This window comes from Macrotis lagotis, chromosome X (assembly GCF_037893015.1).
Source record: "Macrotis lagotis isolate mMagLag1 chromosome X, bilby.v1.9.chrom.fasta, whole genome shotgun sequence".
In the NCBI taxonomy this organism is placed as follows: Eukaryota; Metazoa; Chordata; class Mammalia; order Peramelemorphia; family Peramelidae; genus Macrotis; species Macrotis lagotis.
Window position 1 is genome coordinate 633,177,768 of NC_133666.1, and position 288,358 is coordinate 633,466,125.

Genomic DNA, 288,358 nt, shown 5'->3' on the forward strand with positions numbered 1-288,358 from the left:
GGCTGCTCAATGGTGCAGCCTGAAGTCAGGAAGACCAGAGTTCAAATTTGGCTTCAGACACTAGTGTTGTGACTCTGGACAAGTCACTTAACTCTGTCTCAGTTTCCTCATCTGTAAAATGAACTGGAGAAGGAAATAGCAAACAACTCTAACTTCTTTGCCAAGAAAACTCCAAATGGAGTCACAGAGGCATACAAGACTGAAACAACAATATACCTTGTCTTCCCCATTATATAGTTAGTTCTTCATCTTCATCTGTGCAATTTCCTCAGGCTCCAGAACAGAATTTTGGGCTTAATCATTAGCACATATTTACTAACTTAAAATATGCCCCTTAAAAGGAAGCTATAATTTAGCATGGGCTAAGCCCATCTAGACCAGGGGATGGAGACATTATCATCTTCCCTTGCATCAAGAAACATGTTGGATGAATGAGTTGCATACGGAGGAGAATGTCTATCTTTTGGGTTCACACACACACACACACACACACACACACACACACACACACACATATACTAAAGGCTGATGCAAATATAGACAAATGCTCATTCCCCTCCCCTCACTTTGAGGAGTCCTGTAGTGTGACATCAGTGGAAACAACTGAATAGGGAACAATAAGAATACCTGAATTCCAGTCCCAGGCCTGCTTTTAATGAGCTATCTGACTTTGGACAAATACTGTCAACTCTCTCGGTCTTATTTTTTTCTCATCTATAAAGTAAGAGGATTGGACTAAGGGATATTATAGTTCTGACACTATTCTAAGATTCCTTCCAATTCTGAAGTCTTTTTAGCTCTAATGTTTTTATTTTTGTTTTTAGGGGTTTTTTTGCAAGGCAATGGGGTTAAGTGACTTGCCCAAGGCCACACAGCTAGGTAAATATTAAGTTCTGAGGCTGGATTTGAACTCAGGTCCTCCTGACTCCAGAGCCAGTGCTCTATCCACTGCACCACCTAGCTGCCCCTTAGCTCTAATGTTTCATGTTCCTGTGTCCTTTGTGGTTCTAACATTTAGTATTCTGCATCTTATAAGTGCTTAAAGTTTGGACCCTTTTAAGCTCTCATTTAGTTCTATCATTCTATATCTTATTTTAGAGAATGGTACTCTCTTACCTCACCTAATCTAGAAGTACAGCAGGCTACTCATGGACCTAGCCCCACTGCTGATGAAAGCTCTTGACCAGCTCTGTTTTCAGCCTGGGCTATTGTGGTCCCACCTTTCACCTTGGGGCCCCTAGTGACTCTCTGACCAGGAGTCTTGTGATCTTGGAGCTAGACTTAGTGTAGATGCCTTAGTGTAAACACCTCATTGACTTTAGTCTTACTGCAGCTCAGAACTCCCAAATTCAACCAGCCTCAGCCTTCTCAGCAGGAATTATGTGTGGGCCACCACATCCTGTCTATGATTCATTTTAAAGGGGTATTGGTACCTATTTGTCTGATACAATGAAGTCATTGAGAATGATATCATAGGTCAGTTATTTCCTTGACTCAGGGATAGTTCTAAAAATACTCTCATCTCTTACTTCATGTTATCAATCCAGGGGTCAATCTCAAGTTCCCATTCATCCCCTCTAGGGAAATATAACCATATTTTTTATTAAGGTGTCTGATGATAACATTTTCTCTGCTTGTTAACAGGCTATCAGGGTTTTGGTTACCTGGGAAGAGGGTTTCAATATGTCTGGAGCAGATGTGAGAGCTGGAGGGTAGCACTAGATAATGTTGAATCAATGCACCTTAATTTTTATTAGGAAGGCACTTGGCAGTCTCCTGTCCCTTAGAGGCTCTCTCTGAGTTTTCACAGATCTAATTTGTTCCTGACTGTTAACATTGTTTCACCCAGGATATGAAACGGAGAAAAATGGAGGGAGGAAAGAGTATAAGAGGAGAAGCTGATTTATGCTAAAAGAATCAGATCTCCAAGAAAATATAATAAAAATAACAATTTGACCTAAATTAATTTATTTATTCAGTACTATATCAATCAAACTACCAAAAATTATTTTATGGAGCTAGGAAAAAATGACAAAATTCATCTGAAGAACAGAAAGTCAATATTAACAAGAGAATTAATGAAAAAACTGCTACAAAGCAGTAATCTTCAAAAACATTCTGGTACTGGCTAAGCAATATGGATAGGTGGAATAGGTATAAAATAGGTATAAAATACACAGAAGTAAATGACCATAATAATATGGTGTTTGATAAACCAAAAAATTCAAGCTTTTGGAACAAGAACTCATTATTTCACAAAAACTGCTGGAAAAAAAAATAGAAAGCAGTTTGCCAGAAAACTAGGTACAGACAAACCTCTCATATCATATACCAAATTAAGCTCAAAATGGATATATGATTTAGACATAAAGTTTGATATCATAAGCAAATTAGGAAAATGAGAATAGCTTGCCTGTTAGATTTAAAGAGGAAGGAAGAATTTTGATCAAACAAGAGATAGCATTATGGGATGTAAAATGGATAAATTTAATTACATTAAATTTAGTGGATAGAGCTCTGGACCTGGAGTCAGGAAGACTCTTGTCTCAGACACTAGTTGTGTGACCCAAGGCAAATTACTTAATTCTGTTTGCCTCAATTCATCATCTGTAAAATGAGCTAGAGAAGGAAATGGCAAAGAATTGCAGTAACTTTACCAAGAAAACCCCAAGTAGGGTTAGAGAGAGTCAGATGCAACTAAAATGATTGAACAACTACAAAAATTTTTGCACAAACAAAACTAATACAGCCAAGATTAGAAGGAAAGCAGAAAACTTGGGGGAAAGGTGTGTGTGTGTGTGTGTGTGTGTGTGTGTGTGTGTGTGTGTGTGTGTGTGTGTGTGTGTGTGTGTGTGTGTGTGAGCAAATTTCTCTGATAAAGGCTTCATTTCTAAAATATATAGAGAGCTGAGTCAAATTTATAAGAATATAAGTGATTTCCCAATTGATAAATGGTCAATGGATGAACAAGAAGTTTTCAGACCAAAAAAACAAAGCTATCTATAGATATAATAAAAATGCTCTAAATCATTTTAATGAAAGAAATGCAAATTAAAACAACTCTGAGGTGCCACCTCAGGTTGGTTAGTATGACATAAAAGAAAAGCAACAAATGTTGGAGGGGATGTAGGAAAACTGGGACACTAATGCACTATTAGTGAATTTGTGAACTGACCTAACCATTCTGGGAAGCAATTTGGAACTAATAGCTAAAGATGTGCCCTTTGACCCAGAAATACCAGTACTAGGTCTGTATCCCAAAGATTTTTTTTAAGAAGAAAAGGAAAAAATATTTGAACAAAAATATTTATAGCAGCTCTTTTTTGGTGGTGGCAAAGAATTGGAAATTGAGGGGATGCTCATCCAGTTGCAGAATGACTGAACAAGTTGTGGTTTATGACTGTGATGGAATACTATTGTGCTATAAGAAATGATGAGCAAGTGGATTTCAGAAAAACGTGGAAAAACTTATATGAACTAATGCAAAATGAAATGATAGAACCAGGAGATCAATAGTGCATTAGAATCATCTGGATCATGAGCATCATTAGCTATTCTCAGCAATACAATGATCCAAGACAATTCCAAAGGACTCAAGATGAAAAATGCTATCTGCCTCCAAAGAAAGAACTGATGGAGTCTGAATACAGATTGAAGCAAACTTTTTTTAATCTCATTTTATTGGGATTTTGTGGGTTTTTGGGGGAGGATGGATCTGTGTTTTCTTTCTCATCATGACTAATGTGGAAATATATATTATATATAATCTATATCAAATTGCTTACCTTCTCAATGAGAGAAACCTTTAAGAGAGAACTCAAAGTTTAAAAAATATTAAAATTGTTTTACATATAATTAGAAAAATTGAAAGATAAAAAATTGTGCACACTACACACTACACACACACACACACACACACACACACACACACACACACACACACAGAGTTAAGTCTCCTCAGAGTACCAGAGGATGCCAGAGTTGTAAGGGACCCCCCAGGGGTCTCCTAAACTTCACCTAAAGCACAAATTCTCTCTGCATTCCCTAACCTTTGCTTAAATACTTCCATTGTAAGGGACATTTCTTCCATTCCATTTTTAGGGACTTATCTTTACATTGTTAATTAAATCAAAATCTTTTCTTGTCCTTTCTTCAGGTCTTCTCCCTTTACCATCTTTACCCAGTGATATATACAAGACTACAAAAAAGCAGTATATACAGATTGATAAATTGAGAAGTCTATTATGACATTCTTCTTGATCCTTAGAAATAATAATAATGATGACTAATATTTATATGAATAGCACTTTAAGGTTTGCATAGTGCTTTATAAGCTATCTCATTTGGTCCTCATAATAACTCTGTTAAGTAGGTGATATTATTAAGCCCATTTTACAGATAAAGAATACACTGAGATGAGAAATGCCCCCAAGATCATATAACTAGAGAGTTGTCTAAGGCAGAATTTGAACTCAGGTCTTTCTGACTCTAAGACCTGACTCTATCTTATATCATTCAGCTCCAAAACTTCAAAGACCTTTTCTTGGAAATAGTCAGCATTTGTAGCAAGAACACAGATCTGGGAGTCAGAATTAGGCCTTAGTTCCTCCTCTAACCATCTGTGTGGCATTGCAGAAGTCACTTCTCTTCTCTTTCTCAGTTTCCTCCTCTAAGAGAAGGGCATCAGACTTAGATGATCCTTCTAGTGCTAAGGTTCTATAGAAGCATCATTGGAAATTAAAGTCAACCTACCTTCAATTTGTAGTAGTAAGCTAATTTCACATATAAGTCACATTGAGATTTTGGGGAAAAATACTGATAAAACTGTAGTCTTGGGATATATGATTTCAAACTATATTGAGGCAACAATTATTTATGGAATTCTTGAAGACCCTGCCAGCTGAGGATGAACTTGGGGTTCAACTAAACTGGATTATGTGACTAACATCTGAGAATCACATTATTCCCCATTGTCTCATATTTTGCTCCATTTTTTTGCTGTGAAGAATTGACTCTTCTTGTCATGACCAACCTTTCAATTTTGTGCCCTTTATCTCATCCCTTTTATCTCATTTGGGAGCTTGTCCCTTCAGCTATCCCTAATTAGTCCTTTCCTTCCCTACTTTCTATTACCGCAATGTCCTTAAGAAAGATTACTCTTGGGGCCGCTAAGTGGCGCAATGGAGCATCAGTCCTGGAGTCAGGAGTACTTGAGTTCAAATCCAAATAATTACCTAGCTGTGTGACCTTGGGCAAGCCACTTAACCTCATTGCCTTGCAAAAAACTAAAAAAAAAGATTACTCTTGATCCTATCATCTGTTCAAGATCTTATCCTCTAATGTTCACCTTTTGGATTCAAACTTTTAGAAAAAGTTTTTTTATTTGCATTTATTTATATTCTTTTATATTTAGTGCCTTCACTGCCTTTTCTCCCATGTATTGCCCTTCCTTTGCAGTCTGGATTCAGATATGAATGAGCAACTTCATTGCTTTCTCCAAAATGATCACATTCTCTTAACTGCTAAGTCTTATGGCCTTTTCTTAGTCCTTATGCTCTTTGATCTCTTTGCACCACTTGATACTGTTGATTGTCCCTCTTTCTGCAGACCTTCTCCTTTGCTTGTGACACTGCTCTCTCCTGATTCACCACCTACTTGTCTTTTTTTGTATTTCATTTCTTTTCAATTACATGTAAAGATAATTTTCAATATTCATTTTTGTAAGATTTTGAGTTTCAAATTTTTCTTCTTCTGTTCCCCCTCCCCAAACAATATGATATAAGTTGTACATGTATAATTATGTCAACATATCTCTATTATTCATGTTGTGACAAGAATTAGAACAAAAGGGAAAACCACAAGAAAGAAAAAACAAAACAATTTTTAGAGCGAAAATAATTTGCTTTGATTTGCATTAAGACCCCATAGTTCTTTCTCTGGATGTTTTTGATCACTGTATTGCTGGGAAGTGTGAAGTGTATCATAGTTGATCATCTCATAATGTTGCTGTTAATGTTTTTACCCATCTTACTTTCTCAATCTCATTTGTTGGATCATCATCTATGTCTTGCACCCTTTCAGGTTCTGATCTGTGTCCTTTTTTCTTCTCCCCCATGGTCTATACCCTCTTTCTCTGTAATCTCATCACCTTCAAGGGGTTCTGTTATCATTTCTATGCAGATAACTCTTAGATTTATATCTGCAGTTTTGGTTTCTCTCCTGAGCTCTAGTCCTGAATCACCACCTGTCCATTTTCAACTGCATGTCCCTTAGGCATTTAAAAACTGACATTTTTTCCAAAATGAATTTATAGGTATCTCTATTGCTATTCTTGTTCCTGTACTACAGTTAATCTCCATACTATCTAACTTGGTAGATATATTACTTCCAATTTCATTTTCAGTTTAAACCTTTTTTTTTAAAAATGCTTTTAAAGTTGCAAGTCCATAAATCAACACACTCTTGACAGTCTTTGTTAGGTGTACTCCTTCATTAGTTAGGAGCCTTTTATTCTTCTGGATTAGATGTTCCTTTCTCAAATCTAGTTTTTTTTTTCCTGAAGCTTTTCCCTTCATTCATCAGTAATGATAGAACAAACTACTTATTCTCTAAGGGTTTTCAGTTTCTTACCTAAGACTTAGTGATCTTTAGCTGGACTTTCTACATTCTTTTTGGCAGCATCATTTATGGTCACATTGAGTCATCAGATGTGGGTAATAATTATTTGGTTTGACAAGTCTTGGTAAATTCTCTACATGCTTGAACATGTCATGAACGTGGAATTTCTGCTATCAGATCAACAAATGGATGTTTCTGAGGGTGTCTATCTAATTATGTAATGGGGACCAGTTCCTTCTTCTTTTTAAAAAAAATTTTATTTAAAGCAATAGGGTATGACTTGCCCAAGGTCATAAGTTGGGCAATTATTAAGTGTGAGGCTGAATTTGAATTCAGGGCCTCCTGACTCCAGGGCCAGCATTCTATCTATTGTGCCACCTAGCTACACCCAGCCCTTCCATTTTTAAGTGATTCATTTCATATTCCCTGATAACTTGAAAAGTGAGAAGGATCTCAAGCCCTTTACTGAAAAATCAACCTGCAGGTTGATTATAAGTAGCAGGCACTGGGCCTTGGCAGAAATATAAACATCATACACCATGTGGGTCAGTGCAAAAAACTCCCTTCTGTCCATTCTTGCTGGATTGATGGCTTTAGCCCTTAGTCATTGCTACTAGTAGCTCTCCAAGAGAGCTAAAATAGCAATCTGTCTTGAAAGCCAGTGTTGTTCTTGTCTCTTTGTTGTTTCATCTCTTTGCCAACCACAATAAACTTTCTTTCCTTTGTTTTATTAAGTTGTTACTGAGTTTACCACACAATCTTACCTTGGATTATTTCCTTTGCCTTACTAACTTCCTCTTTAAGACTCTTTCTTCCTCTTGAGGAGGAACCCTCTTCCAAGTCCTTTCTACTTCACTTTTCCTTTACCTCACTCCCTTATCTTTTTCCTTCACTTTACCTCCTGTTTCTCCTCAGTTCCTTTTCCTGTGCCACCTTTTTTCCATTCTAGTCTCCTTTTTCACTGAAGCCCTTCTTTCCTTCAAATTCTGAAGTCCTCTACTATTCTGTCTCCCTCACATAATCTTTGACCTTTCAGAATCCCCAAACCTTCCAAATCTCCTTCACAATGACTTTTCCTTCTTCAGCTACATCTTTCTCCTATACAGCGACCCATCTGACTTAAAAGGACATGGACAAGTTGAAAACATCCAAAGAAAGGTGACCATGATGGGAGACAAAAGGAAAGGAAGTCTGACCCAGGCTATACCACTACTAGGACTAAATTCTAAAGAAATCAAAGAAAGAAGAAAAGGACCTAAATTTGCAAAAATATTTAGAACAACAATTAGAAACTAAATGGTGGTACATTGAGAAAGTACTTAACAAATTATGATATGTGAATATAGCAGATTAGTATTATTTCTTAAGAAACTACAAAATGGTTTTAAAACTTTCAAAGAAAACTGGGAATACTGCAGTGAACTGATACAGAATAATGTGAGCAGAATTTATGAGAACAAATTATTTTTTTTTAGATTTTTTTTGCAAGGCAAATAGGGTTAAGTGGCTTGCCCAAGGCTACACAGCTAGGTAATTATTAAGTGTCTGAGACTGGATTTGAACTCAGGTACTCCTGACTCCAGGGCCAGTGCTCTATCCACTGTGCCCCAAGAACAAATTATTCAATGATTACATTGTAGAGAAAAACTTTGCAAGAATTTAGAATTCTGTTCAATGCAAAACCACCAGCACACAAGACTGAAGATGAAACATGCCATTCCCCTCTTGCTAGAAAAATGATTAACATGAAATTTTTAAATCCCTCCTCAAATCTCCCATGATTCCTTTCTCAATTTTGAGGCTATTTATCATTAAACTCCCTCATATTTCTTTTTTCTCATCTCCTATAACTCAGGTGCATTTGGTCACTCTCTCCTTCTCCTCTGTCTCATGTGATGAACTAACCATACCCCTTATGAAAACTATTCCTTCAACTTGTTCAAGTGATTCTATTCCATCTTTTCTCCAACAAATGCCCCCTTTGTCATCTCCACTCTCATTTATTTTCAATATCATGATTGGCATTTCCTACTGCCTATAAACATGCTCATGTTTCCCTTATCTTGGGGAAAAAAAACCTTCACTTAATCCTTTTATCCCTCCAAATATAGCCCTATTTCTCTTCTCTTTGTAGCTAACCTATTCATAAAAATCATCTACAATAGGTGTTTCCACTTCCTCTCTTCTCATTCTCTTCTTTTTTTTAATACCAGAAAAAATTTTTAATAGAGTTGTTTATAAATGGGCTCAATTATTCCTTGAAGTACTGATTGTTTTTGTAATCTTATATTTTTTTAATTTTTGTACAAATGTTGCTTTTTTATACATTAATAAAATATTCTTGTTTAAGAGTAAACACAATAGCCCCTCCCCTAAAAAAAACACAGACCCTCATGAGCAATAAAGGAAAGAGAAAAAAAATTAAAATAAAATTTTTTTAAAATGTGCTTCAGTCTGTTCTCCAGCACCACCAGCTCTGTCATGGGTGGATCACATTCTTTATAAGTCCATCACAAAAGCTACTTCCATATTTTTCCACCTTTGCGGTTGCTGATCACAACTCCCTCCATTCGTACTTCCCTACTACCATACACTATATTTTCTCTCTCCTTTCACTCTGTCCTTCTTCTTAAATGTGCTGTAGAGTAGCTGAGTGGCACAGCAGACTGATCACCAGTCCTGGGGCCAAGAGGCCCCGAGCCCTTTCATGCTCTTCTTAATCCCTTACAATCTGGCTTCTGATTGTATCATTCCACTGAAACTTGCTCTATCCAAAGGTACTAATGATCTTTTAGTTGCCAAATCCAATGGACTTTTTCTCAATCCTCATTCTCCTTGACCTCTTTTCAGTTTTTGACACTGTTGATCATTCTTTCATGATACTCTCTTCCCTTTAAACTTTTGGGATACCCCTCTCTCCTGGTTTTCCTACTACCTTTCTGACTGTTCCTTCTCTGTCTCCTTTGCTGGATCCTCTTCCAGAATCATGCCCTCTGAAGTGTTTCTCAGAGTTCTGTCCTGAGGCCTTTTCTTCTTCCTCAATACTTCTTTACTAGGTGATCTCATCAGCTTCCATAGATTTAATAATCATCTTTACACTGATTCTCAAATTTACCTTTTCTGCTTCAATCTCTCTGTTGTCTTCTAGTTTTGCATCTCCATTTGCCTTTTAGACATCTCAAATTATTTGTCCAGTGGACATCTTAAACTCAGGGTGAGTAAAATAGAACTCATTATCTTTCCCCCTGAAACCCCATCCCATAGATAATGTATTTATAGTTTACATATATATTCTCATTTTTTTCACTGAGACTCACCTTACTTCAGTCCATTTTTCATTTAGTCATTTAAGTGATTTCCCTAAAGTACAGGTCCAATAATGTCATTTCCCCATCCTCCACCCTCAATCAATAAACTATAGTGATTTCCTATTATCTCAGCATCAAATACAAAATGCTGTTTGGAATTGTTCATACCATCCCCACTTTCCAGTCTTCTTACACCTTATATAACACATCAAATTCTTTAATCCAGGACTACTGACCTCCTGACTATTCTGGACATTTACTCTGGTTGTCTCCCATGCCTAAAATGCTCTCTTCTTAATTCAGACTACCGATCTCCCTGGCTATAAGTCCCAAATTAAATCCCACCTTCTAAAGAAATTCTTCTCCAAAGGAGGCGGCTAGGTAGCATAGTGGATAAAGCACAGGTCCTGGAGTCAGGAGTACCTGGGTTCAAATCCCGTCTCAGACACATAATAATTACCTAGCTGTGTGGCCTTGGGCAAGCCACTTAACCCTGTTTGCCTTGCAAAAACCTAAAAAAAATCTTCTCCAATCTCTCTTAATTTCAGTGCTATCCCTCTTTTAATTTTTTTCCTATTTCCATAGCTTGCATTACAGGCAGCTAAGTGGTATAGTGAATAGAGTGCTAGGCACAGAGTCAGGGAGACTCTTCTTAATTGAAATTTTTATTTAATTTTTTCCAATTATGTGCAAAGGTAGTTTTCACATTTGTCCATTGGCAAGTTTACGAATTAACACATTTTCCTACCACCCTCTCCTCTCTATCTCTTTCCCATTGTGGTGAACAATTTGTTAAAAGTTGTAAATACACAACTTTTTTTGTTTAACATATGTTTGTTTTGTTTAACATAATTCCATATTAATCATGTTGTGAAAAAAAGAATTAGAACTGGGGGGGGCAAACATGGGGAAAGAAAGAAAAAAATATAATTGAAGACACCTTAACAGGTGTCTCAGGGTTATTCTTGATCATTGAACTACTGAGAGGAGGTGCATCCATCATAGTAGTTCATCCCACAAATTGTAGTTAATGTGTACAATGTTCTCTTTGTTCTTACTTCACTCTGAATCAGCTCATGCTAGTCTTTTCATGCTTCTCTAAAGTCCAGCTGCTCATGGTTTCTTATAGAACAATAAATCTCCTTAACACTCCTATACATAACTTGTTTGATAATTCCCCAATTGATGGGTAATTTCCAATTTCCTTAATTTCCAATTTTTTGTCACTACAGAAAGAGCTACTATATTTTTGAACATGTGAGACTTTCCCCATTTTTTATGATCTCTTTGGAATAGATTTAGTTGTGGCATTGTTGGATCAAAAGGTATGCACAGTTTTATTGCCCTCTAAGCATAGTTCCAAATTGCTCTCCAGAATGACTGGATTAGTTCACAACTCCACCAACAATGCATTAGTAAGATTCCTCGAGTTCAAATCTGGTCTCATATCAGAACAAGTCACTTAAACCTGTTTGCCTAAGTTTCCTCATCTGTAAAATGAACTAAAGAAAGACAAACCACTCCAGTATATTTGTCAAGAAAACACCAACAAGGTGGTGGAGAGTCAGACTAGACTAAAAAATGACTCAACAAAATCATTTGTACTGTATATATTTGTTTGCATATTATCTTCCCCATTAGATTATAAACTCTTTGAAGGCAGGAACTACCCCCTCTTGTGATCCCCAGTACAGTGCCTAGCACAGACTAGGCACTTAATGTCTATTGAATTGAATTGAAAATGCTGAGGGAGATGTACCTTTTCAGGTGCGATTAATGTGGGAATTTGTTTTGCTTAATTATGCATGTTTATATCAGAAGGTTTTACTTCTTATTGTCATTTTTGTGATTGGTTTGTTTTTTTTTAAATAGAGGAAGTAGTAGAAGAGACAGATTAAAAAAAAGTGCTAGAATCCCCCTTGCTATAGAGATCTTTTAAGAGGAATATAAATGAGCAAATTTCTCAGGAATGTTATTTAGGATCATACTTGTCTCTTCACTTTCTTTCATCACATTCATCCAATCAACAACTGAATCTCATCACCTTTACCTTCACTACATCTTGCATCCATCCCCTTCTTGTTATTTAGCCAGTCCCTTAGTCCAGATCCTTTGACCTGCCCTTTTGCTATTGCCTTCTAACTTGTGTCTCCTCTCTCTAATCCATCATCCATTCCCATACCATGCGATTTTCCTAAAGCACAGGTGCCACCATATAATTTCCCTGCTCAGTAAACTCAGTTGCTACACCTACTTTTGTGGGTACATGTACTATCCTCTGATACAGTGTAAAGTCCTTGAATGCAGGGATTGCTTTCATTTTTGTCTTTGTATTCCTAGAGCTTAGCATGGTGCTAGCTATATATTAGATACCTAATAAATGAAAGCTTGATTAATGTATGAATAATCCTTTTTTGGTAAATACAAATTCGAGAAAGGAATTAGAAATGATAAACTTCCTAACAATGAGAACTACAAATCAATCAATTAGCATTTGTGTGTGCCTTTTATGTGCTAAGCTCAAAAATCTAGATAATTGAGTGGATGGTGGTATCCTTTGAAAGAAGTAGTAAAGTTCAGAAAAAGGGTGGCTTGAATAAGAAACACTAAGTGGGGAGGAGAAAAAGGCATGGGGAGGGGATGAATTCAATTTTGGACATGTTAAGTTTGAGTTACTCATAGGATACCTAGTTTGAAATATAGGCAGTTGGAGATGAAGAATTAGAGCTCAAAACTGAGACTAAGGTTGGATATAGCTCCAGGAGTCATATACACATAGATTATAATTAAACCTATGAAAGTCAATGAAGTCACCAATTCAGTTAACAAACATTTATTGTAAGTGCCAGGCAATATGCTAAGTACTGGAAATACAGAAATAGAAGATAGACACTGCTCTCAAGGAGCTCACAATCTAAAGGACAAGAGAGTTAAAAAAACAGAAGGGACAGGGTTTAGATGTACTTATAATTAGGAGGCCCTATCTGAATCATGAACAAAGGAAGAGAAGCTGTTAAAAAGGTAAGTTAAACAAGAGAAAATGAAAACCAAGAGAAGAGAGATTAACAGGAGAGGTGAGAGTGGTCAAAGGCTATGGAAAGGTCAGTAAGAATGAGGATTGAGGGGTGGCTATGGGCGCAGTGGATAGAGCACCGACCCTGGAGTCAGGAGTACCTGAGTTCAAATCTGGCCTCAGACATTTAATAATTATCTAGCTGTGTGGCCTTGGGCAAGTCACTTAACCCCGTGGCCTTGCAAAAACCTAAAAAAAAAAAGAATGAGGATTGAGAAAGGGCCATCAGATCTGACAAATAAGAAAGTATGGATCACTTTGGAGAAAAACAGCATCAGTTGAGTGGTGAGGTGGGAATTTAGATTACAAAGGTTTGAGGAGTGACAGTGGAGATAACATCGCAATTTGATTGGAGAATGACAGATGTGGTAGGTTCCAGTAAGATTTTTTTAAAGGATGAGGATATGGTTGTTTTTGAAGGCAAATAATAGTAGCTACCAATATAGAGAAAAGATAGAAAAGTAATTCAGTCTGTTGGAGGAGATGAGAGAGTATGGAACCCACATGGAATAGGTTGCTTTTGAGGAAGGGGGTGCCCCCTGAGTGGAAATATTTAATTAAAGACTAGATAAACACATCAATGTCATTTATTAGTTGTATTCAGGAGTCTCTAAGGTACCTTCTTGGCTTCATGATTCTGTAGCATTGACATTTTCCTCTTTTCGTTCTTCCTTCTGAAAAATGAACAAGTCAGATTAAATAGAAATTTTAAAGTCATGACTTGAAGGCAGCTTAAAATCTATGGCTCTTTGGAAATTAATGTTAGTCCTCATTTTTCCTTAGAGTTCTTGCATTGATTCCCCATAATGATGCAAGACTTACAGTTTACAAGGCTGAGATCATCTCTCACTTTTTCTGGCTGCCAGTCTTATCATGTCCAACCTGGGTAGATGTGGGATAGGTGGGATAGGGTCCACGCTGTAAGGTAGGCTGTGTTTTGTTGTCTTTTTCTTAAATTAGAACAACAAAATCACTAGTCTTCCAAACAGCATTTGACCAGTATTAAATCCGATTAGCCAGGTGCAGAAGGAAAAGGTTGGGATTTGGGGCTCAGCAACAACCCAGGTTCAACTTCTGGCTTTGACACATCTTAGCTATGTGAAATTTTCTAGCTAGTTCTCTCTGAGCATCCATTTTCTCATCTGTAAAGTAGTGATGATGCATCTACTACTTACATATCGAGTCCTAAAAGGAAAACATTCTGTAAACCTTATAATTCTAGTAAAATGGGAGCTATCATTATAGTCTATTTCCCAGAAGCCTTGTTTAGGTGATGCTAGTTACAGTACTAGCTTTTCAATTAGTTTTTTTGGTCATCACCTCTGATTTTCCTCCCCACTTTGGTGATGTTACATATTTAGTACCTTCCCATGACCTATGGGAAGGCCATGATAAGGGGCTTTTTTATTAGCAGATCTCTTCACCTCACCTGAGCTCTCCACTGTTTGAGTTTCAGTTATAGCCTTTTCTGGGCTGGGGGTGACCTAAGGAGAGTTACTTACCTTCTCTTGAGTTTTAGTTTTTTCACCTATAAATGAAGATGATAGTCCAATGGGGATTGTCTACATCATAAGGAATCCTAAGAGAAAAGGGCTTTATGGTATAGTGGAAAGAGTCTTGGGCATAGATGAGTTCCATATAATTATAAGCAAATAACTTAAACCTTTTGAGCTTCAGCTTTCCCATTTGTAAAATATAATCAATAATACCTTTAGTATCCACCACATCAGAATTGTTTTGAGAGTCAAAAAGAGGTATTTTATATAAAGCTCTTTTAAACCTAAAAGCTATTATATAAATATCAGGTATTATTACAATATCTTAAAATGCTATTGAAATAAATTGTTATAATTATTATCATTATTATTGGTGACTTTGTTCCTTGGTCATCTTTCTTCCTTAGGCTGAATTCTGAGAAAGAAGAAGGCAAAAAAAAATCAATAAATTAAAAAAATACACAATAGGGAAGCATTAATAGAATTACAGAATATGAAAATTAGAAGGATTCATAGAAATCATTTAGTCTAGCTCTCAATTCATTGAGTAGAAACATGATATTTAGGAAGAGGAAAGAACCACTACTTACTCAGGTCACATAGTCAGTCAATGGTGAAATGAGATATAGAAGGTTTTATTCTAAAATTGTTATTTATCTAAATGGGATCTTGATTCAGCCATCATGTCCATTCCTGGAAAAGAAAAAGAAAAAAGAAAAAAAAAGTAATTATGCTATAAAAAGTTATTTTCAATATCTGCATTCAGAAGCAGCAGATGGACCAGCAGACAGTAGTCATCTTTCTAAATGGCTACATGGCCTTAAGGGCTGTTCTGCACTAAGCTGCACGCACCTAGACAACCTCGTTAACTTTGCCACCTGGACTAGGGGGAACATTATCAACTGGATCAAACAATGGCATCTGGACAAACCTAGGCCCTGTTCTCACCTCTAAGTCAAGAATTCTTATCAATATATCTCTCTCCATCTGGTCAAAACTGTGGTAAAAGAGGCAAATAAAAAGTCATTAGAAAGATGATCTGGAGAAAGAAAATCAATAGTGGGATTTCTCTCTTTTACCTTGAGTTTTTGTGACATTAAGGAAAAGGTATCAACCTTGTCCTATTTCATTAAAGAAAAAAACAAATTCTAATATAGAGTTAATGAATATTCAAATTGGAAGTAGTCTTGGAAGAACAAAGAATGTGAAAATTAGAAGGACCCATTAGAAAGACATGAAAAGTGAGAGGTAGGAAGGTTTAGAACTTCCTCACCCCATCATTTTTAAAAGACGTTTTCCCTCCCAAACATTTGGGTAACAGGGTATCTTTGGTTTTGTCTCTTTGCCATAGGTGATTGGTCTCCCTGACTGCACTCTTCACCATAAGATTTGTTATTAAATAAACCATACTGTTCCTGGACCAGCTCCATACTTCCAGTTCTCCCAGAATGACAGTGTCATTGCTATCCTGCTCACCTTATAGTCTAGATTGCAGGAACTGGGGTAATCAAGAACATTTATCTTGAGTTGGTGTGATAGAGAGAAACAATGCTTGAGATGTGAGTGAAAAGGGACAATAGTTATTAGGATGGGTAGAAGAAGTATTCACCTAGATTTGTTAAGAAAAAAAGTGGTAATAAAGAGGGGTCAGATTAAGGAATAGAAAAATGAAGATGGATGGGAAAAGAGAAGGTGATTTTTAAATAGAAGAGAGAAATGAATATTGTTAAATTTCCTTGGTTGATGGGATTCCAGTGAATCTGAGGAAGCTTCTAGTTCAGACTGGAAGTGGGAGGGAAAAAATAGACAGCCCACAGAAAGGAAACAGACATTCTGCTACCTGATTTCATATGAGCTTACATTCAATTCAGAGAGAAATAGGAGGAGAGATAGACAAATAGGAAGCTAGAAAGAGAGACAGGAAAGAAAAAAGTGGACAAAGACAGATGGACAGAGAGAGAGAGGAAGGAGTGACAGATTAACAGAAAAGAACTAGGCAAAAGACACTAACAGAGACAAGAAGGCATGAAAAACTGACAGGAGAGACAGAGACAAGAAAGGAAAGACAGAGAAATAGAAAACAATGGCAGAAGAGAAAGGGAAATAGGAAAGGAAATGATAAGAGATGGACAAAAAAGATCTATTCTTCCCTCTCTGAGAGGTATTATTCTAAAACAGGGCAGAAACATCTGACCCATGGGCTATTTGACATCACCACAGCAACCACAAATTTATTGAATAAATCTAGGAATTTTTTAGGAATGAATTAATTATCTAACCAAATATAACATGTGAATAGTGTTATAAATACCAAATGGCCCTTGGCAGGAAAGAAGGTTCCCCACCCCTGCTCTAAAACCACTCTGAAAACCATGACTGTGGGGTCACTGTGAAATTTGAAGGCCCCCTTATTTTAGACTATTTTGTTCTCCCTATCATCTTTTATTTTCTACTTCTAAATAAAAACAGTAGAAGATTCAAACAATGTAGCTCTCACAACACAAGAAAGTATGAAGCTGGGTGAGGGGGGAGATAGAACATTCTTCCTTATTTCTTGGGTTGTTTTTTTAAGCAAAGCCTCCCTTTCAGAAGGCCCTGAGAACAGTTCAGGAGGAGACATAAGAACTCACTAATAAATACTCATTCACTCAGAAAATATTGATCATACCTCCAGAACTCTCAGCTATTGACTTTAAAGGGTTCACTGTTTAGAAATAGGAGATAACACAAGTACAAAGATGCATGAAATGCAAAGAGCTTTATATATTATCCTATTGACAATTAGTAATTGGGCATTATCATTCTCATTTGGCTGATGAGAAAAGTGAGATTCAAAACCTTGCCTAATGTCACACAGCTAAGAAGCATCAGAGCTAGGATTTAAAGTACGGTTTTCCTGTCTCCAATGTTTATACTGCTAAATTTGAGGATCAAAAGATTTTAGATTGGGGCAGCTAGGTGGCGCAATGGATGGAGCACCAACCCTGGACTGCCTCAGATACTTAATAATCACCTAGCTGTGGAACCCTGGACAAGTTACTTAATCCCATTACCTTGCAAAAAAAAAAACCCCATATTTTGGTTCAAATTCCAGTTTTAATACAATGTACTTTGACATGGATGATCCTGGAATAGTGACTTCATTTTTCTGATCTTTCCCTTCATTAGTAAAATTAGGGTAAAAGAATGCTTTCCCATTCTGCCTCCCAGGCTCATTTTTTTTTTGGGGGGGGATAAATACTGGGAAGGAGGACAAGATAAATGCCTTTGCTCATTTATCCTAGCAACAGGAAAAATGCTTCTGGTGCACAGAATTAAGAGTAGGACTGTTTAAAGCTATAGAAAGCAATATCCTCCTCTTCCCTAGGGAAGAGAAAAAGGAGATAAGGTACCCATTATTAAACATTTTGGCACAGAAAAAAAATGGAAGAAGCACTGGATTAGGTTCTAGAGACCTGGACTCTGCCATGTTATTAGGTAAGTTACTAGACATCTCTGGGTCTCAGTTTCCCCCTATGTGAAATGGAGAGGAGAGGTAGCTATTCTTTAGTACAGATTTTCTATATCTTTTTTGTGTCCTTCTTCCCTTTGGCAGTATGGTGAAGATTCTGATCTTTTTTGAATCATGTGTTTAAATGCATAAAATAAAATGCTCAGGATTAAAAAAAGAAACCAATTATATTGAAATGCAGTAAGAAAATTTTTAAAAAGACAAGTTCATAAACATAAGGTTAAGAATTATGGGAAGTGGAAAGAACAATAGATTTGGAGTCAGAGGAGCCTGGAGTTGGATCTTAGTTTCCAGTCAAATGTCCTCTCTGAGTCTCTATTTCTATAAAATGAAGACAATATTTTCACTACCTACCTTAGAGGAGAAAAGGAAAAAGAAAGGGCTTTGCAAATGATTGCCATTAATAATAACAGCAATATCAATAATCTCTGCTTGTCTACATCCTAGAATTGACATGATGATGAAATGGGAAACTAGATCTGAGTCCAACCAATCCTGAATACAGGGTGGGGCAAGGGGGAGATGCTTTAGAAATGTTGGCAAAGATCCCTGTTGTTTTTAAGAAAGGTTGAAGTGAGATTTCTTTGGATTCAGAAGATTTAGGTTTAAACTCTGCCTCTGGTACTTGTTGCCTTGTGACAAACCTTTAGACCTCTTTCCTTATCTGAAAAATGGGGAGGGGATCTGTGGGAAGAGAGGAGACTAGATGACCTAAGGAATCGTCTAGCTTTAGACCCTATAATTATAGAATATTTTCTATGAAGTCACTACTCACCTCCTCCTCCTCAGAGCTATCCCTGGGTCCGCTCAGTTGTTTGGGGAGGTATGGTAAGGGGAGGCTATGATTCCAGTCAGCTGGGGAGAGATAAGCAAAGAAGCTAATATGCATTCACTCAGCTCATAGTTCAGTTTTTTCTGAGTTGAACCTTCATGAGTTTTCCCCACCTCCTATTTCTAGCCCTCCTGAGGTTCTACCTGACTCCTTCACTTCCTCTAGGATCATGGGATAATCAGGGATCTCCTCGATCCAGCAGACTAATGGGGACTGGTACTGTCTCCTTTAGGGTTGATTCTGAGGAACTAGAAATACCTGGTTGGGACAGGTCAGGTAAGGAAGATGAAATCTCGTGGACAGACTGGTTTGGAGCCATGAGTTTGTTATCTCTCCCCCCACTTCCTCCCCACTCTGCATATGTCCAGGTACAGTGATCTTCATGTACACCCTTGTATGCCTTGGTACCCAATATACATTTTACCTTTCTCTGTCTCTGTTTTTCAAGGCCATTTTCATTTAGAATGAGATTTGCCAGATGAAAACCATAAAGACTCGAGTTCAAATCTCACTTCAAATATTAGAAACACTGGAAAAAATCACTTCAGCTCTCTCTATCTCAGTTTCCTAATCCATAATATTGAATTTGATAGCCTTTAAAGTCCCTTCCACTTCTAAATATGTGACCTTTTGATCATTATACCCTCATATCTGTGAGACTGCAAGAACTCAGAATCAGGATTGAGGCAGGATAAAAGGAAGTGTGGGGCATCCTCAGAGACTCAGCTGCTTTCCTCAACCTTTCTTTTCTCCCTTCAACTTCACTCATCCCTCAAACAAGTGGGAGCATGGAACTCTGGGATTCACAATTTGGAAGACCCTTTCCCTCTTCAACCTCTATGATTAGATGGCTTCTTCTAGAACCAGGGTATCCAGGTCAGACATGTCTCATTCCTCTCTTGGTACTTTCTTTATCATAATCTCACAGTGGGTACCTTTGTCTGCCTCACACATCTTTCTGCTTCCCTTTATGTTGTTTTTTTCTCATTATAATTTAAACTCTTTGGAGGGCAGGGACTGTCTTTCTGTTAGTATTTGAATACCCAATACTTATCAGAGTGTCTAGCACTTAGTAGGCACTAGTTGATTGACTAATTCTAACTACCTGCTTGGACTTCTGTCTCAAGTTCTCACCTATTCAGGTCTGTGTAATTCAGATCTCTTAAGAGTCATTAGCACTGAGCCCTTGGTTGCAAGTGTTGCTCATGTCTCCCTTGGCATGATTTTTAGCTTTGGTCCTTCCTGGTCCAGTGGTTTTTGTGGTGCATGGTCTGGAGGAGAGGGGAAGAAGAATCAGAGACAAGTTCAGCTTTGTCCTAACCTTCTTCTCACTGATGGATGAAGAGAAGGAGGTTATAGTAGTAGAGGCTTAGTTCTAGGATCAGAAATCTGCATGGGCAGATCCTCTTCCAAGAAACAGAATTGAAATGTGGAAAATGAGTTCATTGCCCATTGAAAATAAGACAACAGTGTGTAATTTGGTGATGATTCTACCACTAGGTGGACAATCAAGTAATCCCCCTATAATGTGCTTTGCCATTCCATTAAATAATAGCTGCTCCCACTGCTGCCTCTTTACCTCCATTTTAATAGGCTGAAGAAAGCAGAGGACTCTTGGAGATGGATAGTGGGGAAAAAAGGAGAAATGAGAACCTGGAGACATCTCTTATCCTCTAACTTTCCTCACCCAGTTGCTAAACTTAGAGATCATCTAATCCAAAGTCATTTTACAAAGGAGGAAACTGAGGTCTAGAAAGATGGAAGCAGTAAAAAGCAAAATCAAGATTGAACCTGGGTTCTTTGTTTCAAATCCCTTGTTCTTGCAGTGCAACATTATACAAGAAAGCTAAGTTCCTGGGATTTCCTTTGCGTTGTGTCCCCAATGCTATCCGAAACTCATCCCCCAAATTGTCGGTCCTTGCAGTACCTCTGACTGTCGCAAGGGGGAGCCAGTTCCGTAGATTGTAAAAAAAAAAAAGACAAAACCTAGTTGGGCTTACCTGGTGGGCATTGCAGTACCCCTTGCTCCCGTTGACCAGTTTAGCGCTCTCCTGAAACCTGCAATGGGGCACCCCAGTTAGATCAGACAGAGATCGCTTGGCAGGCTTAGTTGAAATAATCAGTCTCCGTAGAAGATGTTGACAGAAGGGGTGAGGGGTGAGGTTCAGTATTTATGAAAGCCCCTCACACACGTTTTGCCTTCCTCTCACTTAGCCTCTTGGTTCCTAGAGCCTCAAACAGCATCCTTCCCCGCAACCTGAATCTTGAATTTACCCTGGAAACTCTTTGGAGCCCCACTCTCTGGACAAGTAGGGGAGTAGGGGGAGAGTGTCTAATTTGGGGTTCCGCTTCTAGAGATGGGAATAGCAAATGGCATCCCTGTTTCTTTCTCCCTTCCTTTGGTTCAGCACAAGTGACCAGCAAAAAATGGTAGCATCTTTGTGAGTTCCACTAGAAAGGCTAGCCTATCCTAGGCGCCGAAACACTCCTTCCCAATCCCTCCTCGCCCCTCCCGGTCCTGAGCCTCCGCCCCGCCTACTCGGGGGGTGGGGTTGGATGGGGCTCCCGCAGTCCCAAAGGACGGAGAACTTTCCGGAAGCTCTCTTCCACTACGTGGTTTTTGCTGAAGAGTCCGGCTTTCACCGCGCATCAGTTTGGAGGCGGGGAGCTGTCCGACAGCCGGTGCTGAATCGCTCTGCTCTTCTGACAGCACCCCTGTGTGTACAACCCCCACCCCTTTCCTTTTCTTGAGAGATCCCGGCACAACCCAAAATAGCGACCTGAGTTTGGAACTGTTCGGATCCCAGTTCTAAAGCTTCTCCCCAACCCCCCCACCACCACCTCCATTGCGTGGCTCTATTCCTCACTGGGCAAGATTCTCCTCTCCCCTCCCCCACACCATTTGAAAAGGACCCATGACACTAATATAGAACCAAGTCAAACCCATTTCTCCCTCTTAATGGGTGGGACCCTTACCTGCAGATTGCTCAACTCCGAATTTCTTCTCATTTTTCTAAGACTCCATATCTCAGTGTAGAGCCGTCCTGGGACTAGGTTGGAATCTGTTCTACAGCACTAGCTGGTGCTTCGTCTCTTCTAAGGACTCCCAGCAGGTACTCTCTCGGGTCGTCTTATCCCAAGTACCTGTCAACATTCTAGATCCTCTTTTGTTGCCTTGCCACCCCCACCCCCATGATCTCTTCAATCCTTTCCCACCCATCTCTCTTTTTACTCCGTTTCCTGCACCCCCACCCTTTGACTCCCATCCCCGCACACATACGTTCATTTCCTTCAAAGTTTCGCCAGTAGATCCAAGTGTAGAAAGCATCCAGGTCTCTGGCTCAGCTCTTTTATAGACCATGGGTAAGGGAGGAGGGAAGAGGGAGGGTGGAGTCCCAGGGAGGGGATTATCGATTTGGCCAATCGAACCCTCTTTTGGAGCTCAACTTCTCAGATTACATCATAGACAGCAGCTTCCTTTTCAGAATAGAAGAAAGCTACTGGCTAAAGGTTAGGGAAGCAAGAAGAGTGGGGGAAGGGTGGTCTGTCTTCGCCAGGGGGCGCAAGGGTTAGGGGGTTCTTGGTTTGGTCCCTGGATGTCCCATTCTTTCAACCCTTTCCTCCTAAGGGTGTGCCTGGCGCAGGCGCAGGTCGTTACCTTTGTCTCCCCGTGTTCCCTTCATTTTCCCCTGTCAGTTAATTTGGGAATTTGGGAAAGCACGGAAAGCAAAACCATACTGAACATATGCCTGCTCTCCACCTATGATCTGAAGATCATAGGATTTAGAGCTAGAAGAGATGACTCTCTAATGGCTTCCTCACAGGGGAATTTCAGGACCCTGTCCTTTTTTCAGACTACAAGTAGAGATACCTTGGACTAGTAGGAAGTTTCTAACTCTTCTCTAACCCCATATACTTCAAAGTTCTCTGCTACTGACTCTATAACCTTGCACAAACCCATTCTCGATTTCCACATCTGTAAAATGAGGTGGTTACATTTAATTCCCAAGACCTTTTTTTATTTTGACTCTAATTGTGTGATTCTGGGCAAGTTATTTGTCTTATATAGCCTCAATGTTTGAAAAAAAAATGGATAAAGGTCCTTGACCTACCCGACCTCACAAAACTGTACAGAGAAAAGCACTTTGTAAATTTGAAATTGCTATAAAAATGTGAATTGTTCTTCCCATGAGCTCAGGATTTCATCATTCTTTCTTTTTTCATTCCCACATAGCCAATCACTTTCCAAGACGTGTCCTTTCTACCCCTGCAACATCTCTCTCATTGGTCCCTCTACTCTTTTAATTCCTATAGCAACTGCTCTGCTAAAGGCTGTCGTTTCTTTTCACCTAGATTACTGTAATATCCCACGGACCAATCTTCCTGCCTCCAGTTTCCTCAGCTCTCTAATGCATCCTTTACACTGTAGCACAAAGTGGTCTTAGCATCATAGATACTCAAAAATGGAAAGGGCATCTTGCCTTTCCCATACATTAATAAGAATTCTTTTACAATATGTCCATTATCTAGTGTTTGCTTGAAGATCTTGCAAAGGTATTTTTAATACTGCACCTTGATAGCTCACACTACTTTGGAATAGCTCTAAGTATTAGAAGGTTCTTCCTGACATCAAGAAATCCTGCAATTCCCATGCTTTGCTCCTATCTTGATCCCCTTTGAGGTTATACAGAACAGTTTCAATCATTCTTTCACTTGATGGTCCTTAAAGATATTTGCTCTATAGCCCCTAAATCTTCCAGTTCCTTCAACCAATATGGCATCATCTTGAGACCTTCCATGATCCTGGTACCTTTCTCTTGGATACTCAAGTCTTAGCAATTTCCTTCCTTCCAGAGCTAAATACAATATTCTATATGTGGTCTATCTAGGTCCCTTCACTGAAATAACAATAATGAGCTGATCCATTTCAGAGCTAGAAGAGATCTTAGGTTACTACTTTTTCAACTCAATTGCTTTATTTTGGATTTTTTTTCTAGTTGTTTTTTTTTGCAAGGCAATGGGGTTAAGTGGCTTGCCCAAGGCCACACAGCTAGGTAATTATTAAGTGTCTGAGGCCAGATTTGAACTCAGGTACTCCTGACTCCAGGACCAGTGCTCTAGCCACTGCACCACCTAGCAGCCCCCAGAAGAGATCTTAGATCAAAGATGATCATGATGAGGAAACTAAGACTCAAAGAGATCAACATAATAAGAAGACAATACCTAAATTATCTTTGATGAGTTTAAGTGACTAAAATAGTATCTCAGAGTACTGAAAGCACTGGTGGATATTAGGTTGTTTTGAAAGGCTATGGAAAATAAGAGAAGGGTCATAGGATTAGAGAGGAGTAAATGTTCTAATTTTCAAAAAAAGGGAAGAAAATGGAACTTGTAAACAATAGGCCAATTAACTTGGTTTAGATTCCTAGCAAGATTCAAAAAAATTTTAATTAAAGTTATGGTTTATGAGAAATCTTATCTCAACTGGGTCTTCATTGGGTCATCAATTCTTTTTTATCTTGCCCTGGGTTATAACATTTTCACCTTTGTCACAGTGCCTGTTCCAAATCTGATATTTATCTTCTCCCTCAAGTCATCTGCATCAAAAGTGTCAAACACAGGGCCCCCAACACTTCTGAGTGAGACCCAAATCAGATTAAAAGATAATTGGAAAATATTTAACAAAACAAACAAAAATAGAATAGACCAAAGATATTTAGAAAACATGTAGTTTTCTAAGTCAATATACATTCTCCAAGCAACATTTTGTATGATTTAGTGGCCCCATTTCTATTTAAATTTTATATCATTGATCTATATCACCTCCTTTCCTGCTCTCTTAGCAAAGGACCTCACTTCATACTTTACCAATAAAATTAAGATCATCTGTAGGAAGCGCCCTCTTCTCCAAACTTCAGATTTCAAATCCTCTACAACAACTTCTCTCATATCCTATTTTCCTTTGCTCCAGTTTCAGAGAATACAAATTGAATGGATTCAAAACTGACAGAACAACTGATAAAAATAGTCATTAATGGTCTGCCTCAGCTTGGAAGGTCTACAGCAGTGAATCCTAAGGAACTGTGCTTAGCTCTGTGCTTTTTAACATTCTTTTTTTTTTGCAAGGCAAATGGGGTTAAGTGGCTTGCCCAAGGCCACACAGCTAGGTAATTATTAAGTGTCTGAGGCTGGATTTGAACTCAGGTACTCCTGACTCCAGGGCCCGTGCTCTATCCACTGCACCACCTAGCTGCCCCCTAAATAGAGTAATTTAGGTAGAAATGTCAATTTTTTATAATATTGATTCAACTATCCATGAACAATTGATATTTTCCAATTGTTTAGATATGACTTTAATCATGTGAAAAGTGTTTTGTAATTGTGTTCATATAGTTTCTGGGTTTGCCTTACCAGGTAGACTCCCTTTCTCTTCTTTCAAGGTTCAACTTCCTTGATTTTCTTCTCCCCAGTTACAAGTCAAACCAGACAAAATGCATTTGCTAAGAACTTACTGTCTGCAAGACTGTATTCTAATTGCTGCAGATATAAAGAAAGACAAAATACTGTTTTGCTCTCAAAGAGCTCATGTTCTGATGAGAAAACAAAGGAAATATGTATGTACAATCAAGAGATATACAAGTAGATAGATGGAAGGTAATCTCAGAGATAAGGCATTAGTTCAGGGCAAAAAGATAAAATTAGGAAAGGCCTTTTGAATAAGGTGATATTGAGTCTTTGTGAAATCCAGGGAAGCTAAGAGGTAAAGATAAAGAGGGAAAACATTCCAGGTAAGGAGGACAGTCAGTGCAAAGATATGGAAGAGTGTGGTGTGCCAAAAGTATCCCTGCTCATTTTTCTCATAACTCTTTGCCTGGATCTCTCCTTGACATTTGTCATATTCTCCTTTGTATCATAGGTTTTTTTTTTAATACTTGTCTTCCTGTTTTATTAAAATATTCCTCTGAAGGAATGAAGATTCCTCATCATGCCATGCAGGTGACACTATATTCTTGAAGGTTAAGTCTTGCCTAAATTTGGAGCCTGACAAAATGTTTGTTGACTTGAACTTATAGGATGATTCTCTTTTATGCCTGATGTTTGTTTCACAGAAAGGTGCGGGAGGAAGAATAATGGAAAAGGAATCAGGATACTTTAGTTCTGGTACCAATTCTTCCAATATCTTGCTGGATGATGTTTAAGAAAATTACTTCCAAACTTGGATTAGACTAACATCTCACACCCTATACCAAGATAAGAACAAAACAGGTGAAGGAATTAGACATAAAAGACAACATTATAAGCAAACTAAGAGATCAAGGAATAGTTTACCTGTCAGAAGCAGTCTGTAACCAAGGAAGAGATGGAGAACACATCATAAAAAACAAACTGGATAATTTTGATTACATTAAATTAAAAAGCTTTTGCACTAAGAATACCACTGTAACCATGATCAAGAGAAATGTAGTCAATTGGGAAACAATTTTTACAACTAGTATTTCTGACAAAGGACTTATTTCTAAAATAGAGAGAACTGAGTCAAATTGATAAAAAAAAACCCAAGTCATTTCCCCCAATTAATAAATGGTCAAAGGATATGCAAGGGCAATTTACAGATGAGGAAATCAAATCAAAGCTAACCACAGTCATATAACAATTGCTCTAAATAATTACTGATTAGAGAAATGTAAATTAAAGAATTTCTGAGGTACCACCTCACACCTCTCAGAGTGGCCAATATGACCAGAAAGGATAATGATCAATGTTAGAAGGGATATGGGAAATCTGGAACACTAATGCATCTCCAGCCTTTCTGGAGAGAAATTTGGAATTATACCAAAAGGGAAATAAAAATGTGCATACCCTTTGATCCAGCAATACCCTCCTGGGTATTGAAGAGATAATGGAAAAGGGTAAAAACATCACTTGTACAAAAATATTCATAGCAGCCCTGTTTGTGGTAGCAAAGAATTGGAAATCAAGTGAATGTCCATCAATTGGGGAAATGGCTGAACAAATTCTGGTGTATGTACATTATGGAACACTATTGTTCTATTAGAAACCAAGAAGGATGGGAATTCAGAGAAGCCTGGAAAGACTTGCATGAACTGATATTGAGCAAGATGAGCAGAACCAGAAGAACATCATACATCTTAACAACTTGGGGATTACAATCAACCTTAATGGACTTGCTCATTCCATCAATGCAATAATCAGGGACAATTTTAGAGTACCTGTGACAGAAAATACCATGTATCCAGAGAAAGAGCTGTGGAAGAACTTTAAAAAAAGTTTAAACTTTAAACAAAAGAAAGAACTTTAAACAAACACCAAAGTCTATTACCTTCAATATTTTTTAAAAAACATGTCTAATGTACTACATACTTTTGCTATCCCTAATATTTCATTTTCTCCTCAAGGGTATGATTTCTCTCTCAACACATTCAATTTCAAACAATGTATAATGTGGAAACAATGTAAATATTATCAGAGTACCTTCTTTGGGGGGATGTGGGGAGGGAAGGGAGGGTGAGGAAAAATTATAAAATTAAAAACCTTACAAAATGATTGATAGAAACTACTATTGTATATAATTGGAAAACAAATAAAATATTAATTTGAAAAAGGGTAAAAACATCTCTTGTACAAAAATATTCATAGCAGCTCTGTTTGTGGTAGCAAAGAATTGGAAATCAAGTGAATATCCATCAAATGGGGAATGGCTGAATAAGTTGTGGTATATGTATGTTATGGAACACTGTTGCTCTATTAGAAACCAGGAGGGATGGGATTTCAGAGAAGTCTGGAAAGACTTGCATGAACTGATGTTGAGTGAGATGAGCAAAACCAGAAGAACATTGTACAGCCTAACAGTAACATGGGGGTGATGATCAACATTAATGGACTTGCTCATTCAATCAATGCAATGATCAGGGACAATTTTAGGGTATCTTCGATGGAAGAATATCATCTGTATCCAGAGAAAGATGTGGAGTTCAAGCAAAGACCAAAGACTATTACCTTCAATTTTTTTTAAAAAAGTTGTTTTATGTACTACATAATTTTGCTATCTTTAACATTTTATTTTTTCCTCAAGGATATGATATTTCTCTCAACACATTCAATTTTGATCAATGTATAGCATGGAAACAATGTAAAGATTATCAGACTGCCTTCTGTGGAGGGAGGGGAGGTAAAGGGAAGGAAGGGTGGGGGGAACATATGTAAAATTCAAAACCTTGCTAAAAATGATAGAAACTACTATTGCATATATATATATATATATATATATATATATAAAATTGGAAAACAAATAAATATATATATATAAAAGAAAGTTACTTCCTCTCCCTGAGCATCATCATTCCTATCTGTCAATTGGACTATAAATTCTCAATGCATCAAAGGAAAGAAATAATTTAATAACTTTTTCTAATAATTCCATTTTTTGCTTGTTTATATTTCTGTGGACTCCTTCAGAAACATCATCCAATATTTCTCAGTGATCAGAAGATTATAGGATTTAGACCTGGAAGAGCTTTAGTGGTCATTTAGTGATCTCTTCATTTTACAGAAGAAAAAATGGAAAGAGGAGTGACATGTCCAGAGTTACCAAACTAATATTAAGTAACTTAGATGGAACTCACACCTAGCTCCTGAGACTCCACATTCACTGTTTTTTTCTGACTCCATAGTCACTGTTTTTTCTACTGCATTAAGCTTCTTTGACCTCTGTCCTCTGTATAGGTTTCTGTTGATGTTTGTCCTTCATTCTCGAAGAAGATCTTGACATCAGGGAGGTGATGCCATGAAAAGCACATAAATTGGATTTGAGTGAGGGAAGATATGAATCAGGATGACTGGAGATGGCCCTGGCTGCAAGGCAATCAGGGTGAAGTGACTTGTCCAAGATCATACAGCTAGTAAGTGGCAGGTGTCTGAGACTGGATTCAAACTCTCATCCTTCAGAATCCAAGGCCAATGTGCTATCCATTGTGCCACCTAGTCTCCCTGAGTGGGTTTCTGCAATGCCTACAAAAAACTCCCATTTATGCACTACTCTACAGTTTACAAAGTCCTATACATCTATTCTCTCATTTGATACTCAGTCCTTTGAGGTAGGTAGCATAAGGATTGTTATTACTTCACTTTATACTTTCAGACTCAGAGGTTCAGATGAGATAAGTGATTAAATCAAGGACAGACAACTAATAAGTGGCAAAACCCAAATGTGAACCCAAATCTTCTGTTTTCAAGCCCAATCTTCTTTCCTTTAAATATAAGCCATTCTTCCCTTTTTAAATTCCATTCTATTCCATTCGATAACCATTCATTAAGCACTTACTGGGTTCAAGGAGCTGTTGCTGGGTAGCAAGTATTTACACAAAGACAAAAACCAAAGCAAAGAGTGCCTACCTTGAATAAACTTGCTTCCTACCTGGGGAGATGGAACATGTCTAGAAGAAAGTAAATACAAAATAATTTCAAGATGAAGTTATAATAATGGAAGGCTAAGAGGGTAGGGATTAAGAAGGTTCTGATGTGACAAAGTGAACTGCATTTCCAAGGAGATTAAGGACTTCTCTTCGGCCAAAGGTGAAGTCATACCACTCTCTTCCCCAAAATTGACCACAAGCTAGGGACCACAAGTGAAGAGCTTTGTAAACTTAAAAAAAACTAGAGAAATATGAGCTATTATTACCTACTACCATCTTCTTCATCATCATCATCATCATCATCATTGTCATGATGGAATTCTCAAACTTTTATCTAAGAAAAAAGAGCCTTCGAGAGTTTTAAAGTTGATCCCTATGTCTTATTCTTTAGGTTTCCCTGGTTTGGTGATCTGTTTGTGTAGAAAACAGTTGTTTTTTTGAGTCAAAAGCCTTTGACATATCTCCTGGATCAAATTTACTCATGTTCGTGAGAGTAACTATTATTATTGTCACTGCTGATAAGTAAGTGGTATTAATTAATAGCACATTTCACTATACAATAATCTAAAAATAAGGGTCCTTTTTTCCCTTCCCTCCAACTCCCAGTTTCTCTCAGACATACAGACATTCCCTTTCTTCATCCCTGTTGCTATAGAGACACTGTCTCTGTAGTTATTAGGAGCATTTATGAATCCAGAGTGCACAGATGGTGGCCCTGGCCCACCTGAACAGGAGGGGTGCTACCGCTGTTGTTGCTTGCAGGGCAGGATTTGTAGCCCTAGGGGATTAAGGAAATGAGGTTACATTTTACACACCTGCCCTAGTTCCAGAAACTTGACCCGTTGGCTGCCTAGGAGGAGATTAATTGACTCAGCCATCCAGAAGAGTAGGGGACACATGCACACAACAGCCCTTCTCTACCTGAGCCTGGTTGTGAAAGATTAAATGAGGTTGCTGTATTCTTCCATCCCTCCCCCTGCATAGTGTTTGATTAGTAATAATACCAGTCAAACCTCACAAATAGGCTGCAGGTGCCTTCAAGAAAGACAGCAGGTCTTACCTTTCTTTGTTCCTAGCACCTCAAGTGGGGACCTTTACATTGTATCTTAGCAGTTTCCAAAGAATGGGAGTCCCCAAGACTCACTCAGGGAGCCTGTGAGGTTAAAACTATTTTTTAAATAATACTAAGACATTTTAGTTTCTGAAATGACAAATATCGATGAATAGCATACACATAAGCAAAATCTCTTTGAGAAGTTCTTAATAATTTTTAAGAATGTAAAGGTTTCCTGAGATCAAAATGTTTGAAAACCATTTCTGTAGATAATAAGGAAAATCATGTTGATGATTATACTACTTTCTGCCTGTCATCCTAAATGAACCACTTGACTTCTCTGAGACTCATTATTCTCATTGATAAGATGAAAGAGTTGGACTAGATGACCTCAAAGAGTTCTGTCAACTCTATTGCTCATGATTCCATAATGTTTTGCAAAGCATCTCCCAACTTTTACTCTCCTCTGATGCTTCCAACCACTCCAAGAGATGTGTGAGTTGCATTTCCATTGGTAACAAAAACCAAAGGTAGAAGGGGTTCATGGTCATGGAGTAAATTCAGTGGGGATGAGAGGTTATAGAGTATAGGGGGGTGTAATGTAAAGCCCTGTATATGCATCATAGTCCCTTCTACTTATTAGCTCTATGACCTTGGTCAAGTCATTTAACTATCCTAGTCTTCAATTTTCTCACCTGAAAGATGACAATTTAGATTAGCCATTTTCCAAGGTCCTTCCAAATTTAAATCTCTACCCTTGTGCTTGGCTGCTTTCTAAGGTAATATGAGGATAATCATTATTCTTACTTCACAGAGTTGCCTTCAGAAAATGCTTTGAAAAACTTTAAAATACCATAGAAATTTGAGCCCTCATATCACTATTATTGTTATCATCATCATCCCCTACACTGTAAATTCTTACCTTAGAATATAGGAACATATCCCTGAAGGACAAACAGGACCTTAATTTTTTTATACCTTAAAGTTTATTTGTGTTAGTGACATTTTTTCTGTCACTTTCTTAAGTCTAGAATAAAAAAAATCAAACCCTGATTTTTAGCATTTGTCAATTTCTATGTAAGATTTGGCTCTTGAGAGCTGTTTTAAACTGGCTCCACCACATCCCTAGGTCCATCCTACTTCTGTTGAAAGAAATGAACTCTATAAGATCCATTCTAGCACTAAATGCTTTGATCTCAAAACCCACCTTAATGAAAGGAATCAATTGAAAACATGGAATGAGAAAACCAGAATTTAGGTTTCTGAAATGAATCAAGTATATTTATTTAAAATTTTAAAAAAATTTAAAAAAATATTATAGAGCAGGTGGCACAGTGAATAGAGCACCAGCCCATGTGGAAAATGAGTTCATTGCCCATTGAAAATAAGACAACAGTGTGTAATTTGGTGATGATTCTACCACTAGGTGGACAATCAAGTAATCCCCCTATAATGTGCTTTGCCATTCCATTAAATAATAGCTGCTCCCACTGCTGCCTCTTTACCTCCATTTTAATAGGCTGAAGAAAGCAGAGGACTCTTGGAGATGGATAGTGGGGAAAAAAGGAGAAATGAGAACCTGGAGACATCTCTTATCCTCTAACTTTCCTCACCCAGTTGCTAAACTTAGAGATCATCTAATCCAAAGTCATTTTACAAAGGAGGAAACTGAGGTCTAGAAAGATGGAAGCAGTAAAAAGCAAAATCAAGATTGAACCTGGGTTCTTTGTTTCAAATCCCTTGTTCTTGCAGTGCAACATTATACAAGAAAGCTAAGTTCCTGGGATTTCCTTTGCGTTGTGTCCCCAATGCTATCCGAAACTCATCCCCCAAATTGTCGGTCCTTGCAGTACCTCTGACTGTCGCAAGGGGGAGCCAGTTCCGTAGATTGTAAAAAAAAAAAAGACAAAACCTAGTTGGGCTTACCTGGTGGGCATTGCAGTACCCCTTGCTCCCGTTGACCAGTTTAGCGCTCTCCTGAAACCTGCAATGGGGCACCCCAGTTAGATCAGACAGAGATCGCTTGGCAGGCTTAGTTGAAATAATCAGTCTCCGTAGAAGATGTTGACAGAAGGGGTGAGGGGTGAGGTTCAGTATTTATGAAAGCCCCTCACACACGTTTTGCCTTCCTCTCACTTAGCCTCTTGGTTCCTAGAGCCTCAAACAGCATCCTTCCCCGCAACCTGAATCTTGAATTTACCCTGGAAACTCTTTGGAGCCCCACTCTCTGGACAAGTAGGGGAGTAGGGGGAGAGTGTCTAATTTGGGGTTCCGCTTCTAGAGATGGGAATAGCAAATGGCATCCCTGTTTCTTTCTCCCTTCCTTTGGTTCAGCACAAGTGACCAGCAAAAAATGGTAGCATCTTTGTGAGTTCCACTAGAAAGGCTAGCCTATCCTAGGCGCCGAAACACTCCTTCCCAATCCCTCCTCGCCCCTCCCGGTCCTGAGCCTCCGCCCCGCCTACTCGGGGGGTGGGGTTGGATGGGGCTCCCGCAGTCCCAAAGGACGGAGAACTTTCCGGAAGCTCTCTTCCACTACGTGGTTTTTGCTGAAGAGTCCGGCTTTCACCGCGCATCAGTTTGGAGGCGGGGAGCTGTCCGACAGCCGGTGCTGAATCGCTCTGCTCTTCTGACAGCACCCCTGTGTGTACAACCCCCACCCCTTTCCTTTTCTTGAGAGATCCCGGCACAACCCAAAATAGCGACCTGAGTTTGGAACTGTTCGGATCCCAGTTCTAAAGCTTCTCCCCAACCCCCCCACCACCACCTCCATTGCGTGGCTCTATTCCTCACTGGGCAAGATTCTCCTCTCCCCTCCCCCACACCATTTGAAAAGGACCCATGACACTAATATAGAACCAAGTCAAACCCATTTCTCCCTCTTAATGGGTGGGACCCTTACCTGCAGATTGCTCAACTCCGAATTTCTTCTCATTTTTCTAAGACTCCATATCTCAGTGTAGAGCCGTCCTGGGACTAGGTTGGAATCTGTTCTACAGCACTAGCTGGTGCTTCGTCTCTTCTAAGGACTCCCAGCAGGTACTCTCTCGGGTCGTCTTATCCCAAGTACCTGTCAACATTCTAGATCCTCTTTTGTTGCCTTGCCACCCCCACCCCCATGATCTCTTCAATCCTTTCCCACCCATCTCTCTTTTTACTCCGTTTCCTGCACCCCCACCCTTTGACTCCCATCCCCGCACACATACGTTCATTTCCTTCAAAGTTTCGCCAGTAGATCCAAGTGTAGAAAGCATCCAGGTCTCTGGCTCAGCTCTTTTATAGACCATGGGTAAGGGAGGAGGGAAGAGGGAGGTGGGAGTCCCAGGGAGGGGATTATCGATTTGGCCAATCGAACCCTCTTTTGGAGCTCAACTTCTCAGATTACATCATAGACAGCAGCTTCCTTTTCAGAATAGAAGAAAGCTACTGGCTAAAGGTTAGGGAAGCAAGAAGAGTGGGGGAAGGGTGGTCTGTCTTCGCCAGGGGGCGCAAGGGGTTAGGGGGTTCTTGGTTTGGTCCCTGGATGTCCCATTCTTTCAACCCTTTCCTCCTAAGGGTGTGCCTGGCGCAGGCGCAGGTCGTTACCTTTGTCTCCCCGTGTTCCCTTCATTTTCCCCTGTCAGTTAATTTGGGAATTTGGGAAAGCACGGAAAGCAAAACCATACTGAACATATGCCTGCTCTCCACCTATGATCTGAAGATCATAGGATTTAGAGCTAGAAGAGATGACTCTCTAATGGCTTCCTCACAGGGGAATTTCAGGACCCTGTCCTTTTTTTCAGACTACAAGTAGAGATACCTTGGACTAGTAGGAAGTTTCTAACTCTTCTCTAACCCCATATACTTCAAAGTTCTCTGCTACTGACTCTATAACCTTGCACAAACCCATTCTCGATTTCCACATCTGTAAAATGAGGTGGTTACATTTAATTCCCAAGACCTTTTTTTATTTTGACTCTAATTGTGTGATTCTGGGCAAGTTATTTGTCTTATATAGCCTCAATGTTTGAAAAAAAAATGGATAAAGGTCCTTGACCTACCCGACCTCACAAAACTGTACAGAGAAAAGCACTTTGTAAATTTGAAATTGCTATAAAAATGTGAATTGTTCTTCCCATGAGCTCAGGATTTCATCATTCTTTCTTTTTTCATTCCCACATAGCCAATCACTTTCCAAGACGTGTCCTTTCTACCCCTGCAACATCTCTCTCATTGGTCCCTCTACTCTTTTAATTCCTATAGCAACTGCTCTGCTAAAGGCTGTCGTTTCTTTTCACCTAGATTACTGTAATATCCCACGGACCAATCTTCCTGCCTCCAGTTTCCTCAGCTCTCTAATGCATCCTTTACACTGTAGCACAAAGTGGTCTTAGCATCATAGATACTCAAAAATGGAAAGGGCATCTTGCCTTTCCCATACATTAATAAGAATTCTTTTACAATATGTCCATTATCTAGTGTTTGCTTGAAGATCTTGCAAAGGTATTTTTAATACTGCACCTTGATAGCTCACACTACTTTGGAATAGCTCTAAGTATTAGAAGGTTCTTCCTGACATCAAGAAATCCTGCAATTCCCATGCTTTGCTCCTATCTTGATCCCCTTTGAGGTTATACAGAACAGTTTCAATCATTCTTTCACTTGATGGTCCTTAAAGATATTTGCTCTATAGCCCCTAAATCTTCCAGTTCCTTCAACCAATATGGCATCATCTTGAGACCTTCCATGATCCTGGTACCTTTCTCTTGGATACTCAAGTCTTAGCAATTTCCTTCCTTCCAGAGCTAAATACAATATTCTATATGTGGTCTATCTAGGTCCCTTCACTGAAATAACAATAATGAGCTGATCCATTTCAGAGCTAGAAGAGATCTTAGGTTACTACTTTTTCAACTCAATTGCTTTATTTTGGATTTTTTTTCTAGTTGTTTTTTTTTGCAAGGCAATGGGGTTAAGTGGCTTGCCCAAGGCCACACAGCTAGGTAATTATTAAGTGTCTGAGGCCAGATTTGAACTCAGGTACTCCTGACTCCAGGACCAGTGCTCTAGCCACTGCACCACCTAGCAGCCCCCAGAAGAGATCTTAGATCAAAGATGATCATGATGAGGAAACTAAGACTCAAAGAGATCAACATAATAAGAAGACAATACCTAAATTATCTTTGATGAGTTTAAGTGACTAAAATAGTATCTCAGAGTACTGAAAGCACTGGTGGATATTAGGTTGTTTTGAAAGGCTATGGAAAATAAGAGAAGGGTCATAGGATTAGAGAGGAGTAAATGTTCTAATTTTCAAAAAAAAGGGAAGAAAATGGAACTTGTAAACAATAGGCCAATTAACTTGGTTTAGATTCCTAGCAAGATTCAAAAAAATTTTAATTAAAGTTATGGTTTATGAGAAATCTTATCTCAACTGGGTCTTCATTGGGTCATCAATTCTTTTTTATCTTGCCCTGGGTTATAACATTTTCACCTTTGTCACAGTGCCTGTTCCAAATCTGATATTTATCTTCTCCCTCAAGTCATCTGCATCAAAAGTGTCAAACACAGGGCCCCCAACACTTCTGAGTGAGACCCAAATCAGATTAAAAGATAATTGGAAAATATTTAACAAAACAAACAAAAATAGAATAGACCAAAGATATTTAGAAAACATGTAGTTTTCTAAGTCAATATACATTCTCCAAGCAACATTTTGTATGATTTAGTGGCCCCATTTCTATTTAAATTTTATATCATTGATCTATATCACCTCCTTTCCTGCTCTCTTAGCAAAGGACCTCACTTCATACTTTACCAATAAAATTAAGATCATCTGTAGGAAGCGCCCTCTTCTCCAAACTTCAGATTTCAAATCCTCTACAACAACTTCTCTCATATCCTATTTTCCTTTGCTCCAGTTTCAGAGAATACAAATTGAATGGATTCAAAACTGACAGAACAACTGATAAAAATAGTCATTAATGGTCTGCCTCAGCTTGGAAGGTCTACAGCAGTGAATCCTAAGGAACTGTGCTTAGCTCTGTGCTTTTTAACATTCTTTTTTTTTTGCAAGGCAAATGGGGTTAAGTGGCTTGCCCAAGGCCACACAGCTAGGTAATTATTAAGTGTCTGAGGCTGGATTTGAACTCAGGTACTCCTGACTCCAGGGCCCGTGCTCTATCCACTGCACCACCTAGCTGCCCCCTAAATAGAGTAATTTAGGTAGAAATGTCAATTTTTTATAATATTGATTCAACTATCCATGAACAATTGATATTTTCCAATTGTTTAGATATGACTTTAATCATGTGAAAAGTGTTTTGTAATTGTGTTCATATAGTTTCTGGGTTTGCCTTACCAGGTAGACTCCCTTTCTCTTCTTTCAAGGTTCAACTTCCTTGATTTTCTTCTCCCCAGTTACAAGTCAAACCAGACAAAATGCATTTGCTAAGAACTTACTGTCTGCAAGACTGTATTCTAATTGCTGCAGATATAAAGAAAGACAAAATACTGTTTTGCTCTCAAAGAGCTCATGTTCTGATGAGAAAACAAAGGAAATATGTATGTACAATCAAGAGATATACAAGTAGATAGATGGAAGGTAATCTCAGAGATAAGGCATTAGTTCAGGGGCAAAAAGATAAAATTAGGAAAGGCCTTTTGAATAAGGTGATATTGAGTCTTTGTGAAATCCAGGGAAGCTAAGAGGTAAAGATAAAGAGGGAAAACATTCCAGGTAAGGAGGACAGTCAGTGCAAAGATATGGAAGAGTGTGGGTGTGCCAAAAGTATCCCTGCTCATTTTTCTCATAACTCTTTGCCTGGATCTCTCCTTGACATTTGTCATATTCTCCTTTGTATCATAGGTTTTTTTTTTAATACTTGTCTTCCTGTTTTATTAAAATATTCCTCTGAAGGAATGAAGATTCCTCATCATGCCATGCAGGTGACACTATATTCTTGAAGGTTAAGTCTTGCCTAAATTTGGAGCCTGACAAAATGTTTGTTGACTTGAACTTATAGGATGATTCTCTTTTATGCCTGATGTTTGTTTCACAGAAAGGTGCGGGAGGAAGAATAATGGAAAAGGAATCAGGATACTTTAGTTCTGGTACCAATTCTTCCAATATCTTGCTGGATGATGTTTAAGAAAATTACTTCCAAACTTGGATTAGACTAACATCTCACACCCTATACCAAGATAAGAACAAAACAGGTGAAGGAATTAGACATAAAAGACAACATTATAAGCAAACTAAGAGATCAAGGAATAGTTTACCTGTCAGAAGCAGTCTGTAACCAAGGAAGAGATGGAGAACACATCATAAAAAACAAACTGGATAATTTTGATTACATTAAATTAAAAAGCTTTTGCACTAAGAATACCACTGTAACCATGATCAAGAGAAATGTAGTCAATTGGGAAACAATTTTTACAACTAGTATTTCTGACAAAGGACTTATTTCTAAAATAGAGAGAACTGAGTCAAATTGATAAAAAAAAACCCAAGTCATTTCCCCCAATTAATAAATGGTCAAAGGATATGCAAGGGCAATTTACAGATGAGGAAATCAAATCAAAGCTAACCACAGTCATATAACAATTGCTCTAAATAATTACTGATTAGAGAAATGTAAATTAAAGAATTTCTGAGGTACCACCTCACACCTCTCAGAGTGGCCAATATGACCAGAAAGGATAATGATCAATGTTAGAAGGGATATGGGAAATCTGGAACACTAATGCATCTCCAGCCTTTCTGGAGAGAAATTTGGAATTATACCAAAAGGGAAATAAAAATGTGCATACCCTTTGATCCAGCAATACCCTCCTGGGTATTGAAGAGATAATGGAAAAGGGTAAAAACATCACTTGTACAAAAATATTCATAGCAGCCCTGTTTGTGGTAGCAAAGAATTGGAAATCAAGTGAATGTCCATCAATTGGGGAAATGGCTGAACAAATTCTGGTGTATGTACATTATGGAACACTATTGTTCTATTAGAAACCAAGAAGGATGGGAATTCAGAGAAGCCTGGAAAGACTTGCATGAACTGATATTGAGCAAGATGAGCAGAACCAGAAGAACATCATACATCTTAACAACTTGGGGATTACAATCAACCTTAATGGACTTGCTCATTCCATCAATGCAATAATCAGGGACAATTTTAGAGTACCTGTGACAGAAAATACCATGTATCCAGAGAAAGAGCTGTGGAAGAACTTTAAAAAAAGTTTAAACTTTAAACAAAAGAAAGAACTTTAAACAAACACCAAAGTCTATTACCTTCAATATTTTTTAAAAAACATGTCTAATGTACTACATACTTTTGCTATCCCTAATATTTCATTTTCTCCTCAAGGGTATGATTTCTCTCTCAACACATTCAATTTCAAACAATGTATAATGTGGAAACAATGTAAATATTATCAGAGTACCTTCTTTGGGGGGATGTGGGGAGGGAAGGGAGGGTGAGGAAAAATTATAAAATTAAAAACCTTACAAAATGATTGATAGAAACTACTATTGTATATAATTGGAAAACAAATAAAATATTAATTTGAAAAAGGGTAAAAACATCTCTTGTACAAAAATATTCATAGCAGCTCTGTTTGTGGTAGCAAAGAATTGGAAATCAAGTGAATATCCATCAAATGGGGAATGGCTGAATAAGTTGTGGTATATGTATGTTATGGAACACTGTTGCTCTATTAGAAACCAGGAGGGATGGGATTTCAGAGAAGTCTGGAAAGACTTGCATGAACTGATGTTGAGTGAGATGAGCAAAACCAGAAGAACATTGTACAGCCTAACAGTAACATGGGGGTGATGATCAACATTAATGGACTTGCTCATTCAATCAATGCAATGATCAGGGACAATTTTAGGGTATCTTCGATGGAAGAATATCATCTGTATCCAGAGAAAGATGTGGAGTTCAAGCAAAGACCAAAGACTATTACCTTCAATTTTTTTTAAAAAAGTTGTTTTTATGTACTACATAATTTTGCTATCTTTAACATTTTATTTTTTCCTCAAGGATATGATATTTCTCTCAACACATTCAATTTTGATCAATGTATAGCATGGAAACAATGTAAAGATTATCAGACTGCCTTCTGTGGAGGGAGGGGAGGTAAAGGGAAGGAAGGGTGGGGGGAACATATGTAAAATTCAAAACCTTGCTAAAAATGATAGAAACTACTATTGCATATATATATATATATATATATATATATATAAAATTGGAAAACAAATAAATATATATATATAAAAGAAAGTTACTTCCTCTCCCTGAGCATCATCATTCCTATCTGTCAATTGGACTATAAATTCTCAATGCATCAAAGGAAAGAAATAATTTAATAACTTTTTCTAATAATTCCATTTTTTGCTTGTTTATATTTCTGTGGACTCCTTCAGAAACATCATCCAATATTTCTCAGTGATCAGAAGATTATAGGATTTAGACCTGGAAGAGCTTTAGTGGTCATTTAGTGATCTCTTCATTTTACAGAAGAAAAAATGGAAAGAGGAGTGACATGTCCAGAGTTACCAAACTAATATTAAGTAACTTAGATGGAACTCACACCTAGCTCCTGAGACTCCACATTCACTGTTTTTTTCTGACTCCATAGTCACTGTTTTTTCTACTGCATTAAGCTTCTTTGACCTCTGTCCTCTGTATAGGTTTCTGTTGATGTTTGTCCTTCATTCTCGAAGAAGATCTTGACATCAGGGAGGTGATGCCATGAAAAGCACATAAATTGGATTTGAGTGAGGGAAGATATGAATCAGGATGACTGGAGATGGCCCTGGCTGCAAGGCAATCAGGGTGAAGTGACTTGTCCAAGATCATACAGCTAGTAAGTGGCAGGTGTCTGAGACTGGATTCAAACTCTCATCCTTCAGAATCCAAGGCCAATGTGCTATCCATTGTGCCACCTAGTCTCCCTGAGTGGGTTTCTGCAATGCCTACAAAAAACTCCCATTTATGCACTACTCTACAGTTTACAAAGTCCTATACATCTATTCTCTCATTTGATACTCAGTCCTTTGAGGTAGGTAGCATAAGGATTGTTATTACTTCACTTTATACTTTCAGACTCAGAGGTTCAGATGAGATAAGTGATTAAATCAAGGACAGACAACTAATAAGTGGCAAAACCCAAATGTGAACCCAAATCTTCTGTTTTCAAGCCCAATCTTCTTTCCTTTAAATATAAGCCATTCTTCCCTTTTTAAATTCCATTCTATTCCATTCGATAACCATTCATTAAGCACTTCTCATTTATCCTAGCAACAGGAAAAATGCTTCTGGTGCACAGAATTAAGAGTAGGACTGTTTAAAGCTATAGAAAGCAATCTCCTCCTCTTCCCTAGGGAAGAGAAAAAGGAGATAAGGTACCCATTATTAAACATTTTGGCACAGAAAAAAAAATGGAAGAAGCACTGGATTAGGTTCTAGAGACCTGGACTCTGCCATGTTATTAGGTAAGTTACTAGACATCTCTGGGTCTCAGTTTCCCCCTATGTGAAATGGAGAGGAGAGGTAGCTGTTCTTTAGTACAGATTTTCTATATCTTTTTTGTGTCCTTCTTCCCTTTGGCAGTATGGTGAAGATTCTGATCTTTTTTGAATCATGTGTTTAAATGCATAAAATAAAATGCTCAGGATTAAAAAAAGAAACCAATTATATTGAAATGCAGTAAGAAAATTTTTAAAAAGACAAGTTCATAAACATAAGGTTAAGAATTATGGGAAGTGGAAAGAACAATAGATTTGGAGTCAGAGGAACCTGGAGTTGGATCTTAGTTTCCAGTCAAATGTCCTCTCTGAGTCTCTATTTCTATAAAATGAAGACAATATTTTCACTACCTACCTTAGAGGAGAAAAGGAAAAAGAAAGGGCTTTGCAAACGATTGCCATTAATAATAACAGCAATATCAATAATCTCTGCTTGTCTACATCCTAGAATTGACATGATGATGAAATGGGAAACTAGATCTGAGTCCAACCAATCCTGAATACAGGGTGGGCAAGGGGGAGATGCTTTAGAAATGTTGGCAAAGATCCCTGTTGTTTTTAAGAAAGGTTGAAGTGAGATTTCTTTGGATTCAGAAGATTTAGGTTTAAACTCTGCCTCTGGTACTTGTTGCCTTGTGACAAACCTTTAGACCTCTTTCCTTATCTGAAAAATGGGGAGGGGATTCTGTGGGAAGAGAGGAGACTAGATGACCTAAGGAATCGTCTAGCTTTAGACCCTATAATTATAGAATATTTTCTATGAAGTCACTACTCACCTCCTCCTCCTCAGAGCTATCCCTGGGTCCGCTCAGTTGTTTGGGGAGGTATGGTAAGGGGAGGCTATGATTCCAGTCAGCTGGGGAGAGATAAGCAAAGAAGCTAATATGCATTCACTCAGCTCATAGTTCAGTTTTTTCTGAGTTGAACCTTCATGAGTTTTCCCCACCTCCTATTTCTAGCCCTCCTGAGGTTCTACCTGACTCCTTCACTTCCTCTAGGATCATGGGATAATCAGGGATCTCCTCGATCCAGCAGACTAATGGGGACTGGTACTGTCTCCTTTAGGGTTGATTCTGAGGAACTAGAAATACCTGGTTGGGACAGGTCAGGTAAGGAAGATGAAATCTCGTGGACAGACTGGTTTGGAGCCATGAGTTTGTTATCTCTCCCCCCACTTCCTCCCCACTCTGCATATGTCCAGGTACAGTGATCTTCATGTACACCCTTGTATGCCTTGGTACCCAATATACATTTTACCTTTCTCTGTCTCTGTTTTTCAAGGCCATTTTCATTTAGAATGAGATTTGCCAGATGAAAACCATAAAGACTAGAGTTCAAATCTCACTTCAAATATTAGAAACACTGGAAAAAATCACTTCAGCTCTCTCTATCTCAGTTTCCTAATCCATAATATTGAATTTGATAGCCTTTAAAGTCCCTTCCACTTCTAAATATGTGACCTTTTGATCATTATACCCTCATATCTGTGAGACTGGAAGAACTCAGAATCAGGATTGAGGCAGGATAAAAGGAAGTGTGGGGCATCCTCAGAGACTCAGCTGCTTTCCTCAACCTTTCTTTTCTCCCTTCAACTTCACTCATCCCTCAAACAAGTGGGAGCATGGAACTCTGGGATTCACAATTTGGAAGACCCTTTCCCTCTTCAACCTCTATGATTAGATGGCTTCTTCTAGAACCAGGGTATCCAGGTCAGACATGTCTCATTCCTCTCTTGGTACTTTCTTTATCATAATCTCACAGTGGGTACCTTTGTCTGCCTCACACATCTTTCTGCTTCCCTTTATGTTGTTTTTTCTCATTATAATTTAAACTCTTTGGAGGGCAGGGACTGTCTTTCTGTTAGTATTTGAATACCCAATACTTATCAGAGTGTCTAGCACTTAGTAGGCACTAGTTGATTGACTAATTCTAACTACCTGCTTGGACTTCTGTCTCAAGTTCTCACCTATTCAGGTCTGTGTAATTCAGATCTCTTAAGAGTCATTAGCACTGAGCCCTTGGTTGCAAGTGTTGCTCACGTCTCCCTTGGCATGATTTTTAGCTTTGGTCCTTCCTGGTCCAGTGGTTTTTGTGGTGCATGGTCTGGAGGAGAGGGGAAGAAGAATCAGAGACAAGTTCAGCTTTGTCCTAACCTTCTTCTCACTGATGGATGAAGAGAAGGAGGTTATAGTAGTAGAGGCTTAGTTCTAGGATCAGAAATCTGCATGGGCAGATCCTCTCCCAAGAAACAGAATTGAAATGTGGAAAATGAGTTCATTGCCCATTGAAAATAAGACAACAGGGTGTAATTTGGTGATGATTCTACCACTAGGTGGACAATCAAGTAATCCCCCTATAATGTGCTTTGCCATTCCATTAAATAATAGCTGCTCCCACTGCTGCTTCTTTACCTCCATTTTAATAGGCTGAAGAAAGCAGAGGACTCTTGGAGGTGGATAGTGGGGAAGTGGGGAAAAAAGGAGAAATGAGAACCTGGAGACATCTCTTATCCTCTAACTTTCCTCACCCAGTTGCTAAACTTAGAGATCATCTAATCCAAAGTCATTTTACAAAGGAGGAAACTGAGGTCTAGAAAGATGGAAGCAGTAAAAAGCAAAATCAAGATTGAACCTGGGTTCTTTGTTTCAAATCCCTTGTTCTTTCAGTGCAACATTATACAAGAAAGCTAAGTTCCTGGGATTTCCTTTGCGTTGTGTCCCCAAGGCTATCCGAAACTCATCCCCCAAATTGTCGGTCCTTGCAGTACCTCTGACTGTCGCAAGGGGAGCCAGTTCCGTAGATTGTAAAAAAAAAAAAAGACAAAACCTAGTTGGGCTTACCTGGTGGGCATTGCAGTACCCCTTGCTCCCGTTGACCAGTTTAGCGCTCTCCTAAAACCTGCAATGGGGCACCCCAGTTAGATCAGACAGAGCTCGCTTGGCAGGCTTAGTTGAAATAATCAGTCTCCGTAGAAGACGTTGACAGAAGGGGTGAGGGGTGAAGTTCAGTATTTATGAAGGTCCCTCACACACGTTTTGCCTTCCTCTCACTTAGCCTCTTGGTTCCTAGAGCCTCAAACAGCATCCTTCCCCGCAACCTGAATCTTGAATTTACCCTGGAAACTCTTTGGAGCCCCACTCTCTGGACAAGTAGGGGAGTAGGGGGAGAGTGTCTAATTTGGGGTTCCGCTTCTAGAGATGGGAATAGCAAATGGCATCCCTGTTTCTTTCTCCCTTCCTTTGGTTCAGCACAAGTGACCAGCAAAAAATGGTAGCATCTTTGTGAGTTCCACTAGAAAGGCTAGCCTATCCTAGGCGCAGAAACACTCCTTCCCAATCCCTCCTCGCCCCTCCCGGTCCTGAGCCTCCGCCCCGCCTACTCGGGGGGTGGGGTTGGATGGGGCTCCCGCAGTCCCAAAGGACGGAGAACTTTCCGGAAGCTCTCTTCCACTACGTGGTTTTTGCTGAAGAGTCCGGCTTTCACCGCGCATCAGTTTGGAGGCGGGGAGCTGTCCGACAGCCGGTGCTGAATCGCTCTGCTCTTCTGACAGCACCCCTGTGTGTACAACCCCCACCCCTTTCCTTTTCTTGAGAGATCCCGGCACAACCCAAAATAGCGACCTGAGTTTGGAACTGTTCGGATCCCAGTTCTAAAGCTTCTCCCCAACCCCCCCCCCCCCACCTCCATTGCGTGGCTCTATTCCTCACTGGGCAAGATTCTCCTCTCCCCTCCCCCACACCATTTGAAAAGGACCCATGACACTAATATAGAACCAAGTCAAACCCATTTCTCCCTCTTAATGGGTGGGACCCTTACCTGCAGATTGCTCAACTCCGAATTTCTTCTCATTTTTCTAAGACTCCATATCTCAGTGTAGAGCCGTCCTGGGACTAGGTTGGAATCTGTTCTACAGCACTAGCTGGTGCTTCGTCTCTTCTAAGGACTCCCAGCAGGTACTCTCTCGGGTCGTCTTATCCCAAGTACCTGTCAACATTCTAGATCCTCTTTTGTTGCCTTGCCACCCCCACCCCCATGATCTCTTCAATCCTTTCCCACCCATCTCTCTTTTTACTCCGTTTCCTGCACCCCCACCCTTTGACTCCCATCCCCGCACACATACGTTCATTTCCTTCAAAGTTTCGCCAGTAGATCCAAGTGTAGAAAGCATCCAGGTCTCTGGCTCAGCTCTTTTATAGACCATGGGTAAGGGAGGAGGGAAGAGGGAGGGTGGAGTCCCAGGGAGGGGATTATCGATTTGGCCAATCGAACCCTCTTTTGGAGCTCAACTTCTCAGATTACATCATAGACAGCAGCTTCCTTTTCAGAATAGAAGAAAGCTACTGGCTAAAGGTTAGGGAAGCAAGAAGAGTGGGGGAAGGGTGGTCTGTCTTCGCCAGGGGGCGCAAGGGTTAGGGGGTTCTTGGTTTAGTCCCTGGATGTCCCATTCTTTCAACCCTTTCCTCCTAAGGGTGTGCCTGGCGCAGGCGCAGGTCGTTACCTTTGTCTCCCCGTGTTCCCTTCATTTTCCCCTGTCAGTTAATTTGGGAATTTGGGAAAGCACGGAAAGCAAAACCATACTGAACATATGCCTGCTCTCCACCTATGATCTGAAGATCATAGGATTTAGAGCTAGAAGAGATGACTCTCTAATGGCTTCCTCACAGGGGAATTTCAGGACCCTGTCCTTTTTTCAGACTACAAGTAGAGATACCTTGGACTAGTAGGAAGTTTCTAACTCTTCTCTAACCCCATATACTTCAAAGTTCTCTGCTACTGACTCTATAACCTTGCACAAACCCATTCTCGATTTCCACATCTGTAAAATGAGGTGGTTACATTTAATTCCCAAGACCTTTTTTATTTTGACTCTAATTGTGTGATTCTGGGCAAGTTATTTGTCTTATATAGCCTCAATGTTTGAAAAAAAAATGGATAAAGGTCCTTGACCTACCCGACCTCACAAAACTGTACAGAGAAAAGCACTTTGTAAATTTGAAATTGCTATAAAAATGTGAATTGTTCTTCCCATGAGCTCAGGATTTCATCATTCTTTCTTTTTTCATTCCCACATAGCCAATCACTTTCCAAGACGTGTCCTTTCTACCCCTGCAACATCTCTCTCATTGGTCCCTCTACTCTTTTAATTCCTATAGCAACTGCTCTGCTAAAGGCTGTCGTTTCTTTTCACCTAGATTACTGTAATATCCCACGGACCAATCTTCCTGCCTCCAGTTTCCTCAGCTCTCTAATGCATCCTTTACACTGTAGCACAAAGTGGTCTTAGCATCATAGATACTCAAAAATGGAAAGGGCATCTTGCCTTTCCCATACATTAATAAGAATTCTTTTACAATATGTCCATTATCTAGTGTTTGCTTGAAGATCTTGCAAAGGTATTTTTAATACTGCACCTTGATAGCTCACACTACTTTGGAATAGCTCTAAGTATTAGAAGGTTCTTCCTGACATCAAGAAATCCTGCAATTCCCATGCTTTGCTCCTATCTTGATCCCCTTTGAGGTTATACAGAACAGTTTCAATCATTCTTTCACTTGATGGTCCTTAAAGATATTTGCTCTATAGCCCCTAAATCTTCCAGTTCCTTCAACCAATATGGCATCATCTTGAGACCTTCCATGATCCTGGTACCTTTCTCTTGGATACTCAAGTCTTAGCAATTTCCTTCCTTCCAGAGCTAAATACAATATTCTATATGTGGTCTATCTAGGTCCCTTCACTGAAATAACAATAATGAGCTGATCCATTTCAGAGCTAGAAGAGATCTTAGGTTACTACTTTTTCAACTCAACTGCTTTATTTTGGATTTTTTTTCTAGTTGTTTTTTTTTGCAAGGCAATGGGGTTAAGTGGCTTGCCCAAGGCCACACAGCTAGGTAATTATTAAGTGTCTGAGGCCAGATTTGAACTCAGGTACTCCTGACTCCAGGACCAGTGCTCTAGCCACTGCACCACCTAGCAGCCCCCAGAAGAGATCTTAGATCAAAGATGATCATGATGAGGAAACTAAGACTCAAAGAGATCAACATAATAAGAAGACAATACCTAAATTATCTTTGATGAGTTTAAGTGACTAAAATAGTATCTCAGAGTACTGAAAGCACTGGTGGATATTAGGTTGTTTTGAAAGGCTATGGAAAATAAGAGAAGGGTCATAGGATTAGAGAGGAGTAAATGTTCTAATTTTCAAAAAAAGGGAAGAAAATGGAACTTGTAAACAATAGGCCAATTAACTTGGTTTAGATTCCTAGCAAGATTCAAAAAAATTTTAATTAAAGTTATGGTTTATGAGAAATCTTATCTCAACTGGGTCTTCATTGGGTCATCAATTCTTTTTTATCTTGCCCTGGGTTATAACATTTTCACCTTTGTCACAGTGCCTGTTCCAAATCTGATATTTATCTTCTCCCTCAAGTCATCTGCATCAAAAGTGTCAAACACAGGGCCCCCAACACTTCTGAGTGAGACCCAAATCAGATTAAAAGATAATTGGAAAATATTTAACAAAACAAACAAAAATAGAATAGACCAAAGATATTTAGAAAACATGTAGTTTTCTAAGTCAATATACATTCTCCAAGCAACATTTTGTATGATTTAGTGGCCCCATTTCTATTTAAATTTTATATCATTGATCTATATCACCTCCTTTCCTGCTCTCTTAGCAAAGGACCTCACTTCATACTTTACCAATAAAATTAAGATCATCTGTAGGAAGCGCCCTCTTCTCCAAACTTCAGATTTCAAATCCTCTACAACAACTTCTCTCATATCCTATTTTCCTTTGCTCCAGTTTCAGAGAATACAAATTGAATGGATTCAAAACTGACAGAACAACTGATAAAAATAGTCATTAATGGTCTGCCTCAGCTTGGAAGGTCTACAGCAGTGAATCCTAAGGAACTGTGCTTAGCTCTGTGCTTTTTAACATTCTTTTTTTTTTGCAAGGCAAATGGGGTTAAGTGGCTTGCCCAAGGCCACACAGCTAGGTAATTATTAAGTGTCTGAGGCTGGATTTGAACTCAGGTACTCCTGACTCCAGGGCCCGTGCTCTATCCACTGCACCACCTAGCTGCCCCCTAAATAGAGTAATTTAGGTAGAAATGTCAATTTTTTATAATATTGATTCAACTATCCATGAACAATTGATATTTTCCAATTGTTTAGATATGACTTTAATCATGTGAAAAGTGTTTTGTAATTGTGTTCATATAGTTTCTGGGTTTGCCTTACCAGGTAGACTCCCTTTCTCTTCTTTCAAGGTTCAACTTCCTTGATTTTCTTCTCCCCAGTTACAAGTCAAACCAGACAAAATGCATTTGCTAAGAACTTACTGTCTGCAAGACTGTATTCTAATTGCTGCAGATATAAAGAAAGACAAAATACTGTTTTGCTCTCAAAGAGCTCATGTTCTGATGAGAAAACAAAGGAAATATGTATGTACAATCAAGAGATATACAAGTAGATAGATGGAAGGTAATCTCAGAGATAAGGCATTAGTTCAGGGCAAAAAGATAAAATTAGGAAAGGCCTTTTGAATAAGGTGATATTGAGTCTTTGTGAAATCCAGGGAAGCTAAGAGGTAAAGATAAAGAGGGAAAACATTCCAGGTAAGGAGGGACAGTCAGTGCAAAGATATGGAAGAGTGTGGTGTGCCAAAAGTATCCCTGCTCATTTTTCTCATAACTCTTTGCCTGGATCTCTCCTTGACATTTGTCATATTCTCCTTTGTATCATAGGTTTTTTTTTTAATACTTGTCTTCCTGTTTTATTAAAATATTCCTCTGAAGGAATGAAGATTCCTCATCATGCCATGCAGGTGACACTATATTCTTGAAGGTTAAGTCTTGCCTAAATTTGGAGCCTGACAAAATGTTTGTTGACTTGAACTTATAGGATGATTCTCTTTTATGCCTGATGTTTGTTTCACAGAAAGGTGCGGGAGGAAGAATAATGGAAAAGGAATCAGGATACTTTAGTTCTGGTACCAATTCTTCCAATATCTTGCTGGATGATGTTTAAGAAAATTACTTCCAAACTTGGATTAGACTAACATCTCACACCCTATACCAAGATAAGAACAAAACAGGTGAAGGAATTAGACATAAAAGACAACATTATAAGCAAACTAAGAGATCAAGGAATAGTTTACCTGTCAGAAGCAGTTTGTAACCAAGGAAGAGATGGAGAACACATCATAAAAAACAAACTGGATAATTTTGATTACATTAAATTAAAAAGCTTTTGCACTAAGAATACCACTGTAAACCATGATCAAGAGAAATGTAGTCAATTGGGAAACAATTTTTACAACTAGTATTTCTGACAAAGGACTTATTTCTAAAATAGAGAGAACTGAGTCAAATTGATAAAAAAAAAACCCCAAGTCATTTCCCCCCAATTAATAAATGGTCAAAGGATATGCAAGGGCAATTTACAGATGAGGAAATCAAATCAAAGCTACCCACAGTCATATAACAATTGCTCTAAATAATTACTGATTAGAGAAATGTAAATTAAAGAATTTCTGAGGTACCACCTCACACCTCTCAGAGTGGCCAATATGACCAGAAAGGATAATGATCAATGTTAGAAGGGATATGGGAAATCTGGAACACTAATGCATCTCCAGCCTTTCTGGAGAGAAATTTGGAATTATACCAAAAGGGAAATAAAAATGTGCATACCCTTTGATCCAGCAATACCCTCCTGGGTATTGAAGAGATAATGGAAAAGGGTAAAAACATCACTTGTACAAAAATATTCATAGCAGCCCTGTTTGTGGTAGCAAAGAATTGGAAATCAAGTGAATGTCCATCAATTGGGGAAATGGCTGAACAAATTCTGGTGTATGTACATTATGGAACACTATTGTTCTATTAGAAACCAAGAAGGATGGGAATTCAGAGAAGCCTGGAAAGACTTGCATGAACTGATATTGAGCAAGATGAGCAGAACCAGAAGAACATCATACATCTTAACAACTTGGGGATTACAATCAACCTTAATGGACTTGCTCATTCCATCAATGCAATAATCAGGGACAATTTTAGAGTACCTGTGACAGAAAAATACCATGTATCCAGAGAAAGAGCTGTGGAAGAACTTTAAAAAAAGTTTAAACTTTAAACAAAAGAAAGAACTTTAAACAAACACCAAAGTCTATTACCTTCAATATTTTTAAAAAAACATGTCTAATGTACTACATACTTTTGCTATCCCTAATATTTCATTTTCTCCTCAAGGGTATGATTTCTCTCTCAACACATTCAATTTCAAACAATGTATAATGTGGAAACAATGTAAATATTATCAGAGTACCTTCTTTGGGGGGATGTGGGGAGGGAAGGGAGGGTGAGGAAAAATTATAAAATTAAAAACCTTACAAAATGATTGATAGAAACTACTATTGTATATAATTGGAAAACAAATAAAATATTAATTTGAAAAAGGGTAAAAACATCTCTTGTACAAAAATATTCATAGCAGCTCTGTTTGTGGTAGCAAAGAATTGGAAATCAAGTGAATATCCATCAAATGGGGAATGGCTGAATAAGTTGTGGTATATGTATGTTATGGAACACTGTTGCTCTATTAGAAACCAGGAGGGATGGGATTTCAGAGAAGTCTGGAAAGACTTGCATGAACTGATGTTGAGTGAGATGAGCAAAACCAGAAGAACATTGTACAGCCTAACAGTAACATGGGGGTGATGATCAACATTAATGGACTTGCTCATTCAATCAATGCAATGATCAGGGACAATTTTAGGGTATCTTCGATGGAAGAATATCATCTGTATCCAGAGAAAGATGTGGAGTTCAAGCAAAGACCAAAGACTATTACCTTCAATTTTTTTTAAAAAAGTTGTTTTATGTACTACATAATTTTGCTATCTTTAACATTTTATTTTTTCCTCAAGGATATGATATTTCTCTCAACACATTCAATTTTGATCAATGTATAGCATGGAAACAATGTAAAGATTATCAGACTGCCTTCTGTGGAGGGAGGGGAGGTAAAGGGAAGGAAGGGTGGGGGGAACATATGTAAAATTCAAAACCTTGCTAAAAATGATAGAAACTACTATTGCATATATATATATATATATATATATATATATATATATATATATAAAATTGGAAAACAAATAAATATATATATATAAAAGAAAGTTACTTCCTCTCCCTGAGCATCATCATTCCTATCTGTCAATTGGACTATAAATTCTCAATGCATCAAAGGAAAGAAATAATTTAATAACTTTTTCTAATAATTCCATTTTTTGCTTGTTTATATTTCTGTGGACTCCTTCAGAAACATCATCCAATATTTCTCAGTGATCAGAAGATTATAGGATTTAGACCTGGAAGAGCTTTAGTGGTCATTTAGTGATCTCTTCATTTTACAGAAGAAAAAATGGAAAGAGGAGTGACATGTCCAGAGTTACCAAACTAATATTAAGTAACTTAGATGGAACTCACACCTAGCTCCTGAGACTCCACATTCACTGTTTTTTTCTGACTCCATAGTCACTGTTTTTTCTACTGCATTAAGCTTCTTTGACCTCTGTCCTCTGTGTAGGTTTCTGTTGATGTTTGTCCTTCATTCTCGAAGAAGATCTTGACATCAGGGAGGTGATGCCATGAAAAGCACATAAATTGGATTTGAGTGAGGGAAGATATGAATCAGGATGACTGGAGATGGCCCTGGCTGCAAGGCAATCAGGGTGAAGTGACTTGTCCAAGATCATACAGCTAGTAAGTGGCAGGTGTCTGAGACTGGATTCAAACTCTCATCCTTCAGAATCCAAGGCCAATGTGCTATCCATTGTGCCACCTAGTCTCCCTGAGTGGGTTTCTGCAATGCCTACAAAAAACTCCCATTTATGCACTACTCTACAGTTTACAAAGTCCTATACATCTATTCTCTCATTTGATACTCAGTCCTTTGAGGTAGGTAGCATAAGGATTGTTATTACTTCACTTTATACTTTCAGACTCAGAGGTTCAGATGAGATAAGTGATTAAATCAAGGACAGACAACTAATAAGTGGCAAAACCCAAATGTGAACCCAAATCTTCTGTTTTCAAGCCCAATCTTCTTTCCTTTAAATATAAGCCATTCTTCCCTTTTTAAATTCCATTCTATTCCATTCGATAACCATTCATTAAGCACTTACTGGGTTCAAGGAGCTGTTGCTGGGTAGCAAGTATTTACACAAAGACAAAAACCAAAGCAAAGAGTGCCTACCTTGAATAAACTTGCTTCCTACCTGGGGAGATGGAACATGTCTAGAAGAAAGTAAATACAAAATAATTTCAAGATGAAGTTATAATAATGGAAGGCTAAGAGGGTAGGGATTAAGAAGGTTCTGATGTGACAAAGTGAACTGCATTTCCAAGGAGATTAAGGACTTCTCTTCGGCCAAAGGTGAAGTCATACCACTCTCTTCCCCAAAATTGACCACAAGCTAGGGACCACAAGTGAAGAGCTTTGTAAACTTAAAAAAAACTAGAGAAATATGAGCTATTATTACCTACTACCATCTTCTTCATCATCATCATCATCATCATCATCATCATCATTGTCATGATGGAATTCTCAAACTTTTATCTAAGAAAAAAGAGCCTTCGAGAGTTTTAAAGTTGATCCCTATGTCTTATTCTTTAGGTTTCCCTGGTTTGGTGATCTGTTTGTGTAGAAAACAGTTGTTTTTTTGAGTCAAAAGCCTTTGACATATCTCCTGGATCAAATTTACTCATGTTCGTGAGAGTAACTATTATTATTGTCACTGCTGATAAGTAAGTGGTATTAATTAATAGCACATTTCACTATACAATAATCTAAAAATAAGGGTCCTTTTTTCCCTTCCCTCCAACTCCCAGTTTCTCTCAGACATACAGACATTCCCTTTCTTCATCCCTGTTGCTATAGAGACACTGTCTCTGTAGTTATTAGGAGCATTTATGAATCCAGAGTGCACAGATGGTGGCCCTGGCCCACCTGAACAGGAGGGGTGCTACCGCTGTTGTTGCTTGCAGGGCAGGATTTGTAGCCCTAGGGGATTAAGGAAATGAGGTTACATTTTACACACCTGCCCTAGTTCCAGAAACTTGACCCGTTGGCTGCCTAGGAGGAGATTAATTGACTCAGCCATCCAGAAGAGTAGGGACACATGCACACAACAGCCCTTCTCTACCTGAGCCTGGTTGTGAAAGATTAAATGAGGTTGCTGTATTCTTCCATCCCTCCCCCTGCATAGTGTTTGATTAGTAATAATACCAGTCAAACCTCACAAATAGGCTGCAGGTGCCTTCAAGAAAGACAGCAGGTCTTACCTTTCTTTGTTCCTAGCACCTCAAGTGGGGACCTTTACATTGTATCTTAGCAGTTTCCAAAGAATGGGAGTCCCCAAGACTCACTCAGGGAGCCTGTGAGGTTAAAACTATTTTTTAAATAATACTAAGACATTTTAGTTTCTGAAATGACAAATATCGATGAATAGCATACACATAAGCAAAATCTCTTTGAGAAGTTCTTAATAATTTTTAAGAATGTAAAGGTTTCCTGAGATCAAAATGTTTGAAAACCATTTCTGTAGATAATAAGGAAAATCATGTTGATGATTATACTACTTTCTGCCTGTCATCCTAAATGAACCACTTGACTTCTCTGAGACTCATTATTCTCATTGATAAGATGAAAGAGTTGGACTAGATGACCTCAAAGAGTTCTGTCAACTCTATTGCTCATGATTCCATAATGTTTTGCAAAGCATCTCCCAACTTTTACTCTCCTCTGATGCTTCCAACCACTCCAAGAGATGTGAGTTGCATTTCCATTGGTAACAAAAACCAAAGGTAGAAGGGGTTCATGGTCATGGAGTAAATTCAGTGGGGATGAGAGGTTATAGAGTATAGGGGGGTGTAATGTAAAGCCCTGTATATGCATCATATTCCTTCTACTTATTAGCTCTATGACCTTGGTCAAGTCATTTAACTATCCTAGTCTTCAATTTTCTCACCTGAAAGATGACAATTTAGATTAGCCATTTTCCAAGGTCCTTCCAAATTTAAATCTCTACCCTTGTGCTTGGCTGCTTTCTAAGGTAATATGAGGATAATCATTATTCTTACTTCACAGAGTTGCCTTCAGAAAATGCTTTGAAAAACTTTAAAATACCATAGAAATTTGAGCCCTCATATCACTATTATTGTTATCATCATCATCCCCTACACTGTAAATTCTTACCTTAGAATATAGGAACATATCCCTGAAGGACAAACAGGACCTTAATTTTTTTATACCTTAAAGTTTATTTGTGTTAGTGACATTTTTTCTGTCACTTTCTTAAGTCTAGAATAAAAAAATCAAACCCTGATTTTTAGCATTTGTCAATTTCTATGTAAGATTTGGCTCTTGAGAGCTGTTTTAAACTGGCTCCACCACATCCCTAGGTCCATCCTACTTCTGTTGAAAGAAATGAACTCTATAAGATCCATTCTAGCACTAAATGCTTTGATCTCAAAACCCACCTTAATGAAAGGAATCAATTGAAAACATGGAATGAGAAAACCAGAATTTAGGTTTCTGAAATGAATCAAGTATATTTATTTAAAATTTTAAAAAAATTTAAAAAAATATTATAGAGCAGGTGGCACAGTGAATAGAGCACCAGCCCTGGAGTTAAAAGGACTTGAATTCAAATCTGACATCAGACATTTAATAATTGCTTAGCTGTTTGACCTTGGGCAAATCACTTAACCCCATTGCCCTGAAAAAACAACAAAAAAACTATTACTGATTTTTTTGTATTACCTTTATTCCCAAACATAGCCCTCCTCTACCCTAAAAGCCATCCCTTATAATAAAGGTAAAAATAAAGAGGGGAAAAGTAGCGTAGCAGAAGTAACTAATACATCAATTGCAGATTACTATTGCAGTGTTCCATATTCATTATCCCCCTACTCTGCAAAGAAGTAACTGAGGAAGGATGCATTTTCTTATCTCTGCTTTAAGGCCAAGCTTGGTCATTATATTACACTGCAGTGTTTCAAATGGTTTTGCCCTTTATATTTTGTAGTCATGTGTATGTTATTTTTCTGTTTCTCAATTCCCTGCATCAGTTCATATGTTTTCTGTGCATCTTGGAATTTTTCAGATTCCTTATTTCTTATGATAGGGTAGTATTCTGCTACTCTTAAGTATCACAATTTGTTAGCCATCCCTTAATTGTTAGAAGTTTATTTCCAGTTTTTCTACTCTAAAAGCATGTGTGTGAGTATATATATATATATATATGTGTGTGTGTGTGTGTGTGTGTGTGTGTGTATGTATGTATGTTATGTATGTATGCATGTATGTGTTGTATATTGTATATGGGATATTTCTGCCTTAAACCTCCTTAGAGTATATGCTTAGCAATGAAATTACTGGGTAACATGATAGTAGCATTTTAGTCACTTTCTTAGAGTAATTTCACATTGCTTTCTTGAATGTTGGATCAATTCGTACTACACAAATATATATATATATATATATTTGGTGCCTGTCTTTTTCCACAATCTCAGGAATGAACATATCATAAGAATCATGATGTTCTCCCAAAAGAAAGTCACTCTCAACTGAAAATCATGGTGCAAAGAAAACATTCTCAGTCAGGGATTGAAGAGACTTGGATTCTAGTTCTGGATTACCCATTAATTCACTTTGCAATTTTTTTGGGGGGGGGAACAGCATTAGAAACAATCTTAGAACAAGTATAGAATGTAAGCAATGAAAGGTGTCTTAAGAGAACATCTAGTACAATTCTCCTCCTCTAGATATAAACACTACTCTAAACTTCAGTTTCTTCATCTGCAAAATTAAAATTATAATATTCAGAAAACTGTATCAAATGAAATAATAGTGTTTAATTGTATTAAAATCAAATTTCTATTTATGCCTATATACACATTTTTTCAAGTTGTTACTCAAATGTCCAAACTGCTTTACGGAAAGGTTGGACCCTACCTGTCTTTTTAATAGGCTTATTTTAGTGACACCAAGCTTCTCCCAGAAGAAAAGCTCATCTTTTAAATAACTATCTTTCTTAAGTGAAGGAATACTACAAGATTTGAGGGTCACCTGAATTTCAATATGAAAGGGAGAGGAAACAGACTGCAGCACATAACAAATGAAGATGTACATAAGAGATATCAAAAAGATGTATAAGTGGGGAAAAAATATGGGCTAATTGCACAACAAAAGTCAGATATAATCAGTGGTTGGCCACCACACTTTATCAATAGGAAGACATAGACAAGATGCACATGGGATGTGGTCTGCATACTTGGAAGGAGTACACATCTGAATAAGACCTTGGTTAGAAAGTTATTCAGTAATAAAAAAATAAAAGCAATTTAAATAAATTATTCAGCTAAAAATAGCATAGGATGTTAGGCTTGGTTAAGGCAAGCATAGAATTAAGGACGAGAGGCAATAGTTCTATTATATTCTGTCCTTATCAGTCCACATTTGAAATATTGTGCTCAGTTCTGAAAGGAGATTTTAGGAAAGACATTGATAAGCTGGACAGTGTTCAGAAGAGGGCCACTGGAGTGGAGAAGGGTCTTGAGATCAGATCATAAAAGGATCAAGTGAAGAAACTGGGCATATTTAGCACAGAGAAGAGAAGATTTAGGGAGGATATAGTGACTTCTGACAACACAGATTTAGTGCTAGAAGAGATCTTAGGGGCTTATCTAAACTAAAGCATTCATTTTTTTCCCAAATGAAGAAACTGAGGCTCAGAAAGCTTCAGTAATTTGCCTGAGATCACACAGCTAGTAAGTGAAGATTTGGGATTGACTCTAAACTCAATTTCCCTTCCAGTATTCCAAAGAGCCTGCATATAATATTCTTGGCTGCAGAGGTTGAAACAGTGAGCAAAGAAAATTGAAGAGATAAATTAAGGCCAAACTTTCTGACAGTAAGAACTATCCCAAAGGGAAAATAGATATCTCCAGATGTCTCCAGATGTCCACCTTTCCTTGGTGGGGTGTGTTGTAGATATATAGAAGTTGATATTTAGCTAGAAAGAAACTGAATTAGGGGGCCAAAGAGGCCTTTTCTAATCCTGAGATTCTGAATAATATTATGGTACAAACAACATTGGAATCTTCAGATCATAAGATTTATAACTAGAGTAGACCTTGGAGATCAACTAATCCATTTTTCTTATTTTAAAGACAAGAAAACTGAAGCCCAGAGAGGAGATGGGACAGAGTCACATAGGTAGTAAATATCAAAGGTGGGATTCAAATCCATATCCTCTGCCTTTCTCACCATACCAAATTCTAGCTCTCTGGGGAGATAGCTTGCAGCCCAATTGAGCCACTTCCTATGTCACCCATTGCTGGTGGCTTTCCCTCTCTTAGACTCAGTTTCCACATCTGGAAAACAAGGGAGTTTGAATAGATGAATAAAATTCTTTCCAGCTCTGACAGTCTGTGACTGTCTAGCTATCTGAGTGATGGGCCCCAAGAAGGTAGATTCTGCCTTTAGCATGGGGAAACTCAGGCTCCCATCTTGGTCCCTCCCTTCTGAAGCTGGCCCCTGAACAGTCGCCCAGCGGGGTCCCCCCTCACTTCCACCCCAGGAGCCCTACACCAGCAATTACAGTAATTAGCCCCAAGGCTGTGCTGAGAGCATTGGGGACTTTGGCTCCTGCTGACCTCCTTTCTGGAGACATCTGATTAGTTCATTTGCAGTCATGTGGCCTGGTCTCAGACTTGTTGCTGGGCATCCTAGGTTGCCATGGAGACTTGCTTCTCCAGCACAACCTCTTCAACAAGAGGGAGAAAATTGTTGGCTCAAAAGGGGGCTGCAAACTCAGCCATGGGGGGAGGGACAAACACTGGTAAGAGAAGCCAGCTTTCTCTTCTCCTTCCTCACAAGGTTTCCATTTATGTTCCTCAGAAATTCTTCAATCCACAGTTTCCCAATACCCCCCCCACCTCACTAGATTTCTCCCTTCTCCCTTCTCCAGAAATCCTTCTTCCTCTCCCCCTCCCCCCATATATTCTATTTTTCTAACATCCCTTCCAGTGCTATCATTCACAGAATCAAAGAAGGAAGCCATTCCCAATCCCTCTTAATTCTTCCTTTAAAGCTTTCCCATAGTTATTTCCTATTTATCATATATATATATATATATATATATATATATATATATATATATATATATATATATGGAATGTTTGCTTGTGTGCTGTCTCCCATTAGATTATGAGCTTCTCAGAGACAGAAACTGTCATTAACTTTTCTTTGTATCCTTAGCTCAGGCACTGACCCTACCACATAGGCAATTAATAAATGCTTATGGACTGAATTGCTGATTTCAGAGCTGAATAGAAACAGAGACCATTTAGTCTGACCTGTGTCAAAATAAGTACTCTCTGTTCCCTCTTTCACAACATTCTTGAAAGAAGGAAAGAGAAAGAGGGTCACTTGAGAATACAATTAGCTTGATTCAGAATTGGCTGGATGGTCAGACCCAGTGTAGTCATCAGTGGTTTGCTGTCAGTTTAGAAGGTCTCTAATGGATTGCCCCAAGGATATAGTTTATCAGCGACTCTGGAAAAGACATAGATGGTATGTTCACCAAATCTGCACGTGAACCAGTACTCTGGATGGATGATAATCAGGATCCAAAGAGATCTTGCCATTGAGCTCTCTATGATGAATTTTAATAGGAATATAAATACATGAATAGTCTGATATTTGAGTTAGGTTCAATTTTATAAATTCAACATGGGGGAAGTGTGGTTAAACAGCAGTTTGTCTGGATGACATCTGGAGGTTTTAATAGAACGTAAGCTCGCTCTTTATCAACCATGTGATAAAGATTAAAAAACAAGTGATATCTCAAATCACACGAGGAAGAGATGCAATGTCTAGGACTGGGGAAGGGATGATTCCTCTCCTCTTTACTTTGGTCAGACTGTATCTAGAGCATCGTTTTCCATTCTGGCCACCATAGTTTAAGAAGAGCATGGGTAGCATCCAGAGGAAGGAAAACAGAATGGTGAAAACTGCCTCATATGTGGATCATTTGAAGAAACCAGGGATATTTAGTCCCTGGGGGGAACTTTGACTATCATCATATGACATAATAGCTGTATCATGCTTAACACATCTGGTACCACATAGTAGGTGCTTATTCAATATTTGTCATGAAGGAGGCTTGGCTATCCTGTTCTACTTAACTCAAAAGGGTACTGGAAAGAACTGATAGAGGTCAAAAAGAAGAAAATTCAACTTTGATATCTGGAAAAACTTCCTCTCTATTTGAATTCAACTCAAGTGCCTCCAGAGGTAGTTGGTCTCCCCTCACTGAGGGTCTCTGAGCAAGCAGATGGGCTTCTTCAGTTCTAATTCGAGTCAGTTGGTCTCTGATATACCTTCTAACTCTGGGACCCTGTGAATCTGAGGTCCCTGATATGTAATCATCCAGCCTTTGCCATAAAAAAAATGCTCCCCTATCCTATTACCCTGTTGTATAGAATTTTTGTTCAGTTTTCCTATCATCAGTTTCACTCTGTATCTTTGCATCTTGCACACAGTGCTCCTGAGTTTTCTATCTTAGGACAATGATCTTATCCACTCTCTCTCCCCTGCCAAGTCTTCTCCAGGCTAAATATCTTTAGCTCCTTCCATTGGCCCCCTATGGCATAATCTCAAAACCTTTTTAAATCTCATTTCCCTTCACGTGGAATTTCTGTAGCTTGTTAATGTCTTTCCTCTAATGGACTATCCAGAACTGAATTCATTATTCCTCAATGGCCTTTGCTCTAGTTCTCTTTTAGCTATGACACTATATATTCTAAGGTCAATCAATCAATAAACATTTGTTAAGAGCTCACTATGTACTAGATACTATACTAAATAGTGGGGATAGAAAAAAGGACAAAAGGTAGCTCTTGCCCTCAAGGCATTCATAATCTAATGGGAAAGGCAACATTCAAACAAAAATTTACCAAACAAAATCCCTCCTGGGTCTGACATTGTATGTTCTGTGTTCTAAGAATCCTCTCACTTGTGACATTTGTATATTCTAAGGGCCCTTCCAGACCTGACTTTATTTGTTCTAAGGTTCTTCCCAGTTCTGATATTCAATGACTTAAGGGATCTCTAAGTCCTGACACTGTATGTTCTAAAGGCTCTCTCAGCTATGACATATGTTATATGTTCTGAGGTCCCTCTGATATTTTATGTTCTATATTCTGATATTTCATTTTATAGACTTTAAGATTCTTTGCAGCTATATTTTATATTCTATACTTTAAAAAACCTTTTTGTTTTCTAATTCTCTGCCTTCTGGCACCCATCCCAACCTATTCCCTCCAAACCCTTGTCAGGATCCAAGGGGAACTTTTGAAAAGAATATATTTTTGGGGGGCAGCTAGGTGGCGCAGTGGATAGAGCACTGGCCCTGGAGTCAGGAGTACCTGAGTTCAAATCCGGCCTCAGACACTTAATAATTACCTAGCTGTGTGGCCTTGGGCAAGCCACTTAACCCCATTTGCCTAGCAAAAACCTAAAAAAAAAGAATATATTAAAAAAAAACTATTAGGAGACACCCTGTTTTTCCAAGCTAAGGTCCAGCAATCAAACTGTGCCCTGGGCTTTACATAACTACAATCCTTTGAGCTCACTCTTTGGATGAATTCTGCTGCACCTAAATCATAGAACTGATGATCCTTGAGCTCAAACAAGCACCAACAGGCCCAGTCAAGAAGTCCTGCTCTGAATGGATTTTTTGTCACTGAACAACTTTACCTCTGTGTTGCTGTTGTGTCTCACTAGTGTTATTACACTATACTGTTTGATACTTTGTCTAGTCACCAATATATAAATCAAGGCTTAAGCCCACCACCTTGGGTCTACTACTGACACATATATCTAATTTCTCTCACCCAACAGAATAAAGATGCTATTAACCTGTGTGGTCTCTGGTATTTTTAGAGTTAACAGTGGTTGCAAAATTTCTGTGACTCTTTGGTCATATGTTACCAGAGTTGACATCCCCATGACCTCCAGAAATACAAACACAATATGCTCCAAGACACTGACTTGCTCTTGGAATATTCACATGGAAACAAATATATACACAGTCACAGATTTATGAGCAGATATAGTCATCCAAAGATGCATATTGACAACCCATTAAAATATAAATTCCTTGAGGGCAGGAATTTTCTGAGTTACTTTTATTTGTGACTGCTTTTTACCCTGTGACTGCTCTGTCTATCCATTTACTTATCTTTTTATAAGTTAGAACCTCTCAGTTGAGTACAGGAACTGTTTTAGTTTCATCCCTGTAAAACTAGTACCTTCAGAAAAGTAAGTGCTTAATCAGTATGTGTAGAATTGAATTGTTGATAGTGAGTTCTTTGTTGTCCTTTCGAAGAGAACCAATGACATCATGGGGTGAAGTCTTAGACTAAATTTAAATGAAGCAAAACTGTCCCCAAACTCTTCCAAAGTCATCAAAATACAGTGGCAAGACAAAAGTCAAGAAAACTGGTGATGGCTTCTGATGCAGTGAATGACATTGGTGTCTTTGATGTCTGCCCAAATTCTATACATAGCCATTGGAACAAATTTTTCTCATCTGCCCATTACACTGAGGGAAGCCTTCAAATGCATGGGTTAGATACTCCTCTAATTCACCAATGGGTTTCAGGTCCTTCAATTACCCTTAACCTGGTTTAACCCCTCTGCTGAGAAAGTTTACTGGGAATGATTTCTTGGAGCCAACTTGAAGGATGGAATGCTAGGTAGACATGAAAAATTGATGAGCGTCTTTGAAAAGAGTTCAGCAAGTCTTTTTTTTTTAGTATTTTGCAAGGCAAATGGGGTTAAGTGGCTTGCTCAAGGCCACATAGCTAGGTAATTATTAAGTGTCTGAGAACGGATTTGAACTCAGGTACTCCTGACTCCAGGACAGGTGCTCTATCCACTGTGCCACCTAGCCACCTATTCCTCAGCAAGTCTTCATACCAAAGGTGCTTGTCCTCCTTGAAATCAAACTTATTAGAAACAGAGGGTTGTAACATGAAAATAAAATTCACTTGTCACTTTTTGAGATAAATCCCCAAATATAAACTCCCAGGAATATTATAGCCATAGAGTAGATAGAAATATTCTAAGCACATACAAAAAAAAAGATTTCAAATACCAAGAAAGCTCAATCAGGATTACACAAGATTATTTTCTATATAAATGGGGGAAGGGAGACCTTGGAATATAATATCCATAAGGCAAGAAATATATCAGGAATAAGTTAGGAAAACTTGGGGGTAGACTTTTAATAAAAAAAAGGACTTCTAAGCTCTCCTAAACAACAACAAAGCAGAATAGAAATTTTGAAATAAACAGCCAAGGCAATGTTTAGTGAAAATCTTAGGTGGCTAAACACTTTCCCTGACAAAAGAGATGGAAGTGGGTCAAACTTATAAGAATGAGATCCATCCCCAAACTGATAAATGGTCAAAGGATATTAAGAGGCAGTTTTCAAAGAAAGAGATCCAGCTACTAAACTATATGAAAGAGAAAAATTATGAATCATTAAGGAGAGAATGCAAATTAAAGCAACTCTGGTTTTCTATCTCATACCCATCAGATTTGTAAAGATGACAAAAATAAAGAAGAGCAAATGTTTGAGGGGTTGCAGTCACATCAATGCACTATTGTTGGAGTTGTGAATTATATCAGCCATTCTGGAAAGCAAATTGTAATTATGCATTATACTGTGCAGTCTTTTATCCAGTGATATTACTACTAGGCCTATACCCTAAAGAGATCAAATAAAGAAGAAAAGGACCCATATACTATATAGAGAGAATTATAGATGTATATCTCTATATATTTACAAATATATATAATATATACAAAAATATAGCAGCTCTTGTTGTGGAAGTAAAGAAATGGAAGAAAACTAAGGGGTGCCCATCAACTGAGAAATGATTGAAAAAATTATAATATATCAATATAATGAAATATTGTGCCATTAAGAACTAATGAAATGGACAGTTTTAGAGAAAGAAGGGAAGACATAAAAGTGATGCAGACTGATGGAAGCAAAAACAAGAAAACAATTTATACAATAATAATATTGTAAAGACAATTTTGAAAGCTTGAAGAATTCTGATTATTGCAGTGACCAACCATGTCTGTGGCAGACTAGTGATAAAGCATGCAACCCACTTCCTAACAGAAAAGTGATAAGACTGAAGATACAGAATGAGACTTGTATTTTGGGCATGACAGTGATTGATTTTGCTTGATTATGGATATTTGTAACAAAGGTTTTGTTTTTCTTTTTTTCAATGGAGGTTGAGGGAAAGGTAAAATTGAGAGTAAGTGAATGCTGGATAATTGAAAAATAAAAAAGCCAATGAAGCTTGTTGTTTTTATGAATAAAATTCATGATATCTACAAGTCTAATGCTGTCACCCAAATATTCCTCCAGTTCTGAGCTCCTGATTGCCATAAATTCAAGAAAACACAATCAATTATACTTTCAAATTGAATTCAATTTCTAGAAATTCTAGAAATTGAATTCTAGAATTCAATTTTCTAGAAAAAATAAGAACCCTTGCTGCAAAAAGTTCAGGGAAATGAATTTTAGTTATAAAAAATCAATTTTTACCTTTCCATCAAAAACTCAACCTTTTGATAAATTGATACTATAACCTAATAAACTATAAATCATTTTCTCCAAATATAAAAATATGGGGGGAAATAATTCCTATATGAGTTTTAAAGCTCTGCACATGTTTAAAGGTGTTCAACCACACAAAAATTTAGAAATTTTACTTATGGACATAAAAAAACCTGTTTTTAGACACCCCAAAAAACCTTTCCTTATTATTTGTTTAGAATTAAATCTTTTAAAAGAAAGAATTCTCAACCAGGTTTGTAAAAAAAAAAATTCAAGGAAAAAGAAATTAAGATCACAATTCATGAATAAATAATTGGGAATTGGTATCTTCAGAGTTTTTGTTAAAAATTCTACTTCTGAGACCATGACCCTGAATTCCTAAATCCTCTCTGAGCTTCTGCAACAATTGCCATTCAATTTCATACAATTGTTTCTGTCTTCTTGAATCCTCAGCTAACCTAGGAGCTTCCAAGGGCAGAATCTGATATCAACTCTTTCTATTCTCTCTATCTCAAAGCCTAGCTGGACACAGAACTGGGACCACAATGGGAGCTCATTTACAGGTGACTAAAAAAAGAAAAAACTAAACTAAACTAAAAAACAGCAACCTGGAGCATCAAAGGTAGGAGGTACTTTGGAAGATATTGAGTAATGGGAGTACTGAAGCTCAGAGGGCAGAAAGACTCCTAGAAGTCAACTCCAACTGTAACAGCAGAAATATCTCCTATGATATCCCTTGCAAGTGGTCATTCAGCCTTCCCTAGAAGATGTTGTGTGATGGGAAACTCATTACTTCCTCAGGAAATCTATTCTGAGTCAACTCTAATTTTTAAGAAGTATTTCCTTTTGGCAGAGAAAAGTCTCCATAAACACAAGTTCCATCAGTTACTCCTATTTCTTCCTTCTGGGATGAAGCAGAAAAAAAAAGTTTAATTTTTCTTCTCCAAGACAGTCTTTCAATTTTAATTTACATTTCTCTAATCAATAATGATTTGAGCATTTTTCATAATAATATAAATTGTTTTGATTTCTTTATCATAAAACTGCCTATTCACTTCATTTGACCATTTATCAATTGAAAACCATTCAATTCTCTTAAAACACACAACAAAACATGCTATCTGATAGAGATAAAGCATTTGTCAAAGACTATGACAGGTACTGTGTTAAAATCAGGGATACGAGCACAAACAAGATGATCAGTGTCCTCAAGAAAATTCTATTCTAATAGGGAAAGACACACAAAAAAGAGAGAAGGAAGATTATGTATCTAGAGGGAATGGAGGAAAAGGGCATGGAGCAAATTCAGCAGTTCAGTTGGTAGGGGCCCTTCTTAAAATGTCAGCTTGGCACAGTAACAACAAAATTGTATGATAATCAACTGTGTATTTAACTCAGTAATACAATGGTTCAAGATAATGCCTAAGGGACTTTATTTTTGCTTTTGCAAGGCAATGGGGTTAAGTGACTTGTCCAAGGTCACACAGTTGAATAATTATTAAGTGATTTGAGGCCGTATTTGAACTCAGGTCCTCCTGACTCCAGAATTCTTGCTCTTTCAACCATGCAACCTAGCTGCCTCCCTAAGGATTTTTGGTGAAAAATGTCATCCACCTCCAGAAAAAGAACTGATGGAGTTTGAATGCAAATTGAAACATACTCTTTTTTAATTTATTATTTTTGAATGATGTTTTTTGATCTGTATTTTCTTTTGCAACATGGTTAATATAGAAATGCTTTGCGTGACTGAACATGTATAAACTATATCAAATTGCTTACCATCTCAAGAATGGGAAAGGGTAGGGACAGAATTCTAAATTCTAAAAGACAAATATGTTAACAATTTTTACATGTAATTGAGAAAAATAAAATACAAGATAAATAATATGTGTAATATAACACAATAATAAAAATAAATAAAAATTGTTTTTAAAAAGTCTGTTTGGAGAAGTTATTCAGGAGAACACAGTCTTAGGGCATAGAATAGCGTCCAGGGGACATAGGATGGAGGATGTCTCCCTAAGGCTTTCCCCAATTTGGTTCCTGCCTAGCTTTTAAGACTATTAAACATTTTTCCTATTCACTTAACTCTCTGATTCAACCAAACTGACTTCCTCAGTGATCACATATATTCTATCACTTATCTCCATTCCATTTTGCAAGTGATTCCATTTACTTCCCCTGCCTCAGAGATTCTTTGTTGTTCAGTCATTTCACAGTCACATCTGAATTTTTATGACTCCATCTGGGATTTTCTTGGCAGAGATGCTGGAGTGGTTTGCCAGTTCCTTCTCCAACTTATTTTACAGATGAAGAAACTGGGGCAAAGAGGGTGAAGCAATTTGTTCAGGGTCACAGAGCTAGTGTCTGAGGTAGGATTGGAACTCAGGTCTTCCTGCTCCAGACCCAGTGCTTGTAATACTAATCCTCTAACCTAGCTCATGTATCACCTCCTTTACAAGGCCTTTCTTTATTCTGCTAGGGATCAGTATTCTTTGTACTTTGCAGTTACTTTGTACTATTTATGCCCCATGAGATAATATATGTTAAGTGCTTTGCCAATTTTAAGTTATATACCAATATTAGCTATTATTTTTGTGTTCTTTTTATTGATTTATAGTCAATATAATAATAATAATAATAATAACAATAACAACATTTTGTCCTTCATTTTTGAAGAAGACCATGACATCAGGGAGGTGATGACATGACAAGTACATGAATTGGATTTAAGTGAGGGGACGCTGTGCTAGATCACCAACCTTACTTTATCCTTCAGAGCCTTCTAGGTCTAGTGGCCAGGTATGAATCAGGATGATGGAGAAGGCCCTGGTTGTGAGGCAATCAGGATTAAGTGACTTGACCAAGGTCACACAACAAGCAAGTGTCTGAGGTCAGTTGAGACTATATATATGTTATCTTAGTAAAAAGCTACTTGAAAGCAAAATTTGTCTCTTTTTACATCCCCAGTACTTAGTATGCTGCTGTTACATAGTAAGCTCTTCATTAATGCTTGCTGAATTGAATTGAATTTGTCAAATGTGATCAGTCAATACCTGTTTGTCTCCTATTTGTAAACTCTTAGCAGGGTGCCTGGTTCATAGTAGATGATATATAATTACTTATCTTCCCCCTTTCTACAAAACAACACAATACAATATAATACAATACAAATACAATACAGTACAATGTAATACAAAAAACATTCGGCGTTTTCTTTGTGTATCAGATTATTCTAGGCATTGAGGAGATACAAAATTTACCGAAACCAGAGTCACTAACTCAAGGAATTTGGTTTCTAGAAGCATAATGCTGTCTTCTCATCATCCTGGATACCCCACTGGATATTCTTTGACCCTGCAATATCAGTACTAGGCCTTTATCCAGAAGAAATAATCAAAAATGGAAAAAAATCCCTTATGTTCCAAAATATTCATACCAGCTCTTTTTGTAGAGACAAAGAATTGGAAATTGAGGAAATGTCCATCAACTGGGGAATGGTTGAACAAGTTATGACTTATGAATGTTATGGAATATACTGTTCTATAAGAATGATAGGATTCTAGAGAAGCATGGAAAGAATTGCAGGAGCTGATGCTGAGCAAAGGGAGCAGAACCAAGAGAACATTATACACATTAACAACATTGTGAGTTGATCAACTTTGATGGATGCTGTTCCTCTTAGCAGTTTAGAGTGCTAGGACAACATTGAGAGACCTATAATGGACAATGCCTTCCACAGTCAGATAAATAGAAAAAAAACAAAACAAAACAGAGCAAAACAGAAAAACCCTACAGAATTTGAATGAACACTATGTTCACTTTTTAAAAATTTCCCTTAGGTTTTCCTTCCTATCCTCCATTTTTTCTTTTCCCTTAATCCTAATTCGTCATATAGAAAATGACTAATATATGAATTGTTAAACACAAATGAACATGTTCAATGTTCACTAGACTGTTTGCTGCTAAGGGGAGGGGTATGGGAAGGAGGGTGGAAGAAAGTTGTGTAACTTATAAATATGCATGTGAATGATTGTTGAAAAACTTTCATAACATATAATTGGAAAAAATAAAATAAAATATCAATATTTTAAAAAGGTGTCTGGAACTACTGTAAGGTCCCTCTCAGAGCTGATATTCTAGGTTCTAAGGACACTTCTAAATCTGACATCTCATGTTCTATGTTCTAGGGGCCCTCCCAATTCTGATATGTTTTATTTTATGGCCTAAGATATTTTCTGACAGGTGTTATGTTTTAAGATCTCTTCTAACATTGACATTGTGTGATCCTACAACATAATAGGAGAAATGGGAGAGGGTGTGGTCACTGAAAATTAATTTTTCCTCTTTCTCAGGGCTGGCCAGGTTTGTTTGTCTCTAGAGGCCCCTGATCCATGTATCATGTTACCCAGGCTACTTGGGGGGGCCTTGACTGGTAAGGCAGCCTGAGTCACAGAAGGTTAATTGTCCAGCTTGAGACAGATAATCCTATACTATCCCTGCACACCTTTTGGATGCCTCAGCCTAAACCCTGTTAAGACCCCCTTGATGGAGTTCATGAGAGACAGCTGGCTCTGGTCATACAAAACAGCTTTCTCTGTCTCTCCCTGAGGAAAAGAGACTGCTTCAGAACACAGTTTTCTCTATATTCCAATTTATATAGTACTTTAGCTGTTTTACAAGAATTATTTCACTTGATGCTCACAACCACCCAGGAAGGTAGATACTCTTATTTTGATTTCCAGATGAAAAAACTGAGGCAGACAGAGGTTAAGTGATTTGACCAGGTCACACATTCAGTAAATATCTGAGGCTGGATTTGAATACATCTATCTCCAGGTCCAACACTAGCCACTGAGCCACCAAACTCCCTGTTTCTGCACTGCACTAGAATATCTAGTTCATTATTGTAGTGTCACACACACACATTTTTGTAATCAGTTTGACCAAATGTAGTTAGGCATGAACACTCACAATTCTTTAAACTTAGTAAAAATTAAGTCAAAAAATTGTTTTGACTAAATTTTTCATGTTTTAAAAAGTTTTCTATAGGCCTGAGTGGTTTGATTTTTAAAATTTATTTTATTTAAGAAACATTTTCAAATTTATTTTCTTTTAAAATTTGTATAGAGATCTTTAATTTCCATTTTATTTAACATCTCTCAATCCATTCCATTCCCCTGCCTCAGTCAGAAAGTCATCCCTTATAATAACAACAACAAAAATAATAATAATAAAGAGAAGAACAAGAAGTTTAGCAAAACTAACCAACATATCAACCAAATCCAACATTATAGTAGTGGTCCACTTTCATGATCCCCCACCTCTGGAAAGAGGGGAAGGAGGTATATTGTCTTATCTCTTCTTTGGGGCCAGATTTATTCATGATAATTACGCAGCACTGTTTCCATTTTTTCCTGATTTACATTGTTCCAGAGATTGTGAAAATTGTTTTCCTGGTTCTGCTTATTGACTTTGTATCAGATTGTATCAGTTTTCTCACACTTCTCTGTATTCTTCATATTTGTTATTTCTTATTATGTCTATTTTCTTTTATATATTGTATTCATAGGAGTTAGAAATAGGAAATAGAAATGGAAAAGATCATCTAGTCCCACCCTCTCATTTTAGGGATACAGCATAATTTAATGACTAGAATGCTGAACCTGGCGACAGAAAGTCTTGGGTTAAAATGTTGCCTCAGACACTTCCTAGTTGAGGGAACCTGTACAATTATCTTTAAAGTGGGGCTAAATAATGTATGCCATTTACAACTTGTGTGAACATAGGCAAATCACTTTACTCTAGGCCACAATTTCCTCATTTTTAAAAGGAGAAAGTTGGGCTAGATGACCTCTAGGATTTTTTCAAACTCTAAATCTAAGATCCTATGACCCTATGTGAATGGTTTTCAAAACAAAAAAACCCTCCAAACATGATAGCAATTATTATTAACTGATGTGGAAACTGAGTTCCAGATCCTCCCAATAAATTGCTTTGCTCTATTTGCAAAGCAGCAATCATTTATTTATCAAATTCTTTCAGTGTGTTAGGCATTGAAGACTGGGAGAAATGAAGTAGACATAGAATAATCCCTGTCCTTCCATATAGTCCTGAATATTGCAGAAGAGTTGTAGAAACATGATGATTTGGAGTTCAGAAGGAAGGATAACCATTTGTGTCTAGGGTAGGGTTTCTAAATCTTTTGGGGTCATGGACCCCCTTGGGCAATCAATCTGGGAAACCCTCTGACTTTGCATAAGTTCCAAGTATGAGAAAACTTTCTTTTTAAGAAAGGTGATCCTATACTTTTTAAATGCCTCAAGAAGCTCTCAGAGGCTGGCAGACAATGTCTCTAATACCATGGTGGTATCACAATGGTGGTCTTACAATGGACATTCATGATTACAATGACAATAATTTGCTATGTATATCATTACAGCTAGTATGATTACACAGAGGAATGTGTGGACACAAGCAAGCATGATATGTGTATAAGTATCCAATTTTGGATGGAGATAGCCCAGGACCTTAAAACTAAGAGTTTTGGGAATAGCAGTCCCCCATACCCACCAGTCCAGCAATCCTGTTGCCAACCTAGCTCTTATAGCTATCAACCAGAGAAGCAGGGGCCAGTCATCCCCACCAACTGACAATATAGAAGGGCTCTCTGACAAGTTGTGCTAAGAAGGTGAGGTGTGCCAGTCAAGTCAAACTGCCACCTTCACTTTCTCTTATACACCAATAGATATTCTCCAGGACTCTGAGCCCCCAAACCTTAGAAATTGAAGCACTTTCCAAACCACCAGACCTACTCTCAGATACAGCCCCAGAGACAAAAGTGAAGAAAGAAATCACCAAGGAGCAGGGGACCATCTTCCTTGCTACCATCCCCAGTGTTTGAATAAGTTCCACCAACAAGTAGATAGGCACAGGATCCCTGGCAATGGCAGTATCCCCAAGACCACATATTCTGTTTCCAGCCCAGCCCTCATAGCTCTCATCCTTGGAAACAATCTCCATGGAGATGTAGCCTAGCAACTGCTTCTAAAGAGCCAGAAGGGAAAATTCTTACCACTAAAGTCCTTGACATTGTCAAATAATTCAACATCAGAAAACAAATAAGATTTTATGGTGGAAATGACATTAATAAGTCAGTTGGGAAATATTTATTAGGCACGTACTAGGCACTATGGTAAATACTGGGGATACAAAGAAAGGAAAAGATTCATTCTTGGTCTCAGAGAGCTCACCATCTAATGAGAGACAACATGTAAACAACTATGTACAATACAAATGAACTGTGTAGAAGGATAAATTGGAAACAATCACCAGAGGGAAGGCACTAGAATTTAGGGCAATCAGAAAAGACTTCCTGTAGTGGGTGGGGGTTCTTAATCCCTTTTTTCTTTTATCCTGGACCCCTTTATTAAAAACTGACATTTTTTCCAGTTACATGTTATGAAAGTTTTTCAACATTCATCCATATGCATATGCATATTTTTAAGTTACATAATTTTCTTCCACCCTCCCTTTCCAACCCCCTCCCCTCAGCCACCAAAAGTTAGGTGAATATTGTATATACGTATTTGTGTTGCACATGTTTACATGTTAGTCATTTTTGGTATGAGGATTTAAGGGGAATGAAAGAAAAATACGAGATAGGAAAGAAATACATAAGAGAATTTTTTTTAAAAAAAAGTAAATGTACTGTTCATTTAGATTCTGAAGGGTTTGGTTTTTTGTTGTTTTGTTTTATTTTATTTTTCTTCCTCTGGATGGAGATAGCATTGTCCATAGCCAGTTGAATATGAATTGCTGAGAGGAGTTGCATCCATCAGGGTTAATCAACTTACAATGTTGTTAATGTGCACAGCGTTCTCTTGGTTCTGCTCCCTTCACTCAGCATCAGATCCTATAATTCATTACATGTTTCTCCAGAGTACGATCATTTATGGTTTCTTATAGAACAATAATATTCCATAACATTCATATACCAAAACTTGTTCAACCATTCCCCAATTGATGGACACCTCCTCAGTTTCTAACTCTTTGTCACTATGAAAAGACCTGCTATGAATATTTTGGACCATGTGGGACTTTTCCCATTTTTTATGATTTTTTTCTGGATATCAGCCTAGTATTGGAATTGTTGGTCAAAAAGTATGATCATTTTATTGCTCTTTGGGCATAGTCATGGACCCCCTTCTCAAAAACTCAACATCAAACCAGTGGACTTTATATTTAACACTGGAGATGACAGGAAGCCAATGAAGTTGATTGAGTTGGGAATAACATAGTCAGAACTTCACTTTAGGAAGATTACTTTGGCATCTGAGTGGAAGAGGAATAGAGGACATGGGCAGAACTTGTGGCAGATAATTTGACCAGCAGGCTATTGCAATTGTCCAGATGTGAAGTGATGAGGGCTTGTACCAGAGAGGTGCAGTATCAGAGAAGGAGGTATAGGTGAGAGATGTTACCGAAGTAAAATCAACAGACTTGGACCTCAGAATGGATATAGAGGTGGGATGAGAAGGAGTGAGGAATCAAGGATGATATTTAGGTTGTGAGTAGGGGTTTGGGAGGATGGTGGTGCCTTGAAATGCGGAGGGTTTTGGAGAAAGATAATGAGTTTAATTTTAGACATGTCAAGTTTGCAGTGACTACAGTACATCCAAGTTCAAGATGTTCCCTTGGCAGTTGAAGATCTAAGATTGGAGGTCAGGAAAATATAAACACTGGACAAATAGATGTGAGACTCAGATCTATTTATCTTTTAGCATAGAGATGATAATTGAATCCATGGGAGCAGATGAGATCACCAAAAGCATTTTCATCTGCTTTGTTGCTATATCCTAAGAAACATGGTATTTTTCCATATGACTTGCAACTGAAACCTGTATGTATTTCACTGATGATGATGATGATGATGATGATTAACCTCATTAGAATCTTAGTCCCCAGAGACAGAGATTATCTTATCTTTCTATTTCTATCCCCTGTGGTTAGCACAGTGTTTTGTATATAATAAGAGACAGCTAGGTGGTGCAGTGGATAGACCATGAGGTTTGGGGTTCAGAAGGATATGAGTTCAAATCTTAACTTAGACATATACCAGCTGTATGGCTCTAGGAAAGTTACCTAACTCCTATTTACCTCAGTTTTTCACTTGCTAAATGAAGCCACACTGGAGAAGGGAATGACAACCACTCCAGTATCTTTGCCAAGAAAACATCATAAACAAAAATTCATGAGGTTATATAAAGTCATATAAAATGAAACAATTGTAAAAAGTAGTAGCTTAATAATTAATCATTCATGTAAATGTATGTCTGTTCTGTGTGTGTTTTTTGATGTATGACCCTTTATATATCTGAGGTGTAAATCTCTGTATGTATATGTATATCTAGTGAGGCATAGAGTACACATTTATCTGCATTATGGTATATGAATGTTTATGGATATGTCTGTATATTTTATCTGGTATGTATGCTACTTGTGTGTGTATGTTTGTCTGGTGGGTTGTTTGTGTTTGCTTCATAGTGTATATGTTTACATGTAGGTGTCTTCTGGGACAAACATATCAAAGACCAGGCATATGGCAAGATCCCAGGGCCATAAAAGTGCCTGTGTGATTGTACAGGTCAGGCCAGGTTAGACCAGGCTGTATGAGGCATTAACAGGTATATACCAGCCCAAGACCATGGGGGAAGAAAAACACCAGGAATGTGAGGCTTCAATGAAAAGTCTTTAGAGGGTATCTTCAGCAGTGGTGGGGAAAGATAGACAGGGTTCCAGAACTTGATAGGTTCTTATGGGATCCTATGTTCAATGAAACACCTTAGAATTTAAAGAACAGAGAAGGGCAAAAAGAAGGATGAAGCATTTTGTTTACCAAAGACTTAATACTTAACACCAGAGGGACTGACTTTTCCTTAGAATCAAGAAAACATTTAGGGGTTCTGGGGATGACAGCCCCTAAAGGAGCTCATATTTTAAACATAAAGACTTCACCCAACTCAAATATTCCTAGAGGATTTGATCCTCAGGGCCTTTGAAAAGATGGCTGATTTGAGAAATAAGTAACATGAGGCAATCAGAAGAAGGCTGGGAATCAGATTGGGATGAGATGGGGGGGAGACAGAGAGATAGGGATAGAGAGACAGAGGGGAAAGAGGTAAAGAGGAGAGAGAGAGAGACATAAAAGACAGAGAGAGAGAGAAGGAGAAGAAGGAGGAGGAGGAGGAGAAAGAGGAAAGGGGAAAGGGGAAAAGAGAGAAAAGGAAGGACAGCTAGGCAGTGAATAGAACACTGACCCTGGAGTCTGGAGGACCTGAGTTCAAATTTGGCCTCAGACATTTAATAATTACCTAGCTGTGTGACCTTGGGCAAGTCACTTAACCTCGTTGCCTTGCCCAAAAAAAACCTACAAAAAAAGAAAAGCAAGAATAGAGGAAAGTGAATAAGTGAAGAGAGAGAAAAGGCAGGCAGGAAGGGAGAGAGAAAGAAGAGATAAGGGGCGGCTAGTCAGGAGTACTTGGGTTCAAATCCGCTCTCAGACACTTAATAATTACCTAAATGTGTAGCCTTGGGCAAGCCACTTAACTCCGTTTGCCTTACAAAAAAACCTAAAAAAAAAAAAGGGACAATAAGAGAAGGAAGAAAATGGGGAAGCTGAGCACCAAAGTGGTATAGGGATTAGAGTATACAGCATAAAGACCCTTGGATTTTTTGTCAAAAGACTGAAATCAAAATCTGGTTATATTACTAGCTCTGTGGGCTAGTCACTTGAGCAAGTCACTTTCCTTCCCTAGGCCTTAGCTTCTTCTTCTACACAATAAGGGAGTTGGGCTAGACGATCTCCAAGTCCCACATTTAAAATTTAATTTCATGCCACAAGCATTTATTAAATACAGGTCATTTGTTAAGCAATTAGGATGTGAAAACAAAAAAAAAATACTTGACAATCCTTACCTTCAAGAAACTTACATTCTACTGGGGTGGGGTGGGGGTAAACCACATGTTCAGAGATAAACAAATATGAAATAGGTGCAGAATAATCGTCTAGTTTTTTGTTAAGAATGAGTGGTCCAGGGGGTGGCTAGGTGGTGCAGTGGATAGGGCACTGGCCCTGGAGTCAGGAGGACCTGAGTTCAAATTTGGCCTCAGATACTTAATAATTACCTAGCTGTGTGGCCTTGGGCAAGCCACTTAAACCCATTTGCCTTGCAAAAAAAAAGAAAGAAAGAAAGAAAACCCTAAAAAAAAAAAAAAAAAAAAGGATGAGTGGTCTCTTGTAGAAAATGGCACTTAGGCTGAGTCTTAGATTAAGGAGTTAGCTTTAAGGTCTGGGAAATGAGAACTGAAAACTGTGGAAAGGAGCTAAGATGAGAGATGGTTGTGTTTGGTCTGGCTCCATTTGCCTTTGGTATACTTTTCTTGTATTTGCTCTTCCCTTGACTCCTAGAATAGACTCCAGAAAAGATAGGGAGGAATTTCCCCCCTAGACATTTATTCTGGCTCTACTCTGGGCAAGACCTTGTGCTGGGGGTGCTGAGACTCAAAAACACCTAGATCCTACCCTTGAATGAGGAGGGGGAGAGGAAACTGGATGCAATATGACAAGGAGTCATCATTTCTTATGTGTCAGGGCTTCCATTCCTCAGTCTTCATGAGTTGCCTGGTTAAGAAAATTCATTATCTGGTTGTCAGACCTTTGTGATGAGGTCTCTCTGCATTAAATTGGGCTGATCTTGGAAGCTCAGCAACAAGTCAGATGAACAGACCCAGGTGTGGATTCTTTGACAAGGTGTCAATTCACCTTGTTCAGGGAGCCCTTGCCTTGACATGCCCTTTTGTGCTAACATTGATTCAAGTGCTCAGCTTCTGAAGTGTAGCAGTAGGCTACAGTAGTTGATTAGGCTCGAGTAGTTGATTTCTTACCACTCTATTTGAACTGACCCTTGGGCTTGGGCTTTAATAGAGAAATGCAGAGTGGCTACTCAGAAAAAGCCCTGGTTCCCCAACAGAGGCTTCAGTTCCCATATGATCCCTCCTGCCCTCCTGAGGAACTAGAACCAGATTAAATTTCAGGAGGAGCAGATCAAATAGATGTCCTACTCAGCAAAAAGCAACAAGAGCTCAAGAGCTTACTTCTTCTGAGGAAGAAGACATACATACAAAGTAGGAAAACAGAAGAACTGACAAGGAATTATGATGTAAAGAAACAACTGGGACTGACCCATTCATTGGTACTGGGAAGCATATGGCACCTCTCGATTCCTTCCAGAGGTGGAAGATAGAGGTGGGAGGGGAAAGGCATCTTGGATGGTACTATTAGTCAGAGCAGGGGCAATTGTACAGGTCATTGAGGGGATGGATGTGTTGGATATGGAACTGAGTCTATAGCAATTTGAAGTTCTTTTCTCTTATAGAGATGGAACTATCCAAATTAGCATTGCCTGAGGAAGACTGTGATGGAAAAGATGGAGGAAAAAGAAAGACAATTATCATAACTATATATTCAGACACACATTCTTTGAATTTACTATCAGGTTAAATAGAACCATCCTATATGCTATATTTTGTTTTCTGAATACTTTCATGGGAGTACTTTTAGACTAAGCAAATTCTGATGTTATCTAGGGAAATTTTCAAAGGAAATTAGATTAATGGCGATTGAAGATATAATTTTTTGGATCTATGCCCAAAGTGCTATAAAACTGTGCATACCCTTTGATCCAACAATACCACTGCTTTTGACCAAAAACCCTGAGGGCCTTCCCCTCCCAGATTGATTTTTTTTAAAAAACTAGAATAGGTCATTCTTTGCCTCATTTTTGATCAAAACTTAATCATAGAATGGGAGTTGCCTCAGCCAGACTGAGATCTGGGAAAGACATTAGGTTAAAAAGACCAAGGTCTTCCATTGCACATGGTGCCATCTTCAGTTGTTCTGATCTTGTCCCTGGACTCAGGTGGCACCAGAGGAGAGAGTAAGACTGGTTACATGTAGCCCTTCCTCACTTAAATCCAATTTACTTGCATGTCATGGCATCCCCTTCCTGGTATCATGATCCTCTTTAAAAATAAGGGACAAATGGGGCAGTTAGGTGATGTAGTAGATAGAGCATCGACCCTGGAGTCAGGAGTACCTGAGTTCAAATCAGGCCTCAGACACTTAATAATTACCTAGCTGTGTGGCATTGGGCAAGCCACTTAACCCCATTGCCTTGCAAAAAGCCTAAAAAAAAAAGAAAAAATAAAGGACAAACAGCAGCAATCATTTCTAGGTCTATATCCAAAGAAATTTTTTTTTAAAAAGGGTAAAAGTTCTTCTTGTACAAAAAATATTTGTTGTGGCAAAGAATTAGAAATTGAAGGAATGCCTAGCAATTGGGGAATGACTGAATGAGTTGTGGTCTAAGATTGTGATGGAATATTATTGTGCTATAAGAAATGACAAGTAGGATGATTTCAGAAAAACCTGCAAAGAGTTTCTTGACCTGATACAAAGTGTGGTGAACAAAACCAGTAGAATGTTGTACAGCAATATTGTGTGATAAAGATCTGTAAATAGTTTATCAGTTCTTGGCAATATGATAATCAAAGACAATCCCAAAGGACTCATGATGAAACATGCTATGCACCTCAGAGAAAGAACTAATTATTTGAATGCAGACTAAAGCATACTATTTTTCTTTGTTCCTTCCTTCTTTCCTTCCTTCCTTTCTTTCATATTCTTATATAAAATGACTAATATGGAAATGTTTTATGTGATTGCACATGAATAACCAAAATTAGACTGCTGCTTTCTCAGAGAAGGGATAGAGGAGGAAGGAAGAGAATTTGAAATTCAAAACTTAAAAAAAGTTAAAAATTGTTTTTAACATGTAATTGGGATAAAAATAATTTTTTTTAAAAAAAGATAATTTCTGAGAAGCCTTCAAGATATAGAAAGAAGTGTTGCATAGTGGACAGAGAACTGACCTTAGAGTCAAGAAAACCTGGGTTCAAGTCCTACTGACTAATATTCACTGTGTGACCCGGGTACTTAATCTCCCAATGCTCTTCATGCAACTCTCTAAACTTTGTAGAGCTGGGACCAACTGCATTATACAAATAATTTTATAGGTCCAATGCCTAGCCAACCAAAATTGAACTTGTTTACATGCAAGCCCAGAGCTGAGATTCTGAGCCCCAGATAATAATCATAATAAGAACTGAATCTTAGATTTAGAAGGGAGTTCAAGGTCTGGATAAAACTATCTGACAACTGGCTACCCAGCAATTTCTTGATGACCTCTAGGTTGAGGGAATCTACTACCAGTGGAGGCAGCACATTCCACTTTGGACTATGTGGACAAATGAGTTTACTCTTAGGAAGCTTTCTCTGACCTCTCTGTGATATCTACCCATTGCTCTTAATTCTTTCCTCTGGCCTAAATAGAACAATTTAATCCCTCTTTCACTAGACAGTCCTTCAATTATTTGAATTGAGAGTTTTCTTCTAAGTCATCCATTCTCTGGGCTAAACATCTCAGTTTCCTTAAACTAATCCTGGGAGATCACAATCTTCAACAAATCTCCTTAGTCTATCCCTTCCTTAGTCTAGCCTAAGATTAGATATTTTTTAGCTGACAGATCACCTATTTTGATTGTATTTTTTCAGTTCCATTAAACTATTTTCTCAGGCCCATTAAAAAATTCCATATCTTTACTGAACCCATGTTTAAGAATTTATATTTATCTCTAATAAATTTCATTTTATTGATCTAGTACAATGTTGTAATATATAAAGTTTTTAAAATTTTAATTGTAATCCAACATTTCAGCTATCCTTTCTAGTTTTGTTTCATATTCAGATTTGATAAACTTTCCATGGATTACCTTTTTTCAGGACATTGTTAAAAGCAATTGAATTGAACAGGACCATGGAAAGACTCCCAGGGTAGCCATATTGACATATGTAGGCCCAAAATCTAGTAACACAGTTCTGGATTCATCTATCCCTCCATTTTGTTTGCATGGATAGTTTGAGAGATTGTCAAAAGCTTAAGTGATAGAAACCTAGTCAGTAGCTGGGTCTATCCTTGAGGTCCTCAATGCTTGTCCTTTCCCCCCATTATTAAAATAGGTTATTTAGTCAGTATTGGTCTGAAGGGAAGAGGGTTGTTCATTTAAAAGTTCTAAATAGTGTTTTCCTTCTGGAGGATTTCTAATCATAGTCTAGAGATAAAGGGACAGTTATGGAGCACCTCATAGAAGAAAGAGATTCATTGATTATGTCATAATATTGCCCTGACTGCAACCTAAATTCATTTCCCTCCTGAGGGGAACAAAACTGTGGGATTATGCTCATTGGATTCTAGGACCCTGTGGAAAAGTGAGGCACTCCTGGAGAAAGAGAATTGTGTTGATGGTTTATGGATTATGTAGTTCCCTTCATATGTCTTCTATGTTTATTTATAGGTTCCTTCAAATCCTTTGTTTCTACTGCATTTTCTTTGGGTTAAATAAATGCTGGCCTCTTGGTTACCTTGGTTACCTTGACTGTAGAGGATCTGGGGACCTTGTTATTCACCTCCATGGAAATCTAGATTTGAACTATACAGTAAGCTATATTTGGGGATTTTCTAAAGCAAAGGCAATAATGAACCAAAGAGGGAATTGGCTTTTGAGATAATTTCCAAGATAGGATCCTGTCCAGTTGAACCCAAATTCAGAAAGCTCTGCTATGAGTTAAAAACAGAAATGTGCTAGCAAATGCAGAACTATTTTTCCAGGGTGGGGGGAGGGGAGGGAATGTAGACAGGACACATTTTTAAGGTTTATTTTTGTTTTTTAAATTTCCTCCATCTTCTTTGGTCTAGATAGCCAATAAAACAAAAAATCAAGTTGTGTTTCATGGAATTTCTCAATTCTGAAGTATAAATACTCACAATAAAGATTTCACATTCTGGTTGATGCTTGCTCCAGCAATAAATTTCTCTTATGCTTTTCTTGGCATGTATTGTTTTTTCATAGTAAAATGGAAGCCCTTTGAGGGTAGAAGCTAGTTTTGCTTTTGTTCTTTTTCATATCTTCAAGACTAAGGTCCATCACAGCACAAATGAACTTTAACTGAATCAGATTGAATGATGCAGGGGTACCTCCATGCTGTGGAGAGATGATGGGTGTAGGAGAAGAAATATATTCACAAATACTGCAGCTGTAATGGGGGCAGGTTAGACATGTATAGAGAAAGTTTTAGACAACTGAATTTGTTCCTTCTCTGATGAAAACCATGCCCAACTCTCCCTATCCTCAAAATATCTTCACTAGGGTCTCCATTTCCATCTCTATCTGCCAAATTCTTTATAAAATGCCCATTACTTTTCCTTCCTCTCCCTTCAATTTCCTTTAAAAATCTTCCATAACCTTATTTTCAACCTTATTACTCCACTGAAAACTGCCCTATCCAAAGTCATCTTTTCTCTCAGAGAATGTCTTTTCTCTTAGACATTTCCCTTTTTGCTTTCTCCCTTATTTTTATGAAAAATAGGGTGTCAAGAAAGTAGTGCTTGATGCTTGATGCAATCTACTTCTTCTACTCCCAGATGATCCAGCTCCATCCACTCAACCCCACCTTCAATCACATTATTTCCATTTCTTTCCTTCCTTTTAAACAACTCCCAGGTTATAAAGTTCATAGTTTGCTTATGACCTGGCATGAATCTATCCTTCTTCTTATTCTCCTTCCTCCCTTTTGCCCATTCCCTCCTATAATTCTCTACCTAGTGTGTCAAATGATCTCTTCATTGCCAAATGACCTTTTCCCAATATTCATTTATCTTAATGGCTATAGAGCCATTAGGCATTGTTGGCCACTTTTTCTCCTCCAGGTTTTTGTGACAGTTTAGCATACTGGTTCTCCTATTTGTCTGACTCTTCTCAGTCTCCTTTGCTGGATCATCACCTACAACATATTCCCTAACTGTGGATATGTAGCTCCAAAGATCCTATACCCTTTAAGGGAGGGAGAAAATAAGCATTGATTACTACAAAGTACATTATCTCATTTGATCCTCACAGAGATAAGTGCTTATTATTTTTCCCATTTTACAGTTAAGAAACTAAGACAGAAAGAGGTTAAGTGATTTGCTCAGAATTATACAGCTAGTAAGTGTTTGAGGTTGAATTTGAACTCAGGTCTTCCTTTGTTCAGTGCTCCAGGCCCAATGCTCTAGCCACCTAGTTGCTCATCAGCTTACAGTGATTTAATTATCCTCTCTAGGTTTAAATTTTCAGCCCTAATTTTATCTGTTAACCTCTAGGCTCATATAATCAACTGCCTATTGGACACTTCATGCTGAATATCTTGTAGATATCTTACATTGAACATGTCTCAAACCAAACTCATTTCTTTTCTTTCAAAACCACTAGAATTCATAATTTTATTGAAGGCTCAGTTTAAGCATCATCTTCAACATGAGCCTTTCCTATACCTCCATTAGAATAAAAGCTCATTTCAAGTAAGAATTGTTTTATTTTTTGAATTTCTATCTCCAGGGCTTAAGTACAGTGTCTGGCACATAGTACCTAATATATACTTTTTTATAATTCTCCCATTTCCTTCCAAAATTATCTTGTACCTATTTTTTAATCAATCAGTTTATTAAGTCTTCATTACCAGACACTTTGCTAAGCATTAGGAAAACAGAGACTAAAGCGAAACAATTCATTATCTCAAGGAGCTTACATAAACACACACATATACATATATATGCTTGTGCTATTTGTATGTGTATATGTGGTTTGAACATGTATTATGCATATGTATGTATTTATATACATATATTATGTAGATGTGAGATGGAGGGGTGTGTGTGTGTGTGTGTGTGTGTGTGTGTATTTGTATGTAATAAGGGACTGGCTAGAGATCCAGACCTGAAAATATTCAAATATTCATCTTTGCTTCTGCAATTGCCTGATAACATGGGATGGCTGATACTCATTTTCCATTCTAAAAGATATACAGGTATTATATAACTCCTTACCATTCATTTACTTTGTGGTAAAAACAAAAAAAATTTTAAAAAACCACTTTTGACTGACTGCTGAGTCAGATCTGAGTATATCTATGAAAGGGACTAACTAACCAAATTGCCAGTCTCTGTTCTTGCTGGGTTTGAATGAGGATTAAAAAACAAAATGTTGTAAGTCTCCAGGGGAAAGAGAAGCCTTGAATCTTTATCTTTCTATCCAGGCTGATACCATATTATCCACAAATATATGGCCCTCCTGTTTCTCTCTCTCTCTCTCTCTCTCTCTCATATTCATTTTTCCTCCTCTTATGTGAAGCAGTATTGGATAAGGAGTTTACTAGGCTATGACCTTCTGAGTGAAATTAAGTGACTTGTGTGAGGTCAAACAGGTAATAAATAGCAGAACCAGATTTTCAAGCATACTCTTCCTCAGTCCAAATCCAATGCTCTTTTCATCATACCATGCTTTGTTGTTGAGTTGTTTTTCAATGTCTTTTCAGTGTCAGTTCTATTTTATTGTACCCTTTCTATAGTTAGGAAACTGAGGAGGACAGAGATTAGATTGTCCAGGATCACATAGTAAATTATTGAGACAGGATTTGAACTCAGGTTTTCCTGAGTCCAGGAGTAGCATTCTGTTTACTTCTCTTACAGTCTTAGCTCATGAAACCTATTCACATCACCATCTCTGTATATTTTTGTTGCCTTGGGGTCATTTGTCCATTTCCGTTAGAGTATTTTACAAAACAGATAAACTGAGACCAAGAGAAGGGAAATGATTTGCCCAAGATCACATAAGTAAACAGTAGCAGAGCTCCTCAGGTTCAAATTTCCATCCTTTGGATCTAAATCTAGGTCTCTCCCTACTCTGAAGAGGACATGAGAATGATGATAAAGAAAGCTTTGTTCTATACATTTTTACAGGTGACACAACTGTCCTGAGAATTACCCTTTGAGGCAAAAACTTAGACACTCCCTTCAGGGACATAGATCCGAAATCATCCATGCCTTCTCTTTCTTTGCAATGATTGTCCATTTTTTCACTTGCCATGCTGAATGACTTCCTTTAGATCTTTTAATATGAAGTGGACACTAGTGGTACATGTGGAGCATTGGTAAGTTATCCAGAATCTTCAATATATGAACTCATCACCTTTTCCATTCTTCTCTTTTCTGATGACAGACTTCACGGTCACTTCCCTCTAATAGCTGACTTGCAGATGCCTCCCAAGCTGGAAAGTATAAACAATTTCATTTTTTGGGTGCTTATTTGGTGTTTTCCACATCCAACACATTTATTAAGTAATCACTATGTGTTCTCAGGCCCTGTGCTAATTCAGTTCAAGAAGAATGCTAATACCAACTGGGAATGAATACCATCATAAGCAGAAAGAATGGTAGTTCCTGCCTTCAAGGAGCTTACTTTCTAATGAGGGAAGACAACACATAAAAGGAAGCTATAAAGTCAAAAGGGAGAAATGGGGAGGGAGATGGAAAAGTAGGTATCAAGAGCAGGGGCACAGTAGAGGAAGTCCAGAAGATAAACCTAAGGACAATTAGATACATTTTTGAAAAATATATTTATGAAATATGAAGGAAAGGCTTCTGGGTAATCTCTAAAACTTTGATTTCTTGGATATTTTACTCCCAAACCATGTTTTCTATATTTTTTTTCCATCACTAGGACAATCTTTACATTAAAGTCACCAAGTATTGAAAGACATAATGATAACAATATTTAGAATTTATTTACAATTGCTTTACAAATATTATTTCATTTGATTTTCACAACAGCTTGAAAGAGTGTTATTCTATTGTGTCCTTTTTCCAGATGAGCAAAATGAAGAGATATTAATCTTGTCCAGTAGTAAGTAACTGAAACTGGATTTCAACTCAGGTTTTCCTGAATCCAGGAGTAGTCCTTTATCCACTGTACTGCCTTTACTTCTCTTAGAGTCTTCATAGAATTTCTCTGTCTTATCTAGAGTTTTGTAATAAATTCTGGGCATCACAATTTTGTTTTTAGGATTTTGTAAGGCAAATGGGGTTAAGTGGCTTGCCCAAGGCCACACAGCTAGGTAATTATTAAGTGTCTGAGATCGGATTTGAACTCAGGTACTCCTGACTCCAGGGCCAGTGCTTTTATCCACTGCGCCACCTAGCCGCCCCTGGGCATCACAATTTAAGGACACCAATAATATTTGATGATGTGTTTGAAAGAGAGAAACCAGGATAATGAAGGGCCATGAATTTATGCCATATGAGAACTAGGCATGTTTTGTTTGGAGAAAAGAAGACTCAGGAGCGATATGTTAGTCGTCTCCAAATATCTGAAAGGTTGTCCTGTGGAGAAGGTAATAGATTTGCTCTACTGGACCTTGAGGGTGAAACCAGGAACAATAAGTGAAATCGCAAAGGGGAAATATTTAGGCTCAGTATTAGCAAACCTTCCTAAAAATTAGGGTTGTACAAGAATGGAATGGACTCCAGAGGCAGTGAGTTTTCCCTTCTTGGAAGTCATTAAGTACAGACTGAATGGCTACATTGTCTGATATAGTACATGTTCCTTGAGGTGCCTTCCATGACTCTCTATTCCCTTATCTTCTATAATAGAAGGATATTGGCACATAACATGAAATTATTTTCATGGGCATCATTTTGCTTATATTTATCATGAGTCCTAAAATGTGAGATGACCAAATGGTTCATGAAATTGTTATTCTTATTACCTTTATCCATGAAATAAAACAAATTCTACCCACTCCATATTTTTTAATTTGGGTGGATTGTTTTGCCTCTACTAATAAGCTATACTTCTTTTTAACTCTGACTTCCTTTTGTCTTCTAGTTTTATGTCTGATGAAAATGTCAAGATTAACACAAGCTAATAACAATGTTAGCATTTATTTAGCACTTTAATGTTTAAGATATGCTTTACAAATATTTTATTTTATTCTAAGTGGTAAGTATTTTTATTATCCTATTTTAGCAAATTGAGGCAGAGAGAGAGAGAGAGAGATTAAATTGATTTACTCAGAGTCACCTAGCAAGTAAATTTCTGAGACTAGATTTCAGTTCAGGTCTTATAGCCACTCTGTAAGAGACCTCTTTTTGCCTGAGGCAACTTCTTAAGTATCAGAAAAGCTTCTGTATTGGTAGAGGGAGCTTCCTCACTGGGAGTACCCTATTCCGATGAAATCATAACTCTTATCCAAGATAATCTGGGTATCCTCTGTTATATGGCCTCTTGGTTTCTGGCCAAAGGTTTTACATTTAATAGTAACCGTTAAGGTAATGAAATAACATTTGCATAGTGCTTTGGCAACCTTAAAGTGCTAGTTAAAGGTTTTGTTTGTTGTTGTTGAGCCTTCATTCTTGAAGATGAACAATGTGCTCCCAAAGGGGATATCTTGTTTTATGCATTAAATGATCTGAACACTGGTTTTTCTTTCTTTTCCCATAGTACTAATTCCTCATACACAAAATGACTAATGTGTAAGCATGTTAAAAACAAATGTACACATACATGTTCACTAGACTGTTTAATATTGAGGGGAGAGGGGCGGGAAGGAAGGGTTGGAAGAAAATGTGTAATTTATAAATATGCAAGTATAGGAATGTTGAAAAACTTTCATAGCATGTAATTGGACAAATAAAATATCAACCTAAAAAACAAAACAAAAAAAAAAAACTTGTGATAAAGAATTAAATACTAGAGAGATTCTGTCTGTTCCAATGAGACTATGTTTAGGCATAAAGCAAAAGGAAGTATTGAGTAGGAAGTTTCAGAAAGAACACAGGGATCACTGGGAAGGGGAAAAGAAAGAAGAAAAGACAAGGAAAGGAAATGGTTGTGCATATTAGATATTTTCTTCCCTCATTTCCCCCCTCCTGCTCTAATAATTTATTCCATTCCATGGCAATGATCCCCTTCATCCTATGACATGATCCCTTCCATTCTATGGCAATAGTCCCCCTCTTTCCCTCTGGGGAGTTAGTACACATTGAGTTACAGACTTCAAGCCTTAATGAAACAGAGATGAATACAGCTCAGAGTATTTCATCCATTCTTATTGAGTCTGACTTGGGACTCAGTCCAATCATTCCCTTGGAGACACTTACAACAAAGTGGTGACTGCTTCCTAAGGACTCAGCAATCATCTTATGAGAGTCAAAGATAGGACACACAAACACTGGAACACAATAATTATTGTGTCTAATTGATGAGTAATTATGACACCCTGTTTACTTTCTTGCTTGTAAATATGAACCAATATGGCAGTATATAGAAGCATATCTCACTATGGCTGAAAATGAGGGAGGTAGTTTATTTTGGGAATTTGTGAGTGTGTTCCTGTTTTAACTGGAGGATTTTGCTTGTCCTTAAATTTTTTGATCCTAAACTAAATCTTCCCTGTCTCCAATCTCTCCCTCCCCCCATTTAGAATGAGGGAAAAAAGCATATAATAAATATGTGTAATCAAACAAAAAAAATCTTCATTTGGTTATGTATAAAAGAAAACTTTAGTTTTTCTATATATATGAAATATATGTATGTCTTATTCTTTATCCTAGATCTTTCACCTAGGTGGCAAGTTTCATCATTAATCTTCTGGGATTATATTTAATTGTTTCACTGTTCAGATTTCCTAAGTCTTTAAAAGTTGTTTGTTTTTACAATATTGTCGTCTTTGTATATATTGTTCTCCTGGTTCTATTCACCTCAATCTATATCATTTCATACAAGTCTTCCCAGTTTTTCTGAAACTATCATTTCTTATAGTTTTGCAGTTTTTAAAGCATTTATATACCACAACTTGTTCAACCATTCCCCAGTTGATGGGTAACCCCATCAGATTCCAATTCTTTCCCACCTCAAAAAGAAGGGACACATGAATCATCTCCTCAAATTAGAATGAAAACAATTTATCTTTGATGTTTTAGAATTGTTCTCTTTTATTTTTATGTCTTGTTTAGTCTGTTATTATAGTTTATTCATGTTTATCTTTTTATGATTAATTCCTGTTTTTGAACTTCAAAGTTTCTACACAGTACTGCATTTCCATGAAAATGCTTGAAAGTACCCTATCTAGTTAAAGATCCATTTTTCCCTGTAAGATTATTTAGTATTTTGCTACTTAAGTTATTCCTACCATGTAAACCTGTACTCTTTTCCCTCTAGAATATTATAATCCAAGCTCTCCACTCCTTTAAGGTGGTAGCTGCTAAATCATATGTAACTCTTCATATGTAACTCTGACTTTGGCTCCTTGGTATTTAAATTCCTTCTTTCTGGCTTCTTTGACTTGGAAACTCTGGATTTTGGTTAAAATGTTGGAGTTTCTTTCAGGAGATGATTGGCAGTTTTTTTTTCCACTTTGCCCTCTGGTTCTAAGAGATGCGAGTAGTTTTCTTTTAAAATTTCTTGAAATATGTCAGTTAATCAATAAACACTTATTAAACACCTACAATGTGCCAGACATGTTAAGAGTGGGAATACAAATAAGGGTAAAAAACAATACCTTTTTACAAAGTGTTCACAGTCTGATGGAGAAGATAAGATTCAAATAACTATATCTAAGTGAGCTATACATAGGATAACTTGAAAAATAATTAACAGAGGGGAAGGCACTAGAATTAAAAAGAATTGAGAAAGATGAAATTTTAGTTGGAACTTGAAAAAATCCAGGAAAGTTAGGAGACAAAGATTAATGGGAGCATTCCAGGATTAGGGGACAATCAGAGAGAAATGCCAGGAATTGGGAGATGGAATGTCTTTTTGAGGAATAACAGGGTCAATGTTACTGGGTCAAAGAGTGCACATATGTGTATGAGTGTATTGGAAATAATCTTATTTATATGGTAAGGTAGATTCTTTTTCTTTTGCTCTTGGCTTTTAGATTTACAGTGTTTAACTTTTTCTTCTCAATCTTTTTTCAGGTTAGTTCTTTTTTTCATGCTATGATTTTTTAAAATATTTTCTTCTCTTTTTTCATTTTAAAAAATTTTTATTTTAATAATTATTGTTACCTTATAGAGTCATTGACTTTTGTTTTATCCATTCTAGTTTTCAGCTATTTTATTGCTTGGACAAGGTTTTGTAACTCTTGGGCCAGTTATTGATTCCTTTTCCAATTCTTTTTTTTTCCATAACTCTAACTTTTCAAATTTTTATTTCTAGTAGTCTCATTTCATTTATGAAAAAAATTATTTTTTTAACTCTTGCTTCATTTGCTTCAGGAATTCTAGTTGAATTTGTACATAAACTTTGTTGATTTTTTTTTTGAGACTTTGCTTGTTGATGTTTTGGAATTGTTCTCTTCTTGAGTATCTCTGTCTAATAACTTTTTTTTTAGGTTTTTGCAAGGCAAATTGGATTAAGTGGCTTGCCCAAGGCCACATAGCCAGGCAATCACTAAGTGTCTGAGGCCAGATCTGAACCCAGGTACTCTTGACTCCAGGGCCAGCGCTCCATCCACTGCACCACCTAGTCGCCCCTGTCTAATAACTTTTTATGGAAGAATTCTTTTTTATTTACTTATCCTTCCAACCTACATTCTGGCTTTAGATTTTGTGTTAGGATCAAGCTCTGAAAACTTCTGAAAAGAAGAATTGAACTGATATTGTTAGTGTTTTCTTGGATTATGAGTATTCCAGATTCTTGGAGACGGCTCAGATTATGGACCTATAAACTTTCAGTGCTCAAAGTGTTGTGATACAGGGAAAAATCTGATCACTGCTGCCCTACTCTAAATTTTGCAAATTTCTGATCTGGATTTATGTCTGAGCAATAGAAGACTACTACTAGTCTCAACTCTTATCAGTCAGCTGGAAAACCTCTGCTGGTATGCAGTGATAATATTGTAGGCTTCCTTTGGATCTGCTATGGTTATTCCTCTGAAGACTTGAGATTGACCTAGAAGCTGGAACTGAGACTCTGCTTCACTCCTGGGATCAGAGTCATATAGCTGTTGCTTCCTTCTCAACTTATATAACTACAGGATTATCACATATAGGTGCAGGTTCACTCTTTTGTCTGCCCTAGATTTGTTGCCCAGGGAAGCCAGGTGGTGCAGTGGATAGAGCAGTGGTCTTGGAGTCAGGAGGATGGGAGTTTGAATACCACCTCAGATACTTGCCACTTACTAGCTGTGTGACCTTGGACAAGTCACTTAACTCTAACTGTCACACATCTAGAGCCATCTCCAGTCATCCTGATTCATATTTGACCACTAGATCCAGATGGCTCTAGAGGAGAAAGTGAGGTTGGTGACTTAGCACACTCAAATCCAATTCATGTGCATGTCATGGCATCACCTCCTGAAATTATGGTCTTCTTTGAGAATGAAAGACAAACATCAGATCAGTTGCTCAATACCCAGAATTGGATAATGGGCAACAAAGTTGACAGCATTTTTTCCCAACTCTGCATGAAATCCCATATGGATCTGGGATCTCATTTTTGCCTTTGGGCTCTGGACTGTGTGCTCCTCACTAGACCTTATCCCTAAGTTCTTGGACTGCTATGACTTTCTCCCTTTGCCAACCAGGGATGGAAAAATGGGTCAATTTGATTTTTAAAAAATTTCTCCATAAAGATTCAATTGAGTTCATTTTCCAAATATTTTTGGAGGTGATGAGACCAGAGCACATTGTATCTCTTCCTGCTACTCTACCATCTTGGTTCCATCTCTTGTACCCTTCTAATTTATTTTGCTATGCTGTTTAATCAAATGCTTTTTGTTTTGAACTAGTTTTCTGTTTGGTCCAGTATGAAGGAACATCTGTATGTGTTTATAAGCTGTAGCTATGAGTCTTCTATACTTGGGTAGATAGTTGAACAGGGTCCAGGGATACAGTCATTTCAGAGAAGAGGAAACTGAGATTCAAGAGAGAGAGTGATTTTTAAATATTAAATTATTTTTTCAATTTATAATCTTTTTTCTTTTCTTCCCATTTCTCTTCCCCCTTAATTAAAAAAATACCCTCATATCATATAGGAATAATCAAACAAAGCAAATATACATATTGGCCCTGTCAAAAAATGTGTATCTCATTATGCATCTTCAGGAAGTGAGTAGCCATCTTTGTCTGGAATCATGTTATATCATTACATTAATCAGAGTTATCAAGTCTTTCAAAGTTGTGTTCTTTAGAATATCATTATTATTATCATATAAATGGTTCTTCTGGTTCTATTTACTCTGCATCAGTCTTCCCAGTGCCCACTTTATCATCTGTTATAGAATAATAATATTTCCTGATATTCATATGCCATATTTTGTTTAACCATTCTCCAATAGATGAGTGCTCAAAAAAAAGAGCTGTTATAAATATTTTTATACATAGGGTATTCTTTCTCTTTCTTCAATCTCTTTGGCATATGAAGGGACATTTTAGTTACCTTTGGGAACATCATTTCAAATTGTTTTCCAGAATAATTGGACCAATTCACAGCAACAATGTATTAGTATGACTCTTTTCTTAAACCCCTTCCATCAATGTCATTTCCTTCTTTCTCATCTTTGCCAATCTAACAAGTGTGAGGTAAAACTTCAGGGTTGCTTTGATTTTCATTTTTCTCATTATTAGTGATTTGGGACATTTTTTTCATATGATTATTGACAACTGGAATTTCTTCTTTGAAAATTGCCTTTTCATATCCTTTGACCATTTATCTATTGGAGAGTGGGTTATAAATTCTTATAAATTCAAATCCACTCCTTGTACATCTTAGATCTGAGACTTCTATCAGAAATTTCCTGCAAAGATTTTTGGAATAGTGATTTCTAAGAGACTTTTTTTTTTGCTGTAGTATATTATGTTTCACTTGCATTCTGAGTAGCTTGAGGGAGTTATTTATGTTTTCCACCAACAAGCTATATAGACAGAGAAGTCTAAGAAGGTATAAGAAGAAGCTGGATCAGAAAAAGGCAATGTCTTTGTGGCCCTTAGTTTAACCATAGAATCCTATCATTCAATATGAAATAGTTTAAGAGTAGTGGATTTAAAAGAGATTATGAAAAAAGGGTAAAAACATCACCTATACAAAAATGTTCTTAGCAGCTCTGTTTGTGGTGGCAAAGAAATGGAAACTGAGGGAATGTCCATCAATTGGGGAATGGCTTAACAAACTGTGGTATGTGTATATGTCATGGAACACTATTGTTCTATTAGAAACCAGGAAGGATGGGAATTCAGGGAAGCCTGGAAGGATTTGCATGAACTGATGCTGAGCGAGATGAGCAGAACCAGAAAAACATTGTACACCCTAACAGTAACACGGGGGTGATGATCAACCTTGATGGACTTGCTCATAATAACAGGGCAACAATCAGGCACGATTTGGGGATATCTGCGAAGGAGAATGCCATCTGTATCCTGAGAAAGAATTGTGGAGTTTGAACAAAGACCAAAGACTATTACCTTTAATTTTTAAAAAAATGTTGTCTTATTATGTAATTCTGCTATATCTCATACTGTATGTTTCTTCCTTAAGGATATGATTTCTCTCTCATCACACTCAATTTGGATCAATACATACTATGGGAATGATGTAAAGACTAACAAACTGCCTTCTATGGGGAGTGGGGGGAGGGAGGCACGATTGCGGGGTGGGGGGGGAATTGTAAAACTCAAAATAGATAAAACCTTTCTAAAATTAAAAAAAAGAGAGAGAGTACTGGATTTAGAATCAGCAGACCTAGTTCTGAATCCTGGTTCTGCTATTTATTATCTCCGTTTTGACCAAGTTTGTTTGCTTTTCTGTAGAATGAGGGTGTTGTTCTATAGGGTAGCTAAGCAGCTAAGTAGCTTGTAGTTCTAAAGCCTGTGATCCTTTGAGACTTCAGAGTGGGTGGCAGTGGAGGGGCTAGCTCCTTCCAAAAAACAGTTCTGATGTCTGGTTACCCCTGGCCCTTGAAGAGTGAGGCAGTGCTGTGATTGCCACCATCTGCAGGAACAATTGTGCAGCCCCATAATTATGTCTGAGTAAAGAGCAGGGAGAAAGCTAAGACAAAGTAATTGCTGATTGAGGAAGTGGAGAGGGAAGCTCTCATTCCCGACTCCATCCCTCCAGTTCCTCTCCTCCCTCCCAGCCCAGCCTCTATGCTGTTCTATCATTTCACCAGAATATATCCCCTACTCCAACTGGACTCAATCTTTCCAGTCACTCAATCAATCAATCAACATCGAATAAACATCTCTTTTATGTGCTAAGCATGGGGGGGGGGGTACTAGCACAAAGAATAAAACAATTCCTACTTCAAAGACCTTACAATCTAAGAGAGAGGCAACAAGTCTGTATAAAAATACAGACAGAATAAATATAAAGAGAATGAATGCATGATAGGGAAGAAGGGCACTAGTGGGGAAGATCAGAAATGGCTTCATTGTAGAAGGCTGAATTTGAGATGGTTGTTGGTGGTGGTTCTTGTCCTTTGTTATGGAGGAAGACCCCAAAAAAGGTGGTTGAAGGCAGTAAGGGATTTTGTGAGGCAGAGAAGAGAGGAGTGCATTCCAGGTATTCGGCTTTAGAGGGAGTGGGAATGAATGACTAGTGAAAAGACAAGGAGACAGGAAATTGAATGAGAGTAAGGAGCAGAGAAAGATCATTTGGGTTGGAGGGAATGTAATATACAAGGAGGCTTTGATTTTTCTGACTTGAAGACCCCCTGAATTGCATGAAATAATTAATAGAAAGACTATATCTGCATCAGAGAATCAAAGCTCTAGAGCTGGTCTCTAGAATTTTAGAGCTCATTTAAGTGGTGCAGTGGATAGAGCACTGGCCTTGGAGTCAGGAAGATGGGAATTAGAATGCAGCTTCAGACAACTGACACTTACTATCTGTGTAACCTTGGGCAAGTCACTTAACTCTGACTATCTCTCCTCCAGGGCATCTACAGTTATCCAGATTCATATCTGGCCACTGGACCCAGATGGCTCCAGAGGAGACAGTGAGACTGGTGACTTAGCACAACACCCCCCTCACTAATGCAATTCATATGCTTGTCATGGCATCACCTCCCTGATGTCATGGTCTTTGAGAATGATGGACAAAACATATATACATATATATTTATATGCACACACTCATATATGTATATATATATATGTATGTATATCCTTTTATCTATCCATCTACTCATTATCTATCATCTGTTCTTTAGCTATAATTAAATTATTTATCCTCTCCTCTGCCTTCCTCTATCCTTCTAATTTATCTCTTCAGCCTCTTTCTATCATCTATCTAATCTCTAGTTATAATCTAGCTATCTATTCTTTCCCCCTCTCCTTTCTCTCACTCCTAACTATCCTATCCATCCATCCTTTTATCTACCTGTCATTTATTCCCAACCCACATTCTGCTTATGGTGAGATCCTTTTTGAAGGAAGAAAATGATGACAGATAAAACCCTGATGATGAATACCCAGGCAGTGGGTGGTGAGGGACAGGCTGGGCCTCATTACTGTAATGGTCTTATATGCATTGGGGTAGTTAGCAAAGCCTCTCCAGAAGGAAATGGGACTACTTAGTCCTATTAGAGCTGTCCTTCAGGCTGGAGCAGCCCATTTACTCCCACTACATTCTGGGGCCCTGGGCCAGATTTCTGAGAAACCCTCAGCATTAGACAAGAGCCTCTCATTAATTTGATGTTTGCAACCTTTTCCAAATGGATCTGCACAAGTGGAGCCCTTAGCCTGAGGAAATCAGGAGCAGTTACATGGAAATACTTGTACATGCATGCACATGTACACATACAAATAACAGTATCTACTCAGAAACACACACACACACACACACACACACACACACACACACACACACTAAACTGGGTCCAGAACTATACATAAGAGACAGACACCTACACACATATTCACATACATCAGTCCATGACCAGAGTCATGGGAATAGACAAGTGGACACACTCCATTGCTCCTAGTTCAACCTTCTGTGATCACACAGAACAAATCTGCTCCCTTTTGACATATGAAATTCCTTTAGATACTTAAAGACAGTTAACATGAACCCCTAAGTATTTTAGGTTGAAAACGTTTCATTATTTTGTTGAATGAATAAACAAACAGATGGATGGATGGATGGATGGATGGATGGATGGATGGATGGATGGATGGATGGAAGAATGGTGAATGAATTGCCAGGGGGAGGTTCACAGATGGGGTGGTTTAATAGGCTTGTGGGAGAATGGCTGCTGTCTCAAAGGGACTAATAAAGGGATAGAGATGACCCAGATTGATTTTACCAAGGACAATTCTTACATATTGGCTGATAGAGAAAGGGGAAGAAACAGCTTGGTTAATTGAGACTGGGGGAAGGAAGAGAGAAATGCCTCTGGCACATCCTGGTTTCAGTTCTGCCCTCCCCCTCTGAATGTTCTATCTTAAAGGGCAGTACTTTAAGGATGCCCTCCCTCTGGAGTGGCTGAAAGAACAGGTTTGTACTGTCTGCTAAGGGCTGCTATTTCTCCCAACTCTTTACTTGTCATGGCAGAAGAGTGAAGGTTGAGAGGGAGAATGAGCAAACCTGAGCTCCTTCTACTGAGACAGAATTAATTTTGAGCAGATACAATATGAAGGGTTTCAAGTGTCCTTGAATGGAATTAAAAGGCTGCAGTTCTCAGGAGGGCAAGGCCACCAGGAGCTAAGGCAAAGTGTTTTCAATTGCTAACTGGGCAGGGTCCACAGAGGCAAATCCAAAACACAAAAAAAGCCACATGTGTTCCCTCTAACAAAAATTCTTCCAAGACCCTGTCTTAGGCAGGGGCATGTCCCCAGAGAATGCTGTTTGTTACCTGCTCCCAGTTCCCTTTCCAAGGGGCAATTGAGCCTTACAAAAAGACATAGGAGTCAGTAGGGAAGGCTGTATCTGTGTGTGACTGACAGTGTACATCCTGTATGTGTTTGAGTGTGTGTGTGAGTGCTTTTGTGACTATTTCTCTGAATATGTTTGACTCTGTATGTGATTGTGTGTAGGTGTATATGTAGTTTTTTTTTAATGGACAAATTAACTTGTCTCCCAGCTCAGTAGGACAAAGGTCTAACCTCTGCACCAGAGTAAGTTGCTAACCAGCTACAGCTTGAGATTCAATATCTGTACCCTACATCTGCCAGGCGCAGGCCTGGAATAGAGGCTCCATCCCCAAGCCTTCCAACCCCCAAAGGACCCAGATGCCATAGAGAATGGCCTTGAGGAGCCTGGAAGGAACAGAATAGGTGACCAGGAGAATATGGAGCAATCTCTAGCAAGGGGGTGGGGGGTTTCTTATGTCTAGGGGGAAGAGAAGATGGAGATTGACAGCAAATATTTCCTTTTTCTTTTCTGGCCATGAACTAAATGTTAGGAGGCACTGTATGGTCCCAGCAGCCTGCTGGGGGCCCCCTCATCCTGCCTTTTCCCATGTCTCCCCCTCCTCTTTAGCACTGTGCTCTGCTTCCTGTGCCCCTAATAAAGCTAAGTGACTGTACCAGGGCCTGGACCATCCTTGCCTCTGGCCTGATTAGGGCAAATGGGAAGAGGTCTCGTCCTTAGTCTGGGCCTCAGGGGCTGGGGTTCCCCAGGGGAGGAAATGCTGTGCAAGTTACAGCCCTTCACTCATCAAGGGCCCAGGAGGGTGGAGAAGGAAAGCAGCCCCCCAGGCCCTAGGGAAAGTGAACTGTAAGATGAGTCTTCTTTCAGGTGGAGAAAAGCAGAGTCCCCCACTGAGCTTTTGACTGCAATCCCGGAAGGAGGTTGAGAAGGAAGAGAATTGGGAGGAGGGGAAGAGGAGGCCGCGGGAGAAAGTAAGAAGGCGGGGGAGGGGGAAGAGACGAAAACCTTAGAATACTTACTCCTCATCACAACAGCACATTTGCGTAGGCTCTCAAGCCCCGCCACGCGTTTTTTCATACATTATCTCAGCTATCCTTACAACTTACTGGGAGATAGGTAGGGCAAGTGCCTTTTTTTTTAACAGATGAGAAAACTGAGGTATAGAGGGGATATTTATTTAGAAAAGAAAAAAAAAGCAGAGCGAGGAATCGAACCTAGGAAGAAAAGGTGCCATGAAGCGGGAAGAACTCGGGGCTGAATATCAGTAGGTTCAGGCCTCCACAAAATGGCAAAATGGTCCTTGGGAAAGGGAAGGGGACTCAAGCCAGGTCAGGGAGGGAAGGGGTCCATGACTGCATTGAAAGCCCAGGGGCCTGGCCTGCTTTCTGACTATGGAGGTCGATGACTGCGGGTAGGGGTCCGTGGGCATGTGACCTCCTTATAAAGACATTTTATTGATACTTTTATTTTCAGGTCATCGGGTATCACATGTATCCCTCCGCCACCCCGTGAACCGTGCCACAAAGAATTAAAAAAAAAAACAGGGAAAAAAGCCCGTTTCCTATCATAAATCAATCTACCAAGCAAGGCAGGAGGGGGCAATCTATGTAACGCCCCCCCCCCCCCGCCCCCCAGTGTCTCTCGACAGAGAAGAAGGGAGCTGCTTATGGTCATCTCTTCTCAGGGGCAGAATTGGGCCTTCCGACACGCACAGCGTTCAATCTGGCGGCGGGATTGGGATTGGGGTGGGGGTGGGGTGCGGCGCTTGCCTGGCCTTTCCATGTACATGTGTGTATTGTTTTCCTAATTCTCCATGGCTACACACTGCACTCGCCTCTCCGGGTCTGCCGATGCTTCCAAGATTCCACTTAATATGAGGACCAAAGCCAAGCTTTCTCTCTCTATCCGCCTTTGCCTCCTGGGTCTCTGTCTCTCTCCCTTCTCTCTCGGTCTCTCTGTCTCTGTCTCTCTGTCTCTCTGTCTCTCTGTCTCTCTGTCTCTCTGTCTCTCTCTCTCTCTAGTTTTCTCTTTAAGTCGGTTTCTCTCTGGCTGCTGCGCTCTCCTGCCTTGCCTCTCTCTACCTGGGGCACTCTTGCTCAGTTTCTCCCTGTCTCCCTTTGGTTTCACTTTCCCTTGGCCCCTCAGCCTCTCTCAGAATTATGGGAGGACAGGTAGGAAGAGTCCTTAGAATCCTGATGAGACCTCAATAGCCTACTGTCATATAAATGCATACCTGTCCTTTAGTCAATCAACAAGCAAATGTAAAGAGAACTGTGCATTTAACTTTCCCCTAACCGAAGCTGACATAGTTAATCAGTATCTATCTTTCACCTAGAACATGGATTAGGAAAAACTAGGAAAAGGTGAGAAAGCTAGAACTTCATCTACTCAAACTGTGTCTCCCTGGATGTAACTTCCCGGTGGCCTCTGGCTGGATTGATGGGATTTCCTGGTCACCACGGCAAATGGACGGGGCCTTTCAGTCTTGATGGACTCTGGAAGCCACTTGAATTTCCATTCCCTGCCTTTCAGGCCAGAACTTATCTGAGGAAGCAGTCTAGAGGAGCTAAATGCTACTACTGAATCCTCGTCTGCTGTGGCAGAGCCAAGTCGATCTTTGGTTAACTGCCCAGTGACTTATGACAACATTGAACCTGGACTAATAGGGTCAGGTCTATCCCTAAATACACTGGCAGGCTGAGTTCCCGGAGCAAGGTTATTACATACCACCCCCTCAGGACTCTTCCTGAGGGGCAGAGGGGTGTTTCTTCTAATGCCTTTGCAGTCTCCATTCCATTGTTTTCACCTTCCTCAGTATTGATTATCCAATTAGCACTAATTAGCTTTTATAAAAAAGATATTTAATGAAAAGATATGGCAAGAATCAATACATTAAAAACATCCTGCCAAATCAGTGGCAAACTTTCCCACTTATGGCTTAGGTTACTGAGGAAGGAGGTTCAAATTTAATGTGATTATGACATCCCCCCACCCCCACCCCCACCAAAATCACTTTGAATCTAAAATAAATCTCTGGATGAGTTGACATTGAAGTTTTGGTTACTGGGTCAATCCACTTTTGGGGTGGGAACTCACTGAAGGAGGAGGAAAGACTCAGTAGATGAAAATGTCTATTGCCCAGATTTCAACAAACATTTGGATATATATATATATTATATATATATATATATAATATATATATATGCCTTACATTGACCTTTGGAAATTATTATTATAATTCTATCATCATTGTTATGATGCTACTAACAGGAAATCATACTTATATGACTTAAGATTTGCCAAGTACTTTCCATACATTATACTCACAACATCCCTAGTTCCAGAAGTGACTGGGGGGCGGGGGGGATGTCAGAGGAGAATGAACTTGGAGGTTTAGTACAGAACTTGTTCAGATCTCAGACTCCTATAACTTTTACTTCCCCTCCTGTCAGTCTGAATCAAATGAAGAAAGTCAACAACCTGCTGAAAACCAAGGTCTACTCAGGCATTTTGCCACCCCCCTGCCACCGCCCCCTCATTCTTCGCAGGAATAACAAGTCTGCTGATGAACGGAGACCAATCTCTTTCTTCCCTAATGCTCCCTTACTCTCTCCAGTCAGGACAAATGGAAATTTACTGGTCGAATCTGAACAAGATCTTTTGCATGGTCGTTAGATGGCATTTTAAAATAAGTATAATAATAAATGCAATCAAGATGAAATATACCACTCTCTGACAGAGAATGAAACATGTTTGGGTTTTTTTGAATATAGTCAAGGTCAGAATCTGTTTTGTTTGACTATACTTGTAAAGGGGCTGTTGTTTTTCTTGCTTTCTCAGTGGGGAGGAAAAAGTAAGAGGGAGAGAATGCAGATCAGAAAATTAAATTAAATTAAACTTTGAAATAAAAATGACTCTAATGATTTAGTAAGCACAGTCAGTGGTGTGCTTTTTCCATTTGCATATCAGCATCTCTGTGAGGAACCTTTTACATCTATTTCAGTGGTACAGAACAAGTACTGAAATAAACTGAATTTAGAGCCTTAAAACTTTGAATTATTGTGTTTCAAAATGTTGATTTTTAAAAAAAAAGGAACAAAGCAGGGGTGGCCAGGGGGCTCAGTGGATAGAGCACTGGCCCTGGAGTCAGGAATACCTGAGTTCAAATCTGGCCTCAGACATTTAATAATTACTTAGCTGTGTGGCCTTGGGCAAACCACTTAACCCCATTGCCTTGCAAAAAAAAAAACCCCAAAAAAGTAATGAAGCATAATCAATTACACTGCTCACATCAAAAAGTATTTTTCCAAGTAAAAACAAAAGGTTTTTTTGAACTGTGAACAAATAAAATAAAATTATTTATAAAATTATTTATTTCATTCTTTTCTAATTTCTATTTTTGCATATTTTTATAGTGCCATAATATATTAGTACTGTGGTACTAATATATCATAATTTATTATTTATTGTGGTACTATTATATCACACATTATGGTACTATTGTATTGTATTTTGCATGTGTATATCATTTAGAAAGAAATACATGTCTATTGCAGGAGATCTGCCAAAAAAAATTCTTACTGATAGGCTTGTATGATCACAAAAGTTTGGAAATCACTCCTAGTCTGTTTGTCCTCTTACCTGTCTTAGTCTCTAGCTCTGGAGGTAGGAAGAAGTTCTAACCCAAGACCACTCCACATGTGACTAAAGAAACTGTAATGGGTATTAAAGAGGTTGGGAATGTGAGGCCTTCGAAAAGAGTTTCAGCCCTTTAGTCCCAGTCTGAAGCCAAGATCTTTTTCCATTTGCATGGTTAGGGGAGGCAGTAAAGAATATTGTGATGCTAATACTAACTTATTCAGGATGAGGGAATGTGACCTGGTGTTTCTTAGATGGCAGCAAAATGGACATGGGTGGACGAAAGGAACTGTAAAGTAGAAAGAGTGATGGTGGCAAAGGAAAGATATGAAGGGGGCAAGGAGTATTTTTAAATATCCCTCTTGGCCCTGTGTGCCAAAGTCTGTAAAAGGTGCAGCTAGCCTTGAAGAGAGAGCCAAGAAATAGGGCAACTCCAGGGAAAAGATTAGATTTCCATGAGTAATTGAAGGCTAAGAAACATTAAGAGAAAGAGGTCTAGCATGAAGAGGAGAGGAAGTTCAAGAAGGCACAGTGGGAAGAGAAGACAGTAGAGGCCAGGAACAGATGAGGGTTGGGCCTGATTTTACTTTGTGGGGGAGATAGCAGCCAGAGAGCACTCTGCTTTTGCTCATCCCCCCATCCTCAGTCCTGCAGCAATCCCCAAACTGGGAGGCATATGGGAAAGCAAAACCTGAGAGAGGAATGGAAAAGCACTGGGACCATGGGGGAGGTGCTCTGGTTGGAAGTATATGGTGTGAAAGAATAATTTCTCCTCACTATATTGTGATAGAAGATTAATTCCCTTTAGAGAATACTAGGCTTCATATGGGTCACCGTGCTCCTTATGTTAATCACAAACCTAGGACATTGCTCCAGATGCAAGGAGGAGACCATCCTCCCAGGAAGAGAATTTATGCAAAGATGATAATCGTTGAGGAGCAGTTTTCAGATGGCAATATTGTGGAACTTCTTTGTTTAGTTCACTAAGGAGGTTAATTATTTTCCCTATTCTCAAATGATTTAAAGTCCAAGTTCTTTCCCAATTCATTGCCTCAGAATGGCTCCCACCTAAAGGTTATGAGTAAGATCTTAGCGAATAAAACTTAAAAATATCTAATTATTTTTCTGTCATTTTATTTTAACCCTATGTTTTTAAAGTTCTTATAATTTTAGGGTTCACAATGGGGAATATACTTTCACTTCTGCCATCATTGTTGTCTATTGGGACAAAACCATAATTGCTCTTTTCTGTATTTACTCTGTACCCAAGGGTGGGGATTCCTTGCTACCACACAGTCATCAACATCAATAGAATTTTTTTGATATGGCTAAGCATCCAGGGAATTTGTAGACATAATTAATAGCTGTGGGCATAACCTCACTGTCACATGGTCTGCCTTTCAAATGGGACATCTCTGGAGCTTAATAATTTTACTGTATTTATGCACTATATTCTGCTCCCAAAAGAATGTGCTTTTTGAGAGGGACTACATGATGTTTGTCTTTGTATTTCCAGTGCCTAGCATTGTGCTTTGCACATGTTGTGTGTTTATCAAATGTTTATTGATGGGGGCAGTTAGGTAGCATAGTGAATAGAGGGCATCAGCCCTGGAGTCAGGAGTACCTGAGTTCAAATCCGATCTCAGACAATGATTACTTAACTGTGTGGCCTTAGGCAAGCCACCTTAACCTCATTTGCCTTGCAAAAACCTAAAAAGAAAAAAGAAGTTATTGACTGAAATTTCATTGATTTGAGGGGATTTTACATAGTAATGCCTTGCTTCAGTTCCCTAGCTCTATGTTTACATGGACTAAGTTCAAATTTACAGATAATCCCTCTCAAATCAAACTCTCTGAGGATCATCAGGTCTCCACTAGAATATCTTTAGGAAATCCCAGAATATAGTTGGTCTAAATTTCCCTAGAGGTGGCTAAAAGAGTCATTAGATCCCATACATAGTTACTCAAAGTGACAATGCACACATTGGCTTCAGGATATACATTGTTTTATGGCATAGAAAAAAAGCAAAAATGCTTACAAAGAACTCCCAACAGTATTTCAACAATGTAACAGCAAAACACATAAAGGAATCACAGTAACTCTTAAATAATCAACACAATGATTCTCCTTCTATTGAATTCTTCAGAAGGATAACTCAACTGGGGTTACAAGAAGATCAATGTCCCTTTGTCCAAATAACTCCTGGTAATGGTGGAGTTCAAAGTCTAGTCCCTTGCTTTTGTATATTATGATTGGAAGTCTCTGGTTGCTCCTCCAACTTTAGGAGTCATTTGTACCCAACACAAATGTAGGTATTTATAAGTATACTGTATAAAAATTCTCCCTTCTCTCAATAGAAAATCAAAGTTCAGAACTCTCACAACTGGGATGCTATTCAGTTGAAAGCATAAATACTTCTTGCATTATTTCTCCAAGTCCTTTTCTTTCTTCAGCTGCTTCTTTCTCTCAGGCTAAGAGGCAATTATCCTTGGGACACTTTGCCACGTACCAGAGAAGTGATGTCACTGCCTTTCCAAGGCATTGTTCAGAAAATCTCTCTACTATTCTCATGACTATTCATTTCTTTGTTACCAGCGTTTGGGCTTCTTCTTTTGAGTTATCTCAGCTCCTGTGCACTAGTGTAGAACTCAGAAAGCTCTTTCTATTAAGGTTAAGTTGATCACTATTTAATCATAGGTAAGGTTATGAGCCACTACATCCAGCTAGGGTCAAAACTGAGCAGATTTTAGAACCAAGAGAACAATGTACACAATAATAATAACATTGTGAGATGAAAAACCTTGATGGAAGCAACTCCTCTCAGCAGTCCATTGAGCTAGAACAACTGTAATTAAACTGGCTATCGACTATAATATCCTCATCCAGAGGAAGAAAAACAAAACAAAACAAAACTCACAAAAAAACCCCAACCCTTCCAAATCTATGAACACATTATAAAAATTATCTCTTATGTATCTTTCCCTTAATCCTAATTCCTCATACTGAAAATTACTAATCTTTAAACATGTTTATCAAAATATGTAAGCACAATGCTGTTCGCTGCTGAGGGGCCAGGGGGGGTGGGAGGAAATTTTGTAACTTAAAAAATATACATATGCATATCGATGAAAATAAATAAATAAAAATTTAAAAACAGAAACGGAGTATCCCTGGTCTAAGATGAAGCCTAATTTTTAAAACTTCTTAAAACTTTTAAAACTTCAAGAAAAAGGTCTGAGGTCTTTGTCTCAGACAATTTTTGACTCAGGGATTGATATTTCCAAGACTCTTTGGTCTCACACAAACGAAAGGGGGAGGGAGCAAGAAAAAATCTCAGGGCAGCTAGGTGGCATGGTGGATAAAGCACTGGCCCTGGAGCCAGGAGGACCTGAGTTCAAATCTAACCTCAGACACTTAATAATTGCCTAGCTGTGTGACCCTGGGCAAGTCACTTAACACCATTGCCTTCAAAAAAACTCTTAGGAAAAGCTTCAAGTGCTTCAAATTCCTGCCATTGTTTTACATGTTTTGTATATACACACATATATACAAGCAATAAGCGACGATCACTATTTTGTTATATATGTGTGTTTGTGTGTATGTTTGTGTGAGCATATGCAAAAGACAACAATCTCTAGTCTGTAAGCTCTTTGAGGGCAAGAAATGCCTTTTGTCTCCTTTTGTATCCCCAGAGCTTAGTACAACGCATTGGACACAGTAGGTACTTAATAAATGTTTATTGAATGAATGAACAATTCTCTAAGTTTAGAATATGAATTAGATAATGCTGTAGCTGGAAGAGCCCTTAGACAGAACATGGATGTCAGACAGTTTTGGAAGGAAGCTTAGAGTGTCATTAAGCAATATGGTGAGGTGTTGCTATGCTGGGATGGTGAGAAGAGTTGTTCCTCCTCACTCTTCTTCCTGGTTCTTTGCCTCTGTTGTCACTCTCTCTTTGTCACTTTCTAGATCTTCTCTAGAGAAATGGTTTTTCTTTCAAACTGGCCATAGTAAACCAATGGAAAAGTAGATGAAATGTTATTTCTCATATCAATTTTAGCTTGTCAAAGATTTTTCCAAACAACCAAAAGCTGCTGATTGTTCTCTTGGAAGAACTGGGTCTAAGATTTCTTTGTTTCTCCCCTAGGAAGTTGCAAAAGTGAATTGACAATTCTTTTCTTCAACTTGAACCCCTAGTTAGAGAAAAATGTCTAGTGAAAACACACACACATCACTAATTTTTAAAAAATGAATTCTCTCATGTATTCCCTCTCTATTTTCTCTCATCTGAAATTACACAGATATGCATAGATCAGTAATGTAATGGTTAACCATATTCAACTTTTAAAGGAAAACAGGAAGCAAAAAAAAAGATTCAGGGAGATATGTAGTCTTCTAAGAATGAGTCAAAGGAAGGAGGAATGTGAAGAGTCATTCTGCTTAATATTAGTAGTTTTTTTAAAAAGATTTTATTTATTTTGAGTTTTACAATTTTTTCCCCTAATCTTGCTTCCCTCCCCCCACCTCCACAGAAGGCAATTTGCCAGTCTTTACATTGTTTCCGTGGTATACATTGATCCAAACTGAATTTTATAAGAGAGAAATCATATCCTTTTGTTTTTGTTTGTTTTTTAGATAGTTAAGTGGCTTGCCCAAGGCCACACAGCTAGATAATTATTAAGTGTCTGAGACCGGATTTGAACTCAGGTACTCCTGACTCCAGGGCCGGTGCTCTGTCCACTGCACCACCTAGCCTCCCCAAGAAATCATATCCTTAAGGAAGAAAAATAAAGTATAAAAGATAGCAAGATTACATAATAAGATATCAATTTTTTTCTAAATTAAAGGCAATAGTCCTTGGTCTTTGTTCAAACTCTATGATTCTTTCTGTGGATACAGATGGTATTCACCATTGCAGACAGCCCCAAATTGTCCCTGATTGTTACACTGATGAAATGAGCAAGTCCATCAAGGTTGATCATCACCCCCATGTTGCTGTTAGGGTGTACAGTGTTTTTCTGGTTCTGTTCATCTCACTCAGCATCAGTTCATGCAAATCCCTCCAGGCTTCCCTGAAATCCCATCCCTCCTGGTTTCTAATAGAACAATAGTGTTCCATGACATACATATACCACAGTTTGCTAAGTCATTCCCCAATTGAAGGACATTTACTTGATTTCCAATTCTTTGCCACCACAAACAGGGCTGCTATGAATATTTTTGTACAAGTGATGTTTTTACTCTTTTTCATCATCTCTTCAGGGTATAGACCCAGTAGTGGTATTGCTGGATCAAAGGGTATGCACATTTTTGTTGCCCTTTAGGCATATAATATTAGTAGTTTTAACAATTTCTACTAACACAGAGTCTGATGTCAGATACTGGTGCAAGGCTGGAGCACAGTTTGTTTCATGAAGTCCAGAATTATAGACTTCATTATTTTGATTCTTCTTCTATAGTTTCCTGGAGCACTTCTCATGGTCCTTAACATGACTGCTGGTGGTGGATCAGCTTCCTTACCTAGAGCCCCAAGTTCTCTCACACCTCTCACATCTGAATACCTACTGAAAGATGGAAATTTCCAGCATTCTCTTCTTTGATTCTCCTGGGGATGGACCCTAGTTATGGGGTCAAGTTTCGACTGAAAAGTAGACATCCTGAGAAGGAGAATATGGGTAATTTTTCTCTGCCATTAGTCTCCATTGTCCTATGACATGTTTCCTGGGGTCATAAATTTTGCAGTCACTTGCAAAATCAGCTTAACACTTGGCATTTGCAATTATACATCATGGCAATAAAATAACCAGTATCACTTAGCTGAAAATGCACATGTGGTCTTACATCCCAAGTTATCGTCTCAGGGTGCCATTCATAACACAGAAACATAAACAATGCATGCAATAGACCATAGTATGATGTAAAGTATTTCTTGATGGGCTATTTCAGAACTAGATCCAAATTACATGCTTGTGTCACAACATCACATGAATAGCCATATAACACAAGTAAATATGCAAAACAGCAAAGCAAAGCATCAATAGTTTTAGTAAACAAAATGTGCATATATATAGTAGCATATATGGAAATAAACAATAAAATATTGCAGTTAATATAACTGTATCTATAATAATGCATTAATTATATTGATAATCATTTATAATAGTATTCTATAAAATATATAAATAAATATGTAAAATACTATATACTATTTAAAAATTATATGTAATATACCATATTAGCCCTAACACAAATATTCACAAAAAGGAACATAATAAAACAGAAGCACATTCAAAACATAGAGTAATTAATATGGACATCAGAAAAGATATACAATTGCTTGTAAGACACAGGTTACATTGTCATATGGATACACATGTACCACTTCTGGTTCCACTATGACACCATAAGTTAGTCTGGTCACTGGTCAAATAGACTTAGTTCTCCTGTAACTTGCAGATCCCTTCCCTAACCAATTCATTATTCCACTGACCACATACTAGGTTTAAAGACTATTCCTTCCTTACTCTTCCCCTGATTCCCCCATTCCCATTCTGTAGCTTCTCATATTTCACTTAAAAAATTGAGACCATTCACTGAAAGCTTCCCCTTCTTTCTTCCTCTTTAACTCATATCACTCAGATGCATTCCCACATTCTCTTCTCCTTTAACTTTGTCTCACATGAAAAGGTGGGCCTTCTCTTTGATAAGGCAAACTCTTTTACATGCACAAATTATCCCATTTCATTCTGTCTTTATCCAGGAAACTGTTTTCTCTACTGCCCTTAATACTTCATTAATCTTCAATCTCTCTTTGTTTACTAGTTATTTCCCTGAAGCCTACAAACATACTCATGTCTACCCCAACGTCAGAAACAGCTCACTTGATCTGTGTCTATCACCACCAGCTACCATCATGAATCTCTTTTCTTTTTTTTGTGGTTAAACTTAAGAAATTTGTCTCTAATTGGTGAATTCACCTATTTTCTGTCTTCACTGTCTTCTTTTTTCTTTTTTCCTTTTTTAAATTAAAGATATTATTTGAGTTTTACAACTCCCCCCCATCTTACTTCCCTCCTGCCCCCCCAAAGTAATCTGTCAGTCTTTACTTTGTTTCTATTTTGTACATTGTTCCAAATTGAGTGTGATGAGAGAGAAATCATGTCCTTAAGGAAGCGACAAAAAGTCTAAGAGATAACAAGATCAGACAATAAGATATCTGTTTTTTTTCTATATTAAAGAGAATAAGTCCTTGAACTTTGTTCAGACTCCACGGCTCTTTATCTGGATACAGATAGCACTCTCCTTTGCAGACAACCCAAAATTGTTCCCGATTGTTGCACTGATGGAATGAGCGAGTCCTTCAAGGTTGAACATCACCCCCATGTTGCTCTTAGGGTGTACAGTGTTTTTCTGGTTCTGCTCATCTCACTCAGCATCAGTTCATGCAAATCCCTCCAGGCTTCCCTGAATTCCCATCCCTCCTGGTTTCTAATAGAACAATAGTGTTCCATGACATACATATACCACAGTTTGCTAAGCCATTCCCCAATTGAAGGACATTCATTTGATTTCCAGTTCTTTGCCACTACAAGCAGGGCTGCTATGAATATTTTTGTACAAGTAATGTTTTTACCCTTTTTCATAATCTCTTCAGGGTATAGACCCAGTAGTGGTATTGCTGGGTCAAAGGGTATGCTCATTTTTGTTGCCCTTTGGGCGTAGTTCCAAATTTCTCTCCAGAAAGGTTGGATGAGTTCACAGCTCCACCAAGAGTGTAATAGCTTCACTGTCTTCTTAAACCTCAGTAGGGTGACTTCTGACATCATCATTCAATTGAAATAGTTCTCTTCAAAGTTATCAATGTTCTCTTTTTGGGGGTGGGTGAGGAAAGCAATTGGGTTAAGTGACTTGCCCAAGGTCACACAAATAGTCTGAAATCGGATTTGAATTAAGGTCTTCTTGATTCCAGGGCTGGTGCTCTATCCACTGTATCACCTAGCCACCCACCAATGTTCTCTTAATTGTCAAATCTAATGACCTTTTAAAAAAAAAACTCATCCTTGATCTCTCTTCAGTCTCTGACACTACTGATCACATACTTCTAAATGATCTCTTCCCTCTAAGTTTTCATGATACTGCTCTCTCCTAATTCACTCTTGCCTCTCTGATCCCTTCTCAATCTCCTTTGTTGGATCCTTATCCAGTCTGCACCTGCTAACCATGGGTATCCACCAAGGTTCTGTTATACTTCCTCTTTTCTCTCCCATATATTATCTCTTTGTGATCTCATTAACTACTGTGGATTCATTTATAATCTCTGTGCTGATAATTCTCAGATCTACTTATCTGGTCCTATCTTGTCTCCTGAGCACTAGCTTTTATGTCTCCAACTGCCTATTAGACATCTCCAACAAGATGTCTTAAATGCAAGATATCCAAAACAGAAAACTCATGATCTTTCCCCCAACCATCCCCTCTACCTAACTTCCCCACTGCTGTTGAGGTCACCATCATCCTCCCAGTTACCCAGGTTTGCAGTCTAGGTGTCGTCCTTTAATAATTATTCCCTCACCCCGCCCATCCCATCCCTCATAATAATTCTATTGCTATGATTAATGTTTATTCTGCTTTCCTAGCATTATTTGTATATGATCTCTTCTCTCTAACTCTGCTACCACAAGGATTTCATCAGTTATTATAATAGTCTAGATGTAAGGTGATATTCAAAAAGCACAGTTTCAATTATGTTATCTCTCCCCCCAAAAAACACACACTAAATTCCAGTGGGTTCCTATTAGCTTCAAGATGAAATATAAGATTTCCTATTGATTTTTAAGGCCCTTCATAAATTGCCCCCTTTTTTTTATCTTACCAGTCTTTTTATACTTTATTTCCCTCCAGTTATGATCTGATTGCAACAGCAACACACTCCACCTTCCAACTCATGCCTTTTCACTGTCTGTACCTGTTATCTGGAATGCCCATCTCCCTTTTCATCTCTGTTTCCCAGCTTCCCGGCTGCCTTCAAGTCTGAGCCAAAATCCTTCCTTCTTTAAGAGACCTTTCTTGCCCCCCCCCCCACCATTGCTAATGCTTTACCTCTTAGATCATCTCCAATTTACTCTGTATATATCTAGTATGTATAATTTTTTTGCATGTTAACTTTTCCTCCTCATTAGATTGTGAGTTCTTTAAGGTCAGATAGCCTATTTTAGCCTTTTTTGTATCCCCAAGGCTTAAAACAGTGCCTCACACATAGTAGGCATTTAATAAATACTTATTAATTGATTTGTCTTCTTCTTCCATGTAAGATAAATACTGGGGATATAAGATGCCCAACAGATAATCCAAGGTACCTTGAACTGTTTTCTTATGTTCTGGTCCACTTTGGGGAGGGATTTGGTCCCAAGTCCAGGATGACCTCCTTACCTACCCCTACCTTTTTCCTGATGCTGATCCTGCAGACCTTACCTTCTGCAGTCCTAAAGCATTATTCTCTTCACAAGTACATCTAGATGGCACAGTAGGTAAAGTGCTAGCCCTGAAGTTAGGAGGACCTGAATTTAAATCTGACCTCAGACACTGACTAGCTCTGTAACCTTAGGCAAGTCACTTAACCCTGACTTAGCCCCCCAGCATCATCTCCATTTGTCCTGATTCATATATGGCCACTGGACCCAGATGATTCCAGAAAAGAAAGTGAAGCTGATGAATTAGCACAATACCCCCCTCCTTTAAATCCAATTCATGTGCATGTCATGGCATCATTTCTCTGATGTCATCGTCTTCGAGGACAAAGGATAAACATCATCTTAACTACACTGCATTTGGCTCTCTTTTTCACCATTATACAGAAACCAAAGTACTATCATAAGGCAGTTTTGATTGTTTCCTTATGGTACTGTCCTCATCTCAGGATATCATGGTCTCCATTCATTTGTTCCATTTTAGAACAGTTTTGTTCATGCTTCCTTCTCTTCATGGTGCTTTTTGAGGGCTTCTCTTCTGAACTCCATATTTCTAGTGGGTCTGTTTTGATTTGTTTCCATAGCCCATGAACTAGAGGATGGTCTTTTGCTATTTGCAGATGAGACTTCTTGGTGGGGATTACAAAAGAATATTAGAAAGGAATCTAGTGTTCTTAATCCATTTTATACTATATATGGATATGGAAACTGAAATCCAGGGAAAGGGATTGACTTGCCCACAGCTAGTTAAATGCAATATTAAGTGAACTCAGGACTCATGGCTTTTAATCTGAGGCCACCTTAAAGAGGACTTTAAGTCCAATAGGACAGAACTGTAGGGTGAAAGTCTCCCCTCTTCTGCTGAAGGATTAGACTCAGAGAGGTTCTTGAATAGGGGAAGGAAGCAGATAAGGTTGCAAAACCTTCTGACATATTGCTGGATCTGAAGTCAGCCTTGCCCCTAATGACTCATATTTCTAGGATTGAATTCTTTTGGGGTCTAAGGCATCTAAGTCTGGTCTAAGTAGGACCTATCTGAACAATGAAGGTAGTCTTGAGGAGCTAGGAGGAGGGAGACAGAAAGAAAGACAGAGGCAGGCAGATAGGCCAACAGACAGACAAAGAACCAGATAGACACAGGGCTCATAAGAGAAAAAAAAAGGCACATGTGGAGCTAAATAGAGAAAAGAAGCATATATGAGAGGAAGACAGTAGGACAGAAACCCAGAAACAGACAACCTAGAAAAAAAAGTGGGAGTGGAAGGAAAGAAGGGAGGGAAGAACAGAGGGAGGGGCAGAAGGAAAGAGAAAGAGAAAAATGAAAATAGAGTATCCAGACAGAGAAAACCAGGCAACAAGAGAGGACAAATCAACATCTCTCCATGAAACCTGGCAAATTCTACAGCTTCTCCAAGGACTCTTCATAATATCTATCAAACACTTTCATGTTGATATATGATATGTTTAAAAAGTGCCTTCCCTAGAAATCTTCAGCCTTGAGTTATTCTAAATATCTCTTTTTCTCTCTATCTCTCCCCACATCCCTACCGTGTCCCTATCCATCTTTCCAGTGAGGTAGTCACTGTGCCCCAGTTCCCTCACCAAGTCCCGTCTCCCATCACTGACCCCCTCATTTATCTTTGTCCTTTTTGCTCTTTGCTTAGCCTCTTACTAATCCCTCATTTCCTCACTGACATTTTATCCTCTTCCTGAGCTCCCCAAATGAGCCCTCCTATGCTTCAATAATAGATTATATTCCCATTCACCTCACTGAGCCCTCTCCCTCCTTTACTGGGTCTCGTCCACTCTCTCATTGAGCTTCTATTTCCCAAACTGAGCCCTCATCTCTGTTTCTTTTTCCTCTCTGAACTCCCATCCCCTCACTGATTCACAATACTCTTCCTTTAATTCCCTATATTTCCCCTGAGCCCCATCCATCTCACTAAGCCACCATCCACTTGAAGTGTTTACCCCTCTACTTAGCTTCAATCCCTTCTACCGAGTATTCATCTTTTTTTACCTCTTCCCTTTACAATTCTCCCACCCTTCAGTGAACACCAGCCTCACCACTGAGCATCCTTCAATAAACCCGATCCTTTTCATTTTAACATACTCCTAAAATCCCACCTCATTGAATGCTCTTCACTGTACTGAACTCTTATTTTCCTTACTAAGCTTCCTTTCTGATAATGTCATTATTACCTCACTGAGTACATATCCTCTCAATGTACTAACCCAAACAGAGATTTTCCCATATCCCTACTCATCTCCCTACCATCCTCACTAACTACCCTAAGACTTCACAAAATCCTCCAATAATCATCAACTAATCAACAAATATTTATTAAGCAATTTCCTGAAATTAGAAAGACCTGACTTCAATTTCAGTCTCATCTACTTAATAGTTGTAAAGTGATCATGGACAAGTCATGTTAATCTGTCTGCCTCATTTTCCTTATCTATAAAATGGGAATAATATTGATAATAAAATGAGAATAATATTGGAATAATATCACAAGGTTATTGTGAGATTCAAATGAAATAATATTTATAAAGTGTTTAGCACAGTTTCTGGGACATACTAGGTGCTTAATAAATACTCTCTCCCTCTCCACCTCCACCTTCCATGTGTTGAGCACTGTCTTAAAGCCTAGGGATTCAGAAGTAAAAATCAAACAGTTCCTGCCTTCAAGAAAATTACCTTATTATAGATGATAATTCCATTTTACTTTAAGGTCTGCAAAGCATTTTACATACATTCTCTTTCAGTCCTCATAATAACTCCATCTAAGTCACCATGAATCCTTTCTCTTTTACAAATGAAGAAGCTGGATCAGAGAAGACTCATCTATGATTTTTGGATTCGTCTGACAAATATTCACAGCCTTCACTTGTTACCCCACATCCTTTTGTGGACCTTCAAAACATCTTGATAGGCTAGAATACTTCATCTCATAAGGTGAAATATAAGCATTCATCTCATAAAGTGCATTATATCTGCATTCAAAAAAATCAACTTCACTAAGTAGAGCCAGGAAAACAATACACCCAATCACGACAGCGATGTAAATAGCAACCAAAAACAACTGAAAATAGATGTTTCTCGAAATGACAAAGGACTATCTTGGCCCCGAAGAAAAGCCGTGAGAAGATATCTCTGCCAGTTCCTTCATAGAAGTGGGGAGTGCATGGTTGTGGAATATTTCAAAAAGTGTCAGATTTTTAAAAAAATGTATCGATCAGTTTTGCTGATTCTTTTTTCTCATCTTTCTGGGGGGAAAAGATTCTTTGTTATAAAGGACAGTTTTCAGGGAGGAGGGAAGAGGAAAGATGCAGGAAAAAATGTAAAAACAAAAGACATCACTAAAATCTATTTATGAATTAGATTAAATGGTGTCTGATATACCTTCCAATTTTGAAATTTTATGAGTTTGTATTTAACTGAATTTCAACCTCACTAAATAAACCCTTGAGATATTCTTTTATTTAAGACCTCTTTTCTCTATGAAGCTTCATTCAATTTACTGAGCTGCCTTCCTAATTAGTCCACCCTCATTCTCCTCATTATAGTCATATAGATATCTCCCATTTCTATGATTCTTAACCTTCTTTATTCATCCTTCATCCTCTCACAGATCTGATCTTGTTCATTTAGTCCCTAGCCCTTGTTCTCCTCACTGGATCTTAATCTTTCACCGAATCCTTCAACTGAGTCCCCATTCCCACCCCTGGATCCTTTTCCCCTTATTGAACCCTGATTCCCTATTGCTGGATGTTTATTCCCTTCTCTGACCCCCCCCACTACAAACTGAATTTGTATTCACCTCACTAAGCCTCAAAACCTTCACTTTCCTTTATTCCCCATTGAACCATTATTTACTCAATGAATTTCCTTTCTCTTATCTAAGCCCCTATTGTGATTATGGTACTTCTATCAAACTCACTGTGCCCCTATATTCTTACTAATCATAACTCAATTGACTAAACTTCTATTCCAATCCAAGTCACCACCATCATTCTTTTCATTGAACCCTCATATACTCAATGAGAAGCCTATCAGATCATCAAAACCCACCCCTTCCACTGATCCCCCAATTCCACCATTATTCCACCACTCCTTATTATTCCATACCATAGAACGTTTCACTACATTACTGATCTCTGTCCTTCTTAATGAACCATCATCCCGCTCATTATTCTCCCAAATTTCCTATAACTTCTGCTGAGGCTCTGTTCCCTTATGTGTTCCCATCACCTTGGGTATGCCCTCTTATCCCCGAGTCCCCATTCCTTTCTCTATGCTATTTTCCTCTTATTCCTATTTTCCAGCTGAATTTCCATTTCCTTTACTGAGTCTTTACTCCATTCAGCTTCTTTCCCCGCACTGAGACCCTCACTGTTTTCTAGTCCTTTACCTGAATCCTCATCTTCTACAGTAGGAATTCCTAATTTTTATGTATGCATGCCATGGACTCCTTTGGCAGTCTATGTTCCCCTTCTCAGAACAATGTTTGAAAATAATTCAAAGAAATATTAAATTTCAGTTAGAGGGTGGTGAAAATAAAGATGTCATTTCTTCCATCCAAATTTAGGGACCCCTTGAATCCATTCTGGCTGTCTCCCTGGATTAGACAATTTAATGTTAATGGGCTTCTATTTTGCCCTGTCTCCTCAAATCCTTAAAAGAACCATCCAGGGAATCAATTAAAAGTTAGGGGATCAGTTGTGGATGGGGATAAAGGGTAAGGTAGAAGCTAGAAGGAAAAGGAATCAGAAAGAATGAGATCCCTGGGGGGGGGGGGGGAGGAAGGGGAGATCTTAATAGGGACTGGGCTGTGGCGGGGGGGGGGGGGGGGGGGGGAAGAGAGGGGTCCAGAGAAAAGTCAGGAAAAAAGGATAGGGTCAATGGAAGGATCTGCTTTCCAAATCTGCTCTTCTACTCCCACCTAGTGGAAGTGGGAAAATGGAGACAGACTAAAAAGCCTCTTCATTTTCTGAACCCAGGTTTTGAAGCCCAGAGGCCATTAGATTCATTACATCAAGAGCAATTCAATTTGATTCAACATTTATTAAGTGCCTGTTTGTGCTTGGTTGCTAATCCTGGGGGTACAAAGACCAAAAAAGAAGATACAAAACCAAAACCAAACTAAAATCCAACCCACTCACCCAAGAAACAGTATCTGTCCTCAACAAGCAGAGTGTATACACATACACAGATAAGTAAATGGAAAAGAATACAAAATAATTGACAGAGACACAGAGAGACAGAGGCAGAGACAGAAAAAATAGAGACAGATACACAAAGGCAGAAAGAGGGCGGGAGGGAGGAAGAGAGGAAGAGAAAAAGAAAGAGGGAGGAAGAGAGGGAGAGAGAGGGAGAGAAAGAGAATGAGAGACAGGGAGAGAGAGAGAGAGAGAGAGAGAGAGAGAGAGAGAGAGAGAGAGAGAGAGAGAGAGAATAAAGTTTAAAAATATTTATACTTAGGAGGTTGGGTGGGAAGTTCCTTCCTTCTCATTTTCCCTTTCTTGTGTGACAATTGGGGATCACAGGAGGAATTATTGGAAAGTGACTTCTCAGTAGGGAATGAATGTATCCCAAACGTGGGAGACCATCTGTGCCAAAGCACTGAGACCAGAGATGACTGTCGCATGTTGAGGAACAGTTAGCACGTCAGTTTGCATAGAATCCAGAGTGAACAAACCTCAGAACTGGCATCATGCTAAATATATAGTAGATGAGATGCTTAATAAGTGAATATTGAATTGAAATGGATTACACTTAGTTTAATGAGTTATATGAAATAAAAGGAAAGGTAGGAGGAAGTCAGATCATGGATAAATGCCCAGATGAGAAGTTTGTCTTAAAGATAATAGGAAGTCACTGCAGATTTTTGAATAAGAAGGACAGGGGTAATTTAGTTAGATCTATGTTTTGAGAATATCAGTTTGGCAACTGGGCAGAAGATGGATTGGAAAGATGAAAGACTGAAGGCTTGAAGATGAATCAGCCTCCTCAGACATTCTGTTATTCTGACATTGCTCTCTCCTTGTTGCTGGTGGGTGGTGGTGGTAGGAGGTGGTGGTGGTGGGGCTCTTTATCCATGTCCCAACCACTAATCTTGAGAGTCCCTTAAAGCTCTGTCCTAGGTGTTCTTTTCTTTTGGTTCTCTACCAGCTCATTTGGTGATCTCATCACTCCCATCTCTATGCAGATGATTCCCAGATTGATATATTTGGTGCTAGTCTCTCCTTTTGGCATCCAGATTCACAACTGTCTGACACCTAGTAGGTGCTTGTAACTGAATGAATGAATGCATGGCTCTAGGAAGTGGATAGTTCCCATTGTTGCAGATGAGGAGACTGAGGGCCAGGGAGACTGAGAACCCAGAATCCTTTATTTGGAATCTAACCGAGGACACCTTTCCCTGGATGGTGTCCTTCACTTCTCTCCTCGTCTCCTTCAAGGTCTCTGCACTCTTCTCTAGGAGGCCTTCAAGTTCGGGATACAATTCTGAGTGGGTGTGACATGATTCTGAGTGTGTGACTCAATTCTGAGTGTGTGTGAGACTCAATTCTGAGTGTAAGACATAATTCTGAGTGTGAGACACAATTCTGAGTGCGTGACACAATTCTGAGTGTGTGAGACACAATCCTGAGTGTGAGACACAATTCTGAATGTGTGTGACACAATTCTGACTGTGTGTGAGAGACACAATCTTGAGTGTGAGACACAATGCTGAGTGTGTGACACAATCCTGAGTGTGAGACACAATTCTGAATGTGTGTGACACACTTCTGAGTGTGACACAATCCTGAGTGTGAGACACAATTCTGAGTGTGACACAATTTGGAGTGTGATACAATTCTGAGTGTGTGACACAATTCTGAGTGTGAGACACAATTCTGAGTGTGTGACAAAATTCTGAGTGTGACACAATTAGAATGTGTGGCACAATTCTGAATGTGACACAATTCTGAGTGTGAGACACAATTCTGAGGGTGAGACACAATTCTGAGGGTGACACAATATGGAATGTGACACAATTCTGAGTGTGAGATACAATTCTGAGTGTGTGACACCATTCTGAGTGTGTGACACAATTCTGAGTGTGACACAATTCAGAGTGTGTGTAATACAATTCTGAGTGTGACACAATCATGAGTGTAAGACACAATTCTGAGAGTGTAACACAATTCTGAGTGTGTGTGAGAGATACAACCCTGAGTGTGAGACACAATTATGAGTGTGACACAATTCTGAGTGTGTGAGACACAATGCTGAGTGTGAGACACAATTCTGAGTGTGATACAATTCTGAGTGTGTGACACAATACTGAGTGTGAGACACAATTCTGAGTGTGACACAATTCTGAGTTTGTGTGAGAGACACAATCCTGAGAGTGAGACACAATAATGAGTGTGACACAATTCTGAGTGTGAGATACAATTCTCAGTGTGACACAATTCTGAGTGTGTGACACAATTCTGAGTGTGACACAATTCTCAGTGTGACACAATTCTGAGTGTGTGGCACAATTCTGAATGTGTGACACACTTCTGAGTGTGTGAGAGACACAATCCTGAGTGTAAGACACAATTCTGAGTGTGTGACACAATTCTGAGTGTGTGTGAGAGACACAATCATGAGTGTGACACAATTCTGAGTGTGTGAAACAATCCTGAGTGTGAGACACAATTCTGAGTGTGAGACAATTCTGAGTGGGAGACACAATTATGAGTGTGTGACACAATTCAGAATGTGAGACACAATTCTAAGTGTGACAAATTCTGAGTGTGCGTGAGAGACACAATTCTGAGTGTGAGACACAATTCTGAGTGTGACACAATTCTGAGTGTGTGAAAGACACAATGCTGAGTGTGAGACACAATTCTGAGTGGGAGACACAATTATGAGTGTGTGACACAATTCAGAATGTGAGACACAATTCTAAGTGTGACAAATTCTGAGTGTGCATGAGAGACACAATTCTGAGTGTGACACAATTCTGAGTTTGTGTGAGAGATGCAATCCTGAGTGTGAGAAACAATAATGAGTGTGACACAATTCTCGTGTATGTGAGACACAATTCTGAGTGTGACACAATTCTGAGTGTGTGACACAATCCTGAGTGTGAGATGCAATTCTGAATGTGTGACACACTTATGAGTGTGTGTGAGAGACACAACCCTGAGTGTGAGACACAATTCCGAGTGTGTGACACAGTTCTGAGTATGTGACACAATTATGAGCGTGACACAATTCTGAGTGTCACACAGTTCTGAGTGTCACAGAGTTCTGAGTGTGTGTGAGAGACACAATTCTGAGTGTGACACAATTCTAAGTTTGACACAATTCTGAGTGTGAGACACAATTCTGAGTGTGAGACACAATTCTGAGTGTGTGACACAATTCTAAGTGTGAGACACAATCTGAGTGTGAGACACAATTCTGAGTGTGAGACACAATTCTGAGTGTGTGACACAATTCTGAGTGTCACACAGTTCTGAGTGTGAGATACAATTCTTAGTGTGAGACACAATTCTGAGTGTGTGACACAATTCTGAGTGTGAGATACAATTCTTAGTGTGACAAAATTTTGAGTGTGTGACACAATCCTGAGAGAGACAAAATTCTGAGTGTGTGTGAGAGACACAATCCTGAGTGTGAGACACAATTCTGAGTGTGACACAATTCTGAGTGTGTGAGAGACACAATCCTGAGCATGAGACACAATCCTGAGTGTGACACAATTCTGCATGTGTGACACAATTCTGAGTGTGACACAATCCTGAGTGTAAGACACAATTCTGAGTGTGTGACACAATTCTAATTGTGTGTGAGAGATGCAATCATGAGTGTGAGACACAATCCTGAGTGTGAGACACAATTCTGAGTGTGAGACACAATTCTAAGTGTGACAGAATTCTTAGTGAGAGACACAATTCTGACTGTGTGACAAAATCCTGAGTGTGACACAGTTCTGAGCATGTGGCACAATTCTGCGTGTGACACAATTCTGAGTGTGACACAATTCTTATGTGTGTGACACAATATTGAGTGTGACACAATTCTGAGTGTGAGATACAATTCTCAGTGTGACACAATTCTGAGTGTGTGACACAATTCTGAGTGTGACACAATTCTCAGTGTGACACAATTCTGAGTGTGTGGTACAATTCTGAATGTGTGACACACTTCTGAGTGTGTGAGAGACACAATCCTGAGTGTGTGACACAATTCTGAGTGTGAGACACAATACTGAGTGTGATGCAATTCTGAGTGTGAGACACAATTGTGTGAGATACAATTCTGAGTGTGAGACACAATCATAAGTGTGAGATACAATTCTGAGTATGTGTGAGAGACACAATCCTGTGTGAGACACAATTCCGAGTGTGAGACACATTTCTGAGAATGTGTGAGAGGCACAATGCTGAGTGTGAGACACAATTGAGTGTGAAACAATTCTGAGTGGGTGAGACACAATTGTGAGTGTGTGAGAAACAATTCTAAGTGTGTGGAACAATTCTGAGTGTGAGACACAATTCTGAGTGTGAGACACATTCCTGAGTGTGAGATACAATCCTGAGTGTGTGACAAAATCCTGAGTGTGTGACACAATTCTGAGTGTGAGACACAATTCTGAGAGTAAGACACAATTCTGAGTGCGAGAGACACAATCCTGAGTGTGACACAATTCTGAGTGTGAGACACAATTCTGAGTGTGTGAGACACAATTCTGAGTGTGACACAATTCTGAGTGTGTGGCAAAATCCTGAGTGTGATGCAATCCTGAGTGTGACACAATTCTAAGTGTGTGACACAATTCTGAGTGTGAGACACAATCCTGAGTAAGACACAACTCTGTGTGTGTGACAAAATTCTGAGTTTGAGACACAATTCTGGGTGTGTGTGAGAGACACAATGCTGAGTGTGAGACACAATTCTGAGTGTGACACAATTCCGAGTGTGTGTTACACAATTCTGAGTGTGGCACAATTCTGTGTGTGGAACAATTCTGAGTGTGTGAGACACAATCCTGAGTGTGTGTGAGAGACACAATCCTGAGTGTGAGACACAATTTTGAGTGTGTGAGACACAATTCTGAGTGTGACACAATTCTGAGTGTGACACAATTCTGAGTGTGACACAATTAGAGCATGTCACAATTCTGCGTGTGTGACACAATCCTGAGTGTGATGCAATTCTCTGTGTGACACAATTCCGAGTGTGAGACACAATTCTGAGTGTGTGAGAGACACAATCCTGTGTGAGACACAATTCCGAGTGTGAGACACATTTCTGAGTGTGTGTGAGAGACACAATTCTGAGTGAAAAACACAATCCTGAGTGTGTGACACAATTCTGAGTGTGTGAGAAACACAATCCTGAGTGTGACACAATTCTGTGTGAGACACAATTCTGAGTGTGTGAGACACAATTCTTAGTGAGAGATGCAATTCTGAGTGTGTGTGAAGACACAATTTTGAGTGTGAGACACAATTCTGAGTGTGACACAATCCTGAGTGAGAGACACAATTCTGAGTGTGTGACACAATCCTGAGTGTGAGATACAATTCTGAGTGTGAGACACATTTCTGAGTGTGTGAGAAACACAATCCTGAGTGTGACACAATTCTGAGTGTGAGATACAATTCTGAGTATGTGTGAGACACAATCCTGTGTGAGACACAATTCCGAGTGTGAGACACATTTCTGAGTATGTGTGAGAGACACAATCCTGAGTGTGAGACACAATCCTGAGTGTGACACAATCCTGAGTGTGACACAATCCTGAGTGTGAGACACAATCCTGAGGGTGACACAATTCTCGCGTGTGCGCGTGCCCGCCCTGGGGCCCCCCTCTATGGCAGGGGTGGGGTGGGGGAGGGGCCCGCTGCCCACGTGTCCCCGGGCCGCTGCTCTTCTGCCCAGGGAAGGGGCCCAGCCGGCCCAGTGGAAGCCCCGGGCCTCTCCATCTCTAGGACTTTACAGACACTCTTCTAACGCCGGTTTCCGTAGTGTAGCGGTTATCACGTTCGCCTCACACGCGAAAGGTCCTCGGTTCGATCCCGGGCGGAAACACCTCTCTTTTTGGGGTGGGGCGGTTAGACTGGGAGAGAAGTCGGGGTCTCACTTTTAAACTAGGCTTTTCCTTTCTGTTCACGTGACTTTCGTAAATAAACACGAGGACCAGGAATTCTATTCCTCTCTATTTTACTTCAAATCAGGAGGATTCGAACCCGGCCCATCCATTTGAAAGGCAGCTCGAAGGGCCACTAGACAGACAGAACGCCCCGGAACGGCCCTCCCATCGGCTCCGGAGGGAGGGCGTCTTCCTGTCTCTCGCTGGGGATCGCCCAATCAGAGCCTTCCTCTTGCCCTCTAACTCCTCCCCTTGATGTCATTGGTCCCATCCGGGCGGTTGTGCGCTCCGCCCTCCCTCCCTCCGGCGCCCATGCCCCCGCCTCGGAGGATCTGCTTCCGGGGGAAAGGTCCGGAGCCGCCGGGTTTCCCCGTGTCCGCCAGCTTCCCCTCTCCGCCCTCCGCGGCCGTTTCCGGGGCCGCTCGCCGGGGCCATGAAGCCGCGGGTGTGAGCGACGAGCCGTCAGGCCTCCCCCCCCCAGCCCCAGCCGGAGCCCGATCTCGAACCCGAGACCCCGACCCCGCCCCGCCGCGGTGAGGAGCTGCCCCGCCCCGCCCCGCCTCCCCCTTCCCCTTCCCGCCCGGCCCGCCCCGGCCTCCCCGCGGGAGTGTCCGCGCGCCCTTCCACGAGGGGCCCCGCTCCGCGCGGGCATCCCGGTTGCGCGGCCCCCCGCCCCTCCCCGAGTGGGGGTGACCCTCGGAGTCACCCGGGACGGGCGCCCCCGGACCCCCCGGGGGAGACTCTCCCGGCGGCTGACAGATCCTCCCCGCGCGTGCCCCCGGGGGCTGTGGGAGGGGGCAGAGCCCGCCCCCGGCCGCCTGGCTGGGAGAGGCTTGGCACTCGGCCCCCTGGGCCTCCCCCCGGTGCCCCTTCCCCAGGGACCGGCCTTCCCCTCCCTTTCTCCCTCTCGTGCCCACTCTTTTCCCAGGGCCCTTGAGCTTTCCCTGCTCCCGCCTCGGGATTCCATCGGCTTGTGGGACTCTGGACGAGTCACCTCACCCACTCCCGCCCCAGCTTGTTTCCACCCCAAAACAGGGGTAAAAGGAGCTCTTGCCTCACAGGATTGTTTTGAAGATCAAATGAGATAAAGAGCTCTATGAGTGGCAGTTGTTGTTGGCACCGTCTCATCCACCACCTTCTCGGACCTGGACGGCACCTGTGAAGTCTTCTTGCCCTTCTCTTCCCCAGCTTCCTCCTCCCTTCAGTTGTTGAGGTCCTCCCGATGGGATCTTCAGTTCAGTAACCCTCCCCGGGCATAGCCGGGAGGGAGCAGATTCTTTCTTAATCCTCTCCAACACATCTAGTCTTCATCGTCTCTCTTCCATAGTTAAAAAAGGATTAGAGGGGCAACATAATGGAAAAAGCAAAGTTGTTGCCCAGTTGTGGTTTTCTTGGTAAAGATGTTGGAAAGGTTTGCCATTTCCTTCTCCATTCACAAGGAGGAGACTGAGGGAAACAGGGTTAGGTGACTTCTATAGCTAATAAAAGTCTGAGGCCAGATTTGGACTCAGGAAGATAAGTCTTCCTTACTCTAGGCTCAGCACTCTAATCACTGATGTCCTAGATAACAACAGTTAAGGAGAGGAGCAATACAGTATAACAGAAAAAAAAAAAACACTTGCTCTGAATCCAAAAGTTGTTCTTTAGTTGTCTCTGACTTTTGGGGTTTTCTAGGCAAAGATACTGGATTAGTTGTGGTTTCCTTCTCCAGATCATTTTTTAGATGAAGAACTAAGGCAAACAGGTTAGACTCACAGCCAATAAATGTGCGAGGCCAGATTTGAACTCATGATGATGAGTCTTCTTACTCCAGGCTCATCATTCTATCTACTGTGTCATCTAGCTTCCCCAGATGTTCAGTACCTGAGTTCAAATCCTGCCTTGGGTTCTTAAGTCACATATGACCTCGAACTTAACTTACTTGGGCCTCAGAATTCCCCATTTGTATAGATAGCTTCTGGGGTCCCTTCCAACTCTAGATCTATGATCCTATTATGATGTTATCATTTAGAGCTTAGAAAGGTCCAATCTCTTTATTTTATAAAGAAACTGCACCTTCAAGTTCTAGATGGGAGGGCCACTTGTCTATTCTTAGTTGTTCTAGGATTTTCATCTTTTCTATCCCCCAGCATCTCTTTGCTGGCTCTGGTGGTCCCAGCCAGCCTTCTGCCTCCGAAGATTAGGGATGGTACTTCCTTGGTTCTGCTGGTTATAAATTTCTTACTTGGACTATGGAGGAGACAAGAGTAAATTTGCTTTTTTAGGAGCTGTGACTAAAGTTTAAATGTCACAAGTCTTTTTTTTATTTTGTTGTTTGAAGTAGATTGTTTAAACTCCCAAGTGACTTCTGGGCAAATCAAGACAGCTGAAAGTATCATCTCCAAGTTGAACTGGAGGGAAGGGCTGTGATCCAAAAGTACTACTCAGAGCTGGAGGAATTTTTCAGGTGGGAAGGAACACATGAAGCTCCAGGAATACTGAGAATTTTTTTTTGGGGGGGGGAGATCAGATAGCCCAGTTATTGACAGATTTATTTAATCCAAGTCAGGGGCCCCTGGCTATAGCTGGAATAGAAACTAACTGAATGGTTTAGAACACATTTTGGGAACCTTTTTTTCTGCCAAGGGCCATTTGGATTGTTATAACATCATTCTCCAGCTATATTTGGTCAAACATTTCATTAATTCACCCCTTAAAAGCTACTACATTATTGGATTTTGAGTTCCTGCCCACGTGCCCCTGCTTTGGAAGGGCATTTGTGTTATAATTAGGGGCTCAATGCTAGAGACGTTTGCATATGAAATCTCTGCTTCATTGACTCCTTTGGATGATTTGGGAATGGTTCATATGATTTAAAACTGGAAGTCTCTTCCTTCCCAGGTTATCAGTTGTGTACTTTTCTATACCAAATGAGATAGAGTATGTAAAATGTTTTGTAAACCTAGAAGCACTACATAGAGTTATCATTAATATTATTATTGTAAGTTTCATGAGAACAGAGACTGCTTTTCATTCTGGCATTTCACCTCCAGAACCTTGCATATCAGTGCTTACTTGAATTGAAAGGAAACTTTATAAAGATCTTTAAAAAAAAATTGACCAAAGACTATTACCTTTAATTTAGGGGAAAAAAAACCTGTTATCTTATGTAATTTTGCTATCTCTTATACTTTTTTTTCTTCCTTGAGGATATGATTTCTCTCTTGTCACATTCAACTTAGATCGGTGCATACCATGGAAACAATGTAAAGACTAACAGACTGCCTTCTGTGGGGGTTGGGGAGAGGGAAGCAAGATTAGGGGGAAAATTGTAAAATTCAAAATAAATAAAATCTTTCTAAATGGCAAAAAAAAAACCCCAAACCCAACTAAGGCCCAGAAAGACTGTGATTTTCCCAGGTTTATGCACCTAGTAAGCAGCAGCAGATTGTGGGTACAATCATTTTTAATCATGGCTGACTCTTGGTGACTCTAGGGTTTTCTCCATCTCCAGCTTTTTGAGGAACTGAGACAAACAGGGTTAAATGACTTACTCAGGATCACACACATAGTGTCTGAGACCAGATCTGAACTCAGGAAGAAGAATCTTCCTGATTTTAGACCCAGAACTCTTTATCTACCCAGAAAAGCCAGGACTCAAACTCCCAAGTACTTTGACCCCAGTTCATTGCTAGGTCCATCTCTCTACTCTTAATTCCTTTGAGTGAGAAGGATTATTATATGAAAGCAGAATATTAAAGGAGCAATCTTGTTTATCCTTTCCTTTGAACTTCTGCTTCCTGGACATCTGAGTGTATACTGTGTTAGGTTCCATGGTTAAAAGGGAAGGGGACTGTCCTCTGATCTCACCATAGATCTGTCCCCCTGGACTTCTGGCACTAGGACCAGTGAGGACAAGTTCCAGAGAGGACAGTTTTAACTTGCATAAGGGAAAACTTCATAACAAAGAAAACTGCCCCCAAATTAGCTGGGTTGCCTCAGGAGGTGGTGATTTCTCCCTCCTCAGAACTCTCCAGAGGCTGAACTGCCACTTGTGGAAACTGTTGCAAAGGTGATTTCACAGGTTGGACAAGGAGCTTTCTGGGGTCTTTTCTTGGTTTCAGAAATGCTAAACCCTTTAATACAATGGTCTTGTGACAATGGAGTGATATCCTTTGTTTTGATTCTCCTTTACATCAAGCAGCTTTATCCCAAAAAAGGACTATTCACTTACTTCTACCCCAGAGTCATGTGAGGCTAGGAAACTGCACAGAGAAAAGATACTTATTTTCTGCCTGGTGTCCTTATTTTGGCAGTTTTATAGTGTTTCAGGCTTAGAATCTGAAAAGTCTTTCAGAGTTGCATTGGCTCTGAGATTGGCCTGAATAGCCCAAAATGAGCTCCTAAAGACCAAAGACGTGGAGGAGCTCTTGCTGCCAGTCCTGGCTTTGTCATCTCCCTGACATCTGGCCCCTTTATTTTCTAGGTTCCCTTCCTACCAGAAGCTTGCTGAGTAGTTAATGCGGAAGGTAAAGAGGTTGCGCCTGGAAAGCAAGACCACCGAAAGTTGGAGAAGGTAACTTGCCCTTTTTTCTGTGAATGTTACTGATTGTCAAAACTGGGAGGGATTTGGGGAGCCTTCTTATTCTTACCCCTCTCCCCTGTTGTACAGATGAGGAAACTGAGATTTCCCCTCCCCCTCAGTCAGAAATGGGTCTTCTGATTCCTGGCACTGAGTTTCTTACTACTAGATCAGATGGAAAAAATATCACATTATACCCAAGGGTTGGAGGCAGCAGAGTAAAAAAGAGAGAAAGAGGCCAGCAGGGCATGCCCTTGGTTCCCTGCCTTGCTGCTCCGTTGGCCTAGTTCTACTCAAATGAGGGAAGGTAGATGGCCTCGAAGGTCCTACCAGGCCTCAATTTATGTGTCTGTCTGTGTTCCTGTGATTCTTCCCTGGACCAGCCCAAGGATCTTGTAACAAGGACTGTTCCATTTTTTTGTTTGCATCTCTGGCACCTAGGAAGGCTAAAGAATGTGAACTGAATCACACCTTGGTGAGGAAAGTTAGTTATTGATCACTAGCTTCCATCAGATTGGTCTAGAAGTTTGTATGCCAATTGCAATTCAGTTCAATAAATATTTATGATGTATGGTGTATAAGGCACAATGTATAGAGTATATTATACATTTGAGGTGGGGTGCTGAGGCTGCCTTTGGAACATTCTAGAATTCAGATTCTTAGCACCGCTCAACCATGGAGCTCTTGTCTAAGTGCCCAAAAGCTTTTGCAGTTCTCCTTCTCTGTGAAACTTTTGGCACTGGTCATAGGCTGCAAACAAGAGCTAGGAGAAAACTTAAAGGTCATATAATCCAATTACTTCATTTTTCAGGTGAGGAAACTGAAATGTTGAGTGGGAAAAGGACAGAAGCAGGATTCAAACCCAGACCTGACTCCAAACCTTTCAGACTTTCCATTACATTACACTACTGTGGTGTCAATGCAAATATTGGCCAGTTCTTGATCGAGATCTGGGAGAATCTTGCTGTTTTTACATCACTGAACCCCATCTGCAAGTTCATTTGGAAGTAGGGGAGGAGGGAGAGACTTGGTACGTAATATGTGGGGAGCCTTTCCCAGCCTCATTCCATTGCTATAGCTGAAAGGAATGGTTTGAGGAAAAAGAAAAACTGAGAGCTAGCACTACTTAATAGATAGCAAGACTGGTCACAAAGTCAAGAAGACCTGGGTTCAAAGCTTGCCCTTGATACTCATTGGCTTAGTCAGTGCCAGGCAATTTTCTAAGGCAGTTTTCTAATTTTCTAAGATAGTTGCAGAGCAGAATCAATCTTCACTGGCCAAAGGAGTTTTATTACCAGGAGTTCCTTCCCCTTTCCAAAAAAATCACAATTCTGGTCCTTAAAAAAATGAAAAGATTATCTGTATCTATATCTGTCTTTACATATATGTGTGTGTACACATATATGTGTGTATATATTCTAGACATATATGTAACATACACACACAAAATAACAGTAATATTGTAGAATGGTCAGCTGTGAATGACTTGCCATTTCTTAGCAATGCTGTGACCCAAGACAGTTGTGAAAGATTTATGATAAAATATTATCTAGTTGCTTGATGTAAAGATTGGATGGGTTTCTGGTATAGATACCTTTGTGGGATTGGGTCAGCCAGGAATGTTGATTGGTCTGTTCTTAATTTATATGCTTTATGTATCATTATTATAGGCTAAAAATGATTTTCTGAAGACTAAATTATGTGGAATGAGTTGAAAAACAGTTTTTTTTGATAGGGATAAAGTAAAGATTCTCCTAGAGTTGCTTGGCCCATCCTGGGCCTAGGGGGAATCTGTAGCAATGAACCTTTGTTCCTAGGAGTCTCCTTTTGGCATTCCTTGGTCAGATACCCTCCTCCTTCCAAACATCCCAAGCAAGGCACACCCCTTCTAGAATTCTGAGACTGAATAATACCTTCACACCCAGGAAGATAATGAATGACCTACTGGACTTCTCTCTCTCTCTCTCTCTCTCTCTCTCTCTCTCTCTCTCCTTTCTTCTCTTTATTGAACGTTCAGTGGATTTTAGCCAAGGATAATAATCTATACTTCTTAGTTCACATACCTGACTCACCTTTGTTCTCTAAAAGGAAGTTCTGGAAGTTGAGTGGATGCTCAAATAGGTGAAGGTTGAATTATTAAAGGACCCAGGTAGACTGAGGCCACTGAAATCTGACATGGCCTTGGAATTTACTTTCTTGAATAGTGTGTTTGTTTGATATCACCCTCTTTGAAGTGGCTTCCCTGATTGACTTAGAGAATGTGTAGGTGGAATTGTACATCAGTTTGCCCGGAATCTTTTTGAATTTCTCAAGCTGTGCAAACTCTCTGAATTATGAGCTGAAGGAGGCTTCATGGGGATGGGCGTGGAGAGAAGCTATTATAGACCTGTTCTTAAAGGTACAGATGTTCACTCACCTTACCAGCTTCATGCTGTTTTCTCAGTAGGTGGTGGTTAACTTTAAAAAAAAAATTTCTTTTGCCTTTTGGAAGGCAAGGAATATATGCCTTGCCAGACCACCCCCTGCCTGGATGAGAGAGTGGGGCTGGCTGCCTGGGACATCTGGCATCATCTTTGAAGGTTCCTGGAAGTTTTTGCCAGATGTCTCATCACATTCTTCGTTGTCTTCTTGACTGTGGTTTCATTCCATGTTCCATCTGCAGGCATCTAAGTCAAAAGTATTTTCTTTCTTTTTGTTTCAAATGCTTGAGCTTGTAGCTTTTTAGTTGATGTGTTTAGAAGATGGGCAACTAGGCTTGGTTATTGAGGGTCTGTGATGTTTTTCCTTCTATATTTATGACTGAAATTGGGGCCAGATGGGCTGTAGAGGGCTAATTCTTGAAGAATATCACAACCCATCTAGAAGTGGAGGGTAAGCCTGGAGTAGCCAGATGATTTAGCACTTCTAGATGCATGTGCCAGGACAGTATGCTATGATCGGAAGAGTATTGTATTTGTAGACCCAAGGCATGAGTTCAAGCCTTGGTTCTGCTGCTCACTACCTAAATGGCACCTTGGGCAAACATTTTACTTTGGGGCCTTGGTTTCCTCATCTGTAGAATCAGACAAACTGATCCCTAGGGGCCCTTCCAGTTTCAACTTTTCCTGTATTTCCTCTTTCTGAAGCTGTTGCCAAAACAGTGGAATGAAAAGTGGGAATAAGATCAGAAACTTTTCCTGATTTCTGCTTTAATCCTATGTCTGTGGTAGAGGCAGATAAGAAATCATCTCTTCTTGGACATTTCCATGTGTTTTTACCTCTAGGATTAAATATAGATTTCTCTGGGCATTTAAAACTCTTTACAACCTGTCACCAAACTACCTTTCCAACCTTACAAATGATCTCACATATTCTTTGATCCAGGCAGTTTGGCCTCTTGCTTTTCTTCACAATGTTGTTCCATCTTTCACCTCTGGGCTTTATACCGACCTTCTCCCTCTGCCTCTTAGAATCCTTCATTTCCCTCAAGCTCATGGACTACCATTCTGAGAAGCCTTTCTCGACCTCCCCTCCTCCCCCCAGGTATCACTGTTCCGAAACAATGTTTTACGTACGTACCTGTTTACATGCTGTGCCCTCACCTCTATCTCTTGGCTTTTTGGACTTCCTTCAAGTCCCTTTTACAGCTAGCTTTTCCCAGGTCACATTAGTGCATGCAGCTTTCCTCTCTTTAACCTGTCTGGAGCTTGCTGGTACTTATTTGCTTACTTGTCACTTCCCCCCATTAGATTGGGAGCTTTTGAGGACAGGGCCTGGTACCCACAGGTGTGGAATGTTGTTTGTCCTTTGTTCTTAAAGAGGACCATGGCCTCAGGGAGGTGATGACATGACCTACATATATAAATAGGAATGAGTGGGGGGGGGCGGTGTAAAGATACCAATCTAGCTCTCTCCTTTTCAGCTATCTGGGTTGGTGGTCAGATACATCAAGACAACTGGAGAGTGCCCTGAGTGTCTAATAACTGTTTGTATCCTTGGGATCAGGAGCTTTTTTATTTTATATTTGTACCCCCCAGGCCTATAGGAGACACTTGGAATGCTTGTGGTTTTGAGTTGGATTTCCCTGCTCTGGACTGCATTTCCACCTCTGCAAACTAGAGACAGCAATTCCTGCTTTGTAGAGCTTTTGGGGTTGTTATGAGATAATGTTTATGAAAGTGCTCCAGGATCATAGAGCTTTGTACAAATGTGACATAGGATTTTTAAATACTTGATCAGTAAAATAGGATGTCAGCATCAGTGAGAGATCCTTCCTTTCTTCCCCCCTGCTCCATCCCCCTTTAGAAAATGGAAGCTGAGAAGAGACCCAAAGTAGGGCTATGCAGCAGACATGGAAGCTTATTTACAGAATGGAACCAGCATAGCAGTCCAGGTGATGTTGCTTTCTAATTCTGACTCTGGATTGGTTACCTAAGCTTTCCTAGTCTCAGTTTCCAGAGATTGAACAGATTGGAATCCAGACTTCCTTCTAGTCCTGGATCTATGATCCTATAATCCAAAGACCTATGCAAAGAAATGGATATTGTCAGTGTGGTATAGTGTAAAGAATATGGAATTTTAAAATCTGAGGCCTTAGATTCAAATTCCAGCATTGCTATTTTCTTTTTCTTTTTTTTTAGTTTTGTTTTTTTTGCAAGGCAATGGGGTTAAGTGGCTTGCCCAAGGCCGTGCAGCTAGGTAATTATTAAGTGTCTGAGGCCGCATTTGAACACAGGTACTCCTGATTCCAGGGCTGGTGCTCTATCCACTGTGCCACCTAGCCACCCTCAGCGTTGCTATTTTCAGTTCAATTTAACAGACATTCTCTGACCATTCTCAAGCACTCTCGTGGGCTCTGAACATAGATATAAAGACTTACATGAAATACTCTGCTGTTAAGGAGCTCTTGTATTTTTGAGGGGACAGTGGTGGAGAGGAGGCTATCAGTGTATGTGTATAAACAGAATTGAGGAGGAAGCATTGATAACCTGGGGGGAAGAGTGAGAGAAGGTTTCATGGAGCCTTCAGGTTGCACTTGATCTAAATCCTAGACATTCTGAGAAGTAGAGACAAAAAGAGAATATGTGACAAATTTTAGGAATGTCTTGAGCAGATGGAAGTTCAAATTTGAGAAACAGTGTCATCTAGCTTGACTGAAACACATTGAGTTCATGAAGAATGGTATGAATTATAGTTGGAAAGGTAGTGGGAACCAGGTTGGGAAAAGACTTTTAAATGCCAGACCAAAGCATCTACTAGCCTTAGGAGATAGATTTTAAAGATTTTTGAAAAGAGAGTAACATGGTCAGACCTGTGCTTTAGGAAGATTATTGTGGCCTTTTGGAGTATTGACTGAAGAAAGGAGAGACTGTAAACAGGGATGCCAATTGTAAGGCAGTAACAGTAGTCTAAGACAGAGATGATGAAGGCCTGAACTAATTTGACATTTATAAGTCTTATTTGTAAGTGTATATTTTGTGTATCCTCATTTTCCAGAAGAACAAATTGAGGCTCAAAGAGGTTAAATGAGTTACAGTTAGAAGTCAGAAGTGGGATTTGAACCTCTTTTTTCCTAACTTTAAGACTAGCATGATGTCCACTTATTCAATACTGTTTTGCTAGGGTGGTAGCTACGTGAATGGAGAGACAGAAACATGGGAGAGATGCCATAGGGATAAAATTAATAAGTTTTGGCAGCTGATCAGGTTTGGGAGGTGAGGGAAAGGGGAGGATCTAGTTCACAAAACTATGTAACTAAAGGATGTTGGTATACTGAAGATAAGGAATTTCAGAGGAGGAGTGGATTGGATGGGATTTGGAGGGGATGGTGGGTTTCATTTTGGATGTGTTAAGCTTGGAAAAGTTATCCAGAAGGTGTAGGTGTAGGAGGTGTGTCTGCAGGTCTGTGTCTAGATATTTGGAAGTCTTCTTCATGAAGAAGTTATTTGAACCCATGAGTGCTGAAGAAATCTGTAACAGGAGGGTATAGAATGAGAAAAGAATGCCCAGGGCAGAACTCTGCAGTTCTCTAGCCAGTGGGGGTGTGGGAAGCAAGTGATGAATAACCTTGTGCTGGGACTCTAAGATTGGATAATCAGACTGACAGTAGGCGGAGGCACCTGGAGAATAATGTCATGGTATCCAGGAGGGAGGGAGGGTAGTCAGCAATGTCAGAAGCTGCAGAGGATTGAGAAAAGTCCTCTGGATTTAGCAGTTGAGACTTTTGGGAACCTTGAGGGAAACTGTTTCAGGTGAGTGGTGGGGTTGGAAACAGAGATTGTAAGGAATTGAGAGCTGAACGGATGTTTGGAGGTGATGGTAGCAGGTGCAGACCATAATGTCAGAGTTGCAGCCTGCCTGTCCAATCCAGACTATGCAACACATCCATCTTATATCCCACAGCTTTTAGCAGCATGGATCTTGGAACAGCAAAGGATGGGAATGAGAAGAGTAGGAGAACAGGAGAAGAGACCATTTTAAGAATTAAGGACTTTTGGTAATACAATTTACATATTGTTAAAAATTGACTGGTTAGGAAATGTTAGACAAATAATCGTCTAGCCTCTGCTTGAACTAACTCTTCTGGTAATGAGAAACTCATAGCCTAATGAGAGCAGTTGTGAGTGTTCAGACAAGTTTCCCTTTAAATAGGAAACACTTCCTTGTATATTTAAGTCAAGGCTCTTGCAAATGGAAGTTACAAAAAATTAAATGAAGCAGTGATCAGCATAGGTCTGCTTCTTATTTCTCTTAAAAAACCTTTTACCCCTATCTTGCCAGGCAGGTAATAGCAGTCAACAAGGTCATGGTGATGTATGCTTTCCCAGCTCCAAATGTTCTTCCCTGCAAATGAACAATGACTTCAGTAATAGAAGCTTTTCTCCCAGAGGAACTGAAAAATCCAAGGTCTGCTCTCAAAGCAACTAGCAGGCCTCTGATACATTAGTTGCAGGTAGAGGAAAGAGTCTGGCTAAGATTACTTTCATATGTCCCTGTGCTCTCACTGAACTGCAGAGAACCTTCCAGGACTCTGCTTAGTATGTTAAGTCATAGAATTCAGAATTGAGCTGTGACCTCCATATCTTTGACACCTTGCAGGTGACACCTCACCCTGTAAAAAGTAACCCTGGTAGCTCTCTGTAGGTGTTTAAGATTACAGGAGAATGTACAGTAAGAGCTAGTAAATCAGGATGAGGCAGTAATGCAGCATGCTGTTGCTTCATTGGATGCCCTACTCTTCCTCCCACTTAGGGGAGCAGCTCTGGCTCACAGGTACCCTGTGGTTAGCTTTTCACTCTGCTGCTTCCACTAGGTTTGACCACGACACACCCCCTGGAGAAGAAAGCATCTTCTTTCTCTTCATCCTTACCCAACTCAGTCAATGTACTGCCGCCCTGGGTAGACAAATATTTGTTTAAAAGTCAGTCTAAGCACTTCTATAAATGTCCCTGTTTACCAGAACTCATATCTAGGAGCCTTAGGAGCAATTCCAGAGAAGCATATTTTTGGTTGAGTATAAGAAAAAATAGCCTAACAACAAAAGCTCCTAGAAAATGAACTGAGCTATTTTGTATGGGTGGGAGATGTTCATGCAGAGGCTGGATGCCCTTTTGGTCATGGAGGTGATAAAGGCTCGAGAGACTAGCTGAGCCAGATTTCAAGGGTCTTTTCCACTCTAAGATTTTTTTAAGGTTTTTTTTTAGGTTTTTGCAAGGCAAATGGGGTTAAGTGGCTTGCCCAAGGCCACACAGCTAGGTAATTATTAAGTGTCTGAGACCGGCTTTGAACCCAGGTACTCCTGACTCCAGGGCCGGTGCTTTATCCACTCCGCCACCTAGCTGCCCCTCCCACTCTAAGATTTTGTTACTTTGTGGAAATAACCTTGCAAATGCATGGGTCTGCCCATATCCCTCCTCTTGTCCAAAAACCTTCATTGGCTCCCTAATGCCCAGAGGATAGAAATCTGTTCTCCTTACTCCTACTTTAAAGCTCTCTGAAGTTTGGTTCCAGCCTCTTTTTCTGGCATCATTTCATTAATCTCCTTTCATCTGCTCTATATTCTGGCCAACAGAATGACTGTCTTACCTTTTTCTATGTCTACAAGTTGAGATCACACTTCTTCCTCACCACTTTTGAGGCCCAGCTCAGATACTGCCTCCTGAGTGAAGCCTCACCTGATTTCCTGTCCTCTACATCTCTTCCTACCTCAGCTGAAACTAATTTCTCCCACTTTAAATCTTTTCTTAATTTAATTTTTTAAAATTCTGAACAAAATTGAGCATTTCCATACGTAAAAGAAAAAAAAATTGCATGGAAAATTGCAAATCACTCTATCTGGTATGCTTTTCTCTCTAAATACAGCAAATTCAACACATAATTTTCAAAATTGTTCTGCCTATCTGTTTCTTCCTTGCCTTCTTTCTATTCTCTTCTAGATTTTTTTTTAAAAAATGCTTCAATGACCCTCTTTTCCCCCTTTTTTTTGACAACCTTATCACTATCTCCTCAACTGAAAAAGAAAAAAATTAATAAATATGCCTAGACAAACAAAATAGATCTCTTATTCTCCACCTTGACCTATCACCTCTTGCCAAAAAGTGGATACTAGGGCGGCTAGGTGGCGTAGTGGATAAAGCACCATCCCTGGAGTCAGGAGTACCTGGGTTCAAATCCGGTCTCAGACACTTAATAATTACCTAGCTGTGTGGCTTTGGGCAAGCCACTTAACCCTGTTTGCCTTACAAAAACCTTAAAAAAAAATTGGATACTATGCTTCATCATTGATTCTTTGGAATTGTGATTGACTATTACATTGGTCAGAGTTCTTCAGATACTCAAGAGTTTTTGTCTTTATGGTGTGGTTATCATATAAATTGTTGTTTGAGTTCTGCCTTCTTTACTTTGCAGTAGTTCATATTAGTCTTCCTAAGTTTGCTCGATACCATCCATTTCATTTATTAAGATTCAGTAATATTCATTTACATTGAAATATTATGATTTGTTCAACCATTCCCCAAATGATGGGTGTGCCCTTAGTTTCCAGTTCTTTTAAAAAAAATAAAGAGCTGTTGTAAATATTCTTGTACTTAAGAGAGTTTTTCCCCTTTTCTTTTATGTTTTTGAGACCTGATAGTGGTATCTCTGGATTAAAGGATATGCAAGAGTTTAGTGACTTTGAGGGTAGTATTCCAGATTGCTTTTCAGAATTGTTTGACCAGTTCATAAGTCCGCCAACAGTGCTTTAGAGGACCTCTTCCTACAGTCACCCCAACAAATGTTGTTTTCCCTTTTTTTCACTTTTACCAATCTGATCTTCCTTAAATTTTCCTAGAGTCCTTTGTCTATTATCTTCTACACTTTCTCATCACTTCTTAGATGATGTTAAATTCCCATTTAATCCTATCCTCAAGGAGTTTAAAGTGTCACTTTTCACATTTGTATCTCCAATGCCAAACACAGGACCTTCCATGTAGTACATATTTTATTAATATTTTTTGAATTGGCTTTCTGCCTTTTTGGATGTTGGAGCTACTGGTGGGTATCAGTAATGTAGTAGTTCAGGAATTGGTAAAGGGCTGGAGTCCTTTTGGTTCTCCCATTTACTAAATGTTATCACTTCTAGTTTCATTGGAGGTTGTCTTTGTAAAAATTTCTACTGGATACAGGGGTAGGAACTGGCTATAGTGAACTGAGTCTAGGAGGGTCTTATGGGTTACCATGCTTTTGCTTATAACACCCTGTTCATCCCCCCCCCTCTTTTTTTTTTTACCCCCATCATCTTCCATGTAGTTTCTCACTCATCTCTGAGGGGGAAGAAAGGATGACCACTGTGGATGTACTGCCTGAGAGGCCTGATGTGGTGGAGATGGAAGACCCCTCTTCGCCCTTCCAGGTGGAGAAGCACTCGTGGGATGGGCTCCGGGACATCATTCACAGCAGCAGGAAGTATTCAGGCATGATAGTGAACAAGGCCCCACATGACTTCCAATTTGTCCAGAAGACAGATGAGTCAGGCCCTCACTCTCACCGGCTTTATTACCTCGGTAAGCTAGGCTTCCACACCCTTTCTCTTATCAGTCCCTAACAACAACAGTAACAATATTTTGTTCATAACAACTCTGTGAGGTAGGTAGTCAAGTTGTTTTGGACCAGTTTTATGAGTGAATCAACTTCCTAAAAGTTATAGTCTAACATGTGGCAAAACTGAGACCCAGTCTGGGTCTTCTGAATGGTCCAGTCCTCAGTTCACTATGAGCACCACATGGCTTCCCTGCCTGCTTGTCACCTATCACTAACTATATGCTTGGGGGCTTTTAACCAGATTGAGTTCCTATGGAGAGCTGGCAGGAAGTAAATCTGGTTATTAAATCTTTGATTCTTAAAAGTTCATTCATGGGGCAGCTAGGTGACACAGTGGATAGAGTACTGGCCCTGGAGTCAGGAGTACCCGAGTTCAAATCCAGCCTCAGACACTTAATAATTACCTAGCTGTGTGGCCTTGGGCAAGCCACTTAACCCCATTGCCTTGCAGAAACCTAAAAAAAAAAAACCCATTCACTCTTGCTAGTTGGAAGAGAAAAAATCCTCAGTAACAATAATTATTTTTTATCATATTCAGAATAACTGTTATGGATTCTGTTATTAATACAGTCAGGACCTTTCCTCTGTGAGTCTGCCTAGAACCCAGCACAATCAATTGGTCTGATTCATACCTGAACTGGAATCTCTAATATTCCTCCCAGAAAGTGTCAGTTTAGCTTCCACTTGAAGACCTTCAATGTTGGGGAACCTGACTACCTTCCCAAGCAGCTAATTCCACTTTTGGATAGCTCTGACTGTTAGAAAGCTTTGCCTTATGTCAAAGCTGGATCTGATCTTTTCAGCTTGCCTTCTTTGTTCCTAGTTTTACCTTCTTTTTTCATGACAGGTCTGCAAGTATATAAACTTTACAATCATGTCTCCCTCTAATTCTTTCCTTTTCTTGGCTAAACATCCTCAGTTGCTTAACTAACATGTTCTCTAGTCACCTTACCATCCTGCTTACCTTTCCCTAGATCCTGTCCTTCTTACATTCCTTTCTGAGTGCCACGTTTTCAAAATCACAGCATCGTAGGTATGGCCTATTCAAGATAGAATAGACTCTTTTCTTTACTGTTCTTTACTGTTCTGGACACTGCTTTTTTTTAAGGCAGTCTCATGTCAAAAAATTAACTTTTTTAGCTGCTGTGTCACACTCTTGATTCCATCAATAATCCACTAAAATCCCCATTTCACATGAACTGTTCTGGCTTTGGCTTCCTTATCCTATATTTCTGTGACTGATTTTATTGAACCAAGCTCCAGGTTTTTCTGTTTCAAGTTTCTTTGAAGTATTAAGATATAAAAACCTGTACTTTGGTTCAGTAAAATCAGCTGTTCAAATATAGTTATCACTTTAAACTTAATGTTGTTAGATTCTAGCCTGTTAAGATCATTTGAACCCTTAGTTATGTTTTCATTCCCTGCATTCCTCCTCTGCAAACTTCTTTCATGCCTCATTATGACTTGGTGGTCACCATTGGTTCTGCCAGGGGAATGTAAGACTGATCCTGCCTAGCCTGGTGCCACCTGCAAACAATTCAGGATCTCTTAGAGAGGGGGAAAAGAAGTCACCTTAGGAACATCTGTGGGTGGGAGTGCAGAGAAAGGGGGTAAAAGTGGAGATCTAGAATGTAGGGTAGTCCCCATCTGCTTTTATGATGGTCAGATCATGTAGGGCTGAGTGTTTGTATGAGAGAGCCTTTTCTTAAATCACTAGTTGGCTAAAGTCACCTCTCTGAGTCATTGCCTTGGTCACAGCAGATCTTGGGCCAAAGCATATCCTGCTTCCCCAGAAAAGGAATCTTCCTGGAGTCTGCCCAGTCTGCTGCTTTTGCAGATTTATTTTTCCCCTTACCCATGAGATTACACATTACAAAATGTCAGAACTGAAAAGGATAGGGATGTTGGAATTTATCTAGTTCAATGCCCTTCTTATTTTTTTATAGGTGAGGAAACTTGAGTGTCCAAGACTTAGGTAATTTGCCCAAGATCTGTGAATGACTAGGAATAAAACCCAGGCCTTCTGAGACCAGAATTGATTCCACTTTTCCCTTCACAGCACCCCTTTTTGTATCCTTAGAGGCTATTGTTATAACCTTCCTAATAATGGCTCACCTTTCTATGGCTACTGTAGATTTACAAGGACTTTTCATACATAATATCCTCGACATGGGAAGACGGGGTATTGCTATCCTCATTTGAGAGACCAGGATGGTAAATTTCAGTATAATTGTGGTAGAGCCAAGCCTGGATCCAGATTTTCTGACTTTAAATCTAGACTTCTTTCCTCTGGGCCACCCTTCTTTCCTTAATCATCAGACCAAGATGGTAGTGACTTTGAAGGAAGATTATCCTTGATACCATAGAGCTGTTCTTTTGCAAGGTGTTGGGATCCCCCAATGAGCCATGACAGGTGGGCAAAAAAATCCTTACTCCTTCCTAGATCAAGACCAACTGTAAGGTGCCATCAGAAAAGGCTGAGGCAAAACTGCCTGTTTCACTTGTGTAGAGAGCTCTGAATGTCCCTTTTATACCCTGGAGACCACAATGGTACTGTGGAGTCTGGGTCTGGTAATTAAATGAATTTCTCTGTGTGGGAGAGAACTCTGACCTTGGAATTAGAGAACCTGGGTTCAAGCCATGTCTTGGCTATTTACTATCTCTGTGATCATAGGCAGGTCACTTGACCCCTTTGGTTTAAGATTTCTAATTTGTAAAATGAGAGGATTGGATTTGATGGCCAGCTAAGGTCCTTTCTAGCTCTGAGAGTTTGAAACCGAAACAGTGTTGGCACCCAGGAAAGGCTTCTATGATGGAGAAATGCTGGAATTTACTCAACTCCTAGAAACTTAATGCAGAAGAACCAGAATATTTGAGTCTATAGGGATGTGAAACCTGTATAGAATTTAAATGACCTATAAGGATCCCTCTAGCTTTGGACCCTCCCTTTTATTTGGCAGAAATACTGATCATAGGACTATTCTAACTACACCTCCTCATTTCTGGTTTGGTGTATTTTGAACAGTCATTGCCTTTCCCAGGGCCTGGTACCATGGATTTCTTTTTTGTTTCCCTAGGGATGCCTTATGGCAGCCGTGAGAATTCTCTCCTTTACTCAGAAATTCCCAAAAAGGTACGCAAAGAGGCCCTGCTGCTGTTGTCATGGAAACAGATGCTGGATCATTTTCAGGTGAGATGGCTTGCTTCTGCACTACCCTAGTGCTGGTCAAGGCATAATCTGCCAGGCCATCTGGGAGGAACTGTTTGATCTGGAAAAGGGAAGTTCATCTATGGTCCTCTTAGAGTGCTAGCAGAGGATAGTCAGTTTGGCACTGTTTGAACTGAGCTTCACTGGCTAGGATAGAATTGGGATGAGTTTGCAGCAGTGATGGTACCTCGTGGTTACCAAGAGTGTGTTATGGCATAAGAGCCCTGGATTAGCGAGAGGAGGCCTCAGGTCAATTTCCCTTCTCTGGCTCTCAGCTGCTACTATTTTAAAATGAAGAGACTGTGCAACATGGTTTCTTTAGAGGCTCTTCTAGAGATAACACTCTAGGATACTATGTATCTGGGGAAGACTGAATTTTGGTTGACTTCAGGCTTCTTGTTAGATGCCTTTTATATACAGACAACCTTTGAGAGGTGCTTACAAAAAAACTGCCTAATTTCACCAGGTTTACTAATCTGGTGAATCAGAGGAACAGCAGAGGTATATTTTACCGAGAGTTTAGCAAAATATTAAATGACATCTCTCATACTGTTCTTTTTTGGGGTTACATGTATTGCTCTATGATGCTTTTTTTTCAAGGTTATATGTATTGATTTCTAATGTCATCTTTCCAGTTGCTTAAAATAACCATTAAAAAAAGAGAAACCGCATATAAATTGTGTAAAGAGCATATAAACTATGTCTCATATTTGTGTAATATTTCACATCCATGGATCCCCTGAGAGATATACAGGGGACAAGCTGGGTTATTGTTAATTACACAGTGCTCAGTTTTAGTGTTTTAATTTTTCATTTTCATTATTGGATAATGTATATTTTCCTGGTTTTATATAATTTATTTTCAGTCAGTTCATATAGTTCTTCCCATGTTTCTTTGCATTCTTGTCTTTTTTTTAGGGTTCAGTAATATTTCATTACTTCATGCACTCCAGTTTTTGATCCTTTGTCTAATCATCCAGTGTGACTTTATTTATCATTCTTAAAAATAGTGTTATTCTTGTAGATAAGATCGAGAGATAGTGGCTAGATAGGAATACAATTATAAATGAATTTGGACCTGGTTAAGTGATAAGATTTAATGAGTAGTTACTAATAGTTTGATGTCTCCTCCAGGGCAGTGCTGAAGAAGTCTATGATGTTTTCCTAGTTTTCGCCCCAATGAGGATTAAAGCATAGATAGTATGTTTATCATATTCACAGGAGACACCAAACCAGGAGGGAGAGCTAGTATATTGGAGACAGAATCAGAACCTGAAAAGATTCATCAGTCTTCAAATGTTGGGTCAGATTGATTGAGGATCCAATTTAATAAGGATATTATCTGAAAAAGAGCTGGAGATCTTTGAAGACTTCAAGCCTTATCAGCACTCTGAGATGGCCTGATAAAAGCCAATATCATCTTATACTGCATTTAGAGGCATAGGGTTCAAGAAACTGATGATAGGCTTGCTGTTCTCTGTAGCATTGTGTCTTGGTCTGGTGTTACATTGTGGGAAGGACATTAATAAGTTGGAGAGTGTCCAGAGGAAGGCATGCAGGGTGGTGAAGGATCTCTGGTTATTGTCATCTGAGGATTGGTTGAAGGAACTGGGACTAGAGAAAGAAAGCTATGGGAAGATCAAGAAGGTCTGCCTGTTGACAGAAGGACTAGACTTAGTCTTTTTGGGTCTTGAGGACAGAATAAGCACTGAGTACAAGTTACAAAGAGATCAATATAAGCTAAGGATCAAAAAAGTCTTATAATGATAGTAAAGTGTTTCCTTGGTGGAGATCTTTGGGGATGTCAGTCAGGTGATTCTTCATTGGGTGGTGGTGTGGAAATTGTTTGGGATGATGGTTTGGACTCTGTGGGCTCAGAGGCCTCTTCTAACTGGGGGCATCAATGATTCTGCTTTTGTTAAGATAAACCAGGCTGGGAATGATTGTGAAACTTCCCCTTTCCTGCTGCCCTCACTCCCATGTGCCCATATGTCATAGTTTGTGTTCTTGATAAGAATCCTTTATCAGAAGCATCTACTTCTCCTTTTAAATGCAGTACTAGTAGGTTGAGGGAAAGTGGTATTAAAGCCCTTTTATCAAGTCTGGCTAATAATTAATAGCCTTGGCAGCTACAAGTTCCGTGTCTTGGGCAGGAGATAGTTCTGAATTTGAATGGGTCATTGTGTTTGCCAAACAGAAAGAGAGTGTGTTTTGGTGTAGGACCTTGGGCTCTTATTTTTAGTGCAAGGAAAAACCTCCTCTAACTCCTGAAAAATGGGAAGAGGCAGTGGAAGAATGAGGGAATGGGAAAAGGGCAGCAGAAGTCTCTTCACGTACTCTTAGTGTACTGACCTCCTACAGTGTACATCTTCAGTAGCTGCCTCTTGGCTGGCAACTACAAGTTTCTATCTTCACAAATAAGGCCTCTACAGTCTAACCCCACCTGACTTTTCTTTTCCTTTTCCTTTTTTTTTTTTTTTTTGGTAAGGTAGTCAGGGTGAAGTAGCTTGCCCAGGTTCATACAGCTAGTGGTAAGGGTCTGTCTGGATTTAAACTTTAGTCCTCTTGATTCCAAGCTGGTGCTTTTTCCACTTTGCTTACCTGACTTTCCAGACTCATTTCACAATACTCCCTCAACTCATGCTTCACTCATTGCTACTCTCTGCATCCACTTATATCCTTGATATTCATTCTCTTCCACACCATTGTATATGTTCTTCCCGGGTCCCCAAATGTTTTTCCTTTCCTTCATTGTTTAATTCCTGATCCTTTTCTAAAGTCTGACTCAAAGGCCAGCTTTTTTGAAAACCTGTCCTTGATTGCCTCTCCTTCCTCCTTAAACCTTGCACAGCACTTTCTTTTTGCTTTAATAAATGACATTTATATAGGACTCTATAAAGTTTATAAAACCCTAATGTACATTCTCTCATTTGAGCCTCCCAACAACCCCAAGAGGAAAGACCTGTGGCAATTATCCCTATTTGAAAGAAGAAGAAATTGAGGCTCAGAGAGCTTACTTATGATCATCTATAGAAGAGAGAAGGGTCTTTTAACTCTAACTCTAAGCCTGTAGTCGTTGTCACAGGCTCTTGTGACACAGTGGAGAGGGCTAGGCATGAGCACTGACCAGAAACACCTGAGTTCTGTATCCAACCTCAGATATGTGATTAGCAGGGTCACCCCTGGGCAAGGCACTTTATCATTGTCTGCCTTCGTTTTTTCATCTGTAAAATGGGCATAATAATACCTACCTCCCAGGGTTATTGTGAGGAACAAATGAAATAATAATTGCAAAGTATTCTATAAAACTTAAAGTGGTATAGTTATTATTATTGTTATCACTTTCCTCTGTGGTAGCAATCTTTGTCTCTTAAGTGGTTAAGGTTAGTGATGGGGCTGATGAAAAGAGAATGTGTTAGACAATACCTTGGAAATGGATTTACTTACCCAGGGTTATCAGGGAGTTGTGACTTTGTTAGTAAAATAGTTTTGTGTCAGAATGTTTTTGGTCATAGTTGGAAGTTCAGGGTCACTCTGGCTTCCTGTGGTTCTCTTCTGTTACTAGTGCAGTCCCAAGCCCCAGACACTGATTGTGTTCACCTGAGGCCTCACTGGACCCTCGTTCCATTTGTGTACATTCAGGCTACCCCGCACCATGGCATGTATTCTCGGGAGGAAGAGCTCCTGAGGGAGCGGAAGCGTCTCGGTGTTTTTGGTATCACCTCCTATGACTTCCACAGTGAAAGTGGCCTCTTCCTCTTCCAGGCCAGTAATAGCCTCTTTCATTGCCGAGATGGGGGCAAGAATGGATTCATGGTGAGTTTTCTGAGCCAGACTGGGTTGGACGTGTAGGTGATAAGGCCACAAGATGAGGAAACCCCTTTCCTCATGTTCTAATTCTAGCCACATGCTGTCTCCTGCCTCGGACATTTTGCCCATTCTGTTTTTCAGGGGCTCTCCCCTTGCCCCTCATTACTGTCTCTTGGTCCCAGCTCTGGAGCAGTTCCTTGATTTTCCACCTTCTTCCCTCCTCCCTTCCTCCTGACTTCCCCATCTCAAAGAGCTCTCCCCCCCTCAGACTTCTTATCTGAGGCTTTGAGACCACAGAGATTTGACTGCCTATCTCTTCCCTGTGAGTCAGTGTCCAGCCCCTAGCCTAGTGCCCTGCCTGTAGAAGGTAATTAATAACTGTTTAATTATACTGTATTTCCTTAGGTGTCTCCCATGAAGCCACTAGAAATCAAAACCCAGTGCTCTGGGCCCCGGATGGATCCCAAAATCTGCCCTGCTGACCCTTCATTCTTCTCTTTCATAAATAACAATGATTTGTGGGTGGCAAATATTGAGACTGGTGAGGAGAGACGGATGACATACTGTCATAAAGGTGAGCTCCGGCCTTTGAGAAGGGGCTCCTCAAAAACCTGCTTTAGCTGTGGTGTGATATGGCATGAGCCTTGTAGGCTGTAGCTGCCCCCATTCTCCCTACCCCCAACTCACCAGAGGGCCCCTCCCAGAAAAAAAAGCAGTGCTTCAGATTCCTCCAGCCTTTAATGTTCCTGTGCTGGTCCCTCCCACTTGCTGTGGACCTATTCACTCAGCCACTCTACTTATCTGGTACACTTTTGGGGCACCTTAGTGATCTTTTCTTATGCAGCACTCACTGTCTTTTCTCTCTGGTCAAATCGTGAGTTCTTGGAGAGCAAGGAACATATCTGCAGTGACTGTTTGCCACAACTTTCAGCCCAGGGCCCAGGTTGAGCAAGTTTCTAATATATGATTATTCTCTCTCTGCAGGTTTATCCAGTGTTCTGGAGGACCCCAAGTCAGCAGGAGTAGCTACCTTTGTCATTCAGGAAGAATTTGATCGATTTACAGGCTACTGGTGGTGCCCAACAGCTTCCTGGGAAGGTGTGTCTTGTTTCTTTATATCTGTTTGATGGTTTGGGGCCTTTCCTTTAGGATTTTAAAGAAAGATTCATTTTAGTCCAGACTCTCTTCCCCTCCCTTGATCCATCAATATCAGTTGTTGGTGGTGAATTGTTTTTTGTTTTTTTTGTTTTGGGGGGGTTGGTTTGCAAGGCAAATGGGGTTAAGTGGCTTGCCCAAGGCCACACAGCTAGGTAATTATTAAGTGTCTGAGACCGGATTTGAACCCAGGTACTCCTGACTCCAGGGCCAGGGCTTTATCCACTATGCCACCTAGCCACCCCTGTGAATTGTTTTTGAATGGTGGGAACTTGAACTGACTTTCTTGGTTTATGAAAATTAATTGACTTCAGCACATAATAATATGTGCTGCTTTAACCTCTTTCCCCACCAAAACACCTTGAGGTAGGTAATGTAATAATAATTGATCCCACTCTATCCATGAGGAGTCTGAGGTGTAGAAAGGCTGACCTAGGAAGGAACCCATTGCTCCAGGGATTAAAGTCAAAGTTCACAGAACCACAAACTCTTAGACTTTTTGAAAGGGACCTTGGAGGAGGCAGCTAGGTGGTACAGTAGATAGAGCACTGGCCTTGGAGTCAGGAGTACCTGGGTTCAAATCCGGCCTCAGACACTTAATAATTACCTAGCTGTGTGGCCTTGGGCAAGCCACTTAACCTCATTTGCCTTTCCAAAAAAAAAAAATCTAAAAAAAAAAAGAAAGGAGCCTTGGAAGCCATGTGCAATGAGAAGGCACCCTTCTCTGGAAAGAGCCCCAGTGAAGGGGCACTGATGCCTCCTGAAGCAGCACCTTCCATCTTTGGACAGCTGTCATTGTGAGGGAGTTTTTCTTGAATTCAAACCTAAAATGTAACTCCTGATTCTGCCATTTGGAGCCAAACTTACTAAATCTAATTCTTCTCTATGTCAGTCCTTCTAGTACTTGTGTTTCATGTCCCTCCCCACCTCTCCTCTGGACTCTCACTCCCAGACTGCTCCAGATCTTCTGAATTTTAAGTCCTGCCAGAGGACCAGAGAGGGCTCCTAGCTTCTCCTGTCTGTAGCTCAGAGTTCTTCCTGCTAGTGCTGGGATTTAGATGGCTCTGAGGTGGACTTGGCCACAGCTTGCCCTTCTGCTGGGTCCTTTGCAGACTGGGAACCCTGGAGCTGAATTTTCCATGGCCTTTGGATCAGTTTTTCAAGAGGAATATTGACTGATTGTTAGGAAATGTTTTTCTTCCTTAGTAGTTCTACTTTTATCATCCACCCATTTCCCAGAGTGACTTTGTAAAAAAAGGACAAAAGCAGACTGGGAGCATTGCTCTTGGGCCCTGTGAGCAGAGTCAACTTCACTCATGCTTTGTACATAAAACAGATGTGGTTGACAGCTCTTCCTTGTTAGTACCCATTCCCCCTCCCCCCCAGTTTTCTTTAAGTCTTCTACTAATTAAGTACCTACTTTGTGCAGCACAAAGAGCAGACACAGTGCTTGCCCTCACCAAGTTTACAGTTATAACATACATGATAAGTATATTAGAGAGTTGTGAAGTGAATAGCCATGATCAAATGGGAAAATAGAGAAGGCTTACCAGAGTGAAGGAGGTATCTTTTTATTTGAGTTAGGTACTCAAGCATGGTTTAAAAACGCATTGGACAAAAGGGAAGAGGAGGACATTGCAAATTGATTTTCTAAATTGAACATTTTGACTTTAGGCTTTGTAATCCTTCCTTTGTCCCCATTAAACATCTCTGCCAGTTGAGGCTTCCATTTCCCAATTTTTATAAGCCCCTCTCCCTAATCCTGGTCCTCTAGACTTTGCATCCTAGTCATGAACTCCACTAGTCCCTATCCCCTTCTAGACCTTACTTTCTTTTATTTTTTAAGATTTTATTTATTTTGAGTTTTACAATTTTTCCTCTAATCTTACTTCCCTCCCCCCACCCCCCACGGAAGACAGTTTGTCACTCTTTACTTGTTTCCATGGTATACATTGATCCAAATTGAATGTGATGAGAGAGAAATCATATCCTTAAGGAAGAAACATAAAGTATAAGATAGCAACATCAGACAATAAAATATCAGGGTTTTTTCCTAAGTTAAAGGTAATAGTTCTTGGTCCTTGTTCAAACTCCACAGTTCTTTCTCTGGATACAGATGGTATTCACCATTGCAGACAGCCCCAAATTGTCCCTGATTGTTACACTGATGAAATGAGCAAGTCCATCAAGGTTGATCATCACCCCCATGTTGCTGTTAGGGTGTACAGTGTTTTTCTGGTTCTGTTCATCTCACTCAGCATCAGTTCATGCAAATCCCTCCAGGCTTCCCTGAAATCCCGTCCCTCCTGGTTTCTAATAGAACAATAGTGTTCCATGACATACATATACCACAGTTTGCTAAGTCATTCCCCAATTGAAGGACATTTACTTGATTTCCAATTCTTTGCCACCACAAACAGGGCTGCTATGAATATTTTTGTACAAGTGATGTTTTTACCCTTTTTCCATCAGCTCTTCACGGTATAGACCCAGTAATGGTATTGCTGGATCAAAGGGTGTGTACATTTTTGTTGCCCTTTGGGTGTAGTTCCAAATTTCTCTCCAGAAATGTTGGATGAGTTCACAGCTCCACCAACAATGTAATAATGTCCCAGATTTCCCACAACCCTTCCAACAATGATCATTATTCTTTCTGGTCACATTGGCCAGTCTGAGAGGTGTGGAGTGGTACCTCAGAGAAGCTTTAATTTACATTTCTCTAATAAGTAATGATTTAGAGCAGTTTTTCATATGACTATAGATTGCTTTGATCTCATCTGTAAATTGCCTTTGCATATCCTTTGACCATTTTAGACCTTAGTTTCAACCTGGTCTTTGGAACTCCCTTTTCCCTCTTAAACTTCTTCCCCTGCTTTACATGAAGATCACATCAACCAACCCCTCACTTTTCCCTAAGCACAGACTTCTGTTAATTTGAACCAACACTAGCCATTTCTTTTCCCACCATCTTAGGGACCTTGTGGATGAAATGACACACCCCCAGGCTCACACTGCTCTGCCCCTTCTGGATTCTTGTTCTGCTCTCCAAACTCAGTAACTATTATGCTCTCCAATCATACTCTCCTCTTTCCATTCTGTTTGTGCCGTCAGGTGCCTACCTTCATCAGGACCTGGCCTAGTATTCCCTTTCTCCTGGCCCTGTTATCAGCAATCATCCTTGGAGACATCCTCTTGTCCCTCTATCCTCACTTGTTTGGCCACTCTTTCTATTCCAAGTCAACTACTACCACCCATAGGGGCATAACTTAAAACTGTCGTTCTGTGCTTTTTCAATTGTGAAACTTCCTTCTATGACCACGATCTCTTGTCTTTTCACTTATCATTCCTATGATTTCAGATTTCAGATAGAGGTTAGAGAGTGGGACTAACCCTTAATTTGAAATAAGTCCCATACTTAATTTTATTGTTATTGACCACCATTTAATGAGTGTCATTTTCCCCTTCCCAAACCCTAGTTTCTTCATTTATAAAAAGAGAGATTTGGCCTAGAGGATCTCCAAGATTCTTTCCATCTCTCAAAAATCCAATGATGTCAGGGATTTTTCACCCTCAGTATGATTTCTGATCCCTTGGCTCCTCCCTATTCTTCTAGGCTTTTAACCTATTCTTGTCCCACTATAATCCCTATGCAGTCTTTACCCCAGTGGCCAGCCATTTAAAACATGTTTTTTATTGATCTCTTTTGTTTTTATATCATCTCTGTTTCTGACTATATCCCTACTCTATAACCCTATCCAGCAAGTTATCCTTTGTAATATTTTTTTTGAAGGGGGGGAATTCAACAAGATGAGCCAAAAGATTAACAGAGTCTAATGGGGTATGCCATGTTATACACTAATATATTCCCATCTCTGGAAATAAGAATGAGAGGTTCATTTTCTCATCTTCTCTGAGACCAATGTTCAGTTTCATCTTGCTCTTTCCATGTTTGGTATTGTATTCTTTGCATATATTGTTTTCCCAGTTATATTTACGTCACTTTGTTATTAGTTCATATAAGTGTTTCCTTTTTTTTCTGTCTTTGACCTTCTCAGGATCATAGATTTAATTTTATCTGCTTCTTGTTTTAGGATCTGAAGAGCGTAAGACCTTGCGAATCTTATATGAAGAAGTAGATGAGTCAGAAGTGGAGATCATTCATGTTCCCTCTCCTGCTCTGGAAGAAAGAAAAACTGATTCCTATCGGTATCCCAGGACAGGTGAGCTGTGGAAGCAATGCTGGGAGGGGTCTGGAATTGTCTTTCCCACTCTGACTTTGATTCTCAGAGCAGATGTACTCCTCCATTTATAGGGAAAATGACCACAACAGCTTAGCTGGGGAGCCTGTTGCTTCTCAGCTCATGTACTTATTCATTCTATTCATTTTTCAAAATGTAACCTCAGCCTTACCTACATCCTCTGAGTAATATAACATTCAGGCCTATGTCCTTCATCTGAGACTTGGTACAGACTTCTTGGGACTTTCCATGTTTATTACCTGTCTCTTCACCCAGTTTTGAATGGAGCAGGGCCCTACATCTCATGTATCTATTATTCCCTCCTATTACATCACTTTAGTCCTTGCACTGAGTAGGGGCTTAATATAATTCTATTAAGGTGCACTTATTCATAGTCTGAGGGTGATTCAAGGACCTCCTGGTTTTAGTCATTGAGGATAATGTTTAGTTTTGTCTTACAGACCTTTGGATACTTAACACTTTGCTCCCTCTGGGAAAGTGCCCTTTTGGGTCACCTTGACCTGAGCATCAGCCCCTATCCCTGCAATCTCTGCCCCAGGAACTGATTCAGAGATTGGTTTGTGAGTAGATACACAGAATGCTTGGCATTTGGCAGCTTCTCACTTCCTTGCCCTTTCCGCAGGCAGCAAGAACCCCAAGATTGCTTTAAAACTGGCTGAATTTCAGACAGACAATCAGGGAAAGGTAAGAAGGCTTTATTCCCCACATATACACGCTCACACACACCTAGGGGAGGTTCACAGGTAGGGTTGGCTGGGCTGGGCTAGATGCTTTCTGCTTTTTCTGTCCTCCCAATTATGGGCACATTCCCCTTAAGATTACTTCAGATAAAGATTGTTGTATGTTGCTGTTGTCCTCTCCCCAAGAAAGGAGTATGTCTTATTGTCTCCCATTAGAAGGGGATTTTTATTTTGTCATTGTATGCATGCCTAATGCCTAATAATATACTTCTTTATCGTTTGGGAGCATTGTCAGAGGTGAGAAAAAGACACTCTGTCTCTGAGAATATCTCAGATTCCTTGTTGTCGCACGTGGATGGTTGTGGTATAAAGCAGACTCAATGGTGCTTTACCATATGAAGTAGTTGGCACAAGTGTTACTGTCCTCATTTTGCAGATGAAGAAACTGAGGTTCAGGGACAATGACATGCCCAAAGGTACACGATCGCTGACTGGCAGATCTAGGATTCCAATCCAAGTCTCCTGATGCCAAGGTCCAGTTATCTTTACACTACTGTGGAATGTGGACATAATCTGTAGGGATCATCCTCCTTTCAAAAGAGAGTGTTGTTTCTTTGGAATGATAAATACTAGGATCTTTTCATTCTCTAATGTTTTTCAATTTAATTTAGTAGGCATTTATTAAAAACCTATTATGTATTAAAGCTCTGAATAGAGTCTTGGGTAATACAAAGATAAACAGAGTCTACTGTCAAAGAGTTTGGGCAACTAGGTTGATACAGTGGATAGAGCACCAGGCCTGGTGTCAGGAAGACTCATCTTCCTGAATTCAAATCCAACCTCAAACATTTACTAGATTTGTGACCATGGGCAAGTCACTTAACCCTGTATACCTCAGTTTCCTCATTTGTAAAATGAACTAGAGAAGGAAATAGCAAACCACTCTGGTATCTTTGCCAAGAAAACCCCAAATGGAATCACACAGATTCCAACACAACAAGATCCAAAGAGCTTACAATCTAATGATGAAAAATGTAGAGGTATCTTGTTTCTCTTGTATCCTAAATGATTGCTAAGAGATCTAGGCAAAGTGCTGTGAAAAATTTGAGGAGACAGAAAATTTCATGAAATCAAGAGACCCACCAGAGAGGAGAGGCTTCATCAGATGGAAAAACAGACAAGCAGCCCTAGAGAAAGTGTTTCAAGTCAAATCCCATTTCAACATAAAACTTGTGCATGATTTGCAGCCTCACTTATGACAAGCAGTATTCAGTACAATGGAAATTCTTTAGAATATATATTTGTAGAATTCCAAGTGGAAAGGACCTTAGAAATCCTCTTATCCAACTCTGTCCTTTTGTAAGTGAGAAAACTGAAACCCAGAGTGGTTGTGATTTGCCCAAGGTCATACATGTTTTAAGTTGCAGGGGCAAGATTTGAATCCAGGTCCTCTGACTCTCAAGTCAATGTTCTTGCCATTCCTCAATGATAAATAATAGGATCTTGTTCAGACCCTAGAATTCACTGATTTAAATAACTTAGATTAAAATGACTTAGACCCTTGTATCCCAGAAAAGAACTTGAGGTATATGTCATATGCAGTCTTCCCTCTCCCCCCACCCCCCCACACACATAAATTTTAGTTAGTCTTCTTTTTATATAAGAGGCCCACAGAATGGAAGTAGAACTGGACTTAGGAAAATTGATGCAGAGGATGTGTGACATCTTGTTTTCAAAGGACCTTGCCTACCATTCCTTCCCCTGGGCTTATAGGGATTTTTTAAATTTTTAATTAAAATTTTAAATTAAAATTTTATTTTTAATTTATTTAATTTATTTTAAATTTAAATTTTAAAATATAGACCCTTTCCTTAATCCTTATTGCTGTATTGTAGTGGATGTGCCTCCTATTGAGAGGCAGTATTGTTCATTGTTCATTTCAGGAGGAAAGCACTGATTTTTTTTCACCCTAGCTGACTGGGGTTAAGTGATTTTAGCCTTTCTGGGCCTCAGGTTTTCTTTATCTATTAAATAAGGGGTTGGATTACATGGACTCCAAGACCCTCTCCATCTCTAAATACATGACCCATAGTCTCCTTAGGGAAAAGTTGACTGGAGCAGCAGATAACCTGATGTTTTCGTTTTGGTCTAGATGGTTTGTGCTCAAGACAAGGAGTTGGTGCAGCCTTTCAGCATGCTCTTCCCTGCAGCGGAGTACATCGCCAGGGCTGGATGGACACGAGATGGCAAATAGTACATAGGTTTTTCTTTAGCCTCCTTGGGTCCTAGATCAAATCATTACCCATTACTTTTACTTTAACTATTAGTCCCACTTTAAGGAAGAGGGAATTAGAGTTCAAAGAGGTTGGCTGACTTTCTATGCTTCTTGTAAGTAAGAAAGTTGGAATTAGAGAACTCAGACATCTTGACACCTTTCATCACCTCTGGCATTTAAAAGGTTATAGTAAAGATATGGACCAACTGAAAAAAACAAAGTCATGGCTAGGTATAACTCTCAAAGCCAAGGATGACTTACAAATTCTTGCCTGATACCATCAGAAGAACTAAAGTCTAGCTCAATCATACCTTTTAAGTTAGCTAATGGCTCAAATATAGACCCTATTTCTTCCCCAATCTGACTTCTATAACACTTGGATGTGGCCTATAATCTAACTCCAACTGGCTTTTGTCCCCTGTCTCTACCTCCAGTGGTAAGTGGAAATCAAATGCGGAATTGACCATCTGCCCCTACTGACTTCATTTTTCTTCCAATGGAATGAATCCTGGCCTGAATTTGCTGATACTCCTCCATGCTGAGGCCCTTCTCTACTATCAACCTTGACACCTTCTGAATTGTCCAACTTTCACAGTTAAAAAAAAAACAAAACTCAAACCCAAACATATTTATTTGTGTTCAACACACAGACAAATATATGTCTATTTAATGATTATTTGGAATAATAATTTCTTCACTGTGGAATCCTTCTAAAGAGATCTCATTTTTTGGAGTATGGCTTATATCCATGTATGACCTCTGGAATAATATGTTAGGTATGAAGAGACACTAGATTTGTGACAGTTGAAACAAGCAAAGTAGAGACTGGAATCTGATCACAAGAAATAAGATCACAAGAATAATCCCTTATAATTGTATAAAACTTTATGTATAGCATGCAGTATTATTCATGGACTTTTATCTTTTATGTAAAGAAAAGATTGTGGTAGATAGTCCATGATACACAATACTTTTGGGGAGGGAATGGACATTCAGATTTTCTCTTAGGGATTGTTGGACATAGACCCTTGAATGGACCTTAGAAAACCTTCTGATCCAACCTCCATCATCTTACAGTTGAGGCATCCAACCTCAGGCTTAGAGGGCAAGAGATTGGCCTGAGGTTGCATAAATAGGAAGAGCCCAAGCTAGGCTATTCTAGAATACCACCACCAACAACAACTTTAGAGGAGTCAGAAAACCACAATAACAGCACATACTTTTGTGGTCTTATATAAAAAATATAGTCTTACAAGAAACTTATCAACCCTTTGCTTCCTAGTGCCTGGGCCATGTTCCTGGACAGGCCTCAGCAGCGACTCCAGTTGGTTCTCCTTCCTCCTGCCCTCTTCATCCCTGTTCCAGAGAATGAAGAGCAACGCCTTGAATTTGCCAAAGCTGTCCCTGAAAACGTCCAGCCATATGTCGTGTATGAAGAGGTTACAGATGTATGGATAAATGTAAGAACCAAGGGAGCACTGCTGTTCCCTTCAGCAACCTCAGTCCTTTTCCCCATGGGCTCTGTTCTGTTTCCCCCAACTAAGCGTACCAGCCTGGCCTCTTGTTCCAGCTCCTGATTCATGCCTGAGTAGAGGCAACGTTTATACCCTGGGAGAAGGTTGAGAGCAATTATCTAAGCCTGGGGTCAGAGCAGTTTTCTCTTTCTTACTACCAGGATTCCCTAATTTCCCAAGATAACCTTAAGTTTCAACTGTCTCCATTTGCTCTCCCTTTGGAAGGACTTTCACCAGGCCTTGACCTTCTTATGCCCTTTTTTGTTCTCTTTCTTGGTAGGTTCATGATATTTTTTATCCTTTTCCCCAATCGGAGGGAGATGAAGAGCTCTGTTTTCTTCGAGCCAATGAATGCAAAACTGGCTTTTGCCACCTGTACAAAGTCACAGCAGTGCTAAAACCAAATGGCTATGATTGGACCCAGCCTTTCATTTCTGGGGAAGGTGAGAGATATTTTATACAACAATGAGGACAGAGACAAAGGAGACCAAGTCCCAGTCCTCAGAATTCTAGCTGAGCCGAGGTTGGGTCATCATAGGGATGGCCCATATTTCTGAAGCACTTTAAAGTGTACAAAGTACTTTCCTCACAACATCTTGAGAGGTAGCTAGTGCAAGTGTTTCTGGTCAACCCAGATCTCCTGAGTCCAAGTGCAGTGTTTCTTCCATACAGACTCTGCCCTGTGGGACAGATTAAGACAAGCAGGATAGACAAAAGCTTGTGGCTAAGGAGAGAGACAACTGCTCCCTGCTTCTGCACTACTCTTCCTACCCAGGGCGGTTCCCGAAAAAGATTTCCCAAACTTTGGCCGATGACTCTTACATTGTAGTCAGTCTTCAGAGGGCTGCCATAGATCTGGGTTCTCCCATTGATTTGTCTTTTTCCTGTCTTCCAGATGATTTTAAATGTCCCATCAAAGAGGAGATTGCCTTGACCAGTGGTGAATGGGAGGTTTTGGCAAGGCACGGATCCAAGGTACCAGAGCACCTTTTTTTCCCTGTAGGTTCCCTGCCCCACACTCTGCATGTCCTCCATATTCCATTTCTGCCACAGACCTCTTTTGGAAAATCAAACCTCTTCTTGTCTCTTTATTCTTTTTATTGTGACCTGGATAGCCTATTTCTTCATCTTCAGTTCTCAGCTTAGGAAGAGCCTGTCTAGCTGAGGAGGGATCAGCTGTTTATATGAGCCATGCCACTTGATTCTGCATTCAGCCCCTAGTGATCCCATTCATCCAATTTGGGGTGAGAAGATGGATGTGCAAGATCCAGGCTTGGTTTGAAAGTGAGGATGAGACACAGTCCCTGGAAGAGCCCTCTGCTGCTATGACATTATCTTCTCTGTGGGAGATCAGTCAGTCTGGATTATTTGTAACCATTACTTCACTGAAGTTCTTAGAAGCAGAAGAGACCAAAGAGATCCCTAAAGAATACCCCTTATTCCACACCAACATTTTCCTCCAGACCCCATCCTGAGGCAGTCCCTTCCATCATTTTTGCCCATCCTACATCCAGCCTATGACCTCTTGGCATCTTCCTCTTGTCACTTCTGTTTCTGCTCACTGGGGCCCAACAGAACCAGACTAATCCCTCTCCCACTCAGTAGCCCTCCAAATACTTAAATAGAGCTGTCATTCCCTCTAAGTCTTCTCTTCTTCAGGTTTAACATTCTAGTTTAGTCAGTCAATACTTATTAAGCACCTAATGTATACTAGGAATCCTTTAAACATTCTAGTTTAGTCAGTCAATACTTATTAAGCACCTAATGTATACTAGGAATCCTCCTACACATTGAGGAAACAGAGAAAGGCAAACAATAGACCCTGCTCTGAGTCTAATGCAGACAACTATGTTCACATCAACCAGATTCAGCCTAAATTAAAGATAATTGACAGAGAAAAGTAGATTATTGTAATAGTTTAGGTGTGAAGGGACGAGGCCTACACCAGGGTGGTTTAGTGTCAAATAGTATTGGTTCCTTTAACCAGTTGCCATATTGTATGGACTCAAAGCCCCTCATCCTAATTTCCTTCCCCTAGAAGCTTTTCAGTATCCTATCTAAGCTGTATATACCCTTTTAGATGTGGTTTGGCTGGGAAAGAGCCATCTGTTGCTTCCTTTTATTTCCTGGATGGCCTACTTCTTGAATGCCCCGCCAAAGATACATTTACCTTGTGGGCTGCCATGTCACGCTGTTGACTCTTAAAAAACTTAATTTTTCCACTAAAGCCTCCCAGGCTCTTTTTCCTAGCCATGCTTCCTTCATCTTAGTTTTGACACAGTGTTCTTGGGATCCTGATTGTATTAGTATTTGCCATCATTCTTCTTCCCAGCTTTGTGGCATCTGCACATTTGGGAAACATGAAGCCTGTGCCATTATCCACTTTATTCAGAACATCTACATTTGACACCAAATCATACCCAAAGACACTGAAGCCCAGAAAGTCAGAATGGAAAGGGACCTCAAAGAGCATCTAGTCCAGTTCAATCCACCCTCCCCAACAGAAATTCCCTTTACCACTTCCTGCTGATGGTTTTGTGCTTTGATCTTAAAGGAGGACAGGACCATGACATTAGGGAAATGATGCCTTGACAAGTGCAAGAATTGGATTTGAGTGATGGAGTGCTGTGTTAAGTCACCAGCCTTACTTTCTCCTCTGAAATCATCTGGATCCCATGGTCAGATAAGAATCAGGATGACTGGAGATGACCCTGGATGGAGGTGGGGGGAGGGGCAATCAGGATTAAGTGACTTGAGAGAGTATCTGAGGCTGAATTAGAACTTCCATCCTGGTGCAGGTAAGTGGCTCAAGAGTCAGGAGGACCTGAGTTCAAATCCGGTCTCAGACACTTAATAATTTACCTAGCTGTGTGGTCTTGGGCAAGTCACTTAACTCTTGCCCCCCCCCAAAAAAAACTCCCATCCTCCTGACTCCAAGGTCAGTGTTCTATCCACTATACCACCTAGTTGCCCCACCGCTTCCTGCTATATCGGGGTGGGGAACTTCCAGCTTACAGCCATATTGGTTTAGCATTGCCAAGGCAACAGCAGGGGGAATTCAAAATTGAATAACTCTAGTAGCTTTTTTGGGGTGGATTAGTTAAATATTTTATCAACATAATCTGTGAATGATATTTTAATATCCAAATGTCCTTTAATAGAAAAAAGGTTCCTCACTTCAGTGCTACATAATCATACACTTTCCATTTGAATGCCAGTCAGTATTCTGAGGCAGTTAATTTCACTTTTAGACATCTCTTTAATTGTTGGCAAATTTGTTTTGTTTTTCATGAGCTGATATCTACCTTTCATTCTATGGGGTCAAGCAGAACAAGACTTCTGCATGGCAGATCTTCAGATATGACTGCCATGCACTCCCTAAGTAGAGTCTTCTTAAGCTTTCTTTAGCCAGAACTTAAGTTGCCTGATTTCCAATCCCATCCCCCCTCCTGGCTGTTTTCCTAGGACCATTACCCATCTTGGCATTGTCCCTTCTAAAATAATGGAAATAACTATAGCAGATTTGATAGAGTCTCAAAAAACTGAAAGGGACCACTGGATATCCTTTAGGGTATCTCAGGATGGTGTTGTCCCTATTCTTTTGAATCCAGCTGGATTGGCTTCCCAGGGTCACATCCTTGATTTTTCTACTCTTAGCATGTCTGCCTCTCATAGTGCTTGTAGGAGGGTAAGACTGCTTTTCCTATACACCAGCCTCAAAGATCAGAAATATGCCTTAAAACATCTTGGTTTCCCATAATAATCTATATCAGGTTACTCATCCACTTAAGGTATTTTCAACCAGAGGTAGCTAAAGGCTCACCTCCAGGGTGAGAATTTCCCATCTTGGACCTTGAGTTCTGTTTTGTTGTCATTTGACTTGACCCTTTGAATTTCTCTTCAGAGAATCAGCTGTCTTATTTCAAACCAATATCTTCATTAGAAATGAACCGTTTATCACTGACCCAAACCCTTAATAATAGCTCCCATTTCTGTAGGACTTTTAAGGTTTATAAAATGCTTTCCTCACAATAGTTCTCTGGTTAGGCAGTGGAAGTATTATCCTTGTTTTACAGATGGGGAAACTGAGAGTCAGTTTGGTTAGGTGACTTTCTCATGGTCACACAACTAGGAAAAATATCAAGGCATTAGACCCAGAACTCAAAGAAGTATGTCCTCTGACTGGGGCTTTTTCTATTGTCATTCCTGCCTAGTAATCTCCATTAGTATCACCCTTGGTTCTAGACTTCGGCCATGGGGCAGAAGCATATTTATAGATAGACCCACTGTCCATTCTTAGAAGGGTTCTCAGAGTTCCTGTGATGGACATCATTTCAAAAATGCTAAGCCAAGTTTCTGGTCCCACTCCTACCCTTTCCCTGCCCACCAGCCTGGGGTCAGGAAAGCATTTGTCTACTTGCTAACTCTTATCTTACAGGACAGTCATATTTCATTACATTGATTTTGTCAAATTTTGCTTAGCCATTCCCCATTTGATGGGCAATAACTCTAGTAGCTTTTAGTTCTAGTTTCTAGTTCTTTGCTGCATCAAAAAGTGTGGTAAATATTTGTGTGCTGTGTGTGTGTTTGTGTGCTGTGTGTGTATTCATTTATTAATGAATTCCTTGAGTCACATATGCATAGTGGCAAAATCTTTACACCAAAGAGTATGTTTATATTAATCACTTTATATAATGCCAAATTGTTTTCCAAATTGGTTGTACTAATTCATATACAATTTCACCAACAATATTCTTATCTTTCCATAACCTCTGCGGTATTGATCATTCCCATCTTTTGTCATCTTTGCTAATTTTCTGGGTGTGAGGTGAAACGTCAAAGATGTTTTCATTTGTATTTCTCTTGTTATTGATCATTGGAGATCTCTTGCATATGGTGGTTAATAGTCTATTTCTTCTTTTAAGAAGAAATTATTTGTTCATATCCTTTGTCTATTGCCTATCTATTGACAATAGGCAATTGTTATTTTGATGATAGATAGATAGATAGAGATAGCTGTATATTAGCTGTCCATATCTTAAATATAAAACTTTTATCTGAGAAATTTGATACAAAGATTTTTCCCATTTGTCAACTTCTTTTCTTAATCTAGATGCATTAATTTTGTTTGTGTTGAGCAGGCAGTCTTTTAAAAAAAAAAAAACTTTAACTCTCCTCAGCTCCAGCACACTACTTTCCACATATTAGAAGCTTCCCAAGTGGTTGCTGAATTGAACTGCCCTTTCTGCTTTCATATGTAGAATGCCTTCTGCCAGGTGATCAGAGAGTTCCTGGGTCAGGACCTGGGCTGCTTTTTTCCTGAGATAATGGAGTTCATTTTCTACTTGCAGATCTGGGTGAATGAGGAGACAAAGCTGGTGTATTTCCAGGCTACAAAGGACACCCCCCTAGAGCACCATCTCTACGTGGTCAGTTATGAGTCTTCTGGTGAGATTGTGAGACTCACCACGCCGGGCTTCTCACACAGCTGCTCCATGAGCCAGGTCAGCCTGCTCCGCCTACCCAGTCTGACCCCTTGGTGCATGTGCATGCATGCGCTCGCGCACATACACACACTCCCACACGATGCAGTCACTGCCTTTTCAGGGCTATCATTCTGTAAGGTAACTTGAAGCATGATAAATATTTGGGCTTGTGTTTGGAACATCAGGAATTCTTGTTAAGTCACATCCATGCTTCCTCCCCGGGCATCTGCAGGACCAATAGTACATATCTATGTGAAGTTGTAGGTCTTAGATTTGGAAGGGACTTTGAAAGTCATCTAATCCAACACTTCTTCTCTTCTCCCCACCTCCACCCCCCCCCCCCACACACACACATAGAACTCAGTTTACAGAAGAGGAAAGTGAGGTCTAGAATGAAGTCTTACAATCAGTTAACAGAACTGGATTCAGACCTGGTCTTTACTTGCCTGTGCTGCTTGTCTGGCAGGGTTATGGCTTTGAGTTCTTAACTTTAGGATGATCCTTGAGGGAATTGAACCCAAGGCCCTTGGCTTTAATATCCTCTCCACAAGAACTCACCGAGCATGAAAAGACTTCAAACACAAATATTGGTAATTGTGAAAAGATTCATTTTATTGGAATTTTTTTAGAGGAGTTGGAATGAATAAAGAGGTACTGAGTTCTATTTTAGATGTTCCTTTTAAACATTCAATCAGATAATATTTAATAGTAGATTTTTTATGGAATGTTTTCATATATTATCTTAGTTATTTTTCATGATAACCTATGAGATAAGAAAAGCAGGAATCATTATCCACATTGTATTGATGAAGAAGGTAGTAAGGCCCAAAAAGAAGTGATTTGTCTGGGATCTCACAGCAAATTAATGATAGAACCCAGATAAAATCACAAACCCCTCTTTGGCAGTACCATGCTCTTGGAACCCATAGGCCATCACTCTTCTTGAAAAAGGTTCAGGATGGTTCGAGGATCAAGTGGCAGGCTGTGTTCAATATTAGTAGGCTCACAGTGGGACTCAGGAGTCCCTCCAAGACCCAAGAGACAAGAGACCGGTCTTTTCTAAACTGAAACGGCTCTCTCCAAAGTTACTGATGAACTCTTAATTGCCAAATCTGATGGCTTTTTCTATCTTCTTCCTTTTTGACTTTCTGCAGCTTTTGTTCACCTTCTTTGCCTTGATGCCCTTTTCTCTCTAGTTTCTTGATCCTACTTTCTCCTCATTCTCCACCCATGGGTCTGACTATTCCTTCTCAATCTTCTTTGCTGGATCTTCATCCACTACCAATGTCCCCAGAGCTCTATCCTTCTCCTTTTCTCCCTGATCTTATCCAATCCTTTGGATTTAATTATCATCTACAGCCATAACATTTTTCCTGAACTCCAGTTTTCCCATCACCAGCTTCCTTTGAGGCATTTTCTTAGTTTCTCACAGGTACCTCAAACTCAGTATATCTTTATCTTTCTCCTTCCTCCCCTCTCCTGAATGTGCCTGCTGTTGCCTCTCAGAGCTTCAGGCTTAAAGATGTGGGGACCTCCTTCTCCTCTTTGACACTCATGGATTCTGTCTGTGACCAGGCCCTGTTCAGAGCCTGACCCCCAACTTCTGAGAGAAGTGCTTCCTGCCCCAAAACAGATCTGAACACATCCCTGCTCCATTGAATAAAGTCCATATGATCTCCAGGAGTAAATATCAGCAACTTCCAGCACGTCTTTGCCATTTAGAGACACTGCCCCTTTGCTGTCACTCACACCCAGCTACCTCTCTTCCATGGCTGTGTCTCCAGAGGCCTGGAAGGCTGTTACTCTTTGCCTCTGCCCCCTCACTGTTTTCGCTCTGAGATGACCTCCCTGTGGGTGTATCATGGGTAGAAGCTGTGTGTGCATGTTATCTCCACCATAAGAATAATGACTCCTCAAGGGCAGGGATTGCGTTTTAGTCCTTGTTTTTCAAAACCCCTAGCACCATGACTAGCACATTGTGTTTCATAAATACTTATTGACTGAATCCTTCCTAGCTTGTGTGACCTTGAGCAGATTATTAACTGAGCTTTGGCTTTCCTCTTTCTGGAATCTCGATAGTAACAGTGTACCCCCTCTACTCACAGGGTTGATCTGAAGAAAGTACTATATAAACTGTAAAGTGCTCTAGAACACAAACTGTTGTTGTTGTTGTTGTTGTTATTATTATTGTGACTGCAAATAAGAAAGTGACAGATCTCATCTGGTTCCACAAAGGTGGGGACACAGAGAGAGAGAGAGAGAGACAGGGAAGGGCGCAGATTTGATGACAAATGGTGACTGTCAATTGGATAGAGAGCTAGAAGATGCCTTAGAGATTAGTCCAAGCTCTTCATTTTCTGAAGGAAACTGTGATGCTGAGGGAGGGGAAAGGGCTGATGCAAATTCATCTAGCACTGGAGGTAGAAGCTAGGTCTTCTGATTTCAGTGTAGACTTTATTACTTATAAAGAGAGACCCTTGATCCCTCTAGAGAGAAGCACTGTTAGCCTTCTTAACATGTCCTTGTTCTCTTTCTGGCTCATAGAACTTTGACATGTTCATCAGTCACTACAGCAATGTCAGCACCCCACCCTGCGTGCATGTCTACAAGCTGAGCGGTTCTGATGATGACCCACTCCATAGACAGCCCAAGTTCTGGGCTAGCATGATGGAGGCAGCCAGTGAGTACCAACAGCTCCCACTCTAGATATGATGGCACTGAGGCTTCTCTTGGGGAGGAGACCTGCCCCACCCAGAAATGACCCCCAGAATACCCAGTCCCTCAGATCAACAAATACCACCTAGTAGCAAAGGCCTGTGCAACATGGAGTGAGACACCAGGGGCACATCTGCTCCTTCAGATTGTAGCTACCTTCCAGCCTCCTTAGGGGGGTGGGTAAGAGGGACTTTGTAACCCTTTCCTTGCTGCTGGGCTTGTGTTCTTGCTTCTGGATTGGTGTTCTCTGACCTGTTTTGGAAGCAGCCTAAAGCAGTAGAAAGAACCCTGGCCTAGAAATCCGGGCTTTTCGGGCAGTCAGTCAGTAAATAGTTATTAAATACCCACCACTTATGTACACCTACAGTATTCCAGCCATGGTCCTAAGCACCAGGCTTCTCAACCTTTGTCCCTCTCTGTGACTTCCTAACTATGTGACCCTTAGCCAGATCACTTCTTGAGGTCTCACATTTCCTCCTTTCTACCCTGAAGGAAGGGAAGTAGACCTTTTGAGGTCCCACCCAACTGACATTCTCCTATCCTCCAGGATACTAGACTGTTGAGGATAGACAAGGGCACTGGCCTGAATCTTGGGTGACCTGACTTTGATTCCAAACTCTATCATGACCTCTTTCTTTTCCCTCCCTGGACCCTTCCACTCTGGATGGTCTAGATTCGGTATCCTCTATAGTCCCTTCAAGCTCAGACATTTTCTATTCTAAGAGTCCTTCCTACCCTGTTGTCCCAAACTGTCCTAAGGCTAGTTTACAAACAAAAATAAATGGTTTGGAGTTGGTGGAATTCAGGGGTGGCAATGGATGGGCTGCAGTCTTGGCCAGCAGAGCTCTGGGCTGTGCCAGACTGAATAACCACTGAACTGCAGACTCTCTATTTTCCAGGCTGTCCCCCAGATTATGTGCCTCCTGAAATCTTTCACTTCCATACTCAGTCTGATGTGGAGCTCTATGGCATGATCTACAAACCCCACAATGTTCAGCCTGGAAAAAAGCATCCAACGGTGCTCTTTGTCTATGGAGGACCTCAGGTCAGTACATGACTGGACCTCAGATCCTTTCCTCCTTGACTTTCCTCTTCTTACACTTGGGACTTGAGCCATGTGGAAACACTAGCCTTCCAGGAAGACAGAGTAAGGTGCGCATTGTCTGATCAGCCAGAATTTCTTTCTACAGATGCTGTTGTACATTTATTATGCATCTGTTCATTCAGAACCCAGTGCTTGACTCTGGGGAAAGAGGGCAGTATTGGTAGGCTATAGTATATACACAAATAAACATAATAGAACCTCAAAGTTTTAAGGGGAGAAGAATCCTTGTGCTGTGAGTTGTGAGGAAAGAAATGTAATTTAGTAAATCACTCAGAAAATGAATGTGAAAGATAAGCTCCGATAAGTTGAAAAACTTGAGTACAGACTTGGTGATGACTTTGTACTCCAAAGTAGACCTAACTCAGTGTTGAGACTCATCAGGACAAAATAATAATAATAATAATGTTTGTCCTTTCTTTTCAAAGAAGACCATGACATCAGGGAGGTGATGCCATGACATGCAAGTGAATTGGATTTGAGTGAGAGGGTGCCATGCTAAGTCACCAGCCTCACTTTCTCCTCCAGAGCCATCTGGATCCAGTAGAAAGATATGAATCAGAACTGGAGATGGTCCTGGATAAGGGCAATCAGGGTTAAGTGACTTACCCAAGGTCACACAGCTAGTAAGAGTCAGGTGTTTGAGGCTGGATTCAAACTACTGTCCTGACTCCAAGGCCAGTACTCTCCACTGCTCCACCTAGCTGCCCAAGACAAAGTAATATTTGACTAATAAAGCCTCAGGCATGGGGAACAGGGCATGGGTATTGAAACCAGTGTTGGGAGCACCTTCAGATAATGTCTTGGTTCATTGACTTATATTGATGCAGCACCTGCCAAGCAGTGCCCAGGTGCACTGGATATGCTCCCTGGTCAGGAGGAACCCAGACAAAAAAGATAATGAACAGATGAAGGGTTATGATAAAAGTCAAAACAGCAGGACAAAAGGAGAGAGTGATAACTTCAAGGCTGGGTTGGGTCCAGAAATACTTCACAAGGGAGGTAAAACTCCATCAGCTTGAGCTTTGGTGGGAGATATTTTAATATGAGGGAGAGCAGAGGGTTCAAAGTCAAGAGGCCCAGATTTGGGTCCTGGTTCCACCATTTACTAGTTGTGGGGTCTTGGCCAGAACACTTAACCACCCTGAACTGAATGAGGGATTCAGAGACCAGATGGCACCCAAGATCTTTCTCTGAATATCTCAATGGAGAGGAGAAGGGGCATTCTAATATTAGGGGATGGTTTGGAGTTAGAGAACAGTGGCTTGGTTAGAAGCCTAGAAGTGGAGGGAGTGCTCATGGTGTGTTTGTGGGACATGGAATGATCCTTGATGGAATGAAGTATTCATGTTGGAGTCTAATAGGAGATAGATCTCAGTCAGGGATGGGACTATCTTGGTTTAGTATATCTCCTTTAGAAAACAAAAGGAATTTCCATTCATTTTTGTGACTTCCCAGGTTCCCTCAGCCAACATCCTTAAACATATCATGATTGTCTGTTTAACTGTGTTCCTTTTTTACTCCACTATAGGTACAACTAGTTAACAACTCTTTTAAAGGCATTAAATATTTGAGACTCAACACATTAGCATCTCTCGGCTATGCTGTGGTGGTGATCGATGGCCGAGGCTCTTGTCAGCGAGGACTCCAGTTTGAAGGGGCTCTTAAAAACCAAATGGTAAATGTTCTTCCAAAGTCTGTTCCTAAATGATAGACCCATAATGGATTTTTTTGAGGTCATTCTCCTGGGTTGAGACCTGTTTTTCCCACCACTTTTGGTCCCACTTTCCAAAGCTGACTGCAGGTCTGCCTGAATCCAATGTGATATTTCTTAATTTAAAATTTTAAGTCAACAAGTATTTTGAAATGCTTACTAGGCTAAGCACTAAGGATGCAAGGAAAGGTCAAAACAGAAGCTGCCCTTGAGAAGTTCCCAGTCTAACCAGGGGAGGACAGTGTGATGTGCAGATCATGTCTAGTTATGTGAGCTCACAAAAGATGTTAAAGCCAAGGCAGCTTCGCAAGGAAAGCACCAACTTAAAGGAAGACTGGGAAAGGTTTCTTGAAGAGGGTGGGAACAGCAAAACCCATCCTGTCATCACTGAACATTGAGTGAGCAGCGACACTGCTGCTGGGCCAGACACTGAGGGCAGTGTGGATGTGTAGCCCCTGCCTCAAGCTCCTGGTCTAGATGATGAGAGACAGTTACAACATAAAAACATTAGCAGTCTGAGACTGACTATCATCAGAGACCTAGGTGACTAATTTGGAATTAAGAACCCCACGTGATCAAGAAGAAAGGGTTAACATTTCTAGGACAGATCCCCATCAGTATCTAGCTTTACCACCACCCAGCTGCCCCAGGGTCCTGAGCACAGAAGCTCTGCCCTCTTAGTCTTAGTCTCCTCTTCTATCCAAGACGTTGAACTAGATGCTTTCTAATGTCCTCTTGACTCTATGATGCTGGGTAGCACTCCTTGGTTGGCAGAGAACATGATGTATTATCTTCTTTGAAGCTGAAAACAGGCCTGGTAGATCAGCTGTTCTGGTGTTGAATTTACCCATTTTAGAGATCAGGATCCTGAGACTCAGACCTTGTTAAGCTCCTTATCTAGGGCCACTAGGCTAGTTAACCTCAGAGACAGGATTTGTTTGTTTTTTTAGGTTTTTTGCAAGACAGTGAGGTTAAGTGACTTGCCCAAGGCCACACAGCTAGGTAATTGTTAAGTGTCTGAGGCTGGATTTGAACTCAGGTACTCCTGACTCCAGGGCTGGTGCTCTATCCACTGTGCCACCTAGCCACCCCAACAGGACTTGAACAAAGAATCAATCCTGTATCATTTCTGCTACTGTTAAAGGTGCTAAATTTTAAAGAAAGACTTCTGGAGAAGGGTGGAACATGAGTTGCCCAGACCCAGCAGCAGGAATGCCACTGTGTCCTTTGGCAGTCCATCTTATTGGTTCTGAGGATCTGTGTCTGTACAATTGCCTTAGCAAATGGCTGAAACAGGTCTGCTGACTCTTCGTTCTCTGCTCCCCAGGGTCAGGTAGAAATAGAGGACCAGGTGGAAGGTTTACATTTTGTGGCTGAGAAGTATGGGTTCATCGACCTGAATCGAGTCGCTATCCATGGCTGGTCTTATGGGGGCTTCCTGTCCCTCATGGGGCTGATTCACAAGCCCCATGTATTCAAGGTGAGTGCCCCCCCCACCCAGGCTGTTTCTGGGCTCTGTCCTGCCCTTCTGTGCTGCTGTGCGTGAACTCAGTGTGCTGGGGATGGAACGTGGGCAGCTCCCCTGCCAGCGAGGTGGTCGTGCTACTTGGCTGTTTCTCCCTGCAGCAGTATTATGGGGAAGAGCCCTCTTTCCTCATTGCCCTCCACTGCTGATCCACGAACCGCATCCGGCTTCACAAAACCCATCAGCAACTTTGTGTTTAAGGCTGAACCCGGGACTCCGGCCTCAGATGGGCAGAGGTGGGGAATGGTGTGGAGAGGAGTTGGGTGAGGGGACATTAGGCCTGTGGAGGTGGCTGGGGTTGGGGGATGAGGTCAAGATAAACAGAATATTGTGGGGATTTGGCTGCTGGGAGGGCCTCAAAAGCCAACTGTCTAAGGGCCCCCATCTTCCTCCCCACCAGCCCACTGATGTGCACAAAGGACCCAGTAGTCAAGCTGTATGAAAACACTATACCTTTGGGTCTTTCGAGTTTAGATTGTCTGTTGTGTTGGGTATGGATGACCTTAGCTTCTTGTGTCCTTGCCCATCTCTTGTTTGCCAGGTTGCCATTGCGGGTGCCCCAGTCACAGTGTGGATGGCCTATGATACTGGATATACAGAGCGGTACATGGATGTCCCCGAGAACAACCAGCAGGGTTATGAGGCAGGCTCTGTGGCTTTGCACGTGGAGAAATTGCCTAATGAGTAAGTGGCTTAGAAGACCCTGTTAGAATTCTTGATAATTGGATACCACAACGACTTGCCCTGTCTTTTCCTCCATTGTACCTTGAAGTGAGGAGTTTTTAACTTTTGGGGTCATGAACCCCCTGGCAGTCTAGTGAAGCCTGCAGACTTCTTCTCAGAATCATGTTTTTACATGCAGAAAATAAGATAAACATCATTACAAAGCAAACCAGTTAGCTAGAAATGCAGTACTCAGAATGCTTTAGAAGTAAGTTGACGAGCCTGGGTGAAGAGTCCCAGGTCTACACAGACTCTGCTTCAGTTATTCTGTTCAGGTTGCTGTCCTTTCAAAGTAATTATGCTGATCTCAGTCATCCTTACTCTTCCAATCTCCTTCCACCTAAGCACTACCTATCAACATAGGATGAACAACCCAGTTCAAAATGTTCATTTCTCTGCGAAGCCTTTCCTGATTCTCTACATCCCAGTCCTCCAAGCCTAAGTGATTTCATCTTGTCAGTGTTCCCAATGTCTCTACCCCTTAGGTGGTTCTTTCTCCCCTTTGTTCCCCCTCCTGCCCACTCTCCCATCCCTCATTCTCTGGGCCTTAGGTTCTTCATCTGTAAAATGAAGCCTTTGGACTAGATAATCTCTTGACCATTGTGGATCATTGTACATAATAAGTAGGTACCCAGTAAACACTTGTTATTAATTAGAACTCTAAGTTGTCTTGACATTATTTGATGACTTCCTTATCATAGTCTTGTGAGGTAGGCAGAGAAGTAGCAGATTCCTCCACTTTGAGGGGAGCTGGACCTGTAGATTCACACAGTGACCACGTGACATCTTGTTCTCCCTTCTTAGTGCAGATCAGCAACGTGCCTGTTATGTGTGGTCTTGGAGAATGGCTCAGGATTCTGAGTTTGTGACTTGCCCAAGGTCATGCAGGGAGTCTGGGTCAGAAGCAGCTCTTAGGACCGGATCTTTCTTTGACAGTCTGCTGCCTCACTCCCATTGTTCACATGAGGGAACTTGGGCATAGATGATCTTCCCATCACTGAGTCATAAATTCAGTGTCAGAATTGGGATAGAGTCCTAGGCTGTCTTGGATCCTCTACCAAGAGGATTGCTGATTAAGGAGATAGCTTGTTAGATTCTCATTATATTCTCACAGGCTTGTTTCCATCTGAACCTTCTTCTTCCCTTATGAAAGTTCTTCCCTTATGTTTGGTCACTTACTCAATGATCATTTATTCATTTCATTAGATCAATATCTTGTTTCTCTTCCTCAGCCTCTCTTTGCTCAAAACTCTTTAGTAAGCACTTCTTGACCGTCAACACTAGTGCCACAAAGACCTGGCATGCATGCCAAGGGCTCTGTTCCTGGTGGTACTAAGGAATGATACTCTTCACTTCTGGGCACAAACATGTATCCAGGACGGGCTGTGCCTGTTGGTGCCCAGATGTATATCCCAATTTCTAAAAAAAGAAGTTTGGTATGTTGTGTCTCATTGTTAATATGTGTATTTTAAAAGTAAGCTTCAGTTAATTTTTAGAAATTTTGAGTTTCTTTAGTTTGATGAATAAAAATATCTTTATGATAGAGTATTCAATAAGTGTTTGTCTTAAAACATTTTTTTTTTAATTCCCTGGGACTACATCCTAATGAAATGTGCTTCACCTGCCTCTGCTTCTGGGGCTAGCTGGGAAAGATGCTTGGGTTCAAGCTCCAAGGTGAAAACATTGTCTCCTTGTCCAGAGGTTCTCATACACACTTTCTTTTCCAGGCCAAATCGCTTGTTGATCCTCCATGGTTTCCTGGATGAAAATGTGCACTTTTTCCACACAAACTTCCTTGTTTCCCAGCTAATCCGGGCTGGAAAACCTTACCAGCTGCAGGTGGGTATGGACTGGTAGACATTTCTACCTTGGTTCTGGGAGATTCCTGGGTAGGACTGGGGACCGTGCCTGGAGGGCACAGCTCACTCTATATCATAGGATGTCAGAGGTGGAAGGACCAATGGAAAGTTCTCATCCCAAACCTCATATTTCACAGATGATAACTATGTACTGCAGCATACAGAGTGATGTGTCCAAGGAAGAGCTGGATAGGAACTTGAGCTGTCAGTCCACGTGCAGTGTCCTTTCCCCTGCCAGGGGGAGCAGGGCTCTTGCATCACACAGCAAGCTGAGATGAGGACCTTCCAACTCTAAATCCTCTGACTGGGACTGAGCAAAGACAGGCAGGGTGGGTAGGAGAGGGCAAGAGGGCCATCATCAAGGCAGATTGCTGTCTGTAGAGGAATAGCTGCATTTTCTGAAGGACTTTCAGTTTAGTTCTGGAAGGCAAGACTACACCCCTATTTTACATGTGAGGAAAGCTAAGGCTTAGAGAGGCCAAATGGCCATAAAGGTAGGAAATGGTTGAGCAAGTGTTTTGTAGGAACTGTTAAAGGGGATCAAGGGACTTAACTTAAAAAAAAAAAAACTCTTGGATACTAGGGTTAGGGTCACGAGTTGTGCTCCTTCCCCAGAAAACAGCAATGGGGTTACTGCCTTTGCATTTTAAATGGTGATTCAAGGATGGGTAAGCCTTTGGTGATAGAATTGGGGCAGAGTGTTGCTAATGGAATTTTGTGTAGGGGATCACCTGCTCCATAGAGAAAAATCTATGAAGAGGGAACCTGTCCTTCTGTGCTACTTCCTTGTCTCCTATTTCCCTTTCTTCTTCTGCCTTCTGCCCTGCTCCACCAGGTTCCTTATGCCATTTCCTCAGGGAGTTGTGCCCAGGCAGTTGGCATTACCCACTTAACCTATTGTTGAAGAAGAACCTCACCCACTCACTGTATGAAAAATGATAATAGCTCCCATTGATAGAATGCTTTAAGGTTTTTTAGAATAAATTCTTAAAATTTAATTTTTAAATTAAAAAAAAAGTCTTTTTAATAAATGAAGGCATGGTATGCTTCCCGTGGCCTTTAGGCTGAGTGGGTACATTTCACACATCTCCATTAGCATGACTGAGAATGCCTGGAGATCATCATATTGCCCTGCTTGTGCCCAGACAGTTTTGGGAAGTTAATCATGTCCATTTCTCTCGTGCTTTCTGTCATGGAGCTCTTCTATTGCTCGTTTTTCTCATTTGATCCTCACAAAGGCACAAGGGAGCAGCTGGCAGCTAGTCATTTATTCCATTTGGCAGGTGAAGGAACAGAAATTTAGATAGGTTAGGGGACTTGTCTGAGATCCCACTGCTGGTGAGGAATGAGTCCAGGTTCTCTGTCCCTCACTGCTCCTCATAGGATGCTTTGAACTCTACCCAAGGAATCCTCCTCTCCTCCACTCCTCACAGAGCATATGTTTGAGATCTGAAATTTTACCATTTGAGATTCATTTCTCAAGACCAATGACTGCAAGAATCTTAGCGTTGGGAGGACCTCAGTGGCTACCTACCTCCAACTCATAGCTGAACACTATTCCCCTTTATAACATCCCACAAATGGTCTTCCAGTTTTTGCTTGAGGATCTATTACATCAAAAGAGTCCTGAGGTGTAGTTCATTCTCCTTTGGGGTTTATTTTTAGGGAAACTTTTTTTTTTTTTAGGTTTTTGCAAGGCAAACGGGGTTAAGTGGCTTGCCCAAGGCCACACAGCTGAAACTTTTCTTTAAAACAAGCATTTACACTTTAATGTGGATTTATTAACTTCCCTATTCACTCCCAAAACCACCCCAGTGGTACTCAAAGGCAGATTTTGCTAGTGGGGAGAGTGGAGAACTAGAGAAATCCAGGCCTTTGGGGCTAGGAGACTGGAGAGACTGGAAGAAGAAGAGTCCTAAAGAAAGTGGGATGGCGTTCTGGACTTTGTGATTCATAGGGTTAGGGAGCAAACTAACATAAGTAGAGATCTCTTTATCATGGTGTAAGAGTTTACTTGCTATCCATCGCTTTGTCTGGTTGGAACCAGGAGACCCATACAAGAAAGTACAGTAATGAGCTACTTCTATCTCTCACACAGATCTATCCCAATGAAAGACACAGTATTCGCTGCCCTGAGTCAGGAGAGCACTACGAAATCACACTGCTGCACTTTCTACAAGAATACCTCTGAGCACACGGTCTTGGCCAGACCCATGGAACACTGACAGCTCACCTCTGACCCCTAATAGCCTTCTTATCCAGAGCACAAATGGCCAATGGCCCACCTCCTGGCTCCCCGTCGCCTGGCCTGAGCATGGGGAAGGGGCCAAGGATGCTTGGAATGGTGCCTCCTCCCTTGACTCACCTCCGTGGAATTGCTCTCCATTGCCAGCTGTTGCTTGTCATTTTTTTTAACGTCCCTCTATTTTGGCTCTCACTTCTTTGATCCCAGGACTGAAAGACAGTGGCCAGTCTCCACCAAGGCTTCTTTTCTGCATCTTTCTCCTACCTGTTTTATGGCTGGCTGGTGGGGAATGGGATAAAAGGCTTTGAAGTAGGCTGGAGTTTATCCTGTTTAGGTGGGGATAGGGGGAGGAGCACCCAGAGCTGAGATGAGTGACTTAGGAAAGCTGCCTTAAGCCAGGAGGCTGTGGCTTCCAGACTGGCCACCTGCTTCTGGTCCCCTGAGACACAACAGCATAGGAGCAGACATCTGGGACCTAGCCACATGGTCTTTCCCTCCTCCATACTTTGGTTTCTTTCTGATTGGAGCTTTCACATATGATTGGGCAGCTTGAGATTTATCTGGGGCTGTTTGAGAGGAAAGCCCAATTACTGGGGGCTTTGGAGATGGTTCAGAGCGCATGCTCTTCTCCTGTTCCAAAATGACCAGCACAGCGCCAGTGGTATCTTGGCCTCTGGATGGGTCATCCATCCAGGGCTGCAGGAGTGTCATCTAGGATTTTTCCTAGATGAGATGAAATGAATATTTATGTTTCTTGTCCTGTTTCCTCTCTGGTTCTTCTCCATCAGCCTCTCCCCTTTCCCCCCTCCCCAACACCGTTCCCTGAGCTTTCAGGCATGCACTGAAATATTTGCTGTGCTTCAGTTCTCTGCAGGTCAGTGACTGTTATCCCTTGCCATCTCTCCTGCAATGCATCTCTGTTCACCTAGCTCACACGTGAATCACGCATCTGGGGTTGGGAATTAGAACTGTCCTACCTTAGGGTAATCCCTTCCCTCCCCTGCCTTCCCAGCCAAGAGTTCCGCCAGGGGCGTTAAAGAAAAGTAAACGAACCACATCTACTTTGCCCGAGTATTTTAAGTGCGTATTATGAAAAGAAAATATTTTTGTGGATTCTTATTCTTTTATAATTATGAGTGTAAGACGTAGCAACTCATTAAAAATATTACAAATGGCAGCCTAGCATATGGTGGAGTGTTCTTTGAAGCAAAGATTCAGATGGGTTGGGCCTCTCAATGTAACTGGAAGGAGTGGGATATGTATGAGCAAGCTTGGGAGGATTGAGCCTTTGCCAAGCTGGGAGGAAGGAATGCTGAAACTGGAGTAAATGGACCTGGAGCTAAATTAGAGCATTTCCTTTGTGATCCAAGGAAAGTCACTTAACACTGATTTCTGGGTCTCCATTTCTGCCTCTAGAATGAAGGGGCCGGACCTAATGGTTCAAATGTTCTTTGCAGCCTGAGAATCCATGAACTATGAGTATTTGGTGACAGAAGGCTGCTATGGTAGAGGTCCATTTCCTAAGACAGTATGGATGCTACTTTTGCAAGGGAATAGATGCTTTTTTTGTTAAAGAAGGTGCCACCTACCCAGCCATGGCAAGCATGTGCTAGCTGGAGGATTGGTGGCCTCTGTCTCATGAACTCTGTACAGTGCTGACTGACCAACAGTGCCTTTGATAAAAGTCTTCAGAGGGGAAAATTCTTATCACCTGTTCCTTGTTCTTCTCACACCTGTGATTGAACTGCAAACCAGAGGATCTCGCAGTAAGGTCACACTAGTGAGTCCTCTCATTTTACAGATGACGAAATGGGTCCAGAGAGGGGAGATGAAAGGCTTTCAAGACCACACACCCATTATATATCAGTCAGGATTTGAATCTGACACTGTTGGAAGGAAAGAATGACCCTGTGTTACAGGCTTTCCCTTTGATAGTCCAAAGTACCTGCCCTTTGTACCACAGAACCAAAAGGACATGGTTTAACCTAGTAGTAAGACATTTTATGACAGTAATTTTGCCATAACTGGGTTTGATGGAAATTTTCACTTAAACCAGTTGTAACAGCAATTGATGGCAGCAGTTGTCTTCTGGACTTCAAAAAAACCTCCAAAGGTAATCACATTGATTCGTTGATTGGGTTAAATTAGGTTAAAGTGCTGGACCCCAAATGTTTTGAGACCTGAGTTATAATCCTGAATTTTGAATCCTGTCAAACCACCTCTACCACCTTGAACATCATCTTCCCATATACTTCTATGGAAACAATAGCCGAGGACCATGAATCTTTGGAAATGTCATGGCCTTGACCTACCAGACCTTCTTCCAGCCCAGGCCCCCTCCTCCCCAGCCATCATTGAGGGAAGCAATTGGAAAAGAGGCCTAAATCTCTCGTCACTATAAGCTACCACTGCTGACCAACTACCATTCATAGGCATACAGACACAAGAACCCTGAGAGTGGCCAGCACTGCTGTCTCCCCATACCATGCCCTGCCATCCTCTCTACTGGCCTGCTTCCAGCCCAGACTTAACAGCCACTGTCCAGAAAAACAACTGTTGAGAGAGGAGGGCCAGCCATCCCTACCAACTGTCACTCACTGGACAGGTGAGCTAGCCTGGCTGAAGAAAGAAGGAACCCTGAAGGGAAAAAAGGTCACCACCTAGGATACCCCCCTCCCACTATCCATCTCCCTTGGACCCTGGTGAAGACAGCCAGGACCTCAAAACCAGCCTTGGGAATCACAATGCTTCCAGCACAGCATCCAAGTGATGGTCATCATGGGAAACTGCTGCTAAGTAACTAAGTGCTTCTTCAGGGCCTATTAAGACCCAGAAAAGAAAGCTCTTGTCACCAAAGTCCTTAGTCCTGTCCAATGATTCAACAACAGACACTGGCATGACTTTTATCAGTGGAAATGATCTAAAAGAAGAGGTATTAACCTCTGCTTTGGGGCTGTACCCTAAGAAGTATGGAACTTTTCCATCTGATTTCCATTATGTATTGTCTCCTCTATTAGAGTGTGAGCTTCTTGAGGGCAGGGACTGTATTTGTATCTCCATTACTTAGCTCTGCATATAACAAGCGCTTAATAAATGCTTTATTCACTCATTCAGCATATGACCTTGAGCTAGTTTTTTCCCCTCTCTGAGTTTCAGGTTCATTTTCTGTAATAAAAGAATTTGCCGTTTCCCTTGGGTCCTCTCTGTCTTCCTAAATATTCTCTACTTCTGTGCCTTAGTTGTAAGAGTCCAACCAATCTGTGGTTTGTCCATTCCCTTCCTAGTCTACCCTCAGTTCATGATCACACACCTACTGAGGACTTTAATGCCAGACCCTCTCCTGGAGAATTCCCAGAGGACTAGTGGGTAAAAGAGTTCATTCAGGTTAAGGAAATGAGGGAATACTGAGGAAACGTTAAAGGATTTAAATTAATTTAATTAAATTTAATTTAAATTAAAATTTAAAGGGTTAAGTTAAATTTAAATTAAAGTTTAGATTAAAGGGTTAAGTAACAATAGATCAAGAGATTATCAATGAATGAATGGTAGGGCTAGACCTGAGAGGTCATCTCTCCTGCATTTTCTTTTTGTAGATGAGAAAGTTGAAGCCCAAAGATGAAGTAACTCACTCCATATATCTCATGAGAGGCAGTCAGAATTCAAGCTCAGTGTCTCCAAAGCTCGCTCACAAGGCAGTTTATAACTAACACTAAGCCAGTGGGACTCAGGGCTCTATGCTGATCACACAAACAACTTTACCAAGACTACCCTATTGTCCAGAAAAGAAAATGGATGTTTTAAAAAGGAAATGAATGCCCTGGGTCAGACCTGCCCTCTGTTTTTGGTTCAGAAAGTTCCCATGCATGTAAGTAGATGGCAGGATGGAAGGAAGCAGAAAAAAGCTTCATAGAAGAGCCAAGAACGGTTCTGAAGATTAAGGTAGGGTAGGGAAGGGAAGCACCTTCCAAGAGAAAAGAGATAAATACTATCCTTTATGACTAATCAGCCACAATACCCAGACTCCTACCCTATTTGGAGGGCATTTTTCATGTTGATTGTGAAGAAAATGCTTAGTTAAAATGGAAATCCTCTTACTCATCTTAGATTTCCTATCTTACTACCTATAGCAGTGGCTCCAAATCTCTACTTTCTTTCCCTTATTGACTGAGGAAGTGAAGCCATCCCAACCATGTAAGTGTCATCTCTCCTAAGGCCTCTCCTGTCCTCTTCCTTGTTCTTACCTAAGCCTCCCATCTTCCCACCCCCTTCCCCCATTTGTGCCCTTGATCCAGTAAAACATAAGAGGGCATGGAGGATGCTTTTGTCTTTGAGATTGTGTTGCTTGCCTAAATTCCTGGTAGAATTTAGGGGATTTACATTCCCTCAGGTATTGCACCCTGGTTAATTCCCCTCTCATCCTCCTTTCCTTTTGTCTACAAATGGGTTCAGGTCTTCCCTAACTTCAAAAAAAAAACCCCAAAATTTCCCTAGGCCCTACTTATCACCTCATTCTAGTATAAAATCTCTCATTCTCCTTTCCTGACAAGACTCTAGAAAAACTAATTTACATTTCCTGCTTCCTCTTAATAAGTGCTTCCTTTGCACTTAGGATACAAAAATAAAAACCAAACCCTGTCAACAAGGGTTAATCAGCTAGGTGTCTCAATGGATAGAGCACTGGCTCTGGAGTCAGCTCAAACATTTAACTAGCTATGGGCAAATCACTTAGCCCATGACTGCCTCTGTTTCCTCAACTATAAAATGAAGATGATAATAAAACCTATCTGCCAGGGTTGTTGTGAGGATCAAATGGGAAAATATACTTAATTGCTTGTTCCTTTTCCCCCTTCAAATCACATCCCTACAACCTGGCCCCATGTCCTTCCACGGATCATGTCTCGCCAAGCTTCAATTATATAACACTCCCATGGCCCTCCATCCTTGCTCCTATTTATATGTTGCGGAATGAAGCAGTAGAAAATCAAAATTATTCTGAGCCTTATGTTCCATAAACTCACCTGGGGTCCTCGGCATGGCAAGACAATCCTTTTACATTTCCCCAACCAGTTCAATTATTCATAAACCATAAGTTCTAATAAAACCTTTTCATTCTTCCTCAAGCCTTCAAGTTACCCTATCAAGTCACCCAATTAACTGAGGAATTCGTATACTTAACTTCTCTCCAAAATGAGGCCATTCAATAAGAGTTCCCATTTCTCCCATCCTCCTCATCTGGAAATCAGATATTTTCATCTTTAATCATATGAAGAGACACCCCTTCTCCTTGCCAGGGCATTCTTGCTGACCATGAATGTCTTCCCACCCCCAAAGTTCTCTCCCTTTTTTCCTCTCTAATTCCTTTGATCTCATCAGTTCCCAACATTATGCAGAATGCCAGATTAATATATCCAGCCCTAGTCTGTCTCTAGAATGCCAGTCCCTCCAAACTTGAACCAGATATCCCATAGACATCTCAGACTCAGTATGTCCAAAGAAGAACTCTATCTTTTCCCCAAAACCGTCCCCTATTCCAAATTTGCCATCAAGGGGATTACTATCCTAGTCATTCTCATAATCTCTACCATCCTCCACTCCTCACTCCCATTTATCTCGAAGCCTTGACATTTCTACATTCCCAACATCTTTTCATATAGCCCCTTCTCTCCATTCACATTGCAAACCACCTCAAGTCTGAACTATTTTAAATTGATCTTGCCTCAAACCTTTCTCCACTCCAACCCATCCTCCAGTCAGCTCAGTGTTCTTAAATCTGATCATGTCCACCCTACTTAATAAACTTCAATGGTTCCCTATTACTTCCCAAATGAAATAAATATCCCATTTCCTCCTTTTCACTTTCCTCTCTACAATCTAGCAATGCTAGCCTTCTTATATGACAGTTCATCTATCTCCCAGCTCTCTTTACACTGACCGTCTCCCATTGTTCTCCCTCCTTATATTCACCTCCTGATATTCTCCAAGACACAGCAGGAAGCCTTTCTTGGTTACTCCCCTTAGATTAACTACCATTTACACCGTAGAACAACTTAGATAGTTATTTGTACATTGCCTCTTTCGTGATAGGCAGGGTTATGTTTTTGCCTTTGTATCTTCAAAACCTAGCATAGTGGCTGACATATAACAAGCATATATATTTATCTTCTGACTTTTGTGATATCTAAAATGAAACTTTTATCCTTTCCCCCAAACCCATGCTCTTTTCCAGACTTTCCTATATGTACCACTTTCCCAATTTTACTCTGACTCAAAACCTCATGGTTATCTATGACTTCTTCCTTGGATTCCCCATGTCCACTTGGTTTGTCAAGTCCTATAAATTTCAAGAATCTACCCCAAAATGTTCACATGGACTATTTGTGCCTGACCTGTGGTAGAGCATTTCAGGCTTGTATTGGTCTGATCAGTCACAGTGTGACACATTGTACCTTGATATTATTTTGGTCTTCTTCAGGAATAAACTAACCAACCAACCACCATCGGATTTCTTGCACAGTTGGAATCAGGTTAGGAGTTTGAATGTGTGACCTCTGGCAATTTACTTAACCCTAATTGCTTTGCATCCAGGGCCACCTCCAGTCTTCCTCATTCATATCTGACCACTGGACCCAGATGGCTCTGGAGAAGAAAGTGAGGCACAGCATCCCCTGACTCAAATCCAATTCATGTACTTATCATGGCCTCACCTCCCTGATGTCATGGTCTTCAAGAATGCAAGACAGACATTACTTGCATGGTACTACCTAGTTGATACTGTCGATACTGCTGGTTTGGAATATTTCAACAGCCTTACTAGCCTCCCTGTCCCCACAATATCCTCCATAGAGTTAAGCTAGCTACTAGTTATAAGGAATAGAATGACAGACTTGGGAGACAGAAAGGACTAAGTTTGAATCCTGCCTCAGATACTTAGTGCCTGTGTAAAATTACTTTACAGAACTGAATTTACATTTTCACCAATCCTGCATCAATGTTTTATTAAACCCCTTGAGCCATCATATATTTATTTATTTAAGTGAGCTTTGCCAATGGGTTGAATATGAGATAGAATCTCAACAATTACTTCAGTTTACATTTCTCTATTAGTGGAGGCAGCTAGGTGGTATAGTGGACAGAGTTCTGGATCGCATCTATTCATCTTCCCAAGTTCAAATCTTTCCTCATATACTTACAGGTTGTGTGACCCTAGGCAAGTCACTTGACCCTGTTTGCCTCACTTTCCTGACCTGTAAAAACAGACAGGAGCTGGAGAAGGAACTGGCAGATCATTCCAGTATGTTTGTCAAGAAAACCCCAAACTCAAATGGGGTTAACGAAGAATCTGAAACAAGTGAACAATGACAAATTTTTAGAGCATTTTTTCACGTGATTATACATAGTTTGGATTTCTTCCCTTGAAAATTGCTTCTGTACATCCTTTGGTCATCTGTCATTTGGGGAAAGGCTCTAATTCATCATAAGCTTCTGGAGAACAGGCTCTGTGGTTTATGTCTTGCACTTTAATCCAATTTAACAGTACCTGATTGAGCATGTAATACGTCTAAGACCCTTACTCCGTTGCTCAAGAAACCAACAAAAATGAACTTCCTATTGTAAAGACACAAGAGACCTTACAAGCGGTCTTTTCCAATTCCAAAGGTTTCATGATGGAAAATGTTATCCCTGTCCAAAAAATAACAATGGAGTTTGAATGCAAATGGAAATACGCTGTTTCACTTTTTGTTGGCTTTTTCTGCGGCTTTTCCCGTTCTGTTTCTTCTTTCGCAACATGACTACTGTGGAAATGTTTACACGCTTGCACATGTAAAATCTGTATCAGATTGCTCAGCATCTTGGGAGGGTGAATAGGAGAAAAAAATCTAAAATTCAAAACCTTATAAAAATGAATGTTGAAAACTATCTTTGTATATCATTGGAAAAAAAATACTATTTGCAAAAGAACCCAACCTCATGACGTGTCCAAGATAACAAAGGCTGCTAGCAGCTGCGGGCAGGGTTTGACCTTTCCTCTCGTAACCCTTATTCGACGTGAAGGCGAGCGAGCAAAGCCGGGATGTCGTAATGCGAGGGAAGAGCGCGGGCAGCGGGGCCCGCCTGGAGAAACGGGCGCCTAGGAGGGCCCTCGGGTGAGAGGTCACGGAGGGGCGTGGCGGAAGGGCGGGGCCTTTCCGGCCCTGAGCCCCACTTCCGCCCCGCGCGCGGAGCCGGCCCGGCCCCCGCCCAAGATGGCGGCCGGGCGGCGGTCACGTGTCCCGGGCGCGCTGACGTGGCGCTTCCGCCCCGCGCGGCCCTTCCCTCCCGGACTCCGGCTGCAATGGCGGCGCCCAGCGGCCACGGCCGAAGCGGCGGCCCGGGCCCACGCGGCTGGGCCCCGCTCCTCCTGCTCCTGGCGGCGGCGGCGGCGGCGGGCGGCAGCGACGCGGACCGCGCCGTGGAGTTCGACGTGCGGCCCGGCGGGGTGGCGCACTCCTTCTCGCGGAGTCACACGCGGGCGGTACGGACGCCGGGCCGGGCCGGGCCGGGGCCGCCGGACGGGCGGGAGGACGGGCCCTTCGCCTCCCCTCCCCCCTCGCGGCCGCCCGTTCCGAGGCGGGGCGGGGCGGCGCGCCGGAAGGGGCGGGGCCCGACCTCTGACCCCAGGAGTGTGAGGGTGGGCCGAGGACCCCCGCAGCCCCCCCTCACACGGAGCAGCCCGCGGCCTAGTGGAGGAGCTGGGCAGCAGCGACGTGGCAAAGGCGCCAGAGGAGGAGAGCCCCGGGGCTGGGCCATTGGTTTGGGGGGTTTCCTTTGAGTTGTGCCCTTGCCTCCCCCAGCTCACTTTAGAGAAAGGGAAACTGAGGCAAACAGGGTCAAGTGACTTACCTCGGCCTCACAGCTACTGAGTGTCGGAGCTTGGACTTGAACTTGGTTCTTCCTTACTCTAGGGCCACCCGACCAGGGAAAAGATTGAGTTGGGAGATGAAGTATCTTCTTTATTTTTTCATTCTTTTTAGGGCAAGAGAGTTAAGTGACTCTCCCAAGGCCACACAGCTAGGCAGTTATTAAGTGCCTGAAGTCACATTTGAACTCAGGTCTTCCTGATTCCAGGGCCAGTGCTCTAACTACTTCGGCAACTGGCCGCTGCCCCAGTATCTTCTTTTTTGATTGATTTTTTAAATTTTTTTAATTTATTTTTTGCAAGGCAGTGGGGTTAAGTGGCTTGCCCAAGGCCACACTGAGGCCGAATTTGAACTCAGGTCCTCCTGACTCCAGGGCTCGGGTGCTTTATCCACTAGGCCACCCCATTGATATTTGTGGTTTTAATTTCCCAGTTACCTGTTATGGAAGTTTTTCGACATTCATCCTATTTTTAAGTTATACATTTTTCTACCATCCTCCCTTGAGAACATTCTAGTAGAAGTTGTACATGTTCATTTGAACATATTTACATATTAGTCATAAGAGTAGAGAAAGAAAAGCAGGCGATAGGAAGAGTGAATATAGCATCCATTCAGATTCTGTGGTTTTGGTTTTTTTTTGTTTTCTTTTCCTCTGGATGTGGATGGAGTTGCTCTCATTGGTAGGAGTATCTTAAAGAAATAGCTGGAATGGACAAGTACCAGAGAAAATGGGAGATGAACTTAACAGGTACCATGGGTGCCAGGCCCTGTGTTAGGCATGGAGGGAGTACCTGAAAGAATTGAACTTTGACTCCTATTCTCATGGCACAATCAGGTAGAGAAGATAAAACATGTGCAAATATAGTGTAGTCTAATATGATATGTGCTCAAGATAATAGTCTGGTAAGGGGCAGCGAGGTGGCAGTGGATAGAGCACCGGCCTTGGAGTCAGGAGGACCTGAGCTCAAATATGGGCTCAGACACTTAATACCTACTAGGTTTGTGACCTTGAGCAAGGACCCCATGGCCCTCCCTGCCCCAGAATACAGCAACAAACAAAAAAAGATAATAATGTAGTAGAAAGAATATTTCATTTCCATAAATAATATTTAAATCATTATAGATGAAAAATTCTGATAGTTCTTGCCTTGTACCAGCTAGAAGTATCATTTCACTTGTGAGGTTCAATTTTCTATGTTTTTAAAGATGACATGGAGATAGAAATGAAGAAGGCCTTTTTCTTTCATATAGCCACCACTTTAATTCAGACCTCAGTACTTTTTTTTAGGTTTTTGCAATGGGGTTAAGTGGCTTGCCCAAGGCCACACAGCTAGGTCATTATTAAGTTGTCTGAGGCCAGATTTGAACTCAGGCACTCCTGACTCCAGGGCCAGTGCTCTATCCACTGCACCACCTAGCTGCCCCCAGACCTCAGTACTTTTTGCCTGGAATATTTCAGTATCTTCTTTGGTCTTCCTGCTTTCTTCGGTCTTTTCTCTTCTCCTGTCCATCCTTCATACACTTCCAGAGAGATCTTTGTTACACACTCCAACATTCCTTTTTTGACATGCCAAATTTTTCACCACCTGACTTCCTTCTGCCCTTCCAGACTTGCTATTATTCATGCTCTCCATGTACTCTGCAGTCCAGACAAAATAAGGAGTTTTTGCCCTAGATGACCTTGTCAATCAACCCCAGAATACACCTCACTTCTCACCTCTGCCTGTTGAGATCTGTTTTCCAAGATCCTGCCTGCACCACCTTAGACATGAAGCCTTTTCTGATCCACCCGCAGCTATCAGTGCACTCTCAAAAGTGTCTTGTGTTCCTTTTGCCTAGATTCTGCATCTATTTCTGTGCATACATGTGGTCACTCCTGTTAGTAAATCGAGACTAATTAAATTTTGTCTTTGTGGTCCTAATACTTAACCCACAGCTTTGCACATGCTAACGAGTATATATTACTTGACCCATTTCTCTGTAAAAAGTAGCTAATGGGGCAGCTAGGTGGCACAGTGAATAGAGGACTGGCCCTGGAGTCAGGAGTGCCTGAGTTCAAATCCGACCCCAGACAACTTAATAATGACCTAGCTGTGTGGCCTTGGGCAAGCCACTTAACCCCATTGCCTTGCAAAAAACTAAAAAAAAAAAAAGATAATGACCACTGCTCTGCCTACCTCCCCTCACAGTTTGTAAAGAGTAAATGAAATAAAAAATGGTGGTGAATTGTGAATTCCATGAGGAGAAGGACTGCCTGGAGTCCTGCTTGTAGTTAGGTGTGAAATAACTGTTGTGTTAATAAGAGGACCAAGTGCTCTAGGATGAAGGAAAGAGACCGTAGGTCTGGGTCCTTGGGATGTTGGAACTTGTCCTAGGGTTCTGCTTTCCAGTGCTGGTGGAACCCTCTCACCTAGAACCCCTCAACCTGGTGCCACAGGGGTGGTACAGCAACTTAGAGGAAGGAGGAGATAAAGTCTGTTGCAATCTCGTATAGCCAGAGCATACAGAACCTGCTGTGGCATTCTCCAGAAGGAGATGCAGGAAAATTACTTCCTCCCAAAGAAGGTGACTTTATTAGAGGGTTTTGTCTGTTACAATAGCCATCTCTTGAGTACTCCTGCTCAATAAATTCATTTGTGGACCCCAGTGTAGCTTGGGAGTCCTGGTACCATGGACCATAGGGAGGAGAGAGGCATCCAAGGACACCTTAATCCTTTGCAGCTGAATTCAGCAAGCATTTATTAAGCATATAGTGCTCAGTGCTGGCACTAAAAAAGTAAAAACAGTCCCTGCCCTCAAGGAGCTTTTATTCTGTTGAAATTCCTGTTTTTATACAGATATTTAAATATAGATTTCCTTGGGGGGTTGGGGAGAGGCATCACATGGATAAAGTGTCTTGTGAGCTCATCCTGAAAGAAAAGTCAGGACTCCATGAGGTTGAGGTGAGAAGGAACAGCATCCAAATAGGAGAGAGGGCTGGTCCAAAGATGGGGGGGGGGGGATGTAGAGAGGCCCCTGTGAGTACATACTTTTAACTAGTTCACTGAATGTATGAGAGGATATAAAAGGAAATTTCTGGGAGGGTAAACTAGAGCCAAATTGTGAAGGACTTTGAAGGCCAAGCAAAGGAGTTTGTGTTTGACTTCGAGGCAGCAGGGAGCCCCTTTAGGGCATAGAGCAGGACTTGGAGGTAGAAAGTTCTGACTCTTGACTCCAGTCTCAGATACTTAGTAACTGTGTGATCTTGGTAAATCACTTTATCTCCCTCTGCCTCAGTTTCTTCATCTGTTAGGATAAAGATAACCATAGCACTGGTCATACAGGTTAAGATGACATCTAGAACTGTTCCAGATTCTCCAGGAGGAAATCTGACAGTTTACCAGGGCCCTCATCTCCCTCAAATCAATGAGTATGGAGTCCATGGACCAAGAGTCAGAAGAACATGCAAGAACAGGTCCTAGTTGAAGTATTGTATTGTGTGTTCAGGAAAGGGGAGGTATGAGTAGGGTGTGGATCTAACCATTTTAGAATAGCCAGGAGGGAGGTCTGGAAATGACAAAGAAGGACATTTCAGCTCAGCAAAAAAAAAAAAAGTCTCCTAATAATCAAAAATAGAATGAATATTCTGCCTCTGGAGGTAGTGAGTTTCCTGTCACTGGAGGCACCCACATTGGATGATCTTGTCAGAAAGGTTGTAAGAGATATTTTTTCTTCCACTTTGGACTCCTTTGTCTTAACTTCTTGGTATAGATAAATGAATTAATTGGTTTCCATTTGCCTATAGCAGCGTCTAACAAAGGCATTTGGTTTCTGCTTATGCTCAGAGCCCAAGATTAAAAAGAAAGGGAGATGTATTTAACAACTCTTTATGTTTTTTCATTGCCTGCTGTTCCCAAGACTTTTTTTTCCCCACTTTGTTCTCCAGGGAGGACACACCTGCACATTCACATATGCTGCTCAAGGTGGGACTAATGAGGTGAGTTATTCAAATCCTAGCACAGCTTGATCAAAGGACAGTTCCATTCCCCCACAGATGGAAGCTTCACTGTCAACCTATCCTTAAGAAGCTGAGTGAGCACATGCTCCTGAAAGGCAGACACAATACTGACTCTGAAGTCAGGAGAGCCAGCAGCTGGTCCAGGTTCATGGTGTGACCCCAGGTGGGGCTTTTAACCCTGTAAGACCTTACTTTCAGTGCCATGAAGAAAATGTCACCTGCTTTATCCTCTTAGACTTGATTGGAAAGACCTTGGTTTTTAGAGCCAGAAGACCTAAGTTTGAATCCTCCCTCTGCCTCCTATGGGGCCTGTGCAGGTGCCCTCAGGTGGCTTATTCATAAAGTAGTGATAATAATAACAAGGCTGCCTGTCTCACAGGGTGGGGGATACCAGGAAGATTAAATGCAATGATGTGTGTAAAGTGCTATGTAAATGTTACCTACTATTATTATCATTTTTATTATTTATTCTTATTCCTTTCCTTCTACTCCCTGGGTTGAAGGAATCATTGTATAATAGGTTTTGAGTTTTTATGGAACCCATGGTGATGATGTAATTTAAAAGATACTGTCTATTGAGTTTCATAATTTGATAGTGATAATTGTTTAGAATTTCTTAGCATTTCTTTAGCACTTTACCTTTGAGAAGAACTTTATGATAACTAAAAAGTATTGAGAAGTAGATTAATTACTTGCTTCCTCTCTTCCTCTGCCTTTCCTTACCATTTTGCTGTAGGTCATTAACAAACCTCCTTTCTTCCTTCATTTCTTTTCATACTCTTACTATCATCTAGGATTCTCTTTGGATAATATTACTCCTTCTCCATTGCCTGGTTGTTCCTTCTCTCATTCCTCGAGACTTTGAGTTAGGAGCAGGAATAGGCAAACTCTCCTTTTTGAATTCACTTTATCTAGATCAGGGCTTCTTAAGCTGGGGTCTGTGACTTAAATGGGAAAAGAATTATTGTTGGTCACCTTTGTTCTGTATTTTGTGCATTTAAAATATTATTTTGAGATTTCTACCTGCCAAAGGGTCCATGACACATAAAGGTTAGAACTTTTGATCAGTATTGTCCAGTCTAGATCCTTGTTGCTGTGATGTGCTGACCATCAGGGCACTCCTCTCCTTTTCTCAAATAGTTCAATATATGTAAACAGGGACATTTATTAGAATGCTTTCATCCAGTTGAGAAATGAGGAGGGCATGTCCTTGAGGGAGAGAGGGAGGGTGGGAGACCTGACTACTGAGTGAGGGAAAAGTTTAGATGAGGGAGGAGATGCGAAGATAAAACTGGCAAGGTCTGGCTAATTGCTAAATTGATTGTATTACTGTTATGCTACTGGAATACTCCATCCATCAAGATACCTGTGTTCACCACCTGAATGTCTTCGAGGCTGAAAGTCAGCAGAACGATGCTGGAGAGTCCAGCCTGCCCTCGGGTGAGCTAGTGTATAGAGTGCAGCCATTGACAGGACCTTGGTAGCAGGGAGACAGTCCTCCCTCCCTGGATCCATCTGACCTCATGCTGCCCCTTTCTTTCACAGGCTTCATCAGCAAGTCAGTCCCCTGGTTAGGCAATTTTCTAAAAGCAGGGAGAGCATTCCTGTTGTTGGTTTTTTTGATGCTGTGCTTGGGTTGGAACATTTTAGTGGTGTTCAGGGGCCTCAAAGCAATTTTAAGTAGAAAAAAGTCATGAGATGTTTTCTGTTTACAAGCATCATGAGACTAAAGCTGTCTTCTATCCACAGCAATGGCAAATGAGCCTGGACCTCAGTGATGACAGCCGACTCCTCACCTGCGTCATTTGGAGGCAAGTTCAGTCATTTCACTGTTATTTTATCTGTCCTCTGGCTCCTTTAGAACTCATAATGGATATGACTTTGGGCTTGGGTCAGCATGACCTGGGTGCAAATCCTGCCTCTGACACTGGCAAGGCTTGGGCCCTAGCCAATCACCTTAACCATTCTGTGCCTCAGTTTCCTCATCTGTAAAATGAGGGTAATAATAGTGCTTGTAAAGTGCATGGCAAATTTTAAGATGATAGACAAAAGCATAACAGGAGTATAGCAGCAGTGATGTTGGTGGAGCCATAGGAAGCTAGAAAAGGAGCAACCTTGAACCACAAAATGAAGGAATAAGTCAGAGCTGGGAATGAGGAAATGAAAAAGCATTTACTGTGCTCTTAGCTTGTGCCAAACCCTATGCTGAGAGCCAGCATACAAGGAGAAAAAGGAGACATTCCCTGTTTTCAAGGTGCTTATTTTGTAATTAGGTGAGAAGAAACAACATGGAACAGATGGAAAAAAAGTCCTATGGGGCAACTTCAGTTATAGCCCAGCAACCTTGGCTTGTGGTCAGCAGTTCAGATGACAGTGAAGCAGTCTTGAGGGCCAGGAGGCAGGACAGTTGTTAAGGCCAGGAGGATCTGAAGAGGTATTGGCAGAGTAGATGATAAGGTTCTCCATCTGACAGGAAAAACAAAGATTTGTTCCATCATCTTCGTTTTCTAGTAAGGAGACCTAGAAAGAACCTAGCTGCACTTCTCACTTACTATTGCTAAGGAATGTTCTTTGTCTCCAAGTATGAGTGATTCAATGATGGTCTTCTTGAACACCCCAAAAGTTGTATTTTTGGGCAGAGAACAGTACCCAGCTGTAGTTAAGTGCCAAGTTGTTCAGAATGGATGATCAATTCTCTAGAGTGTTTGTCCTTCATTGTTTTTTGTCCTTAATTTTTGAAGAGGATCACAATATCAGGTTGGTGATGCCATAACAAGCACATGAATTGGATTTGAGTGAAGGAGTGCTGTGCCACCAGCTTCACTTTTTCCTCCAGAGTCACCTGGATCCAGTGGCCAGATAAGAATCAGGATGACTGGAGATAGCCCTGGATGTGAGGCAATCAGGGTTAAAGTCACACAGCTTAATGAGAGTCAAGTCTTGTGACAGCAAATTCGAACTTCCATCCTGATTTTAAGGCCAGTGCTTTATTCACTGTGCCACCATGGCTGAGGTCTAAGGTGCTGGATCTGCTCTGGTCTGTTCAAATCCTACTGCTACCATCTTAAGTTTTCAGAGAAGGCAGCCACAGAAGTGGGTCCTAAAAGTGGAGTAGGATTTGGGTAAACAGGATTAGGAGGAAGCTAGGATGAAGAAGGGCAACATATTATTATTCTCTGTTTTTGTTTTGCCTTTTTCTTCCCCCCAATTATATGTAAAGGTTGTTTTCAATATTAGTCCATTTGCGGGCTTATGAGTTCCACATTTTTCTACCACTTTCCCTTTCCATGATGGTGAACAATCTGGACTAAGCTGTATATGTACAATCATATTTAATATATTTCCAATATTAGTCATGTTGTGAAAGAGGAATTAGAACTAAGGGGGAAAATATACGTCTTCTCTTTAGTTCCACTGTAGGCTCCTCGAGGCCTGGAAATGAGAATTTCTAATTCCTCACTAGTGCTTGCAATTAGTAGGTGCAATAACTATGTGATACTAGGACTTTACCTCTTTGATTGACCTACATTCCCTACATTTGCCAAAGTGGAAGCCCTGAGATTCTCATCGGGTTCTAGATAACCCAGTTTTAGGAGTACTGCTTCTCAAGTATATGGGAGTAATGGAAATGGGCTAGGACCTTCAAAATAGCCTTGGCTTCTATTTCTGCTTTTACTCTTCCCTTACCGTAGGTCTAGGTGAAACCTGTTTAACCTTTGTTTCCTAGTTCATCTCCCCTCAAAGTGCAGGTGATCAGTAGCCCCTCAAAGGGCATTTTTGAGTTTTATATTGGCACCTTAGAGACCATCAGAATGTAACTTTGGATGCATTAATGAATTCGTATGAAGGAATGGGAGTTCTTCACTTAAAATACATGATAAACCTTAAAGTTGAATGGACTAAACCTCATTATCAATTCTTTCCTGGCTGCTAGGGCTTCTTCTGCCAATGTAGTTTTCAATCCCTTTGTCTGGAGCCTTCCCACACTTGACTGAGTGAAGTTGGTCTTCAGGCAGATGTCTCTGAGGTCTTTCCCAGGCCTAGAGTCTGGGAGGACTCTCAGATTTCTAGAGCACTTTCTCTGAGCTATCTTATTTGATCTACCTCTGTGAAGTAGAGAGCAGATGAGGATATCAAACCTGAGAAGCAAAGTCACTGACCTGGGATCATCCAGCTAGGAAGCAATTGAATCAATCTTCAAGATGGTTTTGCTGTCTTTCCTCATCAGAGAGTGAGAGACCTGCTACATTATCCCCAGTAGCACGAATGCTTCTTACCCAGATAGCTTCCATCTTTCCCTGGTTTTAAGAAGCAGGGATCACATGCTAAGCGGACATGCCCCCTGGAGCAGCTGCTGATCATTTGTACCATGATTTTTAAAGTATACCAGCTTGCCAGCATTCTCTTCTCTGATTGACTCTAATGACCTTTTTTTTTTTTTAAATCTTTGCAGGCCCCAGGGAAAATCTTACCTGTTCTTTACCCAATTTAAAGCAGAAATTCAGGGAGCTGAGGTTGAATATGGCATGGCTTATGTAAGTCTTAGTCTATGGTTCTTGGGGAGAATGTGATGAATGCTGGGATTGCTGCCCAGGCAGCTCCGTGAAGCCAGGCGCCCAAGCTGACGGGAGGCAGGGCAGAGGAGGCTGTCTGAATGAATGACAAGTCTGACTTGAGAAAGTGTTTAAAATTCAATTTTGTTACTCAGAAAGCCAGAGTAGCACACACACTTAGATGGTTTTAAATGAGTTGCCAAGCAGAGGCCCTGCGTGACTGGTTTCATGAATAGATAATGGGTCATTTGTAATTAACTCTGGGACTTTAGGTGGATGCTGCAAAAGGGAAGGGAAGTCTCTTCCCTGAAGTAAGTTAAATGTTCCTCTTTTTTCATAGGCTGTCCTATAGCCATTAGATGCCAGAATAATCTAATTTTGAATTGGTGGGATGTCAATAAATGAAATTTACTTTTGTGTATAAAACTGAATTAGAGAGCTTAATGGACTTAGTTTAGTTGGAAAGGTTTGACTTTATTTTTAAAAAATAAATTTCTTCTTTGTTGTTTTTTGAGGGATATCCCAGAGCCACCAATCTGTGGCTTTCTTGCCAGCATTTTTGCTCATTTTTGGCTAGTGTGAAAGTGGAGCAGTGCTGATAAATGTGACATGGCAGAGCCTGTCCTTCTCATATCCTTTTCACAAATCACTGATTGAAAGAAAAACTTAAAAATTTCAGCAGCAGTAAGCAGGGAGAGAGAGCACTGGGGTGAGACCCAGTTTAGGCCCAGCTCTCACAAGTCTGTCTTGTTTGATCATTAGGAATATGGGTGTGGGCAGACTGCTTAGTGAGGAAGGCCTAGAAAGCATCATAGAAAAAAAATGTGTATGTTTCTGTAGAGCATTAAGGCACAGTGCTCTGGGTAATCCTCACATTGTGAGGCAGTGAAGGCATTATTTTACGGATGAGGAAACCACTTCAAAGAAGGGAAATGACCTGTCCACAGTTGCCTGGCCTGTAAGTATCCAAAGTCCAGGCAGAACAGGACCCCAGTGCTCTTGCTAGCTTTTGTTAAACCATTTGATGGTCTCTGTACACAGCAGCACATTAGTTTCTCTGGCATAAGAACTGGATTTTTTGTTCAAAGCATATGGAACAGTTAGACCCCTGTACAGAATCCTCTGGTAAACCTCAGAATTGGTTCTTTTCAGTCTAAAGCTTCAACAGGAAAAGAAGCAGATGTTCCTCTGAAACCTGAAGAATTTGAAGTGACCAACACAGCAGGTAAATATTTACTTTAGAAAGCCCAGTGAAGGTGAACTGTGAGAAATGGACCAGAAGGAAAAGGGGGAAGGCATGAGAAATGAATGATGAATTCAGTATTTATGGGAAAGTATGTGTTAAAATCACCTCATGGGTTTCCTTACTACCACCCATATGACCTTAACCTAGGCATGGTAGCATAATGTTGTAATCCCTTCTACTGGGAAGAAGGAATTAGACCAGTTGAGCATCAGGACAAACATCCTGTCCCAAAGATCAGTGGGATCAGGTCTTTGAGGGACCACTGTACTTCCAGACTGGGAAAAATAGGGAGACCCAGTCTCTAAGAACAAAAAAAGAAAAAGAAACTTCCTTTTTCTGGGCCTCAGTTTCCTTATCTGTAAAATTTGGGGATTGAACTAAAATCTCTTAAGGTTTTTTACAGCTGTCAAACCTATGACTCAGTGACTCACTGAATTTGTAGTTCAGTGATATGATGGGATGGATTGGGGTATGTGGCTACCTGGAGAAGGATAACAGGAGATTCAGATGGAAGAAATTGAAATGCAACAGATGTGGATAAATGAGAAAACTGGATTTGGAGACAAGAGAGCTGTATTCAGGTCTTAGACTTGGAGCTCAGACATATTCTGTCTTTGTTTTCCTTACTAGGAAAATGAAAATAATTACCCTGATAGTACCCTACCTGATAAGATTGATCAGGGAGTCATCCTGTCCCCTGAACATATGCCATGGATTTTCTATTATTATTAAGACTATCACCATTAAGTGCAGTCCAGGAATAGCCCCTGTTTTGATTAGGTCTTAGACCTTGGGATTGCTCTCTTGCCAGAATGTTAGAAGGAAAAGTTTAGAGGCTATCACAGAAAACAAGCACATGGGTAGCAGAGCTGAAGGTGGCAGCTGACAGCAGAATGAAGAGAAGAGAACTTTGGGCCTATTTTCCAGTGCTTAGCGCAGAGGAGGCATTTGATTGCCATTGAATGATTGAGATGCTCAGCTCCCTAGGACAATTTAGCAGAAGGACAGAGAGGCCCCTGCCCCCTTATTTTAAAGAAGGAGAAGCTAATCCCAGGCAGAATGAGTGGCTTGTCCCTGGTTAAACAAGCTGTGCTTGGAGTCTGTGCCCCAACCCTAGGCCTATGTGAGCCTGGTAACTGGTGCTTGTCATGAGGACCCTGAATCAACAACAAGGAGAGAAATTAGACCTTGAAGAGTCCAGAGATTCTCGGAGAGTTAGAGTAGGTTCTGTTTTTTACCTGGACCTTTGATTTCATTTGTATAGGAAAGTTCCAGGTAGGAAACTTTGTTGATATAGGGATGGAACTTGTGGTGTTCCTATGTAGTAGTTTATCTTAGTTAATAGAGTGCTTTTACTTAAAATAATAATTGCCTTAATTCTGGAAGGAATTATAGAGTAGTAACTAACCTACCTCCATTTTCAAATAAGGAAATTGAGACCTCCAGAGATGAGGATTTGTTCAAGGAAGTATAGTAGTTTGATTGATGGCTAAGCCAGCCATTTGTGTTCTTGAATTTACTGGAATGTGAATGTGGGGTGGGGTTTTTTTTCAGTGTCATTGCATTTTTTTCCCCCTCTGATTATTATTTTTTTTTGTTTCTATGTGTATTTTTTTCAGTGACTCACAGGCAAGGGGCATTCCGGGCTGAACTGTCCAAAATTGTGTTAGTGGCCAGAACAGGCCACGTTGAACTGTGATCCGAAGTCTCGTCTGAAGTTTGTCTTGTCTCTACTGAAGTGACCAGAGGCGATCATAACATGTGCTGGTTTCCTAGGGGGTATTTTCATGGTTTGCCACACATGGTTTCTGTACTTGGGATGTGAAGGCCCAGACTCTGCCAGTGTCAGAGAGAGGAAGGCCCAGAAGCCTCTTTGAGGCCAGCAGGAGTGGCCCAGATCCCTGACCTGCCTCCACACAGCCTGTCACTGCTTTTCCTTCCATGCCTCATGGCACATCTGTTCAAATAAGATTCCTTTGATGCTTCCTCTTGAGGGGAGGTAAAGAAGCAGGGCTAAAACAAACCATCCCCAAGGGGCCTCAGAATCACCTCAGTAATGCAGAAGCAACAGTTGCCTTCTTGCCCAGATAGGTGCCTCTGCCCAGGGAGGGCAAAGCCTTTTTTGTCCCCAGACAAAAGAGGAAGAGCCAACCATCTGCCCCATGTCCAGGTCTGAAACCATCCATTTGAGACAGGGAAGGGCAGCTTGACTGACCCAAACAGAAAACCAGCCATCTTATTCCATCTCCCAGTAATTTCAGAACTATTTTCCTACATCTATTCCATTTATTTCCTTGTAGATTGACTGTGAAGGGAATTCAACATTCTTTCATGTCTAAATAAATGAAAGAGGGGCAGAACAAGGTTAAAATCTCGCCTCTGTCTTTGAAGAGCTTTTCTTAACTCAAAGGTGTCAATATCTCCAAGCTTCTGGTGGGGGGGGGGGAAGCCAAGGTGGGATGGACCTGAGCAGTTACTCAAAAGGCAAAGGAATGGTCTCACTCGGGGCTAACATAGGATTAGAGAAGGAAGAGGGCTTCTGTGGGGTGGGTTTTTTTTTTCAGTGTCATTGCATTTTTCCCCTCTGATTATATTTTTTGTCTCTATGTGTAAACCCCTCTTTAAGGAATTTACCCAACTTTGCACATGGGGTAAGTAGCAGAGCCTTGATTCTCTCCCCTACCCACCACTGCCCCTCTCCTAAGGGGCAAAGCTGTAGCTGTAGCCTAGTGCTTTTGCCCTTCTCTGTAGAGGCAGAATCCTGAGATCTGGGATTTAGAGCTAGAAAGGGCCTGAGCTCAGACCCTTCATTTCACAGATGAAAACTCAAGCTCACAAAAGAAGTAAACAGCCCAGGTCACACAGCAGTAAACCTGGATTCAAACCTGAGTCTTTGACTGTGTGACTCTTCAGTGCCACTGACCAACCTACCATCCCTCTGGGCTGCTTGTTGAGCCATTTGCCAGAGACTTAGGAGAGCTTGGAGAGGGGAGGGTTGGGGGCGGGGTGGACTGAGAGCAGAGCATTCCCACTGGAGTGCCCACTCATCTTGGCGGAGACACTCCCAAGTCAAACCATTGGGTTTCTTTCCCTCCCCTTCTGGAAAATGGAGCTAATAAAAGCACTAACCTAGTTCTTGGGGTGGTCTAGTTGTTATAGGTAAAGCCCTTTGGAGGATGAAATCTTCAGTTTTAAGTGCCCTAAATTGTGCCTTAATAGAAAAGGAGGCTGTGCCAGATAGAAAAAAAAAATCCTTTGGAGTTTAGAGCAATTTAGCTGTTCTCCAACACCCCTGAAGCCCTGACAGGAGTAGACTGGCATTACATCTGTACCAGCTCTACCATCTTTGTTGCTGTGTAGCATCTTAATGGGAAAAACAATCATCTGGCCAACTGAATCCTCAGGTAGAAGAGCTGGGAAGGGTGATGAGGATTACAGGTCCCTGTTTTCTAGGGCTTTGGGGGTGATATGGATTAGATGGGCACCATGGCTGTATTATCTCCTCACAACTGTCCCAAAAGGGAAGTGATGCTGTTAACCCGTTTTACAGAGGTGGAAATGGAGGCAGGCAGAAGTTGCACAGCCAGCATCTCGGGTTGGATTTGAACTCAGGTCTGAGTTAAAAAAAAATAGTTCAAAAACATGATGAGCTACCCAAAAGTGTGATTACCTGTATTGTAAAAATAGGTAATGGGAACATCACTGAAAGTCTTCAAATGCAGATGATGAACCCTTACAGAAGAGATTCCCTCCTTCAATGCAGATGGGGCTAGAAACCCCAAAGACCCAGCAGCACAATGATTCTGGTTTGCTTTGCTCATTGATGATAGCTTTCCTCTTTTGAGGGGTCAGCGTGTTTTCATTGAGCTGGCTAGTGCTTTCCCTAAAAGGAAGCATATAGATCTCTTTGTGTTGAAAGGATCACTGCTATTCCTTAGCTTCAGCTAACACAGGGCATGTACTTTATAGGATGGGAGAGGCTTGCCATCGCAAGAATGGCTGTGATGACCCTTGGTCACAAAAGTGGTTCTAGTTAGTGGCCCATGAAGATGTATGGTACCACCCTTTTCTCACTGCCTGTCATCAGAGTTCACTAATAGACCACAGGCATGCTATTCTAGGCCTTTATTTCTTCATGTAGATTGCAATACAATGAATCAGGCCAAGAATCACATTTTATGAAAAACCTTAACTGCTTTGGAGTTTAGGGAAAGAAAAATACAACCATAGAATGAATAAACAAAAACCTAGAAGGGTTCTGATCTCACTGGAGAGAGAAACCTGGGAGTTTTGACTCCTGAGTTTTCTTCCTAGGTCTCTTGCTGTGTTCCTACTGTGCAAATCAATCACGATAGTCCTTTTGGTTTGCCTATTTGGAGAAATGAAACCCATAGCTTCCAGGATTCCAGGTGATTGGATTCCAAGATGAAAGACATTAAGTACAAATTAACGTTCTCAAAATAAGGGAGGGGGAGAATAGATTGGAACCACAGATTCTGAGGATGAGGACAATCTGGACCACTAATCTGTTGCCCCCAGCATGTCATTGTGAGCACAGGACCATGAATATTGGACTGGGAGGGAGGGGGTCAAGGGTTATAGGCTCAAAGTCCAGGCCATTAACTAGCCATACAACTCTGGTGCTAGAGTACTTACCTTAGGGTCAGAAAGACCTGAGTTTAAGTCTAGTATACTTACTGTGTGACCCTGGGCAAATCTCATCAACCTTATTTGCCTGTTACAATGAGCTGGAGAAGGAAATGGCAAATCACTACAGTATCTTTACTGAGAGAATACCAAATGGGGTCCCAAAGAGTGGGATATGACTAAAACCAACTGAACAACTGTAGGCAAATCACTTCCATTTAAGAGTTTGGGAAATAACAATCTTGAATTAGGTTTTTCCTCATAGAGGTTACAATCTACATGAGAATCATAGGACACTAATAATAATACATGTTAAGTGCTTTAAATGAAAATGAAGGACTCAGTTCAGAAGAAGGAAAGAATGCAAGGATTATGGAAGATTTTACAGCAGGATCATTGGAACTTGGTTGTAAAGGATAGAAAAAGCAACGGGTGCAAATAGTTCAGTCATCACAGTATATAGAGGTAGAGCATGGACCCATATTATGGGCAGGGATGTCCTGTTTGAGACTGGAGAGGTAGAGTGGCACAAGTTCATGGAGGGCCCTAAATGCCAAGCTAAGCCAGACACAGCCTTTTAAAACAGCAGAATGATAGAACCAGCTTGATATATGAAGATGAATCTGGCAGCTGATGAAGGATGACTTGGAGGAAGGAGGATGGGGGCCAACAGTGGAGGTGGGGAAAACCAATTAGATTATGTGATAGTTCTAGGGGATGCTAATGAGGGCTGGTATTACGGCTCCATGGGAGACGTTGAGGCAGTCTCTGAGCCTCTGTCTCTTCTGCATAATGAGGGGGTAGGACTGGGTGGTCTCTGAGGTCCTTTCAGGCTCTGACACTCAATGATTCTAGTAAAAGATTCCTTGTTAAGTATAAATTAGCCCTCATCTATGGGGGAATGTACTTAGAGCGAAGGTGGTTGGGCTTTGAAACATGAAAGCCTGAATTTTAGCAGCTTTGTAAACTGACAGGAGCAGGAAGCATCTGGCAAGCAGAGCTGTTCCATGCTCCAAACCTTGGAGTCTTCTGAAAGATCAGGGTTGCAAGAGCCTCGGGCTGCACTCCTCACAGCAGGTACAGGCTGGAAAGATAAACCAAGCCTGGGTCTGCCAAGGCCCCATTGCCTTCGCTAAGGGGGTGATTCACACATGACAAAACCAAATCCTAAGCTGTGGCACATCCCCCTCTAAGACTGGAAAATCTACTCACTGCTCTCCTGGTCCTCCACCAGTCAAAACAGGCAGGAATTTATCCAGGGCTCCACTCTCTGTGCCTTCCTTGGAGCAGCCCACCTCATTTTCAGTTGTTTTGATGTGTGGGATGTGAGTGATGTCTTCAGTGGCATTTGACACAGGGGAGGGCGGTGGATAGAAAGGGGACTTGTAGCTCCAAAGAGGCCATCTCAGTCCGTTTGTTTGTCAGCATGGTTGGACTTTTCTTCAAATTATTCTCTGCTCTGGTTCGTGTGTGTGTGTGTGTGTGTGTGTGTGTGTGTGTCTAAACACTTGTGCTTTTAAGATGAGCAATAAAACTAAACTGCATTGGCCTTTCTTTGGAGTCCACAGCCAAGCTAACCACATTCTGAAATGAATCCTTGTTTTGTAGAGTGGCCCAAACGCCTACTGCCTACAGCTCCCACGTGGAGGGATGGGGAAATGGGAGCTGTTGTCAGAAAAGGTCACAGGAGTATGATTATTTGTGCAGTGCTAGGACCATTATTTCCATTTAAAAGGCAAAAGGGAAGAGAGAGCAAGAACAGACTGAAATTAGTTATATGCCATTTAATTGATAGCTTTGAGTCAGTCTAAGTAGAAGGTATGTGATTTTATTTAAAATAGTTCAGTAGTGTCACTTTTCTTAAAAAAATTTTTTTAAATTCCCAAACCCATGAAATACTAAGGACAGATTGGATAGTGACCAAGGAACAAACACAAACAATTATATTGGTAGAATCAGTTAGAGGAACCTAGGACAGAATGTCATTTGGGAATCTCTTTGGTTCTTCTTAGGATAACCAAAGTGTTCATTTATCATTTGGTTTGTAGCTGCATCTCTAATCTCACTGGAAACGAGAATCTACTAGATGGAAGATTCATTTGCTTCTCATGGATGAGGATGGGGTGGTCATGGCCTTTTGCCCACATGTGGAAAGAGACCCAGCCACAGTGGAAAAATGCCACGGGACAATTATATGTCTTTGAATTCAAAAAGGGGCGTGTAAGATGAACCACACAAATCTTTCCTCAACAGTAGTATCTTTCTTTCCTCTGCGAGCTATCTCTTTAGTTCAAGAATACATCCAAAACAGATATGGTTCTTAGAAACCTTTAAGTCCAGAGCAAACCAAAAAAACCTTTCTGAACCTGCTTCAGGCTTCGCAAACAGTCAGTACCTAAGCCTGTAAGGGCTTAGCCAGACCTTTCCCTCAGTCTGCTGAATCAATGTCTCAGCCCTCACTAGCTTTGTATGAAACAACCCCAAAGTCCTGTTAATATTGTGAGCGGAAAGGAGGCCTGTTCCTATGTAGTAGACTTTCCTTAGCCAGCTGTTGGACTGCAAACACTGGACTTTCAGAGGTGTGAATGTGGTGGGATCTCATAAGACCACAGGGCAGTTCCGGAGCTACCCACAGGAATGAGAGCTCAAACCAAGTCAGAGGATGGGACATTCACTGGGGTGTGTGGCCAACTCCCTGAAGCTCACTAGTCACCAAACCATCCTCTGCATGGTAAAATGCTCTCTTTGAAGCAAAAGCTCCCCTCCAGAGCACTTCCTACACAGGTGGAGGCAATGCCTGTGAATCTGCTGGTAAAACAATGCTGTGGGTTGCAGATCCCCTATTATACCATTAAGGAATGGGATCCAGTCATTTGGGCTAGATTCAGAATGGGAGGGGAAAAAAAGGAATAAAAGGCACATCTTCCCCCATCTTTGAGGCCAAGAGCAGGATAGTTGCCCCTGTGTTTCCTATAGTTTCTGAGGTCATATGCTATCTTCATCTAGCATTTTATTGATCCCATCACAGATCCGTCGCAGGTGGGAGCGGTATGGCTCAGAGGGTCCATAAAGAGCTGCCAGGAATTCAAAGTCTGCAAAGTGGTTAAAAACATGGTTGATTCGGGAATGGGACTTGCTTGTCAGGTGGGTATTGACAGCCTGGTGCAGCAGATCTCTACACTCGTGGAGGGTGGTGGCCATCACCCGACGGTCAAAAGTGAAGTCTATTTGGTAGAAGCTGACTGCAGTCATGGCCAGGTGATGGACCTTTTTTCGAAAGCGTTCCATCAACACCAGCTCCTCTGGGCTGAACTGCCCATTGCGGTAGAGGATACCCAACTTCATGACAATCTTGATGAGGTCCTTAATGATCTTCTGAGCCTCCTTGCGGTTCCGGGTGAATTCCTTTGTTACCCTATAGAGCTCATCCAAGACCTCACTGCTTGTGTCATCGATGAACACGCTGGCCATAGTCTTGGAGGCCATTTTACTCAGGAGTTTCTTCTGAGCTTGCAGGGCAAGGTTCTTGGTACTGAAGGTATCCATGTTTGCTGAAGATAGGAGAGGAAACAGAGCAAAGAGAAAAGCATATGTAAGTAATCATCCTTCATATCCCACCTGGGAGTCCTCTAGCCAGCCTCCCCCTATCTTGGTTGGCTGAAGAGTCAGGGGCTTGCTTCAAGACAATGTATTCTACACCTTCATTTTTTTGTGACAGGATTCCCTCCTCTACTTGTAAAATAAATTCTGTACTCCCACTTCCAAGTTGTATGACCTAAAGCAAGTCATATCTCTAGAAGCCTATTTTCTCTTTTGTAAAACAAGGATGTCAGGTTCCTTCTCTGATTTTTAATGACCCTGACAATCAAGAATTCTCTAATGATTTCTTAATTTTTTTAAATGCAGACATGTCATTCACACTTTTTGATTTTATATCACTGCAATTTCCTTCCTTCAATTAAAAAAAAGTTAAGCAAAACCACCTGATGCATCAAGTTCGCTCTTAGTGTAAATGACATCCTGTACCTGTAGGATCCTATTTTTCTAAGGAAAAGTGAAAGTTTCCTTTTCTCCTCTCCAGCACAAAGATTAGTCATGTACTAATTTCATCAAGATTTTTTGTTTGCTTAAAAAAACAGCAAATGGTTAGGAGCTAAAGTGCATTCAAAAAGACTGGAGTTAAAACTTTACTCAGACATTAGTCATGAAACTTAAGGCAGATCATTTTATCTGCTTCAGTTCGCTCAACTTCAAAATAAGGATAATAACAGCACCTTCCTATTTCAAAGAGTTGTTGTGAAGATCAAATGAAATAATATTTGTTAAGTACTTAGTCCACAGTAAGTGATCTATAAATGCTCATTTCTCTTCTTTTCCTTTCCTTAAAGGAAGTGAACAAGTTCAGTCTAACAATTAACAATAAAGAAGGATTTTTTTTAACAGAAGGTGTATGGTAGGGGTCTTGGTAAGGGTGGGTTGTAAGTAGTTCAAGAATTAGAAAGCAATTTTTTTGATCTCAAAACCTGAAATGACAGGTTGAGATTTTTGTCCCTCAGGGGACAGGAAAACTGTCTCACTACTTTATAAAGGCAATTCTAAAATCTTAGGTATTTAGAGAAAATACCATCTCCTTAGATACTTGGGGGACCTTGGAATGCCATATATCTTGGAATCATTCTTGAGTCATTTCTCTTCCTCACATTCAAATGTTCATTCATTTGCCAAGCCTTGCCAGTTGAGTCTACCGGTATAAGATCTCTCCCATCCATCATCCTTTCTCTCCATTCTCAAGGCCACTGTCCTATTGGAGCCTCATTACCTATCACCTAGACCACTCTCATAGTCTTATTCTTCTTTTTTAGGTTTTTGCAAGGCAATGGGGTTAAGTGGCTTGCCCAAGGCCACACAGCTAGGTAATTATTAAGTGCCTGAGGCCGGATTTGAACTCAGGTCCTCCTGACTCCAGGGCAAGTGCTCTATCCACTGCGCCACCTAGCTGCCCCCCTCATAGTCTTCTTAACAGATCTCCCTGTTCTCAGTCTACCCCTCTTCCTACCTATCCATCTTCCACATAGCTATCCATATCATCTTCCTAAAGCACCAGTCAGATGAAGTCAGAAACTTCCCCGGTTCATTATTGACTCTAGGATAAAATTTGAACTCCTTGGCTTGGCATTTAAAGCCCTTTATAGTCTGACTCTCGCCTCCCTCCCTTTCCAGACATTTCACATAATTCTTCATACATTTTTTACATTCCAACCAAGACTGTCTACTTGTTCTTCCCCAAATGTGGCATTCCACCCCCTGCCTCCATGACTTTCTATGGCTGTTTCCCATGCTATCTACTTTTTTTAGAATATCTAACTCTCTTAAAGACTCAGAGGCTCATGTACTACCTTTTCTGATATTCCCTAGAGTTATTCCTCTCTCCTTCCTCAAATTCTCTTGCATCTTATCCTCTGGTAAAACATAATCTTCTTGAGGGCAGAGGCTGTTTTTCATTTCTCTCCCTGAATTCCACACTTCATACTATGCATTTAATCATTTCTTGTCCAACCGAAAAGAAACTACATCAACCTATAGACCTCTGTAGACTACCTTTTGGGGGAAATTGTTAAGACCATCAGAACTGGGTCTTACCATAATAACATAAGTTATCATAGTAAATGATTTTAGAGTTTAGAAGATCACAGATATAGAAGTGGAAGGGTAATCTTGCACAACCCTTTTCTTTTACAGATAAGGAAACCAGAGTACCAGAAAAGTAAAATAATTTGCCAAGGTCACTCATGCACTGAGTAGCAGAGCCAGGATTCCAATGCAAGTCTCCATTCATCACTCTTACTATTGCTTCATGATGTCTTGCTATTGAGTTCATTTTCCAAATAAAGAAAATGAGGCCCAGGAAGGGATAATGACTTGCTCAAAATTGTTTTTATGTCACTTTGAAGTTTTCAAAAGCACATTCCATACAACAATCCTGAAAGGCAGATAGGTGGCAAGAATTATTCTAGGGGCAGTTAGGTGGCACAGTGGATAGAGCACTGGCCCTGGAGTCAGGAGGACCTGAGTTCAAATCTATCCTCAGACACTTAATAATTACCTAGTTGTGTGGCCTTGGGCAACCCCATTACCTCGCAAAAAAAAAATACAAGCAAGGGATAGTGAAACAGCATAGGATTTAGGTCCAGGACACATAGGTATGAATTCTCACTCTGGTATTTGCTACCTTATTGCTTATTTCTTTACTTCCTTGTTCCCCCTCAAATTTCCTGGCTCAATAATAGATTCAACCACAGAATGGCACATCCAGAAGCCAGTGCCATTCTATGGACACTGACCTCTGGGAGCAGCCATGTGGTTTTGGTAAGAGTATATTCCTGCAGTTGTGACCCAGAGAAGCTTGTCATTAAACCAGCCCTGCAAGAAAGGGCCAGCTGAGCTGGTTTGGGTTATGATAAACTATTTAGAAGAGTATGTGCAGTAACCATCTTTCTTTTGTGAAGAGGTGGAGGACAGTGAGTGTGGAATATTGTATATGTTGTCAGATGGGACTCTGTGAGGGTGGGTTTTCCTAAACTATTTTTCTTTGCTATAAGAGAAGGATCTTGGGGATGGGGAAGAATAGGAGAGGTTCAAAGAAAGGGATAACAAGAAAGAATATTTCTATGAGTCAAAAGCAAAAAGAAATTCAAAAACTTTTAAAAACTAAAGTAAACATTTAAAAAACATTAACACAAATAAGACATGTATCTTTAGCATAAGCAAGAATGGATTAAATACAGTCTTCCTGGCTGGAAGGAACATTCATATCAATGCAACCTTAGAGACACATGGTTCTTGATCAGTTTTCAAATATCTGCCACCTCTGTGTTCTTGGTTCTGCCTTCAAGGCTTGTTAGGGATTAGATTAAGCAAACCCACTACCCCAAACCTAAAAACAGAGTCAGAACCTTAAGCTCACAGAACTGGAAGGAAACTTGTTGATGAAGGCCAATCTTTTCATTTTACAGCTGGGGCAACTGAAAACTTGGATGGGGAAGGGGAATCCTTCCATTACTTAGAGACAGAACTGACCAGTTTTGCTGACACTTCCAGGGTTGGAATAGATGCACTTTCCCTTAATGGATTCAATTCCTTTATTATTCCTTCCTCCATTCATTCAAAAAAGCATTTACAAAGCACCTTTTAGGTGCAAAGTACCATGTATACTAGGACTTGGTAAAACAAATGGAGGAAAGAAAAGTCTTCTTAGTCTACTGGAGGTATAATACCAATGTTATGCTTATAAAAGTTTAACAACTGGCTCTCCAAGAAAAAACTTGAACACACTTTTAAGTTTAATTCACATGAACATTTTCTTGATCACTTTCTTGAGTTTAGACAATCAACAAAACTAAAAAACAAGGTGTAAACCTTGATTTATATTTTTGCCAACTTGCAAGGTGTAAATGCTTATCAGATCTTGTGAGTCAGTTTGAGATGTATAGCCCTGGACCTTTACACAGATAAATAAATATGACTTAATTTGAGGCAAGAGAAAGCAGGGAAAATCTAGAGAGAACAAAGAAGGTTGCTCCTAAGAAAGCAAAGGCTATCTAAGAGCCAAGAATGAAAGAAACTCTTTCACACTTGGGGAGAAGCAGGGATAAAGGCTAGAGATGGCACTCCAAGTTCAAGGAATAGCAAAAGGAGGGCAGTTTGGTTGGAATTTGTAATTTGTAAAAGGGATGGCTGTAAAAAGGAGGAATCTGAAATGAGTCTGGAATGAAATGAAAGCGGGAAGTCAGACTGTATCTTACTCTTGTTATTCATCCCTCTTTTTGAAGAGGACCAATGACATCACAGAATGAGGTCTTGACTTGTTGGTGAATTGGATTTAAATGAAGCAGAGCTGCGCGATCATCAGCCTCATTCTCTTTTAGTCATCAATGTTCAGTGGCAAGATAAAAGTCAAGACCACTGGTGATAGATAGCCTGGGATGCAGTGGATGACCTTGGTGGCTTCCTGTGTCTGACCAAGCTCTCAGAACTCCATAGCACCCGCTTCAGTCCCTTCAAGGCTGATGGAACAAATTGTTCTTATCCACCTAGTCTACCTGGGGAAAACTTCACATTCTGCTTCACATACTGAAGCAAGGCAGTGTGACAGGTTTACACCTGTGCTTTAGGAAGAAGATTTTGGCAGCTCTAGGAGAATAGATTTGAAGACAGAAGAATCTGGAGACATTCTTCAAATGCTTAGATCTTTTCTAAGGAGTCCAGGCCAGGCTGGTCAGAAAAGGAGTCATCATAGTCATGGGATGAGGATGAGAAACTGAACACTTTCCATGATTCTGAGCAGATGTTTGGTCTAATGATCATCATGGCAACAATTTACATTTCTACAGAACTTTTAGATTCATAAAGCACTTTTCCTACAATGAGACCCAGGAGGTAGAGTTCCAAGGATCCACACCTGAGAGTTGCCCCTCAACACTGTTAAAAGGGTTCTTAACCTGGGGTCTGTGAACTTGATAAATGTATATCACTTTCATTGATTCCTTTTGTTTCCTCTGCATTTTATTTTGAGCATTTAAAATCATTCTTCTGAAAAGGGGTCCCTAGACTTTCCCAGTCTTGACTGCCAAAGAAGTTTGGGACCTAAAAAGATGAAGAACCCTTCACTCTTTATAGGAGGAACCTCTGAGGGAGAACAGTGATTCCCAAAGTCACTCTGTAAGAAGAAGAAACTCAGGACTTCTGACAACTGAGGCTAGGAACCCTAGCCTTGTCACCCCATAACAGCATATTACCATCTTTGTTTTATGGTCATGGTCAAAGAAAGGAAGTCCAAAGTACATTCATGCTCTTTAATTGTAATAAAGCTGAGATTTTGATTCAGTTCTCTGAGTCTCCAAATTTAGACCCCCTAACCACAGTGTATTTTCATCCCCATTTTGGAGATAAGAAAATAGGCTAGAGTAGACCCTTGCTACATAACTAGTTAATGATGAACCCCCCCCAGGATTTGAGTAGACAGCCCCTGATTCTAAATTAAGCCCCCCCCCACACACACACACTATATTTAACACATAGCATTTTGCTTTTGAGGTAAGAAGACCTCCTTAGTCATCCAGACCCTCAACCCAGTAGCTAAGGAATCATCCCTGGACCCCAAAGTCTGGTGTAGAGATTAACCAGTTAATTAGAATGGAGGCACCAATTTATAGTACCCCTGTTCTTCACACAGAGTTATTTTTGGCTTTCTGGAAATGCAATAGTTTGTCAGCATTTCCTTTGATGTGAAAACATTGATTTTTAACAGTGTGAACCTTGGACAGGGGGTTGGCTCTCCTAATAAAGAGCAGAGAAAATAGAGGGGCAGTCCTGCCCATAGCTGGGAATAACCAAGCTCCTAAATAGGCACCAATCAAAGAACAATGAGATAGTTAGGACCTTGTCGGTGGCCTGGGCCCCTGGTATCTAGTTCTGGCTTTGCTATTTTCTAACTGGGTGCCTTTGGGCAAGTCCTTAGGCCTCAGTTTTTCCATCTATAGGATCAGTGGTTTTAGAGCTAGAAGGATTCTTAGAGATTATCTGGTCCAACCTCTTTATTTTCCAGATGAGGAAATTGAGGGTCAGAGGGATTATGGACTGTTTGTACAAGGTCACTCCATTACAAAACAGCAGACCTAATATTCAAATCAAAGAATAAGATTCTTTTTATTCCAAGTCTAGTGCTTATGTTGCTTTTTAGTTGGTTTTTCAGTCGTGTCCAATTCTTCATGTCCCCATTTTGGGGTTTTCTTGGCAGAAATACTGGAGCAGTTTGCCATTTCCTTCTCCAGCTCATTTATAAATGAGAAAACGGTGGCAAAGAAGGTTAAGTGACTTGCTCAGGATCATACAACTAATAAATGTCTGTGGATGGATTTGAATTTGGATTTTCTTGACTCCAGGTCAAACATCCCCTGTACCTCTGTACCTATTACACTGTAAAATGATAGGACAGTAAGAGGTTGTTTTCATAATTTTTGTAGAATTCAAGCCCTTGAGGACAGGGAGTCTGATTTTTGTTTTTATATCTCTCGAAATTAAGTGTTCAATGCCTGGTACATTATATAGTCATAAATATTTGTAAAATGATCATTCCTCTGATATCCTGTATTCTAAGGACCCTCCCAGCTCTGATATTCTGTGTTCTAAGGGAGCTCCCAGCTCTGACCTTCTGTGTTCTAAGGACCCTCCCAGCTTTGATTTTCTGTGCTCTAAGTATCCTCCCAGCCCTGACATCTTGTGTTCTAAGGACCCTCCCAACCCTGACCTTCTGTGTTCTAAGGGAACTCCCAGCTCTGATATCCTGTTTCTAAGAGTCCCCCCAGATCTGACATTCTTGTTCTAATGGCTCTCCCCATTCTAGTCCTCCACTCCTCATCCTCAAAGTCCTCTCTATTCTTTTTTTTTCCTTCATTTTTTTTTAGGTTTTTGCAAGGCAATGGGGTTAAGTGGCTTGCCCAAGGCCACACAGCTAGGTAATTATTAAGTGTCTGAGGTGGGATTTGAACTCAGGTCCTCCTGACTCCAGGGCTGGTGCTCTACCCACTGCACCACCTAGCCACCCTTTACAACTCTTTTCACAGCTGTCCCTACCCCTCTCTACACTACAAGTCATTTCTGAACTTAGTAGCTGATTTCTTCGCAGCTGGACCTTTGTAATAAATAGCTTCGTCACTGGTCTCTTAGCCTCAGACTCACAGAGTTAGAAGGGACTTCAAAGACCATCTGGCCAATGCTAAAGTTGTACAAGATTCCTCCAGATAATATAATAACTAACCTTTATAATAATGTTTTAAGGTTTTCAATGAGCTTGCCATTTTTTTATCTTATTTACTCCTCACAATCACTCTGGGTAAGATAGAAGCTGCTATTCCCATTTTTCAGTAGAAGAGACTATATTGAGGAGAGTGACTTCAGTGACTCACCCAGGGTCAAACAGATAGCTGGTATGTCTGAGGTAAGATTCAAACTCAAGTGCTTTTGATTTAAAACTTCACCTGATCTGGTAGATCAAGTATTATTGTCCCCATTTATACTGGAGAAACCAATGGGATTGGAATGGGCTCCTGAGCCCAGAGCTCTTTATACCACACCCCCAGAAAGTGTCTGTTGGTTTGCTTTCCTGAGTAGAAAGGGAAGACAAGAGTTCCCTGACACAGTTGTTCCACAGCTCCCTGGCCAAAATGGGGAGATGAGACTAACTGGGACAAAGAGAAATATCCTTCTCACTTTTCCCAGCCTGGATATTGTGTGTGTGTGTGTGTGTGGGAAGGTCTAATGGTTCCATAAATCAGGGGCCATCCCTGCCCCGGTCCCTCATGTTCCTTGGTTCATGCCATAGGAAGGGGAAGGCATATATATTGACCACATGGGCTGCCTTCTGCTCTCCTGAGACCCTACATTGTTCTACTGTAGCAAAGCACACCTTTGTCTCAGCCCCAGAGGCTTATTCCTATAACTCCTTCTGTGTTCCCAAAGAGGGTTGGGTGGGGATTGTAAACCATGACCATCTACGCAAGGCAGCCACATTTTTCTCAAGGAACTCCTTTGCTGAAGAGCTTTCCATGGTTCCCCATTGTCAAATAAAATCCAAACTTCGAAGCCTGGTTCTTAGCAATTCAGCCCTATCCTAATCCTCCAACTCAGTATCTCCTACTTCCTTAACGAGAAGTGGAGGGGAAAACCCCACTGAAACTGGAGGTAGAAAACCTGGGTTTAAGCTTGAACACTTACTAGATGGCTAAGTCCTCTTGCTTTACAAAGGTTTATTTTCCTCATCTGTAAAATGGGGATGATAATCTTTACACCTTACCCTCAGAATGTTTGTCCTTCATTTTTTTTTTTTTTTAGATTTTTCAAGGCAATGGGGTTAAGTGGCTTGCCCAAGGCCACACGGCTAGGTAATTATTAAGTGTCTGAGGTCGGATTTGAACCCACATCCTCCTGACTCCAAGGCCAGTGCTCTATTCACTGCACCACCTAGCTGCCCTTGTCCTTCGTTTTTGAAGAAGACCATGACATCAGGGAGGGGATGCCACGACAAGCACATGAACTGGTTTTGAGTGAGGGGGTCTATGCTAAGTCATTTACTCCTCCATAGTCATCTGGGTCCAGTGGCCAGATAAGAATCAGGACAACTAGAGATAGCCCTGGATGTGAGGCAATAAGGGTTAAATGATATACCCAGGGTCACACAGCCAATGTCTGAGGCTGGATTTGAACTCCTGTCCTGATTCCAAGGCCAGTGCTCCACTGTGACATCTAGCTATCCAATACCTCTCACAAGGAAGATATTTCTATAAACTTTAAAGTATTAGAGACACATTTTTAAAATTTGTTTAATAATAATTATATAATTACAACAATTCACATTCACAGCTAGATGAATAAAGCACCAACCCTGAAGTCAAGAGGATGTGAGTTCAAATTCAACATCAAACATGTACTAACTGTGTGACCTTGGGCAAGTCCCTTAACCCCAATTGCCTTACATTCAGACATCTCTAATCATTCTGATGAATGTCTGGCCACTGGACCAGATGACTCTGGAGGAAAAAGTGAAGTTGGTGACTTAGGACAGCACCTCCTCACTCAAATGCAATTCATATGCTTGTCATGGCATCACCTTTCTTATGTCATGATCTTTTTCCTGAAAGAAGGACAAACATCATCATCATCATTATCACAGATGAGGAAACAGGAATCCTGATGGGAAGGGATTTGCCTTACTCACATATTTAGTAAATGGAAAAGAATGGACGTTAAATGAAGATCCCAGGACTCCAAATGTAACATTCTTTTCTAATCTGACCTCAGGTATTTATTTGCTGTGTGACCCTGGACAAGTCACTTCACCTCTGTTTGCCTCAGTTTCCTCAACTGTAAAATAAAGATCATAATAGAACATTCACTGCATGGTTGTTAGGAACATCTGAGACAAAATTTGTAAAATGCATAGGGCCAGGGCACTTAAATCCTTCCTTGGGCCTGGCATGCCATACTTTCCCATACTACCTTTCATTTTTATGCTAATATTCTGTAGAAGTTTTCAGCAGTATGGCCCAGGCCCTTGTGTGTACTGTTACTGAAGCATACACAAAGCCAGTGGAGTGTGGCTACTTACCCATCTGGGGACTAGGACTCTCCAAGCTGATCTGTCATCACTTGCCCAGTGAGGTTGGATGTGCCAGCCCTGACCCTTCTCAGACCCTAATTGTTCCACAGCCTCCCTCCATGCAGGACCTATTCTGGAAGGACTAAGGAGTGACCATTCATTTTTACTGAGCATCCAGATAGATGGAGGCCATTGCTTGTACAAGAGCCTTGGGGAGAAGGGGCTCCAACTTCATTCCCCTTAGGAGCTGGATTTGGAGACTTCTTCACCTCTAAACCTACTTCTGTCTGTGGCATGTGGAAAGAATATTCACTCTGTCCTGTTTCCCTGTAAAATCTGAAAGAAACAGCAGTAGTTCAGATATATCTATCCATACCAGTGAGTACCCAGATACCAGGCATCTGGCTTCCCATACAAGGCCCATATGTCTCAGAGGACATAACCTGCCATGTTGGAATGAAGCAAAATGCCAACTGTGAATACAGTCAGTGTCTACAGCTGATCCATACATCCAATCTGATCTCCTTGCTGGCTCAGACCCTTCTTCCCTGCCTTGCTGTTTGACGAGAATCCAGACACCTACCCTTCATCATCAGCCTCCCCTCCTGTGGGAGTTTGACCTAACTACTACTTTCCCCCATTCTATAGCTAGAAAACTCCCACTTTCTCCTCCTTCTGAATGCCTGTGATTCAGAATCACTGCTTTCGGAGGCAAAAATCCCTATCTGCTGCCACTGTTGAATCTCTCATTGGCCTCTTAAGCTTAGCCTTCCTTCTACCCAGACCCTAACCATCTCTGCTCTCCCTTTGACCCCCTCAGTCATTAACAAACTTCCCTCCATTGTAGACTTCTTCCTCACACTCTTCTATTTTCTTTTTTTTCTTTTTCTTTCTTTTTTTTTAGATTTTTGCAAGGCAAATGGGGTTAAGTGGCTTGCCCAAGGCCACACAGCTAGATAATTATTAAGTGTCTGAGGTGAGATATAAATTCAAGTCCCCCTGACTCCAGGGCTGGTGCTCTATCCACTGCGCCACCTAGCCACCCCACACTCTTCTATTTTCTTGAGGCATCTTGTGATTGCAATGTAAAGAGTACTAGATTTTTGAGCCAGAGGACCTGGATTTAAATCCTGCCCCGTCGACCCTAGACAAATCACTTAGATCTCTCATGGACTCAGTTTCCTTAACTGTAAAATGGGAGGAAGGGAGAATAAAGTTAGACTAGATGATTTCAAAGGTCTCTTTCAGCTATCATCTGCTTCTTCATGTATTCACTGGTCTCCCCAATAATAGATGTTTCTCTTTCCATTATACGTCTCCCCCAGCCTTCAACACACTGGACCAAAAGGAGAAGGAGAAGAGGGCACATTCTTTGATCCTCACTGTCACTTTAGACGTTCTCTTTGTCACATCATCACAAGTCATAGACCACCCATGCCAGGTCCTTGCTGTGGGAATCTGTAGTGCTTCAGGTCACTCTTCCTCCTTCCTTCAGACATTCAGTATCTGATTCTAAGTCTTCCTCTCCTACCTGACCCCTGCCCTCATACTGCATACTTGTTGAAAGAGCTATTAATAGCCCTTCCAAATTCATCAACTCAGTTCTCAAAACCTAGCTCTTCAGGTCATCCATCTCAGCCACCTCAAGGCACATACCTCAGCTATCACCATCACCCTATCTATGCTACAGCCACCACCCTGCATTCCCAAAGACTTCTCTCTGATCCTATTTTGTCTTTCATCTGTACCTCACTCTTTCTAAACCAGGGGTTCATAGCCCTTTTTTTGTATCCTGAACCTTTCTGGCAGTTTGAAGTAATCTATGTATCCCTTTTTAGAAGAATGTCTTTAAAAGCCTAAAAATATGTAAAGTTACAAAGAAAACCAAATATATTGAAATATAGGCATTGAACTATATTAAAACCAAGTCCATGGGACCACAAGTTAAGAACTCCTGAGTTAAACTTATACTTTGACCTCATTGAGAACTTTGATCCTTCATCTTTCCTTATTCTTCTAATCTGACACCTATGCTTTGGTTTTACTTTCTTTACCATATAACCAACCAATTCAATCATGCACAACTATCCTTTCCACTCCCATCTTAAACCCTCTTCCTGCCTTAGCTTATATCTCATGCCCTTTGTGAAAGCCTAACTCTGGGTTATCTCCACCATCAGCCTTCTCCACTCCTACTTTCTCTCTGATGAATGCCCCTGGAGGAAGTGGCAACTTTTACTGTTGCCAAGAGACAACTGTGCCAACTCAAAATTCTAGAAATGTATCTAATTTCAACTGCTGCAGCAAAACACTTTTATTCTTTGACTTTCTTTTAAACTTCCTGTAACAATTCTTTCAAACCTCTTCAATCCCTCAAAACTAGCACTTCTATTTCTCTTTGAGGAGGTCCTACCTCACTTCCAATTGAGAGAAAACAAAGGTCATCCACCATGAACTCTCTTTTCCCTTATTCTCCCCCACCTCCAAATCCCTCTAATCATCCCCTATTTTCTCCTCCTTTGCTCCAACCTGTGGTGAGCTGGCTTATGGAAAGAGCAAACAAATACTTGTAACCCCTTCTAGCCTCCTTGGGGAACTTATCCTTCCAACATTTTCCTTTTTTCTCATCTCCAATCTCTATGTCTTGGCTCTGTATACACATACCTTGATCGTCTACCTTCTTTAAAAAACAATAAGCCTTCACTTGACCCTCCCATTCTCTTCAGAAGCATCCTATAGATTTCCCTGTTTTTAGCCAGATGCCTAGAAGAAGCCACTTGTGAGCTCCTCATCCTCACTATCCACTCATATCTCAGCAGCTTAAAATCTGACTTCCTACCTCACTGATTGACTGAAACTGCTCCTTGCCAGTTTACCAAGGCGCTCTTAATAGTCAAATCCAAGAGCCTTTCTTAAGTCCTCCTTCTTTAACTTTGAACCTGGCAAGCATCCCTTGCTTGTAGATCCTTTCCTCTTTCAACTTCTGAGATAGACTGCCCTCTTCATTATCTTACCTCTCCAATACTTCTCAGACTCTCTTGCCATATCACCATCCATTTCTACTTCTAACTATAAAAGTCTCCCAAAGGTCTCCTCTGGACCATTTTTTTCTTCTCTCCCTGAGCTATTTCTTGGCAATTTCTCCTCTTCTGTGGGTTCATTGATTGCCTCTAGGCAGATAACTATCAAATGTATTTATCCAATCCTAAACTCTTTCTTGAACTCCAATGATATATTGCCAACTTGCTTGCTAGACGTCTCAAACCAAAGCAGCTGAAATGTAATATGCTCGAAACAAAATTCATTATCTTCCCTCCCAAAACCGATTCTCCTCCAGACTTGCCTATTTCTGTCAAAGACAGTGCTATCTCTTCCTAGTGGCCTAGGCTTGCAAGCCTCCCTATCCAGCCAGTTGCCAGAGCTCGTCAGTTCTTTCTCCACAACATCTCTCATATCTGACTCCTCTTTGTTTCTATGGCTACTGAGGCTTTCATCACCTCTACTCATTGATGTCCAGGATAAGTCTCTCCCCAGTGCATATTTTCCCAAATGCCAAGGTAATTTCTTCTCCTACCTAAGGAGCTTCAATGACTTTATATTGCCTTTAGAGTAAAGTAAAGCATCCTCAGTTTGGCATTGAAGGGTCTCAAGAGTATGGCTTGATCCACCCTCTCTTTCTTATTTCATACTGGGGCAGCTAGGTGGTGTGGTAGAGCACCAACCTTGGAGTCAGGAGGACCTAAGTTCAAATTCAACCTCAGACAGTTGATACCTACTAGCTGTGTGATCCTGGGCAAGTCACTTAATTCCAGTTGTCTCATATCCGGGGCCATCTCCAACCATCCTGATTCATATCTGACCACTGGACATAGATGGCTCTGGAGGAGAAAGTGAGGCTGGGCGACTTAGCACAGAACCCCCTCACTCAAATTCTATTCACCTGCTAGTCATGACATCACCCCTCCTGATGTCATGTCTTCTTTGAGAACGAAAGACAAACATCATCATATTTCATACACTCTCCTTCATGGATTCTTCATTCCAACCAAACTGTTATACTATTATTCCTTATCAAATTTCTTTATTTCACCTCTATGTCTTTGCAATGGCTAAGCCCCTTGTCTACAATGCACTCACTCCTTCCTCATTGCCACATCTTAGAACCAAAAGAAGCCTAGAAATGACTAAGAGACAGTCATGAAAGGTGTCAATAAAACTTTTTAAAAAATTAAATGAAATAATGTAAAGGGCTTCAGAATAATTACAGAATCCCTAGCTTCCTCCAAGATTCAGTGAAGGTGCTGAAATCAGTTGATCTTCCTCATGCCTCCCTCCCCTTCGGCCCTAGTTGTGATCACTTTCTCCCTAGGATCAAAGTTATAGTTGGACAGAACTACAGAAGTCGTGAAGTCTGAACCCCTCTTTTAGAAAGTAAGCAACTTAGAGTTAAGTAATGTAGTAGACAGAGCTCTAGGGCTGGGATCAGGAAGACCCAAGTTCAAATCCAACCTTGGATTCTTAACTATGTGACATGGGCAAGTTACTTGAACTGTCTCTGTTTCTTCATCTATAAAATGGAAATAATAATAGCACCTGCCTCAGTGTTATGTGAAGAGCAAATGAGATACTGGTAAGTGTTTATCAGAGAACACCTGTATAAAGTAGATAGGGTATAAATGTTAACCATGATTATAAAGAACCTGGGGTCTAAAGCTGTTCAAAGGAGTAGAGATCAGAGCTGAGATGACTAGAGTTTCTTTCTCTGTACAGGTGTTTTTGTTGGAATTTTTTTTTTTTGGTGAGGTCACATAGCTAGTACCAAGTATCTGAGGCTAAATTTGAACTCAGGTCTTGATTCCAGGGCTGGTGCTCTATCCACTATGCCACCTAGCAGCCCCCCACATGTTGTGGTCTTAATATTATAGGCAACTTGGGGGTAGAAGTGTTCTATTTTCCTTTCTGCAATTCCAGTGTCTAAAGTACATGGTAGGCACTTTAATAAATGCTTGATGAAATAGATAGCTCATCTGCTGTTCTTTGCTACCAAGTTCCCTTCTTATTCCACTGTTCTCTACAATTCAGGTTGGAAGGAAAGAAAAGAATTGAGAGTAGCAATAGTAGTCCACTGGCCTATGGAGGTTTACTCAGACAATTTTTGTCCCCCAATTCATCTCAGACTTACTACCACAAGCCCATCCCTCTAGTCAGCCAGGCTAGGCAGGATTTAAGAGAATGTGTTCAGCTTTCTTGTCAACTTTCCTTTTTGTAACCCCTGTGATTTTAAAGAAATGGTACTGGAAATGGCTTCAGAGGACTAGTCAGATGATTCCCCTTTCCTGAACTCTAGTTTTCACATCTGTAAAATGGTTCAACCTTTTAGTTCTAAATTCTATGATCTCCCTTCTCCTCCCCACATTCCTCACCCCATTGTTCTACCAGAAACTCCTTATCAACAATCGGAGATGTTTCTGGTCCCTGGGGAGCTAGCAAGAGACCAGAATAAACCAGTGATTTCCTTCCTGTTCCAGTATGCTGCCTATGTTTCTACCTCAGGAGCTTCAGCAGCCAAGGAAACACCCGGAACTCAGGGGGCATGGACTGGGGCCACCCTCCTCTGTTACCACCCTCACAGGCCAGCCAAGTTTCAGGGAAGGGCAGGACTGGGAGTTGCTTTGCTCAGTATCTGGGCAGCAATGTAGCTGACACCCGGGCTGGGCTCTTGTGCCCAACTCTCAGTATTCTGAACTTGATCCCTGAATGGATCTCAAATCAATAATCATGGGCATTGGAGGACCAAAGGAGAGAGAGAATGGAGGTTCATTGCCATTCATTGTCATCTGCAAGAAAGTTAACTCTGAACCTAAGAAGTATCCCTCTTAGGGAAGGACCACCTTCTTCTACTAGGATCCACCAAAGGATGTAAATTTGAAGCTTGGGTCCCCATAGGTGACCAGATATAATACCCCCTTTTCTTCTATTCCCAGTGCCATATAACCAAGGTTTTTTTTTCCTCTTGGGACCTTGGCTTAGATTTTTTTCTTTGTCCTTACTATTTTTTTCCTCTCATATCCATAATTCTTTTTATAACTCTCTTTGCATTGAATCCCACATCTCTATTTCCTTCTTCATGACAAATGTTCCAGCATCCAGCTGGTCGGTCAGGCTCTTTGCTGGAGGAGATGCTAAGCTAAAGGAGAGGTTGTGGCCAAGGTCAAAGGTTAGGTTGATCAGGCTGATACCCACAAAAATGGAATTGAAAGAGAGACCCCTTACTCTCCACCCTGCTGCATCCCCCACCAAGGTTTCTCTCCTTCAATTATATAGGGCTACAAACAGACCAGGAAAGCTGGAAGGGAAATTAAAAGATAAAAGATAAAACCTAGAATGTCATAGAATCTCAGAGCCAGAAGGCAACCTTGCTTGACCATCAGGTCAACCCAATGCCTGAATAAGGATCCCTTCTGCAAGCAATGGCCTAGCTTCTGAACAAAGATTTCCAACCAGAAACACTAGACTAAAATACTAGACTAAACACTAGACTCAAAGTTACATTAGGACAAGGACTGAGGCCTATCAAAGCTTTGTACCTCTCACCGTGCCTGTCTAGCACAGTGTTCTGCACTGGAACCAAATTCTTTAGCATCCAAGTTCAATGCTTTTATTAGCACGTAACATCTTCTAGTTGGGATTGTCTGAGAGCAGAATGAAACATGGAAGCCTTGGGCCATGTCAAGGAGGGGCAGCGATACAGAATGAAAAGTATCCTGATCACAGTCTGGGCAGCCTAAGGACATTATAATATTATGAATAACAGTAAAAATTAACATTTACATAATTTGGTCAAATATATGTTAAGCACTTTACAATTATTTTCTCATTTGATGCTCACAACCCTAGAATGTCCATGCTGTTATTATCTCATTTGAGGAAACTGAGGCAAGTAGAGGTTAAGTGACTTGCCTAAGGTCACCTAGCTAATGAGTATCTGTAGTTTACTGCAATACCTCACTGCCAGGTCAAACCTCACCTACTTCCTAGATGGACCACTGATGACCCTGTAGTCAGAAACTGGGTTATATAATGTTCTTACGCATGGCAAAGAATATGGCAGGACCGGAATTGCACCCTCATTTACCTTATCACTAGCATGCCTTGGGGATACCTCACATGTAGATAAATCAGGGAAAATAAGACTATCTTCAGTTAAACTCCTGGGTCTCAGTTTCCTCTTCTGTAAAATGATGTTGGCCTCTGAAGTCTCTTCCAATCCCAAGCAATTATCTACTAGATTATGACCTAGAGCCTGTGCTAGAGTCCTTGCTGTGTTGTTCATTCTTCATCCCAGTCTCTATTCTTTGACCATTTCCCATCTTACTTGGAATCGAAATCTCAACCCATATTTAGTTTCTTGAGTTGGTCCTAAACAGGGAATCTGGATTCTATGACTTTTCCTTTACAGACTTGCCTTGGCCTGGGCTTCTGGACCCACCACCTAGGCTATTCCTTTAATCATCATTCTCACCTTATCCTAAACATAGGCCTCTGAAATGTCACCCTAGCCAGTCAGCATTTTGGGCTACATTTCTACTTAGGCCAGCTAGGCCTCTGGACTTTCCCTTCTGTCTGTGAATACATGGCCATTGTCTCTTCATTTGGCTTCATCCCTCACACTGAGTCCATCTTTGACCACAGGATTCAAGGTAAATTATAGGTGCCAGAAAAGTAGCCACAATCTCTGGATTGACCACTACCCTGACACTGTCCTAAATGAGAAAGCAGACTGGCTCTGGGGCCTGGTGGTCCCAGGTTAATATGCCAAGAACCCTCCTCATGAAAACACTTCAAGAAAACTAGGTCCTAAAGCCATCCTCGGGCACCAATCTTCAGTAGAATCAGGAGCCCTTGCTAATAGAGGCTTATCTTATTTTATTGTGCTTCACAGGGATGGCAGTTTTTAAATTGAAGGTTTGTGTCAACCCTGTGTTGATCAAGCTTATCAGCTCAACAACATGTTCTCTCATATCATGTTTCTTTGTCACATTTTGATCATTCGCACAATTTTCAAGCTTTTTCTTTAATTCCATATTTATATATTATTATCATTATATTTGTTAAGGTATTCCATCATCAGGAATCTTTGGTAATACTATTATAATTTGGGGAACCACAAATCACCCCCATACAACACTTGGTGAACACAATTGATAAATGTTGTGTGTTCTGAGTGTTCCACCAGCCAGCTGTTCTCTCTCCCTCTCCTAGGGCCTCCCTATTCCCTGAGACACAAAGATATCGAAATTAGGCTAATTAATAACCCTACAATGCTCTTTAAGTGTTCAAGTGAAAGGAAGAGTAAATTGATGTGGCAGATTTTATTGTCTTACTTTAAGAAATTGCCTGAGCCATTGCAGTGTTCTGCAACCCCCACTTTGATCAGTTGGCAGCCATCAACATCGAGGCGAGACCTTCCACCAGCAAAAAAGATAATGACTTGTAGAAGGCTTAGATGATGGTTAACATTTTTTAGCAATAAAGGATTTTTAATTAAGGTATGTACCTTTTTAATAGACATAATACTATTGCACACTTAATAGACTACTGTATAGTATAAACATAACTTTTATATGTACTGGGAAACTAAAAAAAAATTTGTGTGACTCTCTTTATTGCGATTTTCACTTTATTGCAGTGGTATGGAACCAAACCAGCAGTATCTCCAAGGTATGCCTGTACTGGTAAGTGCCTGCTCTGAATGTTAGCATTCCAAGTTTCTAGTACAAGGAAGCTTTCATCTGAGACTCTCTCCTGCTTTCCTTCCTTCCTTCCCTCCTCCCTTCCTCTCTTTTATTCCTACCTCCCTTCCTTGCTCTCTCTCTCTCCCTTCCTTCCTTCTTCCCTCTCTCCCTCCCTCTCTCCATTCTTTTTTCTTTCCTTCCTTCTCCCTCTCTCTGTTTTCTTCCTCCTTCCCTTTCTTCCTTCCTTCCTCCCTCCCTCTCTCTTATTTCCCCCTCCTCCCTCCCTCCTTCCTTTCTTCCTTCTTCAACATCTATGTAGTTGTATGCACTTGGCATCTTGAGTTGATGGGGCTGTCTTATAAGGGAGACCAGAGAATAAGACAGAACCCTGACCCCAGGGGAGCTTCCATTCTTAGAACATAGAACATTAGACTGGAAGAGCCTCTAATGCTGTGACTTCTATACATCAAGAATTGGATATTGGAGGTTCCAGCTACCTTGTGCCCATCATACCACTCTCCATTACTCTTTGGGTAAACTAAGAACTCTTGGAGTCCTTGGCAAAGAACTCACTTGAGTTCAAAAAAATCAACTTCATGTGAATCTGATGAAGGAGACAAAGTTAAAGAAAATTCTGGGGGTTTTAGTGGAACAGGCTCATTATGTTGTTTGATATACCAGTCAGATAACTAAATGTGATCTTGTGATCACATGCGATTAAGAGGGGCATGGCATCCAGAACTGGGGAAGATGTCCTATCTGGAGAGTTGGGTTCAGTTTTAGGTGACATATCTTCCACTTTATTAAGTAAAACAGCATCCAGGATGGTGAAGGGAAGAAGAGAAGGTAGGGAGAAGTGTGCCAAAGTGAGTAATGTTGTAGTCAGCTTTAGTTAGTGTCAAGACCTGGGTTAGAATCTAGCATCTGATAGTGACTGGTTGCATGACAATAGGCAAGTTACTTAGTTCTAGTGGGTCCTTCCAGGTTGTTGTTCAATCATTTCAGTTATGTCTGACTCTTAGCAACCCCATTTTGAAGTTTTCTTGGCAAAGATACTGGAGTAGTTTGATTATTTCCTCTCCATAAATGAAAAAACTGAGGCAGACAAGATTAAATGACTTGTCCAGGGTCACACAACGTTAAGTGTCTGAGGCCAGATTTGAACTCAGGAAAATGAGCCTTCCTGATTCTAAGGCCAGAGCCCTCTCCACTATATCACTTATCTGCTCACTTCATGAATGTGACCAAGGTCATACTGTTACCTTGAACCCAGGCGAGGGGTGAGCCTCTTTGCACTTCACCAGCATAACCCTCAAATGACAGGTTTCCAAGTTATCACTGGTCAGCAGAGGCAACCTCTCCAGAGAGGCGGGACTTGCCAAGACCCAGGTTTTATCTGACACAGCTTTCAGGAGCTCAGAGTCATCGTCATGCCAGCAGGACTCAGATGGATAACAACAGCAACAACCACAATAGTAATAATAACTCACGTTCCTCTAGCACTAACATACAGATAGAGCACTTTGCTCACAGCTCCAGTAAGGGATCTGGCTGCAAGCTTGATCATCCCAGGGGCTCACCAAAATGAGATGATAATTATGAGATCTTCTCAGCTAATGAAATGTCAGAAATTAGAATTTGAACTTAAGATTTCTGACTCTATATCCGGCACTTTTCCTATAATTTTTGTCTTATTCAATTGCCTCATTTTGTAGATGGAGAAACTGAGGCCCAGAGAGGGAGCTGACTTGACAAAGTTCAAGCCACAAATCAGAGACTAAGTCGGACCTTGAACCCATGGGGCCAAAGAAGGGACACCCCTGTCCTGCCCCTCAGAGGGGCAGGCAGCCTGCTCCCCCATTTAATGAATATTTCAGACTGTAATCCAAAGACCTTAAATAATTAATGGGTTAGTGCTGTTGGGCGGGGAGGCCTGAACAGAGGGCACTGGTAGGCTGATCTCTGACTACCACCAATAAATTCCTCTGCTGCACCCCTCTTCCAAATACTCTGGCCCTAAGCAATGAAGGCCACCACTGAGTCCTCTTGTCAGGGTTCCTTGGCTCCTGGTTTTTTTTTTTCCTTTTCTTTCCACATAGGCAGGTGAGGCTTGGCAACAAGAGCTCTTATCAAGGCCAACTGAGGTAAAGGCCAGCAGATCAGGATTGGGTGTGTTCCTCACTCCAAGGGGCTGAAGGAGACGCCACCCATCCCAGGCACATTCTGCTAAGTCTAGGATTTGGTGTCTCCACCATTGCTTCCCCTACCTCCCAAGCCTTATGCCCTATCTGAGACCTGGAATCAAACTGTCCTGAATCACCCCTCTTCTATATCTGTACAAGTCTCATTTCCAAGCCCTCATTTCTGTCTGTTGAAACATTTCCCTTCTCTAAAGGCCCAGCTCTGGTGTCCCCTCTTCCATGAAGACTTCCCAGGTCCTCACAGCCAAAAATTTCCTCCTCCCTGGGCAAAATGCATTTGCCCCCATCTGTCTCATTTCCTTGTACTCCTCAATCATCACCCTTTTCACTTATAAACCACTTGAAGTCAGGGATTATTTCATGCTAAGCACAGGAGGGACTTTATCTATGTTTACAGAACCCAAATGAATTGTTTCAGAGTTTCCAATACCAGAATAGAACATATGCAATCACAGAGTGGCGGAGCATGAAGGGCTAGAGTGAATCAAGATAACCAGGGTTCAAATCCTACCTTGGTCACTCACTAGCTGTGTGGTGTCTGGCAGGTTGCTTGACTGCTCTGAGCCTCAGTTTTCTCATCAGCAAAATGGGCATAATAACAACACTCCTCAATTCCTCAGACAGCTTAGAGCATACATTGCAGAGCTAATGCCAACCTGCATGGATGGAGAGAATCTCTTCACCAAGTGCTCCTTTTTTACCAATAAAATCATAGATTGGTTAAAAAAAAAACTTACACAAAAAAGAAAAAAAAACTGATGCACAGAACTGATCTAAGCATCAATGAGATACTGTATGTAAGCACTAGAGAAAGAAAAACTTTTATTATTAAGACTCCTATCTAGCCCAGCCCTCTCATTTTACAAATGGGGAGACTGAGGCTCAGAGAGAAAGAGATCAGTTCAAAGTCACACAGCAAACAAAGGGAAGACTAGGGATCCTTCCATCACCCTTTCCACTATACCACACTAAGGGAAGATTATATCTCAAAGGGGTGGGGTCTCATTAAAAGGCAGACCCTCAATTCCCAACCTATCAGAGGGACAGAGAAGACTGAAGGGATCTCTGTCTCTCCTTCCTCCCACTCCTAGAGCAAAAGAACCAGCTCTGACCAATGTGAAGAATTCTAGGATTGTGTTGGATAAAATAGTTAAATTTTTAGGGGGAGCATTTATTGACACTTCTCAGAAGTCAGCAAATGCTACAATTATTGTTTTGTTGTCTAGACTTAAGAAAGTGTAGAGAAAAATGTTTACAATGCAGGTGAACACAAACACATTTTCCCCTCCCCAAAACTGCTCCTTAAACATTTACCAGAACACTCCTGGAGAACTTCCTAGAGACTGATGATAGATAAGCTACTCTTGGGGAAGCTCACACATGTCCTATATTCCTACCCATATCCCACTGGGAGTAGAGGAGGGTGCTAAAGATCTGGATTTGAATCCTGACCTTGCTACTTATGGGCTTAGCAGCTCTGTGAACCCAGGCAAGTCACCACCCTTCCTCCCACCTCCAAGATTCTTCTTTTGAGCCTATTGATTGAAAGGTTTTAGAACAAAGAAACTGAGAGAGTTTCATAATATCAAATGATAGCCTAAGGGGCAGCTAGAGTAGGCTAGGATGCACAATGGATAGAACTCTGGAGCCAGAATCAAGAGAACCAGAGTTCAAATCTAGCCTCAGATGCTGTGTGACCCTGGGCAAGTCACTTAACTTCTCTCTACTTCAGTTGGGAAAAATAACTCTCAGAGTTGTTGATTTATAAGGTACAGCTAGATGACATAGTGTATCCACTATGCACCGGGCCTAGAATTCAAATCTAACCTCAGACACTTACAAGTTGTACGACCCTGGACAAGTCACTTAACCTTATTTACCTCAGTTTCCTCATTTGTCAAATGGACTTGAGAAGGAAATGGCAAACCACTCCAGGATCTCTCCCCAAAGACCTCAAATACATTCACAAGATTCAGACACAACCGAACATGACTAAACAACAAAAATTTGTAGTGTTTGGATAGTGCAGAAGAAGAAAGCACATATTCTAGGCTCACAAGTGGAGCAGGATAGGATCCGTTTGTTCCCCCGCTCCTACCACAGGAGGACGCCCAGACACAGCTCTCTTTTCATATGAAATGGATTTGTTTCCAGGGAGAATCCCCATTGTCATTTCCATCCATTCTCCCTCATTACCAAACCATTTTGACCCAATGGGAAAAGTAAAAGACTAGGACAAGTGGAGTAAGGCAGCAGACTGCGGAAGTCCTGGAATCAAGTATGTGTCCCACAAGTCCTGGGAGTCGGGAAACCCTAGATCTGATCGGGCTCTGGCAGGGATTTAATGTGTCTCTTTCTATGCCTCAGTTTACCCTTCTATAAAATGATACAAAATAGAGACCACCAGAGCTAGAAGGGCCTGTGCAGACCAGCTAATAATCAGGAATCCTTAACTTAAAGACCTGTGAACTTGTTTTAAAAAAGTATTTTAATAACAACTTCAATAAACTTAGTGTACTTTATAATCCAATGCTTTAGATTACATAAAACAATATTCTGCTTTATGCATTTAAAACCATGTCTCTAAGAAGGGGTTTACAGTCTTCACCAGACTGATAGCCAAAGGGGATCTTTTGCCACAGGAAGAAGGTTAAGAATTCTTGGGCTAATCCAAACCTTTCATTTTACAAATGGGGAAACAGGCTCGGAAAGAAGAAATAACTCCCACCTCTCCCACCATCATTTACAGCAAGCTGAAGCAGAGGCAAAAGCAGGTCATGACCTGTACTCTGACTCCCAACACAGGGTCCCTTCTGCCACATCGCCGCCTCTCCCACCTAGCAGCCCCCACATGCCCAAGTTTCTTTCACACTCACCCAAAGCAGCTCAACACTCATCTGAGGAATGTTCCAGGCTCCTCACCCTGATAGCAAGTGAGGATGGTCCAGGGGAGCAAGGGGCTCTAGTTGGGGGGTAAATGGGGAAACAGACCCAATGTTTGGATGACTCGACGCATTCCTGTCCAGGCAACAGGTATTTGTTCTTTGTCGTTGCCATGGGCACAGCGGGCAGGGGCCCGGTTACACCTTTGCCAGCCCCTCCTCCAACATCTCCCAGCTGCTCCCCAGCGTGTCAGGACATTTCTTGTTTGTTCATTGGCTGCCCAAGGAGCTGCAAGTCAGCAGGGTCTCCCTTTTCATTTTTTTAAAAGACCTAGAGATGACAGCACTTTGGCCAATAGCGCAGAGGAGGGCAGTTTGGCTCCAGGGCCATGCCCCCCCCCAGATCTAAGGAATGTGTTTCTCTAGGCCCAATGGTCAGTGGGGTGGAATGAGGAGTACCTGGGATGGAAACCAAGATACCTGGGTTCTCCCTTCAACCCTACCTATCACTCTGTGGGCAAGTCTCCTCTCTGGGATTCGGTTTCTTCATCTGTCAAATGGGAATATTACTTCTCCAGGATATTGTGAGTCTCTAAGGAGAGACTGTACCTTAGAGAAGGTATAGGGAAAGGAAGAAGGAAGAAGGATGCTGAGCTTGGGTTTTGGACTTCTGCCAGGCAAAAGATTTGAAAGGCTGACCCAATCCTCTCAACTGTCCTGCCAAGGAAAAAGGGTGCTTTCTTTTTGTGTACCATTTCTTTCTCCTCTTGAAAATTAGGGCTATTTAGTTTGGGTTAAAGGAAGGACAGTGTTGGCTGCAGCCCAGAATGGTTAAGGGATAAACCCAGCTCTTCCAGTTCCATTTATAAACCTGAACCTGGTGGAGGGGTAGAGGGAGAGGAGAAGACTTTTCTCATAATTCATACAGCAATAACTGTTAGGGCTAGAAGAAGCTCAGAGCCCTGCTCTAGTCCCCATTTGTTCAGCGATTCAACATGACCTTGGACAGGTCATTTTATTTTTTATGGACTTCAATTTCCCCTTCTGTAAAAAGCCAAATGTCATTTAGCTTTTAAAGGCTAAGTTCTGATATTCTATGTTTCAATGGACCTCTGAGTCTCCTAAGGCTCCTCCCAGCTCTAACATTGTGTTCTAAGGTCCCTCCCAGCTCTTGACACTATGTTCTAATGTACTTCCCAGCTCTGACATCCTATGTTCTAATGTACTTCCCAGCTCTGACATTCTCTGTTCTAAAGGACTTTTCAGATCTGATTTTCTGTGATTTTATAGCGGAAAGGAATCAAACAAAGAAACTCAGGACTTGTGGGGAAGGGGGAAAGAAAACAGGGAGGAAGGAAGGTCATTTCAGAAGTCATTGTTCACTCTTCCAGGTTCCTTCAGAGAGGGGAATTCCCTGGCGCATGGGATTCATCGATTGTCTATATTAGGGGGTGTTGGGAGGATGAGTGTGCTTTTCATCAAGCAGTGCCTCAGTCCCTGGCTGCTTCCTGAGCTCACCCATCTGGGCCCTAGGAAGCCACTGCACCCATGGGGCCCCAAAGGAGTGAAGACACCCACTCAGACAAGCAAGCAACAGCTTGAAAGTTCTTCAGATTCACACCTGGCCCTTGATGACAAGAAGGAGGAGCCGAGTCAGGAAGTGAGTCAGAGGCAGGCAGCAGTGGCTCCCCCAGCTCAGTCACTAACTACCTCCCTGGGCTTAGGAAGGCAGAACTCTAAGGGTGAAGCTGGGTGGGGTGAGGTGGGAGCATGGAGCACCAGGAGGAAACTGTCCTGTCAGGACAGGGAGGAAGGACACAAGTCAAGGCTCTTGGCATCCTATCATTTTGCCCCAGCCACTTTATAAGAGACTTCAAAGCACCTAAATGGCCCTAATTACTATGACTAGGCCCTGGAACTATTTAATATCTTAATAGTCAAAGCCTAGACTGAGATCTGCCCAAGGGCAGCTGGGGAGGAAGACCTGGGAGAGGCTTCACCTTAGGAAGGCCCCTTGACCTTGCTCAGCCTGGGTTAGCAGCAGCAACAGCAGCAGCTTCCTCTACCCTGGAACTTCCAGAAATCTTCCTCCCTACAGCCTTTGCTCACAGTCCCTCCTGTAGCTGGATGACTAAGTGGTTAGAGCCTTTAACCCTGAATCAGGAAGATCTGAGTTCAGATTCTACCTCACACACACATTAGCTGTGTGTAACCCTGGGCAAAATACTCAGTTTCCCCAACTGTAAAATGAATAACAATACCTACTTCTCATGGATGCTGAGAAGCAAAGGAGAGAATATTTGTAAAGCATTTAGCACAGGGTCAGGAACAGTGTAGGTGCTATAGAAATTCTTATTTTCCGCCTGTCTCTGCTTCTCTACATCCTGACGATCCATTTTCAAATTCCACCCCCTGTCTCCCAGGGAAACCAAGGCAGGGTATCTTAGACCCAGCTGAAGTCTCCACCCCTCTATGGCCTTGGTTTTCCCATCTATTCCTATTGCTCATAAGCTGATACAGACCCTCATTACCCCGCCATCTCCATATAGTCTGCTGCTTGTTTAGTCATTTTTCAGTCATGTCTGACACTTCATGACCACATTTGGGATTCTCTTGGTAGAGATCCTGGAGTGGTTTGCCATTTCCTTCTTCAGTTCATTTTTCAGATGAGGAAACTGAGGCAAACAGGGTAAAGAGACTTGCCCAGGATCACACAGCTAGGAAGTGTCTCAGGCTGGATTTGAACTCAGTTCTTTATGACTCAATCTACTGCATTACCTAGTTCCCCTACACTGCCACATAGCCTGCTAGATGGGTGGTCTTGTCTCCATACTCTCTTCCCTGAAAACCCTCCTTCAAGGCTCTGTCAGGTTAAATTTTCTTCAACTTTTTCCTGGTCCCTTTTTGCTTAAGGATTTTCACTAACCAAGTGAAGCTGAAGCTGATCTCCTTTGCCCAACATTCATTACCTTCCATTGCACCCCCCCCCCACACGCACACACACAGACCCCTGAAGATTTCCCCTTTCCTGTTTACATTCTGCATTTTACTCATTGTCTCCAGAACACCCTTTGCTGCCTGGAACTTAGAGTGTTTTCCCTCCCAACTTCACCTATGGAACGCCTGCCCCTTCCTTTAAAGTTCACGTAAGGGGCAGCTAGATGGCCCAGGGACAGAGTATTGGCCTGTTGTCAGGAGGACCTGAGTTTAAATCAAGCCTCACAGACTTGATACTATACCTCTATGACCTTGGACAAGTCACTTAACCCCATTGTCTTATAAAAACCAAATAAGTAAATAAATAAATAAAATTCACTTACAAAATGACAAAACCCATTCTCCATGCTGTAAAAACCTAACCCCCCCCAACCCCATCAGACCTCACATAGCCTATAGATTCTGCAGTTCTGTTGCATCTATTCAGTAAAATATGAAGCAGAAAATTGTGAGAAGTATGATTGTGCCCAAGTGGAGGCAAGGCCAGCCTTTGAAGCAGGAAGCTGGGGCTTTGTCTTCTGACTCCTTGTTGGACATAGTCAATATATATGATCATAGGGAACACCTTGAGCTCTTGGAGCCCCAAGCAATTAATTCTCTAAGGCTGTGAATTACCTACTGGCTGCCCATTGGCATCAGAGGGAGGGAAGCTTCCTTGTCTAAAAAGGAAGACGCAGTCCGACATGGTTGCGAGGTCTCTTCCAGTTCTAACTTTTTGATTTGTGATGTATTTTTTTTTGCTCCCAAGGATACTTAGCACCCAAGTGGGTCAGCCACAGCAAATCAGAAGGAAGACAGCTTTGGACCAGCCCCAGAGCTGGCCCCATGCTGTGTCCGGGTAGGGGGTGGAGGAGGAGGGCAGAGCAGAGCTAGTGAGATAGCTGGGGCAGTGTGGGAGTTTCCCAGGGCCCAGAGGTCAGGCCCAGATCTGGGGGGGTGGGGTGTACGGGTCTCGGGAGGATCCTCTCCCTGGAGAGGGGCTGGCATCCCACCTCCTCCCCTGAGTTGGAGGAAAAGACCCGGGAGTCCCAACAGAGCCAGAGGGGCAGGCGCAGGCTGAGGGGCGAATCGAGGAAGGGGGAGGTGTCAAAGGCCAGGACCCCCCCCCCCCCAAGCCGGGGGACCGGGAGCCGGGGGAGCAGGGAGCTGGAGAGGGGCAGAGAGGGAAGGGAAGCGGGCGGGATGGAGCGCGGGCCGGAGGGGAGGCGGGCCGGGGGAGGGGGGAGGGCACCCCCTGCGCCCCCCAACCCCCCGCAAAGCTGCCCCCCTGCTCCCGCCCGCTCTCCGGGGGCGCCCCGCGCGGGCCAGGGGAGCTCACCTGCGGCAGGTTGGCTTCCACGGGGCTCCCCGCCGAGGCTCGCGTGGGGCGGACACGAGCTGCCCAGAAGTCCCGGGTCCGGGCGCCCGCGCGAGAGACGCCTCCAGCAGCCCGGCCCGGGGCCCAGGCACCGGCCAGATCCCGGAGGCCGAGGCCAAAGGGGCGAAGGGGAGGATGCGGAGCCGAGGAGGAGGCGGCGGGGCCGGGCGGGCCGGGGCCGGGGGCGGGCGCTGGAGGGCGGGGCGGCCAACTTTCAAGCCCAAGTTTCCCAGCCCGGGGGCGGGGCGAGCGCACGGGGCCAGCCAATGGCCTGCCCAGCTTCCTACGAAGCGGCCAATGGGAGGCGAGCCGGACGCGGGCGGGGGGGGGGGGGGTGATGAGAGAGACAGAGAGACAGTGTGTGTGTGTGTCTCTGTGTGTCTGTCTTTGTGTGTCTATATCTTCTCTGTGTGTGTCTGTGTGTCTATGTCTTTGTGTCTGTGTGTCTGTATCTTCTGTGTGTGTGTCTGTGTGTCTGTGTCTCTGTGTCTATATCTTCTCTGTGTGTGCGTGTGTCTGTGTGTCTGTATCTTCTGTGTGTGTCTGCGTCTCTGTGTGTGTGTCTGTGTGTCTATGTCTTTGTGTCTGTATCTTCTGTGTGTGTGTGTCTGTGTGTCTGTGTGTGTGTGTCTGTGTGTGTCTATGTGTGTTTGTGTGTGCGTGTGTGTGTGTGTGTGTCTGTGTGTCACTGTGTCTGTGTGTGTCTCTGTGTCTATATCTTCTGTGTGTGTGTGTGTGTGTGTGTGTGTGTGTGTGTGTGTGTGTGTGTGTGTGTGTGTCCGGATCCCGGATCCCCGAGGTCCAAGAGGTCAGAGAGAAAGCAGGAAATGGGTAAAAGGCTGGCTGAGAGCTGGAGAGTTACTTTCTGCTCCACAGAAAGAAAACTTCCGACTGGTCGGACTCCGGCTGGAGGGCTTCCCATCCTCTGAGGGTGTGGGATTCGCCTCAGTGGTAGTGAGCTGCCCGTCTTTTGTCATCCGGGAGGGGGTGCCCTGACAAGCACATGAATTGGATTGGGGGGGGGGGGCTGTGCAGAGTCACCTCTCCCCGCCCCCCACCCCCAGCCACCTGGGTCCAGTGGCTAGATATGACTTAGGTCGACTGGAGACGACCCTGGATGAGAGACGATCAGGGTTAAGTGACTTGCCCAGGATCACACGGCTAGTCAGTGGCAAGTGTCTGAGGCTGGACTCAAACTACGGTCCTCCCGCCCCCAAGGCCGGTGCTCTGTCCACGGCGCCACCTAGCTGCTGCCCATCCTTTGAAATGGATTCCGGATCACCAATTTAGGAGAATTATAGAAGGAATTCCAACTTAGCCACAGGTTGGACTTAGAGACCCTCTGAGGTCATGATAATGATAGGATTTAGAGCTGGAAGCATCTTTAGAGACTACGCTCTCTAGCCAAGCCCCCGATTTTATAGATGGAGAAACTGAGGCCCAGAGAAAGGAAATCACTTGCACAAGATCACTGGGCAGTGAGGGACAGATTCAAGAATTGGATCCAAATCCTCCAAATTCAAGACTTTCCACTCTGATCCTTCCAAGGCACGTGGATTCAGAACTTCTGTACTCACTCGACTCCTCACTCTCCTTCCTTCCTTCCTTATATTCATTCAGCAGTCAGCTTTTGCTGTTTCACCACCATAATATATCTCAAGTTCCTCAGAGAAGTCATTCCACCCTGTTTGCCTCAGTTTCCTCATCTGTCAAAAGAACTGGAGAAGGAAATGGCAAACTGCTCCAGTATCTTTGCCAAATGATCACAAAGAATTAGACACAAATGAAAATGACTGAAATGAATGAACATCTCTCATATCTCTCATCCTTTCCCCACTACTAGCTCAATAGCCTCTTGCATGGACTCTCAACTCTCCACAACAATCCATTGCTCACACAACTGCCCAAGTAATTTCCCTCAAGTATGGACCCGCCATGTCATTCCTCTTCTCAGTAAATTCGGGTGTCTCCCTGTTACTTCTCAGATCAGAGATCTACACTGGAAGGGACCTCAAAGGAATCTAGTCCAAGCCCCTCATTTCACGATGAGAAATTGGGACATCTCTTCGCTTTGCCATGTAAAACCCTTTAACCCCTAACTCCAAACTAGCTTTCCAGCCTTAAGTAACAATACTGCCCTTTCGAGATCCCTATGGTTGGGTCAAAATGGTCTTCTCCTACCAGGTGCCCCTCGCTCATCTCTTTGTCTTTGGGCTGGTCGCCCCCCTCATGCCCCTATCTAGAATGTTCTTCATCTCTGCCTCTTGAAATCCTACATCTTCACCACCCAGCTCCAGCTCTTTCTTCTGTGTGAAGTTTTTCCTGTCTATAGGGGTCCTCCCCATCCCTATCACCTTGTTTTTATTTTGTTTATTCTCCTCTAGTCACACGTTCACTCCCCTGAGAGAATGAAAGTTTCTGGAGGGTGGGGACAGATTCATCTTTGAACTTGTATCCTGTCTATGTAGCACAGAGCTGTCTGACTCATAACAGGAGCTTAATAAATGGATTTATTAATTGTACTAGATTTATGAACCTGGCAAGTCTGCTGTTGAAAACCCTGTTGCTGTACCAGCTTTTAAGCTAGAGAATAACTTAGCTAGCTGGCATGGGTAGACTTTGAAGGTAGAGGCTCTCTCTCTCTCTCTCTCTCTCTCTCTCTCTCTCTCTCTCTCACACACACACACACACACACACACACACACACACACACACACACACAGACAGACACCTCTGTTTTTGTACCAGGTGAAAGGATTCCTAGCCATGCCTCTTAGAGTAGGTGATGTCTAATGGCCCTTCCAGTTTAGTATTCAATTTTTTATAGTTTTAAAAAATTTTCTGGAATCCCATCATTCTTCAGGCTAATAGGAAACAGATCTAGCTGATTAATCAGCCTCTATCATCTTATTAGCAGGATCATGGAGTCCTCCCCCCCCCCCCCCCATCATCACCATCTTGGTTTCCCCTCTCCTCTTTCCTACAAGGTCAAGAATCAGGGTCATTCTGTCCGGATCCTTTTTGGGGGAAACAATCACATATTTATTCAAACTCCTTTCCTTTGATTCAGCAACTAGTTCCAGGATATTATTGTCAGATTGGTGAGGAAGGGGGGATGGGTGGGAAAAGAGTGGCTGATCCAGATGTGACTTTCTTGCTACTTTGACCAGAGGAGGATGCAGCTGCTGTTTTTAGGAAAACACAGTATTCTATGAGATGTTTGTTTCCTCCCAAGGAGTGACCCAGATCCTGTGTTGAATGGATAATTCCCCCTTCACCTTTCAAATTCTATCTATCATCCAATGCCCAACTCAAATGCCACTTCCCTTGTGAAGCTTTCCCTAGAGTGTCAACAAAGAAGAGACTTGAATTTGGAATCAAAGGACCTGATATTGCGTCATTTAGCTTCTCAGGGACTCAGTTTTCTTATCTACATGTAACACTCTCCCTGGATTTGTATGTAACACCCACAATTTGCACTGGAAGGTCAGGTTCACAGAAGCATGACTATTCCAAGTCCACACTTCTAAAACACTCTAGGCCCTTCCAGCTCATTTGCCTTTACTCTTGTTAGCCAGGGAACACAGTAAGCTCAAGGCAATGGCATTCTACTCAGATAACATGAACAGTAGTAACCAAGCATCTATCCCATAAACCTAGGGCTTATTCTTCCACAAATATACATGACATCAGGGGGAGGAGTGGATACATATGGAGAATTCCCTCCGTGGATATTTTCCATGTTAATACCCTCAATATACACTCTACAGCTACAGCCTCTCTGCATGTGCTTCTGTTGCAATATGCCATTGCTTAGGACAAAGATTGAGGAGAGAAGAGTCTCAAGAAATCTACAGCGTTCAGTGTTACTATATAATCCCCATTCTAGTACAAACTACAGCTGACCCTTAGCTTATGAGATCAGACAAGACTGGCACATTCAGGGAGGTGTGACTGTAAAAGAGGATCACTTTTTACATCTCATTGTCTCTTACCTGCTCCATACTTGCTGTTACATATGAAATCAGCAGGATTAAACCAGATCAGAGGTTCTTCCTCTTTTTGAATCATGGACCCCTTTGAAAAGTTGATGGAACATAATTCTCAGAATTATATTATTAAACACATAAAATACATCTGATTACAAAGGAATCCTATTATCCTGAATTAGAGCAATCAAAATATTTTTAAAAACAGTTCATAAAACCCAGGTTAAGAACTCTAAGACTCAATGGTTTTTCAGTACCCAGCAGCCTGAAATATTATAGTTACAGGGAGGTCAGTGCCAAGATAAAGTCCAGATTGGACAAGGGCCTTAACATCCAGTCACGTGGCATACTAGCGGATGCAGTGGAGAGTGTTAGGCCTGGAATCAGGAATACTTGAGTTCAAATCATGCTTAACTATTATTTGCAAAATGATTACCAGGATTATTGTGGAGATCAAATGAGATAATATTCACACAGCACTTATCATGGTACCAGGTAGATTCTAGTAGGTGAAATATAAATTCAGCTATTATTATTGATTTAAAATCTGTCAACTCTGACATCTCTCCTATCCACTTCTCTCCGTTCACATAGCTGCTACCTTAGGTCAGGCTCTTAGCATTTATCATCTGGATTATTCCAATAGCCTCCAAATGATCTTCCTTTCCTCCCCTTTCTAATCTATCTTCCTAGCAAGTCACCAAACTGATATTCCTAAAGCCTAGTTCTGATCAAAGTAACTTCAGGGATTCCCTATTACCTTTAGGATATGAGATAACCACTTCCTTTTGACATTTGAAGCCTTTCAGAATTTAGCTCCAATCTATCCTTTATGTGTGTGTGTGTGGGGGGGTGCTGTTGGGGTTAAGTGACTTACTCAAGGTCACTCAGCTAGTAAGCATCAAATATCTGAGGCTGGTTTTGAACTCGGGTCCCACTGGCTCCAAGGTTAGTGCTCTATCTACTATGCCATCTAGATTCTCATCCACCCTCTCTTCTTAGGATGATTACAAATTACTTGGTCCTCGTGAATCTGAACTCTATTTGTTGTTGTTAGTCATGTCCAACTCTTTATGATGCCATTTGGGTTTTTTCTCTCAAATCATAGGATCATATATTTAATTTTTATTGAAATTTTTAAATTTAATTTTTCCAATTACATTCATCCATTTGCAAATTTATGAGTTCCACATGTTTCTACCTCCCTCCCTCCCTCTCCTCCTCCCTCTCTATGGCGACGAACAATCTGGTAAAAGTTATACATGTACAATCGTGTTTAACAGATTTCCAGATTAGTCATGTTGTGAAAGAGAAATTAGAACTAAGGAGGGGGGAACATGATAAAGAAGTTTTAAAAAGTGAACGTAGCATGCTTTTTTCTGCCTTCAGAATCCAGAATTAAGGATTGTCCTTGATTATTGAACTGCTAAGAGGATCTATGTCCGTTATAGTTGATCATCTCTTAATGTTGTAGTTAATGTGTACAATGTTCTCTTGGTTCGCACTTCACTCAACATCAGTTCATGCAAATCTTTCCATGCTTTTCTGAAATCAGGCTGCTCATGATTTTTTGCAGAACAATAGTACTCCATAACATTCATATACCATAGCATGTTCAGTCATTCCCCATTGATAGGCATCCCCTCAATTTGCAATTCTTTTCCATTACAAAAAAGATGCTATAAGCATTTTTGGACATGTGAGTCTTTTCTCCTTTTTTTATGATTTCTTTGGGATATAGACCTTGTAGTGATATTTCTGGATCGAAGGGTATGCATAGTTTTATTGTCCTTTGGGCATAGTTCTAAATTGCTCTCCAGAATGGCTGGATCAAATATTGCTTATCATTTTTCTGGGCAAAGATATTGGAATGGTTTGTCACTTACTTCTCTAGTTCATTTTACAATGGAGACAATTAAGGTTAAGTGACTTGTCCAGGGTCAAAGAGCTAGTTAAGTTCTAAGGCTGGATTTGAATTAAGGTCTTAAGAAGGAATTAAGCTCCATTGGGCCACCTAACTGCCCCTCTATCCTGGTGAAATTGCTTGCTATTTCTCATAGATAGCCTGCAATCATTTTGCATAAGCTGTCCCTCTTCTTCCAGGGGGTGGGACCAGCTACAAAAGACCTTTCCTAGTTCCCTGAACTGTTACCCCTTTTCCTTGAAATTACTTTGTATATATTTTTTGGTTGTACGTATTGTTTTCTCCCACTCCCCCAATAAAATATAAACCTTTTAATGGTAGAAACTGGTTGGGTTTTGTTTTTTTGTCTTCTTGAAGGCCACACAGCTAGGTAATTATTAAGTGCCTGAGACCAGATTTGAGCCCAGGTACTCCTGACTCCAGGCCAGTGCTTTATCCACTGCGCCACCTAGCCACCCCAGATGATAAGCTTCTTGAGGGCAGAGACTACTTTCACTTTTATCTTTGTATCCCCCAGGGCCACCAAAGTTTTGGAGTTGATTCATTGCTAGATATTTGCTGAATGTTTATTGGATGGATGCATGTATGCATGAATGAATGATTCATCCTGTAGATGAGAATATTTAGAAGGAGGATGGTTAAAGGGGGTGCAACAGAGTGGTAGAAGATGTGTTTCACAAATATGAGATCCTGGATACAATCTCTGTCATTTTCAGACAATTCATTCCCGCCCTTCCCAATAGCTAAGGAGGTCAATGGATGGATCAAACCTAGTGGCTTGAAGTCAGGAGGACCTGAGTTCAAATTTAGCTTCAAACACTTAATAATTGCCTAGCTGTGTGCCCTTAGGCAAGTCACTTAACCCCATTGCCTTAAATAAATTTTTTAAAATTCCTATTGGCCTTGTTACCTTGGGCAAGTCAACTTTTCTTCTGCTGGTCTTGGTTTCCTCATCTGTAAAAGCTGTGAGGAACAAATGAGATAATGATTGTAAAGTGTTATGTTATCTCTTATCAACTCTTCAAATTTTGGAAAAGCTTCCCTATTTGATTCCCAAAGAAAAGAACCAGAACTATTAATGACCTCTTTGATAGAGGGAGTCATAGAAAGGTAGTAGCTTCATAATGTAACTTGCCATAATGAAAAGCAACTTTATAGAGCTCTCCAAACCTAGAACTTGCTACTTTGGAAGATAGTGAATCCCTCATGAAGCAAAAACTGCCATGATTGGTGTTGCTTGGTCAAGTTCAGGTTGGAATTAATGATATTTTAGTTCATTGAAACTTGGAGATATAACACTAACCTACCTTGGGAAACTAGGCAGCTAGGTGGCACAGTACCTGGTCAGGAATCAGGAAGACTGAAGTTCAAATCTAGCCTCAGACACTTATTAGCTATAAGTTTCTGGGCAAGTTACACCTATTTGTTTTAACTGTCTCATCTATACAATGAAATAGAGAAGGAAAATGGTAAACCACTTCAGTATCTCTGCAAATAAAACCCAGATGAAGTCAGGAACAGTCAAAAGCAAGAAAACCTGCACACAACTGGATTGGAGAGACACAGAGAATTGGCCAATTACTGCACTCCCCCTGACCCTCCAACTCGCACACAGTGTCCATTCAGTCCTTGGATCTGGAGGTGGAATACCCTAGGACTCTTGTTCTTTTTTTCTTCCTCTTCATCCATCTTAGTCAGGCCTGAGATTTTTTTCCCTTTCTTCCTCTCTTTAGAGTAGGGTCAGATAGGATGAGTGGTCTGGGCCTGAGTAGGAAGGAGTTGGGACAGCTGCTCTCTGAGCAGCTGGATATAATAGGAGAGAATATTTGGGCTTTCTCACCAATCTTGTATGATTAATGGTTACTGGGTGATCAAGAGAGTCTTCTGGATAAGTAGGAGACCAAGGAGAGATAGAGCCGAAAATAATCAGTTCTAAGTGGTAGGGAAATAGATTGAGTGCTAGTCTGGAAGACCTGAATTCAAATCTAGTCCTGGACACTTATGCTCTAAGTGATCTTAGACAAATCATTTAACTTCTCTCTGTCTCAGTGTCTTTATTTGTAAAATAGTGCCCATCTCCCAGAATTATTGTAAGAATAAAATGAGGTGATACTTATAAAATATTCTGAAAACCTTAAGGCATTATATAAATGCTAGCTGGAGTGTACAGGGTGTTCAGGGAGGTCTAGCATCTCTGGTATGAGGGTTTGCTGAGAGCTCTTCAGGGCTGCTCATCCCTTTAGGTATCCATTCAATTAACATGCACAGTGACTACACCTCAATAAAACCATCTCAGCAGAATGGTTAAACCAAGTTGAGGGTAACCAATAGTCTTCAAACCCATTGGTGAGTTAGGGGAATGATTACCTCAACCATGTGAACTCTTTCCCAGGTGGAATGAACAGATAACAATTTGTTCTAACATTTATTTATTTGTTTGTTTGTTTTTAATTAATTAATATTTATTTATTCATTCATTCATTTATTTTTGCAAGGCAATGAGGTTAAGAGACTTGCCCAAGGTCTCACAGCTAGATAAGTATTAAGTATCTGAGGCCAGATTTGAGTTCAGGTCTTCCTGATTCCAGGGTCGGTGCACTGTTCAAATGCTCTTGAAGGAAACTGAATCAGGTACTGAGGAGGGCTTAGAGCTTGATCAGACATCAAAGACATCAAGGTCATCATCCACTGCAACCCAACTCATCACTAGTTGTCTTTTGTCCTGCCACTGATTTTGACGATTCTGGAAAACAGAATGACGTGGATGACTTTGTGAACTCTGCCTCACTTAAAACCAGTTCATGCACAAGTCCAGACATCACCTTGTGATGTCATTGGCTCTCTTCAAAATTGAAGGCTGAAAAACAACCAGTGCCAGGTATTATTATTATTATTACTTTTTTTGTTGGGTTTCTTTTTTTTTTTAGGTTTTTGTAAGGCAAATGGGGTTAAGTGGCAGTGGCAGGACAAAAGACAACTAGTGATGAGTTGGGTTGCAGTGGATGATGACCTTGATGTCTTTGATGTCTGACCAAGCTCTAAGCCCTCCTCAGTACCTGATTCAGGTACTTGCCCGAGGCCACATAGCTAGGTAATTATTAAGTGTCTGAGGTCAGATTTGAACTCAGGTACTCCTGACTCCAGGGCCCATGCTCTATCCACTGCACCACCTAGCCATCCCTATTATAACTTTTCTATGGTGATTTAGAAAGTACTTTCCTCATAAGCACCCTTGTGAGAAAGATTGTATGAGAGAATTATAATCATGTTACTCTAAGGGAATTAGGTAAGATAAGAAGTTATTTTACAGAAGGGGAAACTGAGTCACAGAGAAAGAAAATGCCCTGATCACATTCATGAAGCTTTAAGGTATGAACACCAAGTCTCAAAACCCACGTCTCCTTTATCTCCAAATCCAGGGTCAGAAACCACTCATAGCTGGGACCCAAGCATTCACTTATCTTAGAGGTCAAAGGGTTAAAGCAGCTCCTGGAGGCAGGGGGCATGGTTTTAGTAATTTTGTTATCTTGGGAGGTAAGGAAGGAGAATGTGAAATTCTTGACCCGAGGGTTGATGGTGGTTTTTAGCTTTGAATATATGAGCAATTTGCATGTGGTTTTCCAGTGTCCCAGGGGCGAATTGAGTAATCCAGGGAGTCTTGCAGTCACTGGGTGACTTGGAGTGCCTTCCTTCACGGGAGGCACAGCACACCTTCTTATGGGGATAATTCAAAGGGTACCAAGCCTGGATCCAAACACAGGTCACCTTAACTGTGTGGGGATGGGAAGGAGAACATCAATTTGTCAAGTCAACAGGCCTTTCCCATGTCAAATCAAAACAAACTGCGAAGAGAAACGCCAAACTTGGAATTCATTCAGTAAATACCAGTTAAGTCTATTTGTGTGCCGAATACTGTGCTGGCTACAAGCCCTACTCTCATGAAGTTTACAACCTAGCAGAAGGAGGAGATCCAGGAGCAGTGACTATGGCAAACAATATCACACCAAAAGCAACCAAAAACTAACATGGGAGTTCAAAAGGGAACACAAATAAACAGGGTAACTTTGTTACTACCTTATTAAATTTGATATGTAACTTTAAAAAAAAACTAGAAACAACTTACAACTTCATATAGAATCATTGTTATTGTCTTTGTGTCTAGAAATGCCTATTGATAAGTCAATAATAAAAAAGAAAACTGTTTCTAAAAGAAGTGCATTAAAGAGCTACAAAACAAAACATTAAAGGAGGATGTTCTTGGTCTGAGAGAAGAGAGAAGGGAGGATAAACTGAAGGAAGAAGCACTTGTTTGAAAAGGAAAACAGGAATTCTCCAGGTAAAGAGGGGAAGACAAAGCATTCTAGATCTATTCTAAAGAACAGTGGAAATGTCCAATCAAAGATCTGGTCCTAAGAGAACACAATCATGCTTGAAGGTAAGAAGTGAAAGAATAAAGAATAGTTTAATTTAGCTGGAGCACAGAGAATGTGTAGAAAAGATTGAGGTAAAACCAGAAAGATTTGCATGGTGCCAAATTTTGAAGGGCCTTGAATGCCAAGTAGGAAATGGGGAACCATTGTAGGTTTTTGAACAGAGGAGTGACATGACCAGATATATGGGCAGGAAATATGATGCTGACAGCATGGGAATTAGAGACAGGAAAAAAAGGAGAAGTGTGTGGGGAGACCTGTTAGATCCAAAAAAGAATTTTCCAGGCTGCTGCTTATTAATACCCATTAACTGAGTATTTACTGAGGGGAATTCTAGGATTCTGGTGGGAGAAAGGTCATTGAATAAAGAGACATGGGACCTAGAAGAGATTATGGAAATGGCTTCCATTGGTAGAAAGCAAGCAAAGGACATCTAATCCAACTTGCTCAAATCTCCTCTACAGCAACCCTGAGTAAAGGTCATTCAGTCTCTGCTTAGATCTTTTAGTGGCAGGGAGCTCTCTATTATCACAAAGCAATTTATTCCATTATGAATATAATAACTGCATGGGAAAACTTTAATCATTGGATCCAAATAGAGATCATCCTAACTATGTGGTGGTGGAAGGAAGGAGGGTATCAATTAGTCAGTCAACAAGTATTTCCCATGTCAAATCAAGAATTAGCTTGCAATCTTGGAAGGTTTTCAATTGGAGTCTAAATGATCACTTGTCTGGGATCTCTTCGAGGGGATTCCCATTTATGACCTCTGATGTCCCTTCCACTATGAGATTCTGTGATTAAGAAAGAAAATGCTTATCTCAAACCCCAACTTTCCTTACTTTAGGTCAAAGTCTGTTTCCCAATGACTTCCTCCCATTAATCCTGGTTCTGACCTGTATACCCAAAATGAATAAATCTAATCCACCATTTCACTTGGAAGCCAGGGTAGCTTTGTTTTTATTCAGTAATGTTCGACTCTTTGTGACCTCATTTGAGATTTTCTTGGCAAGGATGATAGAGTAGTTTTCCATTTCTCCAGCTTATTTTACAGATGATGAAACTGAGGCAAACAAGGTTAAATGACCTGCCTAGGGTCACACAGCTAGTGTCTGGGATCAGATTCGAACTTATGTTTTCCTGACTCCAGAACTGGTACTTTATCTACTGCACCACAAAGCCACTCTGGCTAGGTTCTGCCCAAAGGCATCTCCAGAGGATAAAGAACTGGGGTTGGAGTTAGGTAGACTGGGATTCAAATCCTTCCATAGATACTCACTAGTTGTGTGACCCAGGCAAGTCATTTATTCTCTCTCTACCTTAGTTCCCTCATCTCTAAAATGAAGGGTGATGATGTCTTAATGCTCATTCCAATTCTAAATCTATATTGTAGGATCTAACCCTTGAGATACTTGAAGACAATGGTGGATGGGCAGTGGGCCTGGAGTCAAGAAGAGCTGGGTTCAAATGTGACTTCAGACACATCCTACCTATGTGATCTTGGGCAAGTCATTTAAACTGTTTTTGCCTCAGTTTCCTGATCTATAAAATGGGGTTATAGTGTTATATAAATGTTAGTTATTATTTTTATATTCCCCTGGAGTCTAACATCTACTCCCCATACTCCAGGTCTTTCAACTAACTGTGTAGAGCTTTCCAGTCCTTTCCCATTCTAATTGTCTTCCTTCTGATGACCTGTCTCTAGATGTCAGTGACTTTCTTCAAACTGGTCCCATAACTGATTCCAGTATTCCAGATATGTTTTGGAGAAAATAGAGAGCATCAGAGCTATGACCTCCTTCCTTCTAAACCCTATGATTAGTTCATTCAACTCAGGGGTTTAAGGGGTTGCAAATAGCCCTCATCTAGCAGATGGGGGTAGAAGTTATCCCTCATCTCTGACTCAGATCATGTCCACTGTATGTTGGTTCATATTGAGTTTTTGGTCAGCTCAGAGTCCTCACACAACCTTCTCTGAGGTTTTATGAGTTGGTGAAAGGATTTCAGGACAGATTGGAAGGAAGGAATGGGGCAGGTGTCAAGATGGCAGTTGAAACAGGTTTGAGTGGAATCTTTCTAAATAATGGAGAGGAAGGAAAGAGTCACTTTCTCAGTCTAGCTACCATATTTCTCTGAAAATGAGTCCTAGGATGATTTTTCAGGATGCTCGTAATATAAACCCTACCCTCAAAATAAGCCCCAGTTAAGATTGTCAGTCAGATGGATGTGTTTAGAATGTCCATTTCAACATACAACAAACACATTGAATTACAAAATAATAATATAATAATTAAGTATAAGTAATATTATCAACATTAATATTTAAAATAGATTTTTGTACATGAATTAATGAATAAATGTAGATTGTTGTACAGTTATCCCCTGAAAATAAGCCTTAAAGACCTCTTTTGGAGCAAAAATTAATGTAAGATCCAGTCTTATTGTCAGGGAAAAAGGACAATTGTTGTTAGAATGGGCCTGGATTCAGGAAGAACTGAACTCAAATCTGACCTTAGATACTTACTAGTTGTGTGACCCTCGACAAATTACTTTAATATCCATCAACCTCAATTTCCTTATCTATAAAATCAGAATAATAATAGCATCCACCAATAGGGTTGTTGCAAAGCTCAGATGAGATACTTGCTGATAACTTTATTATGTATTTAAAAGGAATAGCAAGTTGTACACAGTAGACCTTTAGTTTCATATGCATCCATCTTTCTTTTTTCCTATTCCACTGTTATGAAAATGTTTGTTTTATTGCTTAAGTTTGGAATAAAAAAGTGCTTAGCACAGTGTCTAAATATAGTAAGCATTATATGAAAGTTAGTTTTTATCATTATCCTTGCAGGGGTGGGGTGGGAAGGAGCCTTGATAACTCCTAATAAGTCAGAGGAGCAAATGTGGTGCTTGTTGCTCCACTGGACAAAACTAGGGTATCTTGGAAGTTTGTCCTCAAGGTTCTTTGACCATATCAGCCTCTAGAGCCTCTACTAGAGTTTTACTATGTGATTCCTCCATCCCAAAAGAATTCTAAGTGATTTGTAGTAGAATGAATGCTGAATACCTCTTTTTATGGTGGGAAAATATTGGAAATTGAGGGAATGCCCATCAATTGGGAAATGGTTGCACTAGTTGGCATATGAATATAATGGAATGCTGTTGTGCTATAAGAAATGATGAGCAGGCAGATTTCAGGAAAACCTGGGAAGACTTGTATGCACTGATGCAAAGTAAAATGAGCAGAATCAGAAAAACATTGTATACAATAACAGCAATATTGTGCAATGATGAACTATGTGTGAATAGTTTTTCTCAGCACCACAATTATCCAAGACAATTAAAAAGGACTCATGGTGAAAAATGCTATCCAGATCCAGATAAAGAACCAACAGACTCTGAATGCAGATCGAAGCATACTTTTTTCACTTTATCTTTTTCATAGCTTTTTCCCCCCTTTTGGTTTGTTTCTTCTTTCACAACTGTGACTAATATAGAAATGTTTTATATGAATGTACATATATAACCTATATAAAATTGCTTACCATTTTAAGAAGAGAGGAGGGGAGGGAGAAAAATTTGGAACTCAAAATCTTGTAAAACTAAGTGCTAAAAATTGTCTTTACAAATAATTGGAAAAAATAAAATCTATTTTTTAAAAAGAGAAAAGCTCTGAATTTGGAGTCAAGAATTGGCTCTCAGATGTTCTTTCTTTTTATAAAAATTTATTGTTTATTTTTGGCAATCACTTTTTTGAAATTTTAAATTCTAAATCCTGTCCCTTACTCCAGTCCCTCCCCCCACTCATTGAGAAAGCAAGCAATATAATAGCAATTATATACATGAAATCATGCAAAGCATTTCTATATTAGTTTTGTTCTCAGCTGTTTTTACCACGTGTGCAATTCTGAGTGAGTTATCATGAAGCCTCAGCCTCAGTTTCCCCATATCTCTTTCAGCTCTGAATCTTATTCTATAAATCTTCTTCTTGTAAACCCTATGACTCAAGGAGGTGGGACAGCTAGCACAGTGGGTCAAGTGTCAGGCCTAGAGTCAGGAAAATTCATCTTCCTGAGTTCAAATCTGGCTTCACACACTTGCCAGCTAGGTGACTCTGGGCAAGTCACTTAACCCTGTTTGCCTCAGCTCCTCATCTGTAAAATGAGCTGGAGAAGGAAATGCCAATCTACTCTAGTATCTCTACCAAGAAAATCCCAAATGGGATCACTAACTGGGGACTGAAAACGACTGATTAACAACAAAACTCATTGAGCTTTTGAGCTGGGAGGAGTCTCATAGTTCAGCTGGTCCAGTTCCATCAGGATACAAAAGAGGAAGTTTAGTCCATAATAGATGGAGGCAGCATAATGTAGGGGACAAGATCAAGGTTCAAATCCTGATTCTGTCATTTATTTCCTGAATATTCTTCAGGCAAGCTATTTACCACCCCTAGGATTAAGTTTCCTCATCAACAAGATAAGGGGAATGGATCAGGTGATCTCCTAGCTCCTTCTCAGCTCTAAATCAATGTTATTATGATCCTCTAAATGTTTGGTCCCCAACCACACACAGCTAGCAAAGTAAGTGGACACTAGCAACCAGCATTTATTTGGGAAGAGAAAGGCAGAGACAGTGGATAGAGAAGGTCAAATCCCACTGAGAAACCTCTCAATAATCTCTAGACAAGCAACTCCTTAAGGCTGTTCTTTGAAGAAGAGATGCTGACTAGATTGATGGAGGGTGTTCCTCATCTGGGAGTTCTTTGAGCAGAGCCAGGTTTCAAACCCTGATCATCCAGCACTGCAGCCTGTCCCACCACAAAACACACTGAACTCACTGAAGCCTGAGACTCAAGGATCTCTGTCATCTCAGTCCTCTGATTTCTGACTCTCTCCCATCTGAGTGAATCTCTGCTGCTCAATTTTCAGTTTCTTCACATCTGAGCTGGGGGCTGGGGCAGGAGAGCTGGCAAGGAGCCTAAAGAAGCCATGACCAGCAGGGGGCAGCCATTCACCACAGTTGGAACCCCAAGAGGCTCTTGCCTCCCCCCCCCCCCCACTCCCCGCCCCTTCCCCCAAGGGCTGAGACTGTAAGAAAAAGAATTTCTAGACTGATTGAGGGAAGATTTCCAGGGACAGACCTATGCAGAGAGCATGGAGATGGGAATGGGGATGCTAAGGAGAGAGGCGGTCCAGGGATAGGGGGAGGAAAAAAAAGAGACTGACTTTTCACATACATTTAAATAAATATACAGTCCATTTAAAGATTCAGGAACGTCCAGAGACACAGATGCACAAAGATATATTCAAGGACACAAACATACATAGAGACATATATACAGCCAACCTCCCTCCATCATCCACCCCCGATGAAGACTCAGCTGCATAGACACATGGATGCACTGAAGTCTAGAATGGAGCTCCTCTTCTTCCCCCTCAAAGACGGAGCCGGCAGCTTGCAGACTCTGGCATCTCTCTCCCTCCACCCCCTTCCCACTTTTCCTGTCTCCCTGTGGGAATCTGAAAGCCAACATACAGTTAGTTAGCAGAAATGGAGCAGCCAACTACAGGCCCTGGAATAGGAAAAAACAATTCTGCCCAAGAAAGCATAAGTTGCCTTGGGTTCGAATTCCACTTCTTTAATTGACTTGATGGAGTAGGCATGTCATTGTCCTTCTCTACACTTCATTTCTCTCATCTGGAAAATGAGAGACTTGGACCAAATCATCTCTAAGTTTCCTCCCAGCTCTGACATTCTATGTTCTAAGGTCCCCAGTTTGACATTTTGTTTTTCTAGTTCTTTCCCAGGGCTTACATTTTGAGTTCTAGGGTCCCTTCTAGCTTGGATATTCTGTATTTTCAAGGTCTTTTCCATATTGGACATAGGACCATTTCACCACCATGACCTGATTTTATAAGAAACAGGACTTCTGACGAAGGTCTGGATGCAATGGGAGTCTTCCATATCATCCAGCCTATTGGGCAAAGCACCAATTTGTGACTTTCTGGCAACAAGTCAACGACAACATGGTACATGCAAACCTGTCTCTCGATGGACTAATCATCGGTGCAGGCTAGATCTTTCTTCCACTCGAAGGTCTACTTGTGCAACAGCATGATATATTCAAATCTGTCTCTCTGTGGAATAATTGTCAGCACACACCATATTCCCTAGGAATCTAAAGACTTTAGTTTCCCAGAAGCTGCCTGGAGGTAATGGGAATAATACTGCCAGATCGCTAGTCAACATCACTTATGGTTGTACTATGATGGCATGTGATCGTCTTCGAACGTCTGACTTTTTCTTTTTTGATTAACGGAAACATTCTTGGACTGGGAACACAAGAATGTACTATTTAACAATAGACTCTAAAAATTTAGGGTATACTTTTTTTTTTAGATTTTTTGCAAGGCAATGGGGTTGAGTGACTTGCCCAAGGCCACACAGCTAGGTAATTATCAGGTGTCTGAGGCTGGATTTGAACTCAGGTACTCCTGACTCTAGGGCCGGTACTCTATCCACTGCGCCATCTAGCCACCCCAAGGATGTACTTTTAAGTTTATCTGTACTATTAATATTTTCTCCAACCTACTTGTCTAGACAATAAAATAATAAATCAAGCTGATTTGAAGCATTTGCTTATTTACAAGGTACAAATATACTAAAAAATTTAATGGGGCACCTAGTTGGCAAGGTGAATAGCATGCAGGGCCTGAAGGCATCCTCTTGAATTCAAATCTGTCTTCAGACACTAACTATGTGATCCTGAAGAAGTCTCTTAATCCTGTTTTCCTCAGTTCTTTATCTATCAAATGAGCTAAAGAAAGCATTGACATACTACTCTAGCGTCTTTGTCTAAGAAAACCCCAAATAGGGTCATGAAGAGTCAGACACAACTGAACAACAATAAAAAATTAACAATTGTTTCTCACACATGCTCTAACTGCCCCTAAAATTCTTTCCTCAGTTCTTGTGTTCTATATTTGAAGGTTCTCAAAGCTCTAATTTATATGGTTCTCTGGTCTGACAGTCATATCTTTTTGTTTGTTTGTTTTGTTAGGCAATGGGGTTAAGTGACTTGCCCAAGGTCACACAGCTAATTATTGTGTCTGAGGCCAGATTTGAATTCTGGTACTCCTGACTCCAGGGCCAGTGCTCTATCCATTGTGCCACCTAGCCACCCCTTGACAGTCATATCAATAAGCATTTATTAAGCACCAACTGTGTACCAAGCAGTCTGCTAAATATATAAAGTTAAAAAAATACTGACCACCTGTAAAACAAAACAGTCACCTAAAACTAATTTCTCCTTCTTCCAATTTTTAGAGCATTTTTAGAACCTCTCCTTCCCTCCCTCTTCTCCACTAATTCCTATATGACCCTGCTCAATTCAGTTCAGTGTGTACTAAATATCTACTGTATTCAAGACATCATGGCATCAACATGCCATGTCTCAACACATCATATCTCAATATACCAGGCAATTCTCTAAGATTATAGAAAGAGAAGGGACTGAGAGGCACTGGTAGAGGGACTTAATTCCAGAGGGGTAAAAAAGGTATAAACCAAAAAATCCAAATGTTCAAAATTCTGTGGCAGGTGCTGTGCATATGAGATTAAAAACTGGCAGGAAGCTTGATCTGACTTGCTGTTCATTTGTTTTCAGTCAAGTCTGACTCTTCATGGCCCCATTTGGAATTTTTTTGGCAAACAATTCACTGTAGTGGATTGCCATTTCCTCCTCTAGCTCATTTGACAAATGAGGAAACTGAGGCAAACTGGCTTAAGTGACTTGCCCAGGTCACAGCTAGTAATTGTCTGAGAATAGATTTGAACTCACAAAAGTTAGTCTTCCTAATTCTAAACCCAATGCTCTAGCCACTGTACCACCTAGCTGACCTGGTACAAAGTTGGCCCTATATAAATATTGATTTACTTCCTTTTCCTTAACTAAACTCACGTGTTTACTAAGTCATGGGTCTCTGATTTGAATCAACAATCAATTAATCAATAAATTAATTTTCCACTACCTTTAGTAGTCTCTTGCCTTGTCCTTTATAATCTGTCTAATCTGCCAACCCTAACCCACTCACTACAGGATGGCATTAGAATCAGCTCTGTCTACTATTCTTCTAACATGGATGAAGTCTCTAAATTTCATGTCCCTAGCAATGGCAATGGCCACCCAGGTCACCTTTACACAAAGGCTGCCCATTGAACAATGTGAGTAAGGGGCCTATCAGAGCTTAGTCTAGGACTAGGACTGGGGAGCAAAGAGAAGACACCATCAGGCCCCCAGGACATGAACTGTGATCCCAACAAGGATGGCAGCAGACTAGGTTTAGGGAGGGATAATAACTCCCCTTTTCCTTCTCAGGTCAAGACCTTTAGAAGTAGAAGTACCTACGTCTGGAGACCTCTGGGGTTGGCTAACTCTAGATCTAATTGCAGCTCTAGGCCTCAGTTTGTTTCTCTGTAAAATGGGTACGTTGAGGTGTTGCTATGTAGTAGATACAGTTCTAGATTGAGTCAGGAAGAACTAGGTTCTGACTCTTGTTAGCTGTGTAACTGAGTAAGTCACTCCCACTGTATGTACCTCACTGTAGGATGCTTCTTAGTTCTTCACTGTAGGAAGCTGTTATTTCCTACCCAAAGGGTTTAATTTTCTACCCTAATAAAATCTTTGTATATGCCTTTATGAAAGGAGCATGGCACATTAGACCTCTCTTGAAGTTTTCTGATGTGGATGAGAATGACCCTTGTTTTTCTCCAGAGTCAGATGTAAGACTGATGGATGTGCACCAGGACCAGGTGTGAGCTACCCAGAATCTCCTAGCAATTCTATCAAATTCAAACAGGAGTCAGAAGTTAGAGGGAAGAGAGGAAAGCAACAGATGTGGAGAGGATAGGTGCCTCCAGTTACCCCTTTTACTTCTTTATACAGCCTCGCAATACCTATTAGGCACAGCTGAATGGGCTGTCATGTTATTATGTCTGTGCATAGACACATCTCTGCCCATATAGGTAGCTAAGTATATACGTGTGTGTGTGTGTGTTTGTAGAGGAAAGAATATTGGATTTAGGGTTAAAAGATTGAGTTTGAATCTTAGTTCTATACTACCTAGACATATGACCTTGAGCAAGTCATTTCCTCTTCTTCCTAATCTTCACAATGTTTATAATGCTGCTTTCACCTAGCCCATGGGATTCAGAGCTAGATAGGCTTTTAGAGATCACTATTTTCCTAAAGCAGAGTACAAATATGTCACTTTCCCTACTCAATAAACTTTTAGGGCTTCCTAGTACCTCCAGGATCAAACAAAAAAAGTGCTGTTTATCCTTCATCATCCAGCCCCCCTCCTACTTCCAGTCTTCTTACATTTTACTCCTGAATACATACTCTTGGATCCAGGGATGTTGGCCTCCTGGCTGCTCTACAAACATCTATTTTGCTCTACAAAATCATCCATCTCTTAGTCTAGGCATTTTCTCATATTGTTCTCCAGGCCTGGAATGCCCTCCCTCCTCATCTCTGCTTTCTGGATTCCCTGGATTCCTTGAAGTTCCAGTTAAAATCCCACTCTATAAGAAGCCTTTCCCAACACCTCTTAATTCTAGTGACTTCCCTTTGTTAATGATCTCTTATTTATCCTGTTTATAGCAAGATTGTACACATTTGTTTACCTATTATTTCTCCCATTCGATGGTGAGTTTCTAGAAGGCAGAGACTGTCTTTTGCTTCTTTTTGTTTCTCCTGTGCTTAGCTGGAAACAGGTAGGTTGTATTGATTATTGTCTATTGAGTGACTGATTTGAACCCAGGTCCCCTGAATCTAAATTCAATGTACTTTATATTATCCCAAATTGTCTCTCATAAGGATATGTGAGAAAGAGCCTTATAAACCTTAAAGTTTACAAGGAGAAATGTATTAGTTGCAATGTTAATAATAACTGACATTTATAGGATACTTTAAAATGCATAAAACACTTTACATACATTATCTTAATTTGAACTCGAAATTACTTGGTGAAGTAGATATCATTCCCTTCTTTCTAATGAAGAAATTGAGGCTCAGCAAATTTAAGGGATGAGCTGTTCACACGGTCAGAGATAGGATTTGAATCCAAGCCTTCTCAATGACAAGTCCCAATGACAAGCCACACTGTGCTGCCATTCACCAAAAGTGGTAATGCATATATTCACACATTTTTACATGTATAGGTGATTATCCATATACACATGTGACCTCTGTGTGTCCACATGGATCTATGAAAGGGAAAGAACAGCTAAACAAGTAACTCTATTCCATCTTCTAGAATCAGACCAACAATGAAATGAGTTATCCTGTGAGGTAGTGAATTTCCATGGATCCAAGAAGAATCAAGATAATACTCTGTCAGAAATATAGAGAGGATATTTACCTCCAATAAAACAAGTTGCCTAGGGAGGGAGTGAGAGTGGGATGCCCCTTCCTGTCCCAGAAGGGGTCCTGGCAGATGCTGGATAACCCCCTGCAGGTGAGGCTGTAGAGAAAGGTCACAAAGAGAACTTCTGAGGTTTTATCTATTTTTTTGATTCTGGTATCTTAGCCTTTCTTGGGTCTATGGCCCTGGTAAGAGCTCCCTGACCACTGGGGAGTTGGGTATGCCGGCACTTGGCCCTTGTTTCCTACAAGTGATGCTACCGCCAGATCCGAGAGAAGGACCCATTTCTGTGTTTCCAGGGAAGCTGGCTGTGAACCCTCCCCTCTTCTTTGGGTCAATTTGTCATCGGGGTTCTCTGGGTCTGAGCCAGTGTAGGACACAGATAGGGTCCTGAGTCAGATGCTTACATCACTCTGCTGCTCAAAGATTTGTAGTGACTCCTGTTCCCCCTAAATCGAAGCCTAGATTCTGCCTCTTGTGCAAGGCTTCCAAAGACCCTCATCCTTCCATAACTCCCACAGATCCTCCTTTTTTGGTGGGGTTGCCTCCCTAACTCCTGAATACTCCAGATTGCTCACTACCTTTGCTTATCCTCTAATGCCTCCCCAAAGTCCCTCCATCCTGAATTTCAACAATCCAACCTAATTCAATCCCTCCTCACCTCAACCCCAAACCCACTCCTCCAAACCAGAGATTCTCTCTTCAGAACCTCTTCAACCATGACTAACTGTCCTCTCGATGTGATCCTGAGCATACAAAAATAGAAATTAGCTTCACACTCTATAGAGTCCAACACTGTCATTTTAAAGATGGGAAAAACCAAGACCCAGAGAGGAGAAGGAAATGGTCCAAGATTCCACAGAGGTAGTGGCAGAACCAAGCCCAGAACTCTATTGCCTGCCTTAGGTTCTTTCTTCTACACTGTACAGTCTCTATAGCATAATAACTCTGAATAGAATAATAGCAGTTCCTGCAGCCTCTTCCTTCTGTCTGGTGACTGTCACAGGCAGCAGGGCCCCATTAGCCTGTCTTGAAAAGCCTGGCTAGAGGCAGCAGCCCTGGGGGTGGGGGGGGAGGGGGGAGGTTTCAGTTTGATTTATCTCAATTCCCCACTATGGAGAAAATGAAGGACACAGTTGAATATGTTCATACATGTGCACTGATGCTCATGGACAGAGGTGTGAGCAGAACCAGCATGTATAGACATGCATGGCTTTGCATGCATGTATTGTTTGGCGGCGGTGGTGGTGGTGGTGGTGTGTGTATGTGTGTGTGCGCGTGTGTGTGTGTTTGTGTGTGCGTGCATGCATAGGAACGAAGCAGCAGAAACTAGAGAATGAGGGCTGAATATCAAACATGCCCCCCATTGGCCCTGGGAAGGATTTGATGAAATCCAAACGCAATTCCAAGGGGGTTATATGTAATGTTTATTATGGCTCTCATCCCTCATCCTTCACAACTAACCGCTTGCCTTGAGCCTTCACTCACATTCCTGAAAGCTTGCTGCTCTGGTGACAAAGGGTATGTGTTTTTTTGGGGGGGTGTAGTTGTCCATCTGGGCTTCTATATTCAGGGGGTAAGGCTAAATAGGTATTTCTTTTTAGGAAAGTGGAATCCAGGCTCCTAGGTTTGCCTGTGTGTTTGCATGTATCTCCATATTTCTCATCTATGCACACATTTGTGTTTTGGGTGAAGAGATGGCTGACCCTCTACCTGGAATTATAGTCCTATAGAAATATAGGTTCTGATGCTGGTGAGGATCATTGGGGAGCTAGAAGGGGAAGGGGAGAGAGAGAGACAGAGATAGAGCAGAGACAGATGGGGGGAGAGGGAGAGGGAAAGAGAGATCGAGAGAGAGACAAAGAGATCAAGAGAAAGACACAGAGAGAGAGAGAGAGACAGAGACAGAGACAGAGACAGAGAGACAGAGAAATAGAGACAGACAGACAGAGACAGAGGCAGAGAGAGAGAAGTGGGGAGCAAGAATAGGATGGGGTCCTGGAGGCATGCCTGGGTTAAGGAGGTTTCAGGTGAGTTCACATAGGGAGATGCACAGATGGTAAATACATCACAGGGAGTATGTGTCTATGTCTTGGAGAATTGTGAGTGCCTCTGAGGGTCTGGGCAGGAGATAATTGGAAGCTGTCTCTTTGTCCCTCGGCTTCCTGAAGCACAGAATCCTAGAATGGCAGAAAGCTTGGAATCTGAAGGTATCTTAGAAGTCATCAGCTTTTAATACTCACCAGAAAAGGAATTGCTGCAATAACAACCCTCATGAGTAATCATCCCACCTTTGCTTGGAGACCTCCAGTGACAAGGAGCTCACTTCCCACCCCAGTCAGTTTCTTCCATGAAGAGAGAGTTCTGATGATTAGGATGTTAGCAAGACTCCGACTTCCTCAGTAGGGACCTAAAGAGTGAGAGTCCACATAAGGGGTCCTTGCTTCTCAGCAGATATAACATGGAAATGCATGGGAGACTGTATACACAATTATTATACAAATGTGAGTGTGTGAATCTGTGCTAAGGTATGAGTGTGTTTGTGTGACAGTCCATGAGATCACAGTTGGGTAAATGTGGGTTTGTGTGTCTGATGAATAATTGGATGTGTGATTCCATGTGTGTGAGCATGAATGAGTGTTTAAGTGAGTGTTTAAGGCTCAGGGAGGGTCCCCCAACCACCAAGTGCCCAGTGTCCCCCAGCCCCCTCTGCTACATTCCTGCACTCCACTAAGAAGGACTGTGAAATCTATCCCTCCCTCTCAATGTCTATGGGCTTCCTCTAAGGAGCTGCATTCTAAGGAGGAAGAAGAAGGTAGGGTTCTTGGAGAAGAGATGTCAGGCCTGGAGAGATAGGTAAGAGTAGGTCTGTGGGTGGAATAGGGTCCTGAAAAATCTCATGCCGATGACTATTCTGTCAATTCTTAGGGATATTCCTTAACTCTCAGTTTATGAATCTCTGGGCCCAGTTGAATGAGCAAGAAGGGACAAGTAAACCCAGAGATGAAGATCCCCTAAGAAGGTTAGGAAGAGGACCTCAAATCTCACTCTAGGGACCTTATATGGACTGGGAGATGTAGACCATAGAGACCTGCATCTGTCCCCATCTCCTGGCTCTCTCTGCATCTCTCTGCTCTCTCCATTTTTAATAATGAGAAGATGCAGAGCTTGGGAACCCATAATTGCTCCCATCCAAGCTTGGCCTGTTCTTTGGGCCTAATTTTAAAAGACAAAGCTGGCCTTAGAGAAAAGGAGAGAGAGAGAGAGAGAGAGAGAGAGAGAGAGAGAGAGAGAGAGAGAGAGAGAGAGAGAGAGTTGTTAGTTGCAGCTTCCCCAGGACTTGTCCTTGTTCCAGTTCCTCTCAGTCTCTTCCTTTTCCTGTGTCCTGCACTCTGGTCAGACTGTAATCCATAGGATAGGGCAGAGATCAATTTGTGTGTGGGGAGAACTTGTCCAAGGAAGACTCATAACATGATAAAAACAGTAAAACAAAGAGACAAACAACCAAACCACTCACAGCATCCATTCCTTTTGGTGGTTCACAGTTTCCAAAGCTCTTTCCTCTCTGTAACCTTGTGAGAAAAATAATATAAGAATCTGTATCCCCCATTTACAGGTAAGAAAACTAAATCATTTAAGCGGTCAAATGACTTATAGTGGGATCTAATCCCCAAGGAACCCTTACAAGTTTAGCCCTGTCCCCTCCCTTTATAAATGAGAAAACAGACCTAAAGAGTCTTGATAAAGGTCACAGGTGACATAGTAATCTCAGGTCACTTGATCCCAAATCCAGATTGTGCTTTTGGTCAGGAGCCTTCTGTTCTCCAGAAACTGCTGTTGTAGGTGTATGCGTCACACTCGCACCACATCCACAACAGACATCACCATGCCAAGACCCCAAGATAATTCCCCTTCTCCCCTCCCCCAAAATGATCACCTCAACTGAGCTATCTAATGTAGGCTTGTTGTTTTACTTCTTGTATCAGGGACATATGGTGCCAGTGCCCACAGCTAGACAGGGACAGGGAGGGGGAGAGGGTGGGAGGCAAGTGTCTCGAAGCCAGCCCACCTAGTCTGGGAAGCCTCCTGCTGTGGGTGGCAGGGAGGATGTCTCACAGGAGGCAAGTCCAGGCAGGAGATCCACAATTCCTTTGCTTCTTCCTTTTCTCAGGGGGAGGCTTTGGTGCAGTGGCAAGAGCACTGGATTTAGGATCACAAAGTCCATTAAAGTATCATTAATCTAGAATCCAGAACCCTGGGTTCCAGTGCTGACTTTTCTACTTAATTACCAGCTTAATCTTGGGTAACTCACTTCCTCTGTCTCTCCTTCTTGGTGAGGGAGGGAGGAGCTTATTGGAATGGATAGTGTTGGACTTGGGGTTAAGAAAAAGCTAAGTTCAAATTCTGCCCAAGACTCATTAGCAAATCACTTAGGCAAATTACTTGCCCTCTCATTGTCATATCTGAAAAATAAGGAAATAAAACCAGCAAAATTTACCTCTCTAGAGAACAAAAGGAATTAATTAATGCAAAATGCTAGAGAAAATTTCAGTTACTATCATGGTCATCCCCTCCAAGGTCCCTTACTGTTCTAGACTCTTATGAGCTTAGCTTGCTGATGGAGGAGCTTTCCAAAATGGGGGAGAAGGCTGAGAGAGAGAACTGTGAAATGTTTCCCTGCTCACATCCCTTATCCCTAACCACCTCACATAACGCTTTGTTTGCACCTCTCCGGTGTTCTTCACATGTCATGTTGTATATTAGTGTTATCTCAGTTTTTTATTAATATAATAATTCACATAATTCACTCACTTATGCTTTAAGGTACATTCCTACTAATACAACGTAAGGTAAGTAGGATAGGCATTCCCATTTCAGAGATGAAGAAACTGAGGATCAAGAATGCAACTCAAGGCTCCTGATGTTAGATTTGTAATACTATTCTTCTTCACCACTTCATTTTATCCTCTTTAATAGAATGTGAATTCCATGAAGGTTCATTATCTGAACTTTGTATCTCCTGCAGCCCTGAACACATTAGATATTTAATAAATGATTTTTGAATGAGTGTGTGCATGTCTCAAAAAGCAAAGTTCATTAAGGATAACTCCCTTTTTTCCCTTCAGAGTACCATTCTCTCCACCTCTTTCTTTCCCTGAAATTGAGGAACATTTGAGGCAGAGGAGATGGAAAGGAAATCCAGTGGAGACTCAGAAACTAGGAAGGAGATTGTCTATGTTCCTTTTCCTGTATAATATAGTTTGTTTAAATGGGGTCAGATCTAGGGGAGGGGGGAATCATCAGAGCATCTTGCCATTCCCTGCTTTCCCCCCCAGGTCTCAGAGGAATCATAGAACCATAGAATTTAAGATTCTGAAGGGACTTCAATGACCATCTGGTACAAACTATATTCTAAGGGGAAGCTAGATGATGCTATGGATGCCACTGGCCCTGAAATCAGGACCTGAGTTTAAATCTCACCACAGACCCTAGGGATTATCTCAAGGAAAAAAAAGAAAGAAAAAATACTCTAAAAGAATCCTACTCATTAGAGATCCAACAAGTCTCTGCTTGAAGATCTTCAATGAGAGGGAGCCCATCCTGTCTTTAGACAGTCCATTTCACTTTTGGACAGCTAATTGTTTAGAAGTTGTTCCAGACCTCAATTTTAATGGGCCACTTAGTAGCTTCCACCCCTTGTTCCTCTGGGTCCAATAAGAACAAGTCTACTCTCACTTACATTTTGGAAGACTTTAAATACTTGAAGACAGATATCAAACATCCCTTCTTCTCTACTTCAGGTGTGATTGTTTTTTAATCATTCATTATATGACATGGATTCATATCCGTATCCTATCCTGGTTCCTAGCTTCCCAGCTCAATAATGTCCATAATAAACTGTGGTACCCGAATTAGAACATAGCAGTCTAGATATGATCAGACTAAATAGAGAATAGAGGAACCATCACTATTTTATTCCTATTAGTTATTATACTTCTCCTACTGTAGTCCAGGCCATTAAGTCTCTTGGCTACCCCCATCACACTGCTGTCTCACATGGAACTGCTAGACCTCTGACATCCCAGGTATCTTTTGGACAATACACTATCACTAGCCTTTATCTTGTACTTATAAAATTGATTATTTTGAAGATAAAGTTAAAACTAAATTTCTCTCAATTGAGCTTCAACCTATGAGTTTAATGCTTTAGTCTAGTCTATCAAGATTTTTTTGAATCCCAACATTTTCATCTGGTGTGCTAGCTATTCTTTCCAACTTTTGTCATTTCCAAATTGGATAAGAATACCATTTATGTCTTTATCTAAATCATTAAAAAAAAAGGTTAAATAGTATAGGTACAAGTCTAGATCCTCAGGGAGACTTCTTGCCAAAGTAATATTGAAATAGTCATAACTTTGTAGCTAGTCAGTCAACCAGTCTTGAATCTATCTTATTATAATCTCACCTAGTCCACATCTCTCTACAAGAAGAATATGAATTTTTTCCCCCTAAAATACAAGGAAGCCACATTTATAGAATTCTCTTGAGGGAAAGCTACTAGAAAGGACAATGATCAATGTTGGAAAGGATGTGGGAAATCTGGGACACTAATACATTGTTAGTGGAGCTGTGAACTCATCCAGGCTTTCTGGAGAGCAAATTGGAATTATGCCCAAAGGGCAATAAAAATGTGCACACCCTTTGATCCAGCAATACCACTATTGGGTCTATACCCTGAAGAGATGATGAAAAAAGGGTAAAAGACATCACCTGTACAAAAATGTTCATAGAAGCTCTTTTTATGGTGGCAAAGAAATGGAAACGGAGGGAAAATCCATCAATTGGGGAATGGCTTAACAAACTGTGATATATATGTATGTGATGGAACACTATTTTTCTATTAGGAACCAGGAGGGATGGGAATTCAGGGAAGCCTGGAAGGATTTGCATGAACTGATGCTGAGCGAGATGAGCAGAACCAGAAGAACATTATACACCCTAACAGCAACATGGGAGTGATGATCTACCTTAATGGACTTGCTCATACCAACAGGGCAGCAAGCAGGCACAATTTGGGGATGTCTGTGACAGAGAATGCCATCTGTATCCTGAGAAAGAATTGTGGAGTTTGATCAAAGACCAAGGACTATTACCTTTAATTTTTAAAAAATGTGGTCTTATTATATAATTCTGCTATATCTCACACTATCTGTTTCTTCCTTAAGGATATGATTTCTCTCTCACATCATATTCAACTTAGATCAATCCATACTATGGGAATGATATAAAGACTAACAAACTGCCTTCTGTGGGGGGTGGGGGGAGGGAAATGAGACTGGGAGAAAAACTGTAAAACTCAAAATAAATAATACCTTTCTAAAATTAAAAAAAAAAGAAAAAGACATTCAGTAAGGGTGTCTCACTAGGGAACACAAGCCTTCACATGACTAAATGGACTCAAAGAGGACAGGAGAATGCAATGGGGAGCTGAATTTGATGTCCATCCAGCCCACAGCCAGAGTCTGTGCTCTCGGGCAAGGACAAATGGACTAAAGTCAGAGACCTGGAATCCAGGAAGCACTTCTATGATCACTAACTACGTGACTCTGAATAAGTTCTATTGTGATAATCAAATCAAGTCTAAGAGCGTTTATTTGGCGTTTACTATATATATATATATGCTAGATGTTGTTGATGAATTCTAGAATATAAAAAAATACAAACAGAAATAAAGACAATTTCTGCCCTCAAGGAACTTATATTCTAATGGGAGAAGACAACACACAAAAGGAATCTGAAAAGATAGGATAATAGTGGTACTTGGCATGGGGTCATGGTAGAAGAATAAAGACAAATGAAGACCTATGCATCTTCCTTAAAATGGGGATTCTTGAAGGAATCATCCAATTAGAGTGGAAAAAGCCTGAATTTTGAGTCAGGAATTAGATAGCTTTCCAACTCTTGAGATTCTGTATTCACTTATCTGTGTGTGTGTGTTTCTATATTCATGAATGTGCATACGTGTACTTGTCTATGTGCACCAGGATACACATGCACTTGCAACTGCATGTGTAGTTCTCTGTGCATACAATATACATGTTTTAAAAAGCTGTGAGGGTCACTATTCTGTGCATATCCACCTATGTCTACACACATGTACCAGTGCATACCTGTGCTATGTCCAGGTCCCTTAGACAGGCCCCACACCATCACTACACACTCTCTTCCTCTTCACTTCAAAGAGATTTTCCTGACCCAGTCCCTTTACTCCGCCACTCTTCTGCTGCCTTTGAAGTCAAGGCACCAACAACTCCTAGCTCTTAACTTCCTGCATCTGGAAAAAAAATTCAGTTGCTTTAGTCCTGATCCCTATCTGACTTTCTACCTTCTAGCTCAACATGAGGCTGTCAGGGAATAATTTCTGGCTATGTTGCCCTGGAAAGTGTCCCCAGACTCTTTGTCTCTGTGTCTACTTGTGCATTTGGATAGGTTAGATCCTGGGATCTTTGTGCTGGTTCATTGAAAACTTGTAACCTGAGAGAAATTATTTAATTTCTGAACCTTACTTTTGCCATCTGTAAGATGGCCATAATCCATAACCTGTCTCTTGTCATGAAGGAATTATCATGACCTTAAGAAGACTTACAGGGAATACAATTGCTATCCTGATTTGAAAGGCTGTCTTGAGAAGAGAGGTTCAACTTTACTTGGTCCTAGAGGGAAGAAACCAGTAGCAATGGGTAGAAGTTGACAATGGGCCAATTAGAACTGAACATCAAAGGAAAATTGCCTAAAGATAGGAGTTGTCCATAGACAGATTGGCCTACTTGAAGAGATGGCAAATTTGCCTTCTCTTGGAGATCTTAAAGCACAGGCTGGATAAATGTATTTGTTGAGATTATTATAGTGGTGATGCCTTTCAGGCATGAGTCGAGCTGTGATTCAGTAGGTAGAAGTTGTAGGGAAGCAGCTCCTAACAACCACAGCTATCCCCCAAATGGAATGGGCTGCTTGTAAGATCATTGTAGATTTTCATGCAGAAGCTGGCTGACTACTTGTCAGGAATATAGAGAGGATTCTTTACCTGAATTCTCACTCTCTTTCTGACCCCTTAATGTTTGTGTTTCCAAGTCTCTCCTCTCTGCTCTTTTCCTTGGCAATCTCATAGCTACTAATGGCTTCAATGACTGTATCTATTCAAATGATCCCACATTTATATCTCAAGGCATGAATTCTGGTGTTTTTCTGAATTCCAAGGTTATATCTCCAGTTACGTACAGGGCATTTACACCTCAAATCTCACATGTTCCAAATCAAGCTGATCATGATCTTTTCCCCTAATTCTGCTCCTCCTTTTTGACTTCACAATTCCCATGTGGTATAGCTATGCACCTGACCTCCCACATTAGGTCCTAAAAAGTCTGAGGCAAAGAAAAAAGAAATAACTTGAACAGAATCACACATTACAACCACCTAGATTATTATTATACAAAGGCCTCCACGTATATTTTCTCAGCCCCATTCTCTCACTAATTTGATTGAGTCTTCATGACACTTCCAGAATAATTATTATTTTAAAAATAAGGATTTTTTTTGTTTTGGGTTTTTTTGTTTATTTTAGGCTTTTTTTGCAAGGCAATAGGGTTAAGTGGCTTGTCCAAGGCCACACAGCTAGGTAATCATTAAGTGTCTGAGGGCGGATTTGAACTCAAGTACTCCCGACTCTAGGGCTGGTGCCCTATCCACTGTGCCACCTAGCTGCCCCCCAAATAAGAATTTTTTCATGTCACTCCACAACTCAGAATTCTTCAGTAGCTTCCTAATAACTTCTAAGTAAAATTCTAATTCCTCATACTAGTATTCAAGGTCATTCATAATCTGATGTTTCCCTATATTCCAGTCCTCTTTTTTGTTATTCCCCTTTAAAATTTTACTCTACTGTGGAAGGAGATACTTCTGTGCTCTTGGACCTGTCTCTCCAACTTTCATGCCTTTTTTGAAATAGTCAAAGATATACTTTATCTAGAATATCCTCCCTTCCCATCTTAACCTATTCAACTTCTTTCCCCAAGTGCCATTTCCTCAAGTGTTATCCTTCCTAGTTGGCCATGTTTTTCCTCCTCAGATGTTACCTAATGCATTGTTTACATCTCTCTAATAGAGTTATTGTGTAAATTTTGTGTAAGTAGGGCATCTAAGTGGCATAGTGGATAGAGCACTGACTTTTGTCAGGAGGACAGGAGTTCAAATCCAGCCTCAGTCACTTACTAGATGTCTGACTTTGGACAAGTCACCTAACCCTGATTGCCTCACATCTAGGATCATCTCCAGTCATCTTTATCCATATCTGACCACTGGACCCAGATGGCTCTAGAGGAGAAAGTGAGGCTGGTGACTTAGCATAGTACCTCTTCACTCAAATACAATTCACATGCTTGTCATGGCCTCACCTCCCTTATGTCATAGTCTTTGAAAAGGAAGGACAAACATTATTATTATTATGTTATAATACAATATATTGTATCAATAGTGATTTGTTCCATGCATTTGATAGATTAGATACTGCTTGAAGTCAGGGAGATTAAAGTCAGGGATTCTTTGTACATAGTGGATACCTAATCAATATTTAATAATTTGATTTGATTTCTGCTCAAACAGGTCTTATATTCAATGTCTTTTGTGACCCTTTTCCAATCTGAGAGTATAATATTCAATAATTCCATGACTCTCAATGAGGAGAATAGAGGTGAAAGCCCTTGGACCCATAAAAATACCATTATTATTATTATTATCACTATACAATGGCAAAAAGTCCTGATCTATTCTCTGGGGTCACAGTTTAGTGATTTGTTAATGAGGGGAGTTGATGAACCAGAAAGAGCACTAGACTTAAATCAGGAATTTCAATTTTGATGCTTACCAGTTTGTGGCTATAGGGAAATTGCTTTAACTTTCTGAATCTCAGCCTTCTCTTCCACAATATGGAGATAATAGTAATGCTTACACTCAATCCCTGTAGGAAATGTAATCAGAGCCCTTTGCTACCTAATTACTTATATGCTGTCACTCTTGCTAGGATGGATGCTCCTTGAGGGGGGCTGTTTGTATTCCCAGCACTTAACACTTTACCTGGCCCACAAATGCTTGTCAAATGATTGACTACTATAGAAATGAGAGTGATTGTTATAATTAGGGACTGGCCCACATAGAACAATTAAAGAGTCCTCCAAGGACACTCTTATCTATGAGGTTTAACCATGTGATTTCTCAGTTAGAAATCCTATGTTTCTATAAAATAAAAAGTCAAGGTGATCAGGAAAGAGATAGACATGGGGAAAAGTAAGGGAAGGGGTTGTCAAGTGTTAAAGAGAAGAAGAGAAGGTTTGTTCCCAGTATGGTGTAATAGGTAGGACTGTGACATAGTGAATAAAAAGCAAAACTTGGAATCTGGAAGATCTGAGTTCAAGTCCTGATTCAGATATTTACTAACTTTTTGACCCTGGGCACATAAATCACTATACCATTCTCAGCCTTCGTTTCCTCATCTATAAACAGGAATATTAATAGCCCCTCCTGTAAAGAGTTGCTGTAGGGATCAAATAAGATAACATACATGGAGCATTTTACAGATCTTAAAATGACACAAATCCCAGCTATTATTATTACTATTATATTATATGAATAAGGCATACAGAACAAGAGGATTTAAGGAGAGGAGAATAATAGCCTGGTGGGTGCAGAGAGAGAGAGAGAGAGAGAGAGAGAGAGAGAGAGAGAGAGAGAGAGGGAGAGAGAGAGAGAGAGGTTAGGTTAAGGTAGAAGCTTGAGGCCTTGAATGCCTAGCTAAGGAGTTTGAGGGTTTTGTTTTTGAGGTTGAAGTTCAGGCTCAGGGCATGGTGGTGTTGGTGGGAGCCCCAGGTTGAGAAAGATTCTTATTTTATCTATCTCACTTTGCTCATCCTCAGCCTTCACCTGGAAGCCTTTGTGCAGCTGCTGAGAGGAGCTATTTCTGCTCTGTGTTCTCACACCCCCTCCCAGTGACAGGACCTTACTGATGGTGACATCATTGAGGCCAGGTAGCTGTGAGCTCAGCATCTCCCAACTGTTATAGCCTATAAGTTCATCTTCCCTCTGGGGGGGAGTTGGAGGAGACCAGAGAGGAACAATGACGTCCACATATTTCCTCAACCCACAGAAACAGAGGAGATCAAGTCTTGAAGAGGTTTTGTGAACCAACTAGATCTTAGAACAAAAAATGCTATAACATAAAACAGAGAATGTCAGAACTGACAAGTACCTTAGGAGATGGAACACAGAATATCAGAGCCCAGAGGGACCTGAGAATATAGAATATCAGCATCAGAAAGGATATTTGAAAACAGAATATAGCCAATTAGAAATGAAAAGCTCTTAGCACATAGAATGTTAAAACTAGAAGGAACCTTAGAATATAGGCCATTGAAAGTTAAAGTGAAAAGGACATTAAAATATAGAAAGAAAAATATCAAAGTTGGAAAGGTCCAGAAAACAAACAAAAAAAAAAAAACATTGAAGTTGGAAAGACCCCTAGAGACCAACACTCTGCTTTTTCAGGGTAGAAAATAATACAATACAGTAGGAAAAGTATTGAATTTGGAGAAATATTGTCTCTGTTTTTTTTATAGTATGACCTTGGGCAAGTCACTTAACCTCTTTGGGTAGCAGTTCCTCCTCTGTAAAATGATGGGACTGGATTAGGTTGTTTCTGAGATCACCCAAGCTCTAATTATAAGAACCTATGGCCTCAGAGAGCTTTACCTCTCTAATTTTCTGCAGCAGTGGCAATCATACAATTTTTTTTGACTGTATCTCACACCTATTTTTGTATGTATCTCAGCCTTATACCTTCTCAAGTTCAGGCTGTGTGTGTGTGTGTGTGTGTGTGTGTGTGTGTGTGTCTTTTCTTTGACATGACCCTTACTAGAGCCAGTCCACTGGAGAGACTCAATAATGACTTTAGTTAATGGATTGCAAGGTCTAATGAAAAGGCAAGTCTGAAAGAAGTTGATGAAATGGGGACAAGAATGACAAGGTCAGAAGATCTGGATCAGAACCCTGGACAGCTCCATTATGCTTTTAGAATGGAGGGGAGCCAGCTGCAAACTCAGACAAGATTTAAGAATTTTTCCTAGGTCTGGGTTGCAATAACTAAAATATTTTTATATTCTTGTTCTTATCCCAGCTCTCCCCTTTCCCTATTGAGGTTGGAGGTGGAGGTAGCAGTATCTATGTTTGTGTGTGTGTGTGTGTGTGTGTGTGTGTGAATTTATACACGTGTTTGTTTGCCTTTATACTTCCATACATGCATAAATGTGATTAATTTTATTGATATTTTTCTTTTTCATTACCTTAATCAATCTCTCTCTCTCTCTCTCTCTCTCTCTCTCTCTCTCTCTCTCTCCTCTATTCAGTGAGCTATCTCTTGAAACATAAAATTAAAAAAGGGAAGAGGGGAGTGGATCAGTGACACAAACTAATACAATAATTGAGTCTGATATTACATGCAATGTCCTATACCTGTAGTCCTCCATCTCTGAAAAATGACGAAGGTGCACATATCAGATTGACCAATATGACTAGAAAGGAAAATGATCAATGTTGGAGGGGATGTGGAAAAACTGGGACACTAATGAATTATTGATGGAGTTGTGAACTGATCCAACCTTTCTGGAGAACAATTTGGAATTATTCCCAAAGGGCAATAAAATTTCTCATATCCTTTGATCCAGCAATACCACTACTGAATCTATATCATAAAGAGGACATAAAAAGGGTAAAAATCCAACATATACAGAAATACTTATAGAAACTTTTTTTTTAGTGGCAAAGAATTAGAAATTGAGGGAATGCCCATCAATTGGGAAATGACTGAACAAATTGTGGTGTAATTGTATGATGGAATACTATTGTTCTATAAGAAGTCATTAGGGATGGGACTTTAGAAGAACCTGAAAAGACTTGCATGAATTGATGCAAAGTGAAATAAGCAGAACCAAAAGAACATTATATATACTAACAACAACATAGGGTCATGTTCAACTACAATGGGACTTGCTCATTTCAGCAGGGCAATAATCAAAGACAATTTAAAAAGACTTATGATGAAAAATACCATCCAGATCCAGAGGAGAACTATGGAGTTTAAATGAAGATCAAAACTTATTATCCGGGGGTGGGGCTAGGTGGTACAGTGGATAGAGCACCAGCCCTGGAGTCAGGAGGACCTGAGTTCAAATCTGGCCTCAGACACTTAATAATTACCTAGCTGTGTGGCCTTGGGCAAGCCACTTAACCCCATTTGCCTTGCCAAAAAAAACCTTATAAAAAACTTATTATCTTCAATTTTTAAAAGTTATCTTATGCATTATGTCACTTTTTATTCTCTACTGTTTTCTTTCTTTCATTTGGATTTGATTCTTCTCTCACAACATGATCTATATGGATCTATTGTTTAGCATGTTTATAAATGTAGAGCCTATATCAGATTGCTTTCTGACAGGGGGAGGAGGAGGGTAGGGAGTGAGGGAGAAAAATCACAAAACCTCGCAAAAAATTGATTGATGAAAACTACTGCTGCATGTAGTTGGGAAAACAAATAAAAATATTTTAAAAGATCAAAAAATAGTGAAGGTGGTCCATTTTCTCATCTCATCTTTGAAATAAAATTTTGTCAGTGTAATGACTAGGTAATTTAAAAAACAAGGTGCCTCTTTTAAAGGTCTCCAAGAAAAAAAAGGATATTCAAGCTGTATAAGACACTTGAATATAGAAGGTCAGAGTTGGAAAGTACCTAAGAACACAAAATTTTAGAACTAATTCTTGGGATTCATGTATCCAAGGCATGAAAGGTCTTTATATAGCCCAGAGATTGGATGTATCTTTGGCTTTATCACCTCCATTTTATTTAAAAAATCACTCTCCCAGGAGACTCTCAGTACATATTTTCTCCCTTCTGCCACACCCTATTCAAGACAGTGCAGATGAATGTCCCAGGGGGTGGGGAGTCAGAAATAAAAAAGGAAAAAAGAAAAGAAAACTTCATCTCTTCCAGGAAACCTTCTCATATTGGTCTCTTCTCTGTTCTCATATCATCCTTTAAATTAGATTATCCTAGACCAAGCCAGTTCTCATCCTCCCTCCTTGATATGCTCAGTTCAGACTATGGCATTTACATGCCTTTCAACACTTTCCTCTCCAAGTTATTTCCAGAAATTTGTTTGCCTTTTCCCTTGTACCTTTCTTCTGGAGAGATTCTGAGAGTGTAGCAGGTGGAGATGAAGCAGGGAACAACCTGTTAGCGACAGAACATTCTTTGCAACTTTGGCAGCAGAGGCACATGGCAGAAACAGACATTTGCTGTCTATGTGACCAGGAGTGAGGTGGGTGTGGGTGTGGGTGGGTGGGGGGTAGAGAGGAGCTTTCTCGGGAAATAAAATATATTTCTTGAATCTCAACCTCCCAGTTGGAGGGAGATCCAGATTTCCAAAGCAAATTGATCTCAGAATCTGACCTTCTAGCAAGAGAAGAGGGATTTTTGCCAAACTTAGTATTTGCCTTGTGGTTAACCCCAAGTTCAAGAGCACTACAATCTGGCCTTCTATCCAAAGGAGGGAGATTTCCTAGGCAACACTGTTTCAAAATTCAATCTTCTAGCTTAGAGAAGTAGGAGTTTCTTAGATAGTACAAGTCTTAGGGATTCCCTTGGGAGTAACCAAAAGTTTCAGAGTTTTGGGTATATCGCCTCCTACCCAAGGAAGGAAAATGTCTAGAGCAGTAAGACAAAAGAGGGCTATGCATTTGGCTCCCAGTAGTGGTTAGGTAGTAATAGGCCAGATGATACAATATGGAGGAACAAAGGACCAGGATTTTCACATTCACCTTCTCATTCACAGTGGAACCAGAAACAGATGCAACATTTCATCTCTTACCTCCATGCTTCTTTGCAAAGTGGTCTGAATTGCATTTCTTCCTCTATTCTTCATAGGATCTCTAGTTTTCTTCAAAAATCACTTCAGGTACCAAGTCTTATAGATGGCCTTTCCTGACCACCTCACTCCTCCACCTTCAGTTTTAGTACCCTTTTTCTCTTGAAATTGCTTGGTATTATTCCATATGTGTGCTCAATTAACTTAACGATTTACAAATATTCCCTCAACTATCAACACCTTCACTAGAACCTGTACCTCTTCAGGGTCCAGATTACTTAATTTTTGTCTTGTCTATCCCAAGACCCCAATCCAGAGCCTTATATATAACAAATAAATTTTAATTAGAATTGTTTTGTTGCCCCAACTTAACTGAAAGCTCTCCTAGGGTCCTACCTTTTCCTTATCTTCCCCCGCCCACCCCAAACTTAAGAGGATGGGGTTTCATTTTTACCCACATGTATATGCACAGCTGGTGTTTAATACCTGCCAGGAAAGCAGTTTCTGTAGCTCCACTCATCTATATATAAATGAAAAAAAAAACAAACGTGTCCTGTGTCTAGAATTGGTCTGCAGCCTCTTTTGCCTGGTTCTCACTAACAAGCTGAGGTCATCAGGACTTCAGCAACATCCAATAGATCAGTTTTATCTGGCTGACTGTAGCCCTGTAGGAAATAGCTCCCAGCCACAGATGGGCCAGTATTGGCAGGTTTCCATTCTGCCCCTCACTGGTATTTCTATCTTGTTCCCTGCTGCGTTACAACTTTTAGAAGTGGGGATGTTTCCATGGATAGATTGTGAGCATAACTGGAAGGAATAGTCAATGAAAGGTTGGTAGATGGTATATTAGAACTTCCTGAATCTGGAATCAAGGATACCTGAGTTCAAATCCAGCCTCGGACATTTACAATCTATATAACTCTGGGCAAGTCTGCCTCAGTTTCCTCATCTATAAAAGGGAAAGAGTGCTAGTATCTCCCAGGGTTGTTATGAAAATGACATTTAAAGTGCTTAGCAAAATTTAAAGCACTGTATAAATGCAAGCTATTATCAATGTTATCATTGGCTGGTTGGTGTTGTCCTTTGTTCTAGAAGAGGTCCAAAATGATATAACTATGTCAAGTTAAAGTGTATCAACTATGACTAATCAGACTGTTATGAGCTTGGAATACTCTACCCCAAGTTGGACAAAAGTCATGTGAAATTTTTGCATCTTGTGCTTCATCACCATCACCATCACCATCACCATCACCATCACCATCACCATCACCATCATTGTCACTATAACTACCATTAATAAGTGTGATCATTATCATCATCAGTTACCTTGATCACATCTTCATGATCACCATCACTGCCACCATCTATCAGCAATCACTATTACCATCACCACGAAGGATCTGCAAACATCAATACCAGCACTTTACCCCATCTTGCCCTTTTTTTCAGTCATCACCAGGAATATGTGTCTTCTTTTGAACCATCCAGATTCCTTATTATCAAATTATTCTTCACATTCCTATAGTTTTTTAAACAATATTAGAGCTTAGAGACCATTTAGTTCATATGATTATTTTATTTTATTTTTTTGCAAGGCAACCGAGGGTTAAGTGACTTGCACAAGGCCACACAGCTAGGTAATTATTAAGTGTCTGAGGTTGGATTTGAACCCAGGTACTCCTAACTCCAGGGCCAGTTCTTTATCCACTACGCCACCTAGCCGCCCCCATATGATTATTTTAAAGAGAGAAAAACCTAGGTCCAAAATGGTGAATGGATTTTTATATAAGACTACAGAAACCAAAAAAAAAAAAAAAAATAGGGAGACATACTGAATTTTAGGGACAGCTTGGTGGTACAGAGGATAGAGAACCAGCCTTGGAGTCAGGAGGACCTGAGTTCAAATGTGACCTCCATCACTTAATACTTACTTAGTTGTGTGACCTTGAGCAAGTCACTTTAACCCCCTTGCCTTGCAAAAAAAAAAATAATAATATAGCAACAAAACAAGGGTTAGAACTAAGGCTTCCTTGGGGCAGCTAGGTGGCGCAGTGGATAAAGCACTGCCCCTGGAGTCAGGAGTACCTGAGTTCAAGTCCAGCCTCAGACACACCCCACTGCCTTGCAAAAGAAAAAAGAAAAGAGGACTAAGGCTTCCTGGCTCTCCTATGCAAGGCCCTTTCAACTGTGCCATACAAGCTCTTCACATTTAAATTTTTAAAAATGTTTTACTGATCCTCTAACTTTTAAAAACATATTGGAATTTTCCAATGTCTTCCTCACTCCCCTTAGAACTCTGTAATAAAAAACAATGAACATATTAAAAAAAAATCTAAAAATGTATGCCTCTTTCTGTACCTAGAGCTCACCACCTTTCTGTCAAAAGGTAGGAGGCTTGCCTCACCATCAATGCTCTGAAGTCCAGATTCATCCACTTTCCAGCACGTGTCACGAAGAGAGCTTACACACTTCACTGTGGTCATTGGAGAGTTTACTCCTTCCAGAAGGGACAAGAGCATGAATGGGAAGCCAAACCCTGCCTTTTGTTAAGGGTAGCTTTATGTCTTTTCTGTTTGACTCCTTGGGTCTGGAATGAGCACAAGAAACACTAGGCTCTTGAGGGAATTGGCTCTCTGCCCCAACGTGTGAACATCATTTTATGCTCTGGATTCTGATGGGAGGCGGAAGCTGAGTCCCTCCCAGGGGAATCAGTGGTGTGTGCACTCGGTTTTAATTAGGCCCAGGGAATTTCTCCTGACAACAGGATGGTAAGTGAACCCAGCATTGCAGATGATGAGCACAATTACATGGCCAGCCCTTAGTTCTGGGCTGGGTCTGAGCCAAACTCCAGGCTGAAGGTTGTTAGAGACCCCATTGAGAGGATAGGAAGAACAGAAGTCTGAATCTCCCTGGAGTCTGGTGCAGGGCTAGAGCTATATTTAGAGGAAGAGGAAGAGACCTAGGCTGTTATTGGAATGATTTATCCATAAAGGGAAAAAAATTGATTGAGGACCATCATAAATTAAAAGCCCCTTGATTTAGGTTAGAGTCTTTTGGAGAGAGTGAAAAGGGCAGAGAGAGCTGTACAGGGAAGCAAACAGAGAGAGATAGTTACAGAGACAGAGACACAGACACAGACAAGGCCATAGAGACACACACAGAGACAGAGAGAGACACAAATATAGACACAGATATTGAGAGAGAGAGAGAGAGACTGAGACAGAGATACAGAAACAGACACAGAGACACAAAGACAGAATTAGAGAGAGACAAAGAAGAAAACATACACACAGAGACAGGCAGAAAAAAACCCAGAAAGATCAAGATATTCACAAAGAGATTGGAATGCTTAAATTTTGACCAGAGAATGTAAAACTTTATTCAACAAATGTGAAAAAAATAGATACTTCAGTTCTATGTCATTGCTAGCTAAAGGAGAAAGATAGAGAATGGAAAATGAAGAGGAAAGGAAAAAAGGAGTCACAGAATGGAAAATTCAATTCAATATGATCGAACCTACACTTATTAAGTACCTAATGTTTGCAGAAGTACTGAGCTAAGACTTGAGTGAGATACTAGGGTAGCTAGGTAGTTTGGTGACTTGAGTGTTCAGTCTAGGGTTAGGAAGACTTGAATTCAAATTTGAATTCAGACACTTACTACCTGTGTGATGCTGGGCAAGTTACTTCATCTCACTTTGCTCAACTTTAAAATGAGAGAAAAATAGCATCTCCCTTCCAGGGAGCTTCAAATGAGATAATATTTGTAAAGTACTTGGCACATAGAAGGGACTAAATAAATGGTAGTTCTTATTACAGGGCACTAAGTGGTGCAGTGGATAGAGCATTGAACTTAGAATTAAAAAGATCAGAATTCAAATTCAGTTTCAGATACTTACTAGCTATATGTTTGTGGGTAAGTCACTTAGTTTCCTCAGCTATAAAATAGGGCTAATAATAGCCCCTCCCTCCCAGAGTTGTTGTGAGGTTCAATTGAGATAATATTTGTAAAGTGTCTGGAATGTAATAAGCACATATAAATATTAGTTATTATTATTATTAATTACTATCATCTAAAGTTTACATATGACATTATTCTTTATCTTCAAGAGCTCATAGTCCAATCACAGGATTGGGTACAAACAGCAATAATGATCATATACAAAATTATATTCAAAAGGGGAAAACAAAGTGCCACTGGGAGTTCAGGAAAGAAGGTTATTTTCCACAAAGGGGAACAAAGAATCTTGGGAAGGCTTCCTGGAGGAGGTGGCATTTGAAATGAACCTTAAGGACTAAGGGAGAATGTATCAGGCAGAAGAGAAAGGAGAGGAGGACATCCTAGGCATAGGGTCCAATGAAACAAGGGTAGAGGTCATTGAATTTTTTTTTGGTTTCTCTAGAACCTTAGCACAGAGATTGCCATTAATTGGCTCAGAAATTCCAGGACATGTTCAGGGGAATGATTTAGTCCACTTGGACTGGGGTGCAAGATATCTCTATCAATGAAATTATATTATTATATTATATATATTATATTTTAGGCACTCCTTGCTCTCTTTTAGGAGTTTTCAAAAATCTCTTTGGGTAATTTGAAGAGCCTAAACCAACTCCCAAGAGACTGAAAGGGAATTGGAGTTAGATGAGGGGCTCCTTCCAAGCACCTAGATTACAATCCTGTAGAGATTGTACAGATTCCTCTGAAAGAGGATGGCTATTGTTGTTTTCTCTGGACTCTGATGAGAGCTGGTTTTCATTATGGAGATATATCAAAGATATGAATTCATTGATCCCTCTCTATCCACTGAAATTTTAATTCATCCTTAACTCGTTGTCTTAGAGAATTGTCACAATTGCAGAAAGGTTAAATGTCTTCCCCCAAAAAGTCACACTGCTGGCAAATTTTAACCAAGTTTTCATGACTCTCGAGCCAATACTTTATCCACCAAGCCATGCTGCCTCTCTAGCTGGTTGCTATTAAACTCTAGGTAAATCTGTTCAAGTTTTGAGTCTCAGAAGCCTGTGTGCTCATAAGGGGAATTGGTGACTGTACCCTGGGGGAGGGATGAATGCCCGATACTGAATCTCAGATCATCTAGGTAAGGGTAATGATCCAAAGATGTGATAAGTCCCCCAAAACCTGCTTATTTCCTTCCTATCAGGAGGTAGTCTTTGACACAAAAGTTATAGGTTAAGGTTTAGGTGTAATAATGTTTGTCCTTCATTCCTGAAGAAGACCATGTCATCAGGGAGGGGATACCATTACAAGCACATGAAATGGATTTGAGTGAGGGGGTGCTGTGCTAAATCACCAGCCGTACTTTCTCCTCCAGAACCATCTGGGTCCAGTGGTCAGTTTTGAGTCAGGATGACTGGGGACGGACCTGGATGGGAGGTGATCGGGTTAAATGACTTGCCCGAGGTCACATAGCTTGTAAATGTCTGAGACTGGATTTGAACTCCTGTCTTCCTGATTCCAACCATTAAAGTAAAAGTGAAAGAAATATGATGACTAATTTAGGCTTGAAAGGCAGAGGTGTTGGAACGCTAGAGAAAGAAATTTGTCCTTCACTCCATAAGCCATTGGAAGCTGTTGCATAATTTTCAACTGAGGAGATACCCCATCAGATATGTTGAAGGGAGAAGAGAATTTAAGTATAAACCTGCATTGATAATAATTTTGTGTCAATAAGAATTTATTTTATGTGATTTCTCATTCTTTATTTTTTCTAACTACAAGTAAATATAGTTTTAAACATTCATTTTTATAAGATTTTGAGCTCCACATTTTTCTCCCTTCCTCCCTTCCCTTGACAGTGATTAATCTTATATAGGTTATGCGTATATAACTGTTAAACATATTTCCATTCAATAAAAACTTACTAAAGGACAATTGAAATAACCCAAGGTAGTAGAACTGAGGGCTTGGTCTTCTTGTTATTGTTTATCCTTTGTTCTCAAAAAGGGCCAATGACACCACAAGGGTGATGTTCTGACTTGTGTGAATTAGATTTAAGTGAAGAAGAGCTGTGCCAAGTCATCAGTCCCATTCTCTCCTTCACAGTCAGCGATATCCAGTGACAAGACATAAGTCCAGATGACTGGTGATGCAGTAAGTGTTCTTGGTCTTTCTAAATTAGGTCTTTCCCAGGTCTCACTTTGTCTGAGGCAACACCCATTTAGTGACTAAGGTGAGTAGAATTTTGGACTTAGGCCAAAATGTGGCAATGGAAATAGACAGAAGGGGAAAGAACTGAAAGAAGTAAATTAACCCCTCTGAGCTTCTGCAAAATGAGGTTGCACTATAGGACATCTAAGATACCTAAAACTATTACCTTTGTGATCCTTTGCTGCAGAGGTAAAATGTAAATAATTCTTACTCTTGTAAACCTAGTACCTAGTATATATGGTACTTGTCACACAATAAGTGTTTCATGAATTTTTTGTTGATTGATTGCCTTACTGAATTGATATGACCTACTAACCAATTTGCTTTGAGACATAAAGAAGAGATGAGTCAAACATAGCTCTGTGACAAATAATGACAATGAAGCCAGAAGGAGTTGAAGGTTTAGGAGGAAAGAGAACATACTCAAGGAAAGATTGAGAGAGATGCAAGAAAGAGTAAAACATAAATAGAAAGAGGTAGAAATAAAATTTCAGAGAGAGAGAGAGCGCAATTTTTATGAAATAATATTCATATACTGTAACTTTTGGGGGAATTGTTTAAATTCCAGAAAGTAATTTTGACCTTTACCCCTCAAGAGTTACTAAATTAGGAATATCCTTTGACTCAACAATACTTATCCTAGGTATATACCCTGAATAAATCAAAGGAATAAGAAAAGGACTCATATTTACAAAACTAGCCATAGCAATGCTTCTTACTGTAACAGAGAATTAGAGACCAAAAGAGTGCTTATCAAATGAAAGGCTGAAAATATATATATATATATGTATATGAAAGTGGTGCTATATCATTATATCATCAGAAATAATAATAATAATAATAGTTAATATTTATATAGTGTTTGCCCTATGCCAGGCAGTATGCTAAGTACTTTAAAATTGTATCTTGATTCTTACAACAACCCTAAGATATTGGTGCTATTAATATTCCCACTTTACAGATGAAGAAACTGAGGGAAAAAGAAATTAAGAGATTATGGAACAGGTATGTGCCAGAGACAGGATTTGAACTCATTTCTTCATCATTCACTCACTCACATCATTCACTTGCCATGATGCATCTCAAGAGTAATGGTAATCCCACCTTCCACTAGTCCCCCATTCTCATCCCCCCCCCAAAAAAAGATAAAGAAAAGAGCTTTAGAACTAATGGGCTTAATACATTGCATATTTTTTTAAAAGCATGATATATATAGTAGAGATTCACAACTCTTCTGTTTGTTGTAATTGGAAATAATGTCTTTTGGTGTTTATCAAGTTTAGAACAACAAAAAAATTAAAAATTCTGGGTTTGTGGAGGGGGAGGAACATTGGTTAAAGTATTGTTGCATTTTTGCAACTGTAGGCACAAATGGAGCATGTGCTCTTGGTTATTGATTTGTAACTGTGGCTAGCAGAAGCTATATCAAGGGCTGGATTTGGTCAACGATCTGAAAATTCTTCATCCTTGAATTAAAGAAACGATTTTCAAGCCTGGTTAGGGTGTCTCCAATCTTTTCAAGTGCCGTTGTGAAGTTCTCAAAACAAAATTAATTTTCATTTCAAAAATAAACACGTGCCAGATGGCACTTTGGGGGTGGGAATGCTCATCAATCAATCAACAAGTATATATTGAGTAACTTCTGTGTGCCAGGCTACATTCAGGGGAGAGGGTGAAAAGGAAACAAAAGAAAGCCCAGACTTAGACCCCTATCCTCAGGGAGCTCCCAGTCTGGCAGGGAAGACAAAACTCACAAATGTAAAATGAGAGCAATACATAACAGTATGTAATTATGTGCTGAATTGTGTTGAGTTGACTCTGGTTGAATTCTAAGGAAAATAGAATTTCCTATGGCTATTGATAACTTCCTGGAATATTTGAAATTTGAGCTAATTGCTGAATTTGAAACAGAATCTATATAGGAGAAGAGGACATAGAGATAATTCTAGATGGCAGGGCTGGCAATGAAGAGGTAAGAATGAAACTGCCATGCACCGAGAGGGGGAGATTGGCCTAAGAGGAATAAAAGAAGCATATAGGTGAGCAGTAGGAGATGAGGCTAGAGAGATTGTAGAGGAACAAAATGCTGTCACCAAAAACTAGGAATACTAGTCATATAGTCAAAGCCATATTTGGATAGGAAGCCCTTCTAAATAATTCCCAACAAATGATCATCCAGCCTCCACTTGAAGACCTCCAGGGATGGATAACCAACTACTGGGCCACTTTGGGTTAGTTCTCATCAGGAAGTTTTTCTTGTCACTGTTCTTTTCCCAGCTTCTCCCTGTCTCCACCCCACCAAATGCTCATAATTCTGCCTACAGGGGGCCAAAAGAAATGTCTGCTTCCACATGACCCACATCTTCCTTTAAATATTTGAAAACAGCTATCCCATTCCTTTCCAAACCTTCTGCTCTGGGATAGGTCTTCTAATTTTTACATGACTTGGTCTCCAACTTCCTCATCATTCTGGTGGCCCTTCTCTGGGTGCCATCCAGTTTGTAGTGCCCAGAAATGAACAGAATCCTTCAGATGTGGTCTGACTAGGGCAGCAGCTAATGTCCCTTTTCCTAAACATATGACTTCAATCCCCTGAAAATAGAATTAGCTTTTTCTGGATACCAAATCACTCCACTACTTCAGTGTGTTTGAAGTCCACTAAATGGCTTAGAGCTGTGGAAGTTGAAGACTACAGGAGAGAAAACTAGCTTTGGGACATGTAGATTTTGGTTATGGTGATATGCCCATAGTGTTCCTTTCTCCCCCTTCCTCCCACCCCCAGGGTCTGGAACTTCTATCTAGTGTCAATAGAACTGACTTCCTTAGTAAACTACTACAGGACAAGGTCTCAGCACTTAGTTATTTTAAAAATATACTTTTATTTATTTCATAAGATTTCCAAATTACATGTAAAAATATCTTAACATTCATTTTAAATGTCTTTGAATTCTGGATATAAAACTGAGCATACTCTTTATCCAGTAATGCCACTACAAGCTCTGCATTCCAAAGAGATTTAAAAAGGAGAAGACAGGGAAGGACCTATTTGTACAAAAATATTTATAGCAACTTTTTTGTAGTGGCAAAGAAGTAAAGATTGAGGGGATGCCCATCAGTTGAGGAATGGATGAAGTTATGGTATGCGATAGTAATGGAATACTATTGAACTATAAGAAATGACAAGCAGGCTGATTTTAAAAAACCTGGAAAGACTTACATGAACTGATACAAAGTGAAGTATGCAATATCAGGAGAACATTGTATAGAATGACAGTAACATTGGATGATGATCAGCTATGATAGACTTAACTCTTCTCAGGAAAACTTTGATCTCAGGATCAAAGACAATTCTAAAAATGATGGAAAATGCTATCCACATCCAGAGAAAGAACTATGGAGTTTGATGCAGATTAAAACATATTTTTTACTTTATTTTTTGAGACAATAGGAGTTAAATGATTTGTCCAAGATTACATATCTAGTGTCTGAAGATAGATTTGAACTCAGGTCCTCCTGACTCTAGGGCCAAGACTCTGCCCACTGTGGCATCCAGCTACCCCTTTTCATTTTATTTTTGGTGGGGTTTTTTTTGGTCTATGTCTTCTTTTACAACATTATTTATATGGAAATATATTTTGCATGATTACACATGTCTAACCTATATCAAGTTGCTTTGCTGTCTCAGGGAGAGGGAAGGGAAGAAAATCTTTTAAATCTTTTAAATAAATGTTAAATATTGTTAAAAATTGTCATTACATGTAATCAAGAAAAAAGAAAATATTTTAAATTTTGAGTTCTAAATTCCTCCTTCCCTTTAATCCCTCCCCCACCCCTTGAGATGACAAGCAGCATGATATTGATTTTAAGTGTGAAGTCATGCAAAACTTATTTCAATATTAGCCATGTTGCAAAAGAAAACACACACAAAAATAATCCCCAAGAAAAATAAAGTTGAAAAAATATGCTTCAGTCTCAGAGTTCATTCAGAGTTCATCAGTTCTCTCTCTGGAGAGAGATAACATTTTTCATCCTGGGCCCTTTGGAATTATCTTGAATCATGGTTTTGAACAGTGTAGCCAAGTCTTTCACAGTCAATCATCCTTACAATATCACCCAGCACTGAGTCTTAAACTTGATTCTGTCTCCCCTTCTCCCTCTGTGCCTCCTTATTAAATCCAACTTGTTCAGGAAAGTGTATTTCCCTTCCCTTTAATTAGAGGTGAAGTTTGGGTGTCAGTTCTGTTCCTGATATTCTATGTTCTAAGTGTCCTCCCAGCTCTGACCTTCTGTGTTCTCATCAGCCTTTCAACTGAGACATTCTAAGGGATGTTCTAAGGGCCCTTCCAGTTCTAACATTTTGTGTTCTAAGGACCCTCCCAGCTCTGACATTTTATGTTCTAAGGGCAGTCCCAGCTCTGACATTCTAGGTTCTAAGGGCAATCCCAACTTTGATATTCTAGGTTCTAAGGACCCTCCCAGTTCTGACATTCTCTGTAGCCATTAGACTGTGAGTCAGTCCTTAGGAGCAGGAATTGCCTTTTGCCTTTCTTTCTATTCCCAGCCCTTAGCCCAGAGTTTCAGAAACACAGTAGTAGGTACTTAATATTTGCTAGTTGGCATAATTCTGGAAGACCAATGATGAAATATACTACTCACCTGCAGACAGAGAGGTAAAAGACTCAAAATGCAGAATAAGATATTTTTGGAACATGACCTATGCAGAAATTTGTTTGACTGAACTAAATGTTTGTTAGAGGAATTTTGTTATTGGCGGAGGAGTGAGGCATGGGAAGGAGAGAAGGCAGATATTTGTTGATTTTAAAAATACAATTAAAATTTTTTAAATGTTTGGTGACTAGTGGACCCTCTAAAGATCCTCCTAGTTTTGCCACTATGTTTTAAAGATCATTCCAGCTCTGACTCTATTCTCAGAAGTCTCTCAAAGTCCTGACACTCTATTCTATTGTTCCGTCCACTTCTTATATTCCATATTCTAAAAAGAATGTAGGTAAGGGAATTGGAGAGGGCAGAGGAGAATATAAAAAAGTCTCCTCTTATAAGCACCAAGCAGTCTGAGGCTTGTTCCTTGGTGGGGCAGACAGGAACAGTGGGAGAAGGAAGGAGAGAGGAAGGGCAAAGGGAAGATCTTTTTTGAATTTAACCTCAGTTCAGGGGACCTTATTCTGCTGCTAAATAACTGTATGATCTTGGACGTGTTATTTGATTTCTCTGATCTTAGTTTTCTCTGTACACTGAATGAGTTGGAATAAGTTCCCTCCCACATCGTGACATGGTAGCTGCGAGCCTGTTATTTCCCAAGATGACTCTCAAAGATGACTTCTTTGCTCTAAGGACCACAAAGAGGGATTATAGAAGAAAGGTCAGAGGTGGTTTTGTTCTCAGGTCCATGGGACCTTCTTGACTAGAGAGTGTGGTAAGGAGAAGAGGGAGAACCCCATCTGTGTATCCATCTGATCCTCCTCCACTCCACTGAAGGAGCCCCCGTTCTCCTCACCTTAAAAGTTCCCATTACTTTATCTTGTAGACATTTCCCACCTGGCTGTGCTCCTTTGGATTTCTCTAGCATGTCCCAGGAGCCTTTTCATCCATCAAAATCAGCTCATTCTTGGAACTCACACCTCATCAGTACCCTGTGCCCCTAGACCCCTCTTTCTGATTGGGGGTGTGGCAAGCTCCTGCAAGAACCTTCACTTAGGAAGAGATCCAGGCCAATTGTCTCTTCATTTCTCATCCAGTTGCACTCCTCCTGGACTTCTCAATATATTGCTTTCCCCAGCTTCTTATTCCCATCCCTTTTCACCTTCATTTGTGTGTTGCCTTTCTCCAATACTTTATTAGTCCACTGAGGGCAGGGATTATCTTTCTTTTTCCTATTTGTATCCCCAGCACTTAACATAGTGATTGGTACATAGTAGATACTTTATGTTTATTCAAAGAGTGGGGCATTGAGGAGAGAGACAGAGAAAAAAATGGTTTCCATGGAAAATTAATAACTAGGATTTATAGATGGATTTACATTTTCCAATATGTTCTACATGTCTTAACTCATTTGATTCTCACATGTTATATGGTGATGCTATTATTATCTTCATTTTGCATATAAGGAAACTGAGACCAAGAGAGACTACCAAATGTCTGGGGCAGGATTTGAACTCAGCTATTCTTGACTCCAAGTCCAATATGCCACTCAATAATACTGTACAACCTAATGAAAATGTTCCCATCTTCCAGTCTGTGCTGAAATATTAGCTACTCTTCCAGTAGGTCTCCCCACTTCCTAATTTGCCATGGATGCATGGCTTGGTACCCACAAAGTAGCCAGAACCTTTGCTTTCCTGGTCCATGTCCCCAACCATGAGAGGCATGGTCAAAGGAAGGGGGTGAAGAAGAGAAAGAGCCCTATCCTGGAAATCAAGAAAAGTGGTTTCAAGTCATTTGAGGTCTACTGACTTCAAGTCACTCCCATTCATATCTCTTTGAATCTCAGTTTTTTCATCTGTAAGGATCATAGATTTAGAAGTGAGAGGGTCATCTGATACAACCTCTTCATTTTACAGATGAGGAATCTAAGACCCAGGGAAGTGAAATGCCTTACCCAAGGTCACACAGCTAAAAAGTGTCTGATGCAGGATTTGAATACAGGCTTTCTGAACTTTCTTTTACTATGCCTACCTATTGGTGGTGGTGTAAAGAAAGTAATTGAAAAGCATGTTTAATTCAGGTAGATTCTGCCATGATTCTCCCAACTCCAGAGCTTGGCTGCTATATTTTCTCAGGACTCTAAGGTTCACCCTGAGGAGTTTGTGGGATGTCTTTTATAAACCTACAGCCCAAAAGCCCCCAGCACTATGTTTCCTGGATTTCATTTGCTAACAACTGGCCAGACTGTATTAGTTCTTTAGAAAAGATATTTACAAATACATCCTTTTTGAAGTCTGAGATAACTCTTCAAAACATACATAAGACATCTAGGAGGAAGTTTTCCTCCCAGATTAGAGAACACTTATAACAAAGGGATAACTCAGTTCCCAGAGTCCTTTTGTGGGAGACCTCAAGACATTCCCTTTAGTTATGATTTAGATTATTTTTATTTTTAGACCCTTGTATCTGCATCCAGTCTGTTCTTGGATCCTGATGCAATCATTGCTGTCAGCTCTTCTGGTGATGCTGTTGGACATTGACGAGAAAATGAAAAGCCCAGATTTTCCAGACCCTTTGAAGTTCGCAAGATCCTTCTGCAGTCATGGAGGAGGAGGGAGATGAGGCTATGGTGCTCTCCTCCTCCCCTTAAAGGGGCTTCTCAGCTGCAGCTTGACCAAAATGTTCCTTCCTGACTTGCAGCTCAGTGGAATCTTTGATTCTAATTAGCTTGAAGATCTACAGGCTCCATAGGGCATGAGCAAGTCCTTCCACCAGTCCAAACATACTTCTTGCTGTACCTGGGGAAGTATTCAAATATTAGAGACTGCTAGATGTTGTCTTTGATAAAATGCTAGACCTGGAATCAAGAAATTCTGTTGCTGTTCAGTTGTGTGGGATTATTCTTGACTCTATTTGGGGCTTTCTTGGCAGAGACACTGGAGTAGTTTGCATTTTTCTTCTCCAGCTCATTTTAAGATGAGAGGCAAACAGAATTAAATGACTTACTCAAGGTCACACAGCTAATAAATATTTGAGACCAGATTTGAACTCATGAAGTTGAGTATTCCTAACTCCAGGCTGGGCACTCATTACACTATGCCACCAAGAAGACCTGGGTTCAAATCCTATCTCAGACATCTACTAGCTTTGCAAGTCACTTAACCTATCTTCTTTATTTGTGAAATAGTTTCCTTATTTGTGAAAAAGGGGGTAGTAGTAGTACCCAACTTCCCAGACTTCTTGGAAAGAAAAAAATAAGATAATATTTGCAAAATATTTGCAAGCCCTTAAGTGCCAAATAAACACTAGCTATTATTCTTCCTACCTAATGAATAATCAAGTTATGTTCTCATTTGATAAATGTATCAGGATAATGCATCTTATCTCTTACTTTAGGAACAAGCATTTTGATTGATTTACACAATCAATTCCTTCTCTTAAACACAGTATCAATATGAGTTATTATTATTATATTATTATTATCATTATCCAACATTATTTATTTTATAAATGGAAAACTGAGACTCAGAGAGGGGAGACTTTATACACGGGAAGTCAAGTGGTAGAGCTACAGCTCTATCATTCCAGGATTCTTTCTAGAATATAAGACAACAGTCTAGGGACCAGTCCGGGGGGTGGCTTTATCCTCCTTTGAACTACTTAAGGAATTAGGAATGGAGAAGTAGAGGGAGGGACTGAAGACAAGATCAACCCTCATAGTTATAGTATAGAGCTACAGACCAAGTCTGTGTTTCTTGGTATAGTTCCCCAAATAAAGGAATATCTACCGAAACGGGTCAACAACCTCTCAGCAACTTAGTCTTAAGAGTGTTACTCAGAGAATTGAGAGATTATGTAATGTGTCCTGGGTCACACAATTAATGTGTCGGTGGTAAGATTTGAATTCAGGTCCCTGATTTCAAGGTCACCTTTCCAAGCTACCAGGTTCACTAGTAGAATGATGTCTTTGTGCAACACCCCCTCACTTTAATCAATCTTTTGTGCAAGTTATAGGAATCCAAAGAAATGCAAAAGATAGTCCCTATTCTCATGGAGCTCACAATCTAATGAATTAAAGTCTACATAGCACTTTCCATGATTGTCCTACATGAAATGGATTGTGAGATTATTAATATGCCCATTTTTACAGTGTAGGAAACTGAGCTACAGAAAGGTAACTTTTCCAATATCATATCCCTAGCCAAATGTTGGAGTTGGGATTCAAGCAGTATCCTCTCCTTTTTTTAAATTGAAATTTGATTTGATTTTTCCAGCAGACAATGATAGTTTTTCAACATTCCTCCATTTGTAAATTTATATGGTCCACATTTTTCTACCACCCTCCCTTCCCTACCCCCTCCCCATGGCAGGGAACAGTCTGGTAAAAGTTGTACACGAACAGTCGTATTTAACATATTTACATATTAGTCATATTGTCAAAGAAGAATTAGAACTAAGGGGAAAGAAAAAACATGAGAAAGGAAAAAAATAAAAGGAGATTTAAGAAGGTGCTTTGTTCTGTATCCAGACTCCGGAGTTTTTTACTTTGCATGTGGATAACATTGTCCATAGCAGTTCTCTCTGGGTTGTCATTGATATCAGAATTGTTGAGAGGAGCTGCTTCCATAATAGTTGATCATCTCACAATGTTGTTAATGGGTATAATGTAATCTTGGTTCTGCTCACTTTACTCAGTATCAGTTCATGAAAGTCTGATGGTTCATGATTTCTTATGGAACAATAGTAATACATTCATATACTGTAACTTGCTTGGCCATTCCCCAATTGATGGGCATCCCCTCAATTTCCAATTCTTTGCCACAACAAAAAGAACTACTATTAAACACACACACACACACAAAAGGTGGGACAACTAGGTGGTGCAGTGGTTAGAGCACTGGAGTCAGGAGGACCTGAGTTCAAATGCAACCTCAGACACTTGATATTTACTAGACTGACCATTTTGTCCTATCCCCCCAAAGAAAACTACAACCAAAAGAGCTACTACAAATATTTTTGAACATGTGAGACTTTTCCCATTTTTCTTCATTTCTTTGGGATATACCCCAGTATTGGTATTCCTGGATCAATGGATATGATCAGTTTTATTGCTCTTTGGGTATAGTTCCAGACTGTTCTCCAGAATGACTGGATCAGTTCACAATTCCATCACAATTCCAGCACTGATCTGACTCCACGATAGAGGGAGGAGGAAAAATAAGACCCTGACATGGGGTTGAGTCTCCTCACTCTGTCCCAAGTCCTGCTCCAGGAAAGAAAGCCTCAATCCCCTTTCTCTGGCCACACCCTTACCCTTGGGGAAGGGCACAGCTGACGCAGTTTGGTCTGCCAGGTCCTGGGGTGGATAACTGGCCCCAGTCCCTGGGGACCCTCATCTAGCTGAGGAACAAGAGTAACCATTGTAGGGTCACCTGACACCGGAATCCACCTGTGATTCCCGGAGGCAGCTGCTCTAAAGCCTGGAATCAGATTGGGTGGGGGGTGGGGGAGGAGTGGACAAGGGGGCAGGGAGGGGGAAGCCACTCATCCTGGGGCTCTGGCCTGAAGGGAAAAGGGGAAGGAGGTGAGCTGAATACCAACATTTCATCGATTTGGACAATGGAGAGAGACAGTCTTGGAAATTAAGAAGATTGTCTGTGTGTGTGTGTGTGTGTGTGTGTGTGTGTGTGTGTGTTCATAAATATATGCTCCTCTCCACATGTCCATACATATAGAGAAGCAGAGATACAGACACAAATGGATTCATAAAACAGCCAGATCCAGACTTCTGTGTATGTCTCTCTCTCTCACACACACACACACATATAGGTACACATGTAGACACACGAGCTTGCGCAGCCATAAAGAATCTCTCTTTTGAGAGGCTGCCCTGCCTCAAACCCTTCTGTTGCCCTGTTGGTTCCCATGACATCCAGAGGCCCAACTGAGCCCCTTCTGACCCCTCTCCCCTGGCTCTGTGCCTGAGCTTAGGAGGAGGGGAATGGGAAAGGGGTCGTGTTGCAGGCCCTCTTGAGCAGGGGGGTTCAGAGGCTCCCCAGTATAGTGCCATAGAACCTTGGAGCCACTCCTTGGGGGGATTCATTTGAATTGGGAGCCTGGGTCTCATGTCTGGACTGCCTGCCCCCTTCATTTCACCTGCCTTTGGTTAGTCACTTCTTGCCCCCTCAGACAAGGAGTTCTCGGAGGGCAGATCTATGTCTCCCCCCCAACTCCCCACCTCCACCCCCCACCCCAATCAGAGAGTTTCCAGAACTGAAGCTGCATCACACCCTGAATGGCTGAAGTTTTCTTCAGGTTTCAGGGTAACTGCTGGGGCTGAGAGCAGGAGGGAGGCCTGATGCCTCAGCATCACTCCACTCTCCACCCCCACCCCCCCAATCACTATGGGAATTGCAGGCTGCTGGTTGGCTGCACTCCATTAATAATTAAGGAGGCTTGGGCAGGAATTTCTCTTTCATGTCCTTTCTTACATTATTTAATTAGCTGTTCCGTGGCCTAGGGAAAGCTTGCAATGCTTTCCCTAGGAAAATGGAAAGACACATGTATGCACCCCACACATAGTCACGGAAGCAAATACCCAGACATACCTCATCTAGACATACACCTAGCAAATCTTCCCCACACACATACACATAGGGATTCTCAGACTTACATAATCCAAACAATTCAAACTCTTGTGGCATCTTTACCTTTCCAAAGGATTTTCCTCGAAACAACCATAGAAGAACACCAAGGTTTTGACAGCAGAGTAACTTGTCCAAGGTCACACAGCTAAGAAGTGACTCCAAATCCCATCTCGCTTTGCAGAATTTAACTTCATACAAAAGCATGTCTTCTCTCCTATGGTTACCTTTCATCTGTGCATATTTCTCCTTTATATATTCCTATGTATGTATATATATATATATATATATATATATATATACACATATATATATATATATATGTATGTATATATATACACTCTCTTCAAAGAGAGTGTGATCTCCTTAAGGGCAGGTGGCATTGTCACTTTCGTTTATTTCAACACAAAACAAGAGCTTAATACAGGCTCATGGATTGATTATTAGTTTGCACACACAGTCAGACACATACAAAGAGAGAGACACACACACACTGAGAAACAGACACCAACATAGACTTGAGACAAAGACACAGTGAAAGACAGACGCATATATTGAAGCAAAACCACTCACGCATTCACCTTCCCTTCCCTTCCCTTCCCTTCCCTTCCCTTCCCTTCCCATGCTCAGAATTTTGAGTTTGTGTGTGTGTGTGTGTGTGTGTGTGTGTGTATGTTGAGAGAAATCAATAATGAGGCCCTTCCACCAGCATTCTTATTCTTATTCTGAGTGACCAGGATGGGCAATTGTGCTGGGGAGCCCTGGCTGCCCCTGAGAATTAGCAGCACCCAACCCAGAAAGACATTCATTCAAGGCAATCTATAATTCAAGGAGATCAGAGGAAAAGATCAGAGGTCACCAGATTTCAGTTTATTCTTAGACACACCTGATTAGGATGCAAGAGGGACCCCCTGAGTCAATCTTTGTCTTTTTTTATAAGGAGAATGTGCTCCATACAACAAGCTTTTCCTATTGCTATCACTTCTTTTTTCCTAACTCTTCTGATCAATCTCTACCTTTGTCCCTTTGGCTCTCCCCAGAAGATTGAGGCAAGGAGAAATGCAGAAGACAGACAAGAAAATAGTGGAACATAAGATCTTTAATATCCCTTTCAGGTCTGAGATTCTATGAGAATTCCTCCATATTCCCCAATATTAGAGTATTCAGAGAGGGACAATGACTGACCTGAGGCTACACAACAAAACATGAAATTATGTGTGTGTAGGGTGTCTGTGTGTGATTTGGGGGGGGGAGGCAGAATAAGAGGTCCTGGAACCCAGGATTTTCAAACCCTGGGCTTTCTACACTCCACTCCCACTCCCTTCCAGGAACACACACATTACAATTCTATAGTTTGATAGATCCCAACAAAGACAAATAGAGACCAGAGAGAAAGAAAGGGGGTAGGAATCAGAGAAAAAAATAATGGGGAGAAAGAAGGGAAGGAGAAAGACAGCCAGAGGTCTGTTCTCAACTTCTCTGGGCTCCTCTGGGATGCCCTTGCATGCCTGCCCCTACCCTGCCTCTCTTCTTTCTTCACTCCTTCCCCCTCCCACTTTCATTCTCTTCTCATCTTTGTGTTTTGTTAACAGGTTTTGAGTGATGGTCACATGTGTTCTGAAGTATTGTGAATAATGGAAGCTCAGAGAGAAATGGAAAGCAGTGGACTGGGGGGGGGGGGCAGGAGCAGAGGAAACAGGGACAAGCCCAACTAAAGAGAAGAGACAGAGAGCTGGAAGAGAGACACACACAGAGGGAAACAAAAAAAGTGGTAGATAGGAGCACATAAAGAAAAGAGAGACATACAGAGAGAAAGAGAATACCATGAAAAGAGGAAGATAGAGATATAGAGATAGAAGAATCAGAAGTCGCAGCAAGAGGTAGAAAAGAGATCAATAGAGAGAAGACACATACATACACATATACACAGAGAGAGAGAGAAACAGGAAAGAAACATATATAAGGAGTCCCAAAAATCAGTGCAGTTTTTAAAAATTAAAATTAAAAGCTTTGGGGTCAGCCTGTATTGAGAGAGATGGGAACCCCCCCCAAAAGTAGAGAATTGGGAAACAGACAGTCACAGATGTAGGGGAACAGATTGAGTGAGGGAGAGAAGAAAAGGACAGAGAGAGAGAGAGAAAGAGAGAGAGAATGAAAGGCATAGTGACATAGGAGAATTCCATAAATTTAGGGATAGTTGGCAAAGAGAGTGAATGGAAGAAGGAAGGAGAGAATGAATCACAGAGAAAGACAAAGGAAAAGGAAAGAGACAGAAACACATAGATAGGAGAGTTGCCAAGACACAGAATAAGAAAAAGAGATATGATAGAGAGCAATGATAGAAGTAAATACAGAAAATAGGAGAGAGATAAATAGAGAGAATGAAGAGTTATGAGGACTTAGAGACAACTGGAAAAGAAACAGAGAAAAAGATGGGAGATGAACAGGAGAAAGAGACAAAGAAGATCTCAGCAATACACAGAGAATGAGAAACACAAAGAGATTTAAGGGAGAGACAGAGAATAGGACCCAAAGCAGGTAGGATGGAATACTCATAGCCCTGGATTTAGAGAGCCACAAGACTTGCTCTGCCTCTGACTTGATTTATAATTTCTATTTGGTCATTTACCCTTGGTGAGTCTCAGTTTCCTCTCTTTTAAAATAGTTGGGGCAAAAAGAAAGTTAAAGTATATCTTAGATTTAAAGCTGCAAGAAACCTTAGAGGTCATCTACTCCAAGTACTTCACTTTACAGAAAAGGAACCTGAGACCCGAAGTCACATAACTGACAAATTGCAGAGTTAGGATTTGAATCCCAGTTCTTTGATTTCAAATCCACACTTTTTCCTCTCTTTCTATTTGGCCTCTTTTTTTTAGGTTTTTGCAAGGCAAATGGGGTTAAGTGGCTTGCCCAAGGCCACACAGCTAGGAAATTACTAAGTGTCTGAGACGGGATTTGAACCCAGGCACTCCTGACTCCAAGGCCGGCACTTCATTCACTACGCCACCCAGCTGCCCCTATTTGGCCTCTTTCTTTCTGGGGCCAGAACTTACAGGGATCTTAAAGATCACCTTACTGGAAGATCTGAGTTCTAGTCCCCAAATCACCACTAACTATTACTATGTTTGGGCAGATAAGACTAGATAAGACTCTACCTCCCCCTTCACCGATCTCTGTAGGATGTAGATTGCCCTACTTTTCCAGCATGATACAGAGGGGAGAAGCAACATGGTGAAGCACAAAGAACATGGAATCAGGAGTTATGAGATCTGAGTTCAAATACCAGCTCTATCATTTACTACCTGTTGACCCAGAACAAGGAAACTCATATCTCTTCTTCTTCTTCTTCTTCCTTCTTCTTCTTTCTTCTTCTTTGGCTAGGCAATGGGGTTAAATGACTTGCCCAAGGTCACACAGCTAGGTAATTATTAAGTGTCTGAGGTCAAATTTGAACCCAGGTCCTCCTGACTCCAGGGCTGGTGCTCTATCCCCAGTGCCACTTAGCTGCCCCCATATCTTCTTAAAACCTAAGTGCTATGTGATTAGACACAGTATCAGGTATAAAGTATATGATATAGGCATTAGGTATAATCCAACAGAGGAAATGTCTCCACGGTCTCCAAAATGGTAATTTTTGGAAACTGGAGGAAATCCTATTCAGACCAGAAAAAGGAAAGATGGTTGCTTCCTAGTCTAAAGCTGAAGACTGAAAGGATGGATCAGACTTCAAAGTCTGGGAAGAAAGCATATTTTACATACTTTACAAAGAATGAGGGCCTCTTATTAATTATTGCTGGCATGGCTAGGTGGTGCAGTCAGGCCTGGGAGTCAGTAAATCTGAATTCAAATTTGTTCACGACACTTATTAGCTGTTTGCCTCAGTTTCTTTATATGAAAAGTAAGCTAGAGAAGGAAATGGAAAACTACCTCCTGTATCTCTGCCAAGAAAACCCCAAATGGGTCACCAAGAGCTGAACACAATAGAAACAACTGAACAACAAATTAAATATTGCCATGGTCACCAGACTTTGTTGCCAGAACTTTACCAGGGTCCTAAATAACTCAGATATGATAAGGAGTCAAATTTTCTGCCTATCTTCTGACTGTGAAAGAAGGAATGGAAATATATATATTGTGTCCACTGTGTGTCAGATGTGTGTGTACTGAGAATACCAACAACAAAGTAAGACAATCCGAGCCCTCAAGGAAGATTCTAATAGGAAACATAATATATATCCAGGAATGGAGCAAGAAGTATAAATAAAGGTGGGGGAGAAAGGGAGTCTATGTGGACTTTAGAGTGAGAAAATGGGATTGTCCCCAAGGATTTATTGACCCAGATGCCCATTGCTGATAATGGAAGCCCATCCCATTGTGCCTCAATTTTACAGATGAGGAAACTAAAGATGACAAAGGAAAGGAAAGACTGAAAGGTTTATTAAGCCCTTAATATGCCCAAGAACTATGCAAAGTGCTGGGAATACAAATAAAAGCAAAAAGATAGACAATCCAGGCTCTCAAAGAGCTTATATTCTAAGGCCAGAAGACCAAAACACAAGAGAGCTGAAAGTGGATGGAGAAAGGGAATACCCAGGGACATGATACCTAGATCAGGAAAGTTCAAACCAAAGCCCAGAGAGAGAGAGAGAGAAAATTGAAGCCCAACTGTGCCTGTCCTCAAAATGGTCACAAAGGTTTAATTTAAGATTCAGAGGTGAGGTGCTGAGGGAGTTGAGGCTTCCTGTCAGAAGCAAAAGTAAATTGATTTTCTTGTTATCATACATGGTCAAAGGCAGAGCCACAAGCAGAATTCAGGTTTCCTAATTCAGAACTCCATTCTATGCCATCATTCCCATTTTGTAGATGAGGAAACTGAAGCTTAGAGATGCTTAGTGTCTTACACAAGATCATGCAGATAACAAATACCAGAGAGAGAGAATTCAAACTAAGTTCTCTTGACTCCAAAAACTAGTTATCTCTTTAATACAAAAAGATGGGCATTGGGTGATCTCTAAGGGACCCTCCAACTCTGTGAGTCTGAACAAGAGATAAAAACTTCTTACATGGGAGTTTTTAAAGATAATATCCTGCTTTCATAGCCCTAGGGCTATGAGAAAATATCAGGTCATCTCACCCTACCCAGAGGTAAGCAAGAGTCTTAAGTACAATAGCATCAGCAAGAGGTCTTCCATTCCCAACTTGAAAATCTCCAGTAAAAAGGAGTCCATTTTTCCCCTTCTTAGGCCCCCCCTTCTACTCTTTAGATAGTCTTACATTCTTTCTTATAGCAAGCTTAAGTCTGCACCCCAACCCACCCCTTTCCTGTAGTCAGAAAGCTGTAAGTCCAACTCTGGACTCAGATATTTACTAGCTGTGTGACCTTGGGCCAATCATTTAACTACCAACTGCCTCAGCTTCCTCAACTCTATTATGGGAATAATAATAGTGTCGGCTTCCCACGGTCATTGTAAGGATCAAATGAGAAAATATTTGTAAAACACTTAACACTATGCCTGGAAAGAATGCTTGCTAAATTCTTATTTCCTTTTGTCCTCTTTATAACTTCCATCACTCCTAGTTCTTCCTTCTGAGATCAAGTAGCATTCTAATCCTCCTCAGCCCTTCAGTTTGGTTTTTTTTTTAGCCCTTCAGCTTTAAGATAGCTAGGCTGTTCCCTCCAGATCTCTTCTTTGAGCCAAACACCCCTAGTTTTTTTCAATTAATCCTCTTTTGCAGGGTGTGAGGTAGAATCCAGTTGCTCCCACCATCTTGGCTGCCTTTCACTAAATATACTCTGCTTTGTCAGTGTTCTTCAAATAGAGTGCTCAATCAGTCTTTTTTATTTTTTAGATTTTTCAGGGCAATGGGGTTAAGTGGCTTGCCCAAGGCCACGCAGCTAGGTAATTATTAAATGTCTGAGGTCGGATTTGAACCCAGGTACTCCTGACTCCAAGGCCGGTGCTCTATTCACTTCGCCACCTAGCTGCCCCTCAATCAGTCTTAAACACAATAAATAATCCAGACAAGGCTTGACAAGAGCAAAGTACAGGGGGATGATTATATATTATGGACATTCTGGTTTCTCTCTTTTTTTTAGTTTTTTGGGTTTTTTTTCTTTTGCAAAGCAATGGGGTTAAGTGACTTGCCAAAGGTCACACAGCTAAGTAATTATTAAGTGTCTGAGGCTGGATTTGAACTCAGGTCCTCCTGACTCCAGGGCCAGTGCTCTATCCACTGCACCACCTAGCTGCCCCCATTCTGGTTTTTCTTAATACAGACCAGAATACTGACTTTGTTTGGTCTCTTGGTAGGTCAGACCTAGGATTGGCATAAAATGAGATACTCAATACATCTAAATGTTAACACAAGGAGATTTAAACCCAGCCAAAGCAGGGGAAGCACTTTCAGAGCTGGGAAGGGATATTTATTTGGGATAAAAAAAAATTGATTCAGTTGAGTCTGTGATCCCGTGTCAGAGGGAAGGGCTCAGTAATTCATATCCTGGCCATTTTGGAACCAGATGATCAAGAAGCTACCTTAATGCTATGAACCTTCATCCTGTAGTCAATTAAATCTCAAACACAGTTTCAACAGTTTTAAGGGGAGACTGCTCAAATTTATGAGAGTGTTGATAGGAGGTTAGGACATTACTCCCACCAAAAAGACCCAGTAGTTTTTTGGTTGACTCATTTTTGAATGGTAAAATATCCAATTCTTTCCCACACAGATTGTTGTTTAGACTCTTCCTTTCCTCTGTCCCCATACCTACCATCTTGTATTAAATCTAACCTATTTAGTTTTGTCCTATCCCTTTAACCTTTGGAGTTCTCTCTGGATCCCAGCTCCATTATTCACCACTTTAGCTAGACCTGCACCTTTGAGTCATTTGAAAATTTGGTAACTGGGCCATTTATAACATTTAAGTCATTGATAAAATGTCCACTCATCGCCAGACCAAGTATAGAAAGATCCCTGAAGAATTTACTCTTCAAGAAATCTAAGTTAGGATAAACCCATAAATGACTTCTCTTTGGGTATGGTCACCTAAATGAGTTCTCATATAGCCCATATCTTCCCATTTCTTTCACAAGGACATCAAGAGAAGTTTTGCCAAATGCTTGGCTGACATCTAGGCTTATCATAGCTACATTTTGCTGATCGGCCAATCTAATAACCCTGTCAAAGTAGGAAATGAGGTTAGCCTGGCATGACCTGATCTTAATGAAGTCATATTGGCTTAGTGATCCCTAATTCCCTCTGTAAATAATTGCTCATAAACAATTTCTTTTATAATGCACTCTAGAATTTTGCTAGGAATAGAAGTCATGCTCATCAACCCATAGCTGGAAGACTTCAGGAAGAGACTGGACTCTCACTCTGTTGGGGAAGGTGTCAAAGAGTTTTCTATTTACTCCTAAAGCTCTCAGCTTCTGCCTGCTCCCTCCCTCTCATTCTTTTGAAACTATTCTCTTCAAGGTCATCAGGAATCTCTTGTCTGCTAATTTTGATGTCTTTTTCTCCATCTTCACCATCCCTGACTTTGTCTATAGATTTTGATACAGTGGTCTATCTCTTTTTCTTCTATGTTTTCTACTACATTGGTTTCTGTGACATTGCTTTCTTCTAATTAATTCTGTTATCTATCTAAACAATCCTTAGTTTCTTTTGCTGGTGCAACTTCCAACCTTCTCAGAATGAATGAATGAATGAATGAATGAATGAATGAATGAACAAGCATTTATTAATACTATGTTCCAGGAATTGTCTCAAATTCAAGATCCTTTAGGCTCTTTCCTGAAAAATAATGTAAAATAGGGCTGGAAAATAGATTAAAGATATATTGTGAAAGAGCTTACAGAGATATAGAAAGAAACACATTTTTAGATATGACTGATATGTGGGTTCTACTTGGCTATTTCTGTTTGTTACAAGGGAGGCCTTCCATTTTGGGGAAAGGGTCAGTTAGTGAGTAGTGATAAAGACACAAAAAAGAAAGAAAAGAGCATTAATGGAACAGGGTTAAAATACCCAGAATCGAACAAAAGAAATCTGGAAGGAGGCACAAACAAAACAAAATTTTATTACTACCTTATTGATTTAATATATGCTTTTAAAAATGTGCCTAACAGAAATTCAGTTTGACATAGAACCTTCTTTGTTCTTCCTTGGTTAATGAGATATTTGTTCATGATTTTTAAAGTTCATAATAAAAAAAGAAAAGAGTCGTTAAATAATAGAGAAAGATGAAGGAGTTAAAGTAGGTAAATTCTAAGAACTGAGACTTTTTTTTGTTAAACTGGGCTTTCTGGAGGAAGTAGGATCAGCATTGATCTACAAACAAATGAACCCACATGGTATATAAGGGTGGGGCCAGTGTCAACTGAAGATGTAGGGGGAGGTTTTAGCAGAGGAAGTGATGGTGGGTTATGGACCAATAAGAATTTGCTCTGACAGTGAACTCAGCCCAGGGAAGAAGGATCATAGGCGGATTTGACTCAGTATAAGGAAAATATTTCTAACCATCTTATCTAGAGGTGGAATGGATGTGCATAGAAAGGAAACTCCTCATCACTAGAGGTCTTCACCAATGGGGAGTCCATTTTATGGAATGCTGAAGAAGGGCTTCTTGCTTTAAAGGTGTATGATTCAGAGGAGCTGGCCCTTTAAGGATGGAAGCCCTTGGGCCTCCCCCCATCTCCAGGGAGGGGGCAGCAGGCTTACTGCTCAAGGGCCTCCCTCTATTGACTTTTTCTCCACTAGCACAGTTGAAGGCCTCCGTTCTTTACAAACTACTTACTCATCCTTGGCTTCTCAAACAGAAGCAGCCGTTGTGAGATTATTGCCAGGCAGGGCAAAAGGGATGAGTGGGAGGGACTATGGCAGGCCCTTTCCCTGACAGAGACCAAGCCTGGGGGAGCCAATGTCTCTAGGACCTTTAGAATAATGTGCAACAGCCTCTCATAGATCCAGTCCCACTGATGATCCAACACAGAAGCTTTGACTTGCTCCATTTCCAGCCTCGGCCAGTTTGACCTTCCTTCAGAGGCCTGGTGACTACCCTTCCCATCACCCAACTGGTGCCAGGCTTAGTGTGGATACCCCATCAGCTTAACCCACTGCAGCTCAGATCTTGGTAACTCAAGAGAGTCTCTGCCCCAGCTTCTCCAATAGCAGAGAGTACAGGTGGTTAGCACCATATTGGATACTTTCCCAATAAATTACTTTGGTCCCTCCTTCCCAGTCTTGTCTGCCCTTTGAGATTTCCTTCCTTGGATGCACCATCTATCCTGTAGGTACACAACCATTATTAGCATGTTGTCTCCTCCATTGGTAGGTCAATCCCTTATAGAGATTATTTTTTCCCTTTTTCTTTTCATCCCTAGAATTTAGCATAATGACTGGTAAATAGTGAGTGTTTAATAAATGCATGTTGACTGATTTCCCTTGCCTCCTTTTTTTGCTTTCTGTTCCTTTTCTTTTCTCCTCCTTGCTTCTCCCAAAGTATTTCCTTTAATCAATCAAAAAAGTGACTACTGGGGTCAAGTCTTCCAGGAGCTTACATTCTAATAGGGGAAATAATATGCAAACAAATCTATATACAAAGCAAGCTCTATGAAGAACAGATAGGAAATAACTAAAAGAGGGAAGGCCCTGGAATTAAGAAGGGTGGGGAAGGCTTCCCAAAGAAAATGGGATTTTAGGTGAAACTTAACGGGAAGTCAATAGTTGGAGTGGAGGAGAGAGAATACTCCAGGCTATGGGACAGCCAGAGAGAATTTCTGGAACCAATAGATGGAGAGTCTTGTTTGTGGAACAGCCAGGAAGGCAGCATGACTGGATCAAAGAGTACCTCTTAGAGTGTAAGAAGACTGGAGTGACTGGGTAGATTAGATTATGAAAGACTTTGAACACCAGAGGCTTTTGTATTTGATCCTAGAGGTAATTGGGAGCCACTAGACTCTAGTCATTAGTCCTCCAAAGGGTAAAGGGATACATTCAGGAAAAGATAAAGTTTGATAACTAGATGGCACAGTGGATAGTGCACCATCAGGAAGATCTGAGTTCAAATGTGACCTCAGATACCTACTAGCTAATATGATCCTGGGCAATTACTGCACCCTATTTGCCTCAGTTTCTTCATCTGTCAAATGAGCTGCAGAAGGCAATGACAAACCACTCTAGGTATATAAGAAAACCCCCAAAATGCAAATGAAACTGAAAAATAATTCAACAACAATAAAAACAAAGTTCCAGTTTTAGTATATAAGAGATCTGAGAAAGTTTTAATTTCCTTGAACAGATGTGGTTCTGAAAGGTTCTACATTCCAGGACACTACCCAGAGGGGATTCTGTTTCAAGATCCAGAGTGCTCCCCCCATCCTACTCGAGGGTCCACATTTTTAGAGGAGATTTAGACCTTGGCTGCCCTTGGCTGGGAGCTGGGACCTATCCTGACCCTTTCCTCCTCTGTTTTCACTCTGGTCTGAGTTACTCCTGTAACAGAAGGAGCTGCTCTGTCGGCTTCATGATGGATGTTTCTGATTTGAAGTGTCTAATTGCGCATAGATTGAGCCTATTGAGCCCAGAAATATAGGACCCTAATGTGTAATTCTATAATATTATTTAGCTCAGTGAAGTAAGTAATAATATTAGGGCTGGTGAGGACAGGCAGGGCCTTGTTTGGCAGCTTAGCAGATGCGCCACTGTTCAGTACCCATAATGACCCTGATGGGGTTGTACTGAACCTTTGGCATAGCCAGAGAACTCTCTGTTCTATGAGCATAGGACTACTGTCCACTCTCCTTGATCTGTGGCAAGGTTCAGAGGCCAAGGATGAGTGCTATACCTATCTCTGCTGCATCTTCTCATCCCCCTCTCCCCAGGCAAGGGCCAGGAGGATACCTCCAACAAACA

General features: G+C 40.7%; 3 protein-coding genes and 1 non-coding gene across 17 annotated transcripts; 3 read left to right on the forward strand and 1 right to left on the reverse strand.

Annotated features, from left to right (window-relative positions):
• The first annotated feature begins 119,546 nt into the window (after nt 1-119,546).
• TRNAV-CAC (transfer RNA valine (anticodon CAC)) lies at nt 119,547-119,619 on the forward strand. The gene has a single exon. It is a non-coding gene; the product is annotated as a tRNA-Val (tRNA).
• Nucleotides 119,620-120,075: 456 nt separating this feature from the next.
• Nucleotides 120,076-171,917, forward strand: DPP9 (dipeptidyl peptidase 9). 9 transcript variants are annotated; one of them, XM_074203963.1, is made up of 22 exons: nt 120,076-120,213; nt 122,004-122,126; nt 124,146-124,235; nt 134,010-134,263; nt 137,378-137,490; nt 141,151-141,324; nt 141,724-141,892; nt 142,303-142,416; nt 146,565-146,693; nt 147,355-147,416; nt 149,565-149,665; nt 150,970-151,147; nt 151,482-151,644; nt 152,097-152,176; nt 156,553-156,705; nt 159,232-159,367; nt 160,302-160,447; nt 162,036-162,182; nt 163,546-163,698; nt 164,285-164,427; nt 166,194-166,305; nt 168,424-171,915. In XM_074203963.1, exons 3-22 carry the CDS (start codon nt 124,180-124,182, stop codon nt 168,514-168,516), a joined length of 2,676 nt encoding a protein of 891 aa, XP_074060064.1. In that variant the 5' UTR covers nt 120,076-120,213; nt 122,004-122,126; nt 124,146-124,179; the 3' UTR covers nt 168,517-171,915. The 9 variants fall into 9 exon arrangements, 8 of the variants coding, with proteins under 8 accessions (XP_074060064.1, XP_074060061.1, XP_074060063.1 ...); XM_074203960.1 differs by lacking the exon at nt 122,004-122,126; XM_074203962.1 differs by lacking the exon at nt 120,076-120,213 and having other exon boundaries at nt 120,545-122,126.
• Nucleotides 171,918-176,887: 4,970 nt separating this feature from the next.
• On the forward strand, nt 176,888-189,638 carry MYDGF (myeloid derived growth factor). Its single transcript, XM_074203975.1, has 6 exons — nt 176,888-177,082; nt 181,393-181,443; nt 183,214-183,275; nt 185,918-185,999; nt 187,170-187,242; nt 188,883-189,638. The coding sequence occupies exons 1-6, from the start codon at nt 176,903-176,905 to the stop codon at nt 188,960-188,962; spliced, it is 528 nt and encodes a 175-aa protein (XP_074060076.1). The 5' UTR covers nt 176,888-176,902; the 3' UTR covers nt 188,963-189,638.
• A 210-nt stretch (nt 189,639-189,848) lies between these two features.
• TNFAIP8L1 (TNF alpha induced protein 8 like 1) lies at nt 189,849-223,407 on the reverse strand. 6 transcript variants are annotated; one of them, XM_074203971.1, is made up of 3 exons: nt 223,197-223,407; nt 216,511-216,655; nt 189,849-195,461 (listed from the first exon to the last, which is right to left on the reverse strand). In XM_074203971.1, the coding sequence occupies exon 3, from the start codon at nt 195,454-195,456 to the stop codon at nt 194,896-194,898; it is 561 nt and encodes a 186-aa protein (XP_074060072.1). In that variant the 5' UTR covers nt 195,457-195,461; nt 216,511-216,655; nt 223,197-223,407; the 3' UTR covers nt 189,849-194,895. The 6 variants fall into 6 exon arrangements, with proteins under 6 accessions (XP_074060072.1, XP_074060074.1, XP_074060071.1 ...); XM_074203973.1 differs by lacking the exon at nt 223,197-223,407 and adding an exon at nt 218,876-221,861; XM_074203970.1 differs by lacking the exon at nt 216,511-216,655.
• Between the last annotated feature and the right edge of the window lie 64,951 nt (nt 223,408-288,358).

Bases quoted from the DNA above. Each gene is read 5' to 3' on its own strand.
- DPP9 (XM_074203959.1), top strand. From the start codon at position 130,634: ATGGATCTTGGAACAGCAAAGGATGGGAATGAGAAGAGTAGGAGAACA. The intron at 141,325-141,723 runs GTGAGTTTTCTG...GTATTTCCTTAG, and splicing joins GGGGCAAGAATGGATTCATG to GTGTCTCCCATGAAGCCACT. The intron at 164,428-166,193 runs GTAAGTGGCTTA...TTTCTTTTCCAG, and splicing joins GTGGAGAAATTGCCTAATGA to GCCAAATCGCTTGTTGATCC.
- MYDGF (XM_074203975.1), top strand. From the start codon at position 176,903: ATGGCGGCGCCCAGCGGCCACGGCCGAAGCGGCGGCCCGGGCCCACGC. The intron at 177,083-181,392 runs GTACGGACGCCG...TTTGTTCTCCAG, and splicing joins CGCGGAGTCACACGCGGGCG to GGAGGACACACCTGCACATT. The intron at 186,000-187,169 runs GTAAGTCTTAGT...GGTTCTTTTCAG, and splicing joins TTGAATATGGCATGGCTTAT to TCTAAAGCTTCAACAGGAAA.